This window comes from Coregonus clupeaformis, chromosome 36 (assembly GCF_020615455.1).
Source record: "Coregonus clupeaformis isolate EN_2021a chromosome 36, ASM2061545v1, whole genome shotgun sequence".
In the NCBI taxonomy this organism is placed as follows: Eukaryota; Metazoa; Chordata; class Actinopteri; order Salmoniformes; family Salmonidae; genus Coregonus; species Coregonus clupeaformis.
In genome coordinates, this window is record NC_059227.1 from 37,965,737 (window position 1) to 38,254,094 (window position 288,358).

The window sequence follows — 288,358 nt, forward strand, 5'->3', positions numbered from 1 at the left end:
TTTAAGGCCATTAAGGATAGCGGGCTGATTAAACCAGTGCTTAGGTGATGTTAATACAGTTATTTCCCTTTTACATGAAAGGTAATCAAAACATCCCTTTTAACAACTACAATTGTTAGTCTGTTCCTAATTCTAACTGCGGGATAGCGTTATCAGCAGAACGATGAATACCTGCTGGCCCAAACCCCATGAGTAGCTACCATCTTATCTGTATGTGTAATGAGGGAATGGGGATTAGGCTAATTCTGTCCCTTTTACCCAAGTGGGTCAGAGGTATGTGAGAATGAACCAGTCATTGAGCGAGACAGCATCCCACTGTGGCCCAGATACTGCGCATGGTGTGACATCCGCTAGCCTTTCATCAGATCATTGTAATGATTTATAATGTGCTGGAGGACTAATCCCTTTACCAAAACTATATGTTACTCTCTACCACTTCTAGGGCTCAAAGTTCATATGAATACCCTTCCACTGTGCAATTAGATGTGGCATATCTCTTCTTGGGTGCGATTGACATTTTTCTTGGCGCTGCAGTAGATTCCGATGATCCTCTTGATTGACTTCTTGTTAGCACCTTAATTCAAGGCAACACGTTGGAACTCCATTTCAAGGGGATTCATTCTTGTAGCTTGGGATTCCACTCAAAGATGGCAGGCAGCAGCCTCACTGGGAGGAGGGGGATATTTCAGGCAGGTTGCATGAAATCCTTTTAGACTGAGCCGTTTTGGGATTGACGTTAATTCAATGTGAAAAACCGATAAAGGGCCAAAATTGATAACCCCTGGATGGAATCCAACTCATTGGCATGAATGCATTTATAAGTCATGTAATTACTCTTTAATAACATTAAGAGGGGAAATCTTTGATGGCTAACTAGAAATTAGTAATGTTAAATTCAGATAGAAAGGGAAAAAATTGTCTCTAAGATCTTTTGATCATATCTTTACCTGTTTGGTGAATATTGCATGTAAAAAGACCAGTCTTTGATACATTTTGGATAAGGGATTCTGTATTATAGGATTGATTTAATTCATTTCTACAAAGTCCCACTCTCGTCATGCAGAGCCACCTTTGTTTACTGCAGGACAAACTTTGAGCCAATAAATTGGGGAAGAAGAAAGCCCCCAAATCACACTGTTTCTCCCTCTGTTTGGTGAGATTTAAATGTTATATATTTGTTTGTTTTTCCTCAAATAAAAACATTTAATCTGGAAAGCGTCGAGCTCTGCAGATAGCGCCACGCTAGAGACAGACCCCTATTGCGTCGTTGACAGAGGCTTTTGTACCACACTGGGGATGCGCAACAGATTAATACCACTGGCTCCGTCACCACACAGGCCATGCATTTCAAATTAAAATCACAACACTGGTCTCCCAAGGGTCAGGTGCATAGTTTCTCTGTTGTTTTTGGTTGATTTGGTTTGATTTGGTTTAGGATGGTAGATGAAGAATTATCTTATTTCAACACATATCCTCATTGCTGTGTTTTGGGGATAGGCATCGATGTAAACATGTACAGTAGGTACTGGTGATCTTTGTATTTATTCTAAACTATATAACATGTACTAGAAAATGGTACAACTAACAAGACATGATCAGAAGAAACGTATTTCAAATCTGGATTCAGTCTTGATGTCTTCATTCAGTTCAGTACAAAGATGTTCATCTAACATTGTGTTTTGTTCAGTTCTTCCCGTTAATTCAGGTCGCGTAAGCCCCATGAAAGGTTAGCTACAAGCAGTGGGCCACACACTCTAGTTGGACAGAGGGAGACTGTCAAATGAATGAGTCTTTTACCGAGGTGAGTTGGCTCATTTTGTTGGCATAAAAGGTTGGTTGAAAAGAGATGTGTTTGTTAATGAACAGCCAGACAACTTGTTTTGCTGATTTAAGACTATATCCACTACAGTTCCTCTCCAGAGTCCTGAGTCCTGGGTCAGCCTTTCACTCCTGTAATCCACTGGGAGCGTTTGTTACTCTATTTAAGCGAGGTTCTGACAAGGGGATTAACCCTTATAGGATTAATCACTTTAAAAATATAACTTTTAATGAGTTTTTCCTCCCTCAGACAATTGGCATAGGATGGAATCTGTGTCACATTCTAAACATAAATAGTGTTATTGCACATTTACAAGATTAAAATATATAATAATATTATCATTTACTATACTTCTATAGCACTTTTCCTAATAGAAATCTCAAAGTGCTTCTTAAGCAAAAAAACAAACAAGCAATACATCATGACTGTCACACTCTGGTTCTAGGACTGTGTGTTAGAGCCAGGGTGTATCTCATTTGGTGGTGTTGGGGTTGGGTGAGTTTCATTTTGGTTGTGTTTAGTGGTGATTGGTCGATGACTCCCAATCAGAGGTAACGAGTGTCAGCTGTCGGCTCGTTATCTCTGATTGGGAGCCATATATATTCTGTGTGTTTTCTCCTTTGTTTTGTGGGTTATTGTTTCTGTGTTGCTGTTAGTGTGTTTCAGTATTTTGAACTTCACGTTTCGTCATTTGTTGTTTTCTTCGTGGTTGCTTTAATTTAATAAAGTCATCATGTTCACTCCCAACGCTGCGCTTTGGTCGTATTTCATAGGCGATCGTGACAGAAAAACCCACCAAGACCAGACCAAGCAGCGTGTCCAGGAGCTGAAGGGCGATAATTGGAAACAGAGGAGCGAGAATTGGGCGAGAATGATGGAGGCCTGGTCCACGGAGAGGAGAGACCCCCAGAAAATTTTTAGGGGGGGGCTCACGACGTCGGGGCAGCAGGTGTACGGGTTGGAGGAGTGCAGGAGGTTGGCAGATATGGCCGCCAGTTTAAGGGGGGCCACTGGTTACGAAGGGGATGGAAAGTGTGGAGGCACGGCGAGAGGTACTGGGGGTGTTTCCAGTCCGGTCCGGCCCGTTCCTGATCCCCGTGTAGGGCCAGGGGTGTGTGTCCCCAGTGCGGTTCTGCCTGTCCCTGCTCAACGCACCGAGCCTACGGGGTGCGTCGTCAGCCCTGTCCAGCCAGAGCCGTCCGCCAGACAGGATCAGCCAGAGCCTTCCGCCAGACAGGATCAGCCAGAGCCTTCCGCCAGACAGGATCAGCCAGAGCCTTCCGCCAGCCATGAGCAGCCAGATCCTTCCGCCAGCCATGAGCAGCCAGATCCGTCAGCCAGCCATGAGCAGCCAGATCCGTCAGCCATCCATGAGCAGTCAGATCCGTCAGCCAGCCATGAGCAGCCAGATCCGTCAGCCAGCCATGAGCCGGCCAGCCAGGATCCGTCAGAGCCGTCCAGCCAGGATCCGCCAGAGCCGTCCAGCCGGGATCCGCCAGAGCCGTCCCAGCCGGGATCCGCCAGAGCCTTCCAGCCAGGATCCGCCAGAGCCGTCCAGCCGGGATCCGCCAGAGCCGTCCAGCCGGGATCCGCCAGAGCCTTCCAGCCAGGATCCGCCAGAGCCGTCCAGCCGGGATCCGCCAGAGCCTTCCAGCCAGGATCCGCCAGAGCCGTCCAGCCGGGATCCGCCAGAGCCGTCCAGCCGGGATCCGCCAGAGCCTTCCAGCCAGGATCCGCCAGAGCCGTCCAGCCAGGATCCGTCAGAGCCGTCCAGCCGGGATCCGTCAGAGCCGTCCAGCCGGGATCCGCCAGAGCCTTCCAGCCGGGATCCGCCAGAGCCGTCCGGCCGGGATCCGCCAGAGCCGTCCAGCCGGGATCCGCCAGAGCCTTCCAGCCAGGATCCGCCAGAGCCGTCCAGCCAGGATCCGTCAGAGCCGTCCAGCCGGGATCCGCCAGAGCCGTCCAGCCGGGATCCGCCAGAGCCGTCCAGCCAGGATCCACGCACCAAGCCAGGGGCGCGTGTCGTCAGTCCGGTTCCGGCCAGCGGGGCTAGACAGGCCCAGGGGTACTTTGGGGGGTTGGAGAGGAAGTGGGGAGGAAGCCCGAGCCGGAGCCTCCGCCGAGGAGGAATGCCCACCCAGCCCTCCCTGTTTGCTTGTAGTTAGGCGCGGTCGCAGTCCGCGCCTTTGGGGGGGGGTACTGTCACACTCTGGTTCTAGGACTGTGTGTTAGAGCCAGGGTGTATCTCATTTGGTGGTGTTGGGGTTGGGTGAGTTTCATTTTGGTTGTGTTTAGTGGTGATTGGTCGATGACTCCCAATCAGAGGTAACGAGTGTCAGCTGTCGGCTCGTTATCTCTGATTGGGAGCCATATATATTCTGTGTGTTTTCTCCTTTGTTTTGTGGGTTATTGTTTCTGTGTTGCTGTTAGTGTGTTTCAGTATTTTGAACTTCACGTTTCGTCATTTGTTGTTTTCTTCGTGGTTGCTTTAATTTAATAAAGTCATCATGTTCACTCCACGCGCTGCGTATTGGTCCGCTCCTTCAGACGATCGTGACAATGACAGGCCAACCAAGTCTTTGAAAGCTGCATCCTCTGCAGATGGAGAGGGTCATGGGATGGCTGGCTGGGTGGGTTTGGGATTTGTGCTATGCATTGATGTCTACAACATATTTAATCTATGGTAGCCTCCCTCTTACCACACGGATAAATGAAACATGGATAAATGGTCTGTTATGTGTAGATCACTTTGAAACATTATTGTTTTGAAATGTAATATTTCAATGAGAGGATTGCTGATGCTGGATGATAAAAGTTTTATGATGAGAAACATAACTTCTGATCAGCTTGAGGTGTTTTTGTATCTTTCTATGTGTTGTCTCAACCTTGTTTGTGTGTCATTGTGTGACACTGTGTCATTGTTTAACACTTAGTTACCAGATAATGGACAGCTGAAAAACATATCGGGACACCTTGCAATCATGATACAATATGTGTCTACACATGCAGACCGTACTTGCTGCAAAGTTACAGAAAGCTAAACCAACAACCAATGTTCCCTCTAAACTGCGTGTGTGCCCGTGCAGAATACATATCAGCCCACAGAGAGAAGCACGAGATTGAACTTCACTCAACTTTCTAGAGCAGTGGTCACCAACTGGTCTTTCGCGATCGACTGGTCGATCTCCAAGTCATTCCTAGCCGATCGCCAAACACTTCTGTAAAAAACCCAACGATAAAGCCTTGTGTTCCTATTGTTTTTAAATTTGTCTAGGGCTTTTGGTGGTAGGTGCACTCGGTTTACAGTGGGGGAAAAAAAGTATTTAGTCAGCCACCAATTGTGCAAGTTCTCCCACTTAAAAAGATGAGAGAGGCCTGTAATTTTCATCATAGGTACATGTCAACTATGACAGAGAAAATGAGATTTTTTTTTCCAGAAAATCACATTGTAGGATTTTTAATGAATTTATTTGCAAATTATGGTGGAAAATAAGTATTTGGTCAATAACAAAAGTTTCTCAATACTTTGTTATATACCCTTTGTTGGCAATGACACAGGTCAAACGTTTTCTGTAAGTCTTCACAAGGTTTTCACACACTGTTGCTGGTATTTTGGCCCATTCCTCCATGCAGATCTCCTCTAGAGCAATGATGTTTTGGGGCTGTCGCTGGGCAACACAGACTTTCAACTCCCTCCAAAGATTTTCTATGGGGTTGAGATCTGGAGACTGGCTAGGCCACTCCAGGACCTTGAAATGCTTCTTACGAAGCCACTCCTTCGTTGCCCGGGCGGTGTGTTTGGGATCATTGTCATGCTGAAAGACCCAGCCACGTTTCATCTTCAATGCCCTTGCTGATGGAAGGAGGTTTTCACTCAAAATCTCACGATACATGGCCCCATTCATTCTTTCCTTTACACGGATCAGTCGTCCTGGTCCCTTTGCAGAAAAACAGCCCCAAAGCATGATGTTTCCACCCCCCATGCTTCACAGTAGGTATGGTGTTCTTTGGATGCAACTCAGCATTCTTTGTCCTCCAAACACGACGAGTTGAGTTTTTACCAAAAAGTTATATTTTGGTTTCATCTGACCATATGACATTCTCCCAATCCTCTTCTGGGTCATCCAAATGCACTCTAGCAAACTTCAGACGGGCCTGGACATGTACTGGCTTAAGCAGGGGGACACGTCTTGCACTGCAGGATTTGAGTCCCTGGCGGCGTAGTGTGTTACTGATGGTAGGCTTTGTTACTTTGGTCCCAGCTCTCTGCAGGTCATTCACTAGGTCCCCCCGTGTGGTTCTGGGATTTTTGCTCACCGTTCTTGTGATAATTTTGACCCCACAGGGTGAGATCTTGCATGGAGCCCCAGATCGAGGGAGATTATCAGTGGTATTGTATGTCTTCCATTTCCTAATAATTGCTCCCACAGTTGATTTCTTCAAACCAAGCTGCTTACCTATTGCTGATTCAGACTTCCCAGCCTGGTGCAGGTCTACAATTTTGTTTCTAGTGTCCTTTGACAGCTCTTTGGTCTTGGCCATAGTGGAGTTTGGAGTGTGACTGTTTGAGGTTGTGGACAGGTGTCTTTTATACTGATAACAAGTTCAAACAGGTGCCATTAATACAGGTAATGAGTGGAGGACAGAGGAGCCTCTTAAAGAAGAAGTTACAGGTCTGTGAGAGCCAGAAATCTTGCTTGTTTGTAGGTGACCAAATACTTATTTTCCACCATAATATGCAAATAAATTCATAAAAAATCCTACAATGTGATTTTTTTCCTCAATTTGTCTGTCATAGTTGACGTGTACCTATGATGAAAATTACAGGCCTCTCATCTTTTTAAGTGGGAGAACTTGCACAATTGGTGGCTGACTAAATACTTTTTTCCCCCACTGTAAGATGCCTGTGCGCCGGGTAGGAGAACTGTTGCCATTTTTAACCATTGAATGTGTCTGAAGTTACAAACTCTGCCTTCCAGGCGGCCCGGAGAACGTGCACTATAGGTCTACCGCTGGCCAATCGGATGGCTCAGATTACCTTGTCTGCAGCAATGTAGCAGGCATAAAAGAAAGCTACAGTAAAATTGATACTGTGAGATTTCAAAACTTTTATAACCATGACTAGAGCAATGAGTTCATGTTTAAGTTCTTACACTGTCAACACTTTGTATTCAACACTTTTATAAGCAACAAGCACTGCAGCAGTAATGAATGAGTAGGAAAGTGTATCTATAGGCTTGCGTTGTTGATATTATTAGCGGCTTGGTCTTTTTTAATATCGAGTAACAACATTAATTTGTGCATGAGGCAGAAATTATGCGGTGCGACTCGAGTTTCGCCATCAGCTGGAAGACGTGTCCCTTTTTGGTCAGTGTCAGTGGAGGAAAGGGAGAGCGGAGAGCTGTTGAGAGGCAGACCCTCAGTCTGCTGCTCTCTCCCTCCGCTGAGACTGACCATCAGATGCAGGCACCACCAGCCCAGTAAAATAAAAATAAAAAGCATTATTTAAATGTATGCTCACTCAGCTGTGCCTCACAAGTAATACAACAATGGATCTATTACCGGTGTGATCATATACAGTCGTGGTCAAAAGTATTGGTCTTCACAAAGTTTGCTGCTTCAGTGTTTTTAGTTATTTTTGTCAGATGTTACTATGGTATAATGAAGTATAATTACAATCATTCCATAAGTTTCAAAGGCTTTTATTGACAATTACATTAAGTTTATGCAAAGAGTCAATATTTGCAGTGTTGACCCTTCTTTTTCAAGACCTCAGCAATCTGCCCTGGCATGCTGTCAATTAACTTCTGGGCCACATCCTGACTGATGGCAGCCCATTCTTGCATAATCAATGCTTGGAGTTTGTCAGAATTTGTGGGTTTTTGTTTGTCCACCCGCCTCTTGAGGATTGACCACAAGTTCTCAATGGGATTAAGGTCTGGGGAGTTTCCTGGCCATGGACCCAAAATGTTGATGTTTTGTTCCCCAAGCCACTTGGTTATCACTTTTCCCTTATGGCAAGGTGCTCCATCATGCTGGAAAAGGCATTGGTCATCACCAAACTGTTCTTGGATGGTTGGGAGAAGTTACTCTCGGAGGATGTGTTGGTACCATTCTTTATTCATGGCTGTGTTCTTAGGCCAAATTGTGAGTGAGCCCACTCCCTTGGCTGAGAAGCAACCCCACACATGAATGGTCTCAGGATGCTTTACTGTTTGGCATGACACAGGACTGATGGTAGCACTCACCTTGTCTTCTTCAGACAAGCTTTTTTCCGGATGCCCCAAACAATCGGAAAGGGGATTCATCAGAGAAAATGACTTTCCCCCAGTCCTCAGCAGTCCAACCCCTGTACCTTTTGCAGAATATCAGTCTGCCCCTAATGTTTTTCCTGGAGAGAAGTGGGTTCCTCGCTGCCCTTATTAACACCAGGCCATCCTGGCGTGCAGATGCACTCACACCTGCCTGCTGCCATTCCTGAGCAAGTTCTGCACTCTGGTGGTGCCCCGATCCCGCAGCTGAATCAACTTTAGGAGACGGTCCTGGCGCTTCACAACAATTGAACCTCTCTCCTTTAAGTTCTTGATGATCCCTTAAATGGTTGATTTAGGTGCAATCTTACTAGCAGCAATACCCTTGCCTGTGAAGCCCTTTTTGTGCAAAGCAATGATGACGGCACGTTCCTTGCAGGTAACCATGGTTAACAGAGGAAGAACAATGATTTCAAGCACCACCCTCCTTTTTAAAGCTTCCAGTCTGTTATTCTAACTCAATCAGCATGACAGAGTGATCTCCAGCCTTGTCCTCGTCAACACTCACACCTGTGTTAACGAGAGAATCACTGACATGATGTCAGCTGGTCCTTTTGTGGCAGGGCTGAAATGCAGTGGATTTTTTTGGGGGGGATTAGGTCAATTTTCATGGCAAAGAGGAACTTTGCAATTAATTGCAATTAATCTGATCACTCTTCATAACATTCTGGAGTATATGCAAATTGCCATCATAAAAACTGATGCAGCAGACTTTGTGAAAATGTATATTTGTGTCATTCTCAAAACCTTTGACCACGACTGTAGACTACTTCAAATTTTGAAATATATATATTTTTAAATGTCCCGAACAACAATGCATTGGCAGGGCAATTCAAGCAAAGCCAATATGTGGTGATAATGTATTGGGCCTATAGCTTACTGCACAAACCTCATTGCTATAAAAATCTGAGCGGTAGATCTCGGCTTGCATTTTCACTCAAAGTGATCTTGACTGTTCTAGAGTTTTCCCTGTTAACACTATCAACATTTCCCTTTACTGTGGGAATTGTGATCGAATCAAATCAATATTAGCCACTTTCAAAGCAACATACCGAAACAAAACTATGCAAGAGATTTCGGCAGAACGCTTCGGAGTAGGATTCTATTGCATTGACAAGCACAACCCATATTCTACACAGACCGTTGTGGCATAAACAGTCAGAGCTGCAGTAGGCCTATATGTAAATAGACCATTGCCATATATGGATCTGTGCCATTTACTTTGAACTGGACTGTCTTTACAGCATGAGCGGTCGTGAGTAGATATGCTTGTTTTGAGATCAAAGCAAGAGCTGCATGTAGCCACGTGAGCACATTTTGTATATATCCTTTGCTAGTTAGTGAGTTATTACCCCAGTTATAGATCATTTGTAGTCAGCAATACGGGAGTGATTGCTTCCTACAAGAGCACAAAACGTGTACTTTTCTATCTTTGAAAAGCCAGTCAGGTAAAGAGCTTTTTTTTTTGTCTAAAGGGGCAGTGTTGTATTTTGAGAAAGACTTGAATAAGCTATGTAGCCAATAGGCAGAGGGTAGCATAATTTGTCTGATTCTCTGTAATAATAGTATGGGAATAATAATGCTATTTTTTTTGTAAAGTCATTTCTTGCATCAAACAACACAACAACATTTTCAGTCACCTCCTTGTCTGAAGGACAAGTGGATAATAATGTCAAGCCCTGCATGTTTTTTTTTAAAAGTCTCATGGAATGTGGGCCAACATTGAACGCCACACATTGGCTGCTACTGTAGGCTGAATGATAAAACAGCTATTTCCATGTTAAAATGTTATGGGATGCATTTTCACAATTGTTTTTGATGGTAGGCCACTCTGACAGGTCTACATTATGATCAAATAGCCACAGTAGCCTATTTGGCCACTGTTAAAACTGTAACTAAAAGCGGGTACAACCTCAGTGTTCACAGTAAACGTTCAAGTTTGCACTTAGCAGCCTTAAAATTTGCTCAGTGCTGAAAAAATTAGAGGGAACATTGCCAACAACCACAACCAACCGTAATTGGATGCATTGTAAACGAAGGTCCAACAAGGAAAAACGTATCTGGCTAGCTAACTAGCATTGACTTGTTTTAACAGAGACATATTTTTTTGGAGCATCTGATGACCTAACGTGGTGAGTGATTAACATGACTTTCTCCGGTCCCAACTGCTGCAGTCAGTTTATTTGGTCCCCCAAGTTTTACTGAGCAAAAAATATTATAAAAAAAAAAGATATATATTTTATATATATATATATATAATTTTCATTGTTGGACAAAACGGTAAAAACACCAGGAAATCAGTTCGAAGGGATTTGAATTTGGGAAATCTGTTCCCAAGTATTTCCACGCATAATAGAGGTGATCATACACAAATGTAAGCAAGGTTTGAAGTTATTATGATTTTTTTGGCTTCTTGCGGTCAATTTGCAGTATACAAATTATTTGTAATTAAGTTCCGGCCCACTGACCATCCGCTCAAGAAAATAATCTAGTTGATGATCCCTGGCCTATGCTGTCGAATCCTGCCACATGGCAGGCAGGCAGGCTAAGCTGTCCTCTGCAGTTTATCAGGCTCCCACTAGGGGGAGCTAACTTGGCAATACCACTCCACTATCCTCGAAAGGACCAATCTGTGCAGTCAAATGGCTCCTAAATAAGTCACGCCGGAGTCTGGACTCAAGGGGCCTCAGTGACTGCTGGTGTTCATCCTTTTAACAGCTAAGCAATTATTACTGTAAATATGGGGGACTATGTGCTTGCTGTATTTTATTAATCTATAAAGTAGTGCAAGCCATCATTTACCTTCCTACAACTGCTGAATGTAAGAGATTAAATCTGCAAGATATGTCATGCTGAGAAATGTAAAGCTTGATATCAGGACGCTATAATGATAATATAAGAAGGATTTGAGAATACATCTGTTTGATAATACGAGACAGTATGAAATAGGAATGTTCTAATTGGCGAATTGAGATGTCTGAAAATAATTATGCCAGCCTAATCAGTCGCTGGGTTAGAGCGAGAAAAAAAATAGAAAAGTTTGGCACACAGAACATCTCTGAGGTACCATAATCTCTTTTTCTGCCTTCCAGCCTCTGAAAGAGGATTCAATAAATATGTGATGGGAACTAGAGAAATACATATAATACCTCCCCCCTCCATTGAAAAGGCCCCTCTGAAAATTCTCCACCTCCAGAAAAAAATAAATGGGTTAAGGATTTATATATGGTCCTACAAAGCGTGAAATATACATGCACATACTGTACATTCAACGCGTCAAAACTAATCTGTATCTCTTATCTGATTCTTGAGATAGAGAGAGTAATCTAACACATTTCAGAATCTAGCATAATACAGATCTCCGATCCTGGCTCCTAGAACGGAAACCCATGCAGGAATCTCAAACCTTTCATTTTCCACCCAGATAGAGCCCAAGTCATTTCAGAATCAATTAGAGCTGGTGCCTGCACCATCCCATGTGTTAAGGGGATTAACCGGTCACTTGCTCAGCTGCACTCCTCTCTTCCTGTTTTCTCAGCTTTACATGGCGAACAGGCTTATTTCACACAGCACAGAGGCAATTGGAGGCAGTGGCGGCAACAGCAGATGGCAAATAATGATGGTTAAAGCAAGCCCACTCCTCATCTCCTCCTCCTCCTCTTCTAGGCAACACAACCAAGCAGACACAAAGAAAGTCCCCCTTAAAGATGCCAAGGACAGGGTTGTCTATCCAAGGTCTCTAAATGCGTACCTTTTTTACATCACGCATTTTATGTGAAGATAAATTCGTTGTGAAAAAGGATTAGGGGATTACAGCGCTGTGACACTCGTCTCCAAGACCGAGGGGTCAGAAGTTCAGCGCTGCCCAGGGGTATCAGTCCTGCTCAGCCAGCTTCAAAGCCTGGGCTGTGATGCTGTGCCAGTGTGACTGGGTTGCCCACCAGCCTGCCAGAGTGAAGAGCTATGTGCATGGCAGAAGATAAAGACACCCTGCTGTCTGGCGATAATAGAAGTGGGTCCTGTCCTGGGCCTGACTGGGCTGTCCAGACCCCCCAATACAACACACACACGTCCACATGGTCAGCTGAGTGGCCAGCATTAGCTATGCCCTAAAACCCAAATGAGAACTTTTTGAATCTGTCAGACCTCCCATAGAGGTGAATCAAGGACATCAGTAAATGCCTCTCTATGTTTGTGGTTCAGCTGCCTCATCAACACAGTGGGTTTACACTGGGCTAGTAACCTGATGACCAACACAGCACCCCCCCGAAATATAATATATATACAGTGGGGGAAAAAAGTATTTAGTCAGCCACCAATTGTGCAAGTTCTCCCACTTAAAAAGATGAGAGAGGCCTGTAATTTTCATCATAGGTACACGTCAACTATGACAGACAAATTGAGAAAAGAAAATCCAGAAAATCACATTGTAGGATTTTTTATGAATTTATTTGCAAATTATGGTGGAAAATAAGTATTTGGTCACCTACAAACAAGCAAGATTTCTGGCTCTCACAGACCTGTAACTTTTTATTTAAGAGGCTCCTCTGTCCTCCACTCGTTACCTGTATTAATGGCACCTGTTTGAACTTGTTATCAGTATAAAATACACCTGTCCACAACCTCAAACAGTCACACTCCAAACTCCACTATGGCCAAGACCAAAGAGCTGTCAATGGACACCAGAAACAAAATTGTAGACCTGGACCAGGCTGGGAAGACTGAATCTGCAATAGGTAAGCAGCTTGATTTGAAGAAATCAACAAGACCACTGAAAATCTCCCTCGATCTGGGGCTCCACGCAAGATCTCACCCCGTGGGATCAAAATGATCACAAGAACGGTGAGCAAAAATCCCAGAACCACACGGGGGGACCTAGTGAATGACCTGCAGAGAGCTGGGACCAAAGTAACAAAGCCTACCATCAGTAACACACTACGCCGCCAGGGACTCAAATCCTGCAGTGCCAGACGTGTCCCCCTGCTTAAGCCAGTACATGTCCAGGCCAGTCTGAAGTTTGCTAGAGTGCATTTGGATGATCCAGAAGAGGATTGGGAGAATGTCATATGGTCAGATGAAACCAAAATATAACTTTTTTTGGTAAAAACTCAACTCGTCGTGTTTGGAGGACAAAGAATGCTGAGTTGCATCCAAAGAACACCATACCTACTGTGAAGCATGGGGGTGGAAACATCATGCTTTGGGGCTGTTTTTCTGCAAAGGGACCAGGACGACTGATCCGTGTAAAGGAAAGAATGAATGGGGCCATGTATCGTGAGATTTTGAGTGAAAACCTCCTTCCATCAGCAAGGGCATTGAAGATGAAACGTGGCTGGGTCTTTCAGCATGACAATGATCCCAAACACACCGCCCGGGCAACGAAGGAGTGGCTTCGTAAGAAGCATTTCAAGGTCCTGGAGTGGCCTAGCCAGTCTCCAGATCTCAACCCCATAGAAAATCTTTGGAGGGAGTTGAAAGTCCGTGTTGCCCAGCGACAGCCCCAAAACATCACTGCTCTAGAGGAGATCTGCATGGAGGAATGGGCCAAAACACCAGCAACAGTGTGTGAAAACCTTGTGAAGACTTACAGAAAACTTTTGAACTGTGTCATTGCCAACAAAGTGTATATAACAAAGTATTGAGAAACTTTTGTTATTGACCAAATTTTCCACCATAATTTGCAAATAAATTCATTAAAAATCCTACAATGTGATTTTCTGGAGAAAAAAAATCTCATTTTGTCTGTCATAGTTGACGTGCACCTATGATGAAAATTACAGGCCTCTCCCATCTTTTTAAGTGGGAGAACTTGCACAATTGGTGGCTGACTAAATACTTTTTTCCCCCACTGTATATAAGAAAAAAAGAAGGGGAAAAATGAACACCCTTGCATTTCTTGCACTAATACTCACACTTTACTTTTCTTATTAACACAATACAGCTTTGCTGATAGCTACTTCATTGAGGACTTTTTTGTTGCATACTATGACTGTGATATGCGGTTGTCTCTCCTAGCTATATTAAGATGAATGCACTAACTGTAAGTCACTCTGGATGAGAGCGTCTGCTAAATGACTAAACTGTTAAAATGTCACATATGTACATAATTTACAGGTCTTCATTCCTGGGCTTTTTCATTGGCCAACAACAACCATTTTCGTAACTTATCATGTAAAGATTAGTCTTTGTACTGATAATATGTGACGTGGTGCTATTATTGGACAATGTAGACCTATTTCTACATTCCGTTATTTCACCAATAGACATAAAAGGCTTTTTTTAAAGGTTACACCCGAGGAAGTTGGTGTGATGTATGTATGTATGCTGAGGGCAAAAATCTAAAATAAATCCACAAACCAAATAAATCCACAAACCAAATATACGTTTTCAATGAGTCAGAGGCATCTGCAAGTTTCATGTATCACAAAATTAGGTTGAGCTCTGTGGTTGCCAACATCTGAACCACTTTCTGTCTAGTTTAACAGTCATTTCATTATGAAAGTGTCATGAGCACTCTCTCTCCCTGGTAGCAACATTAATTGCATTCAATTATCTTCCACTCTGCTCACCTCCCTCTCTCTACTCAGCCTAACTAGCTCCACCTGCCCTGCTCTGCTCTTGTTACCTGGCCAGCTGCACTGCATTTCCCACTCACCATCCTCACCTTGCCTCACTCTGTTCTAATTACTCTGCCAGCTGAACTGCATTTCCCCACTACCTCTCCCAGTATATCAAGCCCTGGTTTTCAGCCAAGCCCTGTCAGATCGTCTTCAAACCCGGACCAGTAACCTGCCTGTCTGCGCTCTGACTCCTGTTTGTGATACCGATCCTTTCTTGACTGCCTCCTTGTTCTACTGCCCCGTCTATCCCAACCTGCCTTCTGGACCTCGACTACTCTCCGATCTTCAGCCCCTCCGGTAACTCGTTTCTGCCTTCTGTCTCTCACCACGATATTTGCCCAGCCCTGATCTGTACTTCTGCCTGCCATTCATATTGCTGTTGTGTGTGTGTGTTCCCCCAGGTCTCCGACCACCAGATGAGCGTGCCCAGACGTTTCACCACCCTCAGCCCGATACGCCGCTCCATCACTGGGGAACACACACACTAAGCACTTGGACTGGACACCCCCGGACATTTGGTGACCCCCGAGCACAGGTACCCACAGGAGGACCCTGAAAGACCCCTGACACCCCTGGGACTCCTCTTCCCGCCTGTAACCTTGAATAAAGAACTCTGAATTTGAACTTGCGCTCTTGGGTCCTCTTCTGTTCGTGACAGAACGATCTGACCATCATGGACCCAGCGCACTCCCCTGACCACGATGGAGGAAGAGCCAGAGAGGACTGCCCTACAGCGACTGGAACGCTCTGAGGGAGACATAAATCGGATGGCTGGCGACATCGCTTCCCTTCTCCAGCTATTCAACCAGCAGCAACAACAGTTCCAACTGCAGCAACAACAGCTAGCCCAAGCCCTGCAACTACTCTCAAGCCCGGCTACTCCACCTGCACCCCCCCCTGGTCCTTTTGTTCCTGTACCACCGATACTCCTTCATCCCTCCGCTGGAGGTCCCAATGCTGCAGGCCCGGCAGTGCTGCCACCAGATCCCCACGCTCCTGAACCAAGGATTGGGAACCCGGAACGCTTTGATGGCAACCAGAAGCAAGTAAGACCATTCTTGAGCAGCTGCCGAATCCAGTTTGCACTACAGCCCAGGACTTTCTCAACAGAGGGAGCCAAGGTGGGGTATGTCATCACACATCTCACCGGTCGAGCTCGGTTGTGGGGAACGGCGGAATTCGACCGGCAAACCCCAGCCTGTGCCTCCTTCAGTGCCTTTGAGGAGGAGATGTTAAAGGTCTTTGACCTAGGCTCGCCAACAGCCGAAGCGCCACAAGCTCTGCTCACCATCCGTCAGGGCAATCGGACAGTGGCAGACTTCTCCATTGACTTTCGTACCCTGGCCAGTCAAAGCTCGTTTAACCCAGAGGCACTGGTGCAAGCCTTCCTCCATAGCCTGGCGGACTATATCAAGGACGAGCTTGTTTCCCATGACCCGCCCTCAACGCTTGATGCCGCCATTGACCTTGCCGTTCGCATTGACCGCCGTATACAGACCCGGAGGAGGGAGAAGGGCCGTCTCAGTCAACCTGCCATCCGTACTCGGGTCGATACCGCTTCTGTCCAGCCCCTGCCTGTCAAGTCCCATAGCCAACTCAATCAGCCTGAGCCCATGGAGATTGGCCGTGCCTCTCTGACTCCCGAGGAGCGTCGGCGCCGTCTAAGCTCCAACCTTTGCCTCTACTGTGGTGGCGAGAATCACCGTGTCGCTACTTGTCCGGCAAAAGCCGCAGCTCACCAGGTGTAGGGGAGATCCGGGTGAGCTCAACAAGCCTTCAGTCTCCCTCCATCCGAAAGACCCTGCTTCATCTCCGCCTTCAGCTTTCTGACAAGACTCATACATTGGCCGCCCTTGTGGATTCCGGAGCCGAAGCAAACATCATGGACCCTGAGCTTGCACAGCAACTGGGCGTGAACCATCATCAACTGACACAACCCATTCCTGCACGAGCCCTGGATGGGCATCATCTTGGCACTGTCACTCATATCTCCGCCCCTGTGACAATCCTGCTGTCAGGAAACCACCAGGAGTCCATCCAGTTTCACCTCCTACACTCACCTGGCCAACCACTCATTCTTGGATACCCGTGGCTCCGTCAGCACAACCCCCCACATCGACTGGGAGACAGGAACAGTCCGTGAGTGGGGAAGGAGTTGTCACCAGACCTGTTTAAGGGGGCCACCCTGCCCGTTCACCGGGAAGGATCTAGCGCTACCTCCGACATATCCAATGTTCCGGCCTGTTACCACAGCCTGAAAGAGGTGTTCAACAAATCCAAGGCGACATCTCTACCCCCCACACAGACCCTATGACTGCGCGATTGATCTCCTGCCTGGCACAGCACCTCCCAAGGGTCGTCTGTATTCACTGTCAGCCCCGGAAAGAAAGGCCATGGAGGACTACATTAATGACTCTCTTGCCTCCGGGATAATTAGACCGTCGTCTTCCCCGCAGGAGCGGGATTCTTCTTTGTCGGCAAGAAGGACGGTTCTCTTCGTCCATGCATAGATTACCGGGGTCTGAAACGACATCACGGTTAAGAATCGCTACCCACTGCCCTTACTTTCGCCTGCCTTCGAACTGCTGCAGGGAGCCACTGTATTCACTAAGCTGGACCTTCGCAATGCCTACCATCTGGTGCGGATGAGGGAGGGAGACGAATGGAAGACAGCGTTCAACACACCAACCGGCCACTATGAATATCTCGTCATGCCCTTCGGCCTCACCAATGCCCCAGCAGTTTTTCAAGCCCTAGTGAATGATATCCTCAGGGACATGCTAAATACGTTCGTATTTGTGTACCTTGACGATATTTTAATATTCTCAAAGACTCTGTCAGAACACACGCACCACGTCCGGTTGGTCCTGCGCCGCCTGCTGGAGAACTCTCTTTTCGTGAAGGCAGAGAAGTGCGAGTTCCATGCCAAGACCGTTTCATTCCTGGGGTATGTGGTGACCGAGGGCAGCATTCAGATGGATCTCACGAAGGTGTCGGCTGTCACTTCCTGGCCAGTTCCTGAGTCTCGGAAGAAGTTGCAACAGTTCCTGGGCTTTGCCAACTTTTATAGGAGATTCATCAGAAACTATAGCACAGTGGCTGCACCCCTCACGGCGCTAACCAGCACTAAACAACCGTACCAATGGACATCAGCTGCTGATAAGGCCTTCAATATCCTCAAGACATGTTTCACTTCTGCTCCCATCCTCCAGATGCCAGATGCAGCAAGGCAGTTTGTGGTGGAGGTAGATGCTTCGGACGTGGGAGTGGGTGCAGTGCTTTCTCAAAGAGCAGCTGAGGATGGCAAGATGCACCCCTGTGCCTTCTACTCCCGTCGGCTAACCCCTGCCGAATGCAACTACGACATTGGGAACCGCGAGCTGTTGGCTGTCAAGCTCGCCCTTGAAGAATGGCGGCACTGGTTAGAGGGGTCAAAGGAACCATTCGTAGTGTGGACAGACCACAAGAACCTGGAGTATATCCAAACAGCCAGGAGGCTGAACTCCCGTCAACAGCGGTGGTCTCTGTTCTTACGCGCTTCAATTTCACGCTCTCCTACCGCCCGGGATCTCGCAACATCAAACCTGATGCTCTTTCCCGGATGTTTCAGAAGGACGAGACCACCGCCATGACAGCTCCCATTCTTCCCAGCCACTTGGTCGTAGCGGCCCTCACCTGGGAGATCGAGAAGCAGGTCATGGAGGCTCTTCGGGACCAGCCAGGTCCAAGCACCAGCGCCCCAACCGTCTGTTTGTTCCAGCAAATCTCAGGTCACCTGTGATTCAGTGGGGGGCACGAATCCCGTCTGGCCTGTCATCCCGGCATCACTCGCACCCCTTCATCTGGTCCGCCAGCGGTTCTGGTGGCGGGGGATGAGACGGGATGTCCGAGAATTCATCCGAGCTTGTCCCACTTGTAACCGAAACAAGACTCCCAACCAGCCTCCTGCTGGGTTGCTGCAACCCCTACTCATACCCAAGAGGCCCTGGTCCCACGTTTCACTGGACTTTGTTACGGGCCTTCCGCCCTCTGACGGACACACAGTCATCCTTACCATTGTTGACCGCTTTAGTAAGATGACCCACTTCGTGCCCCCTTCCCAAACTACCCTCTGCTAAAGAGACCTCCCAGGTGGTCCTGGAACATGTGTTTCGTATCCATGGCCTACCCCAGGATATAGTGTCAGACCGGGGCCCGCAATTCTCAGCAACCTTTTGGAAGGAGTTCTGTCATCTCCTTGGGGCCACCGCCAGCCTATCGTCTGGATTCCACCCGCAGTCAAACGGCCAGACTGAACGCATGAACCAGGAGCTGGAGAAGGCACTGAGGTGTGTGGCTTCCCAAAATCCCCGGGCCTGGGCTCAACACCTGCTCTGGGTGGAATATGCCCATAATTCACTCACCAGTTCCTCCACCGGGCTCTCCCCCCTTTCAGTGTGTCTACGGGTATCAACCTCCACTGTTTGCCAGCCAGGAGGCGGATGCCACCTGTCCGTCTGCTCTTGCGTATGCCCGCCGCTGCCGCCGCACTTGGGCCCAGGCTCGCACTGTGCTCCTGAAGTCTGGAACCAGCTACGCCGTCGGTGCCAACCGACGGAGGACCCCAGCACCTACTTACCGGGTTGGTCAGAAGGTCTGGCTGTCTGCCCGGATCTGCCGCTGCGGGTTGTATCACGAAAGCTGGCCCTCGCTTCATTGGTCCTTTTCCTGTGCAGAAAGTCATCAGTCCAACGGCGGTCCGACTTCAGTTGCCCGCTTCCATGCGGGTCCACCCCACCTTCCACGTCTCCAAGGTCAAGCCGGTCCATGAAAGTCCCCTGGTCCCTGCAGCTCCGGCGCCACCTCCTCCGCGCCTCGTAGATGGCGGTCCTGTCTTCACCGTCCGGCGGCTGCTCCGCTCTAGGCGAAGGGGTAGGGGTCTCCAGTACCTCGTTGATTGGGAGGGATATGGTCCAGAGGAGAGGACCTGGATCCCGGCCAGGAGGATAGTGGACCGGACCCTTATCACTGACTTCCACCGACTACATCCTGATCAGCCTGCAATCCGTAGGGGCCGTCCAAGAGGGGTTCCTAGCCGTCCGGCCCGCCCTGCTCCTGTCTCAGTGCCTGTCCTGTCTCCCGACCGTGACCCTCCAGCTCCTTCTGAGGATGAGGAGATTCACTCGGACCGCTCGGAGGAGTTCTGACCCGCCGCCTGCTCCCCTCCACCCTCCCGGCATGATGTTGTTCTTGGGACTTCTGGGGCCGTCCCTTGGAGGGGGGTCCTGTCATGAGCACTCTCTCTCCCTGGTAGCAACATTAATTGCATTCAATTATCTTCCACTCTGCTCACCTCCCTCTCTCTACTCAGCCTAACTAGCTCCACCTGCCCTGCTCTGCTCTTGTTACCTGGCCAGCTGCACTGCATTTCCCACTCACCATCCTCACCTTGCCTCACTCTGTTCTAATTACTCTGCCAGCTGAACTGCATTTCCCCACTACCTCTCCCAGTATATCAAGCCCTGGTTTTCAGCCAAGCCCTGTCAGATCGTCTTCAAACCCGGACCAGTAACCTGCCTGTCTGCGCTCTGACTCCTGTTTGTGATACCGATCCTTTCTTGACTGCCTCCTTGTTCTACTGCCCCGTCTATCCCAACCTGCCTTCTGGACCTCGACTACTCTCCGATCTTCAGCCCCTCCGGTAACTCGTTTCTGCCTTCTGTCTCTCACCACGATATTTGCCCAGCCCTGATCTGTACTTCTGCCTGCCATTCATATTGCTGTTGTGTGTGTGTGTTCCCCCAGGTCTCCGACCACCAGATGAGCGTGCCCAGACGTTTCACCACCCTCAGCCCGATACGCCGCTCCATCACTGGGGAACACACACACTAAGCACTTGGACTGGACACCCCCGGACATTTGGTGACCCCCGGAGCACAGGTACCCACAGGAGGACCCTGAAAGACCCCTGACACCCCTGGGACTCCTCTTCCCGCCTGTAACCTTGAATAAAGAACTCTGAATTTGAACTTGCGCTCTTGGGTCCTCTTCTGTTCGTGACAGAAAGATTTTAGGCTTTAGCTTTGTCTGCTCATGAGCAAAACTGGCATGGGATGTGTGCTACTTTAACTACGTGAACTCAAATGGCCAGGGGTTCTTTGAGCAGGGGCTATTGATATGGACACCATCACTCCAGATACTGATGGATTTTTCCTTTTGAGTTGATTCACTGTTTCACATAGTACATGGGTATTCTGGGGACAGAGGAGTTCACAGAATGGATGTGTCCTGTGAACACAGCATGGGATTGTTCAACACCCCCTCTATGACCCCATGGGGAAGCCCCTTTTACCCATTGATGTAAAACAGAAAATCACTGTAGGCTACAGGGGGCTCTATTTTAAGATAATATTACCTGCATATTTGAGCAAACGAGGAAGTTACACATTGCTCTACATGAATATTGCTAACTTCTTAAAGGCCCAGTGCAGTCAAAAACACGTTTTTCCTGTGTTTTATATATATTTCCACACTATGATGTTGGGGTAATACTGTGAAATTGTGAAAATGATGATAATGCCAATTTAGTGTAAGAGCTGTTGCAAAGACCACCTGAAATTTCAGCCTGTTTTGGTGGGATGTAGTTTTGGGCTGCCTAGTTAATAGACCAATAAGAAAGAGAGTTCCAAACCTCTCTGCCAATAACAGCTAGTTTTCAGTTTTTCCCTCCCCACTCAGACCACTCCCAGGCAGTCTCAAACAACATTCTTGCTTGAGAGATTGCTCTTGCTAAGAAGCAAGAGCAAGATTTTTGACCAATTAAAATGAAAACAATCACAGTAAGGTACTTCATTGTTACCCAGAAATATTGATATTGAGATAAAAACGGCTGCATTGGGCCTTTAATGTCACCACATTGTGTGATTAGGGTGAACTCATTCCTCTCTAGGAGCAGTGTTTTTCTATCCTGATTGCACAAGGTGTGACCGAATTGCAACACCACACGGAGCAGTCAATTAGCCGGCAGTATTTTGAGTCAGTCACCATGTTGCTGTGAGCTTCGTTACTGAATTGATCACTGCTCTGCCAGCTGTGCTCTGAACTTTCAGCAGGGCGGAGAACTCCCACTCCTCTCCTCACCAGGCCACGAGTTATAGAACGAACCACAGGACTGTAAAATATGTTGATTTCCATTAATACAACTTAACCCATATGCCTCAAGGGAAATGTTCATGAATTCCCATATTGAAATATTCTTCGATTTCATTGCTGGGTTACTCACACATGGTTATTTGAAAGAATATGTTAGCCTTTATTTTGCTTGCTGTCCTTTTGAAAAGTTGCGAGGGCCACCCTGTTCTTTAGATCTGACTGAAGCCTCATGCTAGTATACTAGTAGCCACTCCATCCATCCGTTAAACTGCTTACTATTCCTCTATAGACACTTAGGTTAAGTAACTGTTATGGCTGGAGGTAAAGCTCAAACCCCAGAAAGCAGCAACCACCTGCAAGCCATTGTTACTCCCAGGCAGCCTGACACTTCAACTAAATAACACGCGTTGCGTCGCCATCAGTATCGTGCCAATGTGACAATCTACCTGCTCCACCAGAAACCAACTCTATTGACAAGATAGAATGAACGCGTGCATCAGCCATCGAGAGATGAACCTCAGCGATTCTTGAGGTTGGACGCTACCATTGGACACGACACAACGCGGGCAGAAGAGCAGCTTTCATTGATTTCAACGCTGGATGGCAACGCTGAATGGCAACGCTGGACGCCCGATGGCTGTGTTGTAGCAGGGCTGTAAGGGAGACATTCAAAATGCCAAGCTGCCAATGAAAACGTGCCTCCACACAGCCAATCCAAACAAAGACACAGGGATCAAGCCCATTACATTAAACCCTGCAAAGTAAATGGTAAGTGGTACAGTATCTTATTATCTACCTGCTGCTACTTCACACTGAGCAATACCACTTCCTTAATCTACTTGTATCCAAGGGGAAATGTCTTGAGCTGCACAAAGGTAGAAAAGTCAAGCTTTTTCCTATGATTTTCCCAGTGTGTGTGTGATGCCCTGCTCCTATCCTTGGAGATCCCCATGTAGATTAGTATCCAGACCTACAAAACACCACCTCCCATTGGTGGAGGTCTCTTTCAATCTCTCATCCAATTTAGTGTGTGAAGATCTACACCTGGTGTGTTACTAATAATGCATGAACATCCCTGCTTGATGTCAAAATACCTTTGCCATTTTCTCTCTGAACAACATTCATTGCCAGTTGCAAGTTTGGGTGTCTGTGTGTGTAGTTCACTGTGTTTGTTTGGTCTAAAATGAAAGTTAATGGCCTCATGAGTCATTACATTTCAGGAATTTATCAGACACTCTTATTCAAAGCGACTTAAATATGATTTATGCTTGACCTGGCAATGCGGCCCATAGGCTCGGTACGGAGGGTGTGACGCAATTGCGGAGCCTCCGGAGAGCTGCAGAGGCCAAATCAAGCTCCGTACGGCGATGCCGTGCACCTCCCAAATTTTGTAACAATCCAGAGGGCTCCGTATAGCTCCGCATTTACATGATTGGTTGACGGTAGGTGGGGGAGGTACGTCCTGTATAAACAAACTCCCTTCCTTGACAACTTCCTTCACAACAGCTCTGCTCCACGAAGTGCAAGAAGTATGAATGCCCTGACTTCTGCAGAGGCCACGTCGCAGTAAATGCTGTACGGCCAATGCAGACAGCAGATTGACCATGCTGCTAGCTTAACAGTATTGCATACATTTTCTTACTTTTTTTCATTAAACGTTTTTTACATTAAAAGGCTGGCTGCCCATGTCACTATCAATGTGAGTGTAATCTGCTGTCACCATGCACTGCAGCTTAGTAAACAGATTTGAGCTTCGACACATCAAGTCCAGGAAACGGTGGTGTCAATTCAATCTGATTGCCCCAACTTCAGTGGCCAACCATCCACTCAAGTTGCTCGTATCAGCTAATGGAATCGAGTAGCTGCCAATGTTTGAGATTATCTTCACATTATAGGGACATGTTGGCTGGGCTCCCTAGATAAGAATCCCTGTACTGGTATATGCCATCACAGTGAGACAGCAAGGAAGATCACACTTAAGCCTCTTTCCTTAGACCCTAAAGTGGCAGATGGACGTGAAGTGCAACTTTTGTTAACCATGCAACTTTGAGATCCAAGAGTCTTCACCTTCTCCAGGCAGTGCATAGAAACTCAAGACCATCACATTTTGGCCAATCAAAGCATTTATTTGCCATTCACTTTCTCTATCCCTTTGTCCCAACCCCCCTATTCCTCTCCAGGTAAACAGTACTTCAGATCTATTTACATTTATACATTTATAGGGTAGATCAAACATGTATAGGGAAGCCCAGGAGTCTATAAGTAAAATGAATACCACTGTTCACTCAGATTGACCAAGTCCAGTCTGGATCTCCAACACTGTAATGTGAATATTAACTCAACTAATTGGATTTGGCTCTTAAGTCTCTTCTGCAAGGGGACTGCCAATCAGGCAGAGATATGGACCATATCTGTATCTCAGTCAGGCCATGGGAATAAAAAGAGGGGAAATTACAGTCATTTAATCCAAATTGTATGCGTGTGAATCTTTCTGGGGAGAAAATGCCTGACTGTAACCTTGCATGAAAAACCTGGGTGTATATGACAACAATAGAAGGCCAGTTAAGCTGTAATTGGCAATTTGTGAACTGAAGTATCGATAATCAGATTAAATTAGTGAAACTATGATTCCTCGATGATAGAATGAATGAGGGTCATAACGAAAATGTCAGCTAGTGTGAATTTTTCTTGTTAGGCGAAGCAAATAATAAACTAAAGTTAGATCAAGTGTGGGTGTTGTGTTACATGCACTGATGTTATGCTGGCAGGGAATGCTTATCACACTTCATTCTGACAGATACGGCTTCAAATGTCAGTGAACAAAATAACTGGGTTTTTCACATAGCTGCATGGTAAACCCAGATGCTAGGCTACACTCTCTGTAAGTGCATTGATTTTCATGCTGTCTGTCCAGCATGTTTCCTACCCTGCTGTGAAACTTTAAATTGTATTGGTTGTTTTGGCACTGTACCCCAGCACTTTGGATTTGAAATGATATAATGACTATGAGTACAGACTGTCAGCTTTAATTTAAGGGTATTTTCATCCAAATTCACTTATATGTGTATTAAAGTAGTAAAAGTTAAGTATTTGGTCCCATATTCATAGCACGCAATGACTACAGCAAGCTTGTGACTACAAATTTGTTGGATGCATTTGCTGTTTGTTTTGGTTGTGTTTGAGATTATTTTGTGCCCAATAGAAATGAATGTTAAATAATGTATTGTGTCATTTTGGAGTCACTTTTATTGTTACATACACACAAAATACCCCCCCCCCCCCCCAATAAAGCTAACCTTGCCTGTTATTATAATGGTGAGAGGTTAGCATGTCTTGGGGGTATGATATTTGTCCGTCTGTAACTTTCTCACTCATCATTATTCACGATTCATTAAGGATTATCCGTAATCATGATAGCATCCACATTAATGTAATAGAACCATATTATATTCTTATTCACAATAAAAGTGACTCCAGAATGACACAATACATTATTTAACATTAATTTCTATTGGGCACAAAATAATTTCAAACACAACCAAAACGAACAGCAAATGCATCCAACAAATTTGTAGTCACAAGCTTAATGTAGCCATTGTGTGCTATGAATATGGGACCAAATACTTAACTTTTACTACTTTAATACACATATAAGTGAATTTGTCCCAATACTTTTGGTCCCCTAAAATGGGGAGACTATGTACAAAAAATGCTGTAATTTCAAAACGTGGATGAAAATACCCTCAAATTAAAGCTGACAGTCTGCATTTTAACCTCATAGTCATTGTATCATGTCAAATCCAAAGTGGTGGAGTACAGAGCCAAAGCAACAAAACAAATTGTCACTGTTCCAATACTTTGGAGCTCACTGTATATAAATGCTACCTATGTTATGTTTGGAAGATGATAATAATATGCACTAAAAAGTTTACTTTTAAGCTAGCTAACATTTCTGTTGACTCAAGAGTTCACCTAAGATGAGGGAGTCAGGCAAAGTTGAGCCATCATATCTTTCTCCCACAGCTCAATTCTCATGTCAATGTCATAGTGCCGGCCCGAGGGGGAAGTCGTTCCTATGAATATATAGCCACATATTCAGTACAATTCCTCATATCAAAAGAGTCCTTAGATAACATGAACTGTTTATCCAGAACATCTAGAGAACAACTTTCGCCCTTTGGACTGGAGCTAGTTGCAGTGTCTTTTTTTCAGTTTGCGCCTAAAATGACTTACCCAAATCTATCTGTCTGTAGCTCAGGACCTGAAGCAAGGATATGCATATTCTTGATACCATTTGAAAGGAAACACTTTGAAGTTTGTGGAAATATGAAATTAATGTAGGAGAATATAACACATTAGATCTGGTAAAAGATAATATAAACAAAAAAAACATTCATTTTCTATTTATTTTTTTGTTCCATCATCTGAATATTGAAATGCAAGAGAAAGGCCACAATATAGTCTAGAAAATACTGGGGTGAGTTTCAGGCCAAGGGTAAATCTGTTATTTGTGTGTGGGCTCACACTGCACTGTGGTAGCATCAAAGCCACGTTACTCTGCCACTTTCAAGCTCCGTCTTGCTCTCTTGCTGTCCGTTTTTATCGCTTGTGCTTTTAGTCAAGATGCATATTTTGACAGCAAAACCTGCTGTGCTCTCCAACTTGGTTACCATGGACACAGTAAAGTTAGGGAGGGTTGCATGTTGTGCTCTCTCCCTGCCATTTATCCTGTCGGAAAAGGATCTGACTTACGGAGAGAAGAATCTGATTTAGGGGGAGAAGGATCTGACTTGAAGGCTCTACATGGTCTATCCGCTGTCTGCATTGGCCGTGCAGCATTTACGGTGATACGGCTTCTGCAGAAGTCAGGGCATTCATACTTCATGCACTTCGCGGAGCAGCGCAGAGCTGTTGAGCAGAGCTGTTGTGAAGGAAGTTGTCAAGGAAGTGGCATGCAGGGGAAGGGAAGCATTGATGGAAAAACACGCTCTAAGCAGCACCTGGCTGGGAGACAAAACTGATTTAGAAGCAGCTACACAGCTGAGCCTCGCTTCACAGGTCACACAAAAACAAGCAGTCACACAGTATGATAGTTTTTTTTGTTTTTGTCATTTTAGCAGACGCTCTTATCCAGAGCGACTTACAGTTAGTGAGTGTATACAATTGTTTTTTTTCATACTGGCCCCCCGTGGGAAACGAACCCATAACCCTGGCGTTGCAAATGCCATGCTCTACCAACTGAGCTACACCTTTCTCAATTACCATCTCAATTAGGCACTTATGATTTTAAAGGTCCAATGCAACCATTTTTATCTCAATACCAAATAATTTCTGGCTAACAATTAAGGACAATACTGTAATCTGAGTGGGGAGGGGAAAAAAGAACATTTGCTGTTATTGGCAGAGAGGTTTGGAACTCTCTTTCCTATTGGTCTATTAACTAATTTACCGCATGGTAATGCCACCATGGAAGGCCAAAACTCCATCCCACCTTACACTAAAGGGGCAATATCATAATTTTCACAGTATTATTCCAACCTCATAGTGTGGAAATATATATACAGTGGGGAAAAAAAGTATTTAGTCAGCCACCAATTGTGCAAGTTCTCCCACTTAAAAAGATGAGAGAGGCCTGTAATTTTCATCATAGGTACACGTCAACTATGACAGACAAATTGAGGAAAAAAAATCCAGAAAATCCCATTGTAGGATTTTTAATGAATTTATTTGCAAATTATGGTGGAAAATAAGTATTTGGTCACCTACAAACAAGCAAGATTTCTGGCTCTCACAGACCTGTAACAACTTCTTTCAGAGGCTCCTCTGTCCTCCACTCGTTACCTGTATTAATGGCACCTGTTTGAACTTGTTATCAGATAAAATACACCTGTCCACAACCTCAAACAGTCACACTCCAAACTTCACAATGGCCAAGACCAAAGAGCTGTCAAAGGACACCAAAAACTAAATTGTAGACCTGCACCAGGCTGGGAAGACTGAATCTGCAATAGGTAAGCAGCTTGGTTTGAAGAAATCAACTGTGGGAGCAATTATTAGGAAATGGAAGACATACAAGACCACTGATAATCTCCCTCGATCTGGGGCTCCACGCAAGATCTCACCCCGTGGGGTCAAAATGATCACAAGAACGGTGAGCAAAAATCCCAGAACCACACGGGGGGACCTAGTGAATGACCTGCAGAGAGCTGGGACCAAAGTAACAAAGCCAACCATCAGTAACACACTACGCCGCCAGGGACTCAAATCCTGCAGTGCGAGACGTGTCCCCCCTGCTTAAGCCAGTACATGTCCAGGCCCGTCTGAAGTGCATTTGGATGATCCAGAAGAGGATTGGGAGAATGTCATATGGTCAGATGAAACCAAAATATAACTTTTTGGGTAAAAACTCAACTCGTCATGTTTGGAGGACAAAGAATGCTGAGTTGCATCCAAAGAACACCATACCTACTGTGAAGCATGGGGTTGGAAACATCATGCTTTGGGGCTGTTTTTCTGCAAAGGGACCAGGACGACTGATCCGTGTAAAGGAAAGAATGAATGGGGCCATGTATCGTGAGATTTTGAGTGAAACCCTCCTTCCATCAGCAAGGGCATTGAAGATGAAACGTGGCTGGGTCTTTCAGCATGACAATGATCCCAAACACACCGCCCGGGCAACGAAGGAGTGGCTTCGTAAGAAGCATTTCAAGGTCCTGGAGTGGCCTAGCCAGTCTCCAGATCTCAACCCCATAGAAAATCTTTGGAGGGGAGTTGAAAGTCTGTGTTGCCCAGCGACAGCCCCAAAACATCACTGCTCTAGAGGAGATCTGCATGGAGGAATGGGCCAAAATACCAGCAACAGTGTGTGAAAACCTTGTGAAGACTTACAGAAAACGTTTGACCTGTGTCATTGCCAACAAAGTGTATATAACAAAGTATTGAGAAACTTTTGTTATTGACCAAATACTTATTTTCCACCATCATATGCCAATAAATTCATTAAAAATCCTACAATGTGATTTTCTGGAATTTTTTTTCTCATTTTGTCTGTCATAGTTGACGTGTACCTATTATGAAAATTACAGGCCTCTCTCATCTTTTTAAGTGGGAGAACTTGCACAATTGGTGGCTGACTAAATACTTTTTTTCCCCACTGTATATATAAATAAATAAAGTTTTGACTGCACTGGGCCTTTAATGGTGCCTGGGGTTGGAAACTGAAAGCATTTTGAGAGTGAAGATTGTAGAAATGAAAATATGTACCAGTGGAGGCTGCTGAGGGGAGGACGGCTCATAATAATGGCTGGAACGGAGCAAATGGAATGGCATCAAACACATGGAAACCATGTGTTTGATGTATTTGATCCCAGTCCACTAATTCCGCTCCAGCCGTTACCACGAGCCCGTCCTCCCCAATTAAGGTGCCACCAACCTCCAGTGGTATGTACAGTACAAATTCAGCTAAGGCAACTGATCCGCTTACTCTACTGTCAATTCACATTTTTACACTGTTGTTGTGACACATCTTTTAAAAGGAATTCAAAGGGATAGAATAAACATTGTTTAAATTAGATGATCTTATCCTCCACACTGGCTTCCAACACTTTAAAATATTTACTGCATGTTTGGAGATTAATGCTTTATACTCTTTCAAAAAACTGGTTTCCAATTAAATCTGGGCCAGAAAAATCCTGATTCATTAATGTTTACCATGGGCACTTTCCCAAGTGAAAAAATATTTTCTCATTTGACAACGCTATGTGTTTACATAATTTTACATTTATTGCTACCTTGCCGAATGCCCTGGTAGTAAACTTAATCCACCAGGAAATGCTGCATTTTGTATCCCATTTCCAAGGCTTTTATAAGTGGAGACCTTTTTTCGGATGAATCATGACGTATTGAAAGGAAGTCATCTGGAATAGGTTGCATGGCATGTAATGAAAGCTAATTCACTCCCGATGTTGATTGATGGGGTAAAAAACTTTAATTGATATCAGAACGAGAGAGGAAGGGGGACGTCAGGATGGACATTGAAATAGGGAACAGAACTGCGATGATGATTATAGGGTTAAAAGTTCTGCCATGGCTCTGAATAATCAAAAGCTGAAACAATGCTAACAATTTCCCTACAGTGCCTTTACTGTATGTCCACTTCGTGAACCATGCATGACAGAACTGTGTGTTGCTTGTAGTAGGCTAGATCAGAGTTTCCCAAACTCGATCCTGGGGCACCCCCTGGGTGCATGTTTTAGTTTTTGCCCTAGCAATAGACAGCAGATTCAGATAATTAAAGCTTGAGGATGAGTTATTTGAATCAGCTGTGTAGTGCTAGGGCAAAAAACGAAAACGTGCACCCAGGGGGGCCCCAGGACCGAGTTTGGGAAACCCTGGGCTAGATGACCTTCGACCTGTAAACCAAAGGCATGCTCACTACTGCATGCATAAGCTATGTCAGTATTCTGTTTTATCATCTAGGCCTGTTAGTTACACACACCACATAGAAACGGCCTCTCGACTAGCCTACTCTCTACAAGGCGCATCAGTGGATTGAGACATTCTGTATAGGAAATCAACTTTTCAGTGCCTTCTATCCCAGTCTTCTCCTTGCATTTTCCTGACCCCGATTTCTCAGTTTGCAGCTATGATTAGGATCCCCAGAAGAATTGGCTCTGATGCAGTCTGCAGAAGGGCCAACAAGGCTGGGGGTTTTCTGCACTCCGTGGAGGCTACGGATCCCTCTGGATGTGGAAATAGATGTCAGTCAGAGTCTGGCTCTAATTGTAGCTGCTCAAGGTCCTGCCCATGTCGTGGCACATTTAGCTCAAATTATTCACCACTGACGGAAAAGGACTAGAACTATCCAGAACACTCATAAAGGAATGCCGTCCATACTGATATCTTAATTCTTGACTTCTACTCTTTTTTTTCTACTCTTTGGTGGTTTAGAGTTACAAAACTAGAGTCATTGGCTCCTTTTTTCAGCCTAGGCAGGCATTTAGAAATAATTAGTAGTTTTAATATTTAAAGATAATATTTTCTGCCCTCAATTTTCCCCCTTTAACTTTTCAAGGAGATTGTTTGTGCTATATTAACCATAATTCACAGCAGGGGTCATTTAAACTATATACCAAAACTATAAAAAGACTGCATGAAACGTCCTTCAGTTGGCCGTGATGAATGACTTGTTCTCATTTCATTTCCCATTTCCGCTTCCCATTTCAGTTTGAAAGTCAAATATTTTTCTAATATTATAGGCATAAATTAAAGTCTTGTTCGTTTTGTTCACATCCCTGGAATAGGGAGAAAACAAGAAAATGTGATTTAGATCCAGGTGATTTGAATCTTTAAGTAGTCCCTGAGCCAGGTGAGTAGTGGAAGATATGCTACTGGCTCTTATTCTTGATGAACGTGATGAGTTGATGAGGTAGGATCTAAGAAGGAATGGGTACAAGTTATAATTAGTCCTTGATTTTTTTCATATTGGAGGGCTTCCATCTAAAACAAGTCTCTCCATCACGTCACTATGCACCTCCATGTGCGGCAGTACACTCTAAAACCCAGCCAATGGCTGTTGGGTTTGTACACCTTGTGACAAATGACCAGAAGCAGTTATTTATCATGCAGGTAATTAGGCCATTACAAAGGACACAGCTGTTGGTAAAGCAGGGCTTCTGTTACTGACTGTGTACTCACTGGCACTCCTGGGGCCAAGTGGCTGTAAAAACACTGAGAAAACAGAGGAGAAATCAATACTATATTAACTAAATTAAACTTGCACAACCACTGGTCCCTGAGCCCAAGGTGTGGAGAGAGAGAGCCTGAGAGACACAATGCAGCCAACAGGCTGCATGTTGGGCTACTGATGACCTCCTAATAATGAGGGTGTAGAGCAGGGGTCTCCAAACCTGTTCCTGGAGAGCTACCCTCCTGTAGGTTTTCACTCTAACCACAGTTGTAACTAACCCGATGCAGCTAATCAACCAGCTAATTATTAGAATCAGGTGTGCTAGATTGGGGTTAGAGTGAAAACCTACAGGACGGTAGCTCTCCAGGAACAGGGTTGGAGTGAAAACCTATAGGACGGTAGCTCTCCAGGAACAGGGTTGGAGTGAAAACCTACATTTACATTTTTACATTTACGTCATTTAGCAGACGCTCTTATCCAGAGCGACTTACAGTTAGTGAATACATATCTTTTTATACTGGCCCCCCGTGGGAATCGAACCCACAACCCTGGCGTTGCAAACGCCATGCTCTATCAACTGAGCTACATCCCTGCCGGCCATTCCCTCCCCTACCCTGGACAACGCTGGGCCAATTGTGCGCCGCCCATGAGTCTCCCGGTCGCGGCCGGCTGCGACAGAGCCTGGATTCGAACCAGGATCTCTAGTGGCACAGTTAGCACTGCGATGCAGTGCCTTAGACCACTGCGCCACTCAGGAGACAACCTACAGGACGGTAGCTCTCCAGGAACAGGGTTGGAGTGAAAACCTACAGGACGGTAGCTCTCCAGGAACAGGGTTGGAGTGAAAACCTACAGGACGGTAGCTCTCCAGGAACAGGGTTGGAGTGAAAACCTACAGGACGGTAGCTCTCCAGGAACAGGGTTGGAGTGAAAACCTACAGGACGGTAGTTCTCCAGGAACAGGTTTGGAGTGAAAACCTACAGGACGGTAGCTCTCCAGGAACAGGGTTGGAGAGCCCTGGTATAGAGGCTCTATAATTTGTCATTATATCTTCACTCAAAATAAAGCAAAAACCGTTATAAGACAATTTGTGAATTATTAGCTATCGTGCCCTTCATGGATAAGATATTTGTGCATGTCAATGTTTCAAGGAATCAATGATAACATACCATGATGTATTTTATGTAATTTATCATGTTTAACTGAATGTTTGGTTTCATGCATATTTTAATTAAGAGGCGGCAGATGGTATAGCTCAAGACAGAAGAAAAACAAAGGAAGTTGTTTGCTTCCTGTCTATAGGGAGAAACATAATGGTGAAAGGGAAGTTGTTTGCTTCCTGTCTATAGGGAGAAACAGAATGGTAAAAGGGAAGTTGTTTGCTTCCTGTCTATAGGGAGAAACAGAATGGTGAAAGGGAAGTTGATCATACAATTCTAATAACAGAAGATAATTTTGGCTAGTCCGTTTTTGGACAATATGACATGCCTAAAATATCAAATTAACATATTTTTGGTTCATGTTGTGTATTTTCATCCAAATCATAACATTTTTCAATTACTCCTAATTTTTACCAATGAAGACCATGTTACAATAACCTTGCAGCCTGTTACTATTAACCCTGTGAGAAATACAAGAGGGACATTTTACTTCCCCCACTTTCGGTTGAATTGTAAACAACTGGTATGTCCTAGAAACTCCTTTACAGCTGGTAATGGCAGCTAAGATACTGCAAGTATGTTGTTTGTAGAAATATATTATGAATCTACCTCAAATATTTTTTTCAAACTAAGCAAAAGCCTAAAACAATTACTTTGTTCCCTGGTCTCCCCTACTTCTGAGTTCTTCTCTACTGAGATTTGAGCCCCACGACTCTGTCCTCACAATCAAACATTCATTACTGAATAGTTACAAAGAACATCTTGTTAAAAATAATAAAAGCTAAGCATACACTGTACACAATGTAAATACAGTTACGTTTATTCCCTTTCTTTTTTAACTTGCACCACACCTGCCCAATGACAATTAATCAACATCAATAAGGAAACAGAAGTCACGTTCACTTTGATATTATTCATGAGATATTTCCAAGGCACACCTATTTTTCAAAATATACATTAATTAGTAATGGGTTCTACCTCATTCTACCTATTTTCCTGATATTTGTCCATTTGAAAACATTGTCCAACCTACAATGGAACTTGATAAATGACTAATTTAATGTAATGACAAATGGTGCAGAAACTGCTTTGGTTAGGAACACATGGGAGGTATTGCTTTTTAATTTGATTTATTACATTTTTCACTGAGCATGTGTGAGAACAAAAATTATACAAATGTGCGAGCGGGTTCCCACCCCACACACAGGCCGCACGCAGAGGCAACCCATACAGTGCATTCGGAAAGTATTCAGACCCCTTGACTTTTTCCACATTTTGTTACATTACAGCCTTATTCCAAAATTGATTAAATTACATTTTTTCCTCATCAATACCCCCATAATGACAAAGCGAAAACAGGTTTTTACACATTTTTACAAATGTATTAAAAATAAAAAACAGATTTTACATAAGTATTCAGACCCTTTGCTATGAGACTCGAAATTGAGCTCAGGTGCATCCTGTTTCATTGATCATCCTTGAGATGTTTCTACAACTTGATTGGAGTCCACTTCTGGTAAATTCAATTGATTGGACATGATTTGGAAATGCACACACCTGTCTATATAAGGTCCCACAGTCGACAGTGCATGTCAGAGCAAAAACCAAGCCATGAGGTCGAAGGAATTGTCCGTAGAGCTCAGAGACAGGATTGTGTCGAGGCACAGATCTGGGGAAGGGTACCAAAACATTTCTGCAGCATTGAAGGTCCCCAAGAACACAGTAGCCTCCATCATTCTTAAATGGAAGAAGTTTGGAACCAACAATAATCTTCCTAGAGCTGGCCGCCCGGCCAAACTGAGCAATCGGGGGAGAAGGGCCTTGGTCAGGGAGGAAACCAAGAACCCGATGGTCACTCTGACAGAGCTCCAGAGTTCCTCTGTAGAGATAGGAGAACCTTCCAGAAGGACAACCATCTCTGCAGCACTCCACCAATCAGGCCTTTATGGTAGAGTGGCCAGACGGAAGCCACTCCTTAGTAAAAGGCACATGACAGCCCACTTGGAGTTTGTCAAAAGGCAACTAAAGGACTCTCAGACCATGAGAAACAAGATTCTCTGGTCTGATGAAACCAAGATTGAACTGTTTGGCCTGAATGCCAAGCGTCACGTTTGAAGGAAACATAGCACCATCCCTACGATGAAGCATGGTGGTGGCAGCATCATGCTGTGGGGATGTTTTTCAGCGAATAGCTGTGCAGCGACGCTCCCCATCCAACCTGACAGAGCTTGAGAGGATCTGCAGAGAAGAATGGGACAAACTCCCCAAATACAGGTGTGCCAAGCTTGTAGCATCATACCCAAGAAAACTGCAGGCTGTAATCGCTGCCAAAGGTGCTTCAACAAAGTACTGAGTAAAGGGTCTGAATGCTTATGTAAATGTCATATTTCACGTTTTTTTTTAAATACATTTTATAAAAACCTGTTTTTGCTTTGTCAGTATGGGGTATTGTGTGTAGATTGATGTGGGGGGAAAAAACAATTGAATCCATTTTAGAATAAGGCTGTAACGTAACAAAATGTGGAAAAAGTCAAGGGGTCTGAATACTTTCCGAATGCACTGTACATACGCGTGCACACACACACACACACACACACACACACACACACACACACATTTGTGAATAAACACATACCTGTGAAAAGGATTAAATGCTTCAATCATGATTACAATCCCTTCAAAAACGACCATATGCAGAGATGCCTTGGCCTATGAAAAAAATTTCCCCAACACATTTACTCTCATGCCTCACTTTAAGTATAGCTACTAGTCAGCTTAATTTTCTCCAGAGAGATAAATAAATTTTTGGCCAATTGATAGCTATTTGAAAGACAGTCTCGGTTAAGTCTGAAAGCATGAGGAACTGACAAGCTGACCAATGGAAAAAAGGAGAGAAAATGGGACAGGAGCTGACAGAAAACACTGACATCCAACACAGGCGTACACATACACATACACAGCCACACAACTCCCTCCTCTCCCTGCTTCCCTCTGCCTTTGATAGGGAGGCACTACAAAACAGTGAGGGGGCTTGAAACAAGCTGCACATTAATATTTTAAAAAGGGCACCCGCTACTTTTGATCTGTAGACCTTTATGCAAATGAGCTAGTAGATACAGGTCCCAGCAGAGAATGTGTTGCTTTATTCTTTGTTCTGGATTTTTCTGGGGTTGATAAATCTAAATGAACTTTTCACACTCCCTCTGCAACCCTGCGAGCTGCAGAAAGGATAGTTAAACCCCTCCGCCTCCAGCAGAGTGTGTTTCCTGCTTGTGTGTATGTATGCGTTTGCAGATAAACAGCTGGCCATAGTGAAAAGACTGTACCACTAACAAGGGAGTCACTGTACATAATGACACTGAAAATAATGCAACATCATGTGTGAGTCTCAAAAATGTCACAGAATACTGCCTCTCTACCAGTTAGTTGAACACTGACTATACAGTATGGCATGATTTGGCATAACAGTGTGATAGTGAGCTGAATGCAATTATCAGCTACTCTGAACATAGTTAGCCTCCCCCCATTGTTACACAATTCATTTCCAAAACCATGCACTTCACCTAGTCGCTAGATTCTAGCACCCAATGTGAAATAAGCTGCTGTATTTCAGGATAAAAGGTGACTCCATCATCCACCCCCTGATGTGAGGTAACAGCTATGAAAAATGTAGATATATACAGGACAAGTGGACAACCAAAGATAATGGGTTTAATGTGAATCAGGTGTACTTCAAGACATTCGTTTAGCTCAACATTCCATTTAGGTTCACTGCTCCCCCTCAATCCTTCCGGACAAGACGGCCAAGAATCTATTTACAGGCATTTCAACCACAAACGTATTGTACTGTGAAAAAATAAAGATCTTAGCTTTGCTGAGACCTAGCCTTGCATAAACTCTGAAAGTGGTGCCACATTTTAACCTACAGTTGAAGTCGGAAGTTTACATACACTTAGGTTGCAGTCATTAAAACTTGTTTTTTAACCACTCCACAAATGTCTTTTTAAAAAAACTATAGTTTTGGCTAGTCGGTTAGGACATCTACTTTGTGCATGACACAAGTAATTTTTCCAACAATTGTTGACAGACAGATTATTTTACTTATAATTCACTCTATCACAATTCCAGTGGGTCAGAAGTTTACATACACTAAGTTGACTGTGCCTTTAAACAGCTTGGAAAATTCCAGAAAATGATGTCATGGCTTTAGAAGCTTCTGATAGGCTAATTGACATCATTTGAGTCAATTGGAGGTGTACCTGTGGATGTATTTCAAGGCCTACCTTCAAACTCAGTGCCTCTTTGCTTGACATCATGGGAAAATCAAAAGAAATCACCCAATACCTTTTTGTAGACCTCCACAAGTCTGGTTCATCCTTGGGAGCAATTTCCAAACGCCTGAAGGTACCACGTTCATCTGTACAAACAATAGTACGCAAGTATAAATACCATGGGACCACGCAGCCATCATACCGCTCAGGAAGGAGACGCGTTCTGTCTCCTAGAGATGAATGTACTTTGGTGCGAAAAGTGCAAATCAATCCCAGAACAACAGCAAAGGACCTTGTGAAGATGCTGGAGGAAACAGGTACAAAAGTATCTATATCCACAGTAAAACGAGTCCTATATCGACATAACCTGAAAGGCCACTCAGCAAGGAAGAAGCCACAGCTCCAAAACCGCCATTAAAAAGCCAGACTACGGTTTGCAACTGCACATGGGGACAAAGATCGTACTTTTTGGAGAAATGTCCTCTGGTCTGATTAAACAAAAATAGAACTGTTTGGCCATAATGAACATCGTTATGTTTGGAGGATAAACGGGGATGCTTGCAAGCCGAAGAACACCATCCCAACTGTGAAGCACTGGGGTGGCAGCATCATGCTGTGGGGGTGCTTTGCTGCAGGAGGGACTGGTGCACTTCACAAAATAGATGGCATCATGAGGAAGGAAAATTATGTGGATATATTGAAGCAACATCTCAAGACATCAGTCAGGAAGTTAAAGCTTGGTTGCAAATGGGTCTTCCAAATGGACAATGACCCCAAGCATACTCCAAAGTTGTGGCAAATGGCTTAAGGACAACAAAGTCAAGGTATTGGGAGTGGCCATCACAAAGCCCTGACCTCAATCCTATAGAAAATGTGTGGACAGAACTGAAAAAGCGTGTACGAGCAAGGAGGCCTACAAACCTGACTCAGTTACACCAGCTCTGTCAGGAGGAATGGGCCAAAATTCACCCAACTTACTGTGGGAAGCTTGTGGAAGGCTACCCGAAATGTTTGACCCAAGTTAAACAATTTAAAGGCAATGCTACCAAATACTAATTGAGTGTATGTAAACTTCTGACCCACTGGGAATGTGATGAAAGAAATAAAAGCTGAAAAAATCATTCTCTCTACTATTATTCTGACATTTCACATTCTTAAAATAAAGTGGTGATTCTAACTGACCTAAAATAGGGAATTTTTACTAGGATTAAATGTCAGGAATTGTGAAAAACTGAGTTTAAATGTATTTGGCTAAGGTGTATGTAAACTTCCGACTTCAACTGTATTGTTATTCAGTTTATGAAGAAAAATGTGTATTTCGGAGAGTCAATCCAGTTTACCTAGGTTAATATAGTACATCTGAAATGTCAAACATTTGAAATGTAAATGTGAACAAAAGTCACTGATGTAAATGTGCTCTTTTCATGATTGGTTGAGGGAGTTTAGGCCCATTAAGTATAATACCCTTCCCACTCATATGGAATTTGATGACTTATGTATGTATTTATGTAAGTGCACGGTTCATATGTCACCCCATCGAATAATCCGTTGGAGAAACTTTATGGACCATAACAACCATATTAAAGATCACCATGCTGAACAACAGTGATTATGCATTTTTACAGCTTTTCTAAGTTTACTGAAAACCTGAGCATGCAATATTTGTGAGCACATGGGTAATTGTGACCCATAACCACTCATATTTTCCCTACGTAATTTGGTGATTTTCTGTGGGGTTTAGTAATCCCCATTTCATGTGGTAGAAATAAAGAAAGTATTTTTTTCAAACGTGTGTGTGTGTGTGTGTGTGTGTGGGGGGGGGATACTGTAATAGATGGAAGAAAATGCATGAGGCAAAGGAGGGCGGTGACTACAGGCTTTAATGCAGGAGGGGCGGTGACTACAGGCTTTAATGCAGGAGGGGCGGTGACTACAGGCTTTAATGCAGGAGGGGAGGTGACTACAGGCTTTAATGCAGGAGGGGCGGTGACTACAGGCTTTAATGCAGGAGGGGAGGTGACTACAGGCTTTAATGCAGGAGGGGCGGTGACTACAGGCTTTAATGCAGGAGGGGAGGTGACTACAGGCTTTAATGCAGGAGGGGCGGTGACTACAGGCTTTAATGCAGGAGGGGAGGTGACTACAGGCTTTAATGCAGTCCCCATCAGAGGGAGAAATTGTAATCTAGACGAAAATGGTTTTCTATTAATTCTGTGTCAGAGTTCATTTAACACCAGAATGCAAATGATTCACATTCACCATATCCAGTAACCTCTACATTTGTGTGTGCGTGTGTGTGTGTGTGTGTGTGTGTGTGTGTGTGTGTGTGTGTGTGTGTGTGTGTGTGTGTTTGCGTGTGTTTGTGTGTGTGTGTGTGTGTGGGTGTGTGTGTGTGTGTGCATGTCTAAACTGTATGTACATTGTAGCCACCTAAGTATACATAGCCTAGCTATATCATAAAAGAGAGCAGAAATGACTGTTACAATTTGAGATCACCTCTGGGACTAATACATATATTTGATTCCACAGTCAAATATGACCCTGTTTACAGTGCCTTTGGAAACTATTCAGTCCCCTTGACTTTTTCCACATTTTGTTACGTTACAGCCTTATTCTAAAATGGATTACATTTGTTTTTTTGCTCATCAATCTACACACAATACCCCATAATGACAAAGCAAAAACAGTTTATATTAAATTTCTGCTAATTTAAATATTTTACAAAAATGAAATATCACATTTACATAAGTATTCAGACCCTTTACTCAGTACTTTGTTGAAGCACCTTTTGCAGCGATTACAGCATTGAATCTTCTTGGGTATGACGCTACAAGCTTGGCACACGCCCCGTGTAGCTCAGTTGGTAGAGCATGGTGTTTGCAACGCCAGGGTTGTGGGTTCAATTTCCACGGGTGGCCAGTATGAAAATTGTATGCACTCACTAACTGTAAGTCGCTCTGGATAAGAGCGTCTGCTAAATGACTAATATTTAACATTTCTCAAATTCTTCTCTGCAGATCCTCTCAAGCTCTGTCAGGTTGGATGGGGAGCATTGCTGCATAGCTATTTTCAGTTCTCTCCAGAGATGTTCGATCGGTTTCAAATCCGGCCCCTGTCTGGGCCACTCAAGGACATTCAGAGATTGTCCCGAAGCCACTCTTGCATTGTCTTGGCTGTGTGCTTAGGGTCGTTGTCCTGTTGGAAGTAGAACCTTCACCCCAGTCTGAGGTCCTGAGCACTCTGGAGCAGGTTTTCATCAAGGATCTCTCTGTACTTTGCTCTGTTAATCTTTGCCTCGATCCTGACTAGTCTCCCAATCCCTGCCGCTGATATACATCCGCAAAGCATGATGCTGCCACCACCATGCTTCACCGTAGGGATGGTGCCAGGTTTCCTCCAGACGATGGTGCCAGGTTTCCTCAATCTTGGTTTCATCAGACCAGATAATCTTGTTTCTCATGGTCTGAGAGTCTTTAGGTGCCTTTTGGCAAACTCCCAAGCAGGCTGTCATGTGCCTTTTACTGAGGAGTGGCTTCCGTCTGGCCACTCTACCATAAAGGCCTGATTGGTGGAGTGCTACAGAGATTGTTATCCTTCTGGAAGATTCTCCCATCTCCACAGAGGAACTCTAGTGCTCTGTCAGAGTGACCATCGGGTTCTTGGTCAACTCCCTGACCAAGGCCCTTCTCCCCCAATTGCTCAGTTTGGCCGGGCGGCCAGCTTTAGGAAGAGTCTTGGTGGTTCCAAACTTCTTCCATTTTAAGAATGATGGAGGCCACTGTGTGCTTGGGGACCTTCAATGCTGCAGAATTTTTTTGGCACCATCCCCAGATCTGTGCCTCGACATACTGTAATCCTGTCTCGGAGCTCTACGGACAATTCCTTCGACCTCATGGCTTGGTTTTTGCTCTGACATGCACTGTCAACTGTGGGACCTTACATAGACAGGTGTGTGCCTTTCCAAATCATGTCCAATCAATTGAATTTACCACAGGTGGACACCAATCAAGTTGTAGAAACATCTCAAGGATAATCAATGAAAACAGGATGCAGCTGAGCTCAATTTCGAATCTCATAGCAAAGGGTCTGAATACTTATGTAAATAAGGTATTTCTGTTTTTTATTTTTGCTTTGTCATTATGGGGTATTGTGTGTAGATTGCTGAGGATTTGTTTTTATTTAATCAATTTTAGAATAAGGCTGTAACGTAACAAAATGTGGAAAAAGTCAAGGGGTCTGAATATTTTCTGAAGGCACTGTATGTTGTGTATTGGGTATAGTGGTGATGCAGCCAGGTCACCCGAGATATAAGTCAGTATTCGACCTCCATCCATATCTAAAGAATGTTTGGAGATTACATTGAAACCGGCCACTAGGGGCAACAGTGAGCGCTGTTACCTTCAAGTAGGTTTTGGTGTTGCTGGGGTGTTGTGGACAGGGATGGCAGATGTGTGTAAGCATCTGCCTCTGGTGCTAAAGTTTGCATGTTTGAATCCAGTGATAGAAAGTTGTTTCTGAGATTTTTGTTTTAAGCCTATCCCAAACCTTAACCCTTACCTTAAGCATTCAGAGTTAATGCCTAAACTTAACCCTAACCTTAAAAATGTGGAGTTAATGACTAAACTTAACCTTAAACACTTTTGGAACTACTTAGAAATGTTACGTTTGAGGAACATGGCTGTATGTCTAATTCTAACGTGAGACCATGAGAGTTTGTTGGGTGGTGTTTACGTTAAGGAGCGTGCACAGACACTCCCATATACAGTGTAGTGTGCGCACCCCATAGGTGTGGAAGTTCACAGTCACCTGCCGACATGGCGTTCATGTTCATTGCCTGCACCATGGAGTAAATAACCTAAACTTACCTTTCTGCCTCCTTGTTATTGAATTGTACTTTCACCATGTCACGAACATAATAGTTTAATTCCTCATCTTTTCATCTAATTCCTAATTAGATGTTTATCATTGAATTAGTGACAAAGCTAAACACAAGGTCAGAATTAATCCATCGGGTGCTATTTCAGACTATCTATTCTAGTGTAGATGTGCCAAACCTCTATCAGACTATAAATTCAGAAATGTTTTAAAATCCTCCTCTCCTTTTGGATGTTGACAAACTTCAATGACAAAACCAATACTTCAGTTACACTTTCTGACTGGCAGTCAGCCACTTACAAAGCATCCATTTCATACACCCCTTCACCAAAAACCTATTTTTGGCAGCGACTCCTGTTTTATTTAAATACAAATCTGTGCCCAGTGAAACCAAGGACATGTACAGCTCCATATAACCAGGTTTCGGCTGAGGCAAAATAAGGATATGTGTCAATCTAGTGGATGTGGACAGAAAATGTTCCTAGGTATCCAGATGGCCAGTCAAGGGGATCTCCCAGCTGAGCCCTCAGGAATGATAATGACATGCTGAGAGACAGACAGACAGCCAATGTTACCAGCACCAAGTCCAGGATGCCACAAGAACATGGACAAGGTCCTGTTCCGGCTGAAAATTAAGATACTGACAAGAATTACAGAAAAGTTGCACTAACTACAGACCTACACTTTCTTTCAAGTTATGTTTTCTGATATTTATAAATCACAAATACCCACACAACATAGTCAATATGAACACATTGTGAATGCATGGGTGAGAGCAGGACACTGTCATGACATTCATATAAGGACATGTGCATCAGTCAGATCCCAGCAGGTAGGTGACCGCCATGCCATCTTCAGGTTATTATGACCCTTTAGTATGGCCCCCTTTCACAAATGCATTTCCACCCCTGTGATTGGATGAGGGCAGATCACAGGTGAGCATCACAGTGCTAAGCTATACACTGTCAGATGAGGCTCCACCTCGCCACTTGCTGTACACCAGCTGTCCCCAAGAGGATGGAATGTTTGTTGAGGGGTGATACCAGGGTGATATTTGGGACCATGGGGCTTTTTCTCCTGTCAGGTAATGAAAAGATAAGCACCAAACCAAGGTCCCTGCTGTGGGTAATACAATCCCTTTGTGAATTCACCCAGCACTTCTGCTGCATGATAGATAGGTAGTTCACCCAGGAGATAAAAAAATATATATATAAATAAAAATGTCTACCCACCCTCACTGAACGTGTTGGCTTCAATAGAGACTGCTGGTGTAGTTGACTATATACCCCTGAAAGTTGGCTGCTGTGTACACACCCTAAACCTCTCCAACTACTGCATGAGACTGGCTGCTGTGTACACGACACAAACCTTTCCAACTACTGCAGGAGACTTGGACAGATGAAGATTCCCCCCTCCCCCCTCCCCCCAGTTCTACCCTTCATGTTGCCAGCTGAACAGTCATCATACACAATGTCCAGTTGGCTTCTGCATAATTAGTAAGACGCGTTTCAATCAAGAGGTATTCACTTTTACAGAAATGAAACTGAAATGTCTGAATTTTAATAGCTTGTTAGATCTATCATTAGTGGGGCATTTACATGCTAGTCAAAGCTGGATTAAGAGGTATACTGAATAAAACAGGTCTACACTGTCATACTTGTTAAGCTAGATGTTAACAAGAAATTCATGTTAATCATTTTTCATTACCAGAACATGCAATAATGATCTGCATTCACTCAGACAACAAGGAGTTCTGCATTCACTCAGACAGCAAAGACATGTAATGATTTCCAACATGCATCAACATGCATTCAGGCCTGCATGAATACTACCCATAGGATGATAAAGCAGTGTTCAATCTAAGAGAGCATCCCAGAGAGACATCACTGTGAAGGTCTGTATTGTGCTCTCACACCATCAGTACTCTGTTCTTTTCCTGTCTTTATCATGTTTCATTTCCTTCTCTGCTTAACACCTAACAGGCTAGGAGATGTGTCTTGTTACAAATGATAGTTTGGACAGGCAGAATTGCTATTTACAAAGCCTTTCAGGATTTTCTATTATATCTGTTGTCAAGTAAGCACATCAGCATTGTTCCCTTTTCCTTCCTGATGGGGACAGCAGGGAGACTAGACTACACAAAAGTCCTACACATGAGACTCCTATGCTTAGATAAAAGTGCTACCAAATTTTCACACACCCAATACTCCAGAAAAGAAATACGCCATAGTCAATCCAAAAGTGTTGAACTAATAATTGAACAAATGGGCTCATTGCTTTTGCCATATTGGGAAAATAGTCTCAACAGCATGCTACAATTCTAAACAGAGCTGTGAAACATGTTTCTGGTGTTACACAAGAAAGCAGACAAATTAAGACATTGCATAGTAACTTTTCCCACAGTAAGCAAGTGGTAGCGTTAGTGACCCCAATTTCTTTGCATAATGATTCGAAAGCTCCTTCTCTGTGGGAGGTTTTACTGCAATAAATGGTTGCTTGTCCTGAATAACTTATCTTCCTCCTACATTTCACTACCTACAACAGAGCAGTCATAGGAACACTTTCACTCTTTTCCTTTCAAGGAATTGGAAGAAGATCACCACCAGGGTTGTCAACACCTTTGAAAGGTTGTGTGGATTTGCGGAATCACCTTTCTCTGCAACCCCTGTCTCAGTCCTAGTGGATCTGAATGGGCCCTGGTCATCAGACCATAACACAGGTGACAACCTGATGACACCTCTGATATGTCATGGCAACAACCTGGTTAAAACCGTAGGTCACACTTTATTTGGATAGTCCATCTGTAGACGCTCTACAGATGGTCATACTATCAACAAACTATCTGTTGATAAGCCACTGCTTGCTAAGTTTAGGGTTAGGTTTAGAATAAGGGTTAGAGTAAGACTTAAGTTTAGGTCTAGGGTTAGGGTTGGTAGATAGTTAGTTGAAATGTTACTGTAGATAGTCTGTAGAGCATCTACAGATGGACTATCCAAATAAAATGTTACCAAACCGTATTGCTGAAGAGTATAATGTTACTTACTCACTTAGTCTTCTTTGTCCCGGGTGGGACACACGGCTGGAACAAACTTATACAATCAGAGTCCATCTTTGGCCATAGCTTGCGCCCTGTCCCATGAAAGACCCATTCCCTACAGCTCAGACACCACTGTCCGTCACCATGTAATTTTTTGCCTGTGTATAATGTGTTACAATTGAATTCCGACCATAGTTACAAGTGTTTTACAATTACAGACAACAAACATGTATTTCGCTTGTTCTGCTGCATCAACAAAGCAATATATGCATTTAGAATAACTATTAGTGACAATACTAATATTGTTTGAAGTAATAGAAAAGGACTGTCTGCAATTGGTTTACTCATGCTGCTAAACATCATTACATTTCAAAGAGGCAGTCTCATCATTTCTAAATTGCTGAGGTAACTTGACCTAATGTTTTTAAAGGGGAAGCTATTACATAAGAGAGGAGAGGATGCCTTTGAAGTTTAGAATTAGATTGGAGAACTCTTGTCCCTCCTTCGGTGCGGGGGGCGGCTTATCAAACATGTTTATTAAACATTCAGACACAGCTTTAGAGGTGATTTTATGCATTTGATCATTGACAAACCACTTTGCTGGTCCTGACACACAACAGAAGGTTGACAAAAAATCTCAAAGAACATTCTCGACCGCATTTTCTGCTTTCTTCATGTGAAAGTGTGTGCAGCACGTAGGCTAGTCTGTCCTTCAACTGTATCCTGTCATTACAATCAACATATAGCACATGTAGAATATGACTTATAACAGGCAACTAACTGCATTCTGGGAAGTGGGGCAAATTGTTCCCAGTCATCCAGACTGTTGCTATGGTACACTAGTGAAGTGTATGCTATACGGGTGCAGGATGAGCCCAACTTGAATGAGTGCACTTCTAATTGTAGTCCAATTCACCACAACCTGTACGTGCTCAGTGCCACATAAGGTCAAACGCATTTCTATTTTTGGAATTCTATTAAATTTGATTTTTAAGGCAGAGAAAATGTGATATCTCACATTTGCTGGAATAGGATCATACTGTGTGAACTAAATAGAGAATTATGCTCTCCTGCTGAAAATGCAAAAAAGAAATGCATCTCCATACAGATGGCATATTACATTGCAGAAGGTTGTAGCATTCTCCCACAAAATAAACAAAGCAATAATACTATGTGTACTCATTGACATAAAAAAAAAAAACGGTATTAAACGACGGAATGGTTTCCCTGTTTTCCTCTAAAGTCAGTCCTATTTTATTCTGAACATATGAGAGTCTGGTCTTACACAAAGAAGAAATAGTCACCTGCAGCCTCTATCTAAATTGATCACTTTAGCCTGCACCCTTCACTTGTTGCTACAGTAATGTGTGTTGACGATTTAGATAAAATGCAGGGGAGGTGCACTAGTTGTTTGTGTAATGCAAACAGAGCTCCATTCTGTGATGGGAGAAAAGACCATGCACTTTGCTTTTGTAAATCCTATATGTAAAGTATCTGCACAGTCGAGCCTACATATGAGTACTTAAGAGTTAGCGAGAGAGCGAGAGAGCGAGAGAGAGAGAGAGAGAGAGAGAGAGAGAGAGAGAGAGAGAGAGAGAGAGAGAGAGAGAGAGAGAGAGAGAGAGAGAGAGAGAGAGAGAGAGAGAGAGAGAGAGAGAGAGAAAAGAGTGGCTACAAGGACAGAGGCATTTTCATGCTGCTGCTATATAGAGCACTGCTTTCCCATTCCACTGAAATCCTCTCAAATGACAAAGCCATGCTTATCTACAAGGGGGATTTTGCAGAAAATAAAACTATTGGTCCCTAACCATTACATAAAATAAGACAATAATTGGTTCCCAACACAGTGACACTATTTAATGGGTAAAAACAGCTTATAAGAATGTCTGTGAGTCTGAGACATACCTGTCCAGACAACTGAGACTTATTATAGTGGCTTCCTATTCAGATCTTAATCTTGGGAATTCCATAACAGTGCTGTGACTGGTTTCATGCTACCTCACGCCATCTGCAGACATCAATGATAAAACATTACTTGTATTTTACTGCCCTCCAGTGTCTGTACTAGGAAACTACAAGTTCATCTAAAACCGGGTAAAATCTCACAGCAGTTCATTAATTTGAAGTCTTTATAGAGCTAGACGGGAGAGTCTATAGACCAGGGCCCGTATCCACAAAGCCTCTCAGAGTATGAAAGCCGATCTAGGATCCGTTTCGCCTTTTAGATCATAATGAATAAGACTATATGGACAGATGGGGACCTGATCCTAAATCAGCACTCCTACTCTGAGACGCTTTGTGGATACGGGCCCAGGCCAGTGTTTCCCAAACCATGGATCTGGACCCACTAGCAAGATGCACTCGCAGCATATTCCTATTGGGTTATATTCAGACTGGATTGCATCAACAGAAAAACATAGTTTCATTCATTTTAGTTGGTCAAGAAATGTAAAAAGGCTTTAGGTGGGCCACAGAACAAAAAGCAACCACTAATGGCCCAATACAGCATATTCTCCTATAATATCAATAAATATATATATATTTTTTTTACAGTACCAGAAAGGGGCAGCAATGGCCGGTTCTCTCCCACAGGTTGACTTCAAACACCTCTAAAATATGTTTTGTGCAAGTTTGTCTCTATTCTAAATAGAAAATAATGATAATGTGTAATGGCAACACATTTGTCTAAGGTTATGATATTGGAACACTAGTCACTTTAATAATGTTTACATACTGCTTTACTCATCTCATATGTATATACTGTATTATATTCTACTGTATTTTAGTCAATACCACTCCGTCATTGCTCATCCTAATATTTATATATTTTTTAATTCCATTATTTTACTTTTAGATGTGTGTGTATTGTTGTGAATTGTTACATACTACTGCACTGTTGGAGCTAGGAACGCAAGCATCTCGATACACCCGCAATAACATCTGCAAAATATGTGTATGTGACCAATACAATTTGATTTGATTTGACACGACTATTGGCACGAGTGCATCGGCCATGCATCACCGCTATTCAATATTTTCATCATTGGGTGAGTCGATGTCACTGGGGAAGTTTTTTTTTTAGGACTATATGTAGAATTGCATGAAATACATTTATAAAATGGCAATTTGTTTCCGCACCCTACAATTTGTTTTGCCTCATGTGCCTAAATCCTAGAAATACTGTACTACTCTATTCTAGTACGCAAATGCGATGATAGTTCATGTAAAAGAACGAACGCCAGAGTCTGGTAGCTTAATCATGTCATTAATTTAGAAGTGTTTGTCTTTTTGTTTCGTCAACCTGCTCTCTGCTCACCTCCGCTGTGAACTGGCTCGTAGGCGTGGCTTCTAGGTCAAATTTACACCGCTTTCTTAAAGTAGGCCTATTTCTATCTCACTGGCTAAACAAATTTGCTCAGGGCGGGGCATGTAGGGCGAGTAGGAGCTGACAATAAGTAGACCAGAGCCAGCCATTCCCTATCTCGCATGAGCGTGCCAGATATTATGGAGGAACCAGCTCACGCGGGAAAAGCATGCTCGTTTAAGAGAGGAAACGCCCACTTACACAGACAGGAACCTTGACAATTTCTTTGAATGGTAAACAGCCCGAGTAAACTATCGTATTGTAGCGACCCGCACAGACAGCTGTGTGGTATGTGTTAGGCTAGTAGATGGTTGTGTTGTACCTACCAGTACCCAGTGTTCGCGGGGTCCGACATGTCAATCAACCTGCTATCTGCCAATCACGGGAATGCCTGGAATGTTCTAATGCCGGGCATCCTGGCGGTTGGCGGAGTGGCGTGGAGGGGGGTTGGGCAGGGGGATGGAGCATTGGAAGTTAAGACCAGGTTTAGCCTTTGTTCTCTCTCTTTACGTCTGGGCTTCACAAGAGAAGGTCACGATTGGCTTGTGGGTTATCTTTCATTTTATTTGGCGTGGGCTACGGCCAAACAGTAGCCTGTGTAAAGTTGGTTTAATAAACCGTCCATTCGTAAACTCAATCCTCTGTCTGGACAGTTGTTCTTTTATGATCTAGTCAGGTCATTACAGTATTTATCCACCATCTTTGATATGAAAAAAAAAAGCATGGTTTCGTTTGCACATCGTTATGCACGATTGGTCAACATCAAACGTGTAGCCTAATTCACAGTGCGCGTTCTTCGTCAAATGCGATCAACAGATGCTGAATGAACGGGATGCTCAAGTTTTGTAAATTGCCTTTTCAAACGTAAAAGCAACAGTAGTACTGTATAGTGAATCAGCAGCCTATATGATTTGATTATCCTCTGAGTTTCTCTAACCATTCTATGTTCCCATTCGTTAGTCATGTATGAAATTAGTTGGTTTATAGGTTATTATTCAATCATGATCAGCCTATAAGCTACTTAGGCTATTTGATCATTTTAGCCTATGCATTGATTGTGATCTTGCCATGTAAGCTAAAATATGTAGACATGTTCCTATGTTGGACATCTGTGATTAGATAGTGTCAGATTTTTGTGATATAAAATGCTATAAGGTAAACAATCCATAATCACCTGAGAAAATATACACACTGAGCCAAACCAATACATTTACTGCATTGTTACATTATTGAACCACACTATAAGAAAAAAGGGTCCTTTGGCATTCCCCATAGGATAACCCTTTTTGGTTCCATATATAACCCTTTGTGGAAAAAAGGGTCCTACATATAACCCAACAGGGTTCTACCTGGAACCAAAAGGGTTCTACCTTGAACCAAAAATTATTTTTCAAATGGTTCTATGGGGACAGCCGAAGAACCCTTTTAGGTTCTAGATAGTGCAATGTCATCAACATTGTTTTGAAACAAACTTATGACATGATTTTGTGTTTTAATTTTATTTCACAGGACAAAAATGGCAATGGCAACTTTGTACAGCTTTCTGCGCCTACTTGTAATTGGCATCAGTGCAATAGGCTGTTTTGTGACTGTTTTACTCATGTTTTTTAAACCACCAAGTAACTGGCTTGCAAGACCCATTGAATCATCAACATTACCAATTCAGAAGGAAGAACATCTTGAAGATATTACAAAGGAGGTTAATAATAAGACCATAGTTCTATTATGGCTGTGGCCTTTTGGTCACTCCTATGATTTGGACACATGCAGCACCCTGTTCAATATTGATGGCTGTTTTTTAACATTTGACCGAGACCTATACAATAAGTCAAGTGGGGTCATCATCCATCATAGAGACATAAAAAGTGATTTATCAAATCTACCACCATTGCAGCAGCGCCCACCTTTCCAAAAATGGGTGTGGATGAATCTAGAGTCCCCGTCCCACACTTATAAAAAGCCAGGTCTTGAAAATATTCTCAATTTGACTTTGAATTATAGGCAAGATGCAGATATTGAAGTGCCTTATGGGTCAGTTGTATTCAGCCAAGAGGAGGGGGAACCTTTCTTATTGCCAATTAAAACTAAATTGGTCTGCTGGATTGTGAGCAACTGGAACCCTGACCATGCCAGGGCGAGGTACTACAATGAATTGGTCAAACACATCGATATACACACCTATGGAAATGCCTTCAGAGAACACATCAGTGATCAAGACTTCCTGAACACAATATCCAGTTGTAAATTCTGTCATTTGAGAACTCAATTCACAAAGATTACATCACTGAAAAGCTGTACAACCCACTAGCTGCTGGATCTGTGCCAATTGCTCTTGGGCCACCAAGGCAGAACTATGATAACTTTGTGCCTGGAGATGCCTTTATACATGTGGATGATTTCCTCTCCCCAAAAGAGCTAGCTCACCAACTCACACTGTTACATTCAAATGAAGAAATGTATCTGCAGTATTTTGACTGGCGCAGACATTTCAATGTAAAGAGGTCCCATTTCTGGGCTGAACACACATGTCGTGCCTGTGATTACATTAAAAGACACAAGGAATATAACGTTTGTAATAATCTTGACACTTGGTTTTGGGGTTGATAGCTCATTTTCTTCTGCAATGTTGTGGTTCAACCAATGTTATGGTAGCTCATGAAACATAGCCTGATATCTTGTGTGATAACCAGGACTCATCATTTTGGAGTATAATGTATGTAAGGAGACTGCCAACATGTTTTGCTGCAACATTTCCCTCCTTGTAATCTCTTCTGTAAACTACAGCATTGCATATTAGGATGAAATCATACATTTTCATATTTTTCAATAAGCTAATTTGTTTGTAGACTGATTTCCAGTGAGTAATTTACAACAATGGATACTCAAACCATTTGTAGCTAGCTTGCATTTCTTGCTCTCAAGCAGTTTTTATGAAATTAGGCTATTATAATAATAACAGGCTAATAAAATGTGTGAATAGGTGACATTGTACAAACTTGAATTGTGTTTTTTGTTGACTGTATAATAAGGCGTGTTTGTTCGATGTTTTCCCAAAGATGTGCTGTGCAGCTGCCAGATGATGATGATGATGATGAATTTAATTATGTGACGTCACACAGGAGGAATGAGGAGGGGTTGCGGGAAAAATGGGTGGAAAAATTCTGGTGCTTTTTGGACTCTCGGGCTTTCCGTTCTACGTTACCGTTATGTTGACGTGTAGATCACTCACTATACTACTAGCTAACGTTACTGTACTTTGCGCAACATGGTTTAGCTAGTAGCTATAAATATAGCCATAGAGTTGAAGATTATCGCTCATGCAAAGCTGTAGTTGAATAGTTTTGGAAGCCAACAAATACGATGGCAGCCGCCTGGGAAGAAATCAGACGTCTGGCAGCGGATTTCCAGAGAGCACAGTTTGCTGACACAGTGCAGAGGTAGCTAATGCCAGCGGGCGATTGCAAAACAGCTAACGTTAGCTAACGATACTCGAGTCGTTAGCTAGCTTCTCTGAACTTTATAGTCAGATGTAGCTAGTAAGTTAGCTAGATAGATACATGACTTTGTTGACTGTTTATGTCTGTGTAGTCATAGAACTAGCGTTATAGTCCGAGTTGGCTAGCTGAAACTAACGTTGTGTGGTGGGCTGAACCAGCAGGACAGCTATCGTTAGTAGGACAGCTAACGTTAACTAGCTATCTGTGCCTACGTGCATTTTTTTGTATGACAAATAAATAAATACAATATTTTTAAATAAACTGTGCCTACGGGCTTCCTGCAGAAGTTTTTAGCTGGACTAATATTGTATTCCCTAGCTGCTAACTAGAGTATGTTAGGTAATGTAACAGAACCCCTGGCCTTTTTTAGGAAACAGCTGCTAAAACTAGCCATTGAAATACTCTGTTAAAATCAAATTGTATTTGTCACATGCGCCGAATACAACTGGTGTAAACTTTACCGTGAAATGCTTACATACAAGTCCTTCCCAACGATGCAGAGTTAAAAAATAAAATGGTAACACGAGGAATACAATAAAATACACAAGAATGGAGCAATACAGGGAGTACCAGTACCATATCAATGTGCAGAGTTACGAGGTATTTCAGGTAGATACAGTATGTACATGAAGGCAGGGTAAAGTGAATAGGCATCAGTATAGATAACAGTAATATAAAGAACAGAGTAGCAGAAAATGATGAGTGTAAAAGTATTTGTGTTGTTGTTGTGTGTGTGTGGGTATGTCAATGTAGTGGGTGTGAGTGAGTATTCAGATCCCTCGACTTTTTCCACATTTTGTTACATTACAGCCTTATTCTAAAATGGGTTAAATTGTTTTTTCTCTCTCATCAATCTACACACAATATCCCATAATGACAAAGTGAAAACAGGTTTTAGAAATGTTTGCAAATGTATTTTATTTATTTAAGCAAAGGGTGGCAATTTGAAGAATCTCAAATATAAAATATATTTTGATTTGTTTAACTCTTTATTGGTTTCTACATGATTCCATATGTGTTATTTCGTAGTTTTGATGTAGTTACAATTGAGAAAATAGTATAAATAAAGAAAAACCTTGAATGAGTAGGTGTTCTAAAACTTGATTTGGAAAGGCACACACCTGTCTATATAAGGTCCCACAGTTGACAGTGCATGTCAGAGCAAAAACCAAGCCTTGAGGTCAAAGGAATTGTCCGTTGAGCTCCAAGACAGGATTGTGTCGAGGCACAGATCTGGGGAAGGGTACCAAAACATTTCTGCAGCATTGAAGGTCCCCAAGAATACAGTAGCCTCCATCATTCTTAAATGGAAGAAGTTTGGAACCACCAAGAATCTTCCTAGAGCTGGCCGCCCGGCCAAACTGAGCAATCGGGGGAGAAGGTGACCAAGAACCCGATGGTCATTCTGACAGAGCTCCAGAGTTCCGCATCATGCTCTGGGGATGTTTTTCAGAGGCAGGGAGACTAGCCAGGATCAAGGGAAATATGAATGGAGCAAAGGACAGAGAGATCCCCATCCAACCTGACAGAGCTTGAGAAGATCTGCAGAGAAGAATCTGAGACTCCCCAAATACAGGTGTGCCAAGCTTGTAGCATCATACCCAAGAAGACTTGAGGCTGTAATCGCTGCCAAAGGTCCTTCAACAAAGTACTGAGTAAAGGGTATGGTGTGTAGATTGATGAGGGGGAAAAAACTATGTATTCCATTTTAGAATAAGGCTGTAACATAACAAAATGTGGAAAAAATCAAGGGGTCTGAATACTTTCCAAATGCACTGTATAGTATAGTGAGTGTGCGTAGGGTCAGTGCAATATAAGGTCAGTTGTGCAGATAGTTCGGGTACCATTAATTGACTTATTTAGCAGTCTAATGGATTGGGGGTAGAAGCTGTCTCGGAGCCTGTTGGTCCGAGAGCCAATGCTCCGGTACCGTTTGCCGGACGGGAGCAGAGTGAATAGTCTATGGCTTGGGTGGCTGGAGTCTTTGGCAATTTATCGGGCCTTTCTCTGACACCGCCTGATATAGAGGTCCTGGATGGCAGGGAGCTCGGGCCCCAATTATGTACTGGGCTGTCCGCAGCAATCTCTGTATCGCTTTTTGGTCGAGGGCAGTGCATTTGCCATACCAAGCGGTGATGCAGCCTGTCAAGATGCTCTCGATGGTGCAGCAGTATAACTTTTTGAGATCTGAGGGCCCATGCCAAATCTTTGTAGCTTCCTGATGGGGAAGAGGCGCTGCCGTGTGGGTGTGTGTGGACCATGTTAAGTCCTTAGTGATGTGGATGCCAAGGAACTTGAAGCTCTCGATCCGCTCCACTACAGCCCTCTCAATCCGCTCCACTACAGGGAGTACAGGAGGGGACTAAGCACACACCCCTAAGGGGCCCCCGTGCTGAGGTTCAGCGTGGCGGAGGCGTTGTTGCCTACCCTCACAACTGGGGCCGGCTCGTCAGGAAGTCCAGGATCCAGTTGCAGAGGGAGGGGTTCAGTCCCAGGGTCCCTAGCTTGGTGATGAGCTTGAAGGGGACTATGGTATTGAACGCTAAGCTGTAGTCTATGAACAGCATTCTCACATAGTTATTTCCCTTCTTGTCCAGGTGGGAGAGGGTGGTGTGAAGTGCAATTGAGATTTCATAATCTGTGGATCTGTTGGGGCGGTATGCGAATTGGAGTGGGTCTAGGGTGGCTGGGATGATGGTGTTGATGTGTGTCATGACCAGCCTTTCAAAGCACTTCATAATTACAGATGTGAGTGCTACAGGGCGATAGTCATTTGGGCAGGTTACCTTGGTGCTCTTGGGAACAGAGACAATGGTGATCAGCTTGAATCATGTTGGGATTACAGACTGGTACAAGGAGAGATCTAAAATATCCTTGAAGACACGTGCCAGCTGGTCTGCGCATGCTTTGAGAGTGCGCCCTGGTATTCCGCCTTGTGATTGTTAACCTGATTAAAGGGTTGCTCACATCGGCCACGGAGAGCGAGATCACACAGTCATCCGGAAAAACAAGCATGAAAGGCATTTAGCTTGTTTGGGAGTTCTGCATCGCTGGGCAACTCATGGCTGGGTTTCCCTATGTAATCCGTTATCATCTGCAAGCCTTGCCACGTATGAGCGTCGGAGCCGGTATAATAGGATTCCACCTTCCTCCTATATTGTCTTTTTGCATATTTGATGTCTCGTCGGAGGTCGTAGCGTGCTTTCTTGTATGCGTCCATGTCAGTGTCCCGTTCCTTGTAAGCGGTAACTCTAGCCTTTAGCTCAGCACCGATTTTGCCTGTAATCCATGGTTTTTGTTTTGGATACGTTCGCATAGTCACTGTGGGGACGCCATCCTCTATGCACTTATTGATGAAGCCCGTGACTGTTGTGGTAAACTCTTCAATGCTATCGGATGAATCCCGGGACATATACCAGCGGACTCAAATGCCTCTTACTAAATGCATAGAATTACATATAGAACTAAATTATAGGATCTTTGTGTCTAAATGCCTCTTCTACTGTAAATCCTTCCCAGGTTGTCGGAGAGGAACTGCATTGAAATCGTTGCCAAGCTGGTTGAAGAGAAGAAGTTGGATGTGGTACACACACTTGATGGCAAGGAGTACATCACCCCGTCCCAAATCAGTAGGGAGATACGGGACGAGCTCTACGTCCATGGAGGTCAGTTGGCTAGACAACGTTCTTCTGATTCCATTACCTTTGTCGTCAAAGAAAAAAGTTTTGCACTCATTCATCTCAGATCATGGTTGCATAGATGTTCAAGGTTTAACATACACCTACATTTATTGACATGGGCAAAAGGTTATGGAAAAGATGGTCCTCTGTAGTTCAGTTAGTTGGTAGAGCATGGTGCTTGCAACGCCGGGGTAGTGGGTTCTTTTACCAGGACGACCCATACGTAAAATGTACGACACATGACTAAGTCGCTTTGGATAAAAGCATCTGTTAAATGGCATATATTATACTAAATGATTATGGTTATATATACAGTGGGGAGAACAAGTATTTGATACACTGCCGATTTTGCAGGTTTTCCTACTTACAAAGCATGTAGAGGTCTGTAATTTTTATCATAGGTACACTTCAACTGTGAGAGACGGAATCTAAAACAAAAATCCAGAAAATCACATTGTATGATTTTTAAGTAATTAATTTGCATTTTATTGCATGACATAAGTATTTGATACATCAGAAAAGCAGAACTTAATATTTGGTACAGAAACCTTTGTTTGCAATTACAGAGATCATATGTTTCCTGTAGGTCTTGACCAGGTTTGCACACACTGCAGCAGGGATTTTGGCCCACTCCTCCATACAGACCTTCTCCAGATCCTTCAGGTTTCGGGGCTGTCGCTGGGCAATACGGACTTTCAGCTCCCTCCAAAGATTTTCTATTGGGTTCAGGTCTGGAGACTGGCTAGGCCACTCCAGGACCTTGAGATGCTTCTTACGGAGCCACTCCTTAGTTGCCCTGGCTGTGTGTTTCGGGTCGTTGTCATGCTGGAAGACCCAGCCACGACCCATCTTCAATGCTCTTACTGAGGGAAGGAGGTTGTTGGCCAAGATCTCGCGATACATGGCCCCATCCATCCTCCCCTCAATACGGTGCAGTCGTCCTGTCCCCTTTGCAGAAAAGCATCCCCAAATAATGATGTTTCCACCTCCATGCTTCACGGTTGGGATGGTGTTCTTGGGGTTGTACTCATCCTTCTTTTTCCTCCAAACACGGCGAGTGGAGTTTAGACCAAAAAGCTCAATTTTTGTCTCATCAGACCACATGACCTTCTCCCATTCCTCCTCTGGATCATCCAGATGGTCATTGGCAAACTTCAGACGGGCCTGGACATGCTCTGGCTTGAGCAGGGGTACCTTGCGTGCGCTGCAGGATTTTAATCCATGACAGCGTAGTGTGTTACTAATGGTTTTCTTTGAGACTGTGGTACCAGCTCTCTTCAGGTCATTGACCAGGTCCTGCCGTGTAGTTCTGGGCTGATCCCTCACCTTCCTCATGATCATTGATGCCCCACGAGGTGAGATCTTGCATGGAGCCCCAGACCGAGGGTGATTGACCGTCATCTTGAACTTCTTCCATTTTCGAATAATTGCGCCAACAGTTGTTGCCTTCTCACCAAGCTGCTTGCCTATTGTCCTGTAGCCCATCCCAGCCTTGTGCAGGTATACAATATTATCCCTGATGTCCTTACACAGCTCTTTGGTCTTGGCCATTGTGGAGAGGTTGGAGTCTGTTTGATTGAGTGTGTGGACAGGTGTCTTTTATACAGGTAACGAGTTCAAACAGGTGCAGTTAATACAAGTAATGAGTGGAGAACAGGAGGGCTTCTTAAAGAAAAACTAACAGGTCTGTGAGAGCCGGAATTCTTACTGGTTGGTAGGTGATCAAATACTTATGTCATGCAATAAAATGCAAATTAATTACTTAAAAATCATACAATGTGATTTTCTGGATTTTTGTTTTAGATTCCGTCTCTCACAGTTGAAGTGTACCTATGATAAAAATTACAGACCTCTACATGCTTTGTAAGTAGGAAAACCTGCAAAATCGGCAGTGTATCAAATACTTGTTCTCCCCACTGTATATTTTTTAATCTTGTGTTTCTGCTTTCCAAAGGTCGTGTCAACATTGTGGACCTACAGAAGGTGTGTCACTCTGCAGTACTACTAATTCATCTTCCTAGTGTGTAGCGCTGTAGTTAAGTGTTTCTGACAATAATGGTTTTTTATTATTGTTTACAGATTATCAACGTTGATTGGGTCCATGTTGAGGCCAGAGCAAATGACATAGCAAGATCTGATAAAAGCGTTCAACTGGTGCTGGGGCAGCTTATCGATGAGTAAGTAGAACTTTTCACATTACATATTTTTCATTGTAGTACTGTCAACTACTGGGCTATCAGATTTGTTCTGATTTCCCTTTGTCTTCAAGAAACTACCTGAATCGAGTTTCTGAGGAGGTGAATGATAAACTACAAGAGGCAGGCTTGGTGAACATCCCAGAACTATGTAAAAACTATGACCTTCCAGGGGACTTCCTGACTGAGGTGAGACAAGGGAACAGTCTAAACGGGGTCCTTGGGACGTCCCAACTCTGACGTCACCCCATTTATGTTGAAATTCAAAATGGTTAGTGTTTAGGGTAGGGACATCGCAAGGATACCGCATAGCACTAACCATGAGTTTAGAGCCCCCTCTGTCTTCTTGTCAATACCATCCCCTCTGTTTCATATTTGAGGTGATACTGACAGAAAATATCTGCAATTAATCATGTGTATCCTTTGATATCAGTAGGCTTTTGACAGCTTGAGTTAAAGCTTGAGGTGCATGTATGGACCTGTACACACAGTTCTTATCTGAAATGGTCCTGTGTAGCTCAGTTGGTAGAGCATGGCGTTTGAAAATGTATGCACTCACTAACTGTAAGTCGCTCTGGAGTGTCTGCTAAAGGACTAAAATGTAAATGTACATTTAAATGTTATCCACTTTGTCTGATTGTGTGCTGTGCTGTGTCTCATAGGAGCTGTCGAAGCGCCTTGGGAAAGTCATCCAAGGCCAGATGGATGAGTACAACAGGGGAGTCTTATTCACCCCTGCATTTGTCTCTCGCCACAGAGCTCGCATCCGTGGGCTTTTCAGTGCAGTGACTTGGTATGTTCCATACCGATCCCTTCTTGTCTTGCGTTTTTAACCAACACTATCTTCGTTTTTTTCGCCCTGCTCCTAATACTTAATTCCTTTGATTCCTTGTGTAGGCCAACACCAGTCGGTAACGTGATTGGCATTTATGGTTTTCAGGAACATCTTCTCTACTGTAAGTAGCTATTCCTTCTGTTGTGTTAATATTCAGACCAAACAGTTAGAATATTGTCAGCACTGTACCATGTGTGTTTTGGGTGTATAGTGATTTGATCTGTGTGTTCATATACAGTACAAATAATGTTTTGAGTAGGCCTAATCAAACAAATTCAGTTGTATGTCATGCTATCGTTCAACTAACTTTTGGGCCATTGTTCCCCAGCTGTTTTGGAGGAGCTGGTGAATACTGGCCGTCTGAAAGGCACTGTGGTGGGGGGCCGGCAGGACAAAGCTGTCTACATCCCTGACATCTACTCCAAAACACAGAATGCCTGGGTGGACTCATTCCTCAAGCAGAACGGCTACTTAGGTACTCCCACCTTAAATTATTTATGGGATATACTAAGATTATTGGTTGCAATATTTCTTTTTCATAATTTCCATACTGGAATTCTGCCTAAAACCTGATATTTCCTCTGTTCCCCCCACACAGAGTTTGATTCCTTGATCAGACTTGGCATCCCTGACCCAGTGAGCTACATCAAGAAGCGTTTCAAGTCCAGCAAGCTGCTGTTCCTTAGGGCAGCCTGTGTAGGCCAGGCCCTGGTAGACCAGGTGGAGGCTTCTGTGGAGGAGGCTGTCAACTCTGCCACATGGTCCGATGTACAGGTCCATACAAACCTGCTTTATGAATCGTTTTCTGCCAAAAAAAAATAAATCTTTATAGCATAATATGTTGATTTTGCTCAGTAACTAGCTTGCGTCACATTTAAAGTATACAGTGCGTATATATACAGTACCAGTCAAAGGTTTGGACACACCTACTCATTCCAGGGTTTGTCTTTGTAGAATAATAGTGAAGACATCAAAACTATGAAATAACACATATGGAATCATGTAGTAACCAAAAAAGTGTTAAACAAATCCAAATATATTTTATATTTCAGATTCTTCAAAATAGCCACCCTTTGTCTTGATGACAGCTTTGCACACTCTTGGCATTCTCTCAACCAGCTTCACCTGGAATGCTTTTCCAACAGTCTTGAAGGAGTTCCCACATATGCTGAGCACTCGTTGGCTGCTTTTCCTTCACTCTGCGGTCCAACTCATCCCAAACCATCTCAATTGGGTTGAGGTCGGGTGATCCTGTGCACTCTGGATCTTCCATTCCTGTGGCGGTCCTCGAGCCAGTTTCATCATAGCGCTTGATGGCTTTTGCGACTGCACTTGAAGAAACTTTCAAAGTTCTTGACATTTTCCGAATTGACTGACCTTCATGTCTAAAGTAATGATGGGCTGTCGTTTCTCTTTGCTTATTTGAGCTGTTCTTGCCATAATATGGACTTGGTCTTTTACCAAATAGGGCTATCTTCTGTATACCCCCCATACCTTGTCACAACATAACTGATTGGCTCAAACGCATTAAGAAGGAAATAAATTCCACAAATTAACTTTTAACAAGGCACACCTGTTAATTGAAATGCATTCCAGGTGACTACCTCATGAAGCTGGTTGAGACAATGCCAAGAGTGTGCAACGCTGTCATCAAGGCAAAGGGTAGCTACTTTGAAGAATCTCAAATATAGAATATATTTGATTTGTTTAACATTTAATTGGTTTCTACATGATTCCATATGTGTTATTTCATAGTTTTGATGTCTTCACTATTATTCTACAATGTAGAAAATAGTAAAAATAAAGACAAACCCTGGAATGAGTAGGTGTGTCCAAACGTTTGACTGGTACTGTATATAAAATCATCTCATTTTCTTGAGTCACTTAAAGTGTGCCATGTGTTCCCCTGCTTTTGACATGTAGCCCATTCTGCCCAGCTGTCTGTCCATGGAAGACGTTGGCATCATAATCAACGAGGCCATGAGAACGACCAACGTGCAGTCGACTGCCAGGGTCCTGGGAGACACCGTGGTGGTCAGCGAGAAGTTCATCAGCAACTGTCTCTGTCTTTTTGAGGAGACCATGCAGCATAAAGCTCAGAAGGTAAATCACACCGGTCATGAAGTTACCTGATGGCCCAAAACTGTGATTGTCATTGTCTTTTGAGATGGATATAAACTGAATGTACAAAGCATTAAGAACACCTGCTCTTTCCATGACAGACTGACCAGGTGAATCCAGGTGAAAGCTATGATCCCTTATTGATGTCACCTGTTAAATCCACTTCAATCAGTGTAGATGAAGGGGAGGAGACAGGATAAAGAAGGATTTTTAAGCCTTGAGACAATTGAGACATGGATTGTGTATGTGTGCCATTCAGATGGTGAATGGGCAAGACAAAATATTTATTTGCCTTTGAACAGGGTATGATAGTAGGTGCCAGGTGCGTCGGTTTGTGTCAAGACCTGCAACAGTTTCCCGTGTGTATCAAGAATGGTCCACCACCCAAAGGACATCCAGCCAACTTGACACAACTGTGAGAATCATTGGGATCAACATGGGCCAGCATCCCTGTGGAACGCTTTCGACACCTTGTAGAGTCCATGCCCTGACGAATTGAGGCTTTTCTGAGGGCAAAAGGGGGTGGGGGTGCAACTCAATATTAGGAAGATGTTCTTAATGTGTTGTACACTCAGTGTATAGCTGTGTCTCCTTTCCACTTCATCAATTCCATGCTGTTCTCTTTCAGGAAGCCAAGAACAACCCTGTTTTCCTGATAACTGAAGACGATCTCAAGCAAGGCGCTATGATGACAGAAAATACAGCCCCCTCCAAAAAGGAGAAGAGGGAGGCAGAGAGGAGGAGAAGGACTACAGGTAGTACAGGCCAGGCCTATCTGTTAGTCTATCTGTTATCAACTAGACATGGTAACCTCTTCTAAGGCTAGGTATTTTCTGCTCGGTAGTTGGAGAGATTTGACCCCTGGTCAGTTCCTCATCATTCATTCATTAACCTAACGTAGCAGGTGTCAAAATACGCCTGTGCGGCGTCCCCACAACCGTTTTTCAGGAGAAATGGACGTTAGGTTAAAAATACTACATCCCTTAAAACCGGAAACATCTGCTTTCTGCAGACCCCGCGGAGAGTGTTCATTAATTGGTTATTGTTTTGCTTCCTAGAGGGCAGCGGCAGTAAAGGAGGTGGTGGAGGATGCAACGCCAGAGAGGTCAGGATACGCAAAACCAAGAGGAAGGGCAAGAGGGACGATGACAGTGACGAGGAGACAGCAGTCACCCCACAAAGTATGACTACAGTCATTATGTTGCCTGGGTTCCACACTGAATTCACTATGTAGCACGGCTCCAGTTTGGATCACAGGCTAACGTTATTGTGGGTTTGCACAATAAAACCCTACAGTGAAGTGAAAAAAGTATTTGATCCCCTGCTGATTTTGTACGTTTGCCCACTGACAAAGAAATGATCAGTCTATAATTTTAATGGTAGGTTTATTTGAACAGTGAGAGACAGAATAACAACAAAGAAATCCAGAAAAACGCATGTCAAAAATGTTAGAAATTGATTTGCATTTTAATGAGGGAAATAAGTATTTGACCCCTCTGCAAAACATGACTTAGTACTTGGTGGCAAAACCCTTGTTGGCAATCACAGAGGTCAGACGTTTCTTGTAGTTGGCCACCAGGTTTGCACACATCTCAGGAGGGATTTTGTCACACTCCTCTTTGCAGATCTTCTCCAAGTCATTAAGGTTTCGAGGCTGACGTTTGGCAACTCGAACCTTCAGCTCCCCTCCACAGATTTTCTATGGGATTAAGGTCTGGAGACTGGCTAGACCACTCCAGGACCTTAATGTGCTTCTTCTTGAGCCACTCCTTTGTTGCCTTGGCCGTGTGTTTTGGGTCATTGTCATGCTGGAATACCCATCCACGACCCATTTTCAATGCCCTGGCTGAGGGAAGGAGGTTCTCACCCAAGATTTGACAGTACATGGCCCCGTCCATCGTCCCTTTGATGCGGTGAAGTTGTCCTGTGCCCTTAGCAGAAAAACACCCCTAAAGCATAATGTTTCCACCTCCATGTTTGACGGTGGGGATGGTGTTCTTGGGGTCATAGGCAGCATTCCTCCTCCTCCAAACACGGCGAGTTGAGTTGATGCCAAAGAGCTCCATTTTGGTCTCATCTGACCACAACACTTTCACCCAGTTCTCCTCTGAATCATTCAGATGTTCATTGGCAAACTTCAGACGGGCATGTATATGTGCTTTCTTGAGCAGGGGGACCTTGTGGGCGCTGCAGGATTTCAGTCCTTCACGGCGTAGTGTGTTACCAATTGTTTTCTTGTTGACTATGGTCCCAGCTGCCTTGAGATCATTGACAAGATCCTCCCGTGTAGTTCTGGCCTGATTCCTCACCGTTCTCATGATCATTGCAACTCCACGAGGTGAGATCTTGCATGGAGCCCCAGGCCGAGGGAGATTGACAGTTATTTTGTGTTTCTTCCATTTGCGAATAATCGCACCAACTGTTGTCACCTTCTCACCAAGCTGCTTGGCGATGGTCTTGTAGCCCATTCCAGCCTTGTGTAGGTCTACAGTCTTGTCCCTGACATCCTTGGAGAGCTCTTTGGTCTTGGCCAGGGTGGAGAGTTTGGAATCTGATTGATTGATTGCTACTGCGAACAAGTGTCTTTTAAACAGGTAACAATCTGAGATTAGGAGCACTCCCTTTTAAGAGTGTGCTCCTAATCTCAGCTCGTTACCTGTATAAAAGACATCTGGGAGCCAGAAATCTTTCTGATTGAGAGGGGGTCAAATACGTATTTCCCTCATTAAAATGCAAATCAATTTATACAATATTTGACGTGCGTTTTTCTGGATTTTTTTGTTGTTATTCTGTCTCTCACTGTTCAAATAAACCTATCATTAAAATTATAGACTCATCATTTCTTTGTCAGTGGGCAAACGTACAAAATCAGCAGGGGATCAAATACTTTTTTCCCTCACTGTATGTCAATTCAGGTACAGTATTACATTGTTTGTTCGGTGAGGTAGTTCTCTGTAATGAGATCTTAACAGTTGTTGGAAGAGATTGCTCCCCTGGGTGATTAAGCCTGTTAGTGTAAGACCAAGGGAACTGTAATACCCCCATTTAAGGCCAATTATATTTTTCTTTCACTCTTTTGCAGATCGTAACAAACAGACTGAAGTCCCCTTCATGGGCCTGGAGGAGATCACCGCTGTTCTAGAAGAGAGAGTGTGTGACTGCCCCGAAGAAATCCTCTCTGAGTTGGCGGAGCATTTAGTAAGGTAGGGATTCCTGTCACGATCACGATTAGTCACAATCACTTTCAAGCACAATGTGTTAACCCCCTTACTCAACCAACAAAATAAATACTGTGCATCAATGCGTCAGTTTTAACATGCAAGACTCTTGCTCTGTCTGCAGGCCATTGACTAAGACCTACCAGGAGGTGGTTCGGACTGTGTTCATGTCCTCCACTAGCTCCACGACCGGTGTGACCAAGAAGAGAAGTGTGAAGGACTTCCAGGAGGAGCTCTCCAACCTGTACAACAACATCAGGCTCTTTGAGAAAGGGACCAAGCTCTTCTCTGGTAAATAGCTTTAATTTACCTCCTACAGAAGTACAGGTGATCCTCATTGAACGTAAAACCTATTAATGCAGCATAAACATCAACTGATCAATCCTTATTTGAGCCCACAGATGAGACCCAGGTCCACATTGCCAAGTACGTCCTGAAGACGGTGTGCACGGACATCACCAATATCCTGGTGAATTTCATGGCAGCTGAACTCATGATGTCAGCAGAGAATCCCAGCTCTATCACCAACGAGGTTAGCTCTCCTCTCAGCTTGTCATTCCAAGCCTGTTCAGTGCTGTTGGTCAAGTACTTTAGTGAGGCTTCATCCATGTACTGCACATTCCCAAATGTCACAATGTCTGTCAATGTATCCCCCTTTAGGTCAGAGTGAAGATGTTAGGAATGTTTCCAGAGGAAACCAAAGGGCCTCTTATGAAAGTGCACAACAGTCTGAATGGAAAAGTAAGTTATGTTCATTCAGTTGGAGGGTTACTACATTATCATTGTTGTTATAAACAAAGAAATGTACTTTGAGATTGCTCTCTCATATGTATCATATGCATGGAGCTTTTCTGACACTATTGATATTTGTTTCTTTTCAGACGATTGAAGATTTTTTAACCAATATAGAAACAGCAGTTGAGGTGTGTGGATTCATGCTGAAGAAAGGAGACAAGAAAAGAGAAAGGTTAAAGCAACCAATTAAGTCAAAGCATTTACCTGTCTATAATAACTATGGACCTGGGTCATTGTCTGAGGTGCTACACATTCTTGGCTGACTGGGCAGTGTGTGTGTTCTGGTTCCTATAGACAGGCCCTGTTCCTGCACCGGCAGGCTCTGATAGAGCAGCTGAAGGAGACGGAGGACCCAGCCTTGATTCTCCACCTGACCAGTGTGCTGCTCTTCCAGGCCAGCACCCACTGCATGCTGCACGCCCCCGGACGCTGTGTCCCCCAGATCATAGGGACTCTGGTGGGCCGCGTCTCTGAGGTACTGCCCCCTTTCTCCTTGGTTCTCATTGATAATACATTACACTAAATTCCTAGTGTTATTATACCAGTAATAGTTAGAATGGTGTATGTTTGCAACCTTTTATGTTATTGGGATGTTTTCGATTAGCTCTATGGGGGACCTATGGTGATCTTTTTCTGCAACACTTACATTGTGACCTGTTTACAATTGACACCGTTTTTAAGATGACATCATACTGAAGCTTTTGGATGGGTGTGGTTGTTGTGTTCCAGGAGCAGCACAGGCTGCTGACGGGCTACCAGGGTCTGGTGGTTAAGCAGCTGGTGAGCCAGAGCCAGGGGAAAAAGCAGGAGCAGGGGGAGGGAGAGAACCCAGAGGAGGGGGACGAGGCAGAGGCCATCCGGAAGGAGCTGGTCTCCCTGACCAGCGAAGTAAAGGATCTGGTCCTCTCTCAGAAGAAGACGTCTGGGACTGAAGAGTGAATGGGCTTGTGCCACATCGACTGCATTGCAGTTGGAAACTGCCAGCTGACTGATCTACAAATCACCTAACTACTCATTATTATTTGTAGATCAGTCAGTTAGTACTGATTTACCCACAATGCATCGCAGATTTAATGCTCTCCAAAGCGGCCAATGAATGTCCAGAAATCTAGAAATAAATTCATAATTAAATACTGTAGATCAGCTGCCCCAAACACAATTGTCTTACAAAGTGCTTTCTCAACAGTCTTACCCATTTAGACTAAGAAATATCTGATACCCACCTAGTGTGGTAGTGTTGTGAGTGGTCTATTATTTGCAGTAAATTCCTTTGCAGGATGTGTCATTTGAATTAACATTCAAATTAAGTCCTCAGTGAGGTAATTTGCTCCTGTAAGTCGCTCTGGATAAGAGCGTCTGCTAAATGACTAAAATGTAAATGTAAATGTAATGTAATAAATAATTTCATGGATTAGTTAAACTCAGCCTCTCTTGGAATGTAACTTAGTTTGTGTCTTTTGGGCTTATAGTCAACATGATATTTAAGAGGTGGAAACTATCGTTATTTATGTCACTTCAAAATTCACAGAAGCTAGATATTTATCCTTAGTAGTCCTAAATCACTGCCTCATCCAGGCTACTGTATCTTCTTCATTCTACTGAAACGAAAGATACACAGACCACTGGCGCCCTCCATTGGTAACACACAATACTGGGAACAACTGCACATGAAACTTGTATTAGGGACAGATCGAAATTTACTGGTGGGGAGGGGCTAGTCCAACTAAAGGTGTCATAAAATAAATTGAACACCCTAGAATTAACAACGAATAACAATAACCGTAGCGACCCTGTGTTTATAAACGTGGATATCAACTTTGCCACTTCTGTATGCTTTTGTGGCACAGTCGATTCCACGCAGGGCTATGGGCCAGAAGGTTGAGGGTTCACCGCTACCACAGACGAGCTCACTCTCCCTGCCTGTTTCATTACACTACGATCAGAGCCGGCTGCAGACACTGATCAGCTAGGGGGAAATCCGATTTTCAACATTTTGATGCCATGTTTATAATTATATAAAAGTGCCCGAAGTCGGTATGCAACAAATTTTCCAACAACTGGTTTCTGTGCCAATGCACCACACAAACAATAAACAAAGCATACTGACTTCGGGCACTTCAATATCATGGTTTGCGTTTTCACACCACAATAAATAGACTGTGTCAATCTGGACAAACAGAACATACATCCCTCCCTACCTTGTAGTCTTACCCAGTATAGAAGGCTTAACAATCTCTGAATAATGTCATTCAACTTTTTGGTGTTTTGTAACAGATGTCGCTTTCCATTCATCAATTGGCCGCTGCACAGTTTGGATTGATTGATTGATTTTATTTGTCAGTAAAAAAATATACATATTCAGTGCATTCGGAAAGTATTCAGACCACTTGACTTTTTCTACATTTTATTACGTTACAGCCTTATTCTAAAATTGATTAAATTGTTTTTTCCCCCCCTCATCAATCTACACACAATACCCCATAATGACAAAGCAAAAACAGGTTTTTAGAAATTTTAGCAAATGTATTAAAAATAAAAAACTGAAATATCACATTTACATAAGTATTCAGACCCTTTACTCAGTACTTTGTTGAAGCACCTTTGGCAGTGATTACAGCCTCGAGTTGTCTTGTGTATGACGCAACAAGCTTTGCACACCTGTATTTGGGGAGTTTCTCCCATTCTTCTCTGCAGATCCTCTCAAGCTCTGTCAGGTTGGATGGGGAGTGTCGCTGTACAGCTATTTTCAGGTCTCTCCAGAGACGTAGTCTCCGTGTCCCTGCCGCTGAAAAACATCCCCACAGCATGATGCTGCCACCACCATGCTTCACTGTAGGGATGGTGCTAGGTTTCCTCCAGATGTGACGCTTGGCATTCAGGCCAAAGAGTTCAATCTTGGTTTCATCAGACCAGAGAATCTTGTTTCTCATGGTCTGAGAGTCATTTAGGTGCCTTTTGGCAAACTCCAAGCGGGCTGTCATGTGCCTTTTCCTGAGGAGTGGCTTCCATCTGGCCACTCTACCATAAAGGCCTGATTGGTGGAGTGCTGCAGAGATGGTTGTCCTTCTGGAAGGTTCTCCCATCTCCACAGAGGAACTCTGGAGCTCTGTCAGAGTGACCATCGGGTTCTTGGTCACCTCCCTGACCAAGACCCTTCTCCCCCAATTGCTCAGTTTTGCCAGGTGGCCAGCTCTAGGAAGATTCTTGGTGGTTCCAAACTTCTTCCATTTAAGAATGATGGAGGCTACTGTGTTCCTGGGGACCTTCAATGCTGCAAAAACGTCCCCAGATCTGTGCCTTGACACAATCCTGTCTTGGAGCTCTAAGGACAATTCATTCGACCTCATGGCTTGGTTTTTGCTCTGACATGCACTGTCAACTGTGGGACCTCATGTCCAATCAAATTAATTTACCACAGGTGGACTCCAATCAAGTTGTAGAAACATCTCAAGGATGATCAATGGAAACAGGATGCACCTGAGCTCAATTTCGAGTCTCATAGCAAAGGGTCTGAATACTTATGTAAATAAGGTATTTGTTTTTTTATTTGTAATAAATTCGCACCAAAAAAAAAACTGTTTTCGCTTTGTCATTTAAAAAATCCATTTTAGAATAAGGCTGTAACGTAACAATGTGGAAAAAGTCAAGGGGTCTGAATACTTTCCGAATCATCACCACCGTGAGAGGGGAGTATTCCCTAATGTTGAACAGCAAAATAGACTGAAATCTGTAAAGGATTTTCTCTTTAGACTATGCCAGAAGTAAATAAAATAATTTTTAGCCCTCCATCATGTTACCATGAACAGTGATAAGCTGCTCCGATGTTGATTGGCTTGGATAATACTACATTATCTGGATTGTGTGTGCCAGATGGAACGAGATTTGCTGCTTTCAAAGGGGAATGCCAAAGGGGATATATAACTGGAAGGTAGTAATCAACATTCTAGACATATAGATTGCTGAATGATACATTTTTTGATTGAACCTAATGTAGACCGCTGTAATGGAAGCATGATTATAAAATGCTTTTCATCATGATTTTAGGAAGGTCAGTGTCTAGACGTCCTTCATTTTCTACCATGCAGTAGTTGGTAGTCAGCTTATCTTTGGTAAAGCCCTTGACAGCATACTGTATTGTAAAGTGTCTTCCTTTCCTTAATCTACACTGATCTGATGATTATGGATGGGTGCAAGCAATATAACAGAACCTACAGCTTCTAGCTGCCTAGTAATTATTTCAGATCGCTGTATATCCTCTGTGTTGCAGTGTTCTACAGGTGTCCTTCAATCAATCCAATTTTATTTATAAAGGCCTTTTTACATCTGCAGATTTCACAAAGTGCTATACAGAAACCCAGCCTAAAACCCCTGACAGTACGGCACCACAGAGATGAGGGAGTCTGTCTTGGGTGTTTTTCACATAGACCCGCATGAGGAAGGACGCATGCATCACACAAGTCTATCCACAGGCACGTGCCTCCGATTGCCATGGAAACAAGCAAGAGCGCAAGCTGGAGGAGCTATATGCATGAAGTAGAGCCTGGGCCAAAGCACGAAAGTGTGAACTGTCATTTTTTTCCCAATCCAAGGTTTCAGTAGATTTTGTATCTTTAGCGCCTACTCCGGTAATCAAGTCAGTGGACCACCCTTCATCTCTGTTCAGAGGCCGTCCATCTCCTTTCTCTTGACTCTCCATCTCTTTTCACAGGCCGTTCATATCCTTTCTCTTAACTCTCTCCATCTCTTTTCACAGGCCGTCCATATCCTTTCTCTTGACTCTCCCATCGCTTTTCATAGGCCGTCCATATCCTTTCTCTTTTCAGTGGCAAGAACAGGATATTTGATCAAACAAAAGTGACGATTGCTCGCTAACATCACCTGAATTGTTTCAAATGTATTGGTAACATGTTTGAAAATAGTTTTTTGTTTACAATTCTTATATTTTCATTTTTGGGGGTTTTGAACTCAACACACATTTCTTCTCCATTTGCTTACAATTATTATTATTTTCGTTTAGAATACAGCTGTACACAAGAGGAGCTTCAGACTCATTACCTGAGAGCTGACGGGATGACTCAAGGGTGCATGGGCAATGTGTTTCCAGGAAACATTTGTTTACGTATTTGGCTAGTAGACAGTCCAGAGGATCAACTGCAACATCATAGAATTGTCATGGAATGGGCAGGAAGGACTGCCCGTTCCATGATCTCGCCATCACGGTTGACAACTCCGTTGTGTTCTCCTCCCAGAGTGCGAAGAGCCTTGGCGTGACCCTGGACAACACCCTGTCGTTCTCCGCTAACATCAAGGCGGTGACCCGATCCTGTAGGTTCATGCTCTACAACATTCGGAGAGTACGACCCTGCCTTACACAGGAAGCGGCACAGGTCCTAATCCAGGCACTCTGGATTACTGCAACTCACTGTTGGCTGGGCTCCCTGCCTGTGCCATTAAACCCCTACAACTCATCCAGAATGCCGCAGCCCGTCTGGTGTTCAACCTTCCCAAGTTCTCTCACGTCACCCCGCTCCTCCGCACACTCCACTGGCTTCCAGTTGAAGCTCGCATCTGCTACAAGACCATGGTGCTTGCCTACGGAGCTGTGAGGGGAACGGCACCTCCGTACCTTCAGGCTCTGATCAGTCCCTACACCCAAACGAGGGCACTGCGTTCATCCACCTCTGGCCTGCTGGCTCCCCTACCTCTGCGGAAGCATAGTTCCCGCTCAGCCCAGTCAAAACTGTTCGCTGCTCTGGCACCCCAATGGTGGAACAAGCTCCCTCACGACAAAAAAAAAAAAAAAAACATTCTAAAGTGGTTATCCCACTGGCTATAAGGTGAATGCACCTATTTGTAAGTCGCTCTGGATAAGAGCGTCTGCTAAATGACGTAAATGTAAATAGAATAATCAGGTCATGGCATACCTCACATACCCTTTATTGGCCATATAATTGGATATGATATCATTAGTGTTCTGTTCAACACAAATGCTATAATGCATGTTGTTTAAACACAAGGCTCCTTAAGAGGAAGAAGACACCTTTTACTGAACAATACTAGATCCGCCTTCTCTTGAGACACCCCCAAGTAGCTGTTGCTTAGTAATAGTGCTCGGAGCTATGATTAAAGTGAGCTTGAAAGCCCTTAGCACACTCATTAGTCACTGCTGGCAGAACAATGAATTCCAGAGAGGAAGCTGATTTAAGAACACCATCCCTTATATTCTTTAAGCTGAGAAGAATCGCCTTGGTCCAACTCTATGTTCGTTTGAATGTATCTTTATCTAAATGGACCTGGCCCAGCTACAAAAGGTTGCAGAGGCCGAAGTCTCTTTGAGGCTAAATGTCCACACTGGAGATCAACCCGTTGACCTTTCAGTCTGGCATCCGTTTTAGACGATGCTGCCTGGGACCATGTCCCAAATGTGTCTGCAGAGATTATGTTTGCTTTTGTCTTTTAAACTCACATTAACAGAAATTCGCTGTTTACCTATTCCTAGCTATTCCAGTTAAATGTTAAATACATCAGGAGAATTCCAATGAAACCTGTTAGCATATCAAAGAGAACCTTGTGCATAAACACCTTCAAATAGTCCAGGGATCAGACATGACTGACTGGTAATATATTCTATTACCATATTCAACACTGTTTCATAAGCGGTGTGACCAATGCAACATTGAAGTGTGTACAGTGGCTTGCGAAAGTATTCACCCCCTTGGCATTTTTCCTATTTTGTTGCCTTACAACCTGGAAGTAAAATTGATTTTTTGGGGGTTTGTATCATTTGATTTACACAACATGCCTACCACTTTGAAGATGCAACATATTTTTTATTGTGAAACAAACAAGAAATAAGACAAAAAAAACAGAAAACTTGAGCGTGTATAACTGTTCACCCCCCCCCAAAGTCAATACTTTGTAGAGACACCTTTTGCCGAAATTACAGCTGCAAGTCTCTTGGGGTATGTCTCTATAAGCTTGGCACATCTAGCCACTGGGATTTTTGCCCATTCTTCAAGGCAAAACTGCTCCAGCTCCTTCAAGTTGGATGGGTTCCGCTGGTGTACAGCAATCTTTAAGTCATACCACAGATTCTCAATTGGATTGAGGTCTGGGCTTTAACTAGGCCATTCCAAGACATTTAAATGTTCCCCCTTAAACCACTCTAGTGTTGCTTTAGCAGTATGCTTAGGGTCATTGTCCTGCTGGAAGGTGAACCTCCGTCCCAGTCTCAAATCTCTGGAAGACTGAAACAGGTTTCCCTCAAGAATTTCTCTGTATTTAGCGCCATCCATCATTCCTTCAATTCTGACCAGTTTCCCAGTCCCTGCCGATGGAAAAACATCCCCACAGCATGATGCTGCCACCACCATGCTTCACTGTGGGGATGGTGTTCTCGGGGTGATGAGAGGTGTTGGGTTTGCGCCAGACATAGCGTTTTCCTTGATGGCCAAAAAGCTCAATTTTAGTCTGACCATAGTACCTTCTTCCATATGTTTGGGGAGTCTCCCACATGCCTTTTGGCAGGTTTGTTGTGGTGCCATATTCTTTCAATTTTTTAAATCATGGATTTAATGGTGCTCCGTGGGATGTTCAAAGTTTCAGATATTTTTTTATAACCCAACCCTGATCTGTACTTCTCCACAACTTTGTCCCTGACCTGTTTGGAGATCTCCTTGGTCATCATGGTGCCACTTGCTTGCAGACTCTGGGTCCTTTCAGAACAGGTGTATATATACTGAGATCATGTGACAGATCATGTGACACTTAGATTGCACAAAGGTGGACTTTATTTAACTAATTATGTGACTTCTGAAGGTAATTGGTTGCACCAGATCTTATTGTTATAGCAAACTTTTCCGTTAATTATTTTTTAGAATTTTTTGAAACAAGTAATTTTTTTCAATTCACTTCACTAATTTGGACTATTTTGTGTATGTCCATTACATGAAATCCAAATAAAAATCCATTTAAATTACAGGTTGTAATGCAACAAAATAGGAAAAACGCCAAGGGGGATGAATACTTTTGCAAGGCACTGTAGCTAATATCAACAGCCAAGATGAAGGCAGACTTATGGAAATAAGTGTATGGTGAGATCATACATAAATGCACTGTGGAAACGTTTCACGTGTGTATGCACTCAGTGGAGGGGCTGACAGGAAAGAGACACCACTGGGTGATGGAAAGAGACACCACTGGGTGATGCAGAGATGTGCTTCATTAACCCTAACCTTTGGAAAAACATTAGATAACTGGTAAACACGGAAAATAGTCTTGCTGCATGTGAAATATACTCTCAACCATAGTGTAATACAGGGATCATCAACTAGATTCAGCCGCGGGCCAATTTGTTATTGAGCGGATGATCAGGGGGCCGGAAAATAATTACAAATAATTTATAGACTGCAAATTGACCACAAGAAACACATATAATATTTGACTAAAACATAATAATTTCAAACCTTGCTTACATTTGTATACGATCACGTCATGTGTGGGAATACTTGGGAACATATTTCCTAAATTAAAATCTCTTTGAGCTGATTTTCTGGGGTTCTTACAGTCTTTTATGTCTAACAAATAAATTATTATATATATTTTTTTAAAGAAGACTTGCGGGGCCAAATAAAACTGCAGTTGGGGAACCCTGGTGTAATGCGTCTCTAGAGTGCATGGTACATTAAACAACACATAGGATTCAAGGCCATGTTGAGACAATCTAAACAAATAGACTGCTGCAATTTAAAAAAATTAAAAAATTAGTGGGTTGCTAAGGAAAAACATTTCTTTACATTTCTTTGACTTTTTTATGACGTGTGTAAACCTTAGGATAATTGCAGAAGTACAGTATAGGTCAAAACTTCCATGAAATCTAACATGAGATATAAAGAAGTAAACCAAACCAGAAGTAAACGCCAAAGACCGTATTAACATGGTAAGAAATGTAAATGTTTTATTACATTCAAGAGAGGCCTAAGTGCAGTACACTGAAATTGCACATTTTCAGCAGATGTAGCAGCATTCTGACTGGCATAGACTAATTAATAGGCACAAAACAATCAAACAGAAATATCAATGATAAAAATGTAATAGTCTGGCTGCCTTTCACCATAATCAAAACCACAGAAGCAGTTAATTTACATGCTTTGTAAACAAATTCTACACAGCTAAAATATCCTGTCCTTGTGGAAACAGCAATCACATATCCTCATGAATTTGACTGGCGAGAGCAAATTGGATAAATGGTCGAACAAAACCTACATGGCAGTGAAGTCCGTGTCCTCCAAGTCAGACCACAGAGCGATGCTCCCCACACACGTACACAGCGCTGGGTCGAATACGCCGCTTCATGTGGCCGGGCAACTGAGGGAGAAACTTGAAGTACTTGGGCATCAGGTCAAGGCAGACGTCGCGGAACTTCTTGATCCGCCAGTAGTAAATGAGAGGGTTGAGTGCTGACTTGAGGTAGCACAACCAAAGGAGCCAGGTGCTGACTTCAAAGAAGTTGGCCTTGTGGTAGAAGGGGCTGCTGAAGGTGGACAGCAGGCTGTAGGCGGTGAAGGGCGCCCAGCACACGGTGAACACCGAGAAGAGGATGAGTATGGTGGTGAAGGCACGCGTCTTGAAGCTCATGTCTATGTTCATCTGGAAGGGCCTCTGCAGGCTCATGAGGCCCAGCTTGCTGGACTGACTAAGGCAGATGCTGTCCGGGTGGCTGTGGATGCGCACAGCGTTGTGCCGGATGGTGTTCAGGATCCCCATGAAGGTGTACAACATGACCATGAAGGGGATGAAGAAGAAGGTCAGCATGAGGAGCAACACGTAGGCGTGGTACCCCGGCTCACTGGTGTAGCCGAACACACACTGTGGAGCTCTAGAGGGGATCTGGAGAGAAGGGTGACCTGTGGCTAGTGGGAAAGAGAAACAGAAGGAGAGAGTCCAAGTGATGACTATGAACACTTTGGCTCTGTGGGGACTCAACTTGTCCTGTTTCTGGACTATGATCAGGAACCGATCTATGCTTATTATAAGCAGGATGGCCATGCCCTCTATGACAAAAAGCCAGAAGAACATGGCCGACACTCTGCAGAAGACATCCCCGAAGATCCAGCGTGTGGACACCACGGTAACCAGGGCGAAGGGCATGTTGAGGACGGCCAGCATCGTGTCTGCAAAGGCCAGGCTGGCCAACAGAATGTTGATGGCAGATCGCATGGCGGCGCGCTGGTAGACCATCAGAACCACCACCACGTTCCCCAGGAAGGCCACCAGCAGGATGGAGACCATGGCCATGCAGAAGAACACCTGGAGGGGCAGGCTGATGCCCTGCACACTATCCTGGCCCTCGGCTGTTGGCGTGACTGTGAGTAGGTCCAGAGGTGACCAGGAGACACCATAGGAGCTGTTTTGCATGGACATGTCTTCCATGTCAGGCTGGCCCTGGAGGAGGTGGTCAGAGAAGTTCAGCAGACCCGTGATGAGGCAGCAGAGGCTGGCATTGTTGGTCTCCCCTGCCTCCACAGGGGGAACGACAGTGGAGTAAACCATTCTTCCCCGGGGGGTGTAGGCTTGGGTTTAGGCATCGTTACTGGAGCACTTCTCTCGCCAAACATGATGCCTCGGATGCATTTCTTAGTCCTGAAGAAGCCAGCATCTTAGCATAGAGGAGAGATCCAGGGGAGACAGAGAGGGAAATGGAGGAAACACAGAAAGGGGGGGTCATTACTAAGAGAACATAAACATCAAAATTGCTTTGTCTGTTCTTCCTTAATAATAACACATTTAAAATGGGTATTCTTTGCCTTCCTCAAAAGACAATATTATGTATCAAATTAAATGACTTATTTCAGTTCATTTGTCAAACTGAAACGTTCATATACACATTGATCTGCACGCAATTCACTGTCTCCATGCTTAGGCACCTTGAAAGGAGATCAACAGAGATTGAGATAACATCCTTTCCCTCCAAATCCCCTTGGTGTTACAGTGAATGAGATGCTAAAGCCTCTAATCCATTCAGTGTTGAGGGAAGGCCCTCGTGGGACACAGTCAGTCAGCAAAATCCTACCCTGACACTGCACACAGGGCACAGAGAAGACAGCAAAACCGCCAAAAGCTACCAACTTCATATGGGACTGGCAAGGATCTTCCCTGCCCTTGCCACACTGCTCTCCATCCTCAGTAAATACTGCACTTCCCTACAAACAACATGGCCTTCCCAACACTAACAAAACTTGTTGTTTGTCATTTTTAGGTTTCCATTTGGAGGTCAAACTCTACTTTAACTCTGCCAGTCAGCTGGTGGAACTGGTGTACAGAATGAATTTAAAGAGTTAATGAGATGGTTTTTGTGTATTTATGTATCCCCTTACTGCCACAGGTAATTTATTTTCCCAGAAGAAGTGTGTTTACAGGTGTTAGCATGTCTAGCCTACATAGGGGAGAGTGGGGTAAGTTGAGCGGTTTTTTACATTCAGCATCACTCTGTCAAGGGAAATATATTATTCTTTCCAACAAAGATATCAACATATATTTCAGGATGTTGTGTATCCCTGAAAATAATCAGAATTAATGAAAACATTACAGTTTTGAAAACATAGCTTGTCCAAAAAAAGTGGTCTCATGGCACAACTTACCCTGGGTAGCGGATAATTTCAGCTGCGGGACAGGGTAAGCTAAGCTGCCTACACATTTCCATAATGAATGAAATATTACCACTACCTTTTTAAAAGCATGCCTATCTTTATTTCCCAGACACAATCACAATCGCTTATTCTCTTGTAATAATTTTAAGCATATTTTAACACAGGCTTAACACCTAACAAACACTTTGTACCTTTGTTTTTCCACTTTTAACATAGGCCAGGCCCTGTTGTTACCTCGTATCCCTGCGATAATGCCTTGCATTACACCTGGGAAGAAAACACTTCAATTTGGTCAATTTGCCATTGGCTCAACTTACCCCAAGGCACACATTTTGACTATATTAGCCCACACTTTCATGCTAGGTTTAAGACCTCATATTGAAGCTTATAGAGACCCAAAATTATGTATAGAACAATATTTAAATGATCTAATTTGGTTTAGATACAAGCATCATGAAACCTCTAACACATTAAATTAATTTGACTTGGTGAAAATCAGTTTTTTGGACCTAACTTGCTTACCACTTTTTACATGTGGTTTATTCCTTCATAGACTCCATGAAATTATGACCTCTTCCTATATATTTGGTAAAAGTATTAATTTTGTGTATGCTTTCCTAGAAGCAATGGTGGCTCGTCTTACCCCTTTGGCTCAACTTACCCCACTCTCCCCTACTTTATTTAGATAAGGCTAAGACTATTTGTTGGTACTTTGTCAGGCACATGGTTTATATCCAGAGCTAAAAGTGGAGTTGGAGTTTAGCTATTTAGATGTAAGCCCGGTTACTACACTATTATAAGCATGCCAAACAACTAACTAACCACTGCTCTCCATCTCCAAAATGTCATAGCAATTTCATGCATTAATTAAACCGTGCCAGGGAGAGATTTCTCTGACCATGTCACTGACCAAGTCAATATTTTTATGGGGACAACTCAAGACTGCAATAAAAAAAGCGTATTGCTTATATAAACATTGGATCCTGTTATTTTAGAACTGCTGGTATCATTTAGAATGGCTCCACGGCAAACCTCAAACAGAAAATCTTGTAACCGCTTGTCCTCTGGGAGAATAGGACTGTCTATGTTAAACGCGCCAAACTATAAGCAGTTCCATCCATAGAGCTCGCCAGCTTGTAGTCCTAAAAACCGGAAATGAAACCTCTGGTTTGTTCAGCCATTCATATGAGGGAAATTAATTGGGAAAGAATGGGCTTTTGGGATAATTGCCGAAAATAAGGTCTGAGGTTAACACAGGTTTAGGAGATCTTTAAGTTTTTTTTATTTATTAGATATTTCAGATTGACGTTTATTGTCATGAGTCTTGTCCAGGAGGCAGAACAGCAATTTCGCCAGCTGCAAAGTCAAAAATGAGCTTTCTGGTCTTAAGGTTAGGGTTAGGCACTAGGGTTAGCAGTGTGGTTAAGGTTATGGATAGATTTAAAATCTGATTTTATGACTTTGTGGCTGTGGCAGCTAGTGACCAATCTGCAGAGCTGCCTCCAAAACAAGATTCATGATGAAAAACACTAACCTGTGAGATAATATCAGTCAGTTAACATGACCTTTATGAATTATGAAGCCTTCATGTGCTTTATGTTCTTATTTTGATTACATAAATGCTTCAAAATTCACAAAAAGTGGCGTTAGCTGATGAAGATTATCTCATAGAACAAAACATATACAGTGCCTTCAGAAAGTATTCAGACCCCTTGACTTTTTCACATTTTGTTACGTTACAGCCTTATTCTAAAATGGATTTTTTTTAAATTAAATCCTCAGCAATCTACACACAATACCCCAGAATGACAAAACGTAAAACAGGTTTTTAGGAATGTGTGCAAATATATTAATCAAAAATACCTTATTTACACAAGTATTCAGACCCTTTGATATGAGACTCAAAATTGAGTTCAGGTGCATCCTGTTTCCATTGATCATCCTTGAGATGTTTCTACAACTTGATTCGAGTCCACCTGTGGTAAATTCAATTGATTGGACATGATTTGGAAACACACCTGTCTATATAAGGTCCCACAGTTGACAGTGCATGTCAGAGCAAAAACCAAGCCATGAGGTCGAAGGAATTGTCCTTAGAGCTCCGAGACAGGATTGTGTTGAGGGACAGATCTGGCAGCAGCATTGAAGGTCCCCAAGAACACAATGACCTCTATCATTCTTAAATGGAATATGTTTGGAACCACCAAGACTCTTCCTAGAGTCTAAACTGAGAAATTGGGGGAGAAGGACCAAGAACCCGATGGTCACTCTGACAGAGCTCTATAGTTCCTCTGTGCAGATGGGAGAACCTTCCAGAAGGACAACCATCTCTGCAGCACTCCACCAATCAGGTCTTTATGGTAGAGTGGCCAGACGGAAGCCACTCCTCAGTAAAAGGCACATGACAGCCCGCTTGGAGTTTACCAAAAGGCACCTAAAGACTGTCAGACCATGAGAAACAAGATTCTCTGGTCTGATGAAACGAAGATTGAACTCTTTGGCCTGAATGCCAAGCGTCACGTCTGGAGGAAACCTGGCACCATCCCTACGGTGAAGCATGGTGGTGGCAGCATCATGCAGTGGGGATGTTTTCCAGTGCCAGGGACTGGGAGACTAGTCAGGATCTAGGAAAATATGAACGGAGCAAAGTACAGAGAAATCCTTGAAGAAAACCTACTCCAGAGCGCTCAGGACCTCAGACTTGGGTGAAGGTTCACCTTCCAACAGCACAACGACCCTAAGCACACAGCCAAGACAACGCAGGAGTGGCTTCGGGCCAATCTCTGAATGCCCTTGAGTGGCCCAGCCAGAGCCCAGACTTGAACTCGATATAACATCTCTGGAGAGACCTGAAAATAGCTGTGCAGCAACGCTCCCCATCCAACCTGACAGAGCTTGAGAGGATATGCAGAGAAGAATGGGGGAAACTCCTCAAATACAGGTGTGCCAAGCTTGTAGCGTCCTACCCAAGAAGACTCAAGTCTGTAATCGCTGCCAAAGGTGCTTCAACAAAGTACTGAGTAAAGGGTCTGAATACTTACATAAATGTGATATTTCCGTTTATTTTTATTTTTTATAAATAAGCAAAACATTTGACAAACCTGTTTTTGCTTTGTCATTATGAGGTATTGTGTGTAGATTGATCAGGGAAAAATAACAATTTAGTCAATTTTAGAATAAGGCTGAACAAAATGTGGAAAACAAAATGTGGAAAAAAGGGGTCTGAATACTTTCCGAAGGCAATGTAATATCTCCTAAGCCAATGGAACGCTGCGTTTGCCTTGCAGCATTGCGTTGCAGAGGCAGTTGCAGTGCGTTCTGTGTGGCGCATACGTTGGATTTATCGAACGTATGCATCAAACTGTATGCTTAGATGACTTGACAGAAATGGTAGGTGAATGTTGAACTTTTGTTGCACACATATCCAGATGATGCTGTGTACCATTTTGCACAATTACGCTGTAGGTGTGATCGAGGCATAAGCCTCTGTTAGTGCCTACGAAAAGACGCCATTACTATTTCTCTCTATTAGCATGATTTTCTAACATTCCTGCAGCACTTTCAAATGTGCTCTCTCTCTCATTTCTATTTTTAGTCATTCCATGTGGGTTGAACATACAAAGTGATAAAAGGATTCAAGGCCTATTAAATAACTTGGGAGTAAAAATTTTATTGGCCTCTTTTTTTCTACATTAATTTGTACATTGCAAGGAGGATATGATTGTATGATGGCTGTTGCTAGACTGAAACCTTGAGGCAAATTATATCTATTTACCATGCTGCATATATATAATTATGTCAGTCACCTCACCAGACCAAGGGAGAGTGTAAAATGGTTAATTAATGAGATAAACAGGCTACCAGAATAGAACAGGAACAAATGTATTATTAGGCGATAATACACTGACTGGTGGGTTGTGTTGTCCTCCGCTTACCTTGACAACAGTGTTAGAATACGCACGGCTATATTATGATTAAGACCGAAAGGAAGTGTAGATGTGTGCAAACAAACCTGACTGAAATCTAGGTCTGCTTCCTATCACTGACACTGACTGATCATAATGCTCTGCTCTCTCCTCTCATAAGGATACTATGGCAGGCATTGTTGATAGATACAGTCGCACCAATTCTGCACTGTGTAGGAGTCTTGTATTCTAATTCCCACTGGGCACAGATGTCAATTCAACGTCTATTCCACGTAATTTCATTGAAGTGATGTGAAAACAACGTTGACCCAACCAGTGTGTGCCCAGTGGGTTTCTACATAATTCCTGATACAAATTATACAAATAGCGAGGGAAATGGAGTATATTGGCCATTCCGTCATTACAGTGGTTTTCAGTAATCCAAAAGACAATTAATGATTTGAGCTAAATGTCAGGTAAAATCATGGCATACAGTATCTGTCCCCTTTTCATACAGAATGACCAAAAAGCCATTTGGCAGCTATGCACACACAGCTGACCCATAAAAGCACCTTTTAACCTACCACTTTAAAATAGAATAAATATGAATTGGTGGTTAGGTCATTATTCTTCCATTTTCAGATATTCAGATATTCAGCAGAATACAGTCATTTGAAACATGTAATGGAAGAGCTAGAAAGAGATTAGAGTACATGTACATATTCACAGAAACCATAGTAACTGGTGAGAAGGAACTGCCTGGTACCTTGCAAGTCAATGATAACACTGCATGGTGGGTAGTTGTGGAACCTAGCAACAGGGACCTGCTGCCAGCCACTAGGCCTACCTATCTGGATGCGTTGTATCTTTTTGAAAACGATGATGAGCCTTTCATTAACCACTACAAATAAACGAATTATGTGTCATACTATTTTGAATGATTATGTTGATGTATCATATGGTCCTTAAAGCCTTAGATTATTCTAAGAAGAAGAGACGCAAAAGTGATGCTGCTGAGTTGAAAAGGTTACCATACAGTTAATGGAAATTGCGATTATCTTTTTGAGTGTCTAGCTAGGAATTGGAATTACACATTTGTTATTGAGCTGGATAATATTGTTCAGTTATCAAATGGGGAAATAAAACATAATAAAGCCGAGTAATTCGTACAGTAGTAAAGTTACAAATAATAGTAGTCCAGTTTAACATGGTAAGAGGTGTAGAAATGAGTGATTAAACGACATGACTACAGTGATTAAAATGTATAAATATTATTTTTGATGCATTTTCTGCAATTATAGCCATTATGTGCCGGCCTATTTAAAGATGATCTCATCACAGGAAATTATTGATTGTGAGGCTATATAATTTCATAGCCTATACATTCTGCGATATACAGACACTGAAACAAACCCATACAAATTCAAATTATAGGCCTATTTTGATAACAGTATTATTATTATGATGCTTGTTTGATTAGAGTTTAAGAGTAGTTTAATCAAACAAACAGAATTGTTTTTAAATGTTTACATTGTATTCATTGAAACAACTTTTCAGGGAGTATTATTGTTTGTAGTTTATTTAGATTATAGATCCTCGGTCTTGAAAAAGCTTAATTACCTTTTTCCTTCCAAAGTCTCAGGTTGACCAAGATCGTTATTGGGTTTCAGTTAAAACAGACCATTTCACGTTGCTTATTTCATTCAGTCTTTCTGTTGATCCATCTCGACCCATCTCGCTGTCCAGATGCTTTTTGTAATTCCTCGAAGTCAGACGTCACAACTATATATTCGAGGTGTAATCATCTCTCATTGCACGCTAATTAACAAGTCTAATCAAATAATATTGATTACAGAGCGACAAACGGCGAATGCTCCCTAAACAATTCAACAAAAGCGGTGAAGTAAAATGTAGCTCCTCCGCATATCCTTATGGCATTGTTTAGCAGGGAAATAAAAATGTCCTACCAGACAAAATCATGACTCAAAACGGGCATTAAACAATTAGATTTTCTTTCCTGTAGGCCTACCCTAACCCTTCTGTTATCCTGAGAACGATAATTTTGCCTTCCACTGTTGGGGTACACGGTAGGCTATAATATTGCATCACTGTTACGAACTAAAATCACTGTTGGTATCCTGGTTAACTGACAGTCCCATCATCCAGTAGTATGGACAGGTTTGGGTACGGTCCTCCGTTAGGACACACCCATTATCTAGAGCTCCAATGGAAATGGGTAATGGCCATAAAGAGGGGTAATGGCCATAAAGAGAGTTAATGTTTGGTTGCATGACTAGGCCTACAGGGCAAGTGCGATAGGCGTTGTATTGTTACATTGTATACAATCATTCGTCAAACACACTCAGAGAAATAAAATGTTACAACAAGGTTCCATTCAGTGTATGTTTGGTCATTAGATGTTCCAGTAATAATGGCTACTTACAGCTGTTTATAACTGCTTATTACACATCTCACTAACCCATTTTCAAATCAGGCGACCCCACATGGTGTCTCGACCCCTAGTTTGGGAAACACTGTGCAAGTTACACCACTATGATACAAAAATCTAAACAAGTCAGCACTAAATAGATAATAGCAAGGTCAGTGCCTCAGTGAGTCAGAATGACTCATCTATTAGCAGTGCTCTATTCTCAGCCACCATCCCAGGAACTACACTTAGTAATGGTGAGAGGACTCAGCAGTATCCAAGAAGCTGTTAAGTGTGAATAACTCATAACTCAATCCAAGCATGTCATTCACACATCCAAGCTTTGGAAAGACTTATATTACAAATACTGTGGACGTAATAGATTGCCGGCATCCCTTCTAGTTACATCCGGTTGTAAAATGGGAACACACATTGGAACAGGAAGACTGATAACTGCTGAGGAACATTCTGGAATTTCCTTGCCATAAAAAAGGCCTACATTAAAAAAAACTTTTAAAAACAATGTCCTTTATTTTGCAAAAATTGTGCGTTTACAGCAAGCTGTGAAAATTGAGACCATCGAACCAAAATAACCTCACAAAATTGCTACTGAATCAACAAAGAACCCACTACTCATACTCCATGAATAAGAGTTTATAACTTCATCACAAAGTGGAGGAGGCCACAGCACATGACACTGTTAGCCATGTCAAAGTATTAACCCTACAATACAATACTTCCTTATTACCTGGGCACCCCCTTCCATAATAAATCAATCTATTTCCACATGACTTACATTTATAATGTACTGAATATCTCTCAAACATCCCTTTAATCTACATCTTCAACATTAGTGGCAAGTAAATAATGGCATCATGATTATTCACTCATTCATAAAATGGCCCAGCTAAGTATATATATAAACTATAGAAGTTATTGGCAGGATATCCCCACACCAAACACAGAGATACATTCAGTCTGACCCAAAGGTGGATGGAAGTTTTCATATCATAGCATAATAATGACCAGTTGCCACTGAGGTCCTCACTTGATACACACTGAAGGTTTACATATCATGATACATTGGGTACTTGCTTGCTTGGACACACATGGAAGACAAAAACAAGTCAAATATATTAAATTATTTCTAGTCTTTATAACAGGATTGACAAACATACAGAACATTTGTTTATATAAATGACGAATTGAAGAGAAGAGTAGCTTGATACTTGCAGAGAGATGCACAACTGGCAAGTGACAGTCAATTTATTGGCATCTAGAACCAGTTTTGTAACTGGGATCCATTTACTACTGGGTCAGTTGTATGTGAACATGTAGCATTATGACTCGGCATACAGGGATGAAGGCCTTAAAAAAACAGTATGTTTGCCAATAATCATGAATTAATTTACAGGCCAAATATCATAGCTATCAGTCATATAATTATATAATATAGGCCTAATTGGTTCAAGCTGGAATCCTTAATGGTGAAAAAGCCACGTCCATGTGCAATATTACAACAAAGAAGTTACTGCAAACAACAAACACTGTTTTCTCCCCTCGGACATCATTGCACACGCGATAGAAGAGCACAATATGTACTGCCCGATATGTACTGCCTGTGGTGGGGTGGCCAGTGGCGCTGTTTCCCCCTACTGCGGATTTCATCTTTAATGCAGGCCTAGTGATTATTAAATGTGTATCGAGATTGAAAGATTCGGTCACAAACCTTTTTATTTTTTTACGACCTTGGCGTTTATAACACTGATTAGCACTTCCACAAGGGCGTCATCTTTTTGGAGCAGTAGTAATGTCTGGCTCTGGACCCTAGTGTACTGGGTTCAAATTGCAGGTTGTCATTTATTGTCATGAATCTTGCCCTGGAGGCAGCTCTGCAGAGTGGTCACTAGCTGGCACAGCCAGAACATCAGATTTTAATCCTAACCTTAAAGGGATACTTCCGGATTTTGGCAGTGTGACCCTTTATTTACTTCCACAGAGGTAGATTTACTTGTGGATACCATTTACGCCTCATTGCCAAAATCCCAAAGTATCCCTTTAACCACAACTGCTAACCCTAATGCCTAACTCTAACCTTAAATTACAACCAAAAATCAAATTGTCTTCATGAATTTTTGCCTTTGCAAATGGCCCATCTAGCCTCATGCTTCTCCCTCATTTCATTACAGTATGTAGAACTCAAAATATTGCAGTTTCATTTGGACAAGGACAACAAACACAAATAAATAATATACACTTGGCTGATGGCTGTTGTGTTTAAAGGCCAGGAATACTGCATCTTCGTCCTAGATATCTTTGATCTTCTTTGCATCCTCTGTCTTTGGTGGTATGATCTTAACCTCGAAGGGGATGAAATGCTCTAGAAGTGCTTTAGTATCTTTTAAGTCAAGAGAGTACTCCAGGGCGACCTTGTCCACTGTCCATGTTTGGGGAGCATTCTTGTGATTGTTGAGAGCTTTGAGGGCCTCAATAATAGACAGTTTGCCTTTAGGGACATCACTGATCTCAACAATACCATAGGGGTCCCCAGGTAGGCTGAACATTAGTGGCCTGCGCTCCTCTTTCTCCTCAGTCACCTCCTTTGGAGCCTGTTAGGATCAAACAGAGTAGGGTTATAATCAAACACATAGTTATAGGCCTAGCTATCAAATAATCCATCACTAAAATGTCAGTTGAATAGTCATTATTTAGGCTTACCTCTGTAGGATCCTTTGATTCCACATAAACGGACTTCAGGAACCCCAGTAGAGGGTCGTTTCTCTTGTGGATGGCATCAGAGATCTCAGTAACTGAAGGAAACAAAATCAACCTGAGGATGTAAGTAGCTAGAGGTTGAACCCTAGTGATGAATGGGGTAATTTGCACACTGCCACACTAGGAATCTTAGCTGGTAACTAGGTAACGTTAGATAGCTAGCTTTTTTTCTGCTTGTTACAGAATTGGAAAACTGATAAGTCACCACAAATTCATCCACACTTAAACCGTGGTTTCAAATAGCTAGCTATTAGCTAACTAAGCTGTATGAAACACCACCCAGGACAAAGTAAGTTTTGCTAGCTACCTAACGTTACTTGCTAGCCTGGCAGGCGTACCTGACTTTGATAACCCTCCGACTTGAGTTAGCAAAGTCTGTAGCTAGCTAGCAACAGTAATTCAATGCAATGACATAAAGCCCAATGTACGTACTCACCCTGTGTACTCTGAACAGGATCAATGTGGGTCTGATGTCGAGGTGCCGCTTCAGGTTTTGCCTTCCCGATCTCACGATGTACCCGGTTTTCTAAGTTAAAATTCCTAAATAACCGTGCAACGCGTGCCCCCATGTTTGACATAATCAACTCTGGGAACGGTGAAGTTCGTCCAACATTTTTAACGGAGAGCGAGAAAGTTATATCATGGTAGCTGGAAATTCCACAGCGAACCCGTGTGGCGCAGAGAACGTCAAGCATCTGGTTCCACCAGTCTGGGTTCGACATCCATTATTTCGCTGGGGACACACTTACCAGCAGGTGGTAGCAGAGCCTTGGAGTCTATTCAGTACAGTAGTCCACAGTGTAGGTAGGCAGGCAGGCAGAGAGGATGGAAAACCGTATGATGCCTCTTGAAAAGGCTAAGGACACGCAGGCGCCTGACGTCCAAACCGATATTTAATTTAAGAATTTATTTTTAAAAAATAGTTTACGGTTTGGTTAGGGTCAGGGTTAAGGGTTTGTTTAAGGTTAGGGTTAGGGTAAGGGTCAGTTTCAGTTTCAGGTTTTTGCTAGTTGGTTAAAGCGCCAGCTGTGTGCTTATAGTCTCCCAGCCTCTTTGGTGTAGGCAGGCCTATAGTTCAGTGTAGTTTGTTCTAGTATTAGTGAGTGTGAGTGACACTTCTGAAGGTAGGCCTATGATCAAGAGGACTGGTATTTGTAATAAGGTAACACTAGAGTCATACAGGTTTTTAGTCTTTTTACTTTATAGAAAAGCATATATTGCAGGTTTTACCATAAATGCAATAAATATAACATCTGTATTTGTTAGTTTATCTATAGGTTGAGTTTGAGTGAGTCTGACTTGGGAGCACATCTGGCAAGGATCAACTGGCAAGGACAAATACCACATTTCAAAATACCGTAGCCTACAGTATTAGAGACACAGACATTATTTTGCTGAAATATCATTGACTTGTGTGCCACTACTCACATTCATAGGAACTGTCAGGTGAAGTGGCATTTGAGCAACAATGGAAATGTGTCAAAGGTCATGGTTTACGTAAAATAAGATGTTGGCCTGGCTGTCACACTACCTAGGTCATGTTTCTGACAGTCTGGTCACCTCTGAACGCAGGCACTGAACATTGAGATTAATGATGAACTTGTCGTCCTGTAACTTAAATTATTATCTAAGTAACTCAATTCAAGTTCATTAGACATCATCACAACATTTGAGACAGATAAGATACATTTGAGATCTTGCGTAAAACTCTTTATTGAAAAAACTGTGAAAATTAGTTTTTTTATGAGATGACAAAACAAAGAATTCAGATTGTTGCTTGTTGTTGCAAGACCTTACCAAAAGCTGCTACTTGTCATAAGGTCTTTCATAATCTCGGCATCCAGAGCCAAATCTCTGCGCTGTCACAAAAGACTAGGGATTCCATTACTCATAGTTTAGTTAAATTCATTGGCAAAATACAGCATGATTAGGCTATAGTGGTATAGTGGATTGAGCATCACACTCACCTAATCAAACTGAATTCAACTAGTGACAACGCTGTCATGGGTTGCAACTCCTCCCACTTGCAGGCTGAGGAGTCATGTGTCTACACTCTAGACCCCCCAAGTCTTCTGAGCAAGATTTTCATTGTTGGACATAAAAAACTGTAAAAACACCAGGAAATCAGCTCCAAGTGATTATAATTTGGGAAATCTGTTCCCAAGTATTTCCACACATAATAGAGAGACACATGATCGTATACAAATGTAAGCAAGGTTTGAAATTATTATGTTTTAGTCAAATATTATATATGTTTGGGCAACTTGCGGTCAATTTACAGTCTACAAATTATTTGTAATAATGTTCCAGCCCCACGACCATCCACTCAAGAAACAATCGGCCCGCGGCTGAATCTAGTTGACGATCCCTGCTGTATTTTATTGTATTTTTTAATTTTTTTAGTCATTTAGCAGACACTCTTATCCAGAGCGACTTACAGGAGCAATTTAGGGTTAAGTGCCTTACTCAAGGGCACATAGACAGATTTTTCACCTAGTCGGCTCGGGTATTAGAACCAGCGACCTTTTGGTTACTGGCACAACGCTCTTAACCGCTAAGCTACCTGCCGCCCTGTAGACCATACTATTGACTTGCACATGTTCAGAAGACACGTCTGGGAATGTGTCTAACTTACAGAGAGAGAGAAAGACTCCCACAAAGATAGTTGGACAGAGCCCACCCTCACATGTGCAAAACACATCAGAGGAACTAAAGACTTGTTTGCATGTCTCTCCTTGTTGTCTGTGTGACTGAGCAGGAGTGAGTAAATATTGATAGCTGCATCCTCTTCTTCCTACAACCAACCTCCTGATCTGAGGAAAACTTTATCATACACACACTAAATTGAGGACAGATACAGGTAACTGCCAAAATAAAGGAAATACCAACATAGTGTCTTAATAGGGCATTGGGCCACCATGAGCCAGAACAGCATCAATGCACATTGGCATATATTCTATAAGTGTCTGGAACTCTTTTGGAGGGATGTGACACCATTCTTCTTCAAGAAATTCCATAATTTGGTGTTTTGTTGATGGTGGTGGAAAACGCTGTCTCAGACGCCGCTCCAGAATCTCCCATAAGTGTTCAATTGCGTTGAGATGTGGTGACTGAGACGGCCATGACATATGGTTTACATAGTTTTTATGCTCATCAAACCATTCAGTGACCACCCGTGCCCTGTGGACAGGAGCATTGTCATCCTACGGGGGTATAGCCATGGTAGCCAAGATATAATTAAGTCAGGAACCACACCTGTGTGGAATCAACGCTAGCATAAGGGTATGGCCTTCACCAACATACTGTTGACAAGCAGTTGAGAGCATGAAATTAAATCTATTACAGAGTAAAATTAACTTTCAAAAGTGTATTAATCTAAATGGAATTACATGGACCCTGACAGCTTTAGAATAATATCACAATCCTTAAATGGGGATGACAATGTGTTCTGTTATGCAGTTAAGCCAATTTGGTTGTGTCACGACTTCCGCCGAGGCTGCCTCCCCTCCTTGTTCGAGCAGGTTTCGGCGTTCGTCGTCACCGGCTTACTAGCTACTGCCGATCCCATTCTCATCACTCCACTTGTCATGTCTTGTCAATCACACACACCTGGTGCTCATTCCCCTAATTAGTATGTGTATAAGCGTTCCCTCTGTTCCCCTTGTCTTTGTGAGTGATTGTTTCATTGTGAAAGCGAGTAGCTCGGTTGAGCTACTCTTCCATTTGATATTGCCAAGGTGGAATATTTCCCTTGTGATAGTTTCGTTTTGACGCTTGGTGCGTTTTCTTTATGTAAACGGAATAAACTCTGGACTTTGGTGTTTTACCTCCTGCGCCTGACTCCTTCTTTCATACCTCATCACAGGTTGAATGCAATGGTATCATGCTGCAGTTATAGAAACAGAGAGGACCACCGCCTGTTGTCTGAGGTAACATATTGCTACTGTTTTATATCTGCAAAGTCCCCACATTCACCAGGCAAAACCAAATACACAATGACAATAACATTGCACATCTATGCATATTGCTCCTTTTTCATTACAAAGAGTAGAAAATAACACCACAAAAATATATCTTGTTTGAACATAATGTACATTCTTTCTATATTCTTTATGACTTAGACTGCATGTCCAAACGTACACAGAGAGAGGCAGAGATATCTGCATTTTAGTGGCTAGCCTTGGAGATCTTTGATATGAGGCAGGGGGTCTAATCTAAAAACGGTACATGACAAAGTTCACACAGACGCCATTCTAAAGCTCCACAGAAGCTTAGGATCTCAGAGGTGGTCTGGCTTAATATCCTTATTAAATCTATCAATTCCTATTTGGAATTAATTTTTTCCTGGACAACCATCAGGTAGATTTGGCTCAGACTGAGGTGTATGGTGCATTTTATTCACCCATGGCGAACTACAATAGGTCTGTCTGTACATTGACATTCCCCATTGTTGCACAGTGATGATGTCAACACTGTGCACGAGAGCAGGAAGAGTAGAGGCAGAGTAAGATGAAGCTGTCAATGAGGAGAATGCCATAGAAACACCTTTGGGTGTGTAGACTTCTGCCTCTCTGGAAGCGTGTCAATAACACAGCCAGTAGCAGGAAGAAGGTGGCTATGTTTAAGATGAGGAATAGTCTGATATAAGAGGCTGAGTTTGACAGACTGTCACTCTTGGCAGTTGCCGACATGTGGACCTCCTTGAACTTGCGACCCTTCACGAAGCCACCCTTCCTGCCTTTCTTTGAGTCTCCATAATCCATAAAAGCCCTGGAGTCTCCATCTTCCTCTGGGCTCTCCTCAATAATCCTCTTTGTGCTCTTCGATCTCTCCTTCTTCTCACTCACCTCGATCTGTGCAAAGATGTCCGGCAGGCTCTCTGAGAGCTGATCCCCAAGGTTCCCCAAGGCTTTCTTGGTCCCCTTTCCCTTGCCCTGTTTCTTAGTCAGAGCAAACATTTTCTTGATGGCCTCCTCCGTCTTCTTCTTGTCTGAGAACTGGAGGAGGCGCTCAGCCGTTTTGCGGAAGCTGGCCGTGTTGAGCACCCGGCCCAGGATGTGTCTCTCCAGCTGCTGGAAAACAGGCTTGGCATGCTGGAGGTTGTCCTCTACTACGTTGACATACTCCTCCACCTCCTCTGGCGTGTCATTCTGCACTCCTGCTGCTTTCTCAAACACAATCTTCTTCTGGTCCACCAGTACCATGGCGAACAGAGGCTTGTTGGTCACCTCTCCTGTCAGAAGGTAGATGGTGTAGGTGTGCTCGTTGGTGGTCAGGTAAATGTCCACTCTATTAGCATCACCACGCAAGCTAAAGCTCTGCACGTCCACCCCCGGCCCAAAGAAGATGTAGGCCACCCTGGTGTGTGGGTACCTCAGTGGCATTGTCACATTCACATAGTTAGAGCCATTATAGGGGTAACCACGTGGATAGTTCCAGTACCCCAAGACCCCTTTCTCACTGAAGCCTGTGTCATCCAGCCAGAACATTTTATACGGGTCTTCACCGTGTCTGACAAAGGCTCCGTGCACACCATCTATTTTGGCTTCCTGAAAGGGCAGGTCCGTGTTGTGGAAGAAGGCGCTCATGGCCCTTGTTGGGCTGTCTGTCTCCAGATGGATATGATCCACTAGGACCAGCAGCTGGGGGTGCAGGAGCAGCAGGTTCCTCTGGAAGCTCCTGATCTTCAGGTCAGGGTTGTAGGCCGACTGGCCTTCCCCACGGATGAACACCATGCCCTGCCTCTCCAGAGTCGCCTCCACCCTGCCCTGGGCGTCCGCCGCCAGCCCAACCTTGTACTTCAGCCACTTGGAGTCACAGGCCTCGGTGACCTGACCGTCCCATGGCTTGAAACAGCTCCCTGAGGCAGCCGGGGAGAACAGCACTGCGTTGTTGAGGAAGGTGTACTTGGGCCCGTACAGAGCCTCTGTGATAAAAGGAACACCGTTAGGGGCGAACGTAAAGGTGTTCTGGTCAGGGTGCTCGTGGCCAGCGTTAAAGTTCCGCCACCCTTTGATCCAGTCTTTGTACTTGTTCCTGTGAACGATGTCAAATATGGCCTGTCCACCCAGCTTCCCCGACTTGAAGGAGAGGAAGGTGTGGTTGGTGTCTGCGGGTAAAGCACTTCCATACGTGACGACCCCCCAGTCCTCAAAGTAGTGGAGTTGGGATGTACCGAAGTCTGCAGGAGCCCTGGGAGTCAGGCTTGGATCATACCTGCAGAATTGAAAAAACAACAACACATTAATTTCATACATTCAAATTAAGCTGCTCAAAAAGAAGTTTTACATTCAGAATGGAGTAAATGATTTCATTATCAGTACAATAATAACATGTAGGTCTAAATCCATACAATACAGCATATTTAACAGTACAACTAAACCAACAGACAAGAGCGAAAGCGAGAGAGAGTGACTCAGTCTCACCAGATGAACTCTGTGTGCAGTGTGCACCATCTCTGTCCCTTCCCGGCCTGTCCCGGCCCCTCCAACACCCGGTTCTGACGGATCAGCTCAGCCAGCCAGTTCCCACTGCCGTTCCTCATCACGTATCTGTCCAGGAACACCAGCTGGCTCTCAGGCCCGTAGAACCAATTGTAGTTGGAATCTGCTATGGCTACAGTCCTCTGGAACCCTGGTGAGATGGAACAGGCCAGGGCCAAAGATCCATATGGATTATTTTACAGTTAAAATATAGGAGGGGGCAACTGCAATAGTGGCCATTCATACTGGTTTGTTTGAGAAATATTGAATGTTATTATCATAAATCTCTTACAAATATGAAGTGACAGCTACATACTGATTTGTCCAAGGTCCAGTTTGGTTGTACAAACAATATACCTTCCTATGATTAAATCTTGAGTAGTCTACAAAATGTAAGTAATACGGTACATGTTGTACAGATATACAGTGTATTCAGAAAGTATTCATACCCCTTGACTTTTTCCACATTTTGTTGTGTTACAGCCTGAATTCAAAATGGATTACATATTACATTTTTTACACATCTAGACACAATACCCCACAATGACAAAGTGAAAACATGTTTTTTGCAAATGTATTGAAAATGAAATACAGAAATACATTATCTCATTTACATAAGTATTCACACCCCTGAGTCAATACATGTTAAAATCACCATTGGCAGCAATAACAGGTGTGAGTCTTTCTGGGTATGTCTCTAAGAGCTTTGCACATCTGGTTTGTACAATATTTGCACATTATTAATTTTAAATTATTCAAGCTCTGTCAAGTTGGTCATTGCTAGACAGCCATTTTCAAGTCTTGCCATAGATTTTTAAGCCAATTTAAGTCAAAACTGTCACTAGGCCACTCAGGAATGTTCAATGTCGTCTTGGTAAGCAACTCCAGTGTATATTTGGTCTTGTGTTTTAGGTTATTGTCCTGCTGAAAGGTGAATTCATCTCCCAGTGTCCCGTGGAAAGCAGACTAAACCAGGTTTTCCTCTAGGATTTTGCATGTGCTTAGCTCCATTCCGTTTCTTTTTTATCCTGGAAAACTCCCCAGTCCTTAACGATTACAAGCATACCCATAGCATGATGCAGCCACCACTATGCTTGAAAATATGGAGAGTGTTATTCAGTAATGTGTTGTATTGGATTTGCCCCAAACATAACACTTTGTATTCAGGACAAAAAGTTAATTGCTTTGGCACATTATTTTCAGTATTACTTTGGTGACTTGTTGCAAACAGGGTGCATGTTTTAGAATATTTTTTATTCTGTACAGGGTTCCTTCTTTTCAAGCTATCAATTATGTTAGTATTGTGGAGTAACTACAGCGTTGTTGATCCATCCTCAGTTTTCTCCTATCACAGCCATTAAACTCTGCAACTGTTTTAAAGTCACCATTGGCCTCATGGTGAAATCCCTGAGCGGTTTCCTTCCTCTTCGGCAACTGAGTTAGGAAGGACGCCTGCATCTTTGTAATGACTGGGTGTATTGATACACCATCCGAAGTGTAATTAATAACTTCACCATGCTCAAAGGGATATTCAATGTCTGCTTTTTTACCCATCTACCAATAGGTGCCCTTCTTTGCAAGGCACTGGAAAACCTCCCTGGTCTTTGTCCTTGAATCTGTGTTTGAAATTCACTGCACGACTAAGCGACCTTACAGATAATTGTATGTGCGGGGTACAGAGTTGAGGTAGTTCTTCAAAAATCATGTTAAACACTATAATTGCGAAATGTTTACTCCTGAACTTATTTAGGCTTGCCATAACAAATTATGTTTTTAGAAATGTTTACAAATTAGTTAAAAATTAAAAGCTGAAATGTCTTGAGTCAATAAGTATTCATACTTATTGACTGAAGACATTTCAGCTTTTCATTTTTAATTCATTTGTAAACATTTCTAAAAACATTATTCCACTTTGACATTATGGGGTATTGTTTGTAGGCCAGTGACACAAAATCTTAATTTAACCTATTTTAAATTCAGGCTGTAACACAACAAAATGTGGAAAAAGTCAAGGGGTGTGAATATTTTCTGAAGGCATTGTAGGATCTTAATTTGAGCCAGTTTGCTACAGCAGGAAAATAATCACGCAGCAACAGGAAATGTGAATTATAATGTGGATTATAATGAATGGACATTTTTTTATACATTTGTCAAGTCTGACATTTCAAAGTTGAAATTACAAACGTCAGAAGCCTATGTTAAACCTCAAATACACTACACATCTTACATATGTAGCTTCAACAGAACACATTATTATTTTTGAATTTTTAACACAAATGTCAAAAATGCATGGTATGCCATGTCCTAAAAGGGAACAATAAACTACAGGCCCTGTTGAAATCAGCAGCTCCCTAGCTGTAATGCTGAAGCCATTTCCCCAACACACACAGTTCCCATACATGTTGCTCACTCTCAGGATCTAAGAGAAATGGCAGTTTGGCGTGAAAAGGTATCTTAAAACCTAGCAACCGGTAGTAAATATTTAACCACAATAAATCACTTGTAAGCCAAATAAATAATAAATAACAGCAATAACCAAGCGGTGTGACAATACATGTTTATATATATATATATATATATATATATATATACAGTGGGGGAAAAAAGTATTTAGTCAGCCACCAATTGTGCAAGTTATCCCACTTAAAAAGATGAGAGAGGCCTGTAATTTTCTTCATAGGTACACGTCAACTATGACAGACAAATTGAGAAAAAAAAATCCTGAAAATCACATTGTAGGATTTTTAATGAATTTATTTGCAAATTATGGTGGAAAATAAGTATTTGGTCACCTACAAACAAGCAAGATTTCTGGCTCTCACAGACCTGTAACTTCTTATTTAAGAGGCTCCTCTGTCCTCCACTCATTACCTGTATTAATGGCACCTGTTTGAACTTGTTATCAGTATAAAGACACCTGTCCACAACCTCAAACAGTCACACTCCAAACTCCACTATGGCCAAGACCAAAGAGCTGTCAAAGGACACCAGAAACAAAATTGTAGACCTGCACCAGGCTGGGAAGACTGAATCTGCAATAGGTAAGCAGCTTGGTTTGAAGAAATCAACTGTGGGAGCAATTTTTAGGAAATGGAAGACATACAAGACCACTGATAATCTCCCTCGATCTGGGGCTCCACGCAAGATCTCACCCCGTGGGGTCAAAATGATCACAAGAACGGTGAGCAAAAATCCCAGAACCACACAGGGGGACCTAGTGAATGACCAGCAGAGAGCTGGGACCAAAGTAACAAAGCCTACCATCAGTAACACTACGCCGCCAGGGACTCAAATCCTGCAGTGCCAGACGTGTCCCCCTGCTTAAGCCAGTACATGTCCAGGCCCGTCTGAAATTTGCTAGAGTGCATTTGGATGATCCAGAAGAGGATTGGGAGAATGTCATATGGTCAGATGAAACCAAAATATAACTTTTTGGTAAAAACTCAACTCGTCGTGTTTGGAGGACAAAGAATGCTGAGTTGCATCCAAAGAACACCATACCTACTGTGAAGCATGGGGGTGGAAACATCATGCTTTGGGGCTGTTTTTCTGCAAAGGGACCAGGACGACTGATCCGTGTAAAGGAAAGAATGAATGGGGCCATGTATCGTGAGATTTTGAGTGAAAACCTCCTTCCAACAGCAAGGGCATTGAAGATGAAACGTGTTTGGGTCTTTCAGCATGACAATGATCCCAAACACACCGCCCGGGCAACGAAGGAGTGGCTTCGTAAGAAGCATTTCAAGGTCCTGGAATGGCCTAGCCAGTCTCCAGATCTCAACCCCATAGAAAATCTTTGGAGGGAGTTGAAAGTCCGTGTTGCGCAGCGACAGCCCCAAAACATCACTGCTCTAGAGGAGATCTGCATGGAGGAATGGGCCAAAATACCAGCAACAGTGTGTGAAAACCTTGTGAAGACTTACAGAAAACGTTTGACCTGTGTCATTGCCAACAAAGGGTATATAACAAAGTATTGAGAAACTTTTGTTATTGACCAAATACTTATTTTCCACCATAATTGGCAAATAAATTCATTAAAAATCCTACAATGTGATTTTCTGGAGAAAAAAAATCTCATTTTGTCTGTCATAGTTGACGTGTACCTATGATGAAAATTACAGGCCTCTCTCATCTTTTTAAGTGGGAGAACTTGCACAATTGGTGGCTGACTAAATACTTTTTTTCCCCACTGTATATACAGTGGGGGGGAAAAGTATTTGGTCAGCCCCAATTGTGCAAGTTCTCCCACTTAAAAAGATGAGAGAGGCCTGTAATTTTCATCATAGGTACACGTCAACTATGACAGACAAAATGAGATTTTTTTTCTCCAGAAAATCACATTGTAGGATTTTTAATGAATTTATTTGCCAATTATGGTGGAAAATAAGTATTTGGTCAATAACAAAAGTTTCTCAATACTTTGTTATATACCCTTTGTTGGCAATGACACAGGTCAAACGTTTTCTGTAAGTCTTCACAAGGTTTTCACACACTGTTGCTGGTATTTTGGCCCATTCCTCCATGCAGATCTCCTCTAGAGCAGTGATGTTTTGGGGCTGTCGCTGCGCAACACGGACTTTCAACTCCCTCCAAAGATTTTCTATGGGGTTGAGATCTGGAGACTGGCTAGGCCATTCCAGGACCTTGAAATGCTTCTTACGAAGCCACTCCTTCGTTGCCCGGGCGGTGTGTTTGGGATCATTGTCATGCTGAAAGACCCAAACACGTTTCATCTTCAATGCCCTTGCTGTTGGAAGGAGGTTTTCACTCAAAATCTCACGATACATGGCCCCATTCATTCTTTCCTTTACACGGATCAGTCGTCCTGGTCCCTTTGCAGAAAAACAGCCCCAAAGCATGATGTTTCCACCCCCATGCTTCACAGTAGGTATGGTGTTCTTTGGATGCAACTCAGCATTCTTTGTCCTCCAAACACGACGAGTTGAGTTTTTACCAAAAAGTTATATTTTGGTTTCATCTGACCATATGACATTCTCCCAATCCTCTTCTGGATGCACTCTAGCAAACTTCAGACGGGCCTGGACATGTACTGGCTTAAGCAGGGGGACACGTCTAGCACTGCAGGATTTGATTCCCTGGCGGCATAGTGTGTTACTGATGGTAGGCTTTGTTACTTTGGTCCCAGCTCTCTGCAGGTCATTCACTAGGTCCCCCCGTGTGGTACTGGGATTTTTGCTCACCGTTCTTGTGATCATTTTGACCCCCACGGGGTGAGATCTTGCGTGGAGCCCCAGATCGAGGGGAGATTATCAGTGGTCTTGTATGTCTTCCATTTCCTAATAATTGCTCCCACAGCTGATTTCTTCAAACCAAGCTGCTTACCTATTGCAGATTCAGTCTTCCCAGCCTGGTGCAGGTCTACAATTTTGTTTCTGTGTCCTTTGACAGCTCTTTGGTCTTGGCCATAATGGAGTTTGGAGTGTGACTGTTTGAGGTTGTGGACAGGTGTCTTTTATACTGATAACAAGTTCAAACAGGTGCCATTAATACAGGTAACGAGTGGAGGACAGAGGAGCCTCTTAAAGAAGAAGTTACAGGTCTGTGAGAGCCAGAAATCTTGCTTGTTTGTAGGTGACCAAATACTTATTTTCCACCATAATTTGCAAATAAATTCATTAAAAATCCTACAATGTGATTTTCTGGATTTTCTTTTCTCAATTTGTCTGTCATAGTTGACGTGTACCTATGATGAAAATTACAGGCCTCTCTCATCTTTTTAAGTGGGAGAACTTGCACAATTGGTGGCTGACTAAATACTTTTTCCCCCCACTGTATATATATATATATATATATATATATATATGTATATATTTTTTTTTGGGGGGGGGGGGTAGATCAGCTTAATATTGCAGATAGATTGTAACTTCCATCAATGTAATTGTCTGCATCACTTCCAATCCCCCATGTTTATTATATACACTGCTCAAAAAAATAAAGGGAACACTTAAACAACACATCCTACATCTGAATGAATGAAATAATCTTATTAAATACTTTTTTCTTTACATAGTTGAATGTGCTGACAACAAAATCACACAAAAATGATCAATGGAAATCAAATGTATCAACCCATGGAGGTCTGGATTTGGAGTCACCCTCAAAATTAAAGTGGAACACCACACTACAGGCTGATCCAACTTTGATGTAATGTCCTTAAACAAATCAAAATGAGGCTCAGTAGTGTGTGTGGCCTCCACGTGCCTGTATGACCTTCCTACAACGCCTGGGCATGCTCCTGATGAGGTGGCGGATGGTCTCCTGAGGGATCTCCTCCCAGACCTGGACTAAAGCATCCGCCAACTCCTGGACAGTCTGTGGTGCAACGTGCCGTTGGTGGATGGAGCGAGACATGATGTCCCAGATATGCTCAATTGGATTCAGGTCTGGGGAACGGGCGGGCCAGTCCATAGCATCAATGCCTTCCTCTTGCAGGAACTGCTGACACACTCCAGCCACATGAGGTCTAGCATTGTCTTGCATTAGGAGGAACCCAGGGCCAACCGCACCAGCATATGGTCTCACAAGGGGTCTGAGGATCTCATCTCGGTACCTAATGGCAGTCAGGCTACCTCTGGCAAGCACATGGAGGGCTGTGCGGCCCTCCAAAGAAATGCCACCCCACACCGTGACTGACCCACCGCCAAACCGGTCATGCTGGAGGATGTTGCAGGCAGCAGAACGTTCTCCACGGCGTCTCCAGACTCTGTCACGTCTGTCACATGTGCTCAGTGTGAACCTGCTTTCATCTGTGAAGAGCACAGGGTGCCAGTGGCGAATTTGCCAATCTTGGTGTTCTCTGGCAAATGCCAAACGTCCTGCATGGTGTTGGGCTGTAAGCACAACACCCACCTGTGGACGTCGGGCCCTCATACCACCCTCATGGAGTCTGTTTCTGACCGTTTGAGCAGACACATGCACATTTGTGGCCTGCTGGAGGTCATTTTGCAGGGCTCTGGCAGTGCTCCTCCTGCTCCTCCTTGCACAAAGGCGGAGGTAGCGGTCCTGCTGCTGGGTTGTTGCCCTCCTACGGCCTCCTCCACGTCTCCTGATGTACTGGCCTGTCTCCTGGTAGCGCCTCCATGCTCTGGACACTACGCTGACAGACACAGCAAACCTTCTTGCCACAGCTCGCATTGATGTGCCACCTGGATGAGCTGCACTACCTGAGCCACTTGTGTGGGTTGTAGACTCCGTCTCATGCTACCACTAGAGTGAAAGCACCGCCAGCATTCAAAAGTGACCAAAACATCAGCCAGGAAGCATAGGAACTGAGAAGTGGTCTGTGGTCACCACCTGCAGAACCACTTCTTTATTGGGGGTGTCTTGCTAATTGCCTATAATTTCCACCTGTTGTTTATTCCATTTGCACAACAGCATGTTAAATTTATTGTCAATCAGTGTTGCTTCCTAAGTGGACAGTTTGATTTCACAGAAGTGTGATTGACTTGGAGTTACATTGTGTTGTTTAAGTGTTCCCTTTATTTTTTTGAGCAGTGTATATTTAAACTGTACTGTGATGTTTTACAAAAGTTCTGAACCTTTCTATTCTCATTGCTTCTACAGATTGTGAATTAAAAATAAACATTTTTGCTAAAAGTATTATTATATTATTGATCGATTGACTATGACTTTTCAGATCACCCAGTAATGCTATCTGCAAGGTTAGCTCCAGGTAAATATTGCAATCCTTTAGCCATTCCTGGACCTGTGTCCAAAAACAAGCTACAAATGGACAGACCCAAAACAAATGATCTAATGATTCTGTCTCTTCACAGCAAAATCTGCAGAGCTGGGAAGATTGTATCCCTCATATAAATAACATTCTATTGGTAGCAAGAATTTTATATAATAATTTAAATTGAAAGATTCTAATTTTTGAATCCGGTGTCATTTTGCGTGTCAGTTCATAAACACTAACCATGGGATCGGTACGTCAAAAATCTCTTCCCAACTATTTTTCAATCTATATGGGACGGCTGTCAATCCTTTGGTCCTGAAATGAAACTGATATACTTTTTTTATTTATCACCGTTTTCCTTAACCAATTATGTTTTTTAATGCAAGGCCGACAGACAAGTTCCTTACTTTCTCCCCCTTCCACTTTCCTCTTCCATTTTTGCGGTAAGGTTGCAATTATTTGGTTGTAATTTTGGGTAGAGCAGACATTTCCATATGTGTTTGTTAGCTGCATGTGCGACATAACTCCACCAGTCCTACCGATGATATCATTTACGAAGATTATACCTTTTTTAAACATTTTGTCAAAAAATAAAGGTTTTTTGTCAATTAGTATATTTGAATTTAACCACAATATTTGTTGCATTATTTGTTCTGTCGTTTCTGGAGGATTCAATTGAAATTGCAACCAACTTTCTATGGCTTGTTTTAGAAATAGTGATATTTGGGAGATGATTTCCTTTTCAAATAACTGAAAATGAGTGGTTGTAATCTGAATAAAGGGAAAAAGGCCATTCTTGAACATTGGGTGAGACAGTCTTACTAATTTGCTTGAGAACCATACATGTTTGTGTTTCCCATTCTGAAAGATTGTCTGTTTACAACATTCCTGCTGTGATGCAAAGCTAGATCTTGGACAAACAAATGTCCCATGCCAAATATTGTGGGAGTCCAACAAGTCCAACACTAAAATACGGCTACAGTTTACAATCTAACTCATTGGAACACCAACGACCCCCATCATTTGCACACATAGACAGGGTTGGGGAGCAACTGATTACATGTAATCTGATAAATAAATAAAATGGAAGCGTAATCAGTTACATTACGAGCACAAATGTTGTAATCAGATTACAGGTACGTTTGAGAAACTAGATCTCCTGGCTGCTGTAATTGGAGCTGCTCAGCCCCAGCCCCAGTCACAATATGGAGAGTGTTGGCAGCACTGCAGAGGAGAGGGATCAGCACAGCTCTGACAGGCCTCCAGGAAGCTAATAAGTGCACGCATTCATACCCCATATCAGGACAAATGAGTAGTTACACTCTCTAACATGGTGGTAATGCACACTGGGGGTTTTGATGCCTAATCTACTTATAACTTGGGAAACGTTGCCAAGAAGGACGCTGGCTGGGTGCAGGGCCAGGGCAGGTGCCTCAGCAGTTCACTAAGGCATTTATGAACAGATTGCTGACTGGCATTGTATTTCCTCAAAACAATGTTCTTGCTCCCAATACAATATCCATATTACCTTTTAATACATCACGTGACATCTAGACTAAATGCACAGTTAGAGGTAAAAAGTTGATCGAACCAATCAACTTCTGAAAAGGGAAACATTGAGATAACACACCATTAAGGGGAGAAATTATGTTCTATTGAATGGAAGAGCAGAGCAGAGTACAGTCGTGGTCAAAAGTTTTGAGACTAATTTTCACAAAGTCTGCTGCCTCAGTTTTGATGATGGCAATTTGCATATATTCCAGAATGTCATGAAGAGTGATCAGATGAATTGCAATTAATTGCAAAGTCCCTCTTTGCCATGAAAATGAACTTAATCCCCCAAAAACATTTCTACTGCATTTCAGCCCTGCCACAAAAGGACCAGCTGCCATCATGTCAATGATTCTCTCGTTAACACAGGTGAGAGTGTTGACGAGGACAAGGCTGGAGATCACTCTGTCATTCTGATTGAGTTAGAATAACAGACTGGAAGCTTTAAAAGGATGGTGGTGCTTGAAATAATTGTTCTTCCTCTGTTAACCATGGTTACCTGCAAGGAAACATGTGCCGTCATCATTGCTTTGCACAAAAAGGGCTTCACAGGCAAGGATATTGCTGCTAGTAAGATTGCACCTAAATCAACCATTTATCGGATCATCAACAACTTCAAGGAGAGAGGTTCAATTGTTGTGAAGAAGGCGTCAGGGCGCCCAAGAAAGTCCAGCAAGCTCCAGGACCGTCTCCTAACGTTGATTCAGCTGCGGGATCGGGGCACCACCAGTGCAGAGCTTGCTCAGGAATGGCAGCAGGCAGGTGCGAGTGCATCTGCACGCACAGTGAGGCGAAGACTTTTGGAGGATGGCCTGGTGTAAAGAAGGGCAGCAAAGAAGCCACTTCTCTCCAGGAAAAACATCAGGGACAGACTGATATTCTGCAAAGGGTACAGGGATTGGACTGCTGAGGACTGGGGTAAAGTCATTTTCTCTGATGAATCCCCTTTCCGATTGTTTGGGGCATCCCGAAAAAAACTTGTCCGGAGAAGACAAGGTGAGCGCTACGATCAGTCCTGTGTCATGGGCCTCCTGTAGCTCAGTTGGTAGAGCATGGCGCTTGCAACGCCAGGGTTGTGGGTTTGATTCCCACGGGGGGCCAGTATGAAAAATGTATGCACTCACTAAAACTGTAAGTCGCTCTGGATAAGAGCGTCTGCTAAATGGCTAAAATGTAAATGTAATGCCAACAGTAAAGCATCCTGAGACCATTCATGTGTGGGGTTGCTTCTCAGCCAAGGGAGTGGGCTCACTCACAATTTTGCCTAAGAACACAGCCATGAATAAAGAATGGTACCAACACATCCTCCGAGAGCAACTTCTCCCAACCATCCAAGAACAGTTTGGTGATGACCAATGCCTTTTCCAGCATGATGGAGCACCTTGCCATAAGGCAAAATTGATAACTAAGTGGCTCGGGGAACAAAACATCGAAATGTTGGGTCCATGGCCAGGAAACTCCCCAGACCTTAATCCCATTGAGAACTTGTGGTCGATCCTCAAGAGGCGGGTGGACAAACAAAAACCCACAAATTCTGACAAACTCCAAGCATTGATTATGCAAGAATGGGCTGCCATCAGTCAGGATGTGGCCCAGAAGTTAATTGACAGCATGCCAGGGCGGATTGCAGAGGTCTTGAAAAAGAAGGGTCAACACTGCAAATATTGACTCTTTGCATAAACGTAATGTAATTGTCAATAAAAGCCTTTGACACTTATGGAATGCTTGTAATTATACTTCAGTATACCATAGTAATATCTGACAAAAATATCTCATAACACTGAAGCAGCGAACTTTGTGAAGACCAATACTTGTGTCATCCTCAAAACTTTTGACCACGACTGTACACAACATCTATAAGAGTTGTATTACCTGGAAGGATGGTCCTGTACATGAAGGCAAAGTGTTTGTGGAGCCAGGGGTGGTTGAAGTGGCTGATGGAGAAGTGTCTCTGCACCAGGAACATGTACTGGAATAGAGAGCGGGTGGTGTAGGTCCCGTAGGCCACGCCCTCGTACAGCGAGCCGTCCGTCACGTCTTGGAGGAGTACCATAGACTTCTCCATGATGGCCAGAACCTGCTTAGTCCACAGGTAGGCCTCCTGCAGATAACCTGGAACAGAACAGAGGAGAAACCAGGGTCAGCATAGTGGGTTTGAGATGGATTGCTTTTAGCCACCTAAAGTGTTTGTTGTCATGACTTTAACTAAGCTAGGTGTAATATGTGGTCTCAAGTGAGGTACTGTAGTCATAAATGCAGTTAAAGCTACTCAGTCATTCATATTCCCATTTCAAAATTCAGATGTGTAAATTTGTATTTCCAGGAACTTCATACAGGAGCCTTAACTCACGTTATATGGAAAGCATGATGCTACCATACCAGACTAATGTATAGCGTCTCTCTCTCTCTCTCTCTCTCTCTCTCTCTCTCTCTCTGGATCACACACATAGAGTTTACTATGAGAAGAAGTGACCACATAAACACTCCAGCCACACTTCATTGAGGAATCCCAGTCCTTCACTGGTGTCTGGCAGCTACCCAGTGGACTGGCTCCAGCCACCCACTCACCGGAGCCCACAGCCCAGCCCCTGAGCCGGCATCCACCCCTGTGTTTGGTTTGGGCTAGGAGATCAGTGGCCTACACATAGCAGGTATTTACCATCGAACAGGAACTGCTGGCACACAAAGATCACATTTCCACAAACAGCATCTCACTCCACTAACGCCCCCACTCCGGTTCCACACAGTGTTTGGACGGTTCTGCATTTTCCATTATTAGACAAGGGCATCATGTAGGAATTCATTAACCAAAAAAATTACATAACTACAATAAAATATAAAAAAGTAGATCAAATAGAATAGAAAAAATAACATATAATTAAATCAAGTCAGGGGAATACCCAAACTAATCTGATTAACCTTATAAAGTCAAAAGCTCCAATAATCTTAATGACCAGTAAGGAATTCTACCACCCATGGCTCAATCACATCACATACAGTAACACTGTGCTCTAGCCATGACCTCCACAATCGATCTGGAGCCTAATGATGTGCCTCAGTTTACCTAATGATTGGCTGAGTGGATAATGTTGCTGTCATGCTGGGGGCTTATCCATTGCTTCTCTTCAGCCATGCTGTTAGTGATGTTACTGGCTCTGGAGCTCAGGAGCCCTCATCAGTACACATTACTCACCCACACCATGACGTTGTGGTTCACAGGAATGTGGAAGGTCAAGGGATTTACTATTTATATGGTGCCATTTGACTTGCCTTCTACTCCTTTGAGGTTCTTCACTAATTATCATTTGATGAGCCATTAAAGGAGAAATTCTATTTTTTACAACCAAATCTCTATTTTTTATGTAAATTGAATGTTATAGAAGGGTCCAGACACCTTTTTTGTGATTTCACGTTTTAGAGAAACTTACCCCAAACAGCAAATATCTTCCTCATCCTCATTGTGTAGTATGGGGGCCCTGAAAAAACATGAACAAAATAAAAAATAGAACACCTCATAACGTCCTTTCAGAAATGGCAAAGCTCTTAATATTTTGATGCAGATCTTTAGATGTTGTACACATGAAGTTGTGTCATTCCGAAATGTATCTGCAACGTTATATGCCCTTTTGCGCAACTCGAGCGGTTCCATTTTCCGTGTAGCCTGCTGCTACAGGTAACTGCCAAAATAAAGGAAACACCAACATATAGTTTCTTAATAGGGTGTTGGACCACCACGGGCCAGAACAGCTTCAATGCGCCTTGGCATAGATTCTACAAGTGTCTGGAACTTCCTGTGTGGAAGTACCTCATACTTTCAATATACTTTGTATCCCTCGTTTACTCAAATGTTTCTTTTCTTTTGGCAGTTACCTGTAAAATGGACGGAGAGGTATCGCTCGAGTCACAACAAAATGGAATATAACGTTGCAGATAAAGTTCGGAATGACACAATTTCATGTGTTCATGTGTATCTGCATCACAATAAAGAGAGCTTTGCCATTTCTAAAAATATGTATTTGGGTGTTTTTTGGAGTCTTTGTTCATGTTTTTCCGGGCCCCCATACTACACAATGAGGATGATGAAGTGATTTACTTTTCGGTGTAAGTTTCTCTAAAATATGTAAAATCACAAAAAAGGTGTCAGGACTAGGGCTGTTGCGGTGACCGTATTACCGCCACACCGGCGGTCACGAGTCATGAAGGCAGTCAAATTCCACATGACCGTTTAGTCACGGTAATTAGGCTTCTCCAAGCTCTGATGCTGCTGCTGGTCATTAGTAGCCTACCAAACTTGCTAACTGCCTGGTACTCAGCACTCTATTGTCCCTCTAATCACTCTGACATCAATGCAAATGTGATCAAAAATCTAATCAAACACTTCATGTGAGCCCATGAGCTCATGTTGAGCAACATTTCTATAGGCTATGCAATTGCGGGAGAAAATAGTGTCATGGCCGCTAATAAAAAGAGGAGGATCCCATCAGCTTTCTATAGGCTAGGCCTACTGTAATTATTTCTCAACTTTCCTAATATTAAGCACATTGCTTATATTTACAACAGGAGTATAGCCTACCTGGCTATACCATTCGCTATTTAAGTGCATAGATTACATGTACTTTTTCCCGCTGCCCATGTTTCGATACAGGTGCATGATAATGGTCCATTCTAAATCAAAATAAATGTCACACATATATAATTTAGTATATGTAAAGACAATATTAAATCAAGAATAGTCTGATGGGTGACAATATTAGCCTATCACTTGTGAATGATGCCCAGCATAAGTAACAATGCCTTTTTTTTTTTCTCATCATAGTCGCACACCTCATGTAGCCTAGCCCATAAGCCTATATGTTTTAATAAGGTTGGTATCACAACTAAAGTGGCCAAATAACTTCTTAAAATTAAGCACATTAATCCACTTTACAAGGGGTGTAGAGCCTAACTGACATATCTAAGCAGCGCGTGAGTTTCAAGTTTGGGGAAGATCATTTTCACCATAAAAATTCACCTTTATAATAAAAGCATTACATGCATAATTGCATTTGCGGTCACTTTTGATAATGGTGTTTTCCGCCAATGGAACATTCGCGCTTATAGCCTACTACCATGTGCGCATTGCTGCACTTATAATGTGAAGAAATAGCCTAATAGTTTATCAACATTTTAAGCTAAATGTTCTAATCTGTTGCGTCAGCCACATTGCATAAAAAAGTTTTTTTGATGCTAGTGGTTGTATTAATTTGGGATCTATCGCATCCCACAACTGTCTCAGACTATGTTTGGAATATGTATTTCTCATACAGAATAGAATAGGTCAACTTTTGTACTATGGGGGATAGTAGATTGACATAGGCTAGTGCTTTTGCTGTTCGTTAGGCTTACTCATCTTGTTGGCTGACGAAAAGTAAATGTGGATAGTTCTTTCAATATCTTCAATATGCACCTTGGAATTGGATAAGGATGCGCGCAGTTGCGTCCCCGATGTGTCTGTCTTCACTTGTAGCCTGTGAGAAAGACCCGATCACGTGACGGAGAGCCATGTGAATGAGAGGCACTTCGGATTGCGCAGCACACTCAGGGAGTAGGGCACAACGCAGCACTCTGGGACGCAAAAGGCATGGATTTTTTTAGGGGGCATTACAGCCACAGGGGATGCCGCCGTGAAATTCGAGGCATTATCAAGTGCTTGTCAAATTGTGAATGAGAGACTATTGGAGTGTGTACAGCCTGCGCAAAAAACAAAGCAGATCTCATGCCTTTCAAGTTACTTTTTTCAAATCATCATTAGAGTCTCGTCATGCAGCCTTACAATGTATAAAAAATCCAAACATATAGGCCAACGTTTGTAGAACAACTAAAGTTACATTAATATCTCTAAATTAAGCATATAGGAGTACCTATTTCTTTGTTAACCGCTCAACACAGAATAGCCGCATGTGCGCACTCCTTCAAATCATTTGGAGAAAATATTTATATTTTATTCAGCTTTGTTCAATTGTATTCTTCATACTATAAAATAATATAAAATAATGCCACGGAATTATAAGCATATCTTGTCTGCTAAATGAACTAGTGTAGCCCACAGCCATTTGGCATTGCCACATCAGGACCTAACATAAGGACAATTCAGAGTATGCTATTATTTTCTTCTGAAATAGGCTACATTTTCTTCATATCATGCTTCTTTAGACCTGTCTAAAATAAATAATGGATTTATTGTGAAGGTGTAGACTATATTACATGGATATATTAGATTTTTTTTAAATGGCTTGTAGGCTATGTGTGGAAGCCAGGAGGTGCTAAATGTGTTTATGTTAATTAACGGTCAATTACCGCGAGACCGAAAGTTATTTGCTTGACAATCACCGGCTGACGAAATTTCGTGACCGCAACAGCCCTAGTCTGGACCCTTCTATAACATGCCATTTACTTCAAAAATAGAGATTTGGTTATAAAAAAAGTAAACTTATCCTTTAAGTTGAGGGAAATTCCTGATTCCTCTTATTTCATTTCAAAGAATGAACAAAGATTGATTTCCAAGAATAAAATAACAAAATATGACATAGGCTGAATGCAATGATAGTGGTCTGACAAGAGTTTCTGCTTCATTTATTGACATGAGGCCAATCAAGTTGGTTTAGATTATACAAGACGGGAGAATGAACAAGTTTAGACAATTGCTTAAAGCTGAGAGTAATGGCAATATCATTTTCAATACTGTACCAACCGGGCAAAGACGTCAGATCTACACACAATTTTATTTGACATTTGATAAAGTTCTCAACAAACTGTCAAAACGTAAACCAACCCTGTTGTTAATTTGTGTTTGAATTTGATGTAAATTATATTGAAATTTTTATTTTATACCTTTATTTAACTAGGCAAGTCAGTTAAGAACACATTATTATTTACAATGATGGCCTACACCGGCCAAACCCGTACGACGCTGGGCCAATTGTGCGCCGCCCTATGGGACTCCCAATCACGGCCAGTTGTGATACAGCCTGGAATCGAACCAGGGGGTCTGTAGTGACGCCTCAAACACTGAGATGCAGTGCCTTAGACCGCTGCGCCACTCGGGAACAAGGTTGACTCAACCCATTTTGCCCAGAGGTTATACAGTATGTGTAAAATATACACTTTTCCGCAAATCAATAAAGTGTTCATGTATAACAGCTTTTGTTTAAGGAAGCAACACAATGTAGTGTGACCGTGGCTATGACTGTGAATGGCTCCCAGACAACTCGAGCACCTGGGTGGCCATAGCAGACAGGTGGGTGATTGAGGTCATAGGGTGAACTCCTGATGGTTAACTACTGATGAACCCATGGTAAACTACTGCACACATGGCTGTCCAATTAAGATCCCAGCAAGGCAGCCCAGAAGCCAAGCGCCAACATGCAGACACCTGCATCAGGAATGCACTGATCCCCTATAAGCTGCTGTCCTGTGATCTAGTCATCTGATCCACTCTCTTCTCGTGGCTCACCCTTTGGACAGAGCCCATACAATATCTATTCTGATGATAAGACTATAGTTTACACAGTAGTTATTTGCTGATATTAACTTTCTCATAGAGGTCTTAAGAGGTTTTATGCTTTGGACAGATATGTCTTCCTTTATTTTCAACAGATGGAGCCTATCCCTTCCTTATAAATAAATGCTTTGAATGGGCTTTTTACTTCCCCTAAAAAATAACACACATCTTTTAAAGAGAGGTGCTGAATTCTTCCATAAATCTCAGTACTATAGACCTATTCAGTACAATGGCTCTGAATTAAATGTGACATGAAGCCAATGTTTGCTAGGATTGATTTTTGGCAGAATCTTATTTGCAAAGTTCCATTTATTCATTGGGTTCTTGATAGAATAATATTTGCCCGTAATGTCATACTTTTGCACATGAATGATACATTTGTGACAAAGGAATGCAGGAAGTGAATATGCACACAGTTAAATAATTATGCCAGAGTTAGGCCCCTAAATAAACTGGTTCAAGAATGAGCAAGGTAACGGTTTCTGCCTTTTCTCAATCTGCTATACCCTAAGCAAAAACTGTATGTTAGTTTAGCTACCTTTCAACAATTTGCAGCTGATCTAAAACATATAAGTGCAAAGTCAGCTTTAAACATTTCTACAGTCAGCACATAGACCCCAGGCCATGACCAAATTACGTTTATTTCCAAGGTAACAGAAGAGTTAACAACCAAAGCTGCTGGACCAAACTCGTTTTTTCCTGGACTTGAAACAAAAAAGCTGATTCAAAACAAAAAGGGGGTGCTATAATTCTCCAGAGTCTGCACCGCCTGCCTACCCCCCTCTATTTTTTCAAACCTCTGTTCACTATCATAAACCAGCCTCAAAGAAAAACTACGATGACCACAGTAATCTCCATAAGCCTGCTGTCATTTAGTTTACATCGACTCTCATTCTTTCTGTACCAGAAACACTTCCCTTGTAAACAAACCAATCTATACTGTAGCACTACTTGGAACAACAAGAACAACTTCACCTTCCTTTGGCCTCTCTGCCTCTCTGACTCAAACATTCAATAAAATACAACCAGGAAATTGAAACCAAAACAATAGAAGGAACAGTTTTGAAATGAGCAGGAAATAATAAGGCCCTTTTTTCAGACTTACGTTCCTTCCTTAAGACTCTACTAATAGAAATACTGGGAAAAGGTCAATCCAGAATGTTATGGAATCGTGTGGAGAGTCTCCGCTTGAGAAACAATTATGAGGGATTAAGTGCAGCTATAGAGAATAACCCCGGGCTGACTGAACGGAAATTCCAGCCCAGAATTTGTCTACTCAGGGGCAGAGGGGGCTGCCTGGCAAGCGTCCACTGGAGGAACCAATCTTACTCAAGTCATATGGAGCTGGCCTGCAGCCATCCATTTAAGGCAAATGTGATTTCAAGTAACTCAGGAAGGATGTGACAGAGGAGGAATGAAGTTGCCAAGAAGAGGCCACAGTATTCCACAGAGGAACATGAATAGACTAAGTAGAAACTGACCAATCTGCTGGAGCTACACTGAGTGTACAAAACATTAGGAACACCTGCTCTTTCCATGACATAGACTGACCAGGTGAATCCAGGTGAAAGCTATGATCCCTTATTGATGTCACTTGTTAAATCCTCTTCAATCAGTTTAGATGAAGGGGAGGAGACAGGTTAAATAAGTATTTTTAAGCCTTGAGACAATTGAAGCATGGATTTAAGTGCCTTTGAACGGGGTATGGTAGTAGGTGCCAGGCACATCGGTTTTAGTGGGTCAAGAACTGCACCGCTGCTGGGTTTTTCACACTCAACAGTTTCCCATGTTTATCAAGAATGATCCACCACCCAAAGGACATCCAGCCAACTTGACACAACTGTGGGATACATTGGAATCAACATGGGCCTGCATCCCTGTGGAACGCTTTCCACACCTTGTAAAGTCCATGCCCCAACGAATTGAGGCAGTTCTGAGGGCAAAAGAGGGTGCAGCTCAATATTATGAAGGTGTTCCTAATGTTTTGTACACTCAGTGTATATCTATCTAGGCCAGTGTTTCCCAAACTCTGTCCTGCCCCCCTGGATGCACTTGTAGTTTTTTGCCCTAGCACTACACAGCTGATTCAAATAACCAACTCATCATCATGCTTTGATTATTTGAATCAGCTGTGTAGTGCTAGGGTAAAAAACTAAATGTGTTTTGGGGGGGCAAGGCATTTCTGTAGGAACCCTCTGAAAGCTGATTATGTAATAATACATTTGTTTGTGTTTATCTGCACACACACGTTCACAGTGCATGGACCAGCTGTACTCACCCTGGGCCATGTAGACCAGGCTGCCAGTGAGGAGAGCCACACAGTTGGTGGGCTGGTGGTTGTGCAGGTACTGGAAGCCCCAGCCGCGGATGTAGGACTTCTCATACATGAAGCGCGTAGCGTTGCCGATCACCTGCAGGAAGCGCTCCTGCTGCACCTTGCTCAGGTACTCATACAGGAAGTCATACGCCGTGGCGAAGCCAACCAGAGAGTGGGCTAGAGGAACCTCATCCCAGGGAGCATCTTTAACCAACCTGCAACACACGGAAAAGGATTGATGAGTACAGTAATCTGTAAATACGGGTTTATATTGTGCCATTTCCTAACTTTGAAAGACTTAATTCAAACTGAAACAGTAATAACAATATGTAGTATCCTTAAGAATAGTCTTGAATTAATTGAAATTCCTTTTACACACTAGCCCAAGCAAGGCTGCTGGTTCTTTTTCTGTTTTTTAAACCACTCATTGACCTGCTCAATTATCTGAATTACATTTTGTTCATTTTTTCTTCTTCTGTGAGCACAATGCGCAGTTTCTCTAGCGATAAATCAGATCAAGCTCAAACTGAGCAATGTAGTAGGGTTTCCAACAGTCCAATATTCTACATAGTTTAGTGCAGAAAACGTGGTAATTAACTACAACGACCATAATCCATTGCGCGCCTACTAGTCCGGTTTGAGACGAAGAGAAGAGACAGAAGTACGTGCGATCAAGAGAGATAGAGAGCAGCTGCTTCGTGAGGTATCACTACCTGAAAATAAATGATCTAAGATTGATATTTAGTATTCAGCAGTCATAAAAGTATAATAATAATATGCCATTTAGCAGACGCTTTTATCCAAAGCGACTTACAGTCATGCGTGCATAATTTTTTTTGTGTATGGGTGGTCTCGGGGATCGAACCCACTACCCTGGCGTTACAAGCGCCGTGCTCTACCAGCTGAGCTACAGAGGACCTTATTCACTTTGAAAAACTACTAAAATAGTGACAGGATATGCAGCAGCTCTTATAGAGATGAGATGATGACTTGGAATTAAATAATAAAGTCATCAAATAGGCCTGACATTTTTTAAATATACACAACAACTGAAATATTTTATTAAAGTGTGAATAAATGATGGTTAATAAGTGATAAGCAGTAATGGGCAGTCACTACCATCATGGGACTTTTATTAATTGTTTTATTATCTGTTGTTACAGCATTCAACCCACATAACGCATAGTGCATTTAATGGCTAAAAACATTATCAAAACCTAAATCAAAAACCGTAATAATGTTTTTATCGAACCGAAACCGAACCGACCTCAAAACACACTATTTGCTCAGCACTAAAGGCTGCAATAAAAACAGAAAAAGGTAACTACATATTCTTGAAAGTTAAAGGTCATCAAAAGTGTAGACTTTAACTAATCTTTCTCAGGTCCATTTTATGATTTGGCAAAGATCAGCTACTAAATAGATTTTTGTTCTCTTTACCAAAAAACATGCAAAACAGCATTTTCACACGTTTTAAAGTCCAAAAACATATCCTGCCTTTTAAAGTGATTTAAAGTGCAATGTGTGCAATTTTAAAAGTAGCTGGCACCTCAGAAATGCAGAATGCTGACTGACTTGTATTTCTAAGAGCTACTAATTGTTAAATTGGCAAAATAGTCCTGACCCATGCATTAATGTCATATAACACAGGCTAAGAGGTGTTCTTAAAAAGCTCTCTCTGTGTAATTATAGTAAAATGTGGCAGTAACATGAACAATAAGGAAATTGTATTTTGAGCAGTTACCATTAAAATGCATGCCATGTAACTACATTTTCATCCCCATCTTGACAATCATTCTTCTCAGAACATATAAAAGACATATAGGTTGAAATCCGTTCCATCCATCACATGGACCCATACACTTTACTCCGTGCCAAATATCAAAGCAGCTGCCTGCCTTACTTTCAAATGTGACTCTTTATTCACACATATCAAAGATATGCAGCTACCCTCTGGCAGCATTTCCTCCATTTGATGTAGCTAATACATTATTTCCATCTGTCAACGAGCTGTGTAAGTTCGTTGGAAATTCATTTGCCTTCTACATGGGTAGAAATTACATTGAATAAAAGGGGCGCTTGATTTCGACTTCATCCATAAAAAAACAAGTTAAAATATTTTTTGGGATGACAGTCTTCAGTTCACAAACCAGGTTTAATGCACTGTAAAAGTATTTAGAATGAGTACTGCTGTACTGTACTGTATATTACATTACGCCAAAGCACACAAGATGTCTCTTCTGTGTGTTTCCACATGGACTGCCTTAAAACAAACCAGGGACCAGAATACACCACAAGATGGAGTTTCCCGGTCGGAATATGGTTCTCCTCGACAAGTTGTCAGAGACATTATTGAAGGTCACAGATACCACAGTTGACTGATTCCTGGAGCAACTTTTAAGGATCCCTGTGAGATTCAGAAACCATAGTAAACGTGTGGCTGAGGAGCGAACTCACATTGTATGTTGTTAAACTGTAAAAACGTGCTCAGTGGGTTTTCATTTCTCAACTTGAGGTACAGACAAATATTGTGAGAAGTATTGGCAAATTTGGACTAATGCTTCTGGTCAGTACCCAGAAGAAAACCTTGCCTCTCCCTCTGAATGGGGTGGCTAGACGCAGCAGCTGATGGCTAAGTAGAGGATTTAAACAATGGGGCTGAGGTAATGCTTCTTTCTGATAGAGGAATGAGAGATCGGGAGAAGGTGAAACTGGAAAAGGGAAGCCCTCTGACCATGAGGCTAAAAGCAAAGACATTCTGAGAACGCAGGCGCCATGACTCCAAAATTGGCTGTGACAGTGAAATGCCTTGCCTCATATGTCAGAGACCTCTCCTTAACACTGAATTCCTTGGCTTGCGACATGCAGAGAAAGCTTGATATAAAGCACTTTATAAACTGTACTGTTAGTGAACATCTTAAAACCACTGCAGTTTCACAATCACAACCCTCACAGGAGGTCAGGGGTCATCTGAAGTACAGTACTGTAAGGGTTGGATAAAATACAGAAACAACATGCAATCTCATAGGTGCCATCTTAGCCTATGATTCTTGTGCAACATAATGTGAACAAGTCTGCATGATAGCCTAGTACGGTTAAATAAATATCATATACTTTTGATTCAAATATAACAAAATTCAGACTCTAAGCGATTCCCTTCTGATTCTGTAGACTGGGACAGCCATTAGCACATCCTTTTGGTTGGGGCTGAACAATGTGAGATGCAGATGAGCTTTCCCATGTAACCCCTCTGAGAACCCCAGTCAAATTACTATCTCAGCCACTGACCTCCAGTCCAGAGCAGTAGTAGTGGCTGAAACCCTAGTCCTCCCATCCCACTGCACAAGGCCAGGCAGCTCAACATTTCATTTCCTTTGAACGGGGGCATGTTCAGCAATGAATTAGAACAGCTGCTAAACATATTTCCTGGACCACAGGCCCATCGGACCACAATGCATCTCTACTTGCAGGTCTGGCCACAAAGAAGGGGAGGGGGATTGAGTCAGTCAAAGGTCCTCTGAGGAGGATTTGGCATTGATCCCCAGTGGGCACATGGTGATGTACAGAGGACAAATACATAGATTAGGTTGCATCTGTGCCTTCTTCAAATAGATCAGTATTGGTCATTGTAATGAGAAAAACATGTGAGAGTTTTTCTTACTGCAAAGGGTAAGCTAAGCATAAAACAATAGAGATCCCAAGGGAAGAACGGCTCCGTTTTCTGCAATTGAGAAGCAAGCAATCCACTCAGGGGTTGAATTTTAGTAACTACACAGTAACTGTTTCCACAGGGGCATATCTGATTGTATCTCATATTTCTTATCCCTATAGATTAGGGATGCTGTTCACAGACAATTGATTGCATTTCGGTTTGCTTTCTGCAGCAATAAGGGAAAAACAAAGATAGAAAATATACCAACTAGGCTGAGCTGCCATCCTCTCCATGTAATCCTTGGCCAGGTCGAGGGCCCCGGCCCTGTGTGGGTAAAGCAGACAGAACATAGACAACACGCCCAGGTTGTTTCCATACACCTCATTCCAGCGGGCGCTGAACTCGGCCGGGCTCCAGGGGGGCAGGTACTCCTCAGGGTGCTCCAGCATGGCCTCCCCCGCCTCGCGGATCCTCGCAGCCATCTCCCGGTGAGTCCCAGCCGCTGCCGCCTGCAGCTCCTCCACCTCGCCCTGGCCGAAAAACAGCATGGGGTGTCCATCGTAGTTCCCTCCCATGAAGGGTATCCCTCCACTGGGGTCCGTCTCCTCCCCCACCCCCACCACCGGGGACACCAGGGGCCACAGTAGACTTATGAAGAACACTGTGGGGGCCCCTCGGGTGTAGGTCCTCATCCTCACATCAGAGAGGGCACCGTGGAAACGTCCAAATGGAGCTCAGCTGAGAAGGAAAGGAAGGGGAGAAGGAAAGACTTTGTGAAAGCTAGCCAGCATATTCTCTCTCTCCACTCCACATCTTTTTCATACAAAGGGTGCATTCCTTGAATAATTGGATACAGCTGTATTCCTGATCATTCTGGCTTTCCCCTACTGTTCTGAGAGGTTATAAAACGCTACAAAACCAGAGGACTTGGTGTAGACTGTCACAACTGAAAGGAAAGCTGAGCTCTATGTTGTAAAAATGCAACACATCTTTATGATTAATCATAACAGACCCCCTCCTCCTCCCCCATGTGTACCTTGAGAAGAGGTAGCGGAAATGTGTAAAGTGTGCTATCATACCTATTGGCGAGAGGTGTGTTCATCGCTATGAATCCTGAGGCCTAGTTCATTCTTGTATTGGCATTGTCTCAGGCGAGTCTAGCCATGTACACCCACATAGTCAGACACGTTGTCCTCAACACTCTAAAGGTCAAAAAGGCCCGTGCTGGTATTCTTATTCATCAGTTCTACTGGTTTGGCTTAACCGATGACTAAGATGACATGGGTACATTTGACACTATGGTAGTGTTAATCATCTCTTCTCAGGAACATGGACGTACATTCCAGGACCTTACTCTTGGCACTTGTCTAACAGAAAACCATTTGGTGGTGATTTGAAGGGTGTCTAGAGAGTCTAGACTCTGGTCAGTTCTATTAGTATGAGTTGTCTGTTGTGTATTATGTTACACTATTTAGTGTTGCCTAGCAGTGTCGTGTTCGAGACCACCTTAAGCGAGACCAATTCAAGACCAAGACCGGAGCGAATTGCATCCAAGTCAAGACCAAGACCGGAGGGGGGTCAAGACCGAGTCAAGACCGAGATCGGGAGGGGGATGAGAGGTTCGAGACTGAGTCAAGACCATGACTGTAATTTTGTCAAATCGTCACCATGATAAGAGTTCAAAATGTCCAGTATTTCTGTGTTCATATTTCAGAAGAACATATGGATTCTTTAGACAGAGAAAGGGTAAGGATTTATAAAATAATACAAATGATATTATATTATTATTTTCAATGATGTTCTGATTTAATCTCTTCAGTTTTTGTTAGAAATGAAAGGGTTTACACTGAAGAGAAAAAAATATCCAATCAGGATTTTCCTTTGGTGGTCTCTGGGGAGATAAGTCAGCCATTGGCTAGGCCATCAAAAGCTCGATAGAAGGCATCTGTCATTCAACTGTATTAGGGCAACTTTTTGGAGTAACAGTGGAATCAACCAATCACATTGACTTGTAATGGGTGGGACCATTTTTACATAAACTTATTGAAACTTCTGCCTTCTCAAAGGCAACAGGTCACTGTGCAATAGGGAGCAGTAGTTTTCCCACGGTTTAGCTAGCTAGCTTTTGTTCTAGGCTAGTTTGCAGCGGCTGCAGCAGGTGTTATCGAAGAGGATGTTGTTGCTAATTTGTTAGCTTCTCCCTTTTCAAGAATAACTTTCAACAAGAAGTTTCAAATGATCATCATCAGGTGAGTGGAACTGTGTTTTTTATTGCAGCTCGCATGCTGTTGTTAGCCATCTCTATCAAAATAACTTAAACTACATGACCAGAAGTATGTGGACACCTGCTGGTTGAACATCTCATTCCAAAATCATGGGCATTAATATGGAGTTGGTCCCTCTTTTGCTGCTATAATAGCCTCCACTCTTCTGGGAAGGCTTTCCACTAGATGTTGGAACATTGCTGCGGGGACTTGCTTCCATTCAGCCACAAGAGCATTAGATACAGTAGGTTGGGTACTGATGTTGGGCGATTAGGCCTGGCTCGCAGTCGGCGTTCCAATTCATCCCAAAGGTGTTTGATGGGGTTGAGGTCAGGGCTCTGTGCAGGTCAGTCAAGTTCTTCCACACCAATCTCAACAATCCATTTCTGTATGGACCTCGGGGGCATTGTCATGAAATAAGAAAGGGCCTTCCCCAGACTGTTGACACAAAGTTGGAAGCACAGAATTGTCAAGAATGTTATTGTATGCTGTAGCGTTAAGATTTCCCTTCAAAGGAACTAAGGGGCCTAGCCCGAACCGTGAAAAACTGCCCCAGACCATTATTCCTCTTCAACCAAACAGGTAGCGTTCCATTTCATGAAGCTCCCGACAAACATTTATTTTTCTGACGTTGCTTCCAGAGGCAGTTTGGAACTCGGTAGTGAGTGTTACAACCGAGGACAGACAATTTTTACGTTTGACGAACTGACTTGTTGGAAAGGTGGCATCCTATGACGGTGCCACGTTGAAAGTCACTGAGCTCTTCAGTAAGGCCATTCTACTGCCGATGTTTTTCAGCTGGTTTCGGGAACAAATTACGAGTCCTCACTGGCCGAGACCGAGTAAAAATGTATTAGACACCGACACAAGACTGAGACACTCTATTAGTGGTCTCGGGTACTACAACACTGTTACCTAGGCTACTACAAATGACACCAATGGGGGAAAGGAAGCAAAATTGTCATTATTCTGCAGATGTTGCTTCACTTGACCACTAGACATGACACCTGACCTCATAAACTGGCACATTCCAGTTTAAAGACACATAATCAGATAGTCTGCCATAACAGACATAAAGACCATAAACCCTGGATGGTGGAAGTGGAACCTATAGCCACATGTTAAGAGGACATGGAGATGGAGCACTGATTGGTTTAAGGGAATAAGGGAAACCAGATGAGAGGGCCCAGTTTTCCCTCTCCGGGGCTGGATTAGCCTTAGTGGAGTTGCCAACAACCGGATGTTCCAGTTTTCAGGGATACAGATATTTTCAACCTAGCTTCCTTTTTCCGCTGAAATCCACTCAGTCGTTTCTCTTACGCCTGCTAAATTAGGTTAGGGCTGGATTAACCTTTAACTGCTTTGTTTTCTTTCAATCTACACAACAATGAGAAACCCATGGAACAAAATGGGGAATGAATTCTCAAATAGACCTTTAGCTTTAAAATAACTATGCCCTTAAAACTTTATGACTACTTCAAATGACCACATGTTGAAAAACTTTATCTTACACAAATAAAGTGTAATTACTGTAGAGTAATGTGCCAATAATGTATTATGGAAACTATTATATACTGCTCCATCACTAGAAAGTAATACAACAAACTTGATACTCATATTAAAAGACACCTTTGCCAAAGTGTCCCAGCTTTTTCCTATTAGTAGTTTTCATAGGACATATGATTATGATATATTTGAATACCTACAGTTGAAGTTGGAAGTTTACATACACTTAGGTTGGAGTCATTAAAACTTGTTTTTCAACCACTCCACACATTTCTTGTTAACAAACTATAGTTTTGGCAAGTCAGTTAGGACATCTACTTTGTGCATGACACAAGTAATTTTTCCAACAATTGTTTACAGACAGATTATTTCACTTATAATTCACTGTATCACAATTCCAGTGGGTCAGAAGTTTACATACACTAAGTTGACTGTGCCTTTAAACAGCTTGGAAAATTCCAGAAAATTATGTCATGACTTTAGAAGCTTCTGATAGGCTAATTAACATCATTTGAGTCAATTGGAGGTGTACCTGTGGATGTATTTCAAGGCCTACCTTCAAACTCAGTGCCTCTTTGCTTGACATCATGGGAAAATCAAAAGAAATCAGCCAAGACCTCAGAAAAAACATTGTAGACCTCCACAAGTCTGGTTCATCCAAATGCCTGAAGGTACCACGTTCATCTGTACAAACAATAGTACACAAGTATAAACACCATGGGACCACGCAGCCGTCATACTGCTCAGGAAGGAGATGCGTTCTGTCTCCTAGAGATGAACGTACTTTGGTGCGAAAAGTGCAAATCAATCCAAGAACAACAGCAAAATACCTTATGAAGATGCTGGAGGAAACAGGTACAAAAGTATCTATATCCACAGTAAAAACGAGTCCTATATCGACATAACCTGAAAGGCAGCTCAGCAAGGAAGAAGCCACTGCTCCAAAACCGCCATTAAAAAAGCCAGACTACGGTTTGCAACTGCACATGGGGACAAAGATCGTACTTTTTGGAGAAATGTCCTCTGGTCTGATGAAACAAAAATATAACTGTTTGGCCATAATGACCATCGTTATGTTTGGAGGAAAAGCCGAAGAACACCATCCCAACCGTGAAGCACGGGGGTGGCAGCATCATGCTGTGGGGGTGCTTTGCTGCAGGAGGGACTAGTGCACTTCACAAAATAGATGGCATCATGAGGAAGCAACATCTGAAGACATCAGTCAGGAAGTTAAAGCTTGGTCGCAAATGGGTCTTCCAAATGGACAATGACCCCAAGCATACTTCCAAAGTTGTGGCAAAATGGCTTAAGGACAACAAAGTCAAGGTATTGGAGTGGCCATCACAAAGCCCTGACCTCAATCCTATAGAAAATCTGTGGGCAGAACTGAAAAAGCGTGTGCGAGCAAGGAGGCCTACAAACCTGACTCAGTTACACCAGCTCTGTCAGGAGGAATGGGCCAAAATTCACGCAACTTATTGTGGGAAGCTTGTGGAAGGCTACCCGAAACGTTTGACCCAAGTTAAACAATTTAAAGGCAATGCTACCAAATACTAATTGAGTGTATGTAAACTTCTGACCCACTGGGAATGTGATGAAATAAATAAAAGCTTAAATAAATCATTCTCGCTACTATTATTCTGACATTTCACATTCTTAAAATAAAGTGGTGATCCTACCTGACCTAAAACAGGGACATTTTACCAGGATTAAATGTCAGGAATTGTGAAAAACTGAGTTTAAATGTATTTGGCTAAGGTGTATGTTAATTTACGACGTCAACTGTATACACACCTCTGAGAACATCCTACACGTTTCCATTTGGTAGGCTATCTAATGTCATCAGTCGGGTACTGTCCTTGTATGTGACTTTTAAGTCATCAGTGTCATTTAACAAAGATATTTAGTTCATTATTTCGTTTTTATATTTACATCTACTTAAATAAATAGTACTTTCTTAGGTTGAATTACTGAATTCTTATTCCCACATTGGAAAAACGTTACACCTACTAGTACCACACGACATTACCTCAAAATATGATTATGCGCAGATTGGGCACTGGAATGGACATTTTCCGATCGGTGAAGGCTTGGTGTAAAGACAGAATGGTACACTGATTAAGATTAGCCTACCTGTCAAAACCAGTTGTTGTAAAATTGTAGTCCAGATTTGATACTCCTACCAGTCATTTCATAATATAATCCCCGCGACATTCATCGATACGTTGAATCTTTCAAGTGGTGAAACAAAGTTACCATCTGCGCAAGGGGAGAATTACGGTTTTGGAGAGAACGTCATCAATTCTGTTGTATAAGGGGCAGTAGGGGAAATTGACTGGAGAAGTAGGAAGTGGGAGGGAGACCGAAAGTACTTATTGTACACACATAGAACCAGGTAGATAGAACAGACACATAGAATTGAATGCAGGCAGCCAATAGTCTCAAATACGTTTGAAACAGTCTATTCCAATTTTGTAATTATCTCTGACTAACACATTGTCAGAAATGTTTTATTTTTACTGTCAAGAAAACACACAACGCACCAGAAAAGGCAGTGTGTAACAAAATTGTAGAACATGGTTTTATTTCATAGACAGTACATTAAACACTTTCCCTGCATCTTCTCTAGAACACAAGAGCACTAATGAATTGAACATAAGGCAAATGGGCATATAAAAGTTTGCAAATCGCATGAACAAAAGTAAATGGACCACTAAAGCTGCATTGTGTTTAACACCAACACACACATTTAGAACAGAAATAATAATCCACTTTGGCTGACCAATTAAAGTCTCCTGTCCTCTCTTCTCAACTAATACAGTACTTACTATCAAAATACTCTTAAAAGCATATTAAGACTTGTTTCTTATCAATATAATACAACTAGTCTATATGCAGTCCACCAATACATGTAACCATTCAGGAGTCGGTTAAAGCATATCTTCAAATTGGTACTGCATATGAAGCATAAGTATTCCACATTTTTACACAGTCACCCCAACAGCACTGTAGTTTACTGCTGCACCAAAATACATAGAGTACACAGAGCATAGTATTTAACCAGCCAGTATTACAGTTTTCAAAGAGGAAGGGTTTGCCTTTATTATTCTATTTTCTTCCACAGAAAGGTAACAGTAAGGACAGATTGTTCCATTTCTTCAAGAACAATGCTCTTACACACCTTACACAAAATCAACACAGGGGAAATGCTTTACCTTTAAGAGCATCTTAAGTTACTGTTACTCAAATGCATACAGTGAAACAAAACCAAAATGGCTGTTTATTACGTATTATACACACATTAATACCATGGATACTGGACATAATGGATTATTAGGAATTTATCTTGGGAGACAAACACTGCTGTGACTGTTCAATGTTGCATTTCAGCTCAGATCAGGTTTTTGAGGTAAGGACACAAAAACTAAATGTAGGACAGTATTTGTGAGACTTGAAAGGTTCTTTAGTACTCTAAAGAGTTATTAACTTACACTGAATGATGCACTTACAGTATAGGGGGTCCAACTGGAACATCAATTACCTATCTATCTACATACAAAAATAGTGGTCTTCACATAAAACAATATGAATGTGTTTTATGCTGACAGATACCCACACAATTGGCAAGTCACATTTTCCACACACACGTACAATAATCCACATACAGAACAACGTTCAAATGTAGCCAGGTTACTTACAGAGAGATACTGTGCTTTTACATTCACATGGTTTCTATCAATGTGAGCGTGATTTCCTGTGCTCTAGGGATGATTGGCGTGGTTCAGGTGTGGAACTACAGGCGAGATGGAGGCACATTCCTCCCCATTAGGCTGAGGAGGGTGAGGGGGCGGCTCTGGGAGGAGGACTCTTTAAGACGACTGACTCTGGCACTTCTTCAGCAGGGAATCTGGAGGTCTGGGGTAGTAGCCGGTGGTGCAGGGTTTGTTGGGAGAAAACCTGGGGAACTTGTAGTCCAGAGGGAGATCTATGGAGGAGGAGAGAAAAATGAGTGAATAATATGACGTCACAGCAACCTGAGCTGAGACAGTAACCCCCAAAGCTCTGTCAAACCCAACCGTCACAAAAAGGAACAGAAACTATTTTAGAGTCACTTCTCAACAAGAATAAGGGATGGGTAGTAGAGGATATCTGGGGTCAAATGCCTCTTCAAACTAACAAAGCACGCCTCTCTCAAGACAACATACTACAGTAGTTAGGTAGGCCTTTACGCAACACAAGAGTCAGTGAGCTCCCATAGCCCTCTCCTCGCTGTACCTGCAATAGACTCCACACTGGGGATGGCCATGGTGCTGTATTTGTGGATGCTATGGCAGCACCAGGTGAGTTTCTGGCTCTCCTCGTCCCCTTCACCAGTCTTGTGTGCGTCCACAAAGTAGGATCCCCACTGTTCTGATGGAGCAGAGGGTGCCTTCATGCCCTGGTCCTGAAAGCACATCACAGGTGTTAATGAGGCAGTGCAGAGGGTAGTGCGTACGGCCAAGTACATCACTGGGGCCAAGCTTCCTGCATCCAGGACCTCTATACCAGGTGGTGTCAGAGGAAGGACCTCAAAATTGTCAAAGACTCCAGCCACCCTAGTCATAGACTGTTCTCTCTGCTACCGCACGGCAAGAAGTACCGGAGCGCCAAGTCTAGGTCCAAAAGGCTTCTCAACAGCTTCTACCCCCAAGCCATAAGACTCCTGAACAGCTAATCATGGCTACCCGGACAATTTGAAATCCCCCACCCTTCTTACTCATCCTTATCAGTGCCATGCGTCGGTCCGATCTGTAAATCTCTAAAAAGTGCTGAAAGGAAGAGCATGCCTAAAAAACAGGATGTGGTTAACAAGTACGGACTCATAACAGATCAAACCAGAGGTAGCAGAAGACACTAATGCATCTATAATTACTCAACTCTTACAGATACTTCTTTGAAATGTGATTCAGTTAATCTGGGAGAAAGAGCATTACGTCAAATGAAAAAAAAAACTGTTGCTACTTTGTCCCTCTCTTGGTGAAAAGTGTGATGGAAGCTTTTTTACTTCCAACCAGACTTGGAGTTGCATGTTGAGAAGAAGTGTTTACGTTAGAAGTCATTAATAAAATAAAATAAATCCAAGATCTGTCATGTTAAAAGATCAGCTCTGAACTCTGAGCCATGGAAACATTCTGGCTACTTCTGCACCAACTACTTCTCCCTCTTCCCTAGTTTGGATCTTCTCTACAATGAACCTCATAATATATCATTAATAACTGGCAACGTGACGCACAACATTACATACAGTAGCCTATTCATGTGGAAATTTCCACCAGATATTAAGGGACAAATTGTAACCAAAAGGAGTCTGGGGAAAACTGGTGAGAAACATGTAGTTCCAGGCAGTTCTCTTAAGACTGTCTTATTAATGTGTTACATACACTCTGGCTGCAGCAGAGCAAAAGAGAGATAGAGAGAGAAGGGGGTGGGGGGGGGGGGGGACAAAGAGGGAGGGAGAAGGGAAAAAGAGCATGAGAAAGAGAGGTGGAGGTGTGAGTCTAGGCAGAGACAATTTGTCCATCTACAAGGCCCTGTGCTCCAAACGTGGCACAACCCCCTCAGTCAGTCCCCTTCAGATGAAGGCGTCATCTATCCTAGTGGTGTTTTTTTCCAAACTAGGAGGTTCCTCTCATTGCTCCTGGCAACAGACATGCTGCCTCATCTAACTTCTCTACTGTCAAAACATCCTCCATGGCCTGGTCAGTGAGGGAGAGGACAGCACTTGGTGATATTACATCCTGGTCATATGGATTTATTTATAGTTTCCTTCCTAGTAGTACGTCAGCTTCCCTAAAATGTTTATTTGCTGACTTTCCCGTACTCACACTAGGCTTACTCTGAGAAATACAGACTCGCATAAACTTGTTTCAACATCACCGCTTTTACAGGTTTCTCCTTTAGATGTGAAACTGTAATAATATGAAACCGCCACGGTATACTTACAACACTGTAATTGCTGAACGTCTCTTGATAATGCTTACAAAATGAAGACACGCACATTCTCAGACACACACACACAAACACACATGCTACAGTGGGTATATTGTGGCACTGAACCAATGGACTGGTTGTTGGGAGAATCTGTCTTTTAGGCAGCAGGGGCAAGGTGGGCGAGCATGTTAAACGGAAACAAGTGCTGGTGCGAACTTACCTCAAACTTTCCCTTCTTCTCCTGAGGCTCCGCTTGGGCCTCGTTGGTCTCCGCTGCGTCGCTCCTCGGGACGCCCTCTCCCTCCATTTCCTCCACGATCATCACCGTTTCCCACTTCCCAAACGTGTTAGCAGGGAACATGTCCGACCGCATGCTATCCCCAAAGTACACCACCTGTAGAGGGTAGGAGACAGGACATAGACAAAGAATGAGTCCATTATCTGAGCAGCTGCTCTGTAAATGTAGATTTTTCATATAGTAACTACTTCTTTATATGATTTGTAAAGGTTCAGTTGTAAAGCGCTGATAAAATAGCAATTTGGCTGGATTTATTTCAAAGGGGACGTTCAGTCGTAGTCGAATTCAATAAAGCTGACGTGTCTTACTGCCACTTAGGGCAAACTAGACCAGACACGATGTGGCTGTGAAACTCATCACGTCTTCTTTGACCATCTTGTCTCTTTTGTACTCTAGCTATGGCTGGAAAGAAAAACACGTTAAGACAGGCTTAGCTGAACAGCATACCAAAACTGACTGGTAACCCCTTTCCTTACATTCAAAACCCACTGCAACAAATGTAATTAGTTGTATTCCTTGCAACTCCGATGGAAACTAAGGGTTAAGAAGAGCGTCAGAGGGATTAGAGAACCACTAGGAAAAACAAACTAGAATGCTGCCTTAATGGAATCAGCTCTTTAAAGGAAATAGCTCCTTGAGTTTCAGCACATCATCAAACCCTGACTTCTTGAGGGGTCATTTTAAGGAGCGAATAAAGGTAATTACACCAGGCCACTGAGGCCAGTGTTCTATAAGGATAATGAGACAATTTTGGTGCTAAAGACACACACTTAAAGAGTCCTTCACACAGCGCTCTGTGTGGAATGCAGAGTGGCGTGTATGTGTGTGTGTTTTGGAGGGGGGCAGACACCCATAAAGAGAAGGTGGTGAGGGAGGAGTGGAGGGTCTCTAATGTGTTCATGTGGGCTGCTGGACTCGCTCCGGAAACCCCCTCCACTTCTCAGGCCTTTTACAGTGTCTGTGACCAGGTCTTGCAGTTCCACACATAAATAAACAGGACAGCCAGCCGGCCAGCCGGGGCCTAGGCTGTGGAGCTGTGAGCTGGGCCTGTGGAGCTCTGGTTCTGGGGCGGGCTTAGGCATCAGGTTTTCAGAGAAACAGGCCACGGAGAGGGAGAGAGAGAGAGAGCACTGCTGCGGAGTGCACTGATCCTTTTTCATCTTCCCACTGCAGCCAGAGGCATCGGATCAGCACGATAAATATTTACAGGGCAATTCCAACACAGTGGCAAAACATTATAGAGAGGCTTTCATGGGGCTCGCTAGATACTAAACACACTTTCATAAGGCTGGGACGAATAACACAACATAATTCAGGTTTCAACTACAACAAGACTGCTCTTCTCAGACTCTTTCCCCAGAAGTTGCGACTTGCTACAACCTGCAGCTCCCTCCCTCCCCCTAGGAAAAAGTTCATGTCAGCCTGACAACATGGCCTTTCCCCTGGGGAGGAAACAGGGTGAACAGGTCTGGAGAGCCACAGAGAAGCACAGCCCAATTGTGTGGGGCCTGGCTGGGACAGACAGAAGTTGCATCCCAAATGGCACCTTGTTCCTTATGTAGTACACTACTTTTGACCACAGCCCTTAGGGGTGCCATTTGGGATGCAGCCAGACAGAGAGGAGGGAAGGGGAGATCACATATCTGACATGAGAGGGCCAGGGATATAAGGACTATAATCCATGTTACTTAGTCTCCGATCATTACATAAAACTGTAATGACACAACAGAACTTTAAGAATGGTTAATCGTGTCTGGGGGGAGAAAAAGGTCTGAGATTCCAGATAGAGAGAGAAGTGGGTGGAGTACGTTTACTACAGCAAAATGACTCAGAGGAAAATGAGTGCCATTTGAATAATTTACTCATTGAGTCTATATGAGCATGGCAGCTCAGTGTCTAAGCTTTGATCCTCCATGTCACAGCCAGACCTGTGCTAACTGCTACAGGGGACTGTAATCTGCCCTGAATGCCTCCCATTCAGCCGGCCTAGCGGGCCTACATTAAGTCCTGTCAGGTGAAAGTGAGGAGAACCCAAAACGGACTGCCTCAGGTGTGCAATCTGGGATGCTTGGGACATCCCTACCCTGAACCTTAACCCAAACCTCAACCTCAACCCCTACCCTTAACCATAAACCCTAACCTTAACCATTTTAAATCTCAACTTCAATGGGGGGTTTATGGACATCCCAAGGATTCCGGATAGCAATGACCCTCTGGTCACCCCAGAGGGGCTGCCTTAAAGCTGCCATAAGTGTAGGTTGACACTGCATTCCTCGAGCGCTTTCTCCACGTGGCCCGAGAACAGAGGGGGCATTGAGCGCTCCTGGCCGGGTGGGAGGGGTGGAGGGTTGGAGGAGGGGGAGAGGGAGAGGAGGCTGAGGACGTGGATGATGGGCGTCCCTGGATGCACTCGAGGGGGCACGAGTCAGTGAGCCGGGGCCTTTCCTTAAAGCTGAGAGAGGCCTCAAAACAGAGTCTCAGAGTCAGAAGAGCTGCCTGCCTGCCAGAGATCGTATAGGCTGTGTACTCTCAGCAGGCTCTCTGGCTGGCACTCTAGCCCTGTCGACACTTATGCCAAGGTCTGCAGGTGTACACGGCCATGTTTCCCTCTCCTTCACACCGGTGCGAATAACCACAAGCTGATTTATAGAGGACGTCAGATCTCTGTGCGTCTGCCAGGAACGGAAACCTACACTGTTGCATGGATAAACATTTTTACACAAATCCCAGGATAATATGGAAGTGATGTAGTTATTTTGATATATACTGAACAAAAATACAAACTTAACATGTAATGTATTGGTCCCATGTTTCATGAGCTGAAATAAAAGATCCCAGAAATTTTCTATATGCAGAAAAAGCTTATTTCTCTCAAATTGTGCGCACAAATTAATCCCTGTTAGTGAGCATTTCTCCTTTACCAAGATAATCCATCCACCTGACAGGTGTGGAATATCAAGAACTTGATTAAACAGCATGATCATTACACAGGTGCACCTTGTGCTGGGGACACAACACAATGCCACAGATGTCTCAAGTTTTGAGGGAGCGTGCAATTGGTATGCTGACTGCAGGAATGCCCACCAGAATGTAATGTTTATTTATGTACCATAAGAATTTAATGTTTATTTCTGCACCATAAGCCGCCTCCAACATCCGTTTTAGAGAATTTGGCAGTACGTCCAACCGGCCTCACAACCGCAGACCACGTGTAACCACGCCAGTCCAGGACCTCCACATCTGTCTTCTTCACCTGTTTGTCTGAGACCAGCCACCCGGACAACTGATGAAACTGAGTTTGCACAACCAAAGAATTTCTGCACAAACTGTCAAAAACCGTCTCTGGGAAGCTCATCTGCATGCTCATCGTCCTCACCAGGGTCTTGACCTGACTGCAGTTCGGCGTCGTTACCGACTTCAGTGGGCAAATGCTCACCTTCGATGGCACTGGCACACTGGAGAAGTGTGCTCTTCACGGATGAAACCCGGTTTCAACTGTACTGGGCAGATGGCAGACAGCGTGTATGGCGTCGTGTTGGTGAGTGGTTTGCTGATGTCAACGTTGTAAACAGAGTGGTGGCGGTGGGGTTATGGTATGGGCAGGCTTAAGCTAAGGACAACGAACACAATTGCATTTTATCGATGGCAATTTAAATGCACAGAGATACCATGACGAAATCCTGAGGCCCATTGTCGTGCAATTCATCCGCCACCATCACTTCATGTTTCAGCATGATAATGCACGGCCCCATGTCACCTGGAACTGTACACAATTCCTGGAAGCTGAAAATGTCCCAGTTCTTCCACGGCCTGCATACTCACCAGACACATCATTGAGCATGTTTGGGACGTGTACGACAGTGTGTTCCAGTTCCCGCCAATATCCAGCAACTTCGCTCAGCCATTGAAAAGTACAACATTCCACAGGCCACAATAAACAGTCTGATTAACTCTATGCGAAGAAGATGTGTCACGCTGCGTGAGGCAAATGGTGGTCACACCAGATACTGACAGGTTTTCTACTTTTCTTTTAAGGTATCTGTGACCAACAGATGCATATCTGTATTCCCAGTGATGTGAAATCCATAGATTAGGCCCTAATGAATTTAATTCAATTGACTGATTTTCTTATATGAACTGTAACTCAGTAAAATCTTTGAAATTGTTGCATGTTGCATTTATATTTTTGTTCAGTGTATTTCTATACAGCTTGTTAGTCATTTCAACACATGATCAGTAGTTGTTGAGCAGAATTTCCTCTTGAAGGACAAGATTAAACCAACTAACCAATCAATAAATCTTACCTTGGGCTCAGGATTGCCAGTCATGGTCTTGAGCAGCTCGTGGAGGTGGGGCCAGTTGCCTTGAGAGTACCAGCCAGGTTTGTCCAGGGACAGCAGCCCCTCGCTCTCCTCCACATCATTCACTACAGCCAGGACAAAGACAACAACAACCACAAAGTCACCACACAGCTCGACTACACCGTTCAACGACATGAACATACACGACCACACCGCTCAGCACACAACCACAACACCGCTCAACCACATAACTCAACACTGGGCCCACAAGCAAATGTGACTCATTTCAGGAAACTAGGCATATGTCGCTCATCACTACTTCACAGGAGAGGCATGTAAGCATAAACTTATCAAGATGCGTTTTTTGGCAGAAATGCCTTCTGGAACATGCAAACTTTCATGTGCCTTAATAACAAACTTGTATGCCATCTGTAAATACAAATACAATTGTTAGATTACGAGCCTAGTTGGTTTAGCCACGGAAAAAGACAGGAACCTTCCCACTAGCCATGCATGATTGGCTGAGATATTGGATGTACTGGACATGCCGAGAGATGAGTTCGGCCTGTCTATAACATGAGCTGGTCGGTATGTGTAGGTAATCCTTTCTAAAGCAGATTTTTTTGAAAGATATCACGTAGTAGAACTGCAAAAGTGTTGTTCTCCACTTTTTGGAGGACTGAGTTTTGAATTCAGTGGAATACCCGGTGGAATTAGAGTACGATAGCTAAGGAGATGGAGAAAATTCTGGCGTTTGATTGCAAATATGCAGAGGGAGTCGAAAAGAGAACACACAGAAGGCTGTTGTATAAAACACCTGTCTCCGGATTACATCTTCAAACTAAGGGCAACCATGGCATCTGTGACAGATAGGGAGAAGCGTCCATCCATGTATACGGGTAAGAGAGTCTAGCTAGCTACATTTTCAGATATTATACATTTCTAATTTTGTCAGAAAGTCGTTTTCATTTCATGTTAAAGTGTACTGTTAGTTAGCTAACGTTAGCTGGCTGGCTCGCTAGCTAACGTTACGTGTATAATCTGTGTAGTAATATTATTTGTATCTCAGAGCCATTTGCATTGCTAGTTATAGCCTAATGTTAGCTAGCTAGCTATCATTGAACCTGGTTGGTTAGCTACCTGCAGATTCATGCAAGGTAGTAACATTATGAGTTGGGATTATGGTTAATTGTTTAGCTAGCTAGCTACATGTGTAAACAAAATACTCTACTATGCAAGTAACCATTTCACTACACCTTCTGTATCCTGTGCATGTGAGAAATCAACTTTGATTTGATATAGTATGTGACGGTAATGTGAAGAACATGACCTGCACCAAAGTCAAATTAGGATATATAACGTTAGGCCAACGAGACAGTGTCCAAGTTCTAAAATTCTCTGGTAGAATGCCCTGCTTTTATTGTGACACTCACAACCGTAAGCTATTTTCTGTAATTGGCTCCCCATTAACTTGTAAATAATGATCTTGTTGTGAGTTTATTTTCCTGTAATAATGAAGATGGGTGGCAGGTAGCTTAGTGGTTAAGAGCGTTGTGCCAGTAACCGAAAGGTCGCTGGTTCTAATCCCCGAGTCGACTAGGTGAAACATCTGTTGATGTGCCCTTGAGCAAGGCACTTAACCCTAATTGCTCCTGTAAGTTGCTCTGGATAAGAGCGTCTGCTAAATGACTAAAATGTAAAAAGACAAATGAGCTAAAGTGAAGACATTGTCAGCTATATGATATGGTCATTATTTGAACTGGATAGCCAGCTAACTTAACATTAGCTAACAAGCTAGAAACGAAGCAAAACATTGTTTCGAAAGTTGCTTTTAGTTCCCTGGTTTGCTAGATTGACATTTACTCAATTCATTTTTAAACGGGTGGATTTATTGGCTATTTTGGATCACCAGGCTGCTGATGTCATGCAGCCTGTAGTTTTTGTGTTTATACTTTTTCATAGCAACAAAAGGTTTGATGTCGGACGACATTAGAATGTTCATGATGTCACTGCGACAACTGTCGATTGATGTAATATAAACCAGCCTTTAGTTTTGAAATCTTTGGTTGTTTAGTACATGGCCTAACATGTGAATCCTTAAAGAGATGGGTGGGGCTAAGGCTTAAGAGGGTGTGAACTATACTGAATGGGTGTAGACTAAGAAGAGCATAAAACATTCAAGGGCCATTTTCTCAAAAAGTTGATCAACTTTCAAAGCAGAATTACTTAACCATTGTTCCTCAACTGTACTGTATGATATACAATTTTCTCTACTTTTCTCTACTACAAAGTCTCTACTTTTATCCAATGTAAAAAACAAAATTTGAAATGTTGCTACATAAGACCGAATTGAGCCGGTTTGTAACAAAAATTGATTCTCACAACATGGATCCTTCCATATACAGCACTTGTGAGGGATAAAAGTACCTCATTTAAAAGATAGATTTTTCACAGGGGAAATGTGCCTTATTGGAGCTACTGTACTTCCATAAGTATGTTTCCTAAACAGATATAGTGCACTACTTTTGAACAGGGCACATAGGGCTCTGGTCAAAAGAAGTGCACTATATAGGGAATAGCTTGCCATTTGGGACACAACCATGGATGCTCGCCTGCTTCCTCCTCTCATACCCCCACAGGTGCAGTGATCCAGTGTGGCCTGGCGTACCCCTATCTCAGCCACCAGACAATGGTGTCAGCGTCTCAGTGAAGAGGAACACTTCCAAAGGACTACTTCCAAAGAAACACTTTGCTTTTTCAGGCACTCACTCACAGAAGTCACACATTATACAGTACAGGAAAGTGTGTCAATGACCTCATGGAAGCATTTACAGTTCATAAATAACACCCAAGGATCTTTCCAGACTTCAGGAACAACGTGGTTTATGTCTTAATGCTCAACAACAGCCAAGTACTTTTCACTAAGAGAAAAAGTCTGTATATAGTCATTCCTGGTTGACTAGAGGAGGTTTTGGCCTGCTTGATTGGGCTGCTGCTGGTTAGCAATAACAACAGTCTGTTTCAGTTTGAGCAAGGGGGTAGTGGAGCATAGCCAAGATAAGATACAGAGAGGCTGGAATCTAAACTGCACCACACAATTCCCAAAGCATTACTCACACATTAGAAACTGCCGGGAGGGAGGCCCCGGAAAGTTCCTTGAAAACAGTAAATAGAACTGTATAACCTTTGTTATTCATATTGTGTGTCATCTTCAAAGTCGTTGTGCCCGGCTTTTAGGGACCCTGCACTTGGAAGTGGGTGATTGCACTTCTGGACAGGAGAATAAATCAGTCTTAAGGACAACTGATTGGTGCTTAAGACCAGCAGCCGGAGAAGCTCTACTTTCATTTGTTAAAAGGACAGCCCTTGACAGGGTGGGCTGCAGGTTCATGCTAAGGTTAAATATGATATAAATATTGTTGCAGAAGATAGAAAGCACACACTTGGGGACACACACAAACACAAACACAGCTGTGAGGACGTACAGACCTTGACAGTAGATGGAATTAGAAGTATGTGGTCTCTGGAAGCCCACAACTGAGCACAAAAACACACATTTCTATCTCTGAGCCCCCCCCCCTTCCCCCCACACACACACTACCACAAAAAATACCTGGCACCTATTAGAATGTGCAATCCGGTGGCGTTTTCACTGTAACCAAAGTGAGGCTGTATGCACAAGGCAAATATTTAGAGAGACCTGGCCTGGCTGACATCCTCTGGACAAATGACTGCTGAAGGAAGGTCATGCTTAATAAGCGACTGGGAGGAGTCTGACGCTAGCAGCCAAAGTAAAGGATCCATTTCTAAAACCATTTAGTCTAATACAGTCCCTGGCAGGAACTGGGCTCTTCTTAAGGAGTATATCATGTTCTCCTGTCCTGTATAAGACTAGAGCCCATTGACTTACACACATACACTGTGTGACTATGTGTACAGAATTTGTGACCTTTAGAATGATTGATAACTTGTTGAATATTACAGGACATAAAACTGCACACGTGGTTGTGGTGACACGATAGCAACCTGCTGATAGTCAACTAGCTTAGCTTTGGACTAAACTTAGCTGAACTTGTCATCTCTTTAGCTGATCACCTCTTTATCTGATCAACTTGACAGAATCACTATAGCAACACTATCAGAACATAACTGAGGCAAATAAGTAGTGCATGACAGTTATGCTGTAATGAAAAAAGCCCCAAGGCATACAGTATCTCTGCTACAGTATGGAATAAGATCTCTCCCAATATCTCTGCTACAGTATGGAATAGCAGCAGCCACTGACTGAGGCTATATCTGCCAATGTGGCGAGGGCTGGAGGAGGTATGAATATTTGAGCGACTGGGTCATACATAACGCATCCATTCCTGGCAGAAACACAGTCCAGATGGAGGAGCATTCCAGAGCCTGTGCACACCTTTAGGAACTGACCGGGATTAAATATCAGCTACCTGAGCAGGAAGACTGGGATCATGTGTGGATAACAGATCAAATTAGAAATACTGACAGCTAATATAAACCTAGTTTAAACCCTACTATGTCTGCAAGGAGAGGTGGTGTGATGGTCACCACCTGTCTTGATGCTAGTTTATCTTATAGGTTTCAGAAGAGATTTGATTTGACGTTTGGGTTTTATCTTCTGGAAGACATCTCCATAAGTAGTGCTTTTCTCATCCCCAAAAAATGAAATAATTTGCAGTAATCACCATCATGAGATTCCACTGGGCTGTAAAGTCCACAGCCCTGTAATGTGCTCTTTGATGTCGGCAGAGAGCTGATCTACAGTGCTTAGTGTTGGAGAGGAGTGAACTGTACATAGGGTACTGATGGTTGACTGGGAAGTGGGATCCTGTATGGACAGGCAGACATACAGACAGGCAGGGAAGCAGGTACTGTAGTCAGGTACTCACCCAGGGTCCTGAAGGGCCTCTGTTGGGGCACCAATGAGAAGAACCCAGGCTTCAAGGCATTGGTGATGATGATGTCAAACAGCTCCTCCCAGTCCTTCCTGCAACAGCCAATAAGAAGCAAACCCCTGATTACTAAAATACATCAGCAAATACAGGCTCAGTGTGAGGTCAAAGCTTGGACACCAACCAACTGGATTTGTGTAGCACACAAAAACTCTTACTTTAACTAAACATTGGGGAGTTGATGAAAAACATTAACCATAAACAGTGTATTTAGGAAAAAGGCATGAGGGAAATGTTAGGGAACAATAAACATCAGGCCAAAAAAGACATACACACATACAACAGCCAAAAAAGACATACACTCATGGTAATTATTAACACTAGCTTAGCGTTAGCATCCAGCTCCAAGCACTAGCAGACATTCAGACCAGGGTTGCATCCTGTCTCCAGAAATGTACCTGGATCTCCTCTCCAGAGCAGAGCCATGTGGGTGGGTAGACTGGTGTTTGCGGTTCTCTGGCCTGGCTAGAGCTGACTGGGATTACACTATGAGAGAGACCTCTCACTGCAGCCCTACGTGGGCAGATACCTATCCTGAGCTGAGGCAAGGCCCAGGATCATTCAGAGCACTGCCTTTTGATATAAAACTCACAATTCTAAAGCTAGGTCATAGACATGCAGGACCTCAACCATCTCAGTTATACACTCCCCTCCATATGTATTTGGACAGTGAAGCTAAAATGTGTACATTTGGCTCTATACTCCAGCATTTTGGATTTGAGATCAAATGTTTTATATGAGGCGACAGTACAGAATGTCACCTTTTATTTGAGGGTATATTCATACGTATCCGTTTTATCGTTTAGAAATGAAAGCACTTTATGTATCTAGTCCCCCCATTTGAATATGTTTTTTTCCATAAATATTTGGACAACTTCACTTATCGTGAAAAGCTGAGTATTTGGGCCCAAATTCCTAACACGCAATGACTACATCAAGCTTGTGAGTCTACAAACTTGTTGGATGCATTTACAGTTTGTTTTGGTTGTGTTTCGGATTATGTTTTGCCCAATAGTAATAATGTATTGTGTCATTTTGGAGTCACTATTATTGTAAATAAGAATATAATGTTTCTGAACACTTCTACATTAATGTGGATGCTACCATGATTATGGATAGTCATGAATGAATCATGACTAATGATGAGTGAGAAAGTTACAGAGGAACAAAGGCCATGTCCCCCAAAAATGCTAACCTCCCCTGGCTAGCATTTCTTGGGGGGTATGATCTTTGTTCCTCTGTAACTATAAGTGAATTTGTCCAAATACTTCTTCAAATGAGGGGACTAGATATATCAAATGCTTTCATTTCTAATGGTAAAACAGATATGTATTAAAATACCTTCAAATAAACAGTGACATTCTGTACTGTCGCCTCATATTAAACATATGATCTCAAATCCAAAATGATGGAGTATAGAGCCACATTTTAAAATGTTAGCTTCACTGTCCAAATACATATGGAAGGGAGTGTACATCAGTGGCGGTCGGTGCCCTTTAAGATGAGGGAGGACAATTTTTATTTTTTTTATGAGCATGGGCTTATTTCTATTACAGCATATTGGATGACCGTCATTCATATTCCATTCACCTTGCTCAATGTAACATTGATATTTTTGGGCTACTAAATGATACACAAATGTTCCCTATACCCATCATGAGGTTGCAACAACCTAGACTACGAATTAAAGTTTACAACATAGGTTCACAGGTCGAGAGAAATTAGAGTTATCAAGGTGACAGATAGTGACGCATTCAATACCGCCTAGCCGATCTACAGTGAGGGAAAAAAGTATTTGATCCCCTCCTGATTTTGTACGTTTGCCCACTGACAAAGAAATGATCAGTCTATAATTTTAATGGTAGGTTTATTTGAACAGTGAGAGACAGAATAACAACAAAAAAATCCAGAAAAACGCATGTCAAAAATGTTATAAATTGATTTGCATTTTAATGAGGGAAATAAGTATTTGACCCCCTCTCAATCAGAAAGATTTCTGGCTCCCATGTGTATTTTATACAGGTAACGAGCTGCGATTAGGAGCACACTCTTAAAGGGAGTGCTCCACTCTTAAAGGGAGTGCTCCTAATCTCAGCTTGTTACCTGTATAAAAGACACCTGTCCACAGAAGCAATCAATCAATCAGATTCCAAACTCTCCACCATGGCCAAGACCAAAGAGCTCTCCAAGGATGTCAGGGAAAGAGATTGTAGACCTACACAAGGCTGGAATGGGCTACAAGCCCATCACCAAGCAGCTTGGTGAGAAGGTGACAACAGTTGGTGCGATTATTCGCAAATGGAAGAAACACAAAATAACTGTCAATCTCCCTCAGCCTGGGGCTCCATGCAAGATCTCACCTCGTGGAGTTGCAATGATCATGAGAACGGTGAGGTATCAGCCCAGAACTACACGGGAGGATCTTGTCAATTATCTCAAGGCAGCTGGGACCATAGTCACCAAGAAAACAATTGGTAACACACTACGCCGTGAAGGACTGAAATCCTGCAGCGCCCACAAGGTCCCCCTGCTCAAGAAAGCACATATACAGGCCCGTCTGAAGTTTGCCAATGAACATCTGAATGATTCAGAGGAGAACTGGGTGAAAGTGTTGTGGTCAGATGAGACCAAAATCGAGCTCTTTGGCATCAACTCAACTCGCCGTGTTTGGAGGAGGAGGAATGCTGCCTATGACCCCAAGAACACCATCCCCACCGTCAAACATGGAGGTGGAAACATTATGCTTTGGGGGTGTTTTTCTGCTAAGGGGACAGGACAAGTTCACCGCATCAAAGGGACGATGGACATGTACCATCAAATCTTGGGTGAGAACCTCCTTCCCTTAGGCAGGGCATTGAAAATGGGTCGTGGATGGGTATTCCAGCATGACAATGACCCAAAACACACGGCCAAGGCAACAAAGGAGTGGCTTAGCCAGAAGAAGCACATTAAGGTCCTGGAGTGGCTTAGCCAGTCTTCAGACCTTAATCCCATAGAAAATATGTGGAGGGAGCTGAAGGTTCGAGTTTCCAAACATCAGCCTCGAAACATTAATGACTTGGAGAAGATCTGCAAAGAGGAGTGGGACAAAATCCCTCCTGAGATGTGTGCAAACCTGATGGCCAACTACAAGAAACATCTGACCTCTGTGATTGCCAACAAGGGTTTTGCCACCAAGTACCAAGTCATGTTTTGCAGAGGGGTAAAATACTTATCTCCCTCATTAAAATTCAAATCCATTTCTAACATTTTTGACATCCGTTTTTCTGGATTTCTTTGTTGTTATTCTGTCTCTCACTGTTCAAATAAACCTACCATTAAAATTATAGACTGATCATTTCTTTGTCAGTGGGCAAACGTACAAAATCAGCAGGGGATCAAATACTTTTTCCCCACACTGTAGGTTGTAATCATTAGTCCAACAGTTGCAAACAAGAGTTTCTATTGGACAAATTCAAGTATGTTTATCCCTATTTTGTTCAGTTTCCTTCGGTTTAAGAAACGTTTTTAAACAGAATCGCCGGAAAGAATACACCCCTGATCACAGGCAAACACAGAACTAGCAGCCACATATAAACCACATGATCACTTTGCTCGTTGTATGTATATAATTCCTTCTCGCATCTACGCTCTCTCCTCCTCTCACCTTTTCCCTTCAATTGTGGACTTCAGTGCACAATACAACAACTGTCTGTGACCAGGCGAAAAAACCTTTCCAAACCAAACTTTCATACCGTACCCTAACCACTACACACAGCCTACATCGTTGTCACCATCTTAACGTCATAGCAAACACATCTACTAGAACTAACACGTTAGTAAACCCGCTACAATCATGCAGTACAGTGTACAGCAAGCAGTTTAGCAGTTACACCATCGGCCCCCAGTATAAATAAATTAATAAAACCAAAAGCTTGGAATAGTTCCAGTGTTGGATAGCCATAGCTAGCAAACATAGCATCCCTCTCTGTTTGAACCGGGTTTTTGAGTAGGCTAAATTAGCTAGCTGTATTTGCTAGCTAAGTAAATGAAAGTAGTATATATATATACACACACACACACCGAACAAAAATATAAACGCAATATGTAAAAGTGTTGGTCCCATATTTCATGAGCTTAAGTAAAAGATCCCAGAAATTGTCCATATGCACAAAATACATATTTCTCTCGAATGTTGTGCACACATTTGTTTACATCCCTGTTAGTGAGCATTTCTCATTTGCAAAGAAAATCCATCCACCTGACAGGTGTGTCATATCAAGAAGCTGATTAAACAGCACTATCGTTACACAGGTGACCCTTGTGCTGCGGACAATAAAAGGTCACTCTAAATTGTGCCGTTTTGTCACACAATACAATGCCACAGATTTCTCAAGTTTTGAGGGAGCGAGCAATTGGCATGCTGACTGCAGGAATGTCCACCAAAGCTATTGCCAGAGAATGTAATGCTAATTTCCCTACCATAAGCTGCCTCCAACGTTGTTTTAGAGAATTTGGCATAACACTTGTATGGCGTCGTGTGGGCAAGCGGTTTGCAGATTCTATTTTTGTTTCATCAGACCAGAGGACATTTTTCAAAAAAGTACGATCTTTGTCCCCATGTGCAGTAGCAAACCGTAGTCTGGCTTTTTTATGGCGGTTTTGGAGCGGTGGCTTCTTCCTTGCTGAGCGGCCTTTCAGGTTATGTCGATATAGGACTTGTTTTACTGTGGATATAGATACTTTGTACCTGTTTCCTCCAGCATCTTCACAAGGTCCTTTGTTGTTGTTCTGGGATTGATTTGCACTTTTCACACCAAAGTACGTTCATCTCTAGGAGACAGAACCCGTCTCCTTCCTGAGCGGTATTACAGCTGCGTGGTCCCATGGTGTTTATACTTGCGCACTATTGTTTGTACAGATGAACGTGGTACCTTCAGGCGTTTGGAAATTGCTCCCAAGGATGAACCAGACTTGTGGTGGTCTACAATGTTTTTTCTGAGGTCTTGGCTGATTTCTTTTGATTTTCCCATGATGTCAAGCAAAGAGGCACTGAATTTGAAGGTAGGCCTTGAAATACATCCACAGGTACACCTCCAATTGACTCAAATGATGTCAATTAGCCTATCAGAAGCTTCTAAAGCCATGACATTTTCTGGAATTTTCCAAGCTGTTTAAAGGCACAGTCAACTTAGTGTATGTAAACTTCTGACCCACTGGAATTGTGATACAGTGAATTATAAGTGAAATAATCTGTCTGTAAACTATTGTTGGAAAAATTACTTGTGTCATGCACAAAGTAGATTTGATGGTACATGGCCCCGTCCATCGTCCCTTTGATGCGGTGAAGTTGTCCTGTCCGCTTAGCAGAAAAACACCTCCAAAGCATAATGTTTCCACCTCCATGTTTGACGGTGGGGATGGTGTTCTTGGGGTCATAGGCAGCATTCCTCCTCCTCCAAACACGACGAGTTGAGTTGATGCCAAAGAGTTCCATTTTGGTCTCATCTGACCACAACACTTCCACCCATCATTCAGATGTTGGAAAGCTGTCATCAAGGCAAGGGGTGGCTACTTTGAAGAATCTAAAATCTAAAATATATTTAGATTTGTTTACTATATCATTCCATATGTGTAATTTCAAAGTTTTGATGTCTTTACTATTATTCTACAATGTAGAAAATACTAAAAATAAAGAAAAACCCATGAATGAGTAGGTGTGTCCAAACTTTTGACTTGCCTTGCAAAAGTATTCATCCCCCTTGGCGTTTTTCCTATTTTGTTGCATTACAACCTGTCATTTAAATGGATTTTTATTTGGATTTCATGTAACTGACCTACACAAAATAGTCCAAATTGGTGAAGTGAAATTCCAAAAACTTAATAATGGAAAAGTGGTGCGTGCATCTGTATTCACCCCCTTTGCTAAGAAGCCCCTAAATAAGATCCGGTGCAACCAATTACCATCAGAAGTCACATAATTAGTTAAATAAAGTCCACCTTTGTGCAATCTAAGTGTCACATGATCTGTCACATGATCTCAGTATATATACACCTGTTCTGAAAGGCCCCAGAGTCGGCAACACCACTAAGCAAGGGGCACCACCAAGCAAGCGGCACCATGAAGATCAAGGAGCTCTCCAAACAGGTCAGGGACAAAGTTGTGGAGAAGTACAGATCAGGGTTGGGTTATAAAAAAATATCAGAAACTTTGAACATCCCACGGAGCACGATTAAATCCATTATTTAAAAAATTGAAAGAATATGGCACCACAAAAAAACCTGCCAAGAGCGGGCCGCCCACCAAAACTCACAGACCAGGCAAGGAGGGAATTAATCAGAGAGGCAACAAAGAGACCAAAGATAACCCTGAAGGAGCTGCAAAGCTGTATCTCTCCATAGGACCACTTTAAGCCGTACACTCCACAGAGCTGGGCTTTATGGAAGAGTGGCCAGAATAAAGCCATTGCTTAAAGAAAAAAATAAGCAAACATGTTTGGTGTTCACCAAAAGGCATGTGGGAGACTCCTCAAACATATGGAAGAAGGTACTCTGGTCAGATGAGACTAAAATTTAGCTTTTTGGCCATCAAGGAAAATGCTATGTCTGGCGCAAACCCAACACCTCTCATCACCCCGAGAACACCATCCCCACAGTGAAGCATGGCGGTGGCAGCATCATGTTGTGGGGAGGTTTTTCATCGGCAGGGACTGGGAAACTGGTCAGAATTGAAGGAATGATGGATGGCGCTAAATACAAGGAAATTCTTGAGGGAAACCTGTTTCAGTCTTCCAGAGATTTGAGACTGGGACGGAGGTTCACCTTCCAGCACGACAATGACCCTAAGCATCCTGCTAAAGCAACACTCGAGTGGTGGGCGGCAGGTAGCTTAGTGGGTAAGAGCGTTGTGCCAGTAACCGAAATGTCGCTGGTTCTAATCACAGAGCCGACTAGGTGAAAAAATCTGTCGATGTGCCCTTAAGCAAGGCACTTAACCCTAATTGCTCCTGTAAGTTGCTCTGGATAAGAGCGTCTGCTAAATGACTAAAATGTAAAAATGTTTAAGGGGAAACATTTAAATGTCTTGGAATGGCCTAGTCAAAGCCCAGACCTCAATCCAATTGAAAATCTGTGGTATGACTTAAAGATTGCTGTACACCAGCGGAACCAATCCAACTTGAAGGAGCTGGAGCAGTTTTGCCTTGAAGAATGGGCAAAAATCCCAGTGGCTAGATGTGCCAAGCTTATAGAGACATACCCCAAGAGACTTGCAGCTGTAATTGCTTGTTTCACAATAAAACATATTTTGCATCTTCAAAGTGGTAGGCATGTTGTGTAAATCAAATACATACTACGAAATATAGCTCTCTGTCTCTTGCTTCTCCTTAATTTTGGAAGAAACTCAATTTTCTCAACTGTTCAACTATTGTTTATCTATCTCTTTGAGTCAACTACTCACCACATTTTATGCACTGCAGTGCTAGTTAGCTGTAGCTTATGCTTTCAGTACTAGATTCATTCTCTGATCCTTTCATTGGGTGGACAACATGTCAGTTCATGCTGCAAGAGCTCTGATAGGTTGGAGGACATCCTCCGGAAGTTGTCATAATTACTGTGTAAGTCTATGGAAGGGTGGTGAGAACCATGAGCCTCCTAGGTTTTGTATTGAAGTCAATGTACCCATACGAGGACAGAAGCTAGCTGTCCTCTGGCTACACCATGGTGCTACCCTACAGAATGCTGCTGAGGCTACTGTATACCTTCATTGCAAAACAGTGTGCTTTAATCAATTATTTGGTGACGTAAATATATCTAAAAAATATAACTTTTTTAATGTTCCACTATTTTAATTTTTATGAAATTCACTGAGGAAGATGGTCCTCCCCTTCCTCCTCTGAGGAGCCTCCATTGGTGTACATCCACGTTATACAGCCTTAGGAGCTAGTCAAACATATTCCTGACATAACATTATACAGTGCATTCGGAAGGTATTCAGACCCCTTGACTTTTTCCACATTTTGTTACATTACAGCCTTATTCTAAAATGGATTTTAAAAAATGTGTACCCCTCATCAATATAAACACAATACCCCATAATGACCCCCAAAAAATAATTCACCTCCCTGACCAAGGCCCTGCTCCCCCAATTGCTCAGTTTGGCCGGGTGGCCAGCTCTAGGAAGTGTCTTGGTGCTTCCAAACTTCTTCCATTTGATGATGGAGGCCACTGTGTTCTTGGTGACCTTCAATGCTGCAGAAACGTTTTGGTACCCTTGCCCAGATCTGTGACTCGACACAATCCTGTCTCGGAGCTCTACGGACAATTCCTTCGACCTCATGGCTTTGCTATGACATGCACTGTCAACTGTGGGACCTTAATGAGACAGGTGTGAGCCTTTCCAAATCATGTCCAAACAATTAAATGTACCACAGGTGGACTCCAATCAAGTTGTAGAAACATCTCAAGGATGATCAATGGAAACAGGATGAACCTGAGCTTAATTTTGAATCTCATAGCAAAGGGTCTGAATACTTACGTAAATAAGGTGTCTTTTTTATTTGTAATACATTTGCTACAATTTCTAAAAACATTTTTTCACTTTGTCATTATGGGGTATTGTGTGTAAATTGATGATTTATTTTTATTTTTATGTAATCAATTTTAGAATTAGGCTGTAACGTAACAAAATGTGGAAAAAGTCAAGGGGTCTGAATACTTTCCGAATGCACTGTAGCTACATCCCTTTATAGCCAGCAAAAAGTATTACAGGGAGGTCTAAAAACTAGTCAGAGCAAACACACACAGTTTATTAGGTACACTCATCTAGTACCGGGTTGGACCCCCCTTTGCCTCCAGAACAGCCTGAATTCTTTGGGGAATGGATTTTACAAGGTGTCGGAAACCTTTGTTGCTCAATTGGTAACAAGGGATCTAACGTGTGGCAGGAAAACGTTCCCCACAACAGTACACCACCGCCACCAGCCTGTACTGTTGACACCAGGCAGGATGGGTCCATGGACTTATGCTGCTAATGCCAAATCCTGACTCTGCACCACATCAGCACACAACATAGAGGAGGTTCACATGCAGGCCAGCCCGTACAGCAGAACAAAGCAAAGCTTATCCCCGAGCCACCACACGGACAAGACCATTTCCTGGCTTCAGTTATCGCAACATAAATCTGACGTCCTCAGGCGTTGTAAACTGGAGCTCTGAACACACTATATTACACACACAGTCGGGCTTCCACTGGACATGGCGGCTCCTTATGCGGTGACACATGCTGAAGGGTTAAAGGTCGCGAGGAGGGGGAGGTCAATGAAACAGTGGGGGAGAGAAGGGGGAGAGGGAGAGGAACAACAGACTCAGCCAGGCCAGGCTATTTTACAGGAAATGGCTGTGGGGAAAGCCTGGGCCACAGAGGTCCCTGAAGACCTAGCAGGCATCCAGAACAAACAGTTCACTTTCAGCCCCTCTCCCCTAAGTCTGACTCTCCATTATAACAGTCAGCTATACTAGGAGAGTGGGACAGAAGAATATATCTGGATGTGTGGTTGGTTACTTACCAGATGGGCATCAAACGTTACTGTAGCTAGGCTATGGCCTTGGTTTGATTAAACCTCATGACCAAGTTCTCCACTGTGAAGTAATACTGGTGATGTGTGATTGTGTCTGTTTAGATAATGGGCAGAGACACTTCACTAAGACATTATATTAAACACACTTCGCCACCAGCCAGACCAGCCAAAGCACCAGTCTGCTCTCCGCTAGACTTCCCCTTGCTGCCTGACCAAATGTGTAAGAGGTTTTAGGCTAGAATAATAACCCTAGACCACATAGTGTACACTGCAGAGAGAGAGCGAGAGGCACCAGTGATACTGACAGTCCAGTCCACTGGTCTAGGTCAGCCCACAGCTGCAGCTGGCTAATATGGAGAGTCTGCTAGGACAAACAGCACCACTACATAAAGGCAGGCTCAGCCATAGTAAGGTTCACTCTAGTCTAGTCTAATGTGCTGTTATATTTCTGCTGGGCTGAGTGGGAATGAGAGCTGACAATGCACAGTGTTGAGAGGGTGTGCTGAGCTTAGTGATGAGCTTGGAGGGCACTATGGTGTTGAATGCTGAGCTACAGTCAAAGAAAAGCATTCTCACGTAGGTGTTTCTCTAGTCCAGGTGGGAGAGGGCAGTGTGGAGTGCAACAGACATTGCGTAATCTCTGGATCTGTTGGGGTGGTATGCGAATTGGAGTGGGTCCAGGCTGTCTGGGATGACGGCGTTGATGTGAGCCATGACCAGCCTTTCAAAGCATTTCATGGCTACATATGTGAGGTGCTACGGGGCGGTAGTCATTTAGACAGGTTGCCTTGGCATTCTTAGGCACTATGGTGGTCTGCTTGAAACATGTAGGTATTACAGACTCGGTCAGGGAGAGGTTGAAAATGTCAGTGAAGACACTTGCCAGCTGGTCAGCACATTTGCTGGTGACTGAAGGAATGAGGGGTAATGGCATGTGAGAGCTGTGTGGAATGTGGGTTGGGAGAGATGAGCCAGTATGGCTGAAACCAGTAGGGTAGGGCTATTCAACTCTGGTCCTGGAGGCTCGAAAGACTTCTGGTTTGTGCTTCTACCTGGTAGTTAATTGCACTCACCTGGTGTCCCAGGTCTAAAATGGTCCCTTATTAGAAGGAGAGGATGAAAACCAGAAGTGTTTCAACCCCCCAGGACTGGAGTTAAGTAGCCCTGCATTAGGGGCTCATCATAAAACCATAAAATAAGTATTAACTTCAGCCCGACTGGTTCTGCTCTCCCATCTCACATACTGGGGCTAAACCAATATGGTTAGTGCCTGGCCCCAGTGAGGTGTGTTTTATGGAGTGCGTCCCAAATGACATATAGTGCACTACTAACTCACCCCAGGATGTGGTCACAGATGAGCCTGCAGTAGTCACTGTGGGAGCTGGTGATGAGCAGGAGGACCTTCCCTGCACTCTTCATGCTCCTCAGCCAGGTCTTGACGGACTCAGAGCAGGGCTGCAGGTAACGACCAGGGTCCCTCTTCACACTGGGGAAGTACCACCCGGCATCCTCTGAGGGGCAGACAAACAAACACCCATTACTAAACGTAGAGATGCACATGCAATAACTTAAATAGTAGCTAGTACTTGAGATGTAGAATACAGATGTAGGATCTTAATATGCACAGCAGGAAATGCAAACTTGTAGTGTATTCAAGGTTAAAAAAAGGTTCACACTTTAAAATGTCAGACTTGATTTGCCCTAACTAAAAATGTATCAACCCCAGAAAAAATGTCCATTAATTATAGTCCACATAATAATTAACATTTCCTGTTGCTGCAGGATTATTTTCCTGCTTTGATAAAATGCTAAAATTAAGATCCTAGCTACACCTGTAGATACAATATACAGTGCATTCGGAAAGTATTCAGACCCCTTGACTTTTTCCACATTTTGTTACATTACATCATTATTCTAAAATCCTCATTAATCTACACATAATACCCCATAATGACAAAGTGAAAACATGTTTTTTTTTTTTTTAGCAAATGTATTAAAAAGAAAAAACAGAAATACCTTACTTACATAAGTATTCAGAACCTTTGCTTTGAGACTCGAAATTGAGCTCTGGTGCATCCTGTTTCCATTGATCACACTTAACAGGTTTCAACAACTTCATGGTAGAGTGGCCAGACGGAAGCTACTCCTCAGTAAAAGGCACATGACAGCCTGCTTGGAGTTTGCAAAAAGGCACCTAAAGACTCTCAGACCATGAGAAACAAGATTATCTGGTCTGATGAAACCAAGATTGAACTCTTTGGCCAGGAATGCCAAGAGTCACATCTGGAGGAAACCTTGCACCATCCCTACGGTGAAGCATGGTGGTGGCAACATCATGCTGTGGGGATGTCTTTCAGCAGCAGGGACTGGGAGACTAGTCAGGATCGAGGGAAAGATGAACGGAGCAAAGTACAGAGAGATCTGTCTATAGCTGTCTATTTACCACCACAAACCGATGCTGGCACTAAGATTGCACTCAATGAGATGTATAAGGCCATAAGCAAACAGGAAAACGCTCATCCATAGGCAGCGCTCCTAGTGGCCGGGGACTTTAATGCAGGGAAACTTAAATCCGTTCTACCTAATTTCTACCAGCATGTTAAATGTGCAACCAGAGGGAAAACAACTCTAGACCACCTTTACTCCACACACAGAGACGCGTACAAAGCTCTCCCTCGCCCTCCATTTGGCAAATCTGACCATAACTCTATCCTCCTGATTCCTGCTTAAAAGCAAAAACTAAAGCAGGACGCACCAGTGACTCGGTTAATAAGGAAGTGGTCAGATGATGCAGATGCTAAGCTACAGCACTGTTTTGCTAGCACAGACTGGAATATGTTCCGGGATTCTTCCGATGGCATTGAGGAGTAAACCACATCAGTCATTGGCTTCATCAATAAGTGCATCGATGACGTCGTCCCCACAGTGACCGTACGTAATTTACATACCTCAACCAGAAGCCATGGATTACAGGCAACATCCACACTGCGCTAAAGGGTAGAGCTGCCACTTTCAAGTAGCAGGACTATAACCCGGACGCTTATAAGAAATCCCGCTATGCCCTCCGACTAACCATCAAACAGACAAAGAGTCAATACAGGACTAAGATTGAATCGTACTACACCGGCTCCAACGCTTGTCGGATGTGGCAGGGCTTGCAAACTATTACGGACTACAAAGGGAAGCACAGCCGCGAGCTGCCCAGTGACACGAGCCTACCAGACGAGCTAAATCACTTCTATGCTCGCTTCGAGGCAAGCAACACTGAAGCATGCATGAGAGCATCAGCTGTTTCCGGATGACTATGTGATCACGCTCTCCGTAGCCGATGTGAGTAAGACTTTTAAGCATGTCAACATTCACAAGGCCGCAGGGCCAGACGGATTACCAGGACGTGTACTCCGAGCATGCGCTGACCAACTGGCAAGTGTCTTCACTGACATTTTCAACATGTCCCTGACTGAGTCTGTAATACCAACATGTTTCAAGAAGACCAGCATAGTCCCTGTGCCCAAGAACACTAAGATAACCTGACTAAATGACTACCGACCCGTAGCACTCACGTCTGTAGCCATGAAGTGCTTTGAAAGGCTGGTCATGGCTCACATCAACACCATTATCCCAGAAACCCTAGACCCACTCCAATTTGCATACCACCCCAACAGATCCACAGATGATGCAATCTCTATTGCACTCCACACTGCCCTTTCCCACCTGGACAAGAGGAACACCTACGTGAGAATGCTATTCATTGACTACAGCTCAGCGTTCAACACCATAGTGCCCTCAAAGCTCATGACTAAGCTAAGGACCCTGGGACTAAACACCTCCCTCTGCAACTGGATCCTGGCCTTCCTGACGGGCCGCCCCCAGGTGGTAAGGGTAGGTAATAACACATCTGCCACGCTGATCCTCAACACAGGGGCCCCTCAGGGGTGCGTGCTCAGTCCCCTCCTGTACTCCCTGTTCACACATGACTGCATGGCCAGGCACAACTCCAATACCATCATTAAGTTCGCCCGACGACACAACAGTGGTGGGCCTGATCACCAACAACGATGAGACAGCCTATAGGGAGGAGGTCAGAGACCTGGCCGTGTGGTGCCAGGATAACAACCTCTCCCTCAACATGATCAAGACAAAGGAGATGATTGTGGACTACAGGGAAAAAAAGAGGACCGAGCACGCCCCCATTCTCATCAACTGGGATGTAGTGGAACAGGTTGAGAGCTTCAAGTTCCTTGGTGTCCATATCTACCTGGTACACACCAAGACAGTCGTGAAGAGGGCACGACAAAGCCTATTCCCCCTCAGGAGACTGAAAAGATTTGGCATGGGTCCTCAGATCGTCAAAAAGTTATACAGCTGCACCATCGAGTGCTTCCTGACTGGTTGCATCACCGACTGGTATGGCAACTGCTCGGCCTCCGACCGCAAGGCACTACAGAGGGTAGTGCGTACGGCCCAGTACATCACTGGGGCCAAGCTTCCTGCCATCCAGGACCTCTATACCAGGTGGTGTCAGACCGTTCTCTCTGCTACCGCATGGCAAGCGGTACCGGAGCACCAAGTCTAGGTCCAAAAGTCTTCTTAACAGCTTCTACCCACAAGCCATAAGACTCCTGAAAAGCTAATCATGGCTACCTGGACAATTTGCTTTATCCCCCCCACCCCCTCTTTTACGCTGCTGCTACTCTGTTTATTACCTATGCATAGTCACTTTAACTCTACCCACATACATATTACCTCAATTACCTCGACTAACTGGTGCCCCCGCACATTGACTCTGTACAGGTACCCCCTGTATATAGCCTCCCTACTGGTATTTCATTTTACTGCTGCTCTTTAATTATTTGTTATTTTTTACTTAACACATATTTTTCTTAAAACTGCATTGTTGGTTAAGGGCTTGTAAGTAAGCATTTCACAGTAAGGTCTACACCTGTTGTATTCGGCGCATGTGGCAAATAAAATTTGATTTGATTTATCCTTGATGAAAACCTGCTCCAGAGCACCCTGGACCTCAGACTGGGGTGGAGGTTCACCTTCCAACAGGACAACGACCCTAAGCACACAGCCAAGACAACGCAGGAGTGGCTTCAGGACAAGTCTCTGAATGTCCTTGAGGAGCCCAGCCAGAGCCCGGACTTGAACCCGATCGAACATCTCTGGAGAGACCTGGAAATAGCTGTGCAGCGACACTCCCCATCCAACCTGACAGAGCTAGAGAGGATCTGCAGAGAAGAATGGGAGAAAGTCCCCAAATACAGGTGTGCCAAGCTTGTAGCTCAGCTGGTAGAGCACGGCGCTTGTAATGCCAAGGTAGTGGGTTCGATCCCCGGGACCACCCATACACAAAAAAATAAAAATTATGCACGCATGATTGTAAGTCGCTTTGGATAAAAGCGTCTGCTAAATGGCTTATTATTATTATTTTTATTATTATTATTATTATTATTAAGGATCGAGGCTGTAATCGCTGCCATAGGTGCTTCAACAAAGTACTGAGTAAAGGGTCTGAATACTTATGTGAATGTGATATTTCCATTTTTTTTATTTGATAAATTTGCAAATATTTCAACAAAAAAAAACTGTTTTTGCTTTGTCATTATAGGGTAATGTGTGTAGATTGATGAGGGAAAAAAACGATTTAATCAATTTTAGAATAAAGCTGTAACGTAACAAAATGTGGAAAAAGTGAAGGGGTCTGAATACTTTCCGAATGCACTGTATATGCACAAACGTTTGTGGACACCCCTTCAAATTAGTGGATTTGGCTATTTCAGTTGCTGACAGGTGTATAAAATCGAGCACACAGCCATGCAATCTCCACAGACAAACATTGGCAGTAGAATGGCCTTACTGAAGAGCTCAGTGACTTCCAACGTGGCACCGTCATAGGATGCCACCTTACCAACAAGTCAGTTCGTCAAATTTCTGCCCTGTTAGAGCTGCCCCGATCAACTGTAAGTGCTGTTATTGTGAAGTGGAAACTTCTAGGAGCAACAACGGCTCAGCCGCGAAGTGGAAGGCCACACAAGCTCACAGAATGGGACCGCCGAGTGCTGAAGCGTGTAGTGTGTAAAAATCGTCTGTCCTCGGTTGCAACATTCACTACCGAGTTCCAAACTGCCTCTGGAAGCAACGTCAGCACAATAACTGTTCATCGGGAGCTTCATGAAATGGGTTTCCATGGCCAAGCAGCCGCACAAGCCTAAGATCACCATGCGCAATGCCAAGCGTCGGCTGGAGTGGTGTAAAGCTCGGCGCCATAGGACTTTGGAGCAGTGGAAACACGTTCTCTGGAGTGATGAATCACGCTTCACCATCTGGAAGTCCAACGGACAAATCTGGGTTTGGCAGATGCCAGGAGAACACTACCTGGCCCAATGCATAGTGCCAACTGTAAAGTTTAGTAGAGGAGGAATAATGATCTGGGGCTGTTTTTCATGGTTGGGGCTAGGCCCCTTAGTTCCAGTGAAGGATAATGTTGATGCTACAGCATACAATGACATTCTAGACGATTCTGTTCATCCAATTTTGTGGCAACAGTTTGGGGAAGGCCCTTTCCTGTTTCAGCATGATAATGCCCCCATGCACAAAGAGAGGTCCATACAAAAACGGTTTGTCGAGATCGGTGTGGAAGAACTTGACTGGCCTGCACAGAGCCCTTACCTCAACCCCATCAAACACCTTTGGGATGAATTGGAACGCCGACTGCGAGCCAGGCCTAATCTAGCAGCAATATAGCAGCAAAGGGGGGACCAACTCCATATTAATGCCCATGATTTTGGAATGAGATATTCGACGAGCAGGTGTCCACATACCTTTGGTCATGTAGTGTACTTTGTCCATTTGCAAAACATAAATGTGTCTTCTGCTCAACTCAACCCCCCATCAAAGAAGTATAGCCTCATGGGACACAGAGCATCTATTTTCTCATTAACAACTTGTGAGTAAGTCAGTAAGCTAAGCCAAGGATGATATTCTGCTCTGTCTATATTCCATGTACAGATGGAGTATTACAAATGTCATCTGGCAGACAGCCCTAACCAAGTGAATGAATACTATTCAATACGGCTGTGTGACATCCTGGCAGGCCAGGTCAGAAGACAGGCACAACTCCCCTTCTAACCCAGTGGACTGTCTGTTTGAAGTTAGAAGGCTCTTAGCCAGTCTATGGTTTTCATTAGAGGATAATGAGCCCCAGACACAAACGGCACCCTATTCCTTATATAGTGCACTATTTTGATTAGTGGAAAGGCATTAGACTGTCTGCGACACCCACTCCCTGAGCTATGTCACAGGAAACAGCAGGAGGTAAGGGGGATGTATGGGTCACGTCCCACCCCCACTCAGACAGCGGTACGGGCAGCCTGTTCTTCAAAGACCGACTGGCTGATCCAAGGCACCTCCAGCCGATATATAAGATATCGGCCCAGAGCTAAATTTGGTACAATGCTCTGATCTCTGTTATAAGAACAGGCAGTCAAAACATCCCACTTGACCTGCCATACTGAAAACAGCCTGCTAAAATGCAGCATCAAAAGCAATCTGAACACATTATAATGGGAGGGAGTCATTTGATACAGCAACACCCGCTTTTCTACTACTTTTTGTTTTTTTTGAAGAGGAAACCAGGGAAAATATTGCATAGTACCATACCCCTAATGGAATGCAATTGATAGGCTTGTCATATACACAGGAGACAAAGACCACATTTTAAATGACATATTTGCAAGCTATTAAAACAGGAATTAGTAGAGTTGTATTTGCCCCAGAGCAAAATAATGTGACCAATATGGCGCTGCTTTTTTTCACGAGCAGGAGAAAAGAAGGCATTGGGAAACATCCCGGGTGCAGATGAGTGGCGTGTATTCATCAGGCCAGGGTAGGCCAGGTGTTTATCCTGGCACAGAGAGAGTGGTGGAGAGGAGAGGAGCTCTCAGGGAGGGAGCATCACAGTGCACATACTAGACAGCAGGGAGAGGAGAGGACACTCACCCTTCTATTCTACTTTTCAACTCCCTCTCTCAAGGCAACAGCCCAGGGCCTCACCTCACCAAAGGTTATAAAGCTACAGACACCTGAAGTCGCATGGGTAAATGATAAATAGCTATCTAGCTAGCTGTATAGCATGGGAGTAGGGTGAAGTTGCCCCTCGACACTGATCCTGGGTCAGTTTAGCATTTCCCCCACTAATGATTAAGGTTAGGATTGGGGGAAGGGAAGCTGATCCTAGATCTTTCCCTAGGGAAAACTTCACCCCTGAGCAGGTCACAAGCTCCAGACACCAGAGACTCATGTGTAAATGATAAATAGCTATATAACGTGCCGTGTATGCAATGTGAATGTCTTCTGTAGCTAGCAAAGGGCTAAACACAAACATTGACTCACATTCACATAGCCTACTATGTAGGAGTTGCAAGTGTTTCCATATGCAACATGCATATAAGGGTGACATGCTAAAGGAAATCTGTTACAGCTCCAACACACTAAAGAAAATAAACCTTTTTCAAACTCCACTCTATTAAGGACCCTTTACTTTCACAAACTAAACAGGACTTTCTAGAGGATGTAAAATATTTGAGTATGCTGCCATCATGTGGTACAAAAGCAACATTGCATTTACCAAGAACAAGACCAACCCTATTCATACTCATTTTACATTTTAGTCATTTAGCAGACGCTCTTATCCAGAGCGACTTACAGTTAGTGAGTGCATACATTTTTTTATTTTTTTATTTTATTCATACTGGCCCCCCGTGGGAATCGAACCCACAACCCTGGCGTTGCAAGCGCCATGCTCTATCAACTGAGCTACACGGGCCCCAGCAGAAGAGAGGGGAGACTGATACAAGAGACGAGACACTCTTGAATGTTTCAAAAATGACAAGCCATGCATTGCACAGAAAATAATATATTTAGTAAAGCCAAAGTAATTGTTGTTATTTTTATTTTAACAGATTTGTACTGGAAGCTTTATTCATCATGTTATTCATCATGCTAGCATTCTTAAACAGATTGAACGGGATCTTAAGGATCTACAAATTCGTAACATATTGTATGAATTGGAATTCGGGACCCGTTTTGGCTTGTGAGCACTACTTTCAAAACTACTGGCTGAAATTATACAAAACCTTTCTAGCATCACTTTAACAGCAGAGGTCAGCATTGGATGACAAACAAACGGATACAGAAAAGCACCCATCAGTCTCACAACAAACTCCCCAGTGTGATGAAATGTGTCCTTTTGAAAGGTTACATAACCTAAACATTAGGCAAAACTGATTAACTTTGTTTCTCTCTGTTAAATATCCGTAGTTTTATGAAATAAACATCTATCTGGCTGTGATCTCCAGCCCAGCCGTTTCCTCCAGTGTTTTTCCTCACACTTCATTTTATCTCCAGATAAACAGAGCCTGGCCTGGCCAGAGTGACAGAGTGGCTGGCTGGCCTGCCTGACAACCTATGGGTGGACCGAGGGTCCAGGACCCTGTTGTCCCTCTGGAATGTCACCCTGCTACAGTAAGACACCCAGGTTCCATCCTAAATGAGACCATATTACCTATGTAGTGCACTACTTTTGACCAGGGCCCATAGGGCTCTCAGTGTTTCCCCTACATTAATAACGGTCGATAAACACTAAACCCAACGGCGCTAATAGAAGTATATGGGAGGGCACGTATGTCATGAAAGGAAGATGTGTACTTCACAAATAAAGCAGATGGCATACAAAATCAAACTAGTGAAAAAATCTAACCAAAGACTCAATGTTCCTGAGTGGCCGAGTTACAGTTTTGACGTAAATGCTTGAAAATCTATGGAAAGACCTGAAAATGGTTGTCTCGCAATGATCAACAACCAATTTGACAGAGCTTGAAGAATTTTGAAAATAATAATGGGCAAATGTTTCACAATCCAGGTGTGGAAAGCTCTTAGACTTACCCAGAAAGACTCACAGCTGTAATCGCTGCCAAAGGTGATTCTAACATGTATTGACTCAGGGGGTTGAATACTTATCTAATCAAGATATATTAGTGTTTTATTTGTCATTAATTTTTTACAAATGTTAGAATTTTTCTTCCACTTTGACATGAGTATTTTGTGTAGACGTTGACAAAACATTTCAATTAAATCCATTTTAATCCCACTTTGTAACACAACAAAATGTGGAAGAAGTCAAGGGGTGTGAATACTTTCTGAAGGCACTGTATATAATGAGGGAAATTAGGCATTCAAACTAGCAAACATTTCCTAGTCCCCAAACATTTTCTCCCACCAACATGCACTCAAAATACCCCTGTACACCCCCCCACACCCCCTTCTAAACGAGGCTCAGAGGGGCGCGGGAGAGAGCATCCAGAACAATGTTGCACTGTCCTTTTCTGTAGGTGACATTGAAGTCAAACTCCTGTAGTCTGATCATCCATCTTACCCAGTCTTGAATTGGGCTTTGGATGGTTGAACACCCAGACCAGGTCTGAGTGGTCAGTAATGACCTCGAACTTCCTCCCTTCAAGTAAAAGCTGCCACTTTTCCACCACCTAAATGACTGCTAGGCACTCTTGCTCAGAAACACAGTAGTTCTTCTCAGCAGAGTTCAGCAGTCTTGATCCATAGGCGATAACTCGCTCACCGCCAATCTCTTGTCAAAACAGCACCAAGACCGATATCACTTGCATCTGCTTGTACTTTGAAGGCAGGTAGATGTCAGGGGAGAGGAGCACTGGTGCTTTGGTTAGCGCTTACAGTGAGGGAAAAAAGTATTTGCTCCCCTGCTGATTTTGTACGTTTGCCCACTGACAAAGAAATTATCAATCTATAATTTTAATGGTAGGTTTATTTGAACAGTGAGAGACAGTATAACAACAACAAAAATCCAGAAAAACGCATGTCAAAAATGTTATAAATTGATTTGCATTTTAATGAGGGAAATAAGTATTTGACCCCTCTGCAAAACATGACTTAGTACTTGGTGGCAAAACCCTTGTTGGCAACCACAGAGGTCAGACATTTCTTGTAGTTGGCCACCAGATTTGCACACATCTCAGGAGGGATTTTGTCCCACTCCTCTTTGCAGATCTTCTCCAAGTCATTAAGGTTTTGAGCCTGACGTTTGGCAACTCAAACCTTCAGCTCCCTCCACAGATTTTCTATGGGATTAAGGTCTGGAGACTGGCTAGGCCACTCCAGGACCTTAATGTGCTTCTTCTTGAGCCACTCCTTTGTTGCCTTGGCCGTGTGTTTTGGGTCATTGTCATGCTGGAATACCCATCCACGACCCATTTTCAATGCCCTGGCTGAGGGAAGGAGGTTCTCACCCAAGATTTGACGGTACATGGCCCCGTCCATCGTCCCTTTGATGCGGTGAAGTTGTCCTGTCCCCTTAGCAGAAAAACAACCCAAAAGCATAATGTTTCCACCTCCATGTTTGATGGTGGGGATGGTGTTCTTTTTTATTTTTTTTATTTTATTTTTTATTTCACCTTTATTTAACCAGGTAAGCCAGTTGAGAACAGGTTCTCATTTACAACTGCGACCTGGCCAAGATAAAGCAAAGTAGTGCAATAAAAACAACACAGAGTTACATATGGGGTAAAAAAAAACATAAAGTCAGAAATACAACAGAAAATATATATACAGTGTGTGCAAATGTAGCAAGTTATGGAGGTAAGGCAATAAATAGGCTATAGTGCAGAATAATTACAATAGTATTAACACTGGAATGCTAGATGTGCAAGAGATTATGTGCAAATAGAGATACTGGGGTGCAAAAGAGCAAAATAAATAACAATATAGGTGTCACAAACGAGACTCCCGCTGTTCCTCCTGCTCACCACCAGAGGGAACCCTCTCCTGAGTATTAAACCCCTGAACTTCATTTCCCACATACCTGGCTCTGATTACCGTTGCACCTGACTCCCATCAGTAGACTATTTAGGTGCTCTCACACTCTCTCTCTTTGCGAAGTCTTGTTAGCCCTGGTGATCATTTCTGAGCGTTTTCGCCTGTATCTGTCTACCCGTGGATTTACTCTGGACTGTTTTTCCCTCCTTGATTCTTTGCTGTCTGCCTTGGACTATATTCTTTACTGGACTGATTGTTGTAAGCTTGCTGCCTGCCCTGACCTTATGCCTGTACCTGGATTACGAGTTGCCTTATCCCTACTGTTGTGTCTGCTGGCTATTGACCCTGTTTGTACGACCAAGATTGTAATAAAACTGCAAATGGATCCTCACTCTCCTGGAGCGTCATTACAGAAGACTTCGCCAACACACGATCCAGCAGCTCTGGTTCAGATGTCCACGGAGATCTCCACTCAAGCTAACCAACTCGCCATTCATCAACAGCAGCTAACCCATTTAACTACAGTAACAGAGGAACTCGTCAGGATGCTACAGAGGTTGCCGGTGTCGCTAACGAACCCAGCCCCTCCTCAACCGAACGCGAGTGTGGGCGCTTCTCCACCACCGTCACTCACAGTTAACCCACGTCTGGCTCTCCCTGATAAATTCGACGGCAACCCAACTAAAAGTAAGGGATTTCTACTGCAATGTTCATTATTCATTGATCAACAACCAGCGATGTATGTCACCGATGCCAGCAAGATTTCCTTGGTATGCTCACTCCTCACTGACAAGGCGTTAGAGTGGGTGACGGCGGTTTGGAGAGAGGATGGCACTGCTTTCTCATCGTTTGGTACCTTTCTTCAACGCTTCCGGGAAATATTTGAACACCCGGAGGGAGGTATGAGAGCTGATGACCGACTACTGGCGTTGAGCCAGGGCAGGAATACCGCAGCAGAATATGCTTTGACATTTCGCACTCTAGCAGCTCAAACCGACTGGGTGGAGAGCACACTTAAACTGCTCTTTCGCAAGGGACTCAGCTTGGAGTTGCAATCCGAACTGGCCTGCCGAGATGAAGGGAGATCGCTGAATCAATTCATCGAACTAACCATTCAGATTGACAATCTGATTCGTTCACGTCGTCCACTCAGAACGGTACCCACCAGCACACAATACCCGGTCACTCTGTCTCAAACTGAACCCATGCAGCTCGGATATACTCACCTGACTCCGGGAAGAACGGGAACGCCGCATACGTCAACATCTCTGCCTCTATTGTGGTCAACCGGGCCATCTGAGGGCGTTTTGCCCCACAAGACCACCTCCTCGTAATCCCTCTTCGGTGAGTCCTTGTGTTCAAGCACATCACTCCAGTTCTTGCATCAAAGTACCTATAGTATTATCTCTAGAGGGCAATCATATATCCACATCAGCTCTATTAGACTCAGGAGCAGCCGGGAACTTTATGTCTCACGAGTTTGCCCAACAACAACAACTCCCATTAATCTCCTGTAACTCTCAATTGGCAGTGGAGGCGCTAGATGGACGGCCTCTCGGCGATGGGAGGGTCCTGCACACCACCGTGGACCTTCAACTACAGACCGGTACCCTTCACACTGAGGTAATTCGTTTCTACGTCATCTCATCACCTCATAACCCGGTTATTCTTGGACTCCCCTGGCTACGTCAACATAATCCCCTCATCTCATGGAGGGAGGGTCGTATCATCGAATGGGACCCGTCATGTCACTCCAACTGCTTAACTGGCAGCCCTTCACTCTCCATTCAGACCGTCACGCTAAAGGACGAGCCGGTCCTTTTCCCCACTCTTCCCATTGAATACTCTGACCTCATCGAAGCTTTTAGCAAGACCAAGGCGATGGAACTCCCTCCCCACCGATCAAGCGACTGTTCCATCGAACTATTACCAGGCACAACCCCACCTAAGGGCCGAATCTTCCCTCTATCACAACCCGAATCAGAAGCCATGAACAACTACATCGAGGAGGAACTTTCGAAGGGGTTCATTAGAACGTCGACATCACCTGCAGCCTCTGGCTTCTTCTTTGTTAAGAAAAAAGACGGTGGCCTACGCCCTTGTATCGACTACCGGGGTCTCAACGACATCACCGTCAAGTTTCGATATCCTTTACCGCTGGTACCAGCTGCCCTAGAACAACTCCGCAAAGCCAAGTACTTCTCCAAACTGGACCTCCGCAGCGCCTACAATCTCATTCGCATCCGGGACGGTGATGAATGGAAGACAGCCTTCTCTACCAGCACTGGGCACTATGAGTATTTGGTTATGCCTTTCGGGCTGTCCAATAGTCCGTCCGTATTTCAGTCGTTTATCAATGACGTCTTTCGGGACATGCTTAATCGTTGGGTAATTGTTTACATCGATGACATTCTCGTCTATTCCAACACCTATGAGGAACACGTGCAACACGTGAGAACAGTATTACAACGACTCATTGATCACCAATTATACGCCAAAGCAGAGAAGTGCGAATTTCACCAGACTTCCACGTCTTTCTTGGGCTACATCATCAACCAGGAAGGAGTCGCCATGGACGAGAAGAAGGTCAAGGCCGTTCTAGACTGGCCACTGCCAGTAACCTTAAAGGAGTTACAACGCTTCTTGGGATTTGCTAACTTCTACCGACGCTTCATTAGGAATTTCAGCTCGGTAGCTTCTCCCTTAACCTCTATGACTAAGAGAAATGCACCACACCTCACCTGGTCAACTACAGCACAGGAGGCTTTCGCAGAACTCAAGTCACGTTTCACATCTGCCCCTATCCTCCACCACCCTAATCCTGAAATCCCGTTTACAGTTGAGGTGGACGCTTCTAATACGGGCATTGGAGCCATCCTCTCACAGCGGCACGGATCCCCACTCAAGCTCTATCCGTGCGCCTATTACTCCCGCAAACTTAGTCCAGCCGAACAGAACTACGACGTCGGTAACCGAGAACTGTTGGCCATGAAAGCAGCTATGGAGGAGTGGCGTCATTGGCTGGAGGGAGCTAAACACCCGTTTGTGATTCTAACTGACCACAAGAATCTGGAATACTTGCGATCTGCCAAGAGACTGAATCCCAGACAAGCGAGGTGGGCTCTCTTCTTTACACGATTTGACTTCACCGTTACCTATCGTCCCGGTTCAAAGAACACCAAAGCAGACGCATTGTCACGCCAACACGACGGTGTAGTTCCCACTGAATCCAAGGAAACCCTGCTTCCTGAGTCATTAATCGTGGCCCCTATTCAGTGGGACATCATGACAGAGCTCACCCAGGCCAATTCACAAAAGACCCCTCCTCCCGAATGCCCCCTAACAAAACGTTTGTACCTCAAGATCTCTGTCAGAAAGTGCTACAGCAAGTTCACTCCGTACTCAGCTCCGGTCATCCTGGAATCGCTGCCACTGTTCACCTGCTTCAGAACAGGTTTTGGTGGCCAACCTTGCGGGCAGACACAATAAAATTCATTAACGAATGCACCACCTGTAACACAAGCAAACATCTCAGACAACTACCATCGGGCCTACTGCAACCACTGCCAGTTCCCCACCGACCATGGTCCCATCTTGCCATAGACTTTATTACCGATCTTCCCAAGTCCAATGGGAACACCACAATACTCACTGTCATAGATCGCTTCTCCAAGGCCTGCCGGTTGATTCCACTTCCCAAATTGCCTACTGCATTGGAAACAGCCGAACTCATGTGCAACCTTGTGTTTCGCTTCTATGGCCTGCCTGAGGACATCGTGTCGGATCGGGGGCCCCAATTCACATCCAGAGTATGGTCAGCATTCTTCCAACAACTCAACATCAACATTAGCCTCACGTCAGGATATCACCCACAATCTAATGGTCAGACAGAACGCCTCAATCAGGAAGTCACCCGGTTTCTCAGAGCCTACTGTCATCAGAACCAAGCGGACTGGAGTCGATTCCTCATGTGGGCGGAGTATGCACAGAACTCACTCCAGAAACCCTCCACCGGTCTAACTCCATTCCAATGTGTAATGGGCTTCCAACCTCCCCTATTTCCATGGTCAGGGGAACCCACCGAGGTACCCTCTGTCAACGACTGGCTCCAGAGAAGCGAGGACATCTGGAGTCAGGCTCACACCCACCTGCTACGTGCTGTCAGGAGACAGAAGTTGCAGGCCAATCGTCACCGTCGCCCCAATCCCGAATATACTCCAGGTCAATGGGTCTGGCTATCCACTCGAGACCTACGCCTCAGACTTCCTTGCAAGAAACTCAGTCCCAGGTATGTAGGTCCCTTCCAAATTGTTAAACAGATTACACCAGTTTCCTTCCGTTTGGCATTACCCTCTAATTATCGTATCTCTCCCACTTTTCATGTATAACTTCTCAAACCCGCTGGTGGTCCGAGAGCGGAGGAGGAGGAGCAGACCAGTGATCAGGGCCCCCCACCCATCTTGGTGGACGGCGAGGAGGCATATCAGGTTCGAGATCTACTCGATTCCAGACGCCGGGGCAGGCTCCTCCAATATCTGGTGGATTGGGAGGGTTACGGACCGGAAGAGCGATCCTGGGTTAATACAGAGGACATACTCGACCCCGCACTCATGACTGAGTTCCATAGGACGCACCCGGAGAAACCGGCCCCCCGACCTCGAGGAAGACCCCGGCGTCGTTCGCCTTTTCGCGTCAGGAGCCGCTCGCAGGGGGGGGGGCTCTGTCACAAACGAGACTCCCGCTGTTCCTCCTGCTCACCACCAGAGGGAACCCTCTCCTGAGTATTAAACCCCTGAACTTCATTTCCCACATACCTGGCTCTGATTACCGTTGCACCTGACTCCCATCAGTAGACTATTTAGGTGCTCTCACACTCTCTCTCTTTGCGAAGTCTTGTTAGCCCTGGTGATCATTTCTGAGCGTTTTCGCCTGTGTCTGTCTACCCGTGGATTTACTCTGGACTGTTTTCCCCTCCTTGATTCTTTGCTGTCTGCCTTGGACTATATTCTTTACTGGACTGATTGTTGTAAGCTTGCTGCCTGCCCTGACCTTATGCCTGTACCTGGATTACGAGTTGCCTTATCCCTACTGTTGTGTCTGCTGGCTATTGACCCTGTTTGTACGACCAAGATTGTAATAAAACTGCAAATGGATCCTCACTCTCCTGGAGCGTCATTACAATAGGGATGAGGTAGTTGGGTGGGCTAATTTCAGATGGGCTGTGTACAGGTGCAGTGATCGGTAAGGTGCTCTGACAACTGATGCTTAAAGTTATTGAGGGAGATAAGAGTCTCCAGCTTCAGAGATTTTTGCAATTCGTTCCAGTCATTGGCAGCAGAGAACTGGAAGGAATGGCGGCCAAAGGAGGTGTTGGCTTTGGGAATGACCAGAGAGATATACCTGCTGGAGCGCAGACTACGGGTGGGTGCTGCTATGGTGACCAATGAGCTAAGATAAGGCGGGGATTTGCCTAGCAGTGATTTATAGATGGCCTGGAGCCAGTGGGTTTGACGACGAACATGTAGTGAGGACCAGCCAACAAGAGCGTACAGGTCACAGTGGTGGGTAGTGTATGGGGCTTTGGAGACAAAACGGATGGCACTGTGATAGACTACATCCAATTTGCTGAGTAGAGTGTTGGAGGCTATTTTGTAAATGACATCGCCGAAGTCAAGGATCGGTAGGATAGTCAGTTTTACGAGGGCATGTTTGGCAGCATGAGTGAAGGAGGCTTTGTTGCGAAATAGGAAGCCGATTCTAGATTTAACTTTGGATTGGAGATTCTTTATGTGAGTCTGGAAGTTGAGTTTACAGTCTAACCAGACACCTAGATATTTGTAGTTGTCCACATACTCTAGGTCAGACAGGTTCTTGGGGTCATAGGCAGCATTCCTCCTCCTCCAAACACGGCGAGTTGAGTTGATGCCAAAGAGCTCGATTTTGGTCTTATCTGACTACAACACTTTCACCCAGTTCTCCTCTGAATCATTCAGATGTTCATTGGCAAACTTCAGACGGGCCTGTATATGTGCTTTCTTGAGCAGGGGGACCTTGCGGGCGCTGCAGGATTTCAGTCCTTCACGGCGTAGTGTGTTACCAATTGTTTTCTTGGTGACTATGGTCCCAGCTGCCTTGAGATCATTGACAAGATCCTCCCGTGTAGTTCTGGGCTGATTCCTCACCGTTCTCATGATCATTGCAACTCCACGAGGTGAGATCTTGCATGGAGCCCCAGGCCGAGGGAGATTGACAGTTATTTTGTGTTTCTTCCATTTGCGAATAATCGCACCAACTGTTGTCACCTTCTCACCAAGCTGCTTGCTGATGGTCTTGTAGCCCATTCCAGCCTTGTGTAGGTCTACAATCTTGTCGCTGACATCCTTGGCGAGCTCTTTGGTCTTGGCCATGGTGGAGAGTTTGGAATCTGATTGATTGATTGCTTCTGTGGACGGGTGTCTTTTATACAGGTAACAAGCTGAGATTAGGAGCACTCCCTTTAAGAGTGTGCTCCTAATCTCAGCTTGTTACCTGTATAAAAGACACCTGGGAGCCAGAAATCTTTCTGATTGAGAGGGAATCAAATCCTTATTTCCCTCATTAAAATGCAAATCAATTTATAACATTTTTGACATGCGTTTTTCTGGATTTTTTTGTTGTTATTCTGTCTCTCACTATTCAAATAAACCTACCATTAAAATTATAGACTGATAATTTCTTTGTCAGTGGGCAAACGTACAAAATCAGCAGGGGATCAAATACTTTTTCCCCTCACTGTACTTCAAGTCCTAGAAAGCCCTCTGGCATTCTGATGTCCAAGCCCAAGACACATCCTACCTCTTCAGAGCATTGAGAGGAGCAGAGCGGTCTGCGTAGTGAGGGATGAAGCGATGATACCATCCTGTCATACTGAGAAACCTCTCCACAACCTTGACTGACCGAAGTGTTGGAAAAGACTTGACAGCCTCAGCCTTCTTTGCCTGTGTCACGATGCCCGCAGTGGACACCACATGTCTTGAGATGGAAATGCTCCTCTGGAACACTTCTTCAGGTTCATCATAAGCCTGGCTTTGTGCAAACTGCTGAACACAGCTCTGAGGTCTTCCAGGTGTTGCTCTGAGCGGGAGAATGTATACAAAGCAACATTTCCCCTTCACATCTTCAAGGGCTATTTCGATGAGCCTTTGGAACGATGCTCCAGCATTTTTCAAACCAAAGGGAAGAATGAGAAACTCAAATAAGACCCCCGGAGTAACAAGTGCCGTCTTCTGGACGCTGTCACCTGCCAGTATATGCTCTTGAGGTTGATAGTGCTGAATAATGTAAGGACTACAATATTTCCTGAATTTTAAACATGGGGTAGGCGTCAAGAGGGGTCTTCGCATTGATGCCTCTGTAATCAACACAGAGCCTTGTTCCTCCATCCTTTTTCTTCACAAGCACTCCAGGTGAGGCCCAGGGGGATGTAGATTGTCTGACCTTTCCGTCGCTCAAAATGTCCTTGACGTGTCCGTCTATGAACTCCTGCTTCTGCAAAGACACTCGGTAGGCCTTCTTCTTTATTGGCACCTCATCAGTTGTTATGATGCAGTGAGAGACAACAGTAGTGCGTCCAACAGAATTTGTGCAAACAGTGGGCCACTCATGCAACAGGCTGTCAAGCAGCGGGCTGGTGTCCATCCCACTAACCAGCTGCTGTATTAGGACTTCAGATTCCTCACAGGGTGACGTGGATACATTGGCCTCCTTCTTTCGAACTCCTGAGAGCCTTAGCTGCGCTAACCAGTGGTGTTGGGACGGCTAGATACTGTACATATGCATGGTCTGTGGGTTGCCGGCTGGTGACCCCTGCTGGTAAAAAGGGAAGTAGGAAAGTCCTGTGACTACTGGTAGACCATAACATGAGTTCTTGAAGTCAAGACTGAGGCCAGTCATCGACAGAAAATCTAGCCCAACAATAACTGGAAAGGCCAGGTGATCATCCCTCATGACATAGCCGTCCAGTGTAGTCCCGTGTAGCTCAGTTGGTAGAGTATGGTGTTTGCAACGCCAGGGTTGTGGGTTCGTTTCCCACGGGGGATGACCAGTATGAAAATAAAATAAAAAATGTAAGTTGCTCTGGATAAGAGCATCTGCTAAATGACTAAAATGTAAATATAAGTGTCCATTGCTGTCCATGGAGAGAACAGTCCATATCAGCATGCCCCATGGCTTGATTGGCTTGGCCATTCGCTAACACAAAAGAACAGTCAAGGCATGGTTTCAACTCCTCTTTGGGCCCTCTCACCCAACTCCACAACGATTCCTGTACAAGTGTGTATGTGCATCTGGTATCAAGAAGAGCATGGCATGGAATAGCAACAGCATCATGATTGGATTGGAGAGCACAGTCCCTTCATTGGCAGGCTTAACGATGCTAATGTTCCCTGGAGGCTTCCTTCCTCCAAAAGGAGGGAAAGAGGGAGCTTTAGACTTATTCTGCTGCTCACTGTCTTATTGACTTGGGACCACTATGTCTTGGAGGCCTGCAAGTCCCTTTCTATGAGAGTTCCCACTCTGACCATCTCATCCACTGAATGTACCATTCCCCTAAGATGGCATGCCAGCCTTGGGTTGCAATTTCTGAGGATGTGTTGGAGTATGGTCTTCTCTGGGAATCAGGTTGCCACCGCAGACAGGGAGCTCTGAGTTGAAAAGCAAAATCCCTGAGGATTACTTGAGGGCCCTGATTCCTATCTCAATTACGCTTCTCAGCTTCAGTTTCATAGTCTTCTGAAAGGAATAACTTCATGAAGACAGACTTGAACTGCTACCAATTTCTCACGTTTGGGCTTTGCCTTCCACCAATCCTTGGCAGTGCCTTTCAAAAGTGAATTCAGAGCTGCAAGGATTTCAGCATCAGATAATGGGCGCACAGCAAGAAACTCCTCACACTTCTCAATGTAAGAAATTAGGTCCAACTCACTGTCCTGGTCCCCAAAACATGGAAATTCAATGTTGATAGGAGGTTTGAAGTTGTAGACTGGGTAGCCACCACTTTTTTTTATTCAATTCCATCAAAGGGGATAGGTTTTGCCCGGGAAGCCCCCATGCCTGGCAATGGGGTTGAGGCACCGAGTGGCGTACACGTTTTCAGCCTTGTCAAATTGGTAGCATGACATTTCGTCCTGTTTTTTTGTCATTTGCATCAAGTCTCTTGATGTCTGTGACAGCTGAAGCCATTGAGTCTTTCAGGATCTGTTCCATGGCAACCATTTTGATTTTCAGATCATCATCAACGCTGGCCTTACAGGCCTGAAGGTCATTCTCCATGAAAGTCGTTCTTGTTGCTAGGCTGTCATAGAGATCATACAAGGCTTCCATTAAAGCCAGGGTGTTTTCCTCTTTTGGGAGAGGAGGATCACCTCCTTCTTCTGTGGCTAAACTAGCCTCATCCTCAGCTTGGCCTGAACTGGCCACCTCTTCATTGTCAGAGCTGGTTTCTGTATTAGGAGCATGTTCTTCATGTACATAGTCCTTTAGACAGTCAGTTAATCCACCGAAAGGAAAATTATTCTAAATGCTCAAATACAAGACTAGGCGTTCAAACTAAAAAGTTTCCTAGTCACCAACCAAACATTTTCTCCCACCAACATGCAGTCAAAATGGCCCATTATATTTTCTTCTTCATGTGGCTTCTTTTCTTCTTCATTCCGGCAGAGTAGACGCTTTGTTGTGTATTGCTGCCTTTCATAGTTTGGAAAGTGCATTGCACATTTGTTCACAAAAAATGAAAAATTCACCGCCATCTAACCCTATATACACACTGAGTGTACAAAACATTAAGGACACCTGCTCTTTCCATGACAGACTGACGAGGTGAATCCAGGTGAAAGCTATGATCCATTATTGATGTCACTTGTTAAATCCACTTCAATCAGTGTAGATGAAGGGGAGGAGACAGGTTAAAGAAGGATTTTTAAGCCTTAAGACAATTGAGACATGGATTGTGTATGTGTGCAATTCAGAAGGTGAATGGGCAAGACAAAACATTTAAGTGCCTTTAATAATATAATAAACGGGGTATGGTAGTACATGCCAGGCACACCGGTTTGTGTCAAGAACTGCAATGCTGCTGGGTTTTTCATGCTCAACAGTTTCCCGTGTGTATCAAGAATGGTCCACCATTCGAATAGAAAGGTTCAGAATTTTTGTAAAACGTCTCAGTACAGTTGAAATATATATGGCAAATAGAAATCCTATATGGATGGTGTTAAGAGATAGATGGGAGGTGTTGAATGGAGCTGAAGGATGGGACTAATATCAACTAACAACAAAATAATAACAAGATAACTAATAATGTAAGCATACTGTGTCCATAAATAAGTATATAGGTTGTACAGTGGGGGAACAAAGTATTTAGTCAGCCACCAATTGTGCAAGTTCTCCCACTTAAAAAGATGAGAGAGGCCTGTAATTTTCATCATAGGTACACGTCAACTATGTCAGACAAAATGAGGAAAAAAAATCCAGAAAATCACATTGTAGGATTTTTAATGAATTTATTTGCAAATGATGGTGGAAAATAAGTATTTGGTAAATAACAAAAGTTTCTCAATACTTTGTTATATACCCTTTGTTGGCAATGACACAGGTCAAACGTTTTCTGTAAGTCTTCACAAGGTTTTCACACACTGTTGCTGGTATTTTGGCCCATCCCTCCATGCAGATCTCCTCTAGAGCAGTGATGTTTTGGGGCTGTCGCTGGGCAACACGGACTTTCAACTCCCTCCAAAGATTTTCTATGGGGTTGAGATCTGGAGACTGGCTAGGCCACTCCAGGACCTTGAAATGCTTCTTACGAAGCCACTCCTTTGTTGCCCGGGCGGTGTGTTTGGGATCATTGTCATGCTGAAAGACCCAGCCACGTTTCATCTTCAATGCCCTTGCTGATGGAAGGAGGTTTTCACTCAAAATCTCATGATACATGGCCCCATTAATTCTTTCCTTTACACGGATCAGTCGTCCTGGTCCCTTTGCAGAAAAACAGCCCCAAAGCATGATGTTTCCACCCCCATGCTTCACAGTAGGTATGGTGTTCTTTGGATGCAACTCAGCATTCTTTGTCCTCCAAACACGACGAGTTGAGTTTTTACCAAAAAGTTCTTTTTTGGTTTCATCTGACCATATGACATTCTCCCAATCCTCTTCTGGATCATCAAAATGCACTCTAGCAAACTTCAGACGGGCCTGGACATGTACTGGCTTAAGCAGGGGGACACGTCTGGCACTGCAGGATTTGAGTCCCTGGCGGTGTAGTGTGTTACTGATGGTAGGCTTTGTTACTTTGGTCCCAGCTTTCTGCAGGCCATTCACTAGGTCCCCCCGTGTGGTTCTGGGATTTTTGCTCACCGTTCTTGTGATCATTTTGACCCCACAGGGTGAGATCTTGCGTGGAGCCCCAGATCGAGGGAGATCATCAGTGGTCTTGTATGTCTTCCATTTCCTAATAATTTCTCCCACAGTTGATTTCTTCAAACCAAGCTGCTTACCTATTGCAGATTCAGTCTTCCCGGCCTGGTGCAGGTCTACAATTTTGTTTCTGGTGTCCTTTGACAGCTCTTTGGTCTTGGCCATAGTGGAGTTTGGAGTGTGACTGTTTGAGGTTGTGGACAGGTGTCTTTTATACTGATAACAAGTTCAAACAGGTGCCATTAATACAGGTAATGAGTGGAGGACAGAGGAGCCTCTTAAAGAAGAAGTTACAGGTCTGTGAGAGCCAGAAATCTTGCTTGTTTGTAGGTGACCAAATACTTATTTTCCACCATAATTTGCAAATAAATTCATTAAAAATCCTACAATGTGATTTTCTGGATTTTTCTTTCTCAATTTGTCTGTCATAGTTGACGTGTACCTATGATGAAATTTACAGGCCTCTCTCGTCTTTTTAAGTGGGTGAACTTGCACAATTGGTGGCTGACTAAATACTTTTTTCCCCCACTGTATGTTGGGAGCTTTTGGGAAAGAGCACAGTTGGAAAGATATGGCATATAGAAGCAAACCGGATGGACATCATGAAAATGATCGGAGAGGTTGAGAGTAGAAGAATTTCAGGAGAAAAAAACAAACAAAATATAATGATTGTAAAATTGACTGTGTCCATAAAATGTAATCTGAGTTGTCCTTATGTTAGGTCCTAATCTGGCTATGCCAAATGGCTGTGCGCTACACTAGTTCATTTAGCAGACAAGATTTGCTTAAAATTCCGTGGCATTATCTTATAGTATGAAGAATACAATTGAACAAAGCTGAATAAAATAGAAAGTATATTTTCTCCAAATGATTTGAGGGAGTGCTCACATGCGGTTATTCTGTGTTGAGCGGTTAACAAAGAAATAGGTACTCCTATATGCTTAATTTAGAGTTATTAATGTAACTTTTGTTGTTCTACAAACGTTGGGCTATATGTTCTGATATGTAATACATTGTAAGGCTGCATCATGCAACTCTAATGATAATTTGAAAAAAATCGCTTGAAAAGGCATGAGCTCTACCTAGTTTTTTTTTGCGCAGGCTGTACACACTTCATCAGTCTCTCATTCACAATTTGACAAGCACTTAATAATGCCTCGAATTTCACGGCAGCATCCCGTTTGTGTGGCCGTAATGCACCCTAAAAAAATCCATGCCTTTTGCGGCCGTTGTGCCCTTGGCCCGGAGTGCTGCGTTGTGCCCTTCTCCCTGAGTGTTGCGTGCTCTGAAGCACCTCTCACTCACAGGGCTCTCCATCATGTGATCAAGTCTTTCTCACAGGCTACAAGTGAAGACAGACACATCGGGGATGCAACAGATATTGGAAGAACTGTCCACATTTACTTTTCGTCAGCAAACAAGATGAGTAGGCCTAACGAACATCAAAAGCACTAGCCTATGTCAATCTACTATCCCCCATAGTACAAAAGTTGACCTATTCTATTCTGTGCGAGAAATAAATATTCCAAAACATAGTCTGGGACAGTTGTGGGATGCGATAGATCCCAAATTAATACAACCACTAGCATCAAAAAAAAGTTTTTACACAATGTGGCTGATGTAACAGGTCAGAACGTTTATCTTAAAATGTTGATAAACTATTTGGCTATTTCTTCATATTCTAAGCACAGCAATGTGCACATGGCAGTAGGCTATAAGCGCAAATGTTACATTTGTGGGAAAACACCATTATCAAAAGTGACCACAAATGTGATTATGCATGTAATGCTTTTATTTTAAAGGTGCATTTTTATGGTGAAAATGATCTTCCCCAAACTTGAAACTCATGCGCTGCTTATGTATGCCAGTTAGGCTCTACACCCTTTGTAAAGCGTATTAATGTGCTTAATTTTAAGAACCTATTTGGCCACTTTAGTTGTGATACAAACCTTATCAAAACATATAGGCCTATGGGCTAGGCTACATGAGGAGTGCGACTATGATTCGAAAAAGTCAAGAGAAAAAAAGGCATTGTTTCTTATGCTGGCGATAATATATCATTCACAAGTGATAGGCTAATATTGTCACCCATCAGACTATTCTTGATTTAATCTTGTCTTTACATATACTAAATAATATATGTGTGAAATTTGTTTTGATTTAGAATGGACCATTATCATGCACCTGTCTCGAAACAGGGGCAGCGGGAAAAAATACATGTCATCTATGCACTTAAATAGCGAATGGAGGACACTTTTCCCGTGGTTCATTTTAATGCCAGCCAGGTAGGCTATACTCCTGTTGTAAAGATAAGCAATATGCTTAATATTAGGAAAGTTGAGAAATAATTATAGTAGGCCTAGCCTATAGAAAGTTGATGGGATCCTGCTTTTTATTAGAGGCCATAACTCTGTTTTCTCGCGCAATTGCATAGCCTATAGAAATGTTGCGCAACTCATGGGCTCTCATTAAGTGTTTGATTAGATTTTCGATTACATTTGCATTGATGTCAGAGTGATTAGAGGGACAATAGAGCGCCAAGCAGTTACCAAGTTTGATAGGCTACTAATGACCATCAGCAGCATCCTAATTACCGTGACTAAACGGTCACGTGGAATTTGACTGCCTTCATGACTCGTGACTGCCGGTGTGGCGGTAATACGGTCACCGCAACAGCCCTACTCTCACCCTGGAAACTTAAATCTGTATCACTCTCACAGGACATTTCTAATCCCCAGCAACAATGCCAACCTCCACAATTGAAACTACACACTTTTTTTTCTCCCATGCCCTCCTGCACACTTATATTTTACATTTTAGTCATTTAGCAGACACTCTTATCCAGAGCGACTTACAGTTAGTGAGTGCAAACATTTTTCATACTGACCCCCTGTGGGAATCGAACCCACAACCCTGGCGTTGCCATGCTCTACCAACTGAGCTACAGGGGACCCTAATATACATTCAAAGGAAATCATTTTTTTATTAATTTTTTTGCAATGCTGTAACAAACCTTTAACAAACCAGCAGTGTGATATTGTACCACACACAGTATGAAAAACAGTCATTCAAAAATGTATTCTGTCAACAACAACTGCATGCCTGAGGATGCAATACGCTATGTTTAACTTCCTGACCAAAGTAAAGAATAAAGTCGAAGTTCCGAAACTGATGCTTTTGTCTTGTTTTTCTGCGACAGTCTACGGTAGGAAATGGAAAATACTGTTTGAATTTCCCTCCTGCATACTGCTGCAACATGACCAAACTACTCGGCACCTGAAACACCATAGTGGGTTCGGAACAAAAGCTCTCACAGGATAACTAGCATGACTTCATGCAGCAAACACTCTGCACCCAAATGCTAAATAACAGACAGGGTCTCCTCAGTCTCGCACTCACCACCGGGTCTGCGTCGCACCAAACGGTGTGCATCACAGACACCGGGTATCCCCAACTTCAGTTGATCCACCTTAACACTCAACCCCACCCCAGTTATCACTCCTTTCAGCAGCGCTCTGTTCTGGAGAGCAAAGCAGGACACCGCTTTCGTCCCGAGTCTCGAAACGCGCAGCGCCCCTCGCCCTCTGAACAGCAGACACACAAAAAATCAACACATGTCCGCCTCTGGATACTCAGACCAAACTGACAGAACCCAACTCCTTCTTCACCCAGCCTGATACCACAAACGGATTCGGCCAAAAGGCATGGATCCACTTTCTCCATGAATTGTACTCCCACTGGGCCAGTGTCATCTCTGGCATTTTCCTGATCATTGGGGTGATCAGGAGACAAACCTTTGTCGTCTCACCTGGAAGTGACAATGGGTGTGTCTAGGGAGTGACCAGGGCGGAGCCCACAGCCTATACACATGTCAAGAAACTACGGAACCTTGTGGGTTACAAATGTAGCAGTGGCACCCCGTGGTGGTGCACAGAGAAGAGGTCACTTTGGACAGTATTGAAAATGCCTATACACATTACAACATTACAATCATATGGGAGTCCCAGCCTCTTGTCAACATCGGTTTCATGTGTACTCTTGTCTTATTGTTGATAGTGACATCTGAAACCCCCTGGCCTTGCAGCTACTACATGTTGGCACAGTAACAGTAAGAGGAGGGGGCAGGGCCTGACTGGAGCACTGCCTCTGTGTCTCTCTCATGTCAAAGAGTGGCGACAGGATGCACAAGTCAACAGTTACAGTGAAGATTAGGGCAGCGCACAGCACAAGTTCACAAACAGCTGCATCATAAGTGAAGGGAAAGGAGCTTGATTCAAACATTTTCCTTATTATCTACAGAATCAACAGGGAGGGATAGATATAGGTTATGGAAACGAAAATAAACTGTGCATTTATGTAGTCCTAATTGAAGTTTATAGATGACAACTACATGGCCAAGTATAAATAAATTGTATGGAGCGCATCTATTTAGAGGAAAGCTATAATCTAGGAAAACATGTTTTCTTTTCTCTGAAGATACAAAACAGAGTAACCTTACATAGCATAGGGATATTTTTGCTTGCACCTGCATGAACCCTGGGAAAATATTTGCACAGCCACCAGCGGCTGAGCATGGATCATTTTTAGACGAATGACCACAAATTGCTGCATCGGGTTGGCTATGACGCATTTTTCTATCTCTTTGAGGTCAGCGAAAAGACAAGGAGAGTCTTAATTTGTGACCCATGGTAACAATAATGGCATGGTTCAACAAAGCCAAAGTCACAGACTCTTATTTTACCTGTTTGTCCTAATGTAGTGAATGGACACAAACACTTTGTAAGATGGTTCAACACATATTTGTGTCTTCAGGATTGGGTGCCGTCTGTCATCAGCAGCCATTATCCTTTAGTGTCTGGGTTAAGAAAGATGCTGCTAAGCGGTCATTTGCATGTGATTAAGACCCCAAGAGAGCATGGGAAAACTGAAGACCTGGGGCTGATGTCTGCCACCCTGGCACCTGTTACCACCGGCATTATGATGGCTAGTCCTGCCACAGAGATAAAATGATGAAAAACTCCTTTCAAAAGGACACTCACCAGCTCACCAAGTCTCTCATGATGATATATTCACATGTTTCAAAAAAAGAAAGAGACAAAGATAGTGATACACAAAGGACAATGGATGGCAATTCAGATGAATGGGATGGTGGTTTTGGGACACCAATGTGCAGTTAACTCTGGGGACACTGACGCCAGTTACGTAGTCACTCTCCCCTAAAAGGGAAAAGTGTGGACATTGCAATCTGTCATTATATAAAACCAAGGTTATATTTAGCATGGAGATCTTAGGAAAAGAAGAGTTGGGTGGAACTGTATTTCAGGATCTGATCTTCAGTCAAGTGAAGCCTCATCTCATCTTAAATTCCCCATTATCAGGGTGAAAAATCTCCACTATTGCTGCAAGTGTCATTACATAGCCCAATATTGCAAAAGATAACCCTAATTCTCATGCCTAACACTAGCCTTCTAATATTAGGCTATTTAGTGAGAATACTGCTATTACAAGATTACCATTTCAGGCACCAGTCGAATGCCTGTGAGTCATGAAACGCAGGTGTCCGTTGCATTAAGTGCTCCTCCCAAGTGGAACCCACTGGGCAGAAAACTGCTCTGTCGGGGAGGGTGAAAAGGAGGAAAAACAGACTGAAACAGAGAGTGAAAAATCCCAGCAAGCAGCAAGTCCAGCCATGTTCTGTTTTAATGATAGGGGCTTATGACACTTATGGAGATGAATGATCCCCCCTGTCTAAAGGTACAATCTCCTTAAACAATGCATTCAGATCTGCCAATGGGCACGTTATAGCCCCAAAAGAGACAAACAGTTATTTATAGCTAGTGCTAGACACTATAAGTAGGATTTATGAGATTCATCTTCATTTCATCATCTGATTTATGGCAACATCAAGATGCACAGTACAAAACAACAGTGGAAGGGTTGGTAACATTCAAATGGAATACTTCTGAATGATGCTTCAATGGGTTAAGATACACCTGAAGATGTGAGATTCAACATTAGGTTACATATTTTCAATAGACAGTTTGAAAACTGTGCGCTAGTGTGTTGTACTGAAATGGAAAACTGGCCATTGTACGAAGATATGTTGACCTACAGGGCAACCAACTCACATGTCATTAAAACCTAAGCATAGTTCTGAACACACCCATATTTGCCACTACTGGGGGAGCTCTATTCAAAATCTCATAATGAAGCTGGAACACCAACCACAGTTCGAGACAAGAAACTCTGCAGTGAAATTGTGAACACATTAAACAGTGCCTTGATTGATGGCAGAAATCAGTTCATCTTTCATCCCACTCCAAATGTCACAAATATTACACATCAGTAACTCATACTTTATTATCAGTTTTAATGTGGTTCAGATATGCGATATCTGCTCATAAACTACGGGGAGAGACAATTGTTTTTCTAATTAAGGAATGGTATAAAATGTTGACCAAAACAAGTAAAATCTAATATGATATAATATATGCCATTTAGCAGACGTTTTTATACAAAGCGACTCTAAATTAGTGAGGTAAAATGCATCTAGATTATCCAATAGGCTCTCTTTCTAGTATGAGTGGGGGTCACTAATTGAACAGCATGTTTGACTATCAGGTGTTTTCTGTACTGTAGATCCAGCTCTTAACTCTTATGGATGACATATCTCACTTTGACATTTCATACCCCTAAAGAGGCCACATAATGGTTGCATGTCAGTGAAACATGAGTCTTGATGACAAAAATATCCTTTATGATCAAATAAATGTGGCCTCGCTCACACCCTCAGCAAACAAACCTGCCAACATTTTAGAAGTACACTTTATATACACACACATATGTGGACACCCCTTCAAATTAGTGGATTTGGCTATTTCAGTTGCTGACAGGTGTATAAAATCGAGCACACAGCCATGCAATCTCCATAGACAAACATTGGCAGTAGAATGGCCTTACTGAAGATCTCAGTGACTTTCAACGTGGCACCGTCATAGGACGCCACCTTTCCAACAAGTCAGTTCATCAAATTTCTGCCCTGCTAGAGCTGCCCCGGTCAACTGTAAGCGCTGTTATTGTGAAGTGGAAACGTCTAGGCGCAACAATGGCTCAGCCGCGAAGTGGTAGGCCACACAAGCTCACAGAACGGGACCAGTGCCAACTGTAAAGATTGGTGGAGGAGGTATATTGGTCTGGGGCTGTTTTTCATGGTTCGGGCTAGGCCCCTTAGTTCCAGTAAAGGGAAACCCTAATGCTACAGCATACAATGACATTCTAGACAATTCTGTGCTTCCAACTTTATGACAACAGTTTGGGGAAGGCCCTTTCCTGTTTCAGCATGACAATGCCCCTGTGCACAAAGCGAGGTCCATACAGAAATGGTTTGTCGAGTTCGGTGTGGAAGAACTTGACTGGCCTGTACAGAGCCCTGACCTCAACCCCATCGAACACCTTTGGGATGAATTGGAACGCTGACTGCAAGCCAGGCCTAATCGTCCAACATCAGTGCCCTACCTCACTATTGCTCTTGTGGCTAAATGGAAGCAAGTCTCCGTAGCAATGTTCCAACATCTAGTGTAAAGCCTTCCCTGAAGAGTGGAAGCTGTTATAGCAGCGAAGGGGGGACTAACTCTATATTAATGCCCATGATTTTGGAATGAGATGTTCGACAAGCAGGTGTACGCATACTTTTGGTCATGTAGTGTATGTCCACCTTAGTCTATAATGACTTTCTGGTCTATTTGGTTTTGTACAGTAGGTACTTCTGCTGTTATTATTAACAGAGCCAATTAAATGTAACCACACATGTATCACTCATATACTGTACATCTCCTTTAAATTTTGATATTTGGTTGAGTTGTCAACCAAACACAATTCAATATGACTTTGTAATACAGTAAATAGCCAAAGGTTAAGGCCATCTTACAAACTAATGTAACATTCAACCTTAAAATGAGAAACACATCAATGGCTACATTTTGAGGTTACTGTAACTATAAAGTTCTTCTCACGTAATCATATAAAGCATGCATGTTCAAGATAGCATGGATAGGTCGTCGCAGGTCAGTAGAGATCTTCACAATTGCTGTAATAATCTGGCAGAATCTCGAACGGCATTGATCACTTGCGCTATGTACTTTTAATGTAAATTCAACTGCAATTCAGGTAATTTGGTTCTGCTATTAGATGAAACACAGTGATAATACATTAATCTGTTGTATAAATAAACAAAATATCTGACATTGTATTCCCATTTCAACTTTGCTGTACTATTAAATGGTTGAAAGCGCAGTGATAGACATTTGGGTGTCAACTAAACCAAAAATCAGACATTGTTTTTCCATTGGAATTTGGTTGTGCTTTTAGATGGTCGAAAGCATAGTGATAACACATTTGAAATGTAACTAACTTTTGGCTGTATTTTTGAGTGGGTTAATATACTGTAGGTTGTAATCTCATTGATCAATGTCTCAACCAAATATTCCCAAATGATCCACGTTGAAATGACGTGGTGTGTCCAGTGGGTTGTCTATCTCACTATCCTAGGTCAGACCAAACAAAACTAGGGCAGAATATAGAGTGTCAGACATAACAGTGGACATTCCCACCCTTCGAAGAGTTATGCCATACCAGAGGTCGTATGGAAACAGACGTACATTTCTTATGCTACACTGGTCACCCTACTTGCACCTTACCCTACCCTAATATAAACTCTACCATACAATAGATAAACATTTTCAAGAACCAAAACAAGTTTGAACAATATGGAGTTGTCGTGTTAATTGGTAACAGAAGAAGCTGTATCTCACTTATGAAAATGGAAAATGTTGTTGACACTCAAATAGAGATACCCTCTCCTCAGAGACAAGCTGAGGTAAATTGTGCCCTTCCTGTATATGGACACAACCCTGAGATCAGCCCCATTTCAAATGCAACTTTAGTCACCACTGCAACCTTATAACACAAAAGCAAAACATTGTGCTAACTTCTGCTATGCCATTGAAACAAACGATAGTTACCGGAGTGTAACTCCAGTTCTATGAGTGGAGCGGAGCCCCATAGGGGAGCTCTGCTCCTATTGGTTTACCCCGCTGCCTAGGCAGCGAACAGCCTGAGACAAAATTATGCACACACCTGCAGCCAATAAGAGTACAGGTGTCCCTATAAGAGGGGACGCTTCCCCTCAATCAGCCTCCCGAGAAATGATCTTCAGCGAGACTAGAGGGTCGGCAGGGCCTTAAATCCTATGGGGCTCCGCTCCACTCATAGAACTGGAGTTACACTCCGGTAACTATCGTTCTATATATCGTGGAGCTCCGCCCCATAGGGTAGCTCTGCTCCTATTGGTTTAAGGCGGAGTGCAACGCTCCAAAATGTACTCCCTGCCGAGCGCAACACTTCCCATCGAAATGAAAAGGTCGGGCCTAGCAATGGCTGCGACCAAGTCCCGCAGTACTGTAACACACTGTGTCACAATATACTGCGTCCTCGGTTCAAATCCGCCCCACCTAGTCCAATGGCATCACCATACTAATCTGTACTAGCAGATAGATGGTTACTCAATATCCTGTTACAACAATACCGACCACTAATGGAATGACACAAAGTGTCACTCTACATTGTGTACACGGTAGCCCGCCCCACTCAATCAATGGAACCCCAAAGATTAGTGGGCAAATCCCAGAACATGATTCATTCTAATCTGAACAAGCAGATAGGTGACGTCACATTCCTTCAAAATTGTCATGACCGGTCTAATAGTACCGTGACCAAGGTTACTACTATTGTCCCTCATCATTCCGCCGCAACCCAGTTATTCACTGGTGGGCAGATCAATACATGCCTTCTACTGTACTGAACATGTCATTCAGGAGTCATGCTAAAATATGTCTCTCTATCAGAAGCGGACCTGAAAGAGACCTGTCTCCTCAGTCCTGCATTCCCCTCTCTTACCTCAAGTCCTCCCCTCAGCCACGCTGAGTACAGACTGAGCCAAGTAGTTAGAAGACATATCCAAGAGATAGAAACTGATAAAAGGAGACGGTGACGATCACGACGCCGCTGCACAAATATCCTCTACTCCTGTGCCTCCGAAAAGAGCCGTAGAGGCTGCTACTCCAAAACGCTGTTTTGAAAGTGGTCTACCCAGTGCAGCCGCACCGTGACACACAAACAACTGAGGCGATGACCTAATCGCCGCTGTGCGCTCCACGTAACATGCCAAAGCACGTACCGGGCACATGCGATGGAGCCTCTCCTCTCTCCTCTCCCCATGAGGAGGGGGACAAAAGGCCCACAGCTCAACGATCTGTGATCTATATGAGCTCTTAATAACCTTCGGCATAAAAGCCGGGTTAGGACGTAACACCGCCCTGCTCAAATCTCCATTAATGGCGAGGCAGTCGGCTCTCGTCGACAGAGCGCACAAATCACTGACACGCTTAGCAGTGGTCAAAGCGAGCAACAGTGCCGTTATCGTATCTGAAGATTATGCCTTTGTTAAATGTTTTTCATGACGAAATGGAATGTTGGTTATGTTAGTATCAAAAGGCAATATTTAGTATAAGGTAACATATAATAGACAGGAAGTGTATTGTAAACTGGCCAGCAGAGGGAGCCCATCTTGTTGCATTGGTTATAAATAGGGGTACACGAAGAAGATAGGACAGAGCAGACATTAGAATTGGACGACACTGCTCTCCGGACCACGCGTGTCTGTAAACTCATGCTGAAGCTTGTGGTCTGAATAAACCTTATGATCAATGTTCAGTATGAGCCGACTCCTTTTGTTGACAGCAATAATTGCCACCATTCATCATATACGACAGAATGGCGAGCTTGCCAGGAGGGATGATGCAATCCTTCTTTGCTGCATTTGGAGTCATCAAGCTAACTCAGGTTGACTTTGGTCTGGAGTCATGACCCGACTAGACACAGCTAAGTTGTTGGTTTTGTTACTGCTTATGTACACTGGAGGAATGTACCCTTACGACCGTGTTTCGGGTGGCGTTATGGCTGTTAACTGGGAGTCTGAACGAAAATAGTCTAAATTTGGTTGATGTGTAAACGCTGTTTACAACAATGGATTGTACAAATGGATTGGTAGAGAATATGTTGGGAGATGTCTGCATAATTAGGGCACCGGGGGATCTGGAAAAGCCCTCGAATCGAGGCGGTTCTTTAGGAATGGGCCATAAAATCCTTTCAACGCGTTATGTGGTGGAAGGTTAATTCTGGGAATTATTAAGCTAGATGAATTATATGTATGTTATATACTCATCGTATGGTTGACGAACTATAATGCTTGGGGTAACCTCTCTATGATTATCCAGAACTTACGGCAACACAAAGTTAGAAGGAGATATTATTGATAATCATGGACAATGATTGGGCCACGGTGCAGGATATTGATTTGTGTAGTATACCGCAGTTAGCTAGAGGCTACAGCTTATTCTTCATTGTTTTGGGCCACGTGGTACATCGTTGCTCAGGCTAATCTTTGTAAGGCTAAAGTGGGAATCATGCTATAGTGTATCTTAGGCTAAGCTAAATGCTAATGCTACAGGCTAATTGTGTTGTGTGCTACATGCTAACGTATCCTTAGAGATTCCGTTGCGACGGGTGAAAGTCTCTTAAACTTGTTTATGTGTTTGTAAGTCAGGTTATATGTTTTGTGAGCGTTGGTAAATGTTGTTTGACTATAAGGGGGGAAATGGGGAATTACAGCTGGACTGGTATTCTGTTTGGAGAGAGAGAGTAGAGATCTTCCTTTCACGGTGAAATTGTATTGAGGAATGATATTTGCGCATGCGTTTAATTTTGCGACACTACAGTACCAAACGTGGGAGTTGGAGTTTATGACACGAGATTAGGACACGTTTTGGTTTACGGCACTAAATCTACGACATGCGGTCGAAGAAACAAAATGGGGGCGTAAGGTCCTATGTTTGGGGTTTCTTTTAGGGGTTTAAGAGCTATCGAGAAGAGAGGTGAACACGACTCTTTTAAAATCGTTAAAGTAACTGTTATGTGAACGTTAAACTATTTGGCGAGATGTAGTACATTTATAGATCAAATATATGTTGACGGAGTATAATTAATTAAAATAAGACGATTAAAATTAAATGAAATGGTTTGGAGCGATCTATGTAGTAAATGTATGGGGATGCGTTTAATTTTAAAAATGATATTTGCGCATGCGTGGAATTCTGTAAAACAACACATTGGTTAAACTGCAGGGGGAGACAGAGGAACACAGACGACGGAACAAATAGGCACAAGGAGATTTTAACACGATGATTCTAGTTTAAACGGTGGTGGGTTAAGATGAAACTTGTTTTGGGACCTATTGAATTTATAAATTAAATATATGGTAACGGATTATAATAGAGTGAATTAAATAATTAAATGACGGATTAAAAGCAAAATGTTTTTGGGCGATCTATAATTAGTCCTGAGTTTAGTCTTAGAGTGAATAATGTAGAACGAATGAATTTTGAATGGTTGGAAATACTCAGTGATGGCATGAACTATTAAAAGCTGTTTCTGTGTCTTTGTCCCTTGTCATGAGAGACAGGAGAGAGGGGGCGAGGAGATACAGGAAGTGATCACGTGACGCGGTGGAGGGATCAAGTCATCAAACAGGTTACTGTTACAAGATATGTGAGCTTATGACGATTTTGCATGGGCTTGGCAAATATCATTTCATTAAAAATTGCATTTTGGATGCTCTGTGTATCACTGGCATTTGATGGGAATTGTATCATTCATTGAAGGGTTAAAAGCTTTGTGTTGGGATTGCTTTGGAGTTGACTAATTTATTTGCATTTGATGGGTTGTGGTAATATAGTCAACACTAATGGATAAATTGGGGATATAGGAATAAAAATTGGTTTTAATTATTCATGATTTTTAATGGACTTATTGGGATTTATTTGGAGTTGTTAGGTTATATTAAGAATTACAGGGAAGAAGGCTACATAACCTATATAGTTTAAAATAGGATAGTTCACAATAAAGGAATAGAAAGGCTTGTTACAAGTGGGTAAAAAATTATCAGGACTATGAAAGTCAGTACATTGGTTGATATAGTGCATAGTGGTAATCCTTTAACTAAAGTGTTGCTAGGGTATCCGGCAAGTGAAACAAAAGTTGCCCTTCATTCTCAAACAGAAATTGATAAAATATGTCAGCGATAAGATAGGTTTAAAAGTAGAGTTTAGGGAGGTTTATTCTCAGTTTACAATAATCATCCAGGAGTGATTATTGCATCAGAAATATAGATTAATAATAGATAGGGTACCAGCAGAAACAACGATGACGATGAATTCAAAACTCCAGAAGTAAGAAGAACCGACATGTCTGGAAACGAAGAGAAGGAGGTTCAGAAAGATGAAGATGAAGAGAAGAGAAGATGATGAAGAAAAGGATCCCAACAATAGGAGATGTCTGGAATGTGAAGGAGAAGGGGAAGTTAAAGAAGATGAGTGATGATGAAGAGGTTATGCATGGGTGGATATGACTCTGTGATCAGAGGGAAGTGGCAAGAGAGGAAAGAAGAAATGGATACTAGAGATTTGATCTCTGATGGAAGTTGAAGATGAAGAAAGCGATGAAGATTTGGAGATTAAAGGTGCTTTATTTTCAAGAGGAGTTTGTCCTACAAGGACTGGCACAGAAGATGATGGAAGATGATATTTCAAGAACAGAACTTAGAAGATAACCTTTTGAAGAATACTGATAGGTCCACAACGAGAAGAACTGGACGAAGAAAACTCAATCAAATACAACTTATAACTGGTGGTGGAGAAGAAGAAAAGTATGAAGAATCAGAGTGAACCAAATCAACAATCACTGTCACAGCTTCAACTGAACAATATCAAATGCAATTGTACCAGCCAAAGGGGGGTACCAGATGTTCCTTATCCACAGCAACAAGTCAGGAGGAAACAAGAGAACATTTTTAAGGAAGATACAGGGGCAATTCAAGATCACCTGTTCTCCAGGTGAACACTAAATATTCTAGAGTGCCTAGAATATCCAGAAGGGGGGTATCAGCTGATAGCATCGATTAGAGAAGAAGAGAAAATAGCCAACAATTGAAGTAAAAACAACCGACCATTAGAAGTGATAGTGAATAGGGGAAAAACTTATCTGGGTTCAGCCTAAAGAGGTTAAACATATCACTCTGTAAAATAAACTAATTAGGTTAGGATAGGGATTTGAAGTAGTAAAACAGTTTACTCTTCGGGAATCAATTGAGCTCTGTTATAGAAGTCAAATAGGAATTACAATAGACATACTAATATTAGGACAATATATCAAGGATATTGTGGGAAGAGATGCATGGTTTAAATTGAAGGGTTCAATCAGAGGCACACTAAATGACTGACTGTCTGGTAGAATATTTTAAGAAGTAGGGTTTTTGGGAATCATTTGCTTAAAAGATAATATCATAGGAAGGATGATAATGTATTAGATTGCCTGTTAGACAATCTGTCTGGGAAAAAAACTTAATAGGGGTGACTGTTATTTTGGGTTATATTCTTACACTAAGAGATTTGAGGTTAGGCTAAAAGGTGTTTAGTCGGTTTTGCCAAGTCTGTGTGTAATGAGTCAGAAGCAGGTGGGAACTTTCCCAATCACATATTCTAAAAATTTGGTGGTAAGAGATTTTGTCAATAAATCAGGGGAAAAGGTTTTAAATGTTATGAGAGAAAAGATTAGATTAAAATAAGTTAGGAGAACTAGGGGTGAAGGAACTCTGAGACAGTAAGCTAAGTTTCAAAGTTAGTAGTAAGACAGAGAGAGAACAGTGAGGAAGGACATTTTAAAGTTTAGTGGGAAGATATGGTAGGAGTTTAAATCGATTAGGAGCAGATGCATTGAGAAAGTATGTGTTGCTGAATGATTTGAGGGTGATTGAGTATCTATATTTACAGTTTCCAGCAGGGAGATCAAGGTCATTATAGGTGTACTTTGTGTAATCAAAAGTTTGAAAGTCAGGGATTTAGAGATAGGACTGAGATTTGGGGAAAAAGTGACACTAGTGGTGATGGATGGAAGTACAAGGAAAGAGTTCAAAGTTTTAGGGGGAAAACTGGGGGAAACTAGGAGTAAATAAGGACATTAACACTTCAGTCTATTAGAACAACAGAGAGAAGCAATTTAACTCTTTCAACATTGATAGGTATTAAAGTCATAAATATATCGCATTTGATTATAAGGGAACCAATACAGCACCAATTTTAGGGGGAAAACACTTATTAGGGTTTAGGATGGGGACGTTTCTCTCATATGGAGAGATAATTATGGAGAATAAGTGTTGTTATCAGGACCAGGAGTAAAAGGAGGTATAGTTTAGAAGAGGGTTAGGAGTGACTGTTCCCTTATTTTGCGTAAGGTTACAGATAAAGATCAGGGAGAATATGTGTACTTATCTAGTGAAAGCATAGAAATTTGTTCCGGTTAAGAATTATTGGTTAAAGGGCTATGTAATTTGTAAGGTGATGCTTATAATGGAAGATTTGAAGTCTGTAAAACTTTCCACAGTCACAGAGGGAGTTAAGGATAAGTTTATTACAGTAGTCACTCCAATAGGGAATAATCGAATAGGATGTTGGTAGTTTCCCACTAGAGGGGAATTAAGGGTTTTAATTCATCAACTAAATCAACAACGTTAATGGTAACTTTGGGAAGGGATTAATGATACGATGGTAATAGCAAATGTAGGAAGGATGACAACAACTTTTCTGAAATTAAAGGAGGCAGCAAGAGAGACTCAGGGGTTTAGGTTACTACGAATAGGGTTAAAAAGTAGAGCAGATAGTAGTAGAGAGCAATATAGATTAATCTGAAATGGAGAAGAGAGATTCATCATGGAAGCTGCAGGATGGGGTCTTTTGATTTTGATGACAGAGGGGGGGGGGCATCTGATCAGTGCTGCTCGTTCCTCTGTTGTGAAAATTAGAGATAGATTAACTCATTCGGTAAGAATCAGTGAGGAATCTTGAGGGTTGATGTCTGTTGGGGATGCCAGCCCAAGACGTGTTAGACGGTCGCGCGGCCTCTGGCAGGTGTGGGTCAGGGTTATGCTTTGTCATGACTGTGGTGTCGGCAACAGTCATTGACAGATAAAATAATGTTGTTGTCAGAACAGTGGTTTAAGCCTAGGTAGTGTTCTTGGGTAAATGGATTACCCTATGGGAATTGTTAGATGGAAAGTAAAGTCAGGTAACAGTGGAAACCTGAAGTATTCAGGTGAACCAGTGAGGATAAAAGTTGTTGTTATTCTAATAAAACATATGAGGTAAGGGGTGTGTTTATGGGAAGATCAGATTGGGATGTTATAGGATTACTTAGGATAAGTATGACCTTAAGGGTAGTAATGACAAATAATATGTTACTTAGGACTTTGATGGTTAAAAGATTAGCTTTTGACTGACAATGTGACTATGGGAATTTTAGAGATATTTGGTAGGTTTGTGATGATAGAGTATATTCTTACCCTATGGGGGACAGGATTTGGTTACATGTCAACATTGAAGCTTCCATATGAGGCTTTTACTATTAAAAGAGAGTTAGCACCGAACACAGCTAAATCTAGGGTTAAAAGGGTGACATGGCTACATGTCATAGTCTTCAAGCCTATCATTGAAGAATAAGTTTAAGGGAGAAGGGGGGACTTCATTCATGGTATGGTGTAACATTTGGGAAGATAATATTGATAAATATTAGTTATACTTTGAGTCCAGATAGTTCAGATAATATCACTGGGGTTATAGATGCATTATAAGGGATGCATTTGAAAGGATTTGGTTGCAAGATCAATTAGGCCAGTAGGGGCAGTGATGGGTTAATGACAGCTTTGATAGCAAGGTGTAATATGTTACTGACTTTTGAGGAAGCTATGAGATTGAAATAGGTTGGAGAACGATGCCGGTGTTGACTGTTCCGGATCTGGACGAAGACGGACGAGGGGGTCTAGATGGACTACTGAATGGATAAATATCCTTTTTGATTATTTGATCATTTTATTTTTATTGTTTCAAGGAAAACATTTTTTTTGTATGATTTTAGTATGATTTATGAATCAAGGGGGGATAGGTTAATGTGATTCATACATCATTTATAGGTCTTAAATTGATGTTGAGGTTTAATTTGAAAATGTGGTTTTGCAAAAGATACTGTTTGGTCGTTTATTTTCTTGTCATTCCAGAAGCATTTGGGAGAACATGTGGAGATTGGAATACTCAAACAAAGACAATATGAAGGGACAATATGACTGGAGGAGATGAAACAAGGAGGGTGTGGCTGATTCCATCATCAACAAGTCCATTGGAAGAGGACACTACAGGGAGATGAAGTGTAGTGGACTACATTCCAGTGTCTGCAATGAAATATAGACATATTTGATGTGTAATACATAATTGTGTCATATTCTTAGGTATTGATTTTAGTAGAATGATGTTTGATGTTATTGAATGCAGATGAGGATCTTAGATGCTTTTGTTTATTTCGGTGAATGTTTAGGGACAGAGAAGGTCTAGGAAGGGAGAGATTCATTGTACGATTCGATGGGTTGACCAGCCGTACAATGGATATTTATGGATAGGATTTTGTTTACATGTGTATTTAATTACATCATAGTTTCAAATGCATTTACATGGTTAATGAGGTTATCTGGAGTACCGACGGTGGTTGCCTGGGGCAGAGGGACCGTGAGAGAATTTTACTGTCTTGATTGATATGGATGGATGGCTGCTGGACAGTTTTTCGCTCTTACACTCCATAGAGATTTCTTCATATGTCATAGTAATGTATTCACACTTCATAAACAGGTATTTCATAGGAAGGTATTTACACTCTAGAGGAGAATGTGTTTGGTTTAATGTTAAAGATACTCAAGGAGATAAATGGTTAATAGTCATAATCTTATTCTGTTTGTTTTCGAGACGTTTATTTCGCTCTCGAAAGGGGGAATATCGTATCTGAAGATTATGCCTTTGTTAAATGTTTTTCATGACGAAATGGAATGTTGGTTATGTTAGTATCAAAAGGCAATATTTAGTATAAGGTAACATATAATAGACAGGAAGTGTATTGTAAACTGGCCAGCAGAGGGAGCCCATCTTGTTGCATTGGTTATAAATAGGGGTACACGAAGAAGATAGGACAGAGCAGACATTAGAATTGGACGACACTGCTCTCCGGACCACGCGTGTCTGTAAACTCATGCTGAAGCTTGTGGTCTGAATAAACCTTATGATCAATGTTCAGTATGAGCCGACTCCTTTTGTTGACAGCAATAATTGCCACCATTCATCATATACGACACCGTCTTCAATGACAGCATCTTGAGGGGTATTTGATTCAATGGCTCGAACGGCGACTCACAGAGCGCTTCGAGTACCAAAGCCAAATCCCACTGAGGAAGCGTGGCTCTAGGCATTAGCCTAAGCCGCCGCGTTCCTAATGAGAAACGTTTCACTAGAGGGTGGCTGAAGACAGTGTCTCTGCCAAACCCCTTGTGACAAGCTGAAATCGCCGCTGCAAACACCTTAATGGTGGCGGGCGATCGCTGCTTATCAAACATAAACTGCAGAAACAAGAGTACACTCTCAACCCGACAGTTCGTGGGGTCTACATTCTCTGTGACACACCACTGTGAAAACATGTTCCATTTACTGGCATACACCCTGGAAGTGGAACCGGCATGTGAACCTTGTATGGTCCTGATTACTGAATCAGATAACCCACGGCGCTCTAGCCTGTCCCTCTCAGGTGCCAAGCCTTCAGTGGTTGGCCGATTATGGGCAACCGCCCTATCGAGCCCCCCGCCTGAGACAACGCGTCCTGTGGAATTGGCCAAGGTGGCGCATTCAACATCTGACTCATCTCCGCGAACCATGGAGCCCCGGGCGATCGGGGGCCACCAATATTATTGACAGCCCGCCTGATCTCACCCTGGCTAACAGTGGGAGAATGCAGGACAGCGGTGGGAATGCATACAGGAGAACTCTTGGCCACGGTCGGTGCACAAACGCGTCCCTCCCCAGTGGCGGTTCATCCTGATCCCTTAGAGAGAACCATAGAGACCACCTCGGCTCTCCCGAACTGTTCCCAAATTTGGAGAACAATGTCCGGGTGCAGACACCACTCGTCGTCTCGAGGACCCCCTCGAGACATGAGGTCTGCTCCCACGTTCAAGTAGCCTGGAATGTGTGCTGCTCTCAACGAGCGAAGGTGCTCGTGAGCCCACAGCCACAATTCCTCCGCTGACCGGTGGAGTGCAGGAGACCTGACTCCTCCCTGGCGATTTATGTAGGCTACTGTGGTCCGGTTGTCTGACAAGACCAACACATCGCGACCCCGAAGGGTAGACGCGAAGTGGGTCAGAACCAGTCGAACCGTTTTCAACTCCAAGAGGTTGATGTGGCGACTCGAATGAGGCCACGCACCTCCTATCGCTTGGGTCTGACATGTCCCTCCCCATCCAGTCAGAGAGGCATCTGTAAACACTGGAATGTAGGAGGACACTTTGCCTATTGGGACTCCGTGCGTGAGAACGCGCGGGTCTCTCCAATAGTTCAGATCTGCACTGAGCGAGAGAGGAACCACCACCAACCGACGACATTGCGCACTGGGTCTAGTCTTAGTTGGGCGAACCATCGCTGCATCCTGCGCATGCGCAGGAGTCCCAGCGGGACCACGGAATGTGCTGACGACATGAGACCCAAGAGTGACATGACTGACATGTAATCGTACGCCCCCCCCTTGAAAGGCGAATCGCAGAAACTTTCTGTGACGCGGCTGCACCAGCACATGAAAGTACGCGTCCTTTAGGTCTATGCTCGTACAGAAGTCTCCCTTCTGGACACATTCCAGTAGACGTTTTGTCGTTAGCATTCGGAAGGGCCATTTGGCTACGCTCTCGTTGAGAATGCGTAAATCCAATATTGGCCTCATACCCCCGTCGTTTTGGGCACCAGGAAATAGGGCGAATATAGCCCTTTGTTCCTTTGCTCCCGGGGAACTACTGTGACCGCCTCCTTCGCCAAAAGTTCCGTAATTTCTGAAACCAGAGCGGCCACTTTTTCAGGCATTTTCATCACCGTCTCCACCACCCCCCTGTTAGCTTGAGACAGAGCGCCGTCCCCAAATAGCGATTGCGTCATCATTCCATTACCTGGTTGTGACTGCAGTCTGCTATGTGAGACCTTCACTGCAGTACTCCTAGGAGTCTGCAATGTGAGGTCTTTATGAGGTAAAGCAAGGTGGCGCCTTGTTACCTTTATCACACTCGCCTCATGTGTGTGCTCAGCTATGCACCCTTGGTGGGCTGAGCTACACTCATAGTAGTGAACATCAGCGCGTTCTGAGAGAAACGGGGGCGCCGATACGTTGGTTACACTCGTAATCTCGATATCCCGTCCCTCCGTGAACACAGCACGGGTCTGAACTGCACTGACTGAGGAGGTAGCTTGAGACAGAGCGCCGTCCCCGCATAGCGATTGCGTCATCCTTCCATTACCTGGTTATGACTGCAGTCTGCTATGAGAGACCTTCACTACAGCACTCCTAGGAGTCTGTAGTGTGAGGTCTTTATGAGGTAAACTAAGGCGGCGCCTTGTTACCTTTCTTACACTCGCCTCATGTGTGTGCTCAGCTATGCACCCTTGGTGGGCTGAGCTACACTCAGAGTGGTGGGAGAGAGACATAAAGAGTGAAGGGTTCTGAACGTTCTCAGACGCCTGCTGCTTGAGGCCGACGCCTGACGCCAGGCACGACACCTCGCTGTAGATCCTGACCTACTGGAGGCGGTGGAGGTGGACGGCTTCTGCGGCGCATGGCTAGACTTCCCTGCCAGTGGCAGGTGTCTGGCCAGCTGCTTCCTCTCCTCGTCCAACTTCATAAACCACTCCGTCGCCTCCTTGACGGCGACTCCGAAGAGACCGTCGTCAGAGATGGGGGCGTTAAGAAGTGACGCTCTGACGGCCTCTTTCATGGCCATCATGGACAGCCAGAGGTGTTGCTCCGTGACCATCGAAGTGGCCATGGACCTCCCCGCACAAACAGCCAACGCTTGAGTCAGGTGGAGAATAGTGCCAGAAATCCTGGACGCCTCTTCCACCTCCTCTCTCGTGAGCTCAGTCCTACCCGTGGTTAGACGGGACAGAGAGGCCGCGAGGAGGGCAATGTTGTTAGCTGCTGCTATACCTTGGGCTCCCAACGTGAAAGACTTCTCCGCCAGCTGTGCTGTGAGTCTGTCCTTTTGCGTCGGCAAGGTGGCCTTTTTGGAGGAGGGCCAGGGACTCAAACCCGGCACGAGATGCGCAGCCATGGTGCTCTCGAGCCTTGGGAGTCCCCTAGAACCCAGCTGTCTCCCTTCCACTCTAGTGAATGGGAGGTACGCCTTAGCCGGTGAGCGCGTTGCTAAAGGTGCCTCCCATGAGCCCTCGACATACTTGCTGAGAGAGGGCATGGCTGGAGCCAGTGGCTCTGCCACCCTCCTCGGCCGAGAATAAGGCCCGCCCTCCATCATATCCACCTCCGAAGTGGGGGAAATGGGGGGCAGCACTACCTCCAAACGTCTAGCAGCCCTCTCAATGAGCCCAGGAAAGTCTGAGCGCAGAGAGGCTGCAGCGAAAGACAGGGCTACTGATCTCTCAGAGCCCGTGTCGTCATCGCCCAGGGAAGTACAGGACCACTCACTCAAGGGAAAGGGGGTCTTGAAGGTTTGGGTCAGAGGGACGGACTGTTCCATAGGAATGTCCATCTCATCCCCATCATCCCTGTCTTCTCCAGGGTCGGCGCCTTCGGATGACGCCTCAGAAGCTGAGGCTAACACCGATAGCACGTCCTCTAGAGGGATATCCTCCTTATAAAACGGCCAGCGCTGCTTCCTCTCCTTCAATGGAAGGAGGGCGCAGCTGGCGCAAATAGGAGGATCGCTGATGCCGTCCTTGGCGTGCTGTGAACCAAAACACACGAAACATAGGTCGTGGGGGTCCGCAGCCGCCATGGAGGAGCAGTGGCATTGAGCTCTGAAAATAGCATTTGGGGGTAGAAAACTTCCCGGTGTGCTCATTCTAGGACGACGTCAAGAGCTGGAAATCGACGGCTTTATCTTTATCGCTGAGTCTTCGTCTCTTCGTAGGCTCTTCAGTCTAGTCCAGTCGCTGAAGATAATGGGAGGCTGATTGAGGGGAAGCGTCCCCTCTTATAGAGACACCTGTACTCCTATTGGCTGCAGGTGTGTGAATAATTTTGTCTCAGGCTGTTCGCTGTCTAGGCAGCGGGGTAAACCAATTGGAGCAGAGCTCCCCTATGGGGCGGAGCTCCACGATATAGAACCAAGAGATATGGATACAACACTGAGCAACACTCAGAGGACAGTAGCAGTCAGGACACAATGACTGCTAGAAATAAAGACCAAAGCCTGGGATCTGCTACTATAATGCCTCAATGATTCACTCCTTACATGTTTCTGAAAATTATTTTGGCCAACTCATTTCACAGTGGTTGTGGGTAGTGGGTACACTGTAAATGTAAACATAGACAGCCAAATTGCCTTTCCTGCCCAGTTTTCGACTAGCTGTCATATCATTTGGGACATAAAGTTAGTGTCCGACGACATGGATGACATCATGGCACCAAGTTTAACATGTAGAATTACAAAGCTGCAAAAACATGGATACAGTTGCTACAGTGGGGAAAAAAAGTATTTAGTCAGCCACCAATTGTGCAAGTTCTCCCACTTAAAAAGATGAGAGAGGCCTGTAATTTTCATCATAGGTACACGTCAACTATGACAGACAAAATGAGTGAAAAAAATCCAGAAAATCACATTGCAGGATTTTTAATGAATTTATTTGCAAATTATGGTGGAAAATAAGTATTTGGTCAATAACAAAAGTTTCTCAATACTTTGTTATATACCCTTTGTTGGCAATGACACAGGTCAAACGTTTTCTGTAAGTCTTCACAAGGTTTTCACACACTGTTGCTGGTATTTTGGCCCATTCCTCCATGCAGATCTCCTCTAGAGCAGTGATGTTTTGGGGCTGTCGCTGGGCAACACGGACTTTCAACTCCCCTCCAAAGATTTTCTATGGGGTTGAGATCTGGAGACTCCAGGACCTTGAAATGCTTCTTACGAAGCCACTCCTTCGTTGCCCGGGCGGTGTGTTTGGGATCATTGTCATGCTGAAAGACCCAGCCACGTTTCATCTTCAATGCCCTTGCTGATGGAAGGAGGTTTTCACTCAAAATCTCACGATACATGGCCCCATTCATTCTTTCCTTTACACGGATCAGTCGTCCTGGTCCCTTTGCAGAAAAACAGCCCCAAAGTATGATGTTTTCATTCCCATGCTTCACAGTAGGTATGGTGTTCTTTGGATGCAACTCAGCATTCTTTGTCCTCCAAACACGACGAGTTGAGTTTTTACCAAAAAGTTATATTTTGGTTTCATCTGACCATATGACATTCTCCCAATCCTCTTCTGGATGCACTCTAGCAAACTTCAGACGGGCCTGGACATGTACTGGCTTAAGCAGGGGGACACGTCTAGCACTGCAGGATTTGAGTCCCTGGCGGCGTAGTGTGTTACTGATGGTAGGCTTTGTTACTTTGGTCCCAGCTCTCTGCAGGTCATTCACTAGGTCCCCCGTGTGTTTCTGGGATTTTTGCTCACCGTTCTTGTGATCATTTTGACCCCACGGGGTGAGATCTTGCGTGGAGCCCCAGATCGAGGGAGATTATCAGTGGTCTTGTATGTCTTCCATTTCCTAATAATTGCTCCCACAGTTGATTTCTTCAAACCAAGCTGCTTACCTATTGCAGATTCAGTCTTCCCAGCATGGTGCAGGTCTACAATTTTGTTTCTGGTGTCCTTTGACAGCTCTTTGGTCTTGGCCATAGTGGAGTTTGGAGTGTGACTGTTTGAGGTTGTGGGCAGGTGTCTTTTATACTGATAACAAGTTCAAACAGGTGCCATTAATACAGGTAACGAGTGGAGGACAGAGGAGCCTCTTAAAGAAGAAGTTACAGGTCTGTGAGAGCCAGAAATCTTGCTTGTTTTTAGGTGACCAAATACTTATTTTCCACCATAATTTGCAAATAAATTCATTAAAAATCCTACAATGTGATTTTCTGGATTTTCTTTTCTCAATTTGTCTGTCATAGTTGACGTGTACCTATGATGAAAATTACAGGCCTCTCTCATCTTTTTAAGTGGGAGATCTTGCACAATTGGTGGCTGACTAAATACTTTTTTTCCCCACTGTATGTCAACACTGCATGTACATGCTCAATTTATGACAAGCAGGTAGCAAGATTAAACCATTGCCCATGCATGCTTAAAATATTAATTAAAACCAAAGATCACAGAATATATATATATATTTTTGCTTATTTAAATTTCACAATACATCAAAGTCTAATTTTACAGGACTACACCAGTTTGGTGACTGTCTTGAACAACAGCAGTACAGGCAAGATCCATTGCCAAATTTTTGCCCAGAGTCCCAATGGATAGAGAAGGATGAAATAAGGATAACCACCGAGCATTTCAAAAATACACTTAATTGACAGTGATAGTGATGACTTGGAGCCAAGCAGATGGCTTTAGATAAGCTTGGCTGAGAAAAATATAACCTTCTGTAGCAAGGGTCCTTCCAATCAGTTGGGGCTCTTGTTTTAGACAAGTTGGTTACTCAGAAAATCAATACCATTTCAGGCAGGAGATAATGGTTGGTAAACCACGTGGCTCACTCATCATGGCTGCGGTGTACTGTAGTGAGGGAAAATTTAATTAGATTGATTTTGAAGGCATAATGCCAAGTCTATGCCATAAACTTTATTTTCTCTACCCCGCAGGCCAGAGCAGTTAGAATCTTGACACCTTTGTGCCATTACTATTTGTAAGGCTATTTGTGAATTATAACATTAGTTTGGTTGGATAAAGTATATCAAAGAAGATCTAAAAGGCTTTAGATATTTTTGAGCAACTGCTCTGGTGTTTATTCACTTTGAAAGGCACTAATAAGCAATTGAAAGTGGTTGGTTTGATGAGAGCAGTTGATATTTAAATACTAAATTAGCATTAGCATTAGCTGACAAACGACTTCTTATTTAGATCTGCAGGATTGCCTGGACAACAAACCACATGTCAGTGTTGCCATCTCTGTGTTTATTGGCACAATTAAGCATTAATTTTCTCCTGTGTCCTCCTCCCAGTCCCTCTGTAAAACTCAGGCAAAGTGCAGTACATATGCTGGTGTCCCAAATGTGCAGTAAAATGGAAGTATAGTGGCTGTCTTTTTTGCCAATAATACACATACAGTGGGGAAAAAAAGTATTTAGTCAGCCACCAATTGTGCAAGTTCTCCCACTTTAAAAGATGAGAGAGGCCTGTAATTTTCATCATAGGTACACGTCAACTATGACAGACAAATTGAGAAAAGAAAATCCAGAAAATCACATTGTAGGATTTTTAATGAATTTATTTGCAAATTATGGTGGAAAATAAGTATTTGGTCACCTAAAAACAAGCAAGATTTCTGGCTCTCACAGACCTGTAACTTCTTCTTTAAGAGGCTCCTCTGTCCTCCACTCGTTACCTGTATTAATGGCACCTGTTTGAACTTGTTATCAGTATAAAAGACACCTGTCCACAACCTCAAACAGTCACACTCCAAACTCCACTATGGCCAAGACCAAAGAGCTGTCAAAGGTCACCAGAAACAAAATTGTAGACCTGCACCAGTCTGGGAAGGCTGAATCTGCAATAGGTAAGCAGCTTGGTTTGAAGAAATCAACTGTGGGAGCAATTATTAGGAAATGGAAGACATACAAGACCACTGATAATCTCCCTCGATCTGGGGCTCCACGCAAGATCTCACCCCGTGGGGTCAAAATGATCACAAGAACGGTGAGCAAAAATCCCAGAACCACACGGGGGGACCTAGTGAATGACCTGCAGAGAGCTGGGACCAAAGTAACAAAGCCTACCATCAGTAACACACTACGCCGCCAGGGACTCAAATCCTGCAGTGCGAGACGTGTCCCCCTGCTTAAGCCAGTACATGTCCAGGCCCGTCTGAAGTTTGCTAGAGTGCATTTGGATGATCCAGAAGAGGATTGGGAGAATGTCAGATGGTCAGATGAAACCAAAATAGAACTTTTTGGTAAAAACTCAACTCGTCGTGTTTGGAGGACAAAGAATGCTGAGTTGCATCCAAAGAACACCATACCTACTGTGAAGCATGGGGGTGGAAACATCATGATTTGGGGCTGTTTTTCTGCAAAGGGACCAGGACGACTGATCCGTGTAAAGGAAAGAATGAATGGGGCCATGTATCATGAGATTTTAAGTGAAAACCTCCTTCCATCAGCAAGGGCATTGAAGATGAAACATGGCTGGGTCTTTCAGCATGACAATGATCCCAAACACACCGCCCGGGCAACGAAGGAGTGGCTTCGTAAGAAGCATTTCAAGGTCCTGGAGTGGCTTAGCCAGTCTCCAGATCTCAACCCCATAGAAAATCTTTGGAGGGAGTTGAAAGTCTGTGTTGCCCAGCGACAGCCCCAAAACATCACTGCTCTAGAGGAGATCTGCATGGAGGAATGGGCCAAAATACCAGCAACAGTGTGTGAAAACCTTGTGAAGACTTACAGAAAACGTTTGACCTGTGTCATTGCCAACAAAGGGTATATAACAAAGTATTGAGAAACTTTTGTTATTGACCAAATACTTATTTTCCACCATAATTTGCAAATAAATTCATTAAAAATCCTACAATGTGATTTTCTGGATTTTTTTTTCTCATTTTGTCTGTCATAGTTGACGTGTACCTATGATGAAAATTACAGGCCTCTCTCATCTTTTTAAGTGGGAGAACTTGCACAATTGGTGGCTGACTAAATACTTTTTTTCCCCACTGTATATGCAGCTTTAATCCACTTTCAACAACATGTGAACTAGGCTAATACAAGTACATTTCTTTGATGACAATTTTCATTCACATTGTGAAACTCCATTGTCATCGCCAGTATCTTGAAAGGCTAATGTAAGCTTACTGGCATTTACCAAATCAGAAAATTACGACTCAGTCACTTTTTCCTTGGCACCAAAATACTTCAGAATAAGCAGTCTTAGTACAACTATTCTTGCTGATGATGGTAGGCTATATTTGATTAATTCTGACTTAATTGCTGGAAAAATCACTTTGCTTTCCTTTGCAAAGTAAAAAAGACTGCCACTGAGCGAGCCTGACTTTGATGTTTCATAGTGATTAAGTTGGGGGCATGGTTAACGAGCCCTCACCAGTGGTCATTATAGTACAGTTATAGAGCCCGAAGCAGTTAAACCTGACTCATATCTCACATGCAGCCTTGGCCTCACCAGCTAATGGCTTATTATTTGTGGAGGAACAACTTGAGCCTTTTCAAGTGGGGGAAGTTGACTTCATGACCTTCACCTCAGCTGAGTGAAAGTTTCTAAACACTGCCACTTACAGTAGCTCATCTAAACAATCTGGTACTCCATGTCATTGTTTTTGTCTGACTGCCACATAACTTGCAGCATCTGTTGCTAGATGCCATATAAAACAAAATTATCACAGAAACAAAATTATCAAATTAATGCATTTCAAATAGGCGATATGTTATGATTTTTTTTCCTGGTAGGACAGTGCTTCAAAATTCAGTATTGTGCAGACCTATTTTATTCATCTCCTGTGACTGCAGGAGGCCAAGGATGTGGAGAAAATCGGGAAAAGATAGATTCTACAAATAGCTTGCTCATTACCTTTGTTTCCAAATCTAACTCCACACATTTCTAAAACTGTCCTGTACTAGCTGTTGGACACATAAGCACCCATTTTGGGAAGAGAGGAGAACCCAACACTATCTTTAAATGTTCTGTACTTTCTGTTCCAACTGTCAGAATCCTGTCATGCCAGAAAGAATGTGTAATTCTCCTCCCACTCTTTCTCTTCTCAAACACACCTAAACAACAACACGTGTCAACAGGCTTTAATATATGGATTTCACAGAGCTCAGCTGATGATAGCTACACGCATACAGCACCTACGCCTACACATGGCCAACAATAATCGTACAAAATGAAGGAGCACATATGGTGGTGAACTACAAAGATCCAGTAATTTACATTTTGTAACACGAGGACAAAAAATATAAGCGGAAAACTAAACATTTATCCAGACAATTTAGCACCATAAGGAATAATTGGTTGAGCAGATATAGTAATGGAATCCTTTTTTAGCCAGTCTAATGAGAGTAATGTAAATTAACTTCCAAAAAAAAAAAAATTGAGCTTTTCCCTTCTACTGCGCCATGGTATTCACAAGATAATATTTATTCAGAAGTTCTTCCTCATTCATGGCCCCTGGGTTTCTGTTGAAAGAGGAAGTAGCTAGCCTACCTCTTAAACTATACCAAATATTCTTCCCACCGTAATGAGAGTGGTGTTCAGGGATTCTTCTCAACCCACACACCTAAAATAAAGATCCAACCAAGAAAAACAAAAACAGACCTGACCTATGACAGAAACACCCGAAAGGGGAAATCCAGAAGTTTGACATACTGTATGAAGACGTGCTACAGGCCACCAAGAATGATAGGCCGCAGCTTCAGAAGCACTATAAACAAACAATGTGTGCAGAGATTGGGATTCAAGTCTAATCTAAGTTACTGTGCACAACATATGAGGGATAGTCAACCAAAAAGTGGATATACTGTTTCAGTGCATCAGTGTTTCTCACTCTTGAATGCTGTGGTTTGCAACCTTTGGCACTTCTAAGTTCAGGTCAAGGCTTCCAACCAAATCCTGGTCAAAAGACCAAAGTGAAAATGCAGCATACAAAGATAGCCCTAAAATATAGCTATGGGATGTTTACCAATGGCTTGGATTCTCAATAGTGCTAAAATATAGCTATGGGATGTTTACCAATGGCTTGGATTCTCAATAGTGCTTGCATGGCTTATTCTTTTTCTTATCCGACCATAATTATTTTCAGAGCTTCATAATTAGGTAAACACAGGAGCTCCTCCCAGAATAGCAAAAATTTAAAAAGGTCCATCCTACTGGGCACATATGTCAATTCGGGCTAGTAGGCGAGTCCAATGGAACGGTTGTAGAGGCCCTCCTTTTGACCACAGAGACATTTTGGTGCTATTTTAAAGCACATTTTCTTCAATTCAAAACATTTGTCCATGGGGCGGAGAGAACATTGCAGTTTCAAAGCTAATTTCCTGAAATTCTACACATTTTGCCATGGCTTATGCCATGTTTTTATGCTATCTGAGTGACTCAAACATTATGCCATTACATTTATTTAATTTTAGATTCTCCCTGACTGTCTAGTTTTTATTTTGGTGATTGTTCGTTCTCAAAGATGATCTTTAAAAAAAATATTCAGTGGGGAGAACAAGTATTTGATACACTGCCGATTTTGCAGGTTTTCCTACTTACAAAGCATGTAGAGGTCTGTAATTTTTATCATAGGTACACTTCAACTGTGAGAGACGGAATCTAAAACAAAAATCCAGAAAATCACATTGTATGATTTTTAAGTAACTAATTTGCATTTTATTGCATGACATAAGTATTTGATCACCTACCAACCAGTAAGAATTCCAGCTCTCACAGACCTGTTAGTTTTTCTTTAAGAAGCCCTCCTGTTCTCCACTCATTACCTGTATTAACTGCACCTGTTTGAACTCGTTACCTGTATAAAAGACACCTGTCCACACACTCAATCAAACAGACTCCAACCTCTCCACAATTTTTTTATTTTATTTTTTTATTTCACCTTTATTTAACCAGGTAAACCAGTTGAGAACAGGTTCTCATTTACAACTGCGACCTGGCCAAGATAAAGCAAAGCAGTGCAATAAAAACAACACAGAGTTACATATGGGGTAAAAAAACATAAAGTCAAAAATACAACAGAAAATATATATACAGTGTGTGCAAATGTAGCAAGTTATGGAGGTAAGGCAATAAATAGGCTATAGTGCAGAATAATTACAATAGTATTAACACTGGAATGCTAGATGTGCAAGAGATTATGTGCAAATAGAGATACTGGGGTGCAAAAGAGCAAAATAAATAACAATATAGGGATGAGGTAGTTGGGTGGGCTAATTTCAGATGGACTGTGTACAGGTGCAATGATCGGTAAGGTGCTCTGACAACTGATGCTTAAAGTTATTGAGGGAGATAAGAGTCTCCAGCTTCAGAGATTTTTGCAATTCGTTCCAGTCATTGGCAGCAGAGAACAGGAAGGAATGGCGGCCAAAGGAGGTGTTGGCTTTGGGAATGACCAGTGAGATATACCTGCTGGAGCGCAGACTACGGGTGGGTGCTGCTATGGTGACCAATGAGCTAAGATAAGGCGGGGATTTGCCTAGCAGTGATTTATAGATGGCCTGGAGCCAGTGGGTTTGACGACGAACATGTAGTGAGGACCAGCCAACAAGAGCGTACAGGTCACAGTGGTGGGTAGTGTATGGGGCTTTGGAGACAAAACGGATGGCACTGTGATAGACTACATCCAATTTGCTGAGTAGAGTGTTGGAGGCTATTTTGTAAATGACATCGCCGAAGTCAAGGATCGGTAGGATAGTCAGTTTTACGAGGGCATGTTTGGCAGCATGAGTGAAGGAGGCTTTGTTGCGAAATAGGAAGCCGATTCTAGATTTAACTTTGGATTGGAGATTCTTTATGTGAGTCTGGAAGTTGAGTTTACAGTCTAACCAGACACCTAGGTATTTGTAGTTGTCCACATACTCTAGGTCAGACCCGTCGAGAGTGGTGATTCTAGTCGGGTGGGCGGGTGCCAGCAGCGTTCGATTGAAAAGCATGCATTTAGTTTTACTAGTGTTTAAGAGCAGTTGGAGGCTACTGAAGGATTGTTTGGAGGTTTGTTAACACAGTGTCCAATGAAGGGCCAGATGTATACAAAATGGTGTCGTCTGCGTAGAGGTGGATCTGAGAGTCACCAGCAGCAAGAGCGACATCATTGATATACACGGAGAAAAGTGTCGGCCCAAGAATTGAACCCTGTGGCACCCCCATAGAGACTGCCATAGGTCCAGACAACAGGCCCTCCGATTTGACACACTGAACTCTATCTGAGAAGTAGTTGGTGAACCAGGCGAGGCAGTCATTTGAGAAACCAAGGCTATTTAGTCTGCCAATAAGAATGCGGTGGTTGACAGAGTCGAAAGCCTTGGCCAGGTCGATGAAGACGGCTGCACAGTACTGTCTATTATCAATCGCGGTTATAATATCGTTTATGACCTTGAGCGTGGCTGAAGTGCACCCGTGACCAGCTCGGAAACCGGCCAAGACCAGAGAGCTGTGTAAGGACATCAGGGATAAAATTGTAGACCTGCACAAGGCTGGGATAGGCTACAGGACAATAGGCAAGCAGCTTGGTGAGAAGGCAACAACTGTTGGCGCAATTATTAGAAAATGGAAGAAGTTCAAGATGACAGTCAATCACCCTCGGTCTAGGGCTCCATGCAAGATCTCACCTCGTGGGGCATCAATGATCATGAGGAAGGTGAGGGATCAGCCCAGAACTACATGGCAGGACCTGGTCAATGACCTGAAGAGAGCTGGGACCACAGTCTCAAAGAAAACCATTAGTAACACACTACGCCGTCATGGATTAAAATCCTGCAGCGCACGCAAGGTCCCCCTGCTCAAGCCAGCGCATGTCCAGGCCCGTCTAAAGTTTGCCAATGGCCATCTGGATGATCCAGAGGAGGAATGGGAGAAGGTCATGTGGTCTGATGAGATAAAAATAGAGCTTTTTGGTCTAAACTCCACTTGCCGTGTTTGGAGGAAGAAGAAGGATGAGTACAACCACAAGAACACCATCCCAACCGTGAAGCATGGAGATGGAAACATCATTCTTTGGGGATGCTTTTCTGCAAAGGGGACAGGACGACTGCACCGTATTGAGGGGAGGATGGATGGGGCCATGTATCGCGAGATCTTGGCCAACAACCCCCTTCCCTCAGTAAGAGCATTGAAGATGGGTCGTGGCTGGGTCTTCCAGCATGACAACGACCTGAAACACACAGCCAGGGCAACTAAGGAGTGTCTCCATAAGAAGCATCTCAAGGTCCTGGAGTGGTCTAGCCAGTCTCCAGACCTGAACCCAATAGAAAATCTTTGGAGGGAGCTGAAAGTCCATATTGCCCAGCGACAGCCCCGAAACCTGAAGGATCTGGAGAAGGTCTGTATGGAGGAGTGGGCCAAAATCCCTGCTGCAGTGTGTGCAAACCTGGTCAAGACCTACAGGAAACGTATGATCTCTGTAATTGCAAACAAAGGTTTCTATACCAAATATTAAGTTCTGCTTTCCTGATGTATCAAATACTTATGTCATGCAATAAAATGCAAATTAATTACTTAAAAATCATACAATGTGATTTTCTGGATTTTTGTTTTAGATTCCGTCTCTCACAGTTGAAGTGTACCTATGATAAAAATTACAGACCTCTACATGCTTTGTAAGTAGGAAAACCTGCAAAATCGGCAGTGTATCAAATACTTGTTCTCCCCACTGTATTGATCCATTATCTTTTTCTACATACTTTCTATCTGGTTTTAGTCTTTTAAGTTTACTTTGAAAACATTTTACAATCCCCAAAATTATTTTCAATATGTTTTTTTGTTTATATATATATATATTCTTTTTTTCTTTTTTTTGTGGCTGTCATTGCTAAATGCATGTAGGGGAAACACTGCTATTTCACCACTATCTCCAACACCACCTCCAGAGGCGGAAACCCGAAGGCCGACAGTCAGGTCAGCCAAGCCCAGGCCAGAGCCCTCTACACCCCCAGCGTCCACTGGTCATGAGTAGCTGGACTCTGGGTCTGGGTTGGGCACGCCAAACTAAACAGGAGCTATCTGATTGACAACACAGAAGTGCATGGGAAGCAGAGAGTGAGGGATAATGAAAAAACATGGGAAACATCCCATAGTCTTCAATGGACTGTAAAATTACATGCTTTTGGTGAATATAACCATAAAGACATATAACCATATAAGCACTCGTTATGCTTTATTATGACCATTAATCAAAGGTTTAACGTAATGTGAATTAGACATGCAGTCAGTGCATACATGGCAGCCTTGGCCTCTTCAGGAACTCAAGCCAACCAAACAGGATACCAGCTTTCCCCGGTAACTCCATTTAATGACATGTCACATCTCTCTATAAAATGTCTAAAATAATCCTGTGAAAACCGCTAACTCTGATAAGATGGCAATAGACGTCAACCTACGCTAAATGCACGTTTTACTGTACAATATAGGTTTAGGCTTAATTCAGAGTCAGTCAAACATATATAGTTTACAGATTTCAATCCAGAGGCAGACTTATTTTCTTCGTCAGCATACTTTTACAGTGAGAGAAAAAAGTATTTGATCCCCTGCTGATTTTGTACGTTTGCCCACTGACAAAGAAATGATCAGTCTGTTTATTTGAACAGTGAGAGACAGAATAACAACAAAAAAATCCAGAAAAACGCATGTCAAAAATGTTATAAATTGATTTGCATTTTAATGAGGGAAATAAGTATTTGACCCCCTCTCAATCAGAAAGATTTCTGGCTCCCAGGTGTCTTTTATACATGTAACGAGCTGAGATTAGGAGCACACTCTTAAAGGGAGTGCTCCTAATCTCAGCTTGTTACCTGTATAAAAGACACCTGTCCACAGAAGCAATCAATCAATCAGATTCCAAACTCTCCACAATGGCCAAGACCAAAGAGCTCTCCAAGGATGTCAGGGACAAGATTGTTGACCTACACAAGGCTGGAATGGGCTACAAAACCATCGCCAAGCAGCTTGGTGAGAAGGTGACAACAGTTGGTGCGATTATTCGCAAATGGAAGAAACACAAAATAACTGTCAATCTCCCTCGGCCTGGGGCTCCATGCAAGATCTCACCTCATGGAGTTGCAATGATCATGAGAACGGTGAGGAATCAGCCCAGAACTACACGGGAGGATCTTGTCAATGATCTCAAGGCAGCTGGGACCATAGTCACCAAGAAAACAATTGGTAACACACTATGCCGTGAAGGACTGAAATCCTGCAGCGCCCGCAAGGTCCCCCTGCTCAAGAAAGCACATATACAGGGCCGTCTGAAGTTTGCCAATGAACATCTGAATGATTCAGAGGAGAACTGGAGAAAGTGTTGTGGTCAGATGAGACCAAAATCGAGCTCTTTGGCATCAACTCAACTCGCCGTGTTTGGAGGAGGAGGAATGCTGCCTATGACCCAAGAACACCATCCCCACCGTCAAACCTGGAGGTGGAAACATTATGCTTTGGGGGTGTTTTTCTGCTAAGGAGACGGGACAACTTCACCGCATCAAAGGGACGATGGACGGGGCCATGTATCATCAAATCTTGGGTGAGAACCTCCTTCCCTCAGCCAGGGCATTGAAAATGGGTCGTGGATGGGTATTCCAGCATGACAATGACCCAAAACACACGGCCAAGGCAACAAAGGAGTGGCTCAAGAAGAAGCACATTAAGTTCCTGGAGTGGCCTAGCCAGTCTCCAGACCTTAATCCCATATAAAATCTGTGGAGGGAGCTGAAGGTTCGAGTAGTCAAACGTCAGCCTCGAAACCGTAATGACTTGGAGAAGATCTGCAAAGAGGAGTGGAACAAAATCCCTCCTGAGATGTGTGCAAACCTGGTGGCCAACTACAAGAAACGTCTGACCTCTGTGATTGCCAACAAGGGTTTTGCCACCAAGTACTAAGTCATGTTTTGCAGAGGGGTCAAATACTTATTTCCCTCATTAAAATGCAAATCAATTTATATCATTTTTGATATTTTTTTTGGATTTTTTTGTTGTTATTCTGTCTCTCACTGTTCAAATAAACCTACCATTAAAATTATAGACTGATCATGTCTTTGTCAGTGGGCAAACATACAAAATCAGCAGGGGATCAAATACTTTTTTCCCTCACTGTAGATCCATAGCTAGTAGAAAATATGCTGCAAATTACAATATTGTTTCAGACTAAAAAATATTGTGCTTTGGACAATATGTTCCATCTTATTTTGTCCTGGTGTCTCAATACCAGAAGAAAACCATGGGATTGGCTCAGGCATCCATGTGAGCCGTTTGTTCCACTTAAAGGGCTCTGGAGGGTGTGGAAGGCATATTAGACTAAAAGGTAGTAGTCATTAAGCCTCTTTGTGTTGTGTCCTGCCTCGATTAACATAATTGACTTCCAACAATCCCCTCCCATTACCTGGTCCTAAAAGAGAGCCTAAAATTGGAACCAAATCTGATTTGGAACATTCTCAAGACTTCAGCGTGAAAAATAAAACTTTCAACTCTTTTGGCCTTAATCCCCCTCTTTCTCTGATTACCAGCTTTTCACTAATTTCTTCATTTAAGTACTTCCATCTTAAAATGACAACAAAGTCAGGAGGGATACATTTTGGGTTTCTGGTTCCTATTTTGAAACACAACCTCAGCCTCCTCAGGTTGGTCAGTTCTGCTTCTGACCGTGATTTCTAGATGTTTTTCTTTCGGGTCCCTATAATTGCACCCTCACTCAGCCTGGAGGGCCAACATCATCCTTCCATTCATAAAGCTGCAACTGCCTCTTAGTGGCATATTGGGTTTATTAAAATGTTATATCTGTATCCCAGTCACTTCCCAGCTAAAACAAGCTATCTTTAGACTCCCACTTTCTACTCCTCAAACTGGCATAGTTACATCATCAACCTGCAATTATTTTCTCCTTTCTCTCAGGCAGTGTGGCATCCTCAAATCACTGGGCCCAAACAGAGCAGACAGATTTTAAACACAGACAAACGTGTCTGTGTCACCCAGACTATGCCTTCCCAGCACTCTAAAACTGAAGCAACCACCACCACAATGACACATCATTAAGTGGTTCAGGAGTGATGTGACAAAGGCTTATTGTAAAAAGGCCAACGTTTGTGCATTTCATAACAGGCCCCATTGTCATGATGCAACACTCTGATGACTAGTACAATAGAGTGGTCTTGAAGGTGTTTAACTTCTATCCTCATACACAAAGACTGTCTGTAAGACCTGGTCCTCCTCCTATCATATCCTGCAAAGTCTTCCAGGACACTTGTATTCATGTGACTCTAGTCTAGGCATTCAATTACGTTAAATGACACAGTATACTTTTAGATAGGGAGGAATTCATCCTGACACACCAAAAAATCGTAGATGCAAATAAAATAAAAAACATGATGCCACTGTGGGGCAGCTTTCATGGTGAAAGTGTGATGGAGGGACTGGGACATGAAACGTTTTTAAGTGTTGACTCCACCTCCTGCGACTCTGGCATTTAACTAAAGGGTGGCTCGACTGGCTTTCTTCTGCGGGCTGTAAACTAAGAGTTGAAAATGATTTAGGTTTTCCGAAACCTAAACACATCCTAGAGTCCATTTCAATCGTATTACAGTAAACCTTGAGCTGGCATGGATTAACAGGTGCAAAACAGCTCAAAGAAGAACAAAGATAAATACTGCAGATAAGGAGACACAAATACAAGTACAGCTAACCTTATGAGGACACACAATTCAGTCCCATTCAAAATCCTATTTTCCCTAAACCCTTACCCTAAACCTAACCCGTCCTCTTACCCTAACCCTAACCCAGAAACCGAACAACCCTAAACCTAACCCTAGCTCCTAACCCTAAAACGAACCCTAGCTCCTAACCCTAAAACGAACCCTAGCTCCTAACACTAATTCTAACCTTAACCATAAACCCCCTAGAAATAGCATTTGACCTTGTGGGGACCAACAAAATGTCCCCAGTTGGTCAAATTTATGTTCGTTTACTATTCTTGTGGGGACTTCTGGTCCCCATCAGAATAGTTAAACACGTACACACACACACACAGAAAATAGTAGCAATTTGAGGCACAGCTTCTGTATACAAAATGTAAAGCTGCAATATTTAATTTTGGGCTACCAGACCAAATTCACATAGAAATGTGAGTTATAGATCTGTCATTCTCATCGAAAGCAAGTCTAAGAAGCTGTAGATCTGTTCTATGTGCTCTATTTTTTTGTTTCCCGTTCATACGTTTATTTTTATGTCTTTTACTTTCGGTTTTGTACACTAGCTTCAAACAGCTGAAAATACAATTGTTTTGGTTTAATGAAAATATATTTCACAGCGGTTTATATGGTACAATGATTCTGTATATTGCTTGCTTTGTCACATAAATTGAAATTAGGCAAACTATTAGAATTTTTGCAACCAGGAAATGGTGGAGCGATTTTTGCATATTGCACCTTTAAGTATATCTGTCCACTGCATGTGACTGTCCCACATGACACTGTGTGTAATAAGAATATTATTATATAGCCCGTGGTGACATCACAAAGCACAGTTGAGAGACTCTTGGGAAAACCAAAGGTAGGTACTGCACATAATCAAATCAGTTAACTAGATAGGAAAAAGTATCAGTTGTGGTAAAACAAATTACACAAATAAGACCATGGTGGACCTTCGAGGACACCCGACCACAAGAGGTCTGAAGACAGAAACTCAACTCTACCCTCTGATATACCCATCTTGCACTGCGGCTCAGTGGAGGCATAGTACCGCTGTATGCACTCTACACCACACACAGTTAAAATAGTTTAGCTCTCCGGTGAATAAAATAACATGGCTATAAACTTAACTAATGTTTACCAGAGTTCACTAAGCTGACATACCGTATTGATTTTGTTACCACAATTCATACACAATCTGACATTAAAATCCTGCAAGGGAGCAATATATGAATATTTGTTTGCTTGCACAAGTGCACAAGGCTGAAGCCCACATTGTTGCCTGGAAATTCCTGCCATAAGGACTCAATGGTCTGGGCCATCCACTGTGTTATTTACGCTGACAGAGGGACTACATGGGGTGACGGGGAAAAATTCTCACTCACTTTGTTATTTTGGAGACAATTCATGTACCCATGCACCTGTTTTTGAGCAATCGAAATATCCATAAATGGGTAGAAGAGGGGAACACTTATGTTGTTATTAGAATTCATCTAAGACATCACAGAAAAAAGTTATACCCATATAGCTCTGTACATGACTTGAACTTATGACCACATATACCCTCAAAAATATTAAATCTCTTTCCGTGCCGCTCCATTGAGAACTGGTGAGGGAGGGAGGAGGTGTGGGGTTTTTAAATGCTATGAGAGGACTATCATCCTGAAGTGACATGCCTTCTCTCTCTGAAGACATGGCACCCTTCATTAAAGCTGACATCACAACGGGGCGGGACGTCTATACTAGGTTGATTCTGGGTGATGCTAGAGACAGATTTGGTATAAATACCCCGAGCCCAGTGGCCTGGGTAGCAGCAGCCAGCCCAGACTTAACCTCCAGACTTACGGACTATACAGCAACGTGCCGGGACAGCAGCTTCCCGACCCCTACTGATCTTTTGGAGCCTAATCTTCTCTGCTGGTAGGTGTACCCTGCCCGCTTTCTCTGGTCTGCTCTCTGGGTGTATGTGTGTGTGACTCTTGTGTGGCCCTCTGTGCCTGGTGCTGTGAGGTGTACAGTGTGGATGGGGCCATGGGGGAGGATGTTGGGGTCTTGGGGGAGTCAGTTGGGGGCATGGTTGAGGATAAGGTTGAAGTAGAGGGTACTGGGGGTGTCTAGCCTCAAGTGTTCCTCGTAGCACGCATCTTAATTATCATTGTGATGAGATGGTTCACTTGGCGGAGGAAGGGATGACCCATACATTAGAGACTGAATCTGAGGTAGCTCTGGAAATCTGACTGAAGAGTGGGGGTCCGCAATGTTCCCTACTGTGCTTGTTTCTTGTAATTCTGACACAGAAATGTTAGTTTGCTGTTGTGCAGGCCCTGTTATAGAGCGGTAATAGAACAGCCAAGCTACTGTGTGTCTCGCCACTGTGTCTCTGTATGTTGAAGAACATTGACATTTCAACAAATTGAAAGGATGTCTGAAAAGATTCTGAAGTTCTACATTTCTTTCATGCAGGTTTAGCTTCACAAGATGGACCTCAGGGTGACAAGCGTTCTCCTCCTCCTGGTGGCCTTGGCCGTGGCAACGCCAGAGAGATACTACCATGTACAGAAAGTAGCCAAGCAGCAGTATCCTACCAAGAGCCATGTCCAAAGTAAGTCTCAACATCTTCATGTCTATCAGCATGTTATTATTGTAAAAACTATTTTGTACATCAGCTTTGCAGTACATTCTCTTGGTGGAAAGCTTATGGAAGGTTTCATTCCAATTCTAGACTGTACTAGAGGTTTGTCATTGGGACCAGGAGTTTTTCTTCACCACCTGACTAGGAAAAACTCTTGGCCTTTTTTATAATACCTGTCAGTTCCAACAGAGAATAAACATGTCAAACTGGAAGATACTTGGCTGTTTTGAATTCCTTATAGTTTTAACAAATGGGACTTTAAGAACAGGATAGTGAGAAATATATGTAATATGGACAAATAAGCATGGTTTGCTAAAATATGTTTTAAAAAGTTACTAATTAGCCAACCTGTTTCTGTTACTTAGCCAATCAATTAATGTAAAATTGCTGAATATCCAGCATTACTTTCATTTGAAAATACCATCACTGTGGAAGTTAACAGTTTTTACTAAAGCCCTCCACATTTGATCTTATGAAACAGATTTGATAGCACATTATCCTTAACAAGGGAACAAGTAACTGAGATTTATTGATGGGACCTGAGGCAATGTCTTAGTCAAAATTGTTGAGGGTTTTCACCTGACCATAGTTGTGGTGGCAATAGGAAACCATGGGCCCATGCATCCTTCCACAGCTCCCAAGACATGACACACTCATTCATCAACAGAAAGTGGACAAAAAACTGTAGTTAGGATAACAACTATTCTCCTGGCTGCAACAGTGCTGACAGTCAGACCACAGAGGTTCTGTAAAAGTGAGAGCCAGGGGCAATTATCACTTCTGTATGCCTCATAAAAAAACACCAACACGCACCAGTTAAAATGATGCTAGCTGCCACATACAGTGGCTTGCGAAAGTATTTATTTTTCCTATTTTGTTGCCTTACAACCTGGAATGAAAATTGAGTTTTTGGGGGTTTGTATCATTTGATTTACACAACATGCCTACCACTTTGAAAATGCAAAATATTTTTTTATTGTGAAACAAACAAGAAATAAGACAAAAAAAAAACAGAAAACTTGAGCGTGCATAACTATTCACCCCCCCCCCCCAAAGTCAATACTTTGTAGAGCCACCTTTTGCAGCAATTACAGCTGCAAGTCTCTTGGGGTATGTCTCTATAAGCTTGGCACATCTAGCCACTAGGATTTTTGTCCATTCTTCAAGGCAAAACTGCTCCAGCTCCTTCAAGTTGGATTGGTTCCACTGGTGTACAGCAATTTTTAAGTCATACCACAGATTCTCAATTGGATTGAGGTCTGGGCTTTGACTAGGCCATTCCAAGACATTTATATGTTTCCCCTTAAACCACTCGAGCGTTGCTTTAGCAGTATGCTTAGGTTCATTGTCCTGCTGGAAGGTGAACCGCCGTCCCAGTCTCAAATCTCTGGAAGACTTGAAACAGGTTTCCCTCAAGAATTTCCCTGTATTTAGCACCATCCATCATTCCTTCAATTCTGACCAGTTTCCCAGTCCCTGCCGATGAAAAACATCCCTACAGCATGATGCTGCCACCACCATGCTTCACTGTGGGATGGTGTTCTCGGGGTGATGAGAGGTGTTGGGTTTGCGCCAGACATAGCGTTTTCCTTGATGGCCAAAAAGCTCAATTTTAGTCTCATCTGACCAGAGTACCTTCTTCCATATGTTTGGGGAGTCTCCCACATGCCTTTTAACGAACACCAAACGTGTTTGCTTATTTATTTCTTTAAGCAATGGCTTTTTTCTGGCCACTCTTCCATAAAGCCAAGCTCTGTGGAATGTACGGCTTAAAGTGGTCCTATGGACAGATACTCCAATCTCCACTGTGGAGCTTTGCAGCTCCTTCAGGGTTATCTTTGGTACCTTTGTTGCCTCTCTGATTAATGCCCTCCTTGCCTGGTCCGTGAGTTTTGGTGGGCGGCCTTCTCTTGGCAGGTTTGTTGTGGTGCCATATTCTTTCCATTTTTGAATAATGTATTTAATGGTGCTCCGTGGGATGTTCAAAGTTTCAGATATTTTTTTATAACCCAACCCTGATCTGTCCTTCTCTACAACTTTGTCCCTGACCTGTTTAGAGAGCTCCTTGGTCTTCATGGTGCCGCTTGCTTGGTGGCGCCCATTGCTTAGTGGTGTTGCAGACTCTGGGGCCTTTCAGAACAGGTGTATATATACACTGAGATCATGTGACAGATCATGTGACACTTAGATTGCACACAGGCGGACTTTATTTAACTAATTATGTGACTTCTGAAGGTCAGTGGTTGCACCAGATCTTATTTAGGGGCTTCATAGCAAAGGGGGTGAATATATATGCACACACCACTTTTCTGTTATTTATTATATTATTTTCATTCAACTTCACCAATTTGGACTATTTTGTGTATGTCCATTACATGAAATCCAAATAAAAATCTATTTAAATTACAGGTTGTAATGCAACAAAATAAGAAAAACACAGAGGGGGATGAATACTTTTGCAAGGCACTGTAACACTGCTTCCAAGATATCTCACTCTTGACAAATATTGAAATATCCTGCTAAATATCCTACTATCCTCTCTTCAGGAGAAAGCTCAGAAGACAGCGGGGAAAGTAGAGAGGGTAAGACAGTGGGTCTTGACAAAATGGAAGAGATCAGACCATTCTGTCAAGAATATGGTCCGGAGTCAAGTGTTGCCGCTCAACCAGACTCCGGCACTCAGTAGCTTTGTTTAAGATGTTTTGTTTTGATGCAGTTTTTATGGCCGGTGGCCTCTGACATATAAATAGAATCCTTTCCCACAAGTCAACAATGAAAGCTTAGATTTCTGAAAAATCTCCAAAATAGATCTTACCACATTGCACTCCCAAACAAACCACTTTGTAGTGCTTAAATTGTCTCATACTTCTCAAAACAAACACCCTAAAGTAGAGTTGACAAAATTGCATATAATCTCAAATATGCTGTAAGATATTTTTTTAAGTAAGTCTGATATACATCCTCAGGATGTATAATGTTACAATGCGAGAGCCATGGCATAGCCTACATATAGAAATATATACGGTTTGACGCTGACAATAGACACAGGATCTAGGCCTAAACCATGCAGACTAGACAAGTCAAGATTCAACAGCTAGCTATGCCACTGTGCTGACCGTGGTCAGTACCATCACCTCCCCGTTTCTGGGGTATGACTTGGCTGCCAAAGTGTCCAGTTCTGGCACATTCTGCTCTTCTGGGGTTTCAAACCTACTCTTCAGTGGCTTTCTAATTACAGCCCTGTCTTGCCGTTTTGTTCTCAAAGTGCTATTCCAAAGCAGGAAAAGGCAAACACTTTTTAATGTGTTTTTCAACAAATCATGCATCCAATCCACTTCGTTCACTGTAGCCAAATGTTCCATACTGACTTTTGTATCAGTACTTCACACCATGGCAATACTACACCACACATTACTTGAGGACAGTGTTGGGGAGTAGTGAACTACATGTAACGTTACTACATTTAGCAGTAGCTTGGAGGTAGTTTAACTAAATTCAAATCTAGGTAATGTTTTCAGTAGTTAATTACTTTTTGGCATAATATGCAACAAACAACATGGCTTCAGGAAATTGTTGATGTATTATGGGCTAACCTCTCAAAGGCAGGGATAAAAGTATCCCGTCAGCATTTCAGGATTTAGGCCAGATGCCACACATTTAAACAACCATTATATCCCACTATGGCCTGCATTTTACCCTATGACCTACCCTGTACTGCCTCACAAACTCCACACTAAGAAAGAGGAAGAAAGGGTTCAAGGTGATGCACATGCATCAACAACTGGAGGACCACTAACCATATAATTCACTACAGACAACTTGGGAAATTAAAGGGTTCAACATAGTATGGGTAAATGAAACTAAAGTAACTGGCTACAGTAGTCTAATATAGTCTCAACATGCTGTGCATTGTACATGTACACCAGTGTTTATGTGAACATCTCCTCAGAACACTGGTGCTGTCAAGATGACCCTGGGAAAAGCAGTCAGTTCCCACAAACTCCCTCCATAATCACAGAGCCTACTCTGTTGTTTAAATCACAGTGTGGTGTTTCAGAGTGGAACACCAAAGCAGAGGACTCAAGGATAAAGGAACCAATTGACATGCAAGTGGTCTAAGTGAGGGAGAAATGGACGTGACTTAACAATGATACATTACATGACCAAAAGTATGTGGGCATCTCATTCCAAAATCATGGGCATTAATATGGAGTTGGTCCCCCCTTTGCTGCTATAACAGCCTCCACTCTTCTGGGAAGGCTTTCCACTACATGTTGGAACATTGCTGCGGGGACTTGCTTCCATTCAGCCACAAGACCATTAGTGAGGTTGGGCACTGATGTTGGGCGATTAGGTCTGGCTCGCAGTCGGCATTCCAATTCATGCCAAAGGTGTTCGATGGAGTTGAGGTCAGGGCTCTGTGCAGGCCAGTCAAGATCTTCCACACCGATCTCGACAAACCATTTTTATATGGACCTCTCTTTGTGCAGAAGGGCATTGTCATGCTGAAACAGGAAAGGGCCTTTCCCAAACTGTTGCCACAAAGTTGGAAGAACAGAATCGTCTAGAATGTAATTGTATGCTGTAGCGTTAAAATTTCCCCTCACTGGAACTAAGGGGCCTAGCCCGAACCATGAAAAACAGCCCCAGACCATTATTCCTCCTCCACCAAACTTTACAGTTGGCACTATGCATTGGGGCAGGTAGTGTTCTCCTGGCATCCGCCAAACCCAGATTCGTCCGTCGGACTGCCAGACGGTGAAGCGTGATTTATCACTCCAGAAAACATGTTTCCACTGCTCCATAGTCCAATGGTGGCAAGCTTTACACCACTCCAGCCACACTTGGCGTTGTGCATGGTGATCTTAGGCTTGTGTGCGGCTGCTCGGCCATGGAAACCCATTTCATGAAGCTCCCGACTAACAGTTATTGTGCTGATGTTGCTTCCAGAGGAAGTTTGGAACTCGGTAGTGAGCGTTGCAACCGAGGACAGACTATTTTTACGCGCTACGCGCTTCAGCACTCTGCGGTCCTGTTCTATGAGCTTTTGTGGCCTACCACTTCACGGCTGAGCCGTTGTTGCGTCTAGATGTTTCCACTTCACAATAACAGCACTTACAGTTGACCAGGGAAGCTTTAGCAGGGCAGAAATTTGACGAACTGACTTGTTGGAAAGGTGGCATCCTATGACGGTGCCATGTTGAAAGTCACTGAGTTCTTCAGTACGGGCCATTCTACTGCCAATGTTTGTCTATGGAGATGGCTGTGTGCTCAATTTTATGCACCTGTCAGCAACGGGCGTGGCTGAAATAGCCGAATCCACTCATTTGAAGGGGTGTGCATATACTTTTGGCCATGTAGTGTATATAGTGCAATGACGAGCAGAGGCAAAATGTTACATTTTCAAGCTTATCTTATTATCATTTAATACTTTGCTTTATGACTTCTATTTTGCACAGGATGGACATCTGAGAGATGGTAGTTTAATCAGGTCAGGGAAACCCCCCACCGCTATATGTTTGCAACAGGACTCAATAGGAAAAAACAAACATGACTGGTGCATGACAGAGTTGTTCCTCAATACCAATACAAATAGGGCACAGATATCAGTAATCCGCTTTCTAAAACATCTAAGATCTATTTAGGGCATCACTGAGAATACATCAACATATAAAATGAAACATTAGACAAATGATTCAGATGCATTAAGAATAAAAAAGTGGACTCAACTCTTCAATTGAGAATACTCTGATAGCAGACAATGGACAAAGTGGCTAAGTTCACCTTGACTGAAATCTAATGACCTAATGAACTCTGGAAAAACAAAAACAAACTCTGACAAACTTATTGAGATGGAGAAAAAAAGAAAAAGAGATCCTGAATCTAAACCAATTACAGTTGACTGTAGTTGTTACCTGCATCTTAAAGCCGCAATGTGTAACTTTTTGGGCGACCTGACCAAATTCACATAGAAATGTGTAAGTCTAAGAAGCGGTAGATCTGTTCTATGTGTGCTATTTCTATGCTTCCCGTTCTTACATTTTGTTTTTTCATCTTTCACTTTCGGTTTTGTACATCAGCTTCAAACAGCTGAAAATACAATATTTTTGGTTATTGAAAATATATTTAGATGGTACAATGATTCTCTACACCATACATTGCTTGTTTTGTCACATAAACTGAAATAAGGCGAACTATTAGAATTATAGCAACCAGGAAATAGCAGAGCGATTTCTGCATATTGCACCTTTAAGTAATTATACTTATCCATTTACCCAGCTGTTGCAGGGGAGCCAGGTATTCCAGGATCCCCTGGTGAGCCAGGACCTATGGGGCCCCCTGGGCCTCCCGGCAAGAGTGGCATTGGACATCCCGGACCAAAGGGCCCAGTCGGGCCCCCCGGACCTGCTGGCTACTCCGCAGCTGGCAAGCCTGGCAACCCAGGTGCTCCTGGGAAACCAGGTAGTAATGGCATGCCCGGTGAGAAGGGCCATACTGGCGCAACTGGCGCCATGGGTCCAAGAGGATCTCCCGGTTCCTCTGGAAGCCCAGGACCTGCTGGATACTCTTCTGCAGGCAAACCTGGCCCACACGGTCTGCCCGGCAGCATGGGGCCAAGGGGTGAGTCCGGACTTAAAGGACATCCAGGTATCCCTGGTCTGCCAGGTCAAAAGGGAGAGAAGGGAGTTGGTATTCATGGGGCACCAGGTGCAGTGGGTGCAGTGGGACCAATGGGACCATCTGGTATGCCCGGTCAACCCGGAGTTGGTAAGTCTGGTGCCCCTGGATACCCCGGGGAGCCTGGGAAGTCAGGTACTCCAGGTAGGGATGGAGCTCCAGGAGCCATGGGTCTGCCAGGGCCAAAGGGCCACAATGGAAACCCTGGGGTAGGAGCACCAGGAAAGCCAGGTGAAAATGGCAGTCCAGGTATGCCTGGAAATATGGGACCTAAAGGTCCCCAGGGACATGCTGGACAACCAGGTGCATCTGGCTTGCCAGGAGTTGGTAAACCAGGAGCTAATGGCATGCCAGGAGACAGAGGATCACCAGGTACATCAGGAACCACGGGTCAGAAAGGAGAGCCAGGGCCAACAGGTTACACTGGGGCAACAGGTGCTACAGGGCTTACGGGTCCAGCTGGTCCCCAGGGTGCTAGAGGATTCCAGGGAGAGACAGGTATTCAGGGACTTAAAGGTGATGTCGGCATGGTGGGAGCTCCTGGGGCAAAGGGAACCAAGGGAGATCAGGGACATCAGGGTCATGCAGGGAAGTCAGGTATCCCCGGGGCAGCAGGCCCTCCTGGTGCAACAGGTGCTACAGGACATCAGGGTAATAAGGGAACTCAGGGACATACTGGCGCTCCAGGTACTCCAGGTGCAAATGGTCTTCCAGGAGCAAAGGGACACCCAGGCACACCTGGAGGGCCTGGGAAACCAGGCGAGAACGGCATCTCAGGGGCAAGAGGACCAGTGGGGCCTTCAGGTCCAGCAGGTCAACCAGGTCTTAAGGGTCACCCAGGTCTTCCTGGTACACCCGGCCCAGCTGGCCAGATGGCCAAGGGAGTTTCTGGTCCCATGGGTCCACCTGGAGCTCCTGGTTCCAGAGGTCACGATGGTAACCCAGGTGCTATGGGACCTCCTGGACCACCTGGTCCCCCTGGTGAGATGGTCTACCATCATGAGAAGAGCATGCCCATAAAGTCCCATGAGATTATGATGCCTCATCATGAGATGATGAAGGCCCCTATGTCTGCCTTCAGCGCTGTTCTGACTAGGGCTTATCCTTCAGCTGGATCACCTATTCAGTTCAACCAGATTATTTACAATGGTGAGCAGCACTATGACCCCCAGACTGGCATCTTCTCCTGCCAGGTACCAGGTCTCTATTACTTCTCCTACCATATGCATGTTAATGGTGCTAATGCATTGGTGGCACTGTACAAAAATGGTGAGCCAATCATGTTCTCATACGATGAGTACAACAACGGCTTCTTGGATCAGTTGTCTGGCAGCACTGTTCTTATGCTGAATGCCCATGACCAAGTCTACATTCAGGTCCCTGATGAGGAGACCAATGGTGTCTTCGCTGCCGACAATGTTCACTGCTCTTTCTCTGGGTTCCTGATTGCTTCAACGTGATACAGACACTAATCCTTGAAACCTTAAAGAAACGACTTAAAGAAATAGATCAGTTTACAACTTCCATTGAGATTTGGTTGTCATTGTAGAATAAAAAATGTATGTAATATTCTACAAGTTAATTTGTCTTTGAAAAGGCTGAAAAAGAAAGAGCAGCAATTTTCTGAAGTATTCCATTGAGAAGGGTATTCAGTTCATGGAGGCATTCAAATAAATTGAGAGGAAGAATATAATTTAGGAATTAAATGTTTTTTATCACTATTCCCTTTCCCAGTATTTGCACAAGTATTCAGCAAACAATGATCAAGGAATACAAAACAGTTTGAAAATACACAAAATGGTGCTCTTTGACTGCCTGTAACATTTCCAGCAGTTTTTTTTTTCATAGTGTTTAATAAATGTCTTGTAATATACATGCAAAGGAAATCATTGTTTTTTGTTTTTTTTTGCAATGCTGTAACAAACCTTTAACAAACCAGCAGTGTGATATTGCACCACACAGTATGAAAAACAGTCATTCAAAAATGTATTCTGTCAACAACAACTGTATGCCTTAGGATGCAATATGCTATGTTTAACTTCCTGACCAAAGTAAAGAAGTTCCGAAACTGATGCTTTTGTCTTGTTTTTCTGCGACAGTCTACGGTAGGAAATTGAAAATATTGTTTGATTTTGAGCCCACCGATATGGCCAATTAAATGAGTGGTTCTGATATGGTGCACTGATTCAACAGTGGAAAGTGATTGATTATAAAATAAGTGATCAACCTACCTTTAAATGCTGATGTGTTGTAGTTGTGGTCGATGGCAGCAACCATGTCTTTCCAAAAGTCTGAATTCACCTCATTCCCACGCTGTTGACAAAAACAAAATAATGTCCTTGAAATTAAATCTTTATATTTTGTTGTTTTTTATATGTTTTATTATTAACAAATGTGTAAACATTAATTATCTATTAATAATCATAATGAACATTTATTTTAATAGATTTTACCTTGTGCAACATATCCACAACCCTTCCACAGAGAAGAGCCCCAGGTAGATCGAAATAGTTGTCATAAAAATAGTACTTTGCTGCGGAGAATAAAACAGAAGATATTTATTGTGAGAAACAATCCAATCATTCATCACTCTGTAAATTGGAAATAAAGTGAGAAGAAAAAAAGTACATGTTTTGAGAAGATTGCATTATCATGAAAATTCAACTGCATCACAAAAAACAAACAAACGCTGTCACAAGGATTGGAGGGGAAACACAGATCCAAGATGAAAGACTTACTAGATCTCGTAAATGTGGTATTGAGGCTACTGAAGTGCTTCCATTCCCTTTTTGGACCGTAATGTTTAATGATCTCTTCTGTTCTGAGGTTATTGGTCCCATGGGTTGCTCTGATCAAAACAAACAGGTTTAAAGTCAGGCTTTTTATTCATTTTGGGTGCAAAGAGAAGTAAAAATAAAAGACATGCGTGCCCAAATACTGTACATTCATACCAACACTTCAAAACAGGCATTTTTCCTATCAATATAAATGGAAAGCAATATCAAAGCATGCATTTAACTGTATCATTAACTGTAATCGTACCGTAAGACAGTTCCATCTTCGGCCAACTTAACCAAGTTTCCATCCTCAAGGTCTACCACTAAGCCTTTGAAACTGGACATACAGAATACACATTTCATAGTGGTCATTGGCAAAAAAATAAGCATGTTGATCAATGTCCTATGCTAAGCAATAACGATAAGAATATGTGAGCATTATTCAGCATCTTCCTTTTTGCTTAAAAAGTGCCCTTTATCCAACCTGAAAATGGGGTAGTGGAATGATGCATGCAGGTGGTCTGAATTTACAAGGGCACACCACGGTTATTACTGATTACAGAATAGAGAGGAAGGGATGATTTTATTCAGTCATTCTGCTGCTGCTGCTAGTGACTCACCAGAAATCCCAGGTAGCAGGGGTCAGTGTGAGAAGGTCCTTGTCATAGTCTTTATGCTCCACCAGATACCTGGTAAAGCTCTCATAGATCAGCTGCAAAGAAGCACAATAATATAGGGTCACTGTTATAATCTATCCACAGGTGGGGTGAACATTCAGTGACACTGAACATGTATTACTGTAAAATGCATACACACTGTACTGTATTGACAGCTACCATGATGGAGCTGCCTCGCATGCATTGAAAACCTATTTGTAAAGTCATGGCTTCAATGTCATTTGTGTTCCTGACAGAGAGGATGCCATTGGTTTTCTGCAGCTGGCAGTCAGATGTCACACAGACACCTTAAGGGCCTGCTGGCTAATCTGTTGTTGCAAGCATATTGCTTATACATTTCATTTATGCATGCAGTATAACGACATACAGTATACAGTGTTATGTTAGCGATATCATGTTGCAAAAGCGAAAGAATCCCCTGCATTACAACAATGTCGTTTTAGGTTTTGGCGCTTGCATCACGACTGCAACGTTTAGCATATGAACACCATGTAGGAAGTATTTTATATTCCATTCGTTTCGTAATACATTGTGAGTAGTAGCTATTGATGAAATGCAGCGATCCATGAATGACCGACTTGACACTGCGAGTTGGAAAGGATGGTGATGTTGCGGGCAATCGTTAGGCTACTTGGTAGCTATAGCCGGCTACATTGTTACTGTATTGTATTGTCAGAAATGCCAAAAACAGCTCGCAACGTTCGCTGTAGCTCGTGAGCTACAAATAAACTCACCCTGGAGGTCTCTTTCAAATGGTACCGACAGAGAGTGTGGTCCAAATCAAAACCAATGACATCACAATCTGAAAGGGAAAAATATTCGCTCATTTTAACGAGAGCGCTGGAAAACAAGGATGTTGCACTGTACAGATAAACGTGCACTCCTGCACACTACTGTCAATCAATGGGCTCGTTTGAGTGGTTAGGCAACCGACTGCAGTCGAAAGTCGAGGAGAACGTTGGGGAGCTGCATCTGCGACAGTCAGACACCGATGTGGTTTTCCAACAGCAAGGCTCAGTGCAACATGTCAGTGTTGCCATTGTTTATAAAGTTTTTATTTGTAATGTCGAAATAAACATGTCTCCAACCCCCATATCACACATTCACAAACTGTTAATATACAGTACACTACCGGTCAAAAGTTTTAGAACACCTGCTCATTCAAGGGTTTTTCTTTATTTTTCCTATTTTCCTTGCTGTAGAATAATAGTGAAGACATCACAACTATGAAATAACACATATAGAATCTTGTAGTAACCAAAAAAGTGTTAAACAAATCAAAATATATATTATACTTGAGATTTTTCAAATAGCCACCCTTTGCCTTGATGACAGCTTTGCACATTCAGCTTGAACACGCCCAAAATCAATGACGAGTCTGCAGCCTCCAATGGAAATGGCCGTGTTCGAAAGGCTCAGAATTGCAATGTATCATGGGTAAATTGTGATTGACTGATTTAAAAAATAAAATAATGAGTCGTTACTTATGATGCAAGGTAATATGTAGATCAGTCAGTCGGCAGTCGCCTGCAGTCGTGTTGATGCTCTGGAACACGGCCATTGCATTTATCTCTATCGAAACGTGGGCTGTTACAAAAGGCAAGGGGACGCATTAGAGGATTTCTCCAACAACCAGACACTATCGTACAATTTTAGTTAATCAAGTCTAAGAATTGTCTATCTATAGTTTGATATTATTTATCAACCGCAACAGTGATATATCTGGTGGAGGTGCGCACGATACAGAATGTGCAGAAGAGGTTTGTGCCAAAGGCTTCCGGGTGTACCGTAGTACATCCAATAAATGTGCATCAATTATCCGAAGATGGGAGAATTTCTAATGGGGGCCCACACATGCACGACACCGGGGCATACTGACAACATGCATACGGAAGGCTACCAAAAGATGCAAGTTGCCTAAAAGTGTGATTTATAATGTTAAATAATTAATCTCACTTTTAATAAGGGTTATTCATCCTATTCAATTTAATCATTTGGAAGTCTAGCTTAATGCCTACAGGTAAAGCAGTTGTTAAAAATGTGTAGCCTTAATTAGTTAGGCTAGATAATTAAAGCCCCCTAGCAGTCTTTTTATTTTTAAATTATGTCTAATAAATCACTGTGTGTGTTTATTTAATGAAAATAACTCCAAAATATATTCTCATAATTTATTTCCATGGGCCTCTTTTGGCCATTGAAATCATGAGTCTGGTAGTGTGGGCATTAGGAAAGAAATGTAAAGATATATACATACACAGCCCTGATTGGCTGATAGGGTGGTCTAGAGCCCAACCCTTACCCAGATGAATGGTCATTGGTATATTATAATCAGATCAGACTGTGACATCATGATCTGATCCAAAAAAAACATCCCACCTGAACAAGCTGAAATTCCAGGCATTTTTTTTTTTCAAACAGCTCTCTCACACAAAAAGGGCAATATCATAATTTTCACAATTTCAGAGTGTTATTTCGACCTCATAGTGTGGAAATATCATTTTAAAAAACAGGAAAGTAATATTAACTGCACTGCCCCTTCAACTAATAGCCTAACATTTTGTCCACCACATAATGGACAGGCCCAACAGGTAGGCCTACAATATAGAGTAATTGTAGACCTCAATTCAGGCGTTTCTTGATGTGGTCATTCCTTGATATCAGGAAAACGCCCATTTGTGCCTACTATTGGTCAGTGCCGGTGTTATGAGACTGATGGTTTCATGACACAGATGATTTGTTTATTTTACATTTGAGTCATTTAGCAGACACTCTTATCCAGAGCGACTTACAGTTAGTGAGTGCATACATTTTCATACTGGCCACCCGTGGGAATCGAACCCACAACGCTGGCGTTGCAAACGCCATGCTCTACCAACTGAGCTACACGGGACTGTAGCAGGTTTGGATAAGTAACGTGGCAGGTTAGGATAATTAACATGGCAGGTTAGGTGAAGTAGCGTGGCAGGTTAGGAGAATGAGGTTAAGGTTAGGAAAGGGGTTAGGGTTAGGTTTAGCTACAATGCTATGGTTGTCAATAACTTGTCCCTGAAGTGGAAAAAACGGCCACGGACCAATGGCGAGCATCAATGGGTGATATCAAGAAACGCCGTTATCAGAACATGCACCTAATTGCGGTCTGCAATTACACCCATCTCAACAGGTAGGCTATTATTGCCTGTAGGTCAGGACTGCCCAACCCTGTTCCTGGAGAGCTACTGTCCTGTAGGTTTTTGCTCCAACCCTAATCTAGCACACCTGATTCTAATAATTTGCAGGTTGATAAAATGAATCAGGTTAGTAACACCTGGGGTTGGAGTGAAAACCTACAGGAGGGTAGCTCTCCAGGAACAGGGTTGGGCAACCCTGCTGTAGGTGGTGAAATAGAAGTTAACGCCCTGGACGGGTATCGCTCAAAGTGCACACAGGCAGAGAGGAAGAGGTGAAGCGAGAGGTTTTACTCAGCCCAAAACCTGTCCACGAAAAGAAGCCCAGGAAGTGAGGAATTTTTGTATGGAGGTCAATGAGTGTCGAATTTGGTCAACAACATTTTATTGCTAATTTGCTACGTAAGGCTTATTTTATCAAATATATGTTTCGTAATGGTTAGGTTGTTATGAATGCAATGATATAAGTGGACGCACATGGCATTTCGGCAATTTTGAAATCTTTATATCAGAGTTGTGCCTGTTGTCATAGAGATGGAGGAATAATCATGGTTATAACCCTTTTTAGCATGGACATTGCCATTGAAGGCTTCTACCCTTTTAAAGTAGTTGGGATTCCTATGAGTTGGGAGCAATTAGCCAATGAAGACAAAGAATATTGACTACTTTAAAATAGAGATAGCCTCAATGGCGATGCCCATGCTGTCGCAAATGCTATAATGGCACAGATAACATGATGAGTCCTCTATCTATTTGCCCTCTCATTGGGTAGAATCGTTTACATTTCAGGCATTTAGCAGACACTCTTATCCAGTGCGACTTACAGTAGTGAGTGCATACATTTTCGGAGTTTCTTGATGTCAAGTTACACCCATTGATGCTCGCCATTGGTCCATGGCCGTGGCGTTTCTTTCGAGTCGGGGACAACAGTTGTTGACAACTGTACACAGGCGGTTGGTGGCACCTTAATTGGTGAGAATGGGCTCGTGGTGATGGCTGGAGCAGCATAAGTAGAATGGTATCAAATACATCAAACAATTGGTTTCCATGTGTTTGATGCAATTCCATTTGCGTCATTCCAGCCATTATTATGAGCCGTCCTCCCCTCAGCAGCCTCCACTGCAACTGTAGCATAGTAGGGTGATTTGAAAAGTCTTAGTCTTAATTTATAATCTGTAGAAACTATGAGAATAGAAAGGTTCAGAACTTTTGTGAAACATCACAGCACAGTGGGAAAATATATAGCAGAAATTAAAACTGGATGGTCTTCAGAGATAGATGGGAGGGGTTGAGGGTAGCTGAAGGCTGGGACTAAAAACAAACAAAGATAACTAATGTAAAATATACTGTCTGTGAAATGTATGTAGTATGTATAAGCTGGAAGTGGAAGTGGAAGTGTTGTTGTCCATAAGTTTACTCCAGTTAGGGGAGGGATGGTAGGGTTATGGGAAAATTATATATATATTTTTTTTATTTTATTTTGGGGATTGGAAATTATGCAGACAATTACATTGATAGAGCTACAATCTATCTGCAATATTAAATAAATAAATAGTCATTTATTTTTTAAACTGTAGCATTGTAGCTAAGGCTAACCCTAACCGTTTTCCTAACCTTAACCTCAGTCTCCTAACCTGCCATGTTAGTTATCCTAACCTGCTATGTAAACAAATCAGGGCTGCGTTCAGTACGTTTTTACGTTCTGGAACACACAGGTACAAACACATGCATAAGCACACAAACGCTAGCACGCGCACTCTACACACGTACATTGTAATATTGTTGCATGGTGGTATTATCCATTTGGTATTGTAGATATGTAGTGGTGTAATAATGTTATATGATGTACTGTTTTATATTTTGTTTTATGTGTGATGTAAGTGCCTTAATGTGTTTGGACCCCAGGAAGGATCCCTAATAAATACAAAGACAAATACATTTGAACAGAAACGGTGCTGTACTGAACGACCAGTTGAAAAACTGAGAGGGGTTGGGGATCGCTGTCAGCATGGCCACTGCCCATTAAAAACGTCACTCATTGCTTCAAGCCACACCCACCAAACGGGAACTAACGTACCTCAGAGTCTGTTCAAGAACGTTTTGGGGAAACGTGTAGTCCAGTACAAAGCGTTCCGCAACGTAGCAAACGTTCAAGCGAACTGAATGCACCTCATCTGTGTCGAGAAACCATCAGTCGTCATAACACCGGAACTGACCAATGGCAGGTATCAATGGGCGTTTACTGATTTCAGGGAACACCCACATCAAGAAACGCCCCGAATTACACCATATTCGAGAACCAGGTGAACGAGACATAAAAGTAACCAGGAAACACTGACTCGGCCTCCGGCAATAAATCAATTTATTTTACTGCTAGTGTGTGTTTCTGTGCTCTAAATTGTATTCCAGTCCAAAGACCAGGTTTGACAAGTGTTTGGGGAACGAGTCAAACTTTCTAGGATCCAATCCATGATGTGAAAAATTCATTCTAACCGCAATGGAATATGAGCGCTAAAAGGGAACTTTTACATTTTATTTTATCACAAAATGATTTAGTGCGATTACCCGGGAGTCTTCACAATGGAAATTCGAGAAAAGTGCTTTTTGTGTTGTCAGACTGTTTTCCCGTGTTTTAATAAACCACCGTCAGATTCAGAGTCTGGGACTGAAAAGAGAGAAATCGTGGTGATTATAAATGATCACGCGAAGGATCCCAAAAACAGGGCTTTGCCACCTATACCCCCTGAGAACCCGGGATACGTTTATATCGCTCTCTATGATTATACCGCCCGAACGGAGGAGGACTTGAGCTTCAATACTGGGGACAAGTTAGAAGCTTTGGAAAAAAGTGCTGGCGATTGGTGGTACGCAAAAGCGCTCACTGGAATTTCAGCTGCCAAGAAAGGTTACATTCCAGCCAATTATGTGGCACCTGTGGAGAGTCTTGATGCTGAGCCGTAAGTAGCCTACATTCACAAAATGATACCCTGGATGAATTATTCTGTTGAAATGGTTGACATGCTGTAGTAGTTATACTAGACTAGAGCAGCAACAGGTAAAGTTTGAAGAATGATGGTGTTTCTGTGGCTTCATTCAACGAAGTGAAGACAACTGAATAGGCTACAGAAAAGTACATTTGATCATTCTTCAATTATAGGGTAGCCTATTCAAATTCTGTCTACATCACTAAATAACCTTTACTTATCATGGATATTGGGTTACTTGTGGCCAGAGTAAAAACAGTATTGCCATAGACTCCCACACAGACTAGATGCATGTCCCAGAGCGGCTTATTTACCCCTGAACCCACTGATCACGTTACCATAATTTTAGAAGGGGACACTATCCTAGAGGTGCAGCTTCTGTTGTGGTTATTTGATTAACCATCATAACTGACCTGTTGTTATCCCTTAGACCACGGGACCATTCCAAGATGGATTTGGCAAATATTTGCATACATTCACAGTTTATGAGAATGAGCATGTTCTAGAATCTAGATAGCCTTGGTACATTCTGGTGTGTGTTTATTATGCCAATTGAAATAATTGCTAAGGCCAGAATTACACATTTTACGCCGTAGTGGAATATGATGAGTCAATGATGTTGGTGCTTTATGGATTCATATAATCTAGTTTTAGATGAGGCCTCAGATTTGGGTGACTGCTCTCTAACAAACACATGATACACGACTAACCAACTGTTGACATAGGCTACAGTAATGTCATTGTTTTGAAAATGGCAAAGCACTAGTTTAGTTTAATGCAGGCCTACTTTAGATATTGAAAACAGATTTGATCAATAGGCAAATGCCACACTATTGGTGCCGTTGCATGTGTGTAGACCTAAGTGGTTGGTCAAACTGGTTAATGATTGTCAATGACCAGGAAGTACAAACGATAATAATAGTTAATCATTCCCCAGATCACAGAGGAAAATACATGCAGCGGTCCAACCCTAAAACACACAGTTGTAGAATGCAGCGGTCCAACCCTAAAAATATTAATTGTACATGTAGCTGTGTCTACAACTGTGTGTAGCATCAAAACACCATACAAATGTACCTGCTAAATACAGAAAGAAACTGGTTTAGCAAGGCAATTGCACTTGGCATGACATGACAGAGAGTAAAACGTCACTTTGTCGAAACCAAACACTCTGTGGGTTTCTTGGTCAAGGTCAATGTTTTGTTGACGCTTTGGAAGAATGGAACAGGTACCATTCATAACTAAATGAGCTTTTCAAGAGGAAAATAATGTGTCTTACCATATCCTATTCCTCAATTTATCAATGCCTTTGAGACTAAAAAATTCTAAGCAAAATGTTTCTTATGGAAATTAGGGGTCCATCTTTTGAACGACATCAATACTCTTGGCTGAACGACGTCAGTACTCACCCATGATGTCGTCTTATCCTGTTGATCTTCCCCATGAAACTGCTTTCCGTTCAGCTGCGGTCACGTTTTTCCAGTTTTCTTCACGGTCTCTGACTGGAAAAATTCTTGAGAGGTTTTTGTCTTGGTAATCAGGAGTAGTTTCACTGAAGTATCACAGAGAGTGGCTCATATACAGTGTACGTAACCTGATTTAACTTGATTAGCGGATGGATAGAGTAGAGTTCGGTATCAATCATATTGGGGTCCAATACAGCCGTTTTTATCTCAATATCAAATCATTTCTGGGTAACAATGAAGTACCTTACTGTGATTGTTCCAATTCATATTGTAAATTGTTTTAGCAAAGAGCAATTTCTCAACCAATAATCTTGCTAGGACTGTCTGATGGGGAGGGGAAAACTGAAAACTAGCTTATTGGAAGAGGTATGGAACTTTCTTTCTTATTGATCTATTAACTAATTTACCGCCTGGTGATGTCACCAGGCAGGCCAAAACTCCCTCCCACCAAAACGGGCTGAAATTTCAGGCAGTCTTTTCAAACAGCTCTTACACAAGAAAGAGCATAATCATCAATATGATTGATACTCTACTCTTACACAAGAAAGAGCATAACCATCAATTTCGCAGTATTATTCCAACCTCCATAGTGTGGAAATATATATATATATATATATAACACAGGAAAGTCACAGTTTTGACAGGACTGGGCCTTTAAGCTGATTGATTACATCCACATTGGCCATTTTAATTTATAGGATTCATATAATGTTCAATAAATGTAGTACCTTACATCCCATTTTGACCAAACCTTTTTCTAACGATGAGTTATACATGAGGAATCCAAAGGAATGGTCACAAGCCACCCACGGACCTCCCACACCCCACGCCAATCCCACCTCAACGAGTATATAGTATCAGTTCTCTGTGTCTGACAAGTAGTATGGAGCTGCGGCTCGGAGTATTGTTTCTTCTTCCAATGTAATGTATTCCCAGTGAATTAGCATTTTTTTCTTTCAGTGAAATTAGTAATTTAAGTTATGTTTATGTCCCATCCTACATCCTGAAATTAACAGCTTCTGACCACTAGATGGGGCTGTTTCTGCTATTAGGTTAAATAAAGTTTGAAGACCCCTACCATCTCAGATTGTTCTGAAGCGCCCCCCCAATGTTAAAGGGATAGTTCACCCAAATTACAAAATTACATTGGTTTCCAGTCTATCCACAAGTTATGACAGCAACCCATGCTTTGGTTTTGTTGGCCACTGTTTCAAATGCTAACATTTTAGCATTTGTGGCACATCCAAGTCAATGCCACCTAATATTAGCATGTTCACACTTCATCATCCTAAAGTATCTAAAACTTGATTGTGTAACTCAATGATGTTACTTATAGATGATTTGGATATGAAGCATGTCAATGCTAATATAGGTGCCAGGTAAACAAAACCAAAGCATGGGTTGCTGTCATACTTTGTCCATAGACTGCTTACAGGGTAAGGAAACCAATGTAATTTTGGAATTTGTGTGAACTATCCCTTTAACATTGAGGCGGCAGGGGGGCGGGGGGTCATGGCTTGCTAAAATGACATGAAACGACTCATTGGTCTGTAATGGTAAAAACCCTAAGCTGTTCACCTTAATGTAGCTACCCACCAACTACATGTCAGTGTGCAGTGACAGTGAATATCTATGATGATGCTGTTGTTGAGTTGTTTCCCCTGTTCTGCTATACAGATGGTACTTTGCAGACACCAAGAGACTGGATGCTGAGAAGCTGCTTCTGTCTGAGGGGAACCAGCATGGAGCCTTCCTCATCAGACACTGTGAGAGTCAGAAAGGAGAGCTCTCACTCTCAGGTAAATCTCAGCGTCATGTTCTTGAACTTGTCACATCTGCAAGAGACTATAGGTCACACCAAATATACTACCAAAGATGTACACTGATCAATATACTCACAATGCTGCTATCAGGTTTAGAATTACTTTGTAATGTTTGTCTATTTTTTGTGACTTACAGTGGGGAAAAAAGTATTTAGTCAGCCACCAATTGTGCAAGTTCTCCCACTTAAAAAGATGAGAGAGGCCTGTAATTTTCATCATAGGTACACGTCAACTATGACAGACAAAATGAGGAAAAAAAAATCCAGAAAATCACATTGTAGGAATTTTTATGAAATTATTTGCAAATTATGGTGGAAAATAAGTATTTGGTCAATAACAAAAGTTTCTCAATACTTTGTTATGTACCCTTTGTTGGCAATGACACAGGTCAAACGTTTTCTGTAAGTCTTCACACGGTTTTCACACACTGTTGCTGGTATTTTGGCCCATTCCTCCATGCAGATCTCCTCTAGAGCAGTGATGTTTTGTGGCTGTTGCTGGGCAACACAGACTTTCAACTCCCTTCAAAGATTTTCTATGGGGTTGAGATCTGGAGACTGGCTAGGCCACTCCAGGTCCTTGAAATGCTTCTTACGAAGCCACTCCTTCGTTGCCCGGGCGGTGTGTTTGGTATCATTGTCATGCTGAAAAACCCAGCCACATTTCATCTTCAATGCCCTTGCTGATGGAAGGAGGTTTTCACTCAAAATCTCACGATACATGGCCCCATTCATTCTTTCCTTTACACGGATCAGTCGTCCTGGTCCCTTTGCAGAAAAACAGCCCCAAAGCATGATGTTTCCACCCCCATGCTTCACAGTAGGTATGGTGTTCTTTGAATGCAACTCAGCATTCTTTGTCCTCCAAACACGACGAGTTGAGTTTTTACCAAAAAAGTTCTATTTTGGTTTCATCTGACCATATGACATTCTCCCAATCCTCTTCTGGATCATCCAAATGCACTCTAGCAAACTTCAGACGGGCCTGGTCATGTACTGGCTTAAGCAGGGGGACACGTCTGGCACTGCAGGATTTGAGTCCCTGGCGGCGTAGTGTGTTACTGATGGTAGGCTTTGTTACTTTGGTCCCAGCTCTCTGCAGGTCATTCACTAGGTCCCCCCGTGTGGTTCTGGGATTTTTGCTCACCGTTCTTGTGATCATTTTGACCCCACAGGGTGAGATCTTGCGTGGAGCCCCAGATCGAGGGAGATTATCAGTGGTCTTGTATGTCTTCCATTTCCTAATAATTGCTCCCACAATTGATTTCTTCAAACCAAGCTGCTTACCTATTGCAGATTCAGTCTTCCCAGCCTGGTGCAGGTCTACAATTTTGTTTCTGGTGTCCTTTGACAGCTCTTTGGTCTTGGCCATAGTGGAGTTTGGAGTGTGACTGTTTGAGGTTGTGGACAGGTGTCTTTTATACTGATAACAAGTTCAAACAGGTGCCATTAATACAGGTAACGAGTGGAGGACAGAGGAGCCTCTTAAAGAAGAAGTTACAGGTCTGTGAGAGCCAGAAATCTTGCTTGTTTGTAGGTGACCAAATACTTATTTTCCACCATAATTTGCAAATAAATTCATTAAAAATCCTACAATGTGATTTTCTGGATTTTTTTTTCTCATTTTGTCTGTCATAGTTGACGTGTACCTATGATGAAAATTACAGGCCTCTCTCATCTTTTTAAGTGGGAGAACTTGCACAATTGGTGGCTGACTAAATACTTTTTTTCCCCACTGTAGCTTTATTGTTCAGGAATGTATTTTGTGGTTTTATTGTGATCAATCTATTTCCGTGTGTTACTGGTATGAGAAGGGAACTCGATGCACAAAAAACACAAGCCGTTTCCTCATTCCTGAACAATCCCCACTTTGCTCTGTGTAGATCACAGTTTCTCATAGTCCACTGAAGTGATTGAAGGTTCAAGGTCTTAAAGTTAAAAAAATAGACCTCTGCTCTCACATGAGTCTGGCTGGCCGTACCCTGTCAGCCTGAAGGAAAAAGTCCCTTGTTTATACATGAACAGTTGGCTGTGAACTTAGTCTCCACAGAAGCAATAATATTATAGCAACCTGATTACAGGAAAGTAGAATTGTGTTGCTATCTACCTCCGTACTGTACATAATATAATTTGGGCTGGGAATTGCCAGGGGCGACACTTAGGTGCCGATACGATATGTATTGCGATTCTCCCAAATTGATTGATTTATATATACAGTACCAGTCAAAAGTTTGGACACACCTACTCATTCAAGGGTTTTTCTTTATTTTTACTATTTTCTACATTGTAGAATAATAGTGAAGACATCAAAACTATGAAATAACACATATGGAATCATGTAGTAACCAAAAAAGTGTTAAACAAATCAAAATATATTTTATATTTGAGATTGTTCAAATAGCCACCCTTTGCCTTGATGACAGCTTTTCACACCCTTGGCATTCTCTCAACCAGCTTCATGAGGTAGTCACCTGGAATGCATTTCAATTAACAGGTGTGCCTTCTTAAAAGTTAATTTGTGGATTTTCTTATCTTCTTAATGCATTTGAGCCAATCAGTTGTGTTGTGACAAGGGGGGGTGGTATACAGAAGATAGCCCTATTTGGTAAAAGACCAAGTCCATATTATGGCAAGAACAGCTCAAATAAGCAAAGAGAAACGACAGTCCCATCATTACTTTAAGACATGAAGGTCAGTCAATCCGGAAAATGTCAAGAACTTTGAAAGTTTCTTCAACTTCAGTTGCAAAAACCATCAAGCGCTGTGATGAAACTGGCTCTCATGAGAAGCACCACAGGAAAGGAAGATCCAGAGTCACCTCTGCTGCAGAGGATAAGTTCATTAGAGTTACCAGCCTCTTAAATTGTAGCCCAAATAAATGCTTCACAGAGTTCAAGTAACAGACACATCTCAACATCAAACTGTTCTGAGGGGACTGTGTGAATCAGGCCTTCATGGTCGAATTGCTGCAAAGAAACCACTACTAAAGGACACCAATAAGAAGAGGAGACCTGTTTGGGCCAAGAAACACGAGCAATGGACATTAGACCGGTGTATATTTGGCTCCAACCGCTGTGTCTTTGTGAGACGTGGTGTGGGTGAACGGATGATCTCCGCATGTGTATTTCCCACCATAAAGCATGGAGGAGGAGGTGTTATGGTGTGGGGGTGCTTTGCTGGTAACACTGTCTGTGATTTATTTAGAATTCAAGGCACACTTAACCAGCATGGCTACCACAGTATTCTGCAGCGATACACCATCCCATCTGGTTTGGGCTTAGTGGGACTATGATTTGTTTTTCAACAGGACAATGGCCCAACACACCTCCAGGCTGTGTAAGGGATATTTTACCAAGAAGGAGAGTGATGGAGTGCTGCATCAGATGACCTTGCCTCCACAATCCCCTGACCTCAACCCAATTGAGATTGTTTTGGATGAGTCGGACCACAGAGTGAAGGAAAAGCAGCCAACAAGTGCTCAGCTTATGTGGAAACTCCTTCAAGAATGTTGGAAAAGCATTCCAGGAGAAGCTGGTTGAGAGAATGCCAAGTGTGTGCAAAGCTGTCATCAAGGCAAAGGGTGGCTATTTGAAAAATCTCAAATACATGATTCCATATGTGTTATTTCATAGTTTTGATGTCTTCACTATTATTCTATAATGTAAAAATAAAGAAAAACCCTTGAATGAGTAGGTGTGTCCAAACTTTTGACTGGTAGTGTATATTGCGATTTGATGTTCCAAACATTGCTCACTACAGAGCCTTCAGAAAGTATTCATACCCCTTGACTTATTCCACATTTTGTTGTTACAGCCTGATTTCCAAATTGATTAAATTGTTTGTTTTTTCTCTCACCATTTACATACAATAAACCATAATGACAAAGTGAAAACATGTTTTTAGGATTTGTTTTACATTTATTTAAAATGAAATACAGAAATATCTCATTTAACGTAGGTATTCACATCCCTTAGTGAATACTTTGTAGAATCACCTTTGGGAGCGATGAGTCTTTCTAGGTAAGTCTCTAAGAGCTTTCCACACCTGGATTGTGCAACATTTGCACATTAATCCTTTCAAAATTCTTCAAGCTCTGTCAAATTTATTGTTAATCATTGACAACCATTTTCAGGTCTTGCCATAGATTTTCAAGTAGATTTAAGTCAAAACTGTAACTCTGCCACTCAGGAACATTCACTGTCTTCTTGGTAAACAACTCCAGTGTAGATTTGGCCTTGTTTTTTAGGTTATTGTCCTGCTGAAAGGTGAATTCCTCTCCCAGTGTCTGGTGGAAAGCAGACTGAACCAGGTTTTCCTCGAGGATTTTGCCTGTGCTTACCTCCATTCCGTTTCTTTTTTTTTTATCCTGAAAAATTTCAAAGTCCTTAACGTGTACAAGCATACCCATAACATGATGCAGTCACCACTATGCTTGAAAATATGGAGAGTGGTACTCAGTAATGTGTTGTATTGGACATGTCGCAAACATAACACTTTGTATTCAGGGCCAAAAGTTAATTGCTGTGTCACATTTGTTGCAGTATTACTTTAGTGCCTTGGTTGCAAACAGGATGCATGTTTTAGAATATTTGTATTCTGTACAGGCTTCCTTCTTTTCACTCTGTCAATTAGGTTACTGTTGTGAAGTAACTACAGTGTTGTTGATCCATCCTCAATGTTCTGCTATCACAGCCATGAATCTCTGTAACTGTTTTAAAGGTACCATTGGCCCATTGTGAAATCCCTGAGCGGTTTCCTTCCTATCCGGCAACAGAGTTGGGAAGGACGCGTGGATCTGTATTATTATTTTTTATTATTATAAATTTTTGATCCATCTACCAATGGGTGCCCTTCTTTGTGAGGCATTGGAAAACCTCTCTGGTCTTTGTGGTTGAATCTGTGTTTAAAATTCACTGCTCGACTGAGGGACCTTACAGATAATTCTATGTGTGGAATACAGAGATGAGGTAGTCATTTGAAAATCATGTTAAGCACTATTATTGCACAGTGAGTCCATGCAACTTGTTATGTGACTTGTTAAGCAAAATGTTACTTCTGAACTCATTTACGCTTGCTATAACAAAGGGGTTGAATACTTATTGTTTGAAGACATTTCAGCTTTTCATTTTTTATTAATTTGTAAACATTTAAAAAAGAATTCAACATTGACATTATGGGGTATTGTGTATAGGTCAGTGACCCCCCCACCCAACAAAATCTAGTTAATCAATTTTTAAATTCAGGCTGTAACACAACAAAATGTGGAAAATGTGAAGGGGTGTGAATACTTTCTGAAGGCACTGTCTGCTGTCTGCTGTAATGAGACGAGGGAGTATGAGAAAATGAGTTTTGATCATGGAAATAAAAGTGCTGAAAACATGTTGGCTCACTATTTAAAAAGATGGAAAAAAAGATATAGGATGAAAAATACCAGAGTTTTGGCACAGGTACAGCAGACTAACGCTACGTATATATTTTATACAGATTGATACTTGGAGTCAAAGTATCTATATAATATAGTCCAATAATAATATTGCGACATGTAACTGTCTATTTAATGTTTTCCCCATCACTGTTTATAATAGTACATTAATTATGTAATGTTTGAATGTCTAGACAAAATACGTAAGTTCAGTCAAATCACCCAAAATAATGTTTTAATGTGGGCAGCCCAGGGATAAGTAATTTATGTCATAATGGCCATGTACTGTGCACAGATTTCAAAATGGTACTTTCCCCATTCATTTACAATTCGGTACAGATTTGCATGGTCATGGTTGATTTTACTGTCATCATTCTCTCGTTTCAGTATTGTGCCCTTATGCTTTTGGATGTATCTTTCAGTATTGGACAGGGACAAAGTGAAGCACTACAAAGTAAGGAAGCTGGACACTGGAGGCTACTATGTGTCAAGGTCCAGGAGCTTTCTGACTCTGAGGGAGTTAGTGGAACACTATTCAAAACTGGAGGATGGTCTCTGTGTGCGTCTGCTTGAACCATGTAAAAAGGTATTTACATTCTTTGTTAACAATCATGTGATTGTGATAAAGCATATTTGTTTAGTGACCCTTTTGATCTGAATTCATGAACCAAAACATTGTCTGGCAAATTTGATAAAGATATCTAGTTGACAGAAACCCTCTTCAAATATTGGGCCTAATGCATTAGCCTGATAATTTTCAGTGTCAACCATGTACACTCACTGGCCAGTTGATTAGGTACACCCATCTAGTACTGGGTCGGACCCCACTTTGCCTCCAGAACAGCCTGAATTCTTCGGGCATTCTACTAGGTGTTGGAAACGTTCCACAGGTCCATGCTGATGCGATAGCATCACACAGTTGCAGTAGATTGGACAGTGGTACATTCATGCTGCGAACACCCCGTTCCATTTCCTCCCAAAGATCCTTTATTGGGTTGAGGTCTGTGGGCTGCGCAGGCTACTCAAGTAAACTGAACTCGCTGTCATGTTCCAGGCAATATTTTTCCATTCCTCAATTGTCAAGTGTTGGTGATTGCGTGCCCACTGGAACCGGTTCTTCTTGTTTTTAGCTGATAGTAGTAGAGCCCGGTGTTGGTTGTCTGTTGCAATAGCCGATCCTTGACAAGGATTGACGAGTTGTGCGTCCCGAGATGCTGTTCTGCACACCACTGTTGTACTGCGGCATTCTTTTTCTTTTTGTGGATGTTTTTCGTTTGTCACACCATTATCGGTAAACCCTAGACACTGTGGTGCGCGGAAATCCCAGGCCGGCTTTGAGATATTGGATCCGGCCCGCCTGGCACCGACGATCATATCACGCTCAGGAACTCATTTTGCCCGTTTCTAATGTTCAATCGAACAGTAACTCGATGCCCGTCTGCCTGCTTTATACAGCAGGCCACTTGACTCAGTCGTGAATGTGGTGTACCTAATAAACTGTTCACAAAGGACAATAGAACAACAGTAATGTGGTTTTCCTGAAATATGGAGAGGACAGTTTGTCAGGTCTATTCTGGCTCTTCTTATGGTCTGTTAATGTTGTATCTCTCTCCTGTCAGACGGAGGCTCCTCAAACCCACGGTCTGTCCTACAACACAGCCGACCACTGGGAGATTGACCGGACGTCTGTCAAACTGCTGAATAAACTGGGCGCTGGACAATTTGGAGAAGTCTATGAAGGCATCTGGAACGATACCACTGCAGTAGCAGTGAAGACCCTGAAACATGGTAAATAGCCTGTTTCGCACAAACACTGGATTCAAACCCAGAAAATCACTTTATTTCAAATCCATGATTTACTTCTATCATATATATATATGTACACACACACACACACACACACACACACACAGTGGGGGGGAAAAGTATTTAGTCAGCCACCAATTGTGAAGTTCTCCAACTTAAAACGATGAGAGAGGCCTGTAATTTTCATCATAGGTACACGTCAACTATAACAGACAAATTGAGGAAAAAAAATCCAGAAAATCACATTGTAGAATTTTTTATGAATTTATTTGCAAATTATGGTGGAAAATAAGTATTTGGTCACCTACAAACAAGCAAGATTTCTGGCACTCACAGCCCTGTAACTTCTTCTTTAAGAGGCTCCTCTGTCCTCCACTCGTTACCTGTATTAATGGCACCTGTTTGAACTTGTTATCAGTATAAAAGACACCTGTCCACAACCTCAAACAGTCACACTCCAAACTCCACTATGGCCAAGACCAAAGAGCTGTCAAAGGACACCAGAAACAAAATTGTAGACCTGCACCAGGCTGGGAAGACTGAATCTGCAATAGGTAAGCAGCTTGGTTTGAAGAAATCAACTGTGGGAGCAATTATTAGGAAATGGAAGACATACAAGACCACTGATAATCTCCCTCGATCTGGGGCTCCACGCAAGATCTCACCCCGTGGGGTCAAAATGATCACAAGAACGGTGAGCAAAAATCCCAGAACCACACGGGGGGACCTAGTGAATGACCTGCAGAGAGCTGGGACCAAAGTAACAAAGCCTACCATCAGTAACACACTACGCCGCCAGGGACTCAAATCCTGCAGTGCCAGACATGTCCCCCTGCTTAAGCCAGTATATGTCCAGGCCCATCTGAAGTTTGCTAGAGTGCATTTGGATGATCCAGAAGAGGATTGGGAGAATGTCATATGGTCAGATGAAACCAAAATAGAACTTTTGGGTAAAAACTCAACTCGTCGTGTTTGGAGGACAAAGAATGCTGAGTTGCATCCAAAGAACACCATACCTACTGTGAAGCATGGGGGTGGAAACATCATGCTTTGGGGCTGTTTTTCTGCAAAGGGGACCAGGACGACTGATCCGTGTAAAGGAAAGAATGAATGGGGCCATGTATCGTGAGATTTTGAGTGAAAACCTCCTTCCATCAGCAAGGGCATTGAAGATGAAACATGGCTGGGTCTTTCAGCATGACAATGATCCCAAACACACCACCCGGGCAACGAAGGAGTGGCATCGTAAGAAGCATTTCAAGGTCCTGGAGTGGCCTAGCCAGTCTCCAGATCTCAACCCCATAGAAAATCTTTGGAGGGAGTTGAAAGTCCGTGTTGCCCAGCGACAGCCCCAAAACATCACTGCTCTAGAGGAGATCTGCATGGAGGAATGGGCCAAAATACCAGCACCAGTGTTTGAAAACCTTGTGAAGACTTACAGAAAACGTTTGACCTGTGTCATTGCCAACAAAGGGTATATAACAAAGTATTGAGAAACTTTTGTTATTGACCAAATACTTATTTTCCACCATAATTTGCAAATAAATTCATTAAAAATCCTACAATGTGATTTTCTGGATTTTTTTTCTCATTTTGTCTGTCATAGTTGACGTGTACCTATGATGAAAATTACAGGCCTCTCTCATCTTTTTAAGTGGGAGAACTTGCACAATTGGTGGCTGACTAAATACTTTTTTTCCCCACTGTATATATATATATATATATACTGCTCAAAAAAATAAAGGGAACACTAAAATAACACATCCTAGATCTGAATGAATGAAATAATCTTATTAAATACTTTTTTCTTTACATAGTTGAATGTGCTGACAACAAAATCACACAAAAATTATCAATGGAAATCAAATGTATCAACCCATGGAGGTCTGGATTTGGAGTCACCCTCAAAATTAAAGTGGAAAACCACACTACAGGCTGATCCAACTTTGATGTAATGTCCTTAAAACAAGTCAAAATGAGGCTCAGTAGTGTGTGTGGCCTCCATGTGCCTGTATAACCTCCCTACAACGCCTGGGCATGCTCCTGATGAGGTGGCGGATGGTCTCCTGAGGGATCTCCTCCCAGACCTGGACTAAAGCATCCGCCAACTCCTGGACAGTCTGTGGTGCAACGTGGCGTTGGTGGATGGAGCGAGACATGATGTCCCAGATGTGCTCAATTGGATTCAGGTCTGGGGAATGGGCGGGCCAGTCCATAGCATCAATGCCTTCCTCTTGCAGGAACTGCTGACACACTCCAGCCACATGAGGTCTAGCATTGTCTTGCATTAGGAGGAACCCAGGGCCAACCGCACCAGCATATGGTCTCACAAGGGGTCTGAGGATCTCATCTCGGTACCTAATGGCAGTCAGGCTACCTCTGGCGAGCACATGGAGCCACCCCACACCATGACTGACCCACCGCCAAACCGGTCATGCTGGAGGATGTTGCAGGCAGCAGAACGTTCTCCACGGCGTCTCCAGACTCTGTCACGTCTGTCACGTGCTCAGTGTGAACCTGCTTTCATCTGTGAAGAGCACATGGCGCCAGTGGCGAATTTGCCAATATTGGTGTTCTCTGGCAAATGCCAAACGTCCTGCACGGTGTTGGGCTGTAAGCACAACCCCCACCTGTGGACGTCGGGCCCTCATACCACCCTCATGGAGTCTGTTTCTGATCGTTTGAGCAGACACATGCACATTTGTGGCCTGCTGGAGGTCATTTTGCAGGGCTCTGGCAGTGCTCCTCCTGCTCCTCCTTGCACAAAGGCGGAGGTAGCAGTCCTGCTGCTGGGTTGTTGCCCTCTACGGCCTCCTCCACGTCTCCTGATGTACTGGCCTGTCTCTTGGTAGCGCCTCCATGCTCTGGACACTACGCTGACAGACACAGCAAACCTTCTTGCCACAGCTCGCATTGATGTGCCATCCTGGATGAGCTGCACTACCTGAGCCACTTGTGTGGGTTGTAGACTCCGTCTCATGCTACCACTAGAGTGAAAGCACCGCCAGCATTCAAAAGTGACCAAAACATCAGCCAGGAAGCATAGGAACTGAGAAGTGGTCTGTGGTCACCACCTGCAAAACTAGTCCTTTATTGGGGGTGTCTTGTTAATTGCCTATAATTTCCACCTGTTGTCTATTCCATTTGCACAACAGCATGTGAAATTTATTGTCAGAGTTGCTTCCTAAGTGGACAGTTTGATTTCACAGAAGTGTGATTGACTTGGAGTTACATTGTGTTGTTTAAGTGTTCCCTTTTATTTTTTTGAGCAGTGTATATATGTATGTGTGTATATATATATATATATATATATATATATATATATATATATATATATATATATATATATATATATATAAAAATAAAGTGGTGATCCTAACTGACCTAAAACAGGGAATTCTTACTAGGATTAAATGTCAGGAATTGTGAAAAACTGAGTTTAAATGTAATTGGCTAAGGTGTATGTAAACTTCTGACTTCAACTGTACATACAGTTAATACTAGTAAAAATTCCCTGTCTTAGGTCAGTTAGGATCACCACTTTATTTTAAGAATGTGAAATGTCAGAATAATAGTAGAGTGATTTATTTCTGCTTTTATTTCTTTCATCACATTCCCAGTGGGTCAGAAGTTTACATACACTCAATTAGTATTTGGTAGCATTGCTTTTAAATTGTTTAACTTGGGTCAAATGTTTCGGGTAGCCTTCCACAAGCTTCCCACAATAAGTTGGGTGAATTTTGGCCCCTTCCTCCTGACAGAGCTGGTGTAACTGAGTCAGGTTTGTAGGCCTCCTTGCTCGCAAACGCTTTTTCAGTTCTGCCCACAAGTTCTCTATAGGATTGAGGTCAGGGCTTTGTGATGGCCACTCCAATACCTTGACTTTGTTGTCCTTAAGCCATTTTGCCACAACTTTGGAAGTATGCTTGGGGTCATTGTCCATTTGGAAGACCCATTTGCGACCATGCTTTAACTTCCTGACTGATGTCTTGAGATGTTGCTTCAATATATCCACATAATTTTCCTTCCTCATGATGCCATCTATTTTGTGAAGTGCACCAGTCCCTCCTGCAGCAAAGCACCCCCACAGTATGATGCTTCCACCCCCGTGGTTCACGGTTGGGATGGTGTTCTTCGGCTTGCAAGCCACTCCCCTTTTTCCTCCAAACATAACGATGGTCATTATGGCCAAACAGTTATATTTTTGTTTCATCAGACCAGAGGACATTTCTCCAAAAAGTATGATCTTTGTCCCCATGTGCAGTTGCAGACCGTAGTCTGGCTTTTTTACGGCGGTTTTGGAACAGTGGCTTCTTCCTTGCTGAGCGGCCTTTCAGGTTATGTCGATATAGGACTCGTTTTACTGTGGATATAGATACTTTCGTACCTGTTTCCTCCAGCATCTTCACAAGGTCCTTTGCTGTTGTTCTGGGATTGATTTGCACTTATCGCATCAAAGTACGTTCATCTCTAGGAGACAGAACGCGTCTCCTTCCTGAGCGGTATGACGGCTGCGTGGTCCCATGATGTTTATACTTGCATACTATTGTTTGTACAGATGAACGTGGTACCTTCAGGCGTTTGGAAATTGCTCCCAAGGATGAACCAGACTTGTGGAGGTCTACAATTTTTTTTTCTGAGGTCTTGGGTGATTTCTTTTGATTTTCCCATGATGTCAAGCAAAGAGGCACTGAGTTTGAAGGTAGGCCTTGAAATACATCCACAGGTACACCTCCAATTGACTCAAATTATGTCAATTAGCCTATTAGAATCTTCTAAAGCCATGACATCATTTTCTGGAATTTTCCAAGCTGTTTAAAGGTACAGTCAACTTGGTGTATTTAAACTTCTGATAAGTGAAATAATCTGTCTGTAAACAATTGTTGGAAAAATTACTTGTGTCATGCACAAAGTAGATGTCCTAACCGACTTGCCAAAACTATAGTTTGTTAACAAGACATTTGTGGAGTGGTTGAAAAACGAGTTTTAATGACTGCTACCTAAGTGTATGTAAACTTCCGACTTCAACTGTACATGCATGCATACATACACAGTGCCTTTAGAAAGTATTCACACCCCTTGACTTTTTCCACATTTTGTTGTTACAGCCTGAATGTATGTATTACATGTAGATTTTTTTGGGTCACTGGCCTACGTACAATACCCCATAACATCAATGTGGAATTATGTTTTTTTATATTTACAAATGTATTACAAATGAAAAGCTGAAATGTCTTGAGTCAGTTATTATGGCAAGCCTTAATAAGTTCAGGAGTAAAAATGTGCTAAAGTCACATAATAAGTTGCATGGACTCACTCTGTGTGAAATAATAGTGTTTAATATGAATTTTGAATTACATTTACGTCATTTAGCAGACGCTCTTATCCAGAGCGACTTACATTATTATTATTATTTTTCATACCCCCTGTGGGAATCGAACCCACAACCCTGGCGTTGCAAACGCCATGCTCTATCAACTGAGCTACATCCCTGCCGGCCATTCCCTCCCCTACCCTGGACGACGCTGGGCCAATTGCGCGCCGCCCCATGGGTCTCCCGGTCACGGCCGGCTACGACAGAGCCTGGATTCGAACCAGGATCTCTAGTGGCACAGCTAGCACTGCGATGCAGTGCCTTAGACCACTGCGCCACTCAGGAGACAATGACTACCGCATCTCTGTACCCCACACATACAGTGTCTGTAAGGTCCCTCAGTCGAGCAGTGAATTTAAAACCAAAAAGACCAAGGAGGTTTTCCAATGCCTCGCAAAGGGCACATATTGGTAGATGGGTAGGAAAAAGCAGACACTGAATATCCCTTTGAGAATGGTGAAGTTATTAATTACACTTTGTATGGTGTATCAATACACCCAGTAACTACAAAGATACAGCCGTCCTTCCTAACTCAGTTGCCGGAGAGGAAGGAAACCACTCAGGGATTTCACCATGAGGCTAATTGTGACTTTAAAACAGTTACATAGTTTCATGGCTGTCATAGTAGGAAACTGAGGATGAATCAACGTCATTGTAGTTACTTCACAATACTAACTTAATTGACAGAGTGAAAAGAAGGAAGCCTGTACAGAATAAAAAATATTCTAAAATATGCACCTGTTTGCAACAAGGCACTAAGGTAATGCTGCAAAAAATGTGGCAAAGCAATTAACTTTTTGTCTTGAATACAAAGTGTTAAGTTTGGGGCAAATCCAATACAACCCATTATTGAGTACTACTCTCCATATTTTCAAGCATAGTGGCGGCTGCATCGTGTTGTGGGTATCCTTGTAATCGTTAAGGACTGGGGAGTTTTTCTGGATAAAAAATTAACGGAATAGAGCTAAGCTCTGGCAAAATCTACTTGATAATATATGGCAAGACCTGAAAATAGTTGTCTAGCAATGATTAACATCCAATTTGGTAAAGATTAATGGGCAAATGTTGCACAATCCAGGTGTGGAAAGCTCTTAAGAGACTTACCCAGAAAGACTCACAGCTGTAATTGGATTATAACATGCATTGACTCAGGGGCTTGAGTACTTATGTAAATTAGATATGTCCAAAAAATCAATTTAATCCATTTTTGGAATTCAGGCTGTAACGCAACAAAATGTGGAATAAGTCAAGGGGTATGAATACTTTCTGAAGGCACTTTATTTATTTAAACAATGTCTCTGTCACAGTGCAGGTAAAATACAATTCCAGCTGGTGTTAGTGTGCATTACAACTCAACATGTACATGTTATTCTCCTAGGCTCCATGGATGCTAAGGACTTCCTACAGGAGGCCCAGATCATGAAGAAACTCCGGCACCCCAAACTGATCCAGCTCTACGCTGTGTGTACTGTGGAGGAACCCATCTACATCATCACAGAGCTCATGAAGAATGGCAGTCTGCTGGAGTACCTCCAGAGTAAGAACACACTGTTGTATTGCATTATAACCTACCCACGTACAAGACCTCTGCACCTTCCTTTTTAATGGGATGTTTAGATTAGAACACCATCTCAATGTGCCTACTGTAGCAATAGTTGAAATAAGGTGCAGAAGTTTAACTTGTATAACATGTTGATGTGTATTAGGGGAAAGTTTGATATGAAGTGAAAGTTTGGCAACAAGTTAAAAATAAATAAAAAATTTGCTCCCTCTTATAGGGATACTTCAGGATTTTGGCAATGTGGCCCTTTATCTACTTCCCCGGAGTCAGATGAACTTGTGGATACCATTTGTATGTATCTGCGTTTTTAAAGAAGTTGCTAACTAGCGTTAGTGCAATGACTGGAAGTCTATGGGTATCTGCTAGCATACTAGTAAATACCCATAGACTTCCAGTCATTTTGCTAACGCTAGTTAGCATTGGCTCACAAAACTACCTCTAACTTCCTTCATAATCGACACAGAGACATACAAATGGTATCCATGAGTAGGGCTGTTGCGGTGACCGTATTACCGCCACACCGGCGGTCACGAGTCATGAAGGCAATCAAATTCCACGTGACCGTTTAGTCACGGTAATTAGGCTTCCCCAAGCTCTGATGCTGCTGATGGTCATTAGTAGCCTACCAAACTTGCTTAACTGCCTGGTACTCGGCACTCTATTGTCCCTCTAATCACTCTGACATCAATGCTAATGTTTTCGAAAATCTAATCAAACACTTCATGAGAGTCCATGAGCTCATGTTGCGCAATATTTCAATAGGCTATGCAATTGCGCGAGAAAACCTCGGCCTACTATATTTATTTCTCAACTTTCCTAATATTAAGCACATTGCTTCACTTTATAACAGGAGTATAGCCTACCTGGCTGGCATGAAAATTAACTATTGGAAAAGCGTCCTCCATTCGCTATTTAAGTGCATAGATTACATTTATTTTTTCCGCTGCCCCTGTTTCGAGACAGGTGCATGATAATGGTCCATTCTAAATCAAAACAAATTTCACACATATACACTGTGTGCACAATTATTAAGCAAGTTGTATGTTTGAGGATTAATTGTATTATTGAACAACTACAGTGCTCGGTCAATCCAAAATGTTAATAAACCTCAAACCTGAATATTTAAGAAAGTAAAAGTGATGTTTTGGCTTTCTTTGGAGAATATCTATGTGTGCACAATTATTGGGCAACTATTAGTGTGCAGAATTATTATGCAACTAAATGAAAAACGAAAAGTTCCCCATCTCACTTGTTTATTTTCATCTGTTAAAGTGAGAATAATAAACAAACAACTCAACATTTACAAAAACATTTCTGACATAAAAAAATAATAATCTGTGACCAATATAGGCATCCCTTCTTTTCAATAACAGTCATACGCCTTCCATCCATGGAGTCTCAGTTTCTTGATCTGTTTACGATCAAGTTTTTGTGCAGCAGCAACCACAGCCTCCCAGACACTGGTCAGAGAGGTGTACTGTTTTCCTTCACCGTAAGTCGACCGTTTAAGAAGGGACCACAAGTTCTCAATAGGGTTTAGGTCAGGTGAGGAAGGGGGCCATGTCATTATTCTTTCATCTTTAAGGCCTTTACTGGCAAGCCACGCAGTGGAGTACCTCGATGCATGCGATGGAGCATTTTCCTGCATAAAAATCATGGGTCTTCTTGAAAGATGCAGACTTTTTCCTGTACCACTGCTTGAAGAAAGTGTATTCTACAAACACGCCCCAATAGCTTAGCAATATCAAGAGTGCTGCATCCCTCAAAGACAATTTTTGACTTTTCAGAGTCAGTAAATCTCTTTTTTGGCCCATTTTGCCTGAGGAAAAGAAGCTGCCTAATAATTACACACACCTTGATATAAGGTGTTGATCTCCTTAGGCCACACCCTCCCTCATTACACAAATACACATCACCTGATATGCTTAAATCCAATAAGCATTCCAGTTTATACAGCTTGGTGTTGGGAAATATGCATAATAATTATGATATGGTCAAAATACTGACTTGCCTAATAGTTGTGCACACAGTGTATAATTTAGTATACAGTGGGGGGAAAAAAGTATTTAGTCAGCCACCAATTGTGCAAGTTCTCCCACTTAAAAAGATGAGAGAGGCCTGTAATTTTCATCATAGGTACACGTCAACTATGACAGACAAATTGAGAAAAAAAAATCCTGAAAATCACATTGTAGGATTTTTAATGAATTTATTTGCAAATTATGGTGGAAAATAAGGATTTGGTCACCTACAAACAAGCAAGATTTCTGGCTCTCACAGACCTGTAACTTCTTCTTTAAGAGGCTCCTCTGTCCTCCACTCGTTACCTGTATTAATGGCACCTGTTTGAACTTGTTATCAGTATAAAAGACACCTGTCCACAACCTCAAACAGTCACACTCCAAACTCCACTATGGCCAAGACCAAAGAGCTGTCAAAGGACACCAGAAACAAAATTGTAGACCTGCACCAGGCTGGGAAGACTGAATCTGCAATAGGTAAGCAGCTTGGTTTGAAGAAATCAACTGTGGGAGCAATTATTAGGAAATTTAAGACATACAAGACCACTGATAATCTCCCTCGATCTGGGGCTCCACGCAAGATCTCACCCCGTGGGGGTCAAAATGATCACAAGAACGGTGAGCAAAAATCCCAGAACCACACGGGGGACCTAGTGAATGACCAGCAGAGAGCTGGGACCAAAGTAACAAAGCCTACCATCAGTAACACACTACGCCGCCAGGGACTCAAATCCTGCAGTGCCAGACGTGTCCCCCTGCTTAATCCAGTACATGTCCAGGCCCGTCTGAAGTTTGCTAGAGTGCATTTGGATGATCCAGAAGAGGATTGGGAGAATGTCATATGGTCAGATGAAACCAAAATAGAACTTTTTGGTAAAAACTCAACTCGTCGTGTTTGGAGGACAAAGAATGCTGAGTTGCATCCAAAGAACACCATACCTACTGTGAAGCATGGGGGTGGAAACATCATGCTTTGGGGCTGTTTTTCTGCAAAGGGACCAGGACGACTGATCCGTGTAAAGGAAAGAATGAATGGGGCCATGTATCGTGAGATTTTGAGTGAAAACCTCCTTCCATCAGCAAGGGCATTGAAAATGAAACGTGGCTGGGTCTTTCAGCATGACAATGATCCCAAACACACCGCCCGGGCAACGAAGGAGTGGCTTCGTAAGAAGCATTTCAAGGTCCTGGAGTGGCCTAGCCAGTCTCCAGATCTCAACCCCATAGAAAATCTTTGGAGGGAGTTGAAAGTCCGTGTTGCCCAGCGACAGCCCCAAAACATCACTGCTCTAGAGGAGATCTGCATGGAGGAATGGGCCAAAATACCAGCAACAGTGTGTGAAAACCGTGTGAAGACTTACAGAAAACGTTTGACCTGTGTCATTGCCAACAAAGGGTATATAACAAAGTATTGAGAAACTTTTGTTATTGACCAAGTACTTATTTTCCACCATAATTTGCAAATAAATTCATTACAAATCCTACAATGTGATCTTATGGATTTTTTTCTTCTCATTTTGTCTGTCATAGTTGACGTGTACCTATGATGAAAATTACAGGCCTCATCTTTTTAAGTGGGAGAACTTGCACAATTGGTGGCTGACTAAATACTTTTTTTCCCCACTGTATGTAAAGACAATATTAAATCAAGAATAGTCTGATGGGTGACAATATTAGCCTATCACTTGTGAATTCTATATTATCGCCAGCATAAGAAACAATGCCTTTTTTTCTCTTGACTTTTTCGAATCATAGTCGCACACCTCATGTAGCCTAGCCCATAGGCCTATATGTTTTAATAAGGTTTGTACCACAACTAAAGTGGCCAAATAACTTCTTAAAATTAAGCACATTAATCCGCTTTACAAGGGGTGTAGAGCCAAACTGGCATACATAAGCAGAGCATGAGTTTCAAGTTTGGGGAAGATCATTTTCACCATGAAAATGCACCTTTATAATAAAAGCATTACATGTATAATCACATTTGCGGTCACTATTGATAATGGTGTTTTCCCGCTAATGGAACATTTGCGCTTATAGCTTACTACCATGTGCGCATTGCTGCGCTTAGAATGTGAAGAAATAGCCTAATAGTGTATCAGCATTTTAAGCTAAACGTTCTGATCTGTCGCGTCAGCCACATTGCATAAAAAAATGTTTTGATGCTAGTGGTTGTATTAATTTGGGATCTATCGCATCCCACAACTGTCCCAGACTATGTTTGGAATATTTATTTCTCGCACAGAATAGAATAGGTCGACCTTTGTAATATGGGGGATAGTAGATTGACATAGGCTAGTGCTTTTGCTGTTTGTTAGGCCTACTCATCTTGTTGGCTGACGAAAAGTAAATGTGGACAGTTCTTCCAATATCTTCAATATGCACCTTGGAATTTGATAAGGACGCACGCAGTTGCGTCCCCGATGTGTCTGTGTTCACTTGTAGCCTGTGAGAAAGTCCCGATCACGTGATGGAGCGCGCAGCTCTCAGGGAGAAGGGCATAACGGTCACTGGCCGCAAACGGCATGGATTTTTTAAAGGTGCATTACGGCCACACAAAAGGGATGCCATGGACTAGCGACGTGTAAAATGGGAAGGAGATTATCCAAGCAACCTGCATTGTGTCATCTCCTCTCCTTTAGCTATGCTACACCACAAAATGGTTACCTTTGTGGTTTAGCATGATTGTGATTCTAATGGTGTCTAACACTATTGCTACGTAATCACGTGCATTTCATCATTGCTCTAAACGAGTGCATTGAATTCCATCTATATTTACCAGTTGCATTGCTACTAAGATTATCTGATGTCCACTCGCATGACGTGCTGTGCCATTGCGTGAAAGATGCAGTAACATTGCCTGTCAGAGTGATGGTCACCTATTGAGGCGGTCATGTGAAATTGATGTTGGTGGCCCTGAGACCGTCTGCATTGCATCCCCCATATTTCACCAGATGCCCTTACACACTGGCAAAGTCTTGACTCAAAGTCGCACACACATTCAGACATTTACTAACACATTTTTTGGGAACTTCGGAAATATTTACAAGGAATCGCATGGTCATACTTTTGCATGCTTATTCAGGTCAAAAACATATAGACATTGTACTATACCATTTTACTATAGCACTCATCTTTTTCTCATCCTGGTCCTTTCCTTCCCTCTTCCACAGAGGACATGGGTGTGATGCTTGGCATCTCGGAGCAGATAGAGATTGCTGCCCAGGTGGCTTCTGGGATGGCCTACCTGGAGCAGCAGAACTACATCCACAGAGACCTGGCAGCTCGCAACGTTCTGGTGGGAGAGAACAATGTCTGCAAGGTGGCTGACTTCGGCCTCGCCAGAGTCTTCATGGTGGGAATCTCTTTCTTTTTCTAAGAAAAACAAGAAGAGGTACTTGAGACTGGTTATGTCTTTCAGCACTAAGATGTTACTCAAGACCAGTCTCAAGTTCTCTCTTTCGAAGACATGACACTAAACTGTAGTAAGTCCACAAATGATTAATTCTACTCTTTAAAGCCCAGTGAAGATTCATATGTTCATATTTATTTGCCATTTTAGATGGAGAGTGAGAATGTGTATGAAGCCAAAGAGGGCACTAAGTTCCCTGTGAAATGGACCGCCCCTGAAGCCATCCATGGCAGCAAGTTCACCATCAAGTCTGACGTGTGGTCCTTCGGCATTCTGCTGTATGAAATCATGACCTTCGGTCAGATGCCCTATCCAAGTAAGACCTATTCATAATAACATATTCATCCCTTGTTAGGAAAGCTTATTAAATCAGTCAGTCAGTGTTAATCCTGTAATTTACTACCATGGAATGTTGTGAGTGAGGAGCGTGACCTCTGGTTAACAGTTAAAAATACATCTGGCACCCGTTCATCACCTGGTACAACTTACATGCAACCAGCCATTGCAGTTGATTGTCAAGAGAGTGTATCCAGCCTAGACTGATCCAACATGTACTGTAGCAGTACTAGTGTATGTTTTTACATGGCCTAGGTTTCATTGTGTTACTATGTTACATCAGTATCATAATAATTATCCCTTCTGTTACTGTTCCAGCCATGACCAACTACCAGGTGGTCCAACGTGTGCTCACTGGTTACAGGATGCCCAGCCCACCACAATGTCCCAAGGTGATGTATGAGATCATGTCTGACTGCTGGAAGGAGAATGAGAGTGACAGACCGACCTTCGAAACCCTGCAGTGGAAGCTGGAGGAATTCTTTGACCTGGATGTGACCGCTTATGATGACGCCAACCGTTACTAGTACTGTACTACACTGTACTGTGTTGTATTGTTTAGAGTGTTCAATGATGCTCTGCTCATACTCGTAGAAAGAGTCAGCAGAGGAATGTACAGTATGTCCACTGTCACAGGTAATATAATCATATGCCTAAGATAAATACCATTTCATACTCCCAACAATTAGTATCTAGAATACAGTTACTATTGATTTTACCACAGTTGAACCATCCACTTCCTGATCACATTATGGTTGGATATCTATTTATTAGGATTATATTATGCGGTCGAACACGTGTGACAACAAACGGTTTGATAAGAAAATATTGTATGTGGAGGTTTTATTTGGCTGCTCGTATATCGTTGTCGTGACTACGATGGGGAATCCTCTATTGTAACTGTTTGACACTCTCACTAGTTGTGATTTGTTTGCCAACTTAATGCACTTTTTAAATGGGTTATACTGAGAGTGACATCTCATATCCAGCTAAACTCACTAGACACACTTGACGAAGTCAAAACCCTGTCCATGGCCTGGTTAGGCTTGCATAACAACTGCTGTTCTCAGGTGAGCCTGACTGAGCTATCAAGCCAGGTGAACCGGTTCTGTGTGTCACTCTGTATAGCAGGCATTCTTCCACTACACTGGTTGGCTGCCAAGTATTCATCAGGAGTCTCCTGTAAAGATGTGCTTGAGTCATGTTCACTAAGAAGCATTTGAGTTCTCTGAAGCATGGTGAGTGGTCTATTATCACTGAACACGCATCAATACACACACCTAGGAATGAGAGGATGATGTAGTTAGAATATATTCACATAAATAGTAGATATGATTCTGACTGGACAGAATTGGATTTATGGATCATTGACTGTTTTGACACTGCACTTATTTGATGAGACCGGAATTGTACAAGTGCTTGTTTGTTATGGCTTGTTCTGATCATTTTTTGCAATGTTTTAAAAAATGTCTAATAATTGGTCGTAATCTGTGTGAAAGTGTACACTTGATCAGAAAAATGAAATTATTTCCTTCATTTTGTTCATTGTAAGATTAATTTAATGTCATGTTTGATGCATAATAATAATAATTTAAGTATAGCCATTTCATTTTTATTAATCTGTGGTGAGTCTACTTAATACTATGAATATACAGTAACATCATTGTGTGCCATCCCTTGTTCTGAAAAGCTTTCTTTATTTTGTTAATAATCATTTAGAATTATTTGATAACATATGTTGCCAACTGATTTGGTCAAGGGTCACTGAATCCTCTGTGATAATTTCTGTTGTCTAATAAATTGTTTTAAAGTTCTAATCCAAAGCGATGGTCATTTCAACCTGATTCCTCGTGTAATTTACCATACTGACCACATGATGGTGCTAACATTCTCCTAGGGCTTAGAACTGTTCATAACTCTGCCATTGCCTTGCTATGACATGAAATCAGTTTAAAGATGGCACATTAGTTATTTGTTAACCTAGCTATAACTAAACCAAGCCATTAAAGAATACTAAATAGCTCTCCATAATATAACAGGTTTCCGGTAGTCCTAACGGCGTTTATGCTGAAATCCCAGTTTGTATATATTAATTTGATCAAAGCTGTCACCCGTGTGTGTGTGTGTGTGTGTGTGTGTGTGTGTGTGTGTGTGTGTGTGTGTGTGTGTGTGTGTGTGTGTGTGTGTGTGTGTGTGTGTGTGTGTGTGTGTGTGTGTGTGTGTGTGTGTGTGTGTGCCCTGCATAAAAATTAGGGCTGCCGGAAGCCTCATAGATGCTGTGTGCATTCCAAATGGCACCTTATTCCCTATATAGTGTACAGGCTCTGGTCAAAAGTAGTGCACTATATAGGGAATATGGTGCCATTTGGGACACATGCGCTGTCATTGCCACAGTGACCCCTGTGACCTCTGACTCCTCATGAATATCCTGTTCCATAGATTGCTGTTTGTGAAACTGTATGATATTCATATGGCTTTTTAAATGAATACCATGTTATGGTATCATATAGTTACAGCAGGTGGGATATATATATATATATATATACAGTGGGGAGAACAAGTATCGATTTTGCAGGTTTTCCTACTTACAAAGCATGTAGAGGTCTGTAATTTTTATCATCGGTACACTTCAACTGTGAGAGACGGAATCTAAAACAAAAATACAGAAAATCACATTGTATGATTTTTAAGTAATTAATTTGCATTTTATTGCATGACATAATTATTTGATCACCTACCAACCAGTAAGTATTCCGGCTCTCACAGACCTGTTAGTTTTTCTTTAAGAAGCCCTCCTGTTCTCCACTCATTACCTGTATTAACTGCACCTGTTTGAACTCGTTACCTGTATAAAAGACACCTGTCCACACACTCAATCAAACAGACTCCAACCTCTCCACAATGGCCAAGACCAGAGAGCTGTGTAAGGACATTAGGGATAAAATTGTAGACCTGCACAAGGCTGGGATGGGCTACAGGACAATAGGCAAGCAGCTTGGTGAGAAGGCAACAACTGTTGGCGCAATTATTAGAAAATGGAAGAAGTTCAAGATGACGGTCAATCACCCTCGGTCTGGGGCTTTCCTTGATGACAGATTTGCACACTCTTGGCAATCTCTCAACCAGCTTCATGAGATAGTCACCTGGAATGCATTTCAATTAACAGGTTTGCCTTGTTAAAAGTTAATTTGTGTAATTTCTTTCCTTCTTAATGGGTTTGAGCCAATCAGTTGTGTTATGACAAGGTTGGGGTGGGGGGGTATACAGAAGATAGCCCTATTTGGTAAAAGACAAGTCCACATTATGACAAGAACAGCTCAAATAAGCAAAGAGAAACGACAGTCCATCATGAACGTCAGTCAATATGGAACATTTCAAGAACTTTGAAAGTTTCTTCCAAGTGCAGTCGCAGAAACCATCAAGCGCTATGATGAAACTGGCTCTCGTAAGGACCGCCACAGGAATGGAAGACCCAGAGTTACCTCTGCTGCAGAGGATCAGTTAATTAGAGTTACCTGCCTTAGAAATTGCAGCCCAAATAAATGCTTCACAGAGTTCAAGTCACAGACACATCTCAACATCAACTGTTCAGAGGGGACTGTGTGAATCAGGCCTTCATGGTTGAAGTTCTGCAAAGAAACCACTACTAAAGGACACCAATAAGAAGAAGAGACTTGCTTGGGCCAAGAAACACGAGCAATGGACATTAGACCAGTGGAAATGAGTCCTTTGGTCTGGAATCCAAATTTGAGATTTTTGGTTCCAAACACTGTGTCTTTGTGAGACGCGTGTGGGTGAACAGATGATTTCCATATATAGTTTCCACCGTAAAGCATGGAGGAGGAGGTGTTATGGTGTGGGGGTGCTTTGCTGGTGACACTTTCTATGATTTATTTAGAATTCAAGGCACACTTAACCAGCATGGCTACCAAAGCATTCTGCAGCGATACGCCATCCCATCTGGTTTGGGCTTAGTGGGACTATCATTTGTTTTTCAACAGGACAATGACCCAACACACCTCCAGGCTGTGTAAGGGATATTTAACCAAGAAGGAGAGTGATGGAGTGCTGCATCAGATGACCTGGCCTCCACAATCCCCCGACCTCAACCCAATTGAGATGGTTTGGGAATAGTCGGACGGCAGAGTGAAGGAAAAGCAGCCAACAAGTGCTCAGCATATGTGGGAACTCCTTCAAGACTGTTGGAAAAGCATTCCAGGTGAAGCTGGTTGAGAGATTGCCAAGAGTGTGCAAAGCTGTCATCAAGGCAAAGGGTGGCTACTTTGAATGATCTCAAATATAGACTATATTTTGATTTGTTGAATACTTTTTTGGTTACTACATGATTCCATATGTGTTATTTCATAGTTTTGATGTCTTCACTATTATTCTACAATGTAGAAAATAGTACAAATAAAGAAAAACCCTGGAATGAGTGGGTGTGTCCAAAATTTTGACTGGTACTGTAGGTGTCGCCAGATGGAGTGCATTGGTTGGGGGATATGTTTTCATTGGGCTGATGCCAAGTCTCAGTGAGGCGGAACAAGTCTAGACCTCTGTCGGTGATGACATCATTCAGCAGTAAGCCCTTGTTGTTTAAGGATCTTGCATTTAAAATACAGAGTTTAATGACTTTGGGAGTTGCCTGAGGGGCAGCCTGCAGAACTGGCCAGTGTCCTTTGTCATCCAACTACAGTGTTCATGTTGTTCTGCACTCATTTGGAATGCACATAATAGACTTCAGTTTGTTAAATAGTCTCGTACCGCCTCTTCGTCCTCGCTGTCTGCATTTTTTCCGTAGGATCCCATATTGAACGTTGCTTTTCTTGTGCTCCTTAAACAGGGTTGTTTTAATCTGTGCAAAACTTCTGAAGAATCCTTCTGAATAATGAATGCCATTTCTGAATCTTTTGGTCCAGCCTTTGGTCCAATAGATGAGACGAGATGAGATGAGGATCTAGGAAGATATAGCTAGGCTGGTATTTGAATCCAAGCAGTTAGCTAGTTAATTGGAGAAGATGGAGAAGTAGCCAAATATGTTAGCTAATTTAACGATGATGATTAAAAAAACTTGATTCCTGTGTTCTATACTTGATAAACTCTAAAAAATAAAAAATAATAAAAGGTTGTTAAAAACAATGCACATTACAAATACTTAAAACAAACAATGATGTATAATTTTATAGGAGTAAACTACCAAGGCTGCCACTAGGCGCCACGGCAACCATGGAACTATATGCACAGTCTTCTACAACTGTTCAGAATGATAAACTATTTGCATATTTGGGATATGATTTATCGAAGATGCACAATTGAGCAACGCACAATAATCAATCTTATTTTTAGTGTCTGAAAAAAGGCACTGGGATGGAGATCAACCATGGAAACTACCTGTCTGTTCCAATTAAAAAGTGTACTTTTCCCCATTTACCATAACACTTCACAATAACACAGAGTAGGTCTTCCTAGGCATCCCCGTAGAACCATGGTGGATTTGACTGTGGTCATAAATTACAAGCAGACAAGGGGTGATTGCTCCTCAAAGGGAGAACAAGTGGATGAGACAGGTTTAGAGAGAATTATTCAAATGAATTGCTCTTGTTTGTATAGAGAATGGGATAAGTAATTCTTTCTTCCCCCAACATATTTATGTGTCCAGAGTTAATTCCCTTATTCATAGAGACAAGCTCGGAGTTACTCTGTGTGCATCTCCTCTCCCCTCCTCCTCTTCTATCCTCTCCCCTCCTCTCTGTCTACAGGCATCTGTGATTGACTGGGGCAGAGTATAGAGAAATGAAATAGAAGGCATTTGGATCGCCATTCAGCTCTATGACTTACAGTACATGGCTTGCGTCAGCATTATGAGGCTCCCATATCAAAAAATCTATTTGAGAGACAACAAACCGGTATTGAAGTGAAAATCCCCTTTCATGGTGTAATATATATTTTTTTGTCATCAGAAAACCTTTTGTTTGTTGTTTGCTTTTAAAAGGAACATGAAAATAAACAATTGGGATTAAAATTAGGCCAGAGATGCAATGGTTGCTCGTAGGAATGTAATACATAGTAGATTTAGCTATGCAAAATCATCTCTTTGATCGTTTAAATATTTCTGCCAGTTTTAAAATGACTCTTTTGAATTAACATATTCAAAAGATGCAGTGTAACCCCCAGGAGGAGTCGACAGCCACCTCCTCAGCATCAAGAGCCAAACCTTGTTTGTTTGCCTGCTCCAAGTAGTTAACTCCCTGATTCATTCTCTCAGAAATCACATTCTGCTAATTTTTCTGCAGATCAAACAATCACTTATAGTCTTATCTGCAAATGTCACTGTGCGTCTGAGGCAAGTGCCCAGGGAGGAGAGACAATCAGACTCTCTCTGTCAGCATCCAAATGCTGGCCTTTCCTTATCACAGGAAAAAAGGCACGGGAAGAGCCCCTAATGTGGCGGCCAAAGTGAAGGATTGTTTCCAGGAGTGTTTCACCATGGAAATTGACTAGTCTTCTGTAAATAATAAGCAGCTAGTACACATGAGGTATTGCATTTTTTTGTCTTCTACTGCCGCCCTGGAAAAGGGATGTTTTTGAAGGAATTTAAAAAATAACACCCTGTCAATTAAATGAGCTTGCATTGGTCAAGGTTGTGTCGTGTCGAAATTGGATTCGGACATGAATGTCCATCTTGCATCCTTTTATAACTAATTTATTTCCAATCCCAGGTAGCAATCTAGATGGGATCAGAGGTGCTGTTGACATACATGTGTGTGGGTGTGTGTGTGAGTGGGGGGCTTATTAACCAATCATGTTTCACAATCATATCACTCCTCCTTTGATCCACTGTGTACTCTGCAAGTGATTGTGGTGGTCGATATCTAATCTGATATACAGTGAGGGAAAAAAGTATTTGATCCCCTGCTGATTTTGTACATTTGCCCACTGACAAAGACATCTCCCGAGTGGTGCAGTGGTTTAAGGCACTGCATCGCAGTGCTAGCTGTGCCACTAGAGATCCTGGTTCGAATCCAGGCTCTGTCGTAGCCGGCCGCGACCGGGAGACCCATGGGGCGGCGCACAATTGGTCCAGCGTCGTCTAGGGGAGGGAATGGCCTGCAGGGATGTAGCTCAGTTGATATAGCATGGTGTCTGCAACGCCAGGGTTGTGGGTTTGATTCCCACGGGGGGCCAGTATGAAAAATAAAAAAATGATGTATGCACTCACTAACTGTAAGTCGCTCTGGATAAGAGCGTCTGCTAAATGACATAAATGTAAATGATCAGTCTATAATTTTAATGATATGTTTATTTGAACAGTGAGAGACAGAATAACAACAACAAAATCCAGAAAAATGCATGTCAGAAATGTTATGAATTGATTTGCATTTTAATGAGGGAAATAAGTATTTGACCCATCTACAAAACATGACTAAGTACTTGGTGGCAAAACCCTTGTTGGCAATCACAGAGGTCAGATGTTTCTTGTAGTTGGCCACCAGGTTTGCACACATCTCAGGAGGGATTTTGTCCCATTCCTCTTTGCAGATCTTCTCCAAGTCATTAAGGTTTCGAGGCTGATGTTTGGCAACTCGAACCTTCAGCTCCCTCCACAGATTTTCTATGGGATTAAGGTCTGGAGACTGGCTAGGCCACTCCAGGACCTTAATGTGCTTCTTCTTGAGCCACTCCTTTGTTGCCTTGGCCGTGTGTTTTGGGTCATTGTCATGCTGGAATACCCATCCACAACCCATTTTCAATGCCCTGGCTGAGGGAAGGAGGTTCTCACCCAAGATTTGATGGTACATGGCCCTGTCCATCGTCCCTTTGATGCGGTGAAGTTGTCCTGTCCCCTTAGCAGAAAAACACCCCCAAAGCATTTCCACCTCCATGTTTGATGGTGGGGATGGTGTTCTTGGGGTCATAGGCAGCATTCCTCCTCCTCCAAACATGGCGAGTTGAGTTGATGCCAAAGAGCTCGATTTTGGTCTCATCTGACCACAACACTTTCACCCAGTTCTCCTCTGAATCATTCAGATGTTCATTGTCAATCTTCAGACGGTCCTGTATATGTGCTTTCTTGAGCAGGGGGACCTTGCGGGCGCTGCAGGATTTCAGTCCTTCACGGCGTAGTGTGTTACCAATTGTTTTCTTGGTGACTATGGTCCCAGCTGCCTTGAGATCATTGACAAGATCCTCCTGTGTAGTTCTGGGCTGATTCCTCACCGTTCTCATGATCATTGCAACTCCACAAGGTGAGATCTTGCATGGAGCCCCAGGCCGAGGGAGATTGACAGTTTGTGTTTCTTCCATTTGCGAATAATCGCACCAACTGTTGTCACCTTCTCACCAAGCTGCTTGACGATGGTCTTGTAGCCCATTCCAGCCGTAAGCAGCCAAGACGCCATGATCCAGAGATTCGGCACCGCCATGCAGGATGTAATGGACACTTTGAGCCGATGGGAAAGAGGAGTTTTGCCCACACCTCCTCCAACAATACCACCACCATCGGCCAGACCCATCGTTCCATCTCCGGAGTCCAGTGGGATTCGGCTCTCGCTCCCGAGGGCTTATGATGGCACCGCGGCCGGGTGTCAGGGTTTCCTGCTCCAAGTAGAACTCTACCTGGCAACCATTCACCCGGCGCCCTCAGGATACGAGAGCGTTTCTGCCCTCATCTCCTGTCTGTCCGGCAAGGCATTGGAGTGGGCCAATGCCGAATGGAGGGGAATAGACGCTGCCACCGTCAGTTTTGCGGAGTTCTCCCGCCGCTTCAGGGCGGTTTTCGATCATCCCCCAGAGGGGAAAGCGGCGGGGGAGCGTCTGTTCCACCTCAAACAGGTGAAGAGGAGCGCGCAGGAATTCGCACTGGATTTCCGGACTCTGGCGGCCAACGCGGGATGGAATGAGAGAGCCCTCATCGACCACTATAGGTGCAGCCTACGGGAGGACGTTTGTCGAGAGTTGGCCTGCAGGGACACCAACTTAAGCTTCGATCAGTTGGTGGACATGTCGATCCGTCTGGATACCCTGCTGGCTACCCGCGGACGTCCGGAGCTGGGGCCGTCCATTCCATCCCCCAGCACCTCCGAGCCGAGCCCTATGGAGCTCGAAGGTGCTGGTGCTAGAGAGAGGAGGAGAGAGACCCGGAGAGAGGCCGTCCCCTGCACCAACTGTGGCCGTAGAGGACACACTGCGGTTCGGTGCTGGGGAGGGTCTCCTAGGGATCGAGGCAGCAGGTCTCGCACTGATGAGTCATTCCCGGTGAGTACGCGCCCAACTCACCCAGAGCTCTCTGTTGTCCACTTGTGTATCCAAGTTGTGTTTCCCCAGGTTTCTTCTCACTCCCAGCATAAGGCGCTAGTCGATTCAGGCGCAGCTGGGAATTTTATTGATCGTAGTTTCTGTTATAGGTTAGGGATTCCCCTCATACCAGTTGATGTGCCCTTCCCTATCCATGCCCTAGACAGCCGCCCTTTGGGGTCGGGATTGATTAGGGAGGTCACGGCGCCACTTAAGATGAAGACACAGGGGGGTCATGAGGAAATTATACAATTGTATTTGATCGACTCTCCTGCGTTTCCCATGGTGTTGGGGCTTCCTTGGTTAACATCTCATGACCCCAACATTTCGTGGCAACAGAGGGCTCTCAGGGAGTGGTCTGATCAGTGTGTCGGGCGGTGTATAGGTGTTTCCGTAGGGGCGACAACGGTGGAAAGTCCGAACCAAATGCCCACACTGCACATTCCTCCTGAGTATAATGATTTGGCACTCGTCTTCAGTAAGAAGAGGGCGACTCAATTACCATCTCATAGACAGGGGGATTGTGCGATAGACCTCCAGGCAGGCGCTGCACTTCCGCGTAGTCATGTGTATCCTCTGTCTCAAGAGGAGACGGCGGCTATGGAGACATACATCGCCGAATCTCTGGGACAGGGATACAGTGGGGAGAACAAGTATTTGATACACTGCCGATTTTGCAGGTTTTCCTACTTACAAAGCATGTAGAGGTCTGTAATTTTTTATCATAGGTACACTTCAACTGTGAGAGACGGAATCTAAAACAAAAATCCAAAAAATCACATTGTATGATTTTTAAGTAATTCATTTTCATTTTATTGCATGACATAAGTATTTGATACATCAGAAAAGCAGAACTTCATATTTGGTACAGAAACCTTTGTTTGCAATTACAGAGATCATACGTTTCCTCTAGGTCTTGACCAGGTTTGCACACACTGCAGCAGGGATTTTGGCCCACTCCTCCATACAGACCTTCTCCAGATCCTTCAGGTTTCGGGGCTGTCGCTGGGCAATACGGACTTTCAGCTCCCTCCAAAGATTTTCTATTGGGTTCAGGTCTGGAGACTGGCTAGGCCACTCCAGGACCTTGAGATGCTTCTTACGGAGCCACTCCTTAGTTGCCCTGGCTGTGTGTTTCGGGTCGTTGTCATGCTGGAAGATCCAGCCACGACCCATCTTCAATGCTCTTACTGAGGGAAGGAGGTTGTTGGCCAAGATCTCGCGATACATGGCCCCATCCATCCTCCCCTCAATACGGTGCAGTCGTCCTGTCCCCTTTGCAGAAAAGCATCTCCTAAGAATGATGTTTCCACCTCCATGCTTCACAGTTCGGATGGTGTTCTTGGGGTTGTACTCACTCCATCCTTCTTCTTCCTCCAAACACGGCGAGTGGAGTTTAGACCAAAAAGCTCTATTTTTGTCTCATCCGACCACATTACCTTCTCCCATTCCTCCTCTGGATCATCCAGATGGTCATTGACAAACTTCAGATGGGCCTGGACATGCGCTGGCTTGATCAGGGGGACCTTGTGTGCGCTGCAGGGTTTTGATCCATGATGGCGTAGTGTGTTACTAATGGTTTTCTTTGAGACTGTGGTCCCAGCACTCTTCAGGTCATTGACCAGGTCCTGCTGTGTAGTTCTGGGCTGATCCCTCACCTTCCTCATGATCATTGATGCCCCACGAGGTGAGATCTTGCATGGAGCCCCAGACCGAGGGTGATTGACCGTCATCTTGAACTTCTTCCATTTTCTAATAATTGCGCCAACAGTTGTTGCCTTCTCACCAAGCTGCTTGCCTATTGTCCTGTAGCCCATCCCAGCCTTGTGCAGGTCTACAATTGTATCCCTGATGTCCTTACACAGCTCTCTGGTCTTGGCCATTGTGGAGAGGTTGGAGTCTGTTTGATTGAGTGTGTGGTCAGGTGTCTTTTATACAGGTAACGAGTTCAAACAGGTGCAGTTAATACAGGTAATGAGTGGAGAACAGGAGGGCTTCTTAAAGAAAAACAAACAGGTCTGTGAGAGCCGGAATTCTTATTGGTTGGTAGGTGATCAAATACTTATGTCATGCAATAAAATGCAAATGAATTACTTAAAAATCATACAATGTGATTTTCTGGATTCTTCACAAAATTGGATCTCAGGAGCGCTTACAACCTGGTGCGCATTAGGGAAGGAGATGAATGGAAAACAGCATTTAGTACCACCTCGGGTCACTACGAGTATCTCGTCATGCCATACGGGTTAATGAATGCTCCTTCAGTCTTCCAATCATTTGTGGACGAGATTTTCCGGGATTTGCATGGACAGGGTGTAGTGGTGTATATTGACGACATTCTAATATACTCTGCTACACGAGCCGAGCATGTGGCCCTGGTGCGTCGGGTGTTGGGTAGGCTGTTGGAGCATGACTTGTATGTGAAGGCGGGAAAAATGCCTGTTTTTCCAGGAGTCCATCTCCTTCCTGGGACATCGGTTGTCCGCGTCAGGGGTGGAGATGGAGATTGACCGCGTTTCAGCCGTGCGTAATTGGCAGACTCCTACCACGGTTAAGGAGGTGCAGCGGTTTTTGGGTTTTGCCAATTACTACCGGAGGTTTATCCGGGGTTTTGGACAGGTAGCAGCTCCCATCACCTCCCTGCTAAAGGGGGGCCCGGTGCGTTTGCAGTGGTCGGCTGAGGCGGACAGGGCGTTTAGACATCTGAAGGACCTGTTCACCTCGGTCCCGGTGCTGGCACATCCGGACCCCTCTTTGGCGTTCCAAGTGGAGGTGGACGCGTCAAAGGCGGGGATTGGGGCTGTACTGTCTCAACGCTCGGGCACGCCTCCTAAACTCCGTCCCTGTGCCTTTTACTCTAAGAAGCTCAGCCCGGCGGAACGTAATTATGACGTGGGGGACAGGGAGCTGCTAGCGGTGGTTCAGGCCCTAAAGGTGTGGAGGCATTGGCTTGAGGGGGCTAAACACCCTTTTCTCATTCTGACTGACCATCGTAACCTGGAGTACATCCGGGCAGCTAGGGGACTGAACCCTCGTCAGGCTAGGTGGGCCATGTTTCTGGCCCGGTTCGTCTTTAAGATCACGTATATACCAGGGTCACAGAACGTTAAGGCAGATGCCCTGTCCCGGCGATATGACACAGAGGAGAGGTCCATTGAGCCCACTCCCATACTTCCGGAGTCTTGTCTGGTGGCACCGGTGGTGTGGGAGGTCGATGCGGAGATCGAGCGGGCGTTACGTACCGACCCTACTCCTACAGAGTGTCCGGAGGGGCGGAAGTACGTGCCGCTCGAGATCCGTGATCGACTGATTTATTGGGCTCACACGTCACCCTCCTCTGGTCATCCTGGTATTGGCCGGACAGTGCACTGCCTTAGTGAGAAGTACTGGTGGCCAACCTTGGCTAAGGACGTGAGGGTTTATGTCTCCTCCTGCTTGGTGTGCGCCCAGTGTAAGGCACCTAGACACCTGCCCAGGGGGAAGTTACAACCCCTACCCGTTCCACAACGGCCGTGGTCTCATCTATCGGTGGACTTTGTCATGGACCTTCCCCGCTCCCAGGGGAATACCACAATTTTGGTCGTTGTGGATCGGTTTTCTAAGGCCTGCCGTCTCATTCCCATGCCAGGTCTCCCTACTGCCCTACAAACTGCTGAGGCCCTATTTACACACGTCTTCCGGCACTACAGGGTACCTGAGGATATAGTGTCTGATCGGGGTCCCCAGTTCACCTCTAGAGTCTGGAGGGCGTTTATGGAACGCTTGGGGGTCTCGATTAGCCTTACCTCGGGTTTCCACCCTGAGAGTAATGGGCAGGTGGAGAGAGTAAACCAGGATGTGGGTAGGTTTCTGAGGTCCTATTGCCAGGACCGGCAGGAGGAGTGGTCGGGGTATATCCCCTGGGCAGAGATTGCCCAGAACTCACTTCGCCACTCCTCCACTAATCTGACTCCTTTTCAGTGTGTGTTGGGGTATCAGCCGGTTCTGGCACCCTGGCATCAGAGCCAGATCGAGGCTCCTGCGGTGGATGAATGGTTTCGGCGCTCGGAGGAAACATGGAACGCTGCGCATGTCCATCTGCAGCGGGCTATCCGTAGGCATAAGGCGAGCGCCGATCGCCACCGCAGTGAGGGTCCAGTTTATGCACCTGGAGATCGAGTCTGGCTCTCGACTCGAAACCTGCCCCTTCGCCTGCCCTGCCGGAAGCTGGGTCGGCGGTTTGTGGGGCCATTTAAAGTTCTGAGGAGATTGAACGAGGTATGTTACAGGTTACAACTGCCCAATGATTACCGCATTAACCCCTCATTCCATGTGTCTCTCTTCAGGCCGGTGGTAGCTGGTCCACTCCAGGAGAATGAGATACGAGAGGCTCCTCCGCCCCCACTGGACATCGAGGGGGCTCCGGCGTACTCAGTCCGGTCCATCGTGGATTCGAGACGTCGGATGGGGGGTCTGCAGTATCTCGTGGAGTGGGAGGGGTACGGTCCGGAGGAACGGTGCTGGGTGCCTAGGAGGGACATCTTAGATCCCTCCCTCTTGACGGAGTTCCACCGGAGTCATCCAACTCGCCCTGCTCCGCGTCCTCCTGGCCGTCCCCGTCAAGGGGGGGGGGTACTGTCACGGATTCTGCCGAGGCTGCTCCTCCTCCTTGCTCAGGCAGGCTTCGGCGTTCGTCGTCCCCGGAGTACTAGCTACTGCCCATCGATGTTTCGGTGTTTGTCTTGTTTTGTCTGGATTAGTACACCTGTTGTCTATTATGTTTGATTGTTTAGCCTATAATTTCCCTTGTCTCACGTTTGCTATTTGTGTGTTATTGTTGTATGTCTAAGTCGATGTTCGGCCTTGCTATTTTTCCATATCACGTATATGGTGTATTTCCCTCCAGTGTTGGAGGCGTTTGTTTTGCACTTTACATTGAGTAAAGTAGTCTACCTGAATCTCTGTGTCCTGCGTCTGACTTCACTCGCCGCGTACACATCACCTTCTGACAACAGGTGTCTTTTATACAGGTAACAAGCTGAGATTAGGAGCACTCCCTTTAAGAGTGTGCTCCTAATCTCAGCTCGTTACCTGTATAAAAGACACCTGGGAGCCAGAAATCTTTCTGATTGAGAGGGGGTCAAATACTTATTTCCCTCATTAAAATGCAAATCAATTTATAACATTTTTGACATGCGTTTTTCAGGATTTTTTATTTTTATTCTGTCTCTCACTGTTCAAATAAACCTACCATTAAAATTATAGACTGATCATGTCTTTGTCAGTGGGCAAACGTACAAAATCAGCAGGGTATAAAATACTTTTTTCCCTCACTGTAGTCCTGCAGATACACCTTATTTGATCAAGTCAGGCATGATTTTAAACCAGAATGCCACTGATTCTCACAAGGGCCTACAGAAGGTTAATGTATGCTATTTCATGTTACTTTATAGATCAAAGTCAGTCAACACATATATAGTATGAGCTGTGCTGCATGTGGCTGAGCATAATTAGAGTATGACAGACAACCACCAATTCTCAAGCATGCATATGATTGTAATTCCCTCTCATCAGACAGACAATTCACCTTAATCAGTTACATTTCCTTTATTTACCAGATGGACAATCAACAACTCACAACAAAAACAGCGACCTCTGTTGTCTTCAAAATATGAATGTCATGTGAGTGGAGGAGGAGGAGTCTGAGAGAGACTGAGTGTAATTACATGTGTGGTGGGTCGGGGCAGGTTCACAGCCAGGGCCAGCTCCAGAAGGGACATCATGAGTGTGTGGGTGGCTGACATGATGGATGGACTTCTCCCTGGCAGGCCCTGCCTGGTCATATTGATCCTGCCAGGCGTAATGGCCCATAGGGCTCTGGTCAAAAGTAGTGCACTAAATAAGGAAAGGGCCCTGTCAAAAGTAGTGCACTAAATAGCGAATAGGCTGCCATTTAGAACATAGTCGGGGACTCCAGGGAATGGGGGTAGGAGGGACATCCATCATTCCTATCCCGGGGCCCCACCACCATATTTTAATCATGCATCGATTGGCGGCCGGTGATAAATACCTTGTGGCGGTGGCCGGCAGACAGCCGTGGGAAGGAAAGAGGACACTGCCTGGCCATGCGGTGGCCTTTATTAGCAGTGTTAGCCAGGCCACTGTGGCTCTGACCTGTCATTAGGGATCTCTTTTTTTTCTCTCTCTCGTCTGTGTGTGAGTGGCTGGGTCCTGAGAGGACGTGAGCAGGTGCTGCTTTTGCAAGATCAAGGTCATCATCACACAGGACAGAGCAGGACAGAGCAGGATAAGACAGGACAGGACAGAGCAGGACGAAGCAGGACAGGACAGGACAGAGCAGGACAGGACAGAGCAGGACAGAGCAGGACAGAGCAGGACAGGACAGGACAGGAAAGGACAGAGCAGAGCAGGACAGAGCAGGACAGGACAGGACAGAGCAGGACAGGACAGGACAGAGCAGGGCAGGGCAGGGCAGGGCAGGGCAGGGCAGGGCAGGGCAGGGCAGGGCAGGGCAGGGCAGAGCAGGACAGGACAGAGCAGAGCAGGACAGAGCAGGACAGAGCAGAGCAGGACAGGACAGAGCAGGACAGGACAGGACAGGACAGAGCAGGACAGGACAAGACAGGACAGGACAGAGCAGGTGTAGTGCTGACGTGAAGCAGCAGCCAGGCCGGTGACTGCAGGCTGACTCCCAAATGGCACCCTATTACCTATATAGTGCACTACTTCTGACTAGAGCCCTATGGGCCACGATCAGAAGTAGTGAATAGGGTGCCATTACCTGCATGGGAAAGTGACAGCTTTCTTTAGCTCCCATCACGCTGGCATGGCTGTAATATGAGCATCTGGAACGACATCAAATGTGCACTCAGGAGAACAGGCAATATTATCAAAGGGTGAAAATGAAGATTGAGTGTCCGCCGTGCATCTGTGTTCTGCAGGTGGGAGACAGGGATCTGTCTAGAAACCTCATCTACTGGGTTATCTATTTAACATGTAGAGCTTTTTCATTCTTTGATTGCCACATAACTGTACTGTAGGCCTACTTTGAGGCACCAGAGTTAAACTACTAAACCAATCAACAATGCTAAATAACATGTATGCTTAAAAAAGAAGGAAACAAATATTAATATTAAGATATTGATAGACATGGTTTAATCTGAGTATTAGTCCTGACCTCTCACAGGATTCCGCCCCCACCTCTATCTCTCTCTCTCTCTCTCTCTCTCTCTCTCTCTCTCTCTCTCTCTCTCTCTCTCTCTCTCGCTCTTGCTCTCGCGCTCTCTGTTCAAACATTCAGAAAATCCGTTCCTATCACAAATTTCCTCAATTAAATACTATATATGCATGTTAATTGGAATTATATAAATCCATTTAACAGTTCGTGTCATACATATTATTATCATGGTGACATTAGTTTAAATGAGGCATATGACATTGGGGTTCTGCTGTAAAGTGTCATTTGTCCAGAGTCCCAGTAACACCTACCCAGGTCCTGCTCTCACCGTGTCAAGCTGTTAGCTCTGTGTTTTACCATGGCCACCTGCTCCAACCATCGGCCAGCAGACCCGAGCGGACCCCTAACAGAGAGCCATGGCTATAGAGACGACTCTTCACTGCTGAGGCTGCCCTGAGCACTGAGGAAACACTAGCATCTCTGGTTACACAATACATTATCAGGCTACTTGTCCTGAACCATCAGACAAAGGGGGAAATTACCCCTGAGGAGTCCAACATTATAGGTACTGTTTGAATATTAATCTTCATAAGATATGATGATGTGCTACTGTAGGCTACAAACTGAAAAGGGCTGGGAAAAAAGCCCTTCCAATAAAGTATTTGCAGCCTATGCTTATGAAGTAACTATTTATAAATGTACACTGAGACAAAACATTAGGAACACCTTCCTAATATTGAGTTGCTCCCCCTTTCGCCCTCAGAACAACCTCAATTCATTGGGGCATGGACTCTACAAGGTGTCGAAAGCATTCCACAGGGATGCTGGCCCATGTTGACTCCACTGCTTCTCACAGTTGTGTCAAGTTGACTGGATGTCCTTTGGGTAGTGGACCATTCTTGATACACATGGGAAACTGTTGAGCATAAAAAACCCAGCAGTACTCAAACCGGTGTGCCTGGCACCTACTACCATACCCCGTTAAATATTTTGTCTTGCCCGTTCACCCTCTGAATGGCACACATACACAATCAATGTCTTAATTGTCTCAAGGCTTAAAAATCATTATTTAACCTGTCTCCTCACCTTATCTACATCGATTGAAGGTGGTTTAACAAGTGAAATCAATAAGGGATCATAGCTTTCACCTGGATTCACCTGGTCAGTCTATGTCATGGAAAGAGCAGGTGTTCCTAATGTTTTATACACTCAGTGTATAAGTTGAAGTTACTGTAGTACTGTAGCTGTTATTAGACTGGTGTGAGGGGCATGGTGTTTAGTCACTAAGTGGTGTGTTATAAGGAAAAAATGTGAACTCTCTGCTCCTCGTAGCAAGGCTTCATTCTCATTCCGAGTGATGACAACAAAGGGGGTGAAATCACCCAGAATCCTGCTGTGTGACCATATGGTTGATCCATTTTGTCAGAGGCTCACATTAAGGAGCAGTCTGCTGCTAGCTAGATGAGACCAAAGGAGGAAGAGTCCCGCAGATAGAGGTCCATTAGCAGGGAGAGAGAGACTAACAGACTGAAGCAAAGGTTTACATGGTGAAAACCTCACACTCTGTCTACTCCCCTAGTATACTGATGGTCTTGGACCAATTGCATTTTTTCGGGACATACTGTCTAGTTCAAAGTACTGGTTTTTATCTACTTTCTGGTGGAGTAATGAAAAACAGCATGCAACCTGTGAATGGAGTTTTCAACTCCCTTGAATCATCTAAAATGGTCCATAAACCTGTAATCAACTTCTCTTCCATTTGACAAATGAACTTGATAACAGATGTTGATCAACAGTAAGTGTTCAGAGGACAGAAATGATTAAATATTAAAGCATTAGACCTATCACTAAAAGCTTCAGTCATACAAAAATGATACTTAAATCCGAACTGGTTCTCTAGCAAATTAGTAAGATTGTCTCACCCCATGTTCAAGAATGGCCTTTTTCCCATTATTCAGATTACAACCTCTCACTTTCAGTTTTTTGAAAAGGAAATCATCTCCCAAATATCACTATTTCTGAAACAAGCCATAGAAAGTTGGTTGCAATTTCAATCTAATGCTCCAGAAACGACAGAACAAATAATTCAACAAATATTGTGGTTAAACTCAAATATACTAATTGATAAAAAGCCAGTATAATTTTTTTTTTTTTTTTTAAATGTATAATCTTCGTAAATGATATCATAGGTAGGACTGGTGGAGTTATGTCGCACATGCAGCTAACAAAAACATATGGAAATGTCTGCTCTACCCAAAATTACAACCAACTAATTTCAGCATTACCGCAAAAATGGAAGAGGAAAGTGGAAGGGGGAAAAAATAAGGAACTTGTCTGTCGGCCCTGCATTAAAGAACATAATTGGTTAAAGAAAATTGTGATAAATAAAAAAGTATACCAGTTTAATTTAAGGACCAAAGGATTGACAGCTGTCCCATATAGACTGCAAAATAGTTGGGAGGAGATTGTTATTTGTTTCTGGCCATTTTGAGCCTGTAATCGAACCCACAATTGCTGATGCTCCAGATACTCAACTAGTCTCAAGAAGGCCAGTTTTATTGCTTCTTTAATCAGCACAACAGTTTTCAGCTGTGCTAACATAATTGCAAAAGGGTTTTCTAATGATCAATTAGCCTTTTAAAATGATAAACTTGGATTAGCAAACACAACTGGAACACAGGACTGATGGTTGCTGATAATGGGTCTCTGTATGCCTATGTAGATATTCCATTAATAATCAGCCGTTTCCAGCTACAATAGCCATTTACAACATTAACAATGTCTACACTGTATTTCTGATCAATTTGATGTTATTCTAAAGGACAAAAAACAAGGACATTTCTAAGTGACCCCAAACTTTTTAACGGTAGTGTATGTAATGTATTTATATGTACAGTTGAAGTCAGAAGTTTACATACAGTGAGGGAAAAAAGTATTTGATCCCCTGCTGATTTTGTACGTTTGCCCACTGACAAAGACATGATCAGTCTATAATTTTAAAGGTAGGTTTATTTGAACAGTGAGAGACAGAATAACAAAAAAATTATCCAGAAAAATGCATGTCAAAAATTTTATAAATTGATTTGCATTTTAATGAGGGAAATACGTTTTTGATCCCTCTGCAAAACATGACTTAGTACTTGGTGGCAAAACCCGTGATGGCAATCACAGAGGTCAAACGTTTCTTGTAGTTGGCCACCAGGTTTGCACACATCTCAGGAGGGATTTTGTCCCACTCCTCTTTGCAGATCTTCTCCAAGTCATTAAGGTTTTGAGGCTGACGTTTGGCAACTCGAACCTTCAGCTCCCTCCACAGATTGTCTATGGGATTAAGGTCTGGAGACTGGCTAGGCCACTCCAGGACCTTAATGTGCTTCTTCTTGAGCCACTCCTTTGTTGCCTTGGCCGTTTGTTTTGGGTCATTGTCATGCTGGAATAACCATCCACGACCCATGTTCAATGCCCTGGCTGAGGGAAGGAGGTTCTCACCCAAGATTTGATGGTACATGGCCCCGTCCATCGTCCCTTTGATGCGGTGAAGCTGTCCTGTCCCCTTAGCAGAAAAACACCCCCAAAGCATTTCCACCTCCATGTTTGATGGTGGGGATGGTGTTCTTGGGGTCATAGGCAGCATTCCTCCTCCTCCAAACATGGCAAGTTGAGTTGATGCCAAAGAGCTCCATTTTGGTCTCATCTGACCACAACACTTTCACCCAGTTCTCCTCTGAATCATTCAGATGTTCATTGGCAAACTTCAGACGGGCCTGTATATGTGCTTTCTTGAGCAGGGGGACCTTGCGGGCGCTGCAGGATTTCAGTCCTTCACGGCGTAGTGTGTTACCAATTGTTTTCTTGGTGACTATGGTCCCAGCTGCCTTGAGATCATTGACAAGATCCTCCCGTGTAGTTCTGGGCTGATTCCTCACCGTTCTCATGATCATTGCAACTCCACGAGGTGAGATCTTGCATGGAGCCCCAGGCCGAGGGAGATTGACAGTTCTTTTGTGTTTCTTCCATTTGCGAATAATCGCACCAACTGTTGTCACCTTCTCACCAAGCTGCTTGGCGATGGTCTTGTAGCCCATTCCAGCCTTGTCCCTGACATCCTTGGAGAGCTCTTTGGTCTTGGCCATGGTGGAGAGTTTGGAATCTGATTGATTGATTGCTTGATTAGACCCCATCATAGCACTGAGACTGCACTTGTGAAGGTGGTAAATGACCTTTTAATGGCGTCAGACCGAGGCTCTGCATCTGTCCTCGTGCTACTAGACCTTAGTGCTGCCTTTGACACCATCGATCACCACATTCTTTTGGAGAGACTGGAAACCCAAATTGGTCTACACGGACAAGTTCTGGCCTGGTTTAGATCTTACCTGTCGGAAAGATATCAGTTTGTCTCTGTGAATGGTCTGTCCTCCGACAAATCAACTGTACATTTCGGTGTTCCTCAAGGTTCCGTTTTAGGACCACTATTGTTTTCACTATATATTTTACCTCTTGGGGATGTTATTCGAAAACATAATGTTAACTTTCACTGCTATGCGGATGACACACAGCTGTACATTTCAATGAAACATGGTGAAGCCCCAAAATTGCCCTCGCTAGAAGCCTGTGTTTCAGACATAAGGAAGTGGATGGCTGAAAACGTTCTACTTTTAAACTCGGACAAAACAGAGATGCTTGTTCTAGGTCCCAAGAAACAAAGAGATCTTCTGTTAAATCTGACAATTCATCTTGATGGTTGTAAAGTCGTCTCAAATAAAACTGTGAAGGACCTCGGCGTTACTCTTGACCCTGATCTCTCTTTTGACGAACATATCAAGACTGTTTCAAGGACAGCTTTTTTTCCATCTACGTAACATTGCAAAAATCAGAAATTTTCTGTCCAAAAATGATGCAGAAAAATTAATCCATGCATTTGTTACTTCTAGGTTAGACTACTGCAATGCTCTACTTTCCGGCTACCCGGATAAAGCACTAAATAAACTTCAGTTAGTGCTAAATACGGCTGCTAGAATCCTGACTAGAACCAAGAAATTTGATCATATTACTCCAGTGCTAGCTTCCCTACACTGGCTTCCTGTTAAGGCAAGGGCTGATTTCAAGGTTTTACTGTTAACCTATAAAGCGTTACATGGGCTTGCTCCTACCTATCTTTCCGAGTTGGTCCTGCCGTACATACCAATACGTACGCTACGGTCACAAGACGCAGGCCTCCTAATTGTCCCTAGAATTTCTAAGCAAACAGCGGGAGGCAGGGCTTTCTCCTATAGATCTCCATTTTTATGGAACAGTTTGCCTACCCATGTGAGAGAAGCAGACTCGGTCTCAACCTTTAAGTCTTTACTGAAGACTTATCTCTTCAGTAGGTCATATGATTGAGTGTAGTCTGGCCCAGGAGTCTTCGGATGGGGCCACAGTGTCTCTGGACCGCTCCTGTCTCAGCCTCCAGTATTTATGCTGCAGTAGTTTATGTGTCGGGGGGCTGGGGTTAGTTGGTTATACCTGGAGTACTTCTCCTGTCTTATCCAGTGTCCTGTGTGAATTTAAGTATGCTCTCTCTAATTCTCTCGTTCTCTCTTTCTCTCTGAGAACCTGAGCCCTAGGACCATACGTCAGGACTACCGGGCATGCTGACACCTTGCTGTCCCCAGTCCGCCTGGCCTTGCTGCTATTCCAGTTTCAACTGTTCTGCCTGCGGTTACGAAACCCCTACCTGTCCCAGACCTGCTGTTTTCAACTCTTAATGATCGGCTATGAAAAGCCAACTGAGAGACCTGAGCCCTAGGACCATACGTCGGGACCACCGGCCGTGGTGACTCCTTGCTGTCCCCAGTCCGCCTGGCCTTGCTGCTATTCCAGTTTTAACTGTTCTGCCTGCGGTTATGGAACCCCTACCTGTCCCAGACCTGCTGTTTTCAACTCTTAATGATCGGCTATGAAAAGCCAACTGAGATTTATTCCTGATTATTATTTGACCATGCTTGTCACTTATGAACATTTTTGAACATCTTGGCATGGTTCTGTTATAATCTCCACCCGGCACAGCCAGAAGAGGACTGGCCACCCCTCATAGCCTGGTTCCTCTCTAGGTTTCTTCCTAGGTTTTGGCCTTTCTAGGGAGTTTTTCCTAGCCACCGTGCTTCTACACCTGCATTACTAGCTGTTTGGGGTTTTAGGCTGGGTGTCTGTACAGCACTTCGAGATATTAGCTAATGTATGAAGGGCTATATAAAATAAAATTGATTGATTGATTGATTGATTACACCAAATACATTTAAACTCTGTTTTTCACAATTCCTGACATTTAATCCTAGTAAAGATTCCCTGTCTTAGGTCAGTTAGGATCACCACTTTATTTTAAGAATGTGAAATGTCAGAATAATAGTAGAGAAAATGATTTTTTTCAGCTTTTATTTCTTTTATCACATTCCCAGTGGGTCAGAAGTTTACATACACTCAATTAGTATTTGGTAGCATTGCCTTTAAATTGTTTAACTTGGGTCAAACGTTTCGGGTAGCCTTCCACAAGCTTCCCACAATAAGTTGGGTGAATTTTGGCCCCTTCCTCCTGACAGAGCTGGTGTTACTGAGTCAGGTTTGTAGACCTCCTTGCTCGCACACGCTTTTTCAGTTCTGCCCACAAATGTTCTATTGGATTGAGGTCAGGGCTTTGTGAGTGGGCAAATGTACAAAATCAGCAGGGGATCTGTCACAGTTCCCTCAGCCAGAACCCAGAAGCAGACCAGGACAAGGAGAGTTGAACGAAGGTGAGGGTTTATTTAGATACAACAAAAGGTGCAGAATAATCCAGGGACAGAGCGGGCGGCGTGGATGAGTAGTTGGGGGTGCAGCACTAGGTCCAGTGATGGCTCGGCAGACGCCGACCATCAGGCAGAGGTGGGGTGAAGGTTCCGGACGTGTGACTGCAGGTGGAACAAAAACGGAGGTAAGGACACAAAAACTCAACAAAGTACAAAACAACAAAACTCACGCTAGAAACTCTAAACTGATACACAGAACACCTACTGTTCATGGCTAACGATCCGGCAGGAACTGGATGTTTGGCCAGAGCCTAAAAAGGGTGATGATGAGGGCCAGGTGTGCAGATTGCTGACGGGATGCAGGTGCGGAAAACCAGAGAGCTCCCCGGAGCGTTCCCGAACCCTCGGGAAACTGGAGACTACGAACCCAAAACACTGGTCACCAGACAGGACCCGACTCAGACTGCCGGGATCGTTACAGTACCCCCCCTCCGACGAACGCCACCGGGCGGACTCCCCGGAGCGCCAGGATGGAGGCGGTAGAAATCCCTGATGAGGTCAGCATCTAGGACCTGTCGCCGCGGAATCCAACTCCTCTCTTCAGGACCATACCCCTCCCAGTCCACGAGATACTGGAAACCCCGGCCCCGCCGTCTGGAATCCATGATGCGACGCACCGTGTAGGCAGGACCACCTCCGATCATCCGAGGAGGAGGAGGAGGAGGCGGAGGAGGCAACAGAGGACTGAGGAAGACAGGCTTGAGGCAGGAGACATGAAAGGTGGGATGGACTCTGAGCGTCCTCGGTAGTTTGAGTCGAACTGCCACCGGATTGATCACCTTCTCCACCACAAACGGACCAATGAACCTCGGTAACAACTTCCTAGACTCAGTCCGTAACGGAAGATCCCGTGTGCCAACCAAACCCTATCTCCGATGGTATAGGTGGGAGCGGGGATCCGGCGACGATTCGCCTGGAGCTGATACCGATCCGAACCTCTAAGGAGTGCCTTTCTGGCCCGATGCCAGGTCCGGTGGCAACGACGAATATGAGCCTGAACAGAAGGCACTGATAGCTCCTTCTCCTGAGAAGGGAACAGGGGAGGTTGGTAGCCATACAGGCACTGGAAGGGAGACATCCCAGTGGCAGATGTAGGGGAGAGTATTGTGGGCATACTCAACCCAAGGCAACTGAGAGGCCCAGGAGGTGGGGTTGGAAGAGACCAGACAGCGTAGCGTGGATTCCATCTTCTGGTTGGCTCTCTCCGCCTGACCATTGGATTGGGGGTGAAAACCAGATGTGAGACTGACTGTAGCTCCAATGGCCAAACAGAAGGACTTCCAGACAGCAGAGGTAAACTGAGGGCCACGGTCGGAAACGATATCACTGGGCAAACCGTGGACCCTGAAAACCTCCCTAACCAGGATCTCGGACGTCTCCGAGGCAGAGGGAAGCTTGGCAATAGGCACAAAGTGGGCGAACTTGCTGAATCTGTCCACGATAGTCAGAACGACCGTGTTCCCCTCAGAAGCGGGCAACCCCGTGACGAAGTCCAGGGCCAGATGCGACCATGGACGCCGGGGAATAGGAAGGGGGTGAAGTAGTCCAGCGCTGGGCCGATTGGTACTCTTATTCTGCGCACACACTGGACAGGCAGCAACAAAACCCCGAGTATCCTCGGCCATGGCAGGCCACCAAAAACGTCTGCGAAGAAACGCCATAGTCCGAGCCACGCCAGGGTGACAAGCCATCTTGCTGGCGTGGGACCATTTGAGGACAGCAGGACGAACCGACTCAGGCACAAACAACCGACCGGGTGGACCGTTACCGGGACCGGGCTGAGTCCGAAGGGCCGCCAGCACCTCCTCCTCAATCTTCCACATAACTGCTCCCACGACGCAGTTCCGGGGGAGAATAGTCTCGGTCTTGGACCCACTCTCCTCCGTCTTGGAGAACATCCGGGACAAGGCGTCCGCCTTGCCGTTCTTAGATCCAGGTCGGAACGTCAGGGCAAACTTGAATCGTCCGAAAAACAACGCCCACCTGGCCTGACGGGAGTTGAGACGTTTAGCCGATTGCACGTAAGCAAGATTCTTGTGGTCAGTCCAGACAATAAACGGTTGCTCCGCCCCCTCCAACCAGTGGCGCCACTCCTCCAAGGCAAGTTTCACCGCGAGAAGCTCCCGGTTACCCACATCGTAATTCCTCTCTGCAGGCGAAAGGCGACGAGAGTAGTAGGCGCAGGGATGGAGTTTACTGTCCGTGGAGCATCGCTGCGACAGGATGGCGCCAACTCCCACATCAGACGCGTCCCACTTCAACGACGAACTGACGGGCCGTGTCCGGTTGAGAGAGAATCGGTGCGTTGGTGAATCGCCTCTTCAAATCCAGAAACGCTCGATCCGCCTCCGGATTCCACTTGAAGGTCCTGAGACTGGAAGTCAAGGCAGTTAATGGAGCGGCCACACGGCTGTAATCCCGGATGAATCTGCGGTAGAAATTCGCAAACCCCAAAAATCTCTGGAGTTGCAATCTCGTACCGGGCTGGGCCCATTCCAGAACCGCTCTAACCTTCTCCTGATCCATCCTAATCTCACCCCCTGGAGATGATGTACCCGAGAAAGGATGTAGTGTGGGCGTGAAACTCGCACTTCTCGGCCTTCACGAACAGACGATTCTCCAACAATCGCTGCAGAACCTGCCGGACATGCTGGACGTGGTCGGAAGGTTCCTTCGAGAAGATCAGAATGTCATCCAGGTAAACAAACACGAAGAGACCGATCATATCTCTCAGGACGTCGTTCACCATACTCTGGAATACCGCTGGAGCATTGGTCAGTCCAAACGGCATCACCTGATACTCGAAGTGACCCATCGGTGTATTGAAACCCGTCAACCACTCGTCCCCCTCTCTGATCCGGACCAGGTGATACGCATTGCGTAGGTCTAACTTGGTGAACACCGTAGCACCCTGTAAGGAGTCGAAGGCAGAACTCATCAAGGGCAGGGGATACTTGTTCTTGACCGTGATGTCATTCAACCCCCGATAATCAATACACGGTCGAAGAGAGCCATCCTTCTTTCCCACAAAGAAGAATCCTGCCCCCAGGGGTGATGACGAGGGACGAACGAGACCAGCAGCTAGGGACTCCTTGATGTAGGTCTCCAACGCCTCACGTTCAGGTCGGGAGATACTGTATAACCTTCCCTTGGGGTAGACAGCTCCAGGAACCAGGTTGATGGCACAATCATATGGTCGGTGGGGAGGAAGTGACAGAGCCTTCTGCTTACTGAAAACTTCCCCCAAATCGTGATATGTCTCGGGAACCAGGGACAAATCTGGGGGTTTAGCCTCAATCACCTGACTGGGAACCGAATGGGGGCAGGCAGTCTTGAGACAGTTAGCATGACAATCAAGGCTCCAACTCGTTACCTTGCCCGTCACCCAATCGAACGTGGGATTGTGTTCCTTCAGCCAGGGGTATCCAAGGACCAGAGGAACATGGGAAGACGGCAGAATGAAAAATGAAATCATCTCAGAATGATTCCCCGACAACCGCATCTTAACCGGTTCAGTCCTCATCGTGATACGTGCCAGACTACTGCCGTTCAGAGTGGTCGCTTCAATGGCTTCCGGCAATTGCTCCTTGGAAAGCCCCAGCTGTTCCACCAACTCGGCATCAAGAAAGCTTCCATCGGCACCTGAATCGATAAAAGCGTTAAGCGCTAAGCTCTGATTCCTGTTCACAAGGGTAGCCGGGAAGCGGGGTCTGACAGAGGTACTGAGAGGTTGAAACTGGCTCGCTAAAAGTCCTCCCAACTTTAGCGAGCCGGGCAGTTTGACGACCGCCGGGAACAAGTGGAGATGTAATGTCCCGAGCGACCACAGTAGAGGCAGCAGTTGGTCTTACGTCTATGTTGACGCTCCTCCTTGGTTAACCCGTGCCGCCCCACTTGCATGGGTTCAGAATCGGGAGAGAGGTCCTCTCCACTAATCCTTAGTGGTGGAGAATGATCGACGTGTTCTGATCCACCACCCGACCCGACTGGGAACTGAGAAGCTGATCGACTGGACGGACCCCATTGCTTCTCCCTCCTTCGCTCTCGGACTCGATTATCCACCCGAATAGACAAGGCTACCAAGCTGTCCAGGTCACTAGGCTCCGGATAGGAGATCAACTCATCCTTGAGCTGCTCCGACAGGCCCTGGTAAAAGGCCGCTTGCAAAGACTCCTCGTTCCATCCACTCTCCACAGCCAACGTCTTGAACTCGATCACGAAGTCGGCCACGCTGCGAGTTCCTTGGTGAAGAGAAAACAGACGCCTAGCTGCGTCCCTCCCTCGGACGGAATGGTCGAAGAGCTTCCTCATCTCGGCCGTGAACCCCTGGTATGAAGCCATGCAGGGATCCTGTCGTTCCCAAACGGCTGAAGCCCACTCCAGCGCTCGACCACGCAGCAACTCAATCAAAAAGGCTATCCTAGCCTTGTCAGTGGCATAAGAGTAGGGCTGTAGATCGAACACTAATCCACACTGCATAAGGAAGGAACGGCATCTTCCCAGCTCCCCCTCATATTTATCCGGCGTCGGAACCTTGGGCTCACGGAGGGACACAACTTCAGAAGCGGCAGGCGAGATGGGTGAAACCGGTAGTGGGTCCTCCACCGGACACTGGCGTTGGTTCTGGACCTCCGTCAGGCCGGTAGAAAGGTTCCGAACTGACAACGCGATCTCCTGTAGTACCATGCTATGATGGCCCAACATCTTCTCCTGCTGGGTAATGGCATGGCGAACAGAGTCCAGGTCCGCTGGGTTCATATTTGGCCGGATCGTTCTGTCACAGTTCCCTCAGCCAGAACCCAGAAGCAGACCAGGACAAGGAGAGTTGAACGAAGGTGAGGGTTTATTTAGATACAACAAAAGGTGCAGAATAATCCAGGGACAGAGCGGGCGGCGTGGATGAGTAGTTGGGGGTGCAGCACTAGGTCCAGTGATGGCTCGGCAGACGCCGACCATCAGGCAGAGGTGGGGTGAAGGTTCCGGACGTGTGACTGCAGGTGGAACAAAAACGGAGGTAAGGACACAAAAACTCAACAAAGTACAAAACAACAAAACTCACGCTAGAAACTCTAAACTGATACACAGAACACCTACTGTTCATGGCTAACGATCCGGCAGGAACTGGATGTTTGGCCAGAGCCTAAAAAGGGTGATGATGAGGGCCAGGTGTGCAGATTGCTGACGGGATGCAGGTGCGGAAAACCAGAGAGCTCCCCGGAGCGTTCCCGAACCCTCGGGAAACTGGAGACTACGAACCCAAAACACTGGTCACCAGACAGGACCCGACTCAGACTGCCGGGATCGTTACAGGATCAAATACTTTTTTCCCTCAGTATTTGGTAGCATTGGCTTTAAATTGTTTAACTTGGGTCAAATGTTTCGGGTAGCCTTCCACAAGCTTCCCACAATAAGTTGGGTGAATTTTGGCCCATTCCTCCTGACAGAGCTGGTGTTCTATAGGATTGAGGTCAGGGCTTTGTGATGGCCACTCCAATACCTTGACTTTGTTGTCCTTAAGCCATTTTGCCACAACTTTGGAAGTATACTTGGGGTCATTGTCTATTTGGAAGACCCATTTGCGACCAAGCTTTAACTTCCTGACTGATGTCGCTTCAATATAGCCACATAATTTTCCTTCCTCATGATGCCATCTATTTTGTGAAGTGCACCAGTCCCTCCTGTAGCAAAGCACCCCCACAGTATGATGCTTCCACCCCCGTGGTTCATGGTTGTGATGGTGTTCTTCGGCTTGCAAGCCACCCCCCTTTTTCCTCCAAACATAACGATGGTCATTATGGCCAAACAGTTATATTTTTGTTTCATCAGACCAGAGGACATTTCTCCAAAAAGTACGATCTTTGTCCTCATGTGCAGTTGCAAACCGTAATGTGGCTTTTTCATGGCGGTTTTGGAGCAGTGGCTTCTTCCTTGCTGAGCGGCCTTTCAGGTTATGTCGATATAGGACTCGTTTTACTGTGGATATAGATACTTTTGTACCTGTTTCCTCCAGCATCTTCACAAGGTCCTTTGCTGTTGTTCTGGACTTTTCGCACCAAAGTACGTTCATCTCTAGGAGACAGAACGCGTCTCCTTCCTGAGCGGTGTGACGGCTGCGTGGTCCCATGGTGTTTATACTTGCATACTATTGTTTGTACAGATGAATGTGGTACCTTCAGGCATTTGAAAATTGCTCCCAAGGATGAACCAGACTTGTGGAGGCCTACCATTCTTTTCTGAGGTCTTGGGTGATTTCTTTTGATTTTCCCATGATTTCAAGCAAAGAGGCACTGAGTTTGAAGGTAGGCCTTGAAATAAATCCACAGGTACACCTCCAATTGACTCAAATGATGTCAATTAGCCTATCAGAAGCTTCTAAAGCCATGACATCATTTTCTGGAATTTTCCAAGCTGTTTAAAACCACGGTCAACTTAGTGTATGTAAACTTCTGACCCACTGGAATTGTGATACAGTGAATTATAAGTGAAATAATCTGTCTGTAAACAATTGTTGGAAAAATTACTTGTGTCATGCACAAAGTAGATGTCCTAACCGACTTGCCAAAACTATAGTTTGTTAACAAGAAATTTGTGGAATGGTTGAAAAACGAGTTTTAATGACTCCAACCTAAGTGTATGTAAACTTCCGACTTCAACTGTATGTATGTATGTGTATATGTATGTGTATGTATGTATATACAGCTCTGGAAAAAATAAAGAGACCACTGCAAATTTTTCTTAAATCAGCATCTCTACATGTATGACAGCCATTCCATTCCAGTGTCTGTTGAATTCCAACACAGGCACACCTCATTCTACTGAATTAGGTACTGATTAGGTGATCACCTGAACCAAATCTTATTTAACGAGGAAAAGTATAAAAAACGCTGCTGTGGTCATCACTATCCTCTTGCAATAGGACCAGCTGGATGGCAAAAACAGTGCTAATAGTACCTCAAAAGTAATATTAATCAAAAAATAACTATTTACCATGCTAAAAATTTTGAGTGAGGAAAAGAAGGGTTCAGTTCTGGCTTTACTGGCAGAGGGATACAGTGAGCGTCAGGTTGCTTCCATCCTTAAAATGTCAAAGACGGCGGTTCATAAGAACAAGGTCAAGCAGCAGACATTGGGGACAACAAATCTATAGACCGGCAGAGGGCGAAAACGACTCTCTCCTGACCGGGATGACCGCCAACTCATTCGAATGTCACTCAACAACCGTATGATGACATCAAGTGACCTACAAAAAGAATGGCAAACAGCAGCTGGGGTAAAGTGCACGGCGAGGACGGTTCGAAACAGGCTCCTAGGGGCAGGGCTGAAGTCGTGCAAAGCTAGAAAAAAGCCCTTCATCAATGAGAAGCAGAGAAGAGCCAGGCTGAGGTTTGCAAAAGACCATAAGGATTGGACCGTAGAGGACTGGAGAGTAAGGTCATCTTCACTGATGAGTCCAATTTTCAGCTTTGCCCAACACCTGGCCGTCTAATGGTTAGACGGAGACCTGGAGAGGTCTACAAGCCACAGTGTCTCGTACCAACTGTGAAATTTGGTGGACGATCGGTGATGATCTGGGGGTGCTTCAGCAAGGCTGGAATCGGGCAGATTTGTCTTTGTGAAGGACGCATGAATCAAGCCACGAACAAGGTTGTCCTGGAAGAAAAGTTGCTTCCTTTTGCTCTGACATTGTTCCCCAACTCTGAGGATTGGTTTTTCCAGCTGGACAATGCGCCATGCCACACAGCCAGGTCAATCAAGGTGTGGATGGAGGACCACCAGATCAAGACCCTGCCATGGCCAGCCCAATCTCCAGACCTGAACCCCATTGAAAACTTCTGGAACGTGATCAAGAGGAAAACTGGTGGAGAGCACGCCAAGACGCGTGCTCTCCACCAGCACGCCAAGACGCATGAAAGCTGTGATTGAAAATCAGGGTTCACCAAATATTGATTTCTGAACTCTTCCTAAGTTAAAACATTAGTATTGTGTTGTTTAAAAATGAACATGAACTTATTTTCTTTGCATTATTCTAACAACACTGCATCTTTTTTTGTTATTTTGACTAGTTTTCCTTTTCTGCAAATAAATGCTCTAAATGACAATATTTTTATTTGGAATTTGGGAGAAATGTTGTCAGTAGTTTATAGAATTAAAAAATATATATAATTTCACCCAAACACATTCCTATAAATAGTAAAACAAGAGAAACTTATATTTTTGCAGTGGTCTCTTAATTTTTTCCAGAGCTGTATATATATATATTTGCGAGAAAAAAACAACATATAGGGGATTGGAAGTGATGCAGACAATTACATTGATGGAAGTTACAATCTATCTGCATTATTAAAGCTGATCTACCCCCCAAAAAAAGAAGAAGAAGAAAAAATAAACAGTAAGTGTTTCTTCCAGATATAAGAGACAAAAGCCAGAAATGTCCCTCTCCAGCCCTGGACAATAAAGCATCAGCCTTGTCAAGTACTCTCTGACATTGACACAGATGTCCAAGTCTATCAAATGTTTTTCAAGGACTGCCATGATCATTGACAAAGCTGGCCAAGAAAGCACACGGATATTCTAATCTGACCACAATAAACTTTTCTCACATGTCCTCTAATTTTTTATTTGCTAGAATGGTGCTGGACATGACACAGCAACATAGTCTCAGGGCAATTCATATGATTCTGTACGTAAATCTGTGACACTCCATTTAGTATGTTAAATTACATTAGGTTTCATTATGAATATAATAGACGTCATACAATAGCATACGAATTGGATGACGTAACATATGCAAAAAATAATAATTGAGAAGATTGAAGACTGCTAGTTTTTTAGCAGTCGTTCAGTCTTCTCGGTGTAACAGTTGGGATAATGGGCCAATTCGGAACATCGCAATTTCTCATCCCTGGATTGTTTTCCATCCCATATCTCTCATGTCTTAATCTAAACAGGAAGTCTGTCCAACGCCAGTGCAGCTGTAAGCAAGCATAGGGTCTGAATACATTCTGGCTACCTGTCAAGTTATCCTCAGGTACGTATACGGACCTGAACAGTATTGTTGAGTTTTTATTAGGAGAGTGTAAGGCCAAGATGAAAGCATGTTGATGAAAGCAATCTCTCTTGGATATTTACCATCAGCCTGTAAAAGGGTTAATGAAAGACTGATTCACGCTTTGGGAGAATGAATCAAGTAATTTTACTCTCCTTTTGTGTGACCCTCAAGTTTCGGGAACCCTCTAGCCTTAATTTGAAGAGAGAGATGCATACTTTCTTGTTTAGCATTAATCACTTGCGCTGCGCGCTCTTGGAAATCCAGCAGGGAGGTTCTAACGGTTATGCTAGATGGTGATGGACTGAGTGATCAGCCAATTAAAACCAGCGGTTGTTTCGTCCGCTCCTGACATAGACTTCCAGTCAAGTCCCATTTTTAGGCACTCTGAAACCAAACGTCTCGACAGAGAGAGAGCCGGATGGTGGGACAGATTAGATTCTTCACAACCTGTCACACATCCCTCTCATGCTATCAATCCTGCTTTTCCTCATTCCACTTCATTGTCTCTTTATTTCGGCACTTTCCTGCATGGGGAAGCTTGATTGATTCGGCCTTATAGGCCGGGAGACAGGGAAGTTGGGGGGCTAGGCAAATTGTTTGGGAGCATCGCATAAACTCTGACACAGACAAATGACATGCCTGCCTGAGATGAATCATTTGACTTTCTCAAAATTGCATTGGTTCCCACTCAGACAAGTGGCCTCGTCATGCGTTTTCAACCGGCGAGATAATGTGAGGACACGCACATCTGTTTTCCTTTGGCCCACATTACTTAGTAGGATTAGCCCATTTGACAAAAGTCCATATTCTCTCTTGTGGCCCACACACTTTCCCTTTTCTATACTCAACTATTTTATCTCCAAGAGGAATGAATTCCAAGTCTAAAGTGCAAAGTACAAAATTCCATATACATCATGTATCACTAGACTTTACACAACGTTTTAATCGACACCACAGTGAATTTTAAATATTTTTGGCACACACACTCATCGAGTAGTTTGCCTTGTTATAGAAACCACAGCAGCGTTGATTAACACTGTGTGCAGATTAGTCCACGGGAGCAGAGGCTATAGAGAGCCACAGTGTTAGACAGGGACTTGGCGGCAATTAACAGCACTGACACCATTTTGTGTGTTCTGCCTGAGCTCGCATCGCACAGAGAAACCCTGCAGGCAGGCACCATCCAGCCCTCCCCTACTAATCCTCTGCAAGATTTCCATTTTTAATTAAGTTAATTTATTTTGGTTACAAGCGTTTAAACATTTCAACAGTTCCCCCCGATTCAGAGACCGTGCTTGGCCCGATGCTTTTCTAAGTACATAAAGAGTAGAGCTGGGGCTTAGCCAACAAGATGCATAACAAATATGGCAGAATGCTAAGGCTTTGGTTCACACTCAGAGCATTTATGAGTATTTATAACTGTAATGAAAATATCAGTCAGCTTTGTCCTGAAATGATATTTTAGAGTGTACATTGCAACCATCTTTATATGTACAGTGGGGAAAAAAAGTATTTAGTCAGCCACCAATTGTGCAAGTTCTCCCACTTAAAAAGATGAGAGAGGCCTGTAATTTTCATCATAGATACACGTCAACTATGACAGACAAATTGAGAAAAAAAAATCCAGAAAATCCCATTGTAGGATTTTTAATGAATTTATTTGCAAATTATGGTGGAAAATAAGTATTTGGTCACCTACAAACAAGCAAGATTTCTGGCTCTCACAGACCTGTAACTTCTTCTTTAAGAGGCTCCTCTGTCCTCCACTCGTTACCTGTATTAATGGCACCTGTTTGAACTTGTTATCAGTATAAAAGACACCTGTCCACAACCTCAAACAGTCACACTCCAAACTCCACAATGGCCAAGACCAAAGAGCTGTCAAAGGACACCAAAAACAAAATTGTAGACCTGCACCAGGCTGGGAAGACTGAATCTGCAATAGGTAAGCAGCTTGGTTTGAAGAAATCAACTGTGGGAGCAATTATTAGGAAATGGAAGACATACAAGACCACTGATAATCTCCCTCGATCTGGGGCTCCACGCAAGATCTCACCCCGTGGGGTCAAAATGATCACAAGAACGGTGAGCAAAAATCCCAGAACCACATGGGGGGACCTAGTGAATGACCTGCAGAGAGCTGGGACCAAAGTAACAAAGCCTACCATCAGTAACACACTACGCCGCCATGGACTCAAATCCTGCAGTGCGAGACGTGTCCCCCTGCTTAAGCCAGTACATGTCCAGGCCCGTCTGAAGTGCATTTGGATGATCCAGAAGAGGATTGGGAGAATGTCATATGGTCAGATGAAACTAAAATATAACTTTTTGGTAAAAACTCAACTCGTCATGTTTGGAGGACAAAGAATGCTGAGTTGCATCCAAAGAACACCATACCTACTGTAAAGCATGGGGTTGGAAACATCATGCTTTGGGGCTGTTTTTCTGCAAAGGGACCAGGACGACTGATCCGTGTAAAGGAAAGAATGAATGGAGCCATGTATCGTGAGATTTTGAGTGAAACCCTCCTTCCATCAGCAAGGGCATTGAAGATGAAACGTGGCTGGGTCTTTCAGCATGACAATGATCCCAAACACACCGCCCGGGCAATGAAGGAGTGGCTTCGTAAGAAGCATTTCAAGGTCCTGGAGTGGCCTAGCCAGTCTCCAGATCTCAACCCCATAGAAAATCTTTGGAGGGAGTTGAAAGTCTGTGTTGCCCAGCGACAGCCCCAAAACATCACTGCTCTAGAGGAGATCTGCATGGAGGAATGGGCCAAAATACCAGCAACAGTGTGTGAAAACCTTGTGAAGACTTACAGAAAACGTTTGACCTGTGTCATTGCCAACAAAGGGTATATAACAAAGTATTGAGAAACTTTTGTTGTTGACCAAATACTTATTTTCCACCATCATATGCCAATAAATTCATTAAAAATCCTACAATGTGATTTTCTGGATTTTTTTTCCTCATTTTGTCTGTCATAGTTGACGTGTACCTATGATGAAAATTACAGGCCTCTCTCATCTTTTTAAGTGGGAGAACTTGCACAATTGGTGGCTGACTAAATACTTTTTTTCCCCACTGTATCTTTGATGATGCAGACATACCCCTCCACATCAACTTGGAACTGGTTCTCCCTGTATATAGCCATGTTCATTATTGTTATTCGTTATTCACTGTGTATTTATTCCTTGTGTCACTATTTGTGGTCCTCTGTTGCTCAGCTGGTAGAGCACGGCGCTTGTAACGCCAAGGTAGTGGGTTCGATCCCCGGGACCACCCATACACACAAAAAAAAAAAAAATGTATGCACGCATGACTGTAAGTCGCTTTGGATAAAAGCGTCTGCTAAATGGCATATTATTATTACTATTTAAATTTTTTATTAAATGTTTTATCTTTATCTTTAATCTGCATTGTTGTAAAAGGACCCGTAAGTAAGCATTTCACTGTTAGTCTACACCTGTTGTTAATTAAGCATGTGACAAATAACATTTGATATGATTTGATATGATACAGTATATGTATGCATTGTATTTCTCTATGACTGATTAAGTCATCTTCAAAATTGAATGCTAATATTTCTATTGCCACACAGTGCAGTCTCAATGTGGACAGACAGGAAGCCATTCTGCAACTGTGAATGTGTTGGGCCTGGTATTAAACTGGCCTATTTAACAGTCCCCACTGCATGTATAAATCATCATCCCCATGCAACGTGGGTCTAATCTTCTGCCTGGCTGATAGGGACCTGAGGCTTCTGTCTGCTATCAGTGTTTGACAGCCAACACACCAATTAGGAGGGTCACTGGAAGCAAATGAAGCTCTAGTCCAAGTGGAGAGAGGGAGTAGAGCAGCCTCCCCCTCCTGTCTGACTGGGTGGGTTTGCTGAGGCTGGGGGAGAGGGCGAGGCTGTGCAGAGCTTGTGCCCACTAGCAGAGCATGGCATGGCAGGGCTGCCCAGGGCAGACGGACGATGAGGGCTAACAGGGGGCACCATCTGTGGAGGGCCAGTCTGTTTCCCATCCATCCATCCCCTGGGCTCAGAGGCTAATCAAAACATTTTGTGTCTCATCCTCCCTCTGCTCCTCCCGCTCCGCTCGGTGCCTCAGCCTCTTTAGAAGGGCAATTGGCTGAATGGAAAAACAAGGCATTATGAAAACTGGATGTTTTGGGCAGGAGGCCGAAACAACACTCTCGACACGGAGCTGCATAATGTTTCCTTCTAAAAACACAGATTTGTTAATGTCCTATCATGTTTATGGGATTGAAGTCCCCCGGCCCGAACCTCAATCATATTTTCTCACACAGTAATTAATTGGCTTTGGAATATGAAATGGATTTGTGTAGAAACATTGACTTGTGTTGTCGCTGCTCTGACCTGCTTCTGCTTCTCTGTGACTGGAGTTCTCTGGACATGCTGACAACCAATGAAGTTCATTGATTCATTTCCTCTGGTTCTTCCCCATCGTTTGATCTTTACCACTTCATGAAATATCGTCAATTGGGTGATAACAGTTCTGAGCTTGTTAAGATGAAGGCACACAATGGAGTAAAAGTCAATCAAGCTTATTAATGATAATGTTGGCAATAACTCTTTACATTTGATTGTTTAGGGCTGAGGTTTGGAAAATATCCAACAATTCTGCTGTAGCCTTTATCCTTTGAATTATAAAAAAGGCAACAGCAAACATGTCGTACCCCACGAAAGATGCAGCGCCCCCCCTTGGGCCAATTGAGATATTGCGTGTGACTGGCACATTTCAGTTAATTACTATAGCTTCCGTCTTGGGACAATCAATGTAATTTTGTAAATGCCGGATCTCTATGGCATCAAATGCCGGATCTCAAAGCATCATTCTTTCCAAGTTTTGTCAAAAATCAGGCCATGGCTGTCTGAGATATCGCGTGTGACTAACGGACATACAGAGACAGAGCCACAGTCCCCTCCCTGATGTCATTGTGAGGGACAATTATAAATAATACAATGTTTCTATCAAGTTACACTGTTGCCTGTCATGTGACACTCAACCTTGTCCAATAGTAGCTCTAGTAGCTGAAACATCGCTGTAAGGTTGTCAGTCATTAATGAGATGAGAAGAAATTGAGCTTGATTGGGCTGGCCCTCTGCCACATCATTAGAGTGATAGATGGAATTGGCAGATCGGACGAGGTAAGGCGGGAAGCACTTAAGTCATAAAGCAAGGTCGTTTTCACCATGTGACTGACTCATTTGCAATGTTTGTTTCCAGTTGCCTTGGCGCAGTGCGCGGAATGTCAATTATTAGAACACAAGCCATGGCAGATATTTCACTTTCAGGGGTGACCATCCACTTGACGGCAGCATTGTAAATGTAAATGTGAAACAAGACAGGTCCATGAATCAATATGCATATTCACTGTCTACAAAACATTATGAACACCTGCTCTTTCCATAACATAGACTGACTGACCAGGTGAATCCTGATGAAAGCTATGATCCCTTATTGATGTCACTTGATAAATCCACTTCAATCCGTATAGATGAAGGGGAGGAGACAGGTTAATGAAGGATTTTTAAGCATTGAGACAATTGAGACATGGATTGTGCATGTGTGCTATTCAGAGAGAGAATGGGCAAGAAAAAATATTGAAGTGTCTTTGAACGGGGTATGGTAGTAGGTGCCAGGAGCACCAGTTTGTGTTGAGAACTGCAACGCTGCTGGGTTTTTCATGCGCAACAGTTTCCCGTGTGTATCAAGAATGGTCCACCACTTAAAGGACATCCAGCCAACTTGACACAACTGTGGGAAGCATTGGAGTGAATGCATTCGACACCTTGTAGAGTCCATGCCCCAACAAATTGAGGCTGTTCTGAGGGCAAAAGGGGGGGGGGTGCAAATGTTTTGTACACTCAACGTATATTCACACTGTATTACATGGTATATTCGTACTGTATTACATGGATATTCACACTGTATTACATGGTATATTCACACTGTATTACATGGTATATTCACACTGTATTACATGGTATATTCACACTGTATTACATGGTATATTTAAGCAATATGGCCCGAAGGGGTGTGGTATATGGCCAATATACCACGGCTAAGGGCTGTTCTTATGCACGATGCAACGCGGAGTGCCTTATTGCTATTATAAACTGGTTACCAACGTAATTAGAGCAGTAAAAATGTATGTTTTGTCATACATATGGTATACGGTCTGATATACCACTGCTTTCAGCCAATCAGCATTCAGGGCTCGAACCACCCAGTTTATAATCACACGGTATGTTCACACTGTATTACATGGTATATTCACCCTGTATTACATGGTATATTCATCCTGTATTACATGGCATATTCATCCTGTATTACATGGTAAATTCATACTGTATTACATGGTATCTGTTGAGGATCACATCAAAACCAAGTATGTTATCATCACAGGAGGTTGATGGCACCTTAAATGGGGAGGACGGGCTCGTGGTAATGACTGGAGTGGAATCGGTGGAATGGTATCAAATACATCGAACACATGGTTTGATGCCACTCCATTTGCTCCGTTCCAGCAATTATTATGAGCCGTCCTCCCCTCAGCAGCCTCCACTGGTTATCATGTAGAGGCACCGTATTGCACATGTGTAATGAATACTCAGGGAGAAAAAGGTGTAGATTCACGCGCAGAGCATGGCAGGTTTTATTACGCCTTCGCAGAAGGCAGGAATCGTGGTCACAGGCAGGCAATGGTCATACACAGGTAGGCAAACAGACAGGTAGGCAATGGTCATACACAGGTAGGCAAACAGGCAAACTAGGACTGAAGGCTAAAACTGGTTCTAACAAACGAGCTAGGAAAAGGCTTAGTAGAGTCAAAACGAACAATACCTCACAAGGCACAAATAGAATGAACTGAACTAAATAAGGAGCTGATGAGACCAGGTGAGTAACTAACACAGGTGAAATCAATGAACAAAAATGAAAGACAGGGCTACATTCAAGAACACAAAGAAACAGGGCTACGTTCAAGAACACAAGGTGAACTAAGAAAACAAATACAGAACCTTACAACATGCATTGCTATACTGTCTTATACTTTCAGACCTTTACTGACATGTTTATTACGTGATGTCTGATAAAAGCTGAGAGTATTGAACCAGGCAGTGGAATTAAAGACCATCAAAAGATTGATGCTTTTTAAAAATGTATTTTAACATTTATTTATTTATTTCACCTTTATTTAATCAGGTAAGCCAGTTGAGAACAAGTTCTCATTTACAACTGCGACCTGGCCAAGATAAAGCAAAGCAGTGCGATAAAAACAACAACACAGAGTTACATATGGGGTAAAAAAAACATAAAGTCAAAAAATACAACAGAAAATATATATACATAAAGACATAAAGACGGAGGTAAGACTATTGCAGGTTCAGTTACTTATCTTCAAACTGTATGCGTACCCGTATGTGAGCTTGTTTTAATAAGCATGAAGAGGCCTCCATAGCTAATGGATAAGGGCAATTCCAGGCAATTGGACAAACTGTCATTCTGTTAACAAAGTCGTCCTTGTGCATAATGTTGTATTATTTGTTTAAGTTTGCAATCATTGGTTTTTGTTTGACATACATTTTAAAGTGAAAGATCTGAGTCTCAGTGTTACTGTTAGAGTGGAATTGCCCATAACATTTTCTATGTAAACCCCTGAAAGGTCACCAACGGTATCCTCTCCCAGCTCTGGAAGCTTTACGAGTCTATATAGAACTCTGAGCTCTACAGTATATACAACTCTTAGATTTCAAGGATAGGACTACTTGAAGAGACACTCGTATAGTGTGATAAGTAAGATCCCTCGCTCAGGTAATGGAACACTTGCTGTAAACATCCAACATATCTTAGCCTGTAAACCGCTTGTCGGTACTAAAGGAAAGGATGGTTAAATTAAACATTTATAATCATATTGGGCATTAAGTATGCCAGTCACTCTCAATATTTAGTAAATCGGCATTCATGTGTCTGTTTCTCCTTAATTTAGGGGAGAGGCATTAGCCAGGACTCGTTGGGAGAGAGTACACCATTACTGGCGTTTATGATGTGCTGAAGGGGTAACCAACGGCACTGCTCGGTGTTTATGCTGTTCATGTGGGAAGATTTTGGGGAGTAGAAGATTACACTGATCTAATTAATTACCATCATAAAAACAGCAAACATCGTTAAAGTGTAATTCCATTAGAGTTCATCATTCCACTGATGTTCATTAGCAGACATGAGTGGGAGATGGGGAGTACACTGAGGGATTGAACACATGCTAACACTAACGCTCACACACACGCACGCACACACACACACACACACACACACACACACACACACACACACACACACACACACACACACACACACACACACACACACACACACACACACACACACACACACACACACACACACACACACACACACACACACACACACAAGAACAGTCTGGGAGTGCTGTGTAGAATTGAAATCACAGTTATGCTGTTAAAGTATGCGAACAGGAAGGAAGAGGAAGATACTGTATGAACTCAGTGGTCTTTAAAATAATTAATGTAGACTTAAACACAGTCTGAAAGCATTCCATCCATAAGGGATTCTTTGTGTTTCCATTCATTCGTTCAGTATGGATGTGGCATACAAACACACTTCAACTGTAAAGTATTCAGCCAAAAAGCCCCCTTAGACACGATGCAGACATAGTTCTCAGCATGCACAACTCCTAAAGCCCCATCTCCACCATGCTTAGGAAATCCATGTGCAACAATGGATTGAAGTTGAAATTGTGCAATATATGTTTTTTGGAAATCCATAATAATGAATAACTGCAAGACATTGATAATAAAGATAATAATAATATTCCAAATATTAATCAGAACACAGACAATGCCCACATTCTGAATAGATGCTGAGATCCATAGAGTTACATATAGAACACAGATGTATACAGATGTAGGATCTTAATTTTAGCCAGTTTGCTACAGCTGGACAATAATGCTTCAGCAACAGGAAAGGTGAATTATTATGTGGATTAGAATTAATGGAATTTTTTTGTAGGGGTTGATACATTTTTCATTAGGGCAAATCAAGTCTGACATTTTAAAGTGGAAATTACACACTTTTTCAGCAACAAAATAGTGATCAAGTTAAGATCCTACATCTGTTGGATCTCTGTTGTGATCTTCCATCCCAAAACTCCATGATCCTCACAGATATTTCTGGCAATAGAAGAATATATGCAGCCATGATGAACTAAAATTAATGTAACATTTAGCATTGGTACCATACCTCAGTCTTTCTAGTTTAGCATTGATTCTCCTCATAATATGACAACGCTCTTAATGGGCAAAGTATGTGGAGGTCTATCAGTGCTATCTCCTCAGTACAAATAAAGGACTGACATTTTGCCATGACCTTTGATGTAATGCATTGTAGCAGCATGAACCACTTCAACCAGAAGGGTTCCATTACCTTGATCACCGGCTCTCCAGGAACCCTTGTATTGAGTGCCTTTGATGAAGGATGCTGTTTAGGGCCCTTGTTCAGAGAATGATGGGGCAACCCTGGGAAGTCTAGAGCGCTACTCTATGCCCTCACCTGGAACCATGTGGTCCCCTGTGGAGCTCCTGACGTTGGAGTGGGGCTTTAGAGGATTTGGCATAGCCTCTGATATTACTCCTGAACACGGCAGGCTGACACCCACAGGATAGAAAGTCTTATCACCTGACCCACAGAGATTACCCAGTTAGGCATGGATGGGCCGGGTGTGACAGGATGAACCAATACAAAGCAACCATTTCTGGTAGGGTCACTGTGAAGTGTATTGTCCTCAATTAGCCACTAACCCACACAAGGGGATTCTGAAAGTTCAGAGAAACACATGCATTCTATTGTTTTGTCTTGTAGACTTCTATCTCAATCAACTTTTATCACTTGATCCATCTGCTTGACCTTTGGTAAGAGGCTCCAAAACTATTTATTTTACAGATTTTGCATTGAGTCCTGTAGGATCCCGGAAGAGAGCCCAGGCGCTTTCTGGATGATTAACGCATTGCTTTGTTCTGCTTGAAGAAGCTTTTCTTACAAGCACCATTCAGCCTGAGATCAGGGAAGGAGGGAAAACACTGACAATACAGCAGGAATAAATAAGAGTCCCAGACCCCGTAGTCATATCTCAGAGGCTATTGACAATAAAGAGATACTTCCACTGCATGGTTCATTACAAATGGAAAAATGTGAATGCTGGCCCGCAAGGTGTTTTTATTTCTCCAATTCTAGTGCAACACAGCATGTTAAGAGGGATCCCAGCAGCCTCTCAGCCTTGTGTCTTCTTTCATGTCAATAAGACAAATGGTTACAGCCGCCACACAAGCTGTTGCCTCGCAATTCAATACACCAATAGTCTCTATTAATAGTGCAGAACAAATGTAAATTAAATTCACACTGTAATCT

General features: G+C 43.4%; 7 protein-coding genes and 1 pseudogene across 10 annotated transcripts; 4 read left to right on the forward strand and 4 right to left on the reverse strand.

Moving 5' to 3' along the window:
• Positions 1 to 49,655: 49,655 nt before the first annotated feature.
• LOC121552703 lies at positions 49,656 to 51,246 on the forward strand (annotated as a pseudogene).
• Positions 51,247 to 51,468: 222 nt separating this feature from the next.
• LOC121552321 (E3 UFM1-protein ligase 1-like) lies at positions 51,469 to 66,523 on the forward strand. The gene is made up of 19 exons (XM_041865138.2): positions 51,469 to 51,714; positions 55,294 to 55,439; positions 57,409 to 57,437; positions 57,534 to 57,631; positions 57,724 to 57,838; positions 58,312 to 58,442; positions 58,547 to 58,605; positions 58,813 to 58,959; positions 59,083 to 59,258; positions 60,408 to 60,587; positions 61,234 to 61,360; positions 61,664 to 61,786; positions 63,688 to 63,808; positions 63,948 to 64,114; positions 64,225 to 64,355; positions 64,484 to 64,564; positions 64,705 to 64,790; positions 64,913 to 65,093; positions 65,348 to 66,523. Exons 1-19 carry the CDS (start codon positions 51,638 to 51,640, stop codon positions 65,555 to 65,557), a joined length of 2,385 nt encoding a protein of 794 aa, XP_041721072.2. The 5' UTR covers positions 51,469 to 51,637; the 3' UTR covers positions 65,558 to 66,523.
• A 7,025-nt stretch (positions 66,524 to 73,548) lies between these two features.
• Positions 73,549 to 82,281, reverse strand: LOC121552704 (probable G-protein coupled receptor 63). Its single transcript, XM_041865714.1, has 2 exons — positions 81,792 to 82,281; positions 73,549 to 75,275 (listed from the first exon to the last, which is right to left on the reverse strand). The coding sequence occupies exon 2, from the start codon at positions 75,167 to 75,169 to the stop codon at positions 73,910 to 73,912; it is 1,260 nt and encodes a 419-aa protein (XP_041721648.1). The 5' UTR covers positions 75,170 to 75,275; positions 81,792 to 82,281; the 3' UTR covers positions 73,549 to 73,909.
• Positions 82,282 to 83,110: 829 nt separating this feature from the next.
• On the reverse strand, positions 83,111 to 86,113 carry LOC121552182 (NADH dehydrogenase [ubiquinone] 1 alpha subcomplex assembly factor 4). Of its 2 annotated transcripts, none has more exons than XM_041864904.2 (3): positions 85,807 to 86,113; positions 85,318 to 85,429; positions 83,111 to 85,208 (listed from the first exon to the last, which is right to left on the reverse strand). In XM_041864904.2, the coding sequence occupies exons 1-3, from the start codon at positions 86,094 to 86,096 to the stop codon at positions 84,906 to 84,908; spliced, it is 705 nt and encodes a 234-aa protein (XP_041720838.1). In that variant the 5' UTR covers positions 86,097 to 86,113; the 3' UTR covers positions 83,111 to 84,905. The 2 variants fall into 2 exon arrangements, with proteins under 2 accessions (XP_041720838.1, XP_041720839.1); XM_041864905.2 differs by having other exon boundaries at positions 85,318 to 85,409; positions 85,811 to 86,102.
• A 3,043-nt stretch (positions 86,114 to 89,156) lies between these two features.
• LOC121552471 (dermatan-sulfate epimerase-like) lies at positions 89,157 to 120,665 on the reverse strand. 2 transcript variants are annotated; one of them, XM_041865409.2, is made up of 7 exons: positions 120,519 to 120,665; positions 114,880 to 115,353; positions 110,925 to 111,178; positions 104,535 to 104,582; positions 102,979 to 103,218; positions 91,800 to 92,007; positions 89,157 to 91,590 (listed from the first exon to the last, which is right to left on the reverse strand). In XM_041865409.2, exons 2-7 carry the CDS (start codon positions 115,305 to 115,307, stop codon positions 89,841 to 89,843), a joined length of 2,928 nt encoding a protein of 975 aa, XP_041721343.2. In that variant the 5' UTR covers positions 115,308 to 115,353; positions 120,519 to 120,665; the 3' UTR covers positions 89,157 to 89,840. The 2 variants fall into 2 exon arrangements, with proteins under 2 accessions (XP_041721343.2, XP_041721344.2); XM_041865410.2 differs by lacking the exon at positions 104,535 to 104,582.
• A 287-nt stretch (positions 120,666 to 120,952) lies between these two features.
• On the reverse strand, positions 120,953 to 217,090 carry LOC121552324 (5'-nucleotidase domain-containing protein 1). The gene is made up of 12 exons (XM_041865141.2): positions 216,909 to 217,090; positions 216,118 to 216,209; positions 215,763 to 215,834; positions 215,459 to 215,568; positions 215,174 to 215,253; positions 214,952 to 215,033; positions 144,821 to 144,995; positions 133,865 to 133,962; positions 128,958 to 129,079; positions 124,576 to 124,749; positions 122,661 to 122,829; positions 120,953 to 122,370 (listed from the first exon to the last, which is right to left on the reverse strand). The coding sequence occupies exons 1-12, from the start codon at positions 216,999 to 217,001 to the stop codon at positions 122,255 to 122,257; spliced, it is 1,383 nt and encodes a 460-aa protein (XP_041721075.2). The 5' UTR covers positions 217,002 to 217,090; the 3' UTR covers positions 120,953 to 122,254.
• Positions 205,237 to 214,792, forward strand: LOC121552323 (collagen alpha-1(X) chain-like). The gene is made up of 3 exons (XM_041865140.2): positions 205,237 to 205,330; positions 205,874 to 206,012; positions 212,322 to 214,792. The coding sequence occupies exons 2-3, from the start codon at positions 205,889 to 205,891 to the stop codon at positions 214,178 to 214,180; spliced, it is 1,983 nt and encodes a 660-aa protein (XP_041721074.2). The 5' UTR covers positions 205,237 to 205,330; positions 205,874 to 205,888; the 3' UTR covers positions 214,181 to 214,792.
• Positions 217,091 to 221,651: 4,561 nt separating the features above from the next.
• LOC121552165 (tyrosine-protein kinase SRK2) lies at positions 221,652 to 247,353 on the forward strand. 2 transcript variants are annotated; one of them, XM_045211410.1, is made up of 8 exons: positions 221,652 to 222,295; positions 225,466 to 225,587; positions 231,455 to 231,618; positions 232,652 to 232,820; positions 239,591 to 239,749; positions 244,968 to 245,149; positions 245,357 to 245,522; positions 245,861 to 247,353. In XM_045211410.1, the coding sequence occupies exons 1-8, from the start codon at positions 221,919 to 221,921 to the stop codon at positions 246,067 to 246,069; spliced, it is 1,548 nt and encodes a 515-aa protein (XP_045067345.1). In that variant the 5' UTR covers positions 221,652 to 221,918; the 3' UTR covers positions 246,070 to 247,353. The 2 variants fall into 2 exon arrangements, with proteins under 2 accessions (XP_045067345.1, XP_045067346.1); XM_045211411.1 differs by having other exon boundaries at positions 245,907 to 246,023.
• Positions 247,354 to 288,358: the final 41,005 nt, after the last annotated feature.

Excerpts from the sequence above, each read along its gene's own strand:
- LOC121552321 (XM_041865138.2), top strand. The coding sequence starts at position 51,638 with ATGGCAGCCGCCTGGGAAGAAATCAGACGTCTGGCAGCGGATTTCCAG. Across the intron at positions 55,440-57,408 it reads CGAGCTCTACGTCCATGGAG|GTCGTGTCAACATTGTGGAC; the intron begins GTCAGTTGGCTA and ends TGCTTTCCAAAG. Across the intron at positions 65,094-65,347 it reads TGGTGGGCCGCGTCTCTGAG|GAGCAGCACAGGCTGCTGAC; the intron begins GTACTGCCCCCT and ends GTTGTGTTCCAG.
- LOC121552704 (XM_041865714.1), bottom strand. The coding sequence starts at position 75,169 with ATGGTTTACTCCACTGTCGTTCCCCCTGTGGAGGCAGGGGAGACCAAC.
- LOC121552182 (XM_041864904.2), bottom strand. The coding sequence starts at position 86,096 with ATGTCGAACCCAGACTGGTGGAACCAGATGCTTGACGTTCTCTGCGCC. Across the intron at positions 85,430-85,806 it reads GTTCAGAGTACACAGGGTGA|GTTGATTTTGTTTCCTTCAG; the intron begins GTACGTACATTG and ends TTACATCCTCAG. Across the intron at positions 85,209-85,317 it reads AATCAAAGGATCCTACAGAG|GCTCCAAAGGAGGTGACTGA; the intron begins GTAAGCCTAAAT and ends TGATCCTAACAG.
- LOC121552471 (XM_041865409.2), bottom strand. The coding sequence starts at position 115,307 with ATGAGGACCTACACCCGAGGGGCCCCCACAGTGTTCTTCATAAGTCTA. Across the intron at positions 92,008-102,978 it reads GTACAGGACCATCCTTCCAG|GGTTCCAGAGGACTGTAGCC; the intron begins GTAATACAACTC and ends CCATCTCACCAG. Across the intron at positions 91,591-91,799 it reads CTGCACACAGAGTTCATCTG|GTATGATCCAAGCCTGACTC; the intron begins GTGAGACTGAGT and ends TCAATTCTGCAG.
- LOC121552323 (XM_041865140.2), top strand. The coding sequence starts at position 205,889 with ATGGACCTCAGGGTGACAAGCGTTCTCCTCCTCCTGGTGGCCTTGGCC. Across the intron at positions 206,013-212,321 it reads TACCAAGAGCCATGTCCAAA|CTGTTGCAGGGGAGCCAGGT; the intron begins GTAAGTCTCAAC and ends CCATTTACCCAG.
- LOC121552324 (XM_041865141.2), bottom strand. The coding sequence starts at position 217,001 with ATGAGCGAATATTTTTCCCTTTCAGATTGTGATGTCATTGGTTTTGAT. Across the intron at positions 215,569-215,762 it reads GAAGATGGAACTGTCTTACG|AGCAACCCATGGGACCAATA; the intron begins GTACGATTACAG and ends TGTTTTGATCAG. Across the intron at positions 124,750-128,957 it reads CTGGCAATCCTGAGCCCAAG|GTGGTGTACTTTGGGGATAG; the intron begins GTAAGATTTATT and ends TACCCTCTACAG.
- LOC121552165 (XM_045211410.1), top strand. The coding sequence starts at position 221,919 with ATGGAAATTCGAGAAAAGTGCTTTTTGTGTTGTCAGACTGTTTTCCCG. Across the intron at positions 225,588-231,454 it reads AGGAGAGCTCTCACTCTCAG|TATTGGACAGGGACAAAGTG; the intron begins GTAAATCTCAGC and ends TGTATCTTTCAG. Across the intron at positions 231,619-232,651 it reads TGCTTGAACCATGTAAAAAG|ACGGAGGCTCCTCAAACCCA; the intron begins GTATTTACATTC and ends CTCTCCTGTCAG.